This window comes from Pelophylax lessonae (genome assembly GCF_965119305.1).
Source record: "Pelophylax lessonae genome assembly, chromosome: 6".
In the NCBI taxonomy this organism is placed as follows: Eukaryota; Metazoa; Chordata; class Amphibia; order Anura; family Ranidae; genus Pelophylax; species Pelophylax lessonae.
In genome coordinates, this window is record NC_138773.1 from 43,953,475 (window position 1) to 44,241,832 (window position 288,358).

Below are 288,358 nucleotides of genomic sequence, written 5' to 3' on the forward strand. Positions count from 1 at the left end.
GCCATAGACATGAAACCACACCAGTGAATGCCCATGTCACTTATTATATAAGATTCTACTCCAAGCCATTGCTGGTCCCTAAAGAAACAAATATTTGGAATAATGCAGAAGGGGTTAATTAAACTTCCTCATTGACATGCATTCCCATTCTGTTGCTCAGCACTTTCCTCCAGCTTTTCCCAGCATCTAGTAAGTGGAAAATCAGTTCAATGATGGTGTGCTCAGCTCCCAGGCTGATGCAGACCAGCCACAGACATAGCAGCAGCTGAGCACAGCAGGGACCCCAAGCCTGCCAAGGGCTGAGGAATGTCTGTACTCTAGTGACCTCTGGTGGGCATTTTTAGGAACTTCAGATTTCCCTTTTCACCTTTACCTGTGAATGGGAGCCTCAGCTGTGTCAGGTAATAGCCCTCCAGATAAGTTCTCTTTAGCCCTGGCTCACATTGATGCTACTTTGAAAGCGAAGTAGCACGATTTCAAAGTAGCAGGTCAGCGCAATATCCGGTGTTACTTGAAAGACATCTGTGCGGCTTCATGCACAGATGTCTATTGAAGTCGCACCTGAAATCGACAAAAGTAGTGCAGGAACTACCTTTGCAAATCGGTGTGGCGCCGCAAAGTCAAATCACATGACAAATTGCTCCAATGTGAACGAGGGCTAAGGCAGGGTTCACACCTTTGTGGTGCATTAGCATATGCACGTTGATGTGCATTACCGTGTGGTGTTAGGGTAGCACATTCATTTGTAGTATAGGCTGCTTAATGTGCTAAAACACACCAAAAAAGGCCTATGTATATATTTTTTGTAATGCAGCGCACCACAATGCACATCGGTGAGTTACCATGTATTGTGGTGCACTGCAAAACACGTATGTTGGCAAAGTGCCTTGGGGCATTATTGAGAACGAATGGCATTGCAGCACCGCAACATTGTACCTCCAAACTTTTTGAGATGGCAACCGTGGCCGCCCGTCCATTAGGGGCTCAGGGGCACCGCCCCCCCCATCCATGCGTCCGGCCCCCTAATCTACATGCAGGGCGCTGGACGCATGGATTCCAATGGGGGTTTTTTGTTTTTAAAAGCATGCGATTAGAGCCAGAGGCTCTAATAGGCTTCAAAAAAGGGTGGGCTCGGGACACTGTGCCCTGAGCCCACCCAGTTGTGTGACAATAGCGAATGAATATTCGCTATTATCACACTGATTCTCCTCCCAGCCAATCAGGTAACGGGTCCTCAGACCTGTTTCCCCGATTGGCCGAAAGGAGAAGCCATGCTATTGGCCAAGGTGGAGGCGGAGGGAGGAGACGCAGGGGAAGCCGCCGCCGCTGCTGGGGGAAGCCGCTGCCTGCCCTCCATGTCAGTCCAGGGTGAGTGAGCCAGCGACGGGGGGGGGGGGGTGTATTGTTATGGTGTGCAGGCTGGAGCTGGTGTGGTTCGGGGGGGATATGGTGTGGTCCGTCTGCCTCCCGGGCCAATGGAGCTCCAGCCGCCACTGGACGGGAACAAAGGACACCTATTAGCAAATCTATGTAGGCATAGGACATACCCTCTGCCATGCCCCCTTAAAGGAGAATTATACAAAAAAAATGATTCGTTAAATCCACAAGTGCTTTTTTACCTTTTATGTTGGCTTTTGAAATTTACAAATGCAGATGTTTAGAAACTGGATAAAAGGTTTAGGACTGGGAAACACTTTTTGATAGACAAGTAGTGCATTTTATATACAACTATATAGATCAGAGCAAAATGAGGGACAAATGAAGAGGGAAGGGGGCCAGGGGGATTTTGTTCCAAATCAGGGACAGTCCCTCGAAATCAGGGACAGTGCTATGACAACATGCTTTTTTGTGTGCAAGAATATGAACCAAGCCTTAGGGCCAATTTACATTTTTACAGTGTGTTATCATGCATTAAAATGCGGTGCTTTAAGGCCGTCCATTGAAATGGATGGGCTGCCAATACAAATCCAGACAGGCACCACCTTTGAGATGTTTTGCAATGCACTATCATGCATTATGTTGTGCATTGGGGTGCCAATCAAAATGAATGGGTAAGAAATGGGCTCATTACTGAGATGCGGAAGTATAAATGGGCCCTAATGAAGTAAACCAATACAGTACTAGTATTAATAATATGCAGGCTGCCATTGCTGACCAAGTTTTGAAAATGTTACTTGCCTAGCTATGATGCTAATACAGGAAATTCGGTAGTTTTACCAGAGAAGCCAAACCTCCTGATCTGCATATTTGTTCTGGGCAGGGCCGATCCTGGGCGGGTGCAAAGGGTGCAATGCACCCAGGCGCCGCGAGCTGAGGAGGAGGAGGGGCGCCGAAGCTCCGGCAGTGGCAGAGTCCTCCCCTCCTCCAGCACTAGTAATCTAACTAATTACTGTTTCCCCCGTTGTTACTGACCATAAAATGCTGTTACTATTCTGGGTCAGGTACTCAGAAACCCTGGTAATAATGAGAGAAGGTTACAAGGTCCAATTATACCAGGAGGTACTGGATATCTTAAGGTCTGCAGAAGGCAGACAAAGTGATGGTGATGCTCTACATGACTAATGTGACGTTTCACAAATAAATGTGTGAGAATCTCATTGGAGTGCTTGTGACTTTCTTTCTTTCTTTCCGCATAACTGAGTTTGACACTTCAGACTTATATATCATGATAGCTGTTGTTACATAACTGAAAATTCTACCTTTTTCTCAGCTCAGCATACATGATGTGGGAGGTTGTGTTATTTTTACCAATGTTGTGCAAGGTTTTAATTTGCACCTATGGTAAGTGATTAGAGGAGTACTGGAGCATTTTCACTCCTGTTTCTTGCATGTTTGCGCTGTAATGACAGGCCCTCTCAGACTCCACCCTTGCCAGGTTGCTAGGAATATTTGCATCCCATTAGCCATGATCAAAACATAGAGTTGACAGTGGAATTCTCTTCGCTACTCGATTGATGCAACCAAAAACAAGTAAAATGCTAAATGATGACCTTGGCAGATCTTCAACATATACAGCATCTTCTAAGTCAGCTTTTCTCAACCCCATAGGAACCCTCAAAATAATTTTCTCACAGAACTCCTGCTAAATATAATTTATCAAGGGTCAGTAGGAAGAATATCCTTTACATTGATGGTCAGTGGGAATAATGTCCTTTACCTTTGTGGTCAGTGGGAATAACGTCCTTTACCTTGATGGTCAATGCGAAGAATGCTCCTTACATTGGCGGTCAGTGGGAAGAATGCTCCTTACATTGGTGGTCAGTGGGAAGAATGCTCCTTACATTGGTGATCAGTAGGAAGAACGCTCCTTACACTGGTGATCAGTGCGAAGAATGTTATTTACATTGGTGATCAGTGCGAAGAATGCTCCTTACATTGGTGATCAGTGGGAAGAATGCTCCTTACATTGGTGGTCATTAGGAAGAATGCTCCTTACATTGGTGGTCAGTGGGAAGAATGCTCCTTACATTGGTGGTCAGTAGGAAGAATGCTCCTTACATTGGTGGTCAGTAGGAAGAATGCTCCTTACACTGGTGATCAGTGGGAAGAACGCTCCTTACACTGGTGATCAGTGGGAAGAACGCTCCTTACACTGGTGATCAGTGCGAAGAATGCTCCTTACACACTGGTGATCAGTGGGAAGAACGCTCCTTACATTGGTGATCAGTGGGAAGAGGCTCCTTACATTGGTGATTAGTGGGAAGAATGCTCCTTACACTGGTGATCAGTGCGAAGAATGCTCCTTACCTTGATGGTTAGTGGGAAGAATGCTCCTTACATTGGTGGTCAGTGGAAAGAATGCTCCTTACCTTGATGGTTAGTGAGAAGAATGCTCCTTACATTGGTGGTCAGTGGAAAGAATGCTCCTTACCTTGATGGTTAGTGGGAAGAATGCTCCTTACATTGGTGGTCAGTGGAAAGAATGCTCCTTACATTGGTGGTCAGTGGGAAAAATGCTCCTTACATTGGTGGTTAGTGGAAAGATGCCCCTTACATTAATGGTCAGTGGGAAGAATACTTCTTAAATTGGTAAGCAGTGGGAAGAATTCCCCTTACATTGGTGGTCAGTGGAAACAATGTACTTTACAACACATTGGTGGTCAGAGGGAAGAATGCCCCTCATACATTATGGGAAAAATGCTACCCTCCCAAACAGCTATGAAAATCACTGGTGTCCTGCAGCTGGCTCTGCCAAGTGGCATTGGACCTGAAACATTGTAGGCAACCCTAAATCAGAGGACAGTCAGCTACAGCTCAAGGAACCCCTAGCATCCTCTTGAGGAACCCTAGGGTTCCATGAAACCCTGGTAAATCAGTAGTAAAGAATAAAAAAATTGGGCCCACCTGCAGGTTTAAGTCATAATGTACTAATATGCCTACTAGCACACTATGACAGACTTACCTGCACATGGAGCCCAGGACAGTGCTGTCACAGCTCCCTCGGGGCTTCCATCTTCACTTGGTCTTCCTTCCGAGTTCATGGGTTTCTTGAATGGCCGGGGCCACAAAGACGTCACTCCCACACTTGCACGCAGGAGCCCCAGCCACAGCACGGCACTCTGCATTCTACGGCATACTGCATGCCCTGAATGCAGAGCAACACTGCGCATGCACGTGTGACATCATTGGCTATTGCTGATGAGAATATGTCCTAAATGGTACACATTTCGATGGAATTAATTGTGCCTACAGGTAAGCCTGGATGTAAGCTTACCTGTAAGTACAACTTAAAAAATAGAGTTTACTACTGCTTTAAAGGGATGATATTTACAGTATTTACCCAAAATAGTGCCAACAATCAGGAGATTTCAGTGTATTGTTGCCATTTTGGCAAAATGTTTCGGCATCCATGGAGAAGGCAAAATTGAGGTGGTTTATGTATTTTTTTAATGAATGCAATGGACTTTAAATAGTGCCTGAGGGTTATTGAGGCTCCTTTCAAATGTCCTGGACCTATTCTTGTGCCAAAAAAAAAAAAATGTCTCTCACTAGCTTCATTATTTTATGTTTCAATCATTTTGAACAGCCCATTGAACACCTCTGGAATTAATATGAATGCAGATTGCACACCAGGTCTGAGCTCACAAATGCTCTTTTGGCCATGTTGGCAGAAATTCCCAGAGACACCGTCAAAAATCTTGAAGAAAGCCTTCTCAAAAGAATGGAGGCTGGCATAGCTACAAAGAAGGTGTATAAAGGTCAGGTGTGCCCAAATATTGACCTTATAGTACCACATATGCAAATCCTCAAAGAACATGTTCCAATCAAACCAGCCACTTCATTGGCAAATCCCAATATTCCTTTGCATTGACAGTGAAACTCTTCTCTAGATCAGGGGCCTCCAAACTTTCTAAACAAAGGGCCACTTTGCTGTCCTTCAAGCTTTAGGGGGCCAGATTGTGGCCAATGGGAGAAGAAAATGTACTGGCATCTGTGGGAGTAAACAAAGCCCAATATTTGGTATTAGTGAGAGGAAAAGTGCCCCCTCATTGGTTGCAGTGGGAGGGACAGTGCCCCATTGTTGGTGTCAGTGGGAGGAATAGTGCTCCATCATTGGTGTCAGTGACAGTGAGAGTAATAGAGCCCCATTGTTGGTGTCCGTGGGAGGAATAGTGCCCTATCATTGGTTGCAGTGGGAGGAACAAGTGCCCCATTGTTGGTTTCAGTGGGAGGAACAGTGCCTCATCATTGGTGTCAGTGAGTGTAATAATGCCCCATCGTTGGTGTCAGTGGGAGGAATAATGCCCTATCATTGATATCAATGGACGGAATAGTGCCCCATCATTGGTGTCTGTGGGTGTGGTAGTGCACCATCATTAGTGTCAATGGGATGAATAGTGCCCTATCATTGGTCTCACTGCGTGTAATAGTGCCCCAATGTTAGTGTCAGTGGGAGGAATAATGCCCCATCATTGGTGTCAGTGGGAGGAATAGTGCCCCATCATTGGTGTCAGTGAGTGTAATAATGCCCCATCGTTGGTGTCAGTGGGAGGAATAATGCCCTATTATTGATATCAATGGAAGGAATAGTGCCCCGTCACTGGTGTCTGTGGGCGTGGTAGTGCCCCATCATTAGTGTCAATGGGAGGAATAGTGCCCTATTGGTCTCAGTGCGTGTAATAGTGCCCCATTGTTAGTGTCAGTGGGAGGAATAATGCCCCATCATTGGTGTCAGTGGGAGGAACAGTGTCTCATCATTGGTGTCAGTGGGAGGAACAGTGTCTCATCGTTGGTGTCAGTGGGAGGAACAGTGTCTCATCGTTGGTGTCAGTGGGAGGAATGGTGTCTCATCATCAGTGGCCGTGGGAGGAACAGTGCCCCATTGTTGGTGTCAGTGGGAGAAATATTCCCCCATCATTGATATCAATGGGAGGAATAGTACCCCATCATTGGTGACAGTGGGTGTGGTAGAGCCCCATCATTACTATCAATGGGAGGAATAGTGTCCTATTATTGGTGTCAGTTGCTGACAATGGGTGGAATAATGCCCCAAAGGCCAAATAAAAGCAAGCAAAGGGCCATATCTGGCCCCTGGGCCACAGTTTGAAGACCAATGCTTTAGATAATATATAAAAATGGTTAATTACACTTTGCTGGAAAAATGCCTAAATTTCATTGACTGATCCTCTCATATATACCCACAATTCTGTTGTCCCCAGAGTTTGAAAGACTTTTTAAAAAATGACAGAAACAATACACTGAAGCAAAAACAACTGTTTTTTTTTTTTCTCTGGATGAAAACTTTAAAGAGTGATATATTTTATTATATTTAAAGCATGGTGAGAAAACAGCACAAAATTGTTCCAAAGACGGTGCTCTCCAGAAGTGGGAAGAGTTGAAAAAGAGACAAAAGGAAAGAAACATGCTAGGTAGAGATCATGGGACACGTACATAGAGATTCTTCATGTTACATGAGAGAGAAAGGGAGAGGAGAAGATCAATAGATTAAGAGACCCTCTGGAAGAGATGGACAGAAATAGGTGCATGAGAAGGGACAATGAAGGATGATCTGATTGTATCTTAAAGGCCATCACTCAAAACTGATTTCATAGTTTTGTGTAGGCATTGGTTCATTGTATTTGTCTATCCATGTCTTAGCTCTCTGGGAGACTCCAATAGCAAGGCCTCCCTCGCAGGTGTTTGCGTCTCAATGCCCTCCCGCAATAAAGGGGTGACTTTCTCACAGTTACGTTCACCAATTAGTGTTTTTCTTTATTACTGAGAATCTACAGAGGGCACGTGTCTATATTTGGCTTTGTAATGGTTGCTTTAGTTGGAAAAATATCTCAACATTGGAGTCCTTCAGAGATACAACAAACTTGCATGTGGTTCACCTTGCCAGCTACTACACAAAACTGACATATCAGATTTGGTTGGAAATGGCCTTTTACCCCTGAAGCATCCTTAAAACTATCACATTGTTGTGTGATATCTCACAGTTCCTGTAAAACTGGGACAAAGGCGTCAAAATCACAAACGCCGTAAAAAAAAGAAACAAACCACACTGCTCCTCCCTGGTAAGCTGAGGGCACAGGCCATGGATGGACGTAATGCAATTCAAATGTCCTCCATCTTCTGGTCGCAGTGAAGTGAGCGCAAGCAGTAATGTACAGGCACTAGGGCAAGCCGGGAAGATGTACAAGAGAGGAAGGATTCCTCTCTGTCGAAGCAAAGGTTTGTACAAGGCGGTTTCTTCCAGAAGATGTTCTGGTCAATGGTCCCACCATGTCTTTCAATCTACCCTACTCTTTGTTTCGAACTTGATGGCTTCATTTTTGCTCCATCTAACAAAGGATGACCACCCAAGGCAACTCAAGACTGACCAGTGTCATGGGTTGGTAATATATAGCCGAACGTGATGCAACAATGCATTTCTTCATCCTTCCTCATGTTGGCCAAAAAAAACCAGTGTTCTAAAGTTGCCTACCACCACCTTATAAACAGCATGACTGCACTCATGCCAAGAAAGCTATTGTGAGGTTTACGCCTATAGGAAAAATATAGAATTTCTGAGCTAGAAGAAGCAATGGTCAAATGCTGAAATGTCTACACCATAGGGAGAACAGGTCGACAAAGGTGTAAAACAGTCAAAACGGGACTGTGTTATAGGATGGGTTTCTATGAATCGACTTAATCCCTCCATCTTGATACAAGCCATAAGATAGCATTGAGACTTTTTCTACAGCCATGCAGAACCTTCTTCAAACTTCTCCTTTCTAAAAAACACACCATAGATGCCAGTGCCCCTCGAGAAGAATTCTTCATATACTTCCTTGTTCTTCTTTACATCTTGTCAGCTGTGATGGCTCCAAACTTAGGACATCAACAAAAACCAGAATCAATGAATGCTCTGGAACAGACTATCTAAGATAATAATCTTCTGAAGCATTAGGAACCAAAACATGAAGGACCACCACTGAACTCAAAGCAACATTCCACAATGTGCTGGACTCAACCTCACACCATAGAATCCTTGTAGAGTACGCTGATGGGGTTTTTCTTTATCAGATGGGAGCCGGCTCTACTTGTGAGTTTCATAACAGTCCACGACAGAGAAGACAAGAGATGAGGCGTGGGAAATATACAACCCTTTTTTTCTTCGGAACATGGAATGAGGTCTTCACAAACCGGAGTGTAAAGTATCTCCCAGGATCTTGCTCTTCTTACTTGTCAACAATTCGATGGTTCGGCTGTGTCAGCCCACCACCCCTACTGCCAAAGTCTCCGATCAGATGGTCAGTGCTGGGAATGGTTCGGAGGATACGGTTCTAAAGGTCAGCTCCTGCATCTTATTCGATCACAACACAGCGGGGCAGGTGCTGGGAGAAATACTTGAAGAGTTCAGGTGTGGCACCTGGGCAGTTGGTGAGTTCCAGTTCTTCCAGATCTTGTAGCTGAACAAGGCCCGAAAGGCCAGTGGTTGTCAACAATGGGCAACCTGAAACAAAAGCAGAATATTCTGTATGTTAGCATGGCTCCTAGAACTGTCCAAGTCTAGGCCTGTCTCTAAAATAAAGAAAGCCAAAGATGAATTGATTTTCTTGCCTTCCACCACGAGTGGAAGGGAAGAAAATTGCTAATTTCCCTGATCAACACAGTCAGTGTTGATGGGGGAATCGATTTTCTTGCCTTCCACCACGAGTGGAAGGGAAGAAAATTGCTAATTTCCCCGATCAACACAGTCAGTGTTGATGGGGGAATGCCTTCTGCAGGGCTATGGTTTTCTGCCAGTTGGGGGGGGGGAGCCTTCCTGGCCTGCAGGATACAATTATTACTCTTAGTGGCTATAGCCGCTGGCAGTAATTGCATGTAAGAAAATCAGACATCCTCCTTGTAGGTACAATCAGCCTGCCCACACATGGATCAAAATTTGGCCAGTCCCTGCTGGACCAGCCAAATTTCAATCCATGTATGGCCGACTCAAGTCAAAACCAAGCAAATCTCACCCAAAGAATAATAAGAGATGGGGGATTTGTCCATGGTTGATTGGAATTCAACTCTACAGGGACCCACCATTAGTGTTAGCCCCTATTTTTCTGATACTCAGATGCAGTGCATTCTTGGTGAAAGTAACGTTCCCTGATCCATGAGGAAAGGGAACAATTGCTAAACAATCACAAGATTTTTATTAGAACCAATTCCAAAATTTTTATTGCTGTTTTTATCCTTGCTGGGGAGATTTTCCCTCCCTATTTCAGCAGAACAGGAAGTGAAGGAATCTTCCAATGAGGACACTTATTCCGGCAACAAACATTAAAAAGGATAGATTTCCTCTTACTTCCGTTGCATCTTGAGCCAAGAACTGAAGGAAAACCTTCTCAATATTACAGATAGCAAAAAAGGTTCTAACACTTCCCTACTCTATCCAAAACTAAAATAACAAATACAGTGCCTTGCAAACGTATTCGGCCCCCTTGAACTTTTCGACCTTTTGCCACATTTCAGGCTTCAAACATAAAGATATTTTGTATCTTTTTTGTAATTTTGTAATTTTTTGTGAAGAATCAACAACAAGTGGGACACAATCATGAAGTGGAACGAAATTTATTGGATATTTCAAACTTTTTTAACAAATAAAAAACTTTAAAATTGGGCGTGCAAAATTATTCAGCCCCCTTAAGTTAATACTTTGTAGCGCCACCTTTTACTGCGATTACAGCTGTAAGTCGCTTGGGGTATGTCTCTATCAGTTTTGCACATCGAGAGACTGAAATTTTTGCCCATTCCTCCTTGCAAAACAGCTCGAGCTCAGTGAGGTTGGATGGAGAGCGTTTGTGAACAGCAGTTTTCAGTTCTTTCCACAGATTCTCGATTGGATTCAGGTCTGGACTTTGACTTGGCCATTCTAACAGCTGGATATGTTTATTTGTGAACCATTCCATTGTAGATTTTGCTTTATGTTTTGGATCATTGTCTTGTTGGAAGACAAATCTCCGTCCCAGTCTCAGGCCTTTTGCAGACTCCATCAGGTTTTCTTCCAGAATGGTCCTGTATTTGCCTCTATCCATCTTCCCATCAATTTTAACCATCTTCCCTGTCCCTGCTGAAGAAAAGCAGGCCCAAACCATGATGCTGCCACCACCATGTTTGACAGTGGGGATGGTGTGTTCAGGGTGATGAGCTGTGTTGCTTTTACGTCAAACATAACGTTTTGCATTGTTGCCAAAAAGTTTGATTTTGGTTTCATCTGACCAGAGCACCTTCTTCCACATGTTTGGTGTGTCTCCCAGGTGGCTTGTGGCAAACTTTAAACGACCCTTTTTATGGATATCTTTTAGAAATGGCTTTCTTCTTGCCACTCTTCCATAAAGGCCAGATTTGTGCAGTATACGACTGATTGTTGTCCTATGGACAGAGTCTCCCACCTTAGCTGTAGATCTCTGCAGTTCATCCAGAGTGATCATAGGCCTCTTGGCTGCATCTCTGATCAGTCTTCTCCTTGTATGAGCTGAAAGTTTAGAGGGACGGCCAGGTCTTCGTAGATTTGCAGTGGTCTGATTCTCCTTCCATTTCAATATTATCGCTTGCACAGTGCTCCTTGGGATGTTTAAAGTTTGGGAAATCTTTTTGTATCCAAATCCGGCTTTAAACTTCTCCACAACAGTATCTCGGACCTGCCTGGTGTGTTCCTTGTTCTTCATGATGCTCTCTGCGCTTTAAACGGACCTCTGAGACTATCACAGTGCAGGTGTATTTATACGGAGACTTGATTACACACAGGTGGATTCTATTTATCATCATCAGTCATTTAGGTCAACATTGGATCATTCAGAGATCCTCACTGAACTTCTGGAGAGAGTTTGCTGCACTGAAAGTAAAGCGGCTGAATAATTTTGCACGCCCAATTTTTCAGTTTTTTTATTTGTTAACAAAGTTTGAAATATCCAATAAACTTCGTTCCACTTCATGATTGTGTCCCACTTGTTGATTCTTCACAAAAAAATACAGTTTTATATCTTTATGTTTGAAGCCTGAAATGTGGCAAAAGGTCGCAAAGTTCAAGGGGGCCGAATACTTTCGCAATGCACTGTACATGCTCTAATACAGACCTACAGATACACAGAGGGAGCCTACATGGACAGTACTGTGGAAAAAAAAATATTTTTATTAATTGACAAAATGCAAAGTGAGCAAACAGAAAAAAAATGTAAATCAAATCAATATTTGGTTTGACTACCCTTTGGCTTCAGACCAGCATCAATTCTTACACTTGCACAAAATCAGGGATTTTGTAGGATTAGATTCAGGTGTGTGATAAACCAATTATACCAAGCAGGTGCTAATGATCATCAATGTTATATGTAGGTTGAAACAGTCATTAACAGAAACAGCTGTATAGGAGACTTAAAACTGGGTGAGGAACAGCCAAACTCTGCTACTAAGGTGAGGTTGTGAAAGACCGTTTTCTGTCACAGGTCATACACCATGGCAAGACTGAGCACATCAACAAGACGCAAGGTAGTTATACTGCATCAGCAAGGTCTGATGCAGTATAACTAGGAAAGCTGCGAAATATTTTGTTTGTTTGTGATGTGCCTTGCCCTTCCATGTGCACCTTGCTTTAAAAAAAAAGCCAGTTATAGGTTTGGGTGGTTGCTACTTTTTTATACAGTTGGATGAATTGGGTGCGGGGACACACTGGATGCCTTTGTAACCATTGTTCTCTTGCTGGACTTCATGTGCATCCCTGTGCCTTTAAGGGAGGGTGGGCTCCCTCCAGGCATACCTTACATTAATCTATCTGTAGCACACTCTAGTGTAGGATAGGTTCTGTAGTGTAGGAAATTTTAGTTTAGCTCAGGGCTAAGACTGAGCTGTGAATCTTGGTCAGGGTTCAGTGAGTCAAGGCTGGATGACTCATCCTGAAAGCTCCTCTAGTGCCTTCTCCTGGTCTAGAAACTTCTAGAGCTAGTGGGTGGAGGTTAGGAGGAGCTCCCTGGAATATTTATGAGGGCCTATATATATATATATATAGTGCTGTGGAGACTGTCAGTGGGCCTCTGGGGTACCCCCTAGTCTGAGAGGGGGGGGGATGACCTTGAGTCGGGGCTCGGGTGCTGGAAGAATCCTTCCATAACACATGGAGGAAGCCCCTCCTGGAGGCATAGGAGCAAGTGAAAGAACAGTATAAGTAGAGCAGCCCATCTTGGGACTTTCAAGGGGGGAGATTGCCACATGTAGCCAGTTCTCCCTGAAGACCACGGTGTGCCAAGTCTTCATCCCTTCCTTGGGAGATCTCCTGCAGAGTTAGCCGGGTGGTCTGGTTTGAGCCAGTCTGGAGGACTGTGGAGGAAAGTTAGCCTGGAGGGCTAGTGAAAGGGGCAGCTGCAGCCAGGTGGTTGGCAGTGCCTGAAGAGGTAGTGCTGGGACCAATAGCCACAGAAGGAATAAAGTAAAAGCTGATCACTGTGTTCTGCTACACAACAAGGTGCTTTCCTGCCTGCAAAGGGCCATTGCTAAATCTGATTGTAACCTGTCAGATCCCTTAGCGGTGATCTAACTGGAGACTGTTAAGTGAAGTGCAGGAGTAGTATCAAGGAGACAGTATATACACTGCATATAGGATGCCTCCCATCCCCATCCAAGTATTAACCATCAATAAACCACAAAATAATAAAACAAAAGTCACAGAATGTTCTCTGTCTCTGGAGGACCTGTGTGCCTGGCTGTGCAGGGTGGGGGATCCCAATTCATAGGCGGCCCCTAAGGGGGTGCACTACATATCCATTATTTTACTGTGGGGAAAATAATGATTTGATCTCTTGCAGATTTTTTTAGGTTTGCCCACTTACAAAGAAATGTTATTATTTTCCTCATATACTATATTGTCAAAAGTATTGGGACGCCTGCCTTTACACACACATGAAATTTAATGGCATCCCAGTCTTAATCCGCAGGGATCAATATTGAGTTGGCCCACCTTTTGCAGCTATAACAGCTTCAACTCTTCTGGGAAGGCTGTCCACAAGGTTTAGGAGTGTGTCTATGGGAATGTTTGACCATTCTTCCAGAAGCGCATTTGTGAGGTAAGGCACTGATGGGGACAAGAAGGCCTGGCTCGCAGTCTATGCTCTAATTCATCCCAAAGCTGTTCTATCGGTTGAGGTCAGGATTCTGTGCAGGCCAGTCAAGTTCCTCCACCCCAAACTCAGTCATCCATGTCTTTATGGACCTTGATTTTTGTGCACTGGTCCAAATCAATTGGTGGAGGGGGATTATGATGTGGGGTTGTTTTTCAGGGGTTGGGCTTGGCCCATTAGTTCCAGTGAAGGAAACTCTTAAGGCTTTAGCATACCAAGACATTTTGGACAATTTCTTGCTCTCAACTTTGTGGGAATAGTTTGGAGATGGCCCCTTCCTGTTCCAACACGACTGTGCACCAGTGGACAAAGCAAGGCACCTAAATACAAGAATGGGTGAGTGTGGGGTGGAGGAACTTGACTGGCCTGACCTCAACCTGATAGAACACCTTTGGGATGAATTGGAGGGGAGATTGTGACCTAGGCTTTCTCATCCAATATCAGTGCCTGACCTCACAAATGTGCTTCTAGAAGAATGGTCAAACATTCCCATAGACCCACTCCTAAACCTTGTGGACAGCCTTCCCAGAAGAGTTGAAGCTGTTATAGCTGCAAAAGGGTGGGCCAACTCAATATTGAACCCTACGGACTAAGACTGGGATGCCATTAAAGTTCATGTCTGTGTAAAGGCAGGTGTCCCAATACTTTTGACAATATAGTGTAGGTGTATTTTAAATGTTAGAGACAGAATATCAACCGAAAATCCAGAAAAATAAGTATTTGATCTCCAAGCAAAACATGACTTAGAAACCCTTGTTGGGAAGCTCAGAGATAGGAAGTTTCCTGTATTTGGTGACCAGGTTTGCACACATCTGAGGAGGGATTTTGGTCCACTCTTCTTTACAGATCTTCTCTAAATCCTTAAGGTTTCTTGGCTGTCACTTGGCAATTTGAAGTTTCAGCTCCCTTCATAAATTTTCTATAGGATTAAAGTCTGGAGAGTAGCGAGGCCACTCCATGACCTTAATGTGCTTCTTCTTGAGCCACTCCTTTTTTTGCCTTGATGGAATGTTTTGGGTCATAGCTATGCTGGAAGACCCATCTGCAACCCATCTTTAGTGTTCTGGCTGAGGGAAGAAAGTTCTCTGTCCATTGGCCCCTCAATGCAGCAAAGTCGGCCCGTACCTTTAGCAGAGAAACAGACCCAAAGCATAATGTTTCCACCTCCATTCTTGACTGTAGGGATGGTGTTCTTAGGGTCATAGCCAGCATTTTTATTCCTCCAAACACAGAGAGTCGAGTTAATGCCATAGAGCTCAATTTTGGTCTAATCTGACCACAGCACTTTTTCCCAAAACTTCTCTGAATCATTTAGATGTTCATTCGCAAACTTCAGACGGGCCTGTACATGTGCCTTCTTGAGGAGGGGGACCTTGCGGGTGCTGCAGGATTGCAATCCATGGCTGCGTATTGTGTTACCAATAGTTTGTTTGGTGATTGTTGTCCCAACTGCCTTGAGATTATTCACAAGCTCCTCCCCTGTTGTTCTGGGCTGATCCCTCGTTTTTCTCATGATCATTCTTACCGCATGAGGCGAAATCTTGCATGGAGCTCCAGACCGAGGGCTATTGATGGTTTTTTGTATTTCTTCCATTTGCGAATAATCATTTCATTAGTTGTCTCCTTTTCAACAAGCTTCTTGTTGATGGTCTCATAGCCCATTCCAGCCTTGTGCAGGTCTACAATCTTGTCCCTGATGTCCTTTGACAGCTCTTTGGTCTTGCCCATGATGGTGAGGTTTGAATGGAAGAAAGATTCCGTGGACAGGTGTCTTGTATACACATAATGAGTTGTTGTTAGGAGTGCCTTCCTAAATTGACAGAACTAATCTGTGTACCACACGAGCACATACTGTAGCCATTATTGTTGGTTGGGAGGGGATCAAATACTTATTTTACTCACTGAACTGCAACTCAATTTATCACATTTGTATCATGTTTTTTTTCTGGATTTTTGGTTGATATTCTGTCTTTATTATTTAAAATACACCTATGATAACAATTATAGATTATAGACCCTTTATTTCTTTGTAAGTGGGCAAACATACAAAATATGCAGGGGATCAAATAAATACACGATTTTTAATTCATACTTACCTGTAAAATCCATTTCTTGAAGTACATCACGGGACACAAAGCTATAAATCATAACATACGGGTTATATAGCCACCTATAGGTGAAAGACACTGGCAACCAATCAGAATTGATGACCCCCTATATAACACCTCCCACACAGGAATTATCTCAGTTTTGTAGCAAGCAATAAAAGACCCCTTAGAAGAAGAAGAAGGGAGGGACCTCTGATGTACTTCAAGAAATGGATTTTACAGGTAAGTATGAATTAACCGCTTGCCGACCGCCGCACGACTATTTACGGCGGCGGTCAGCCCCTCACAGGCAAAGCGACGTAGGGCTACGTCGCTGGCCTGTGAGGCTCTAGGAAGGCTCTAGGGAGCGAGCGCGTGCTGCCGGAGGCGCGCTCCCACGCGGTCACGGTCTCTCCCGCGCGTGTGTCACTCACGATCATCTGTTACACTGGGAGAAAGGCAGGCGGCTAATGTAAACAAAGCCGCCTGTCATTCTTCCCTGTGTAAGAATAGTGATCATAAGGTTCCACTATGTTCTTACACATCAAGCCACAGCCAATCATAGTTAGAAACACGCCCCCTAGGGACACACTTAACCCCTCCCTCTCAAAAAAAGTTAACTCCTTCACTGCCAGTGTCTTTTCTACAGTAACAGTGCATATGTATAGCACTGATTACTGTAGTAATGTCACTGGTAATCCCAAAAGTGTCAAAAATGGCAGTCAAGGGTCCGATCTGTCCGCCTCAATGTCGCAGTCCCGCAAAAAAATCGCAGATCGCCGCCATTACGTGTTAAAAAAAAAAAAAAATCTTTCCCTTTGTTAGTAAACGCAATAACTTTTGCGCAAACCAATCAAAATACGCTTTTTACGATTTTTTTTTACCAAACATATGGTAAAAAAAAAAATTGGCCTAAAATGTTAAAAAAATTTTGATTTTTACATTTTTTTTGGGGAATTTCATATAAAAAAATTTGAAAAATATTGTTATTTTTGCAAAATTGACGCTCTTTTTTTGTTTATAGCGCATGATCAAAAAATCGCATAGGTGATCAAATACCACCAAAAGAAAGCTCTGTTTATGGGAAAAAAAGGACGTCAAATTAGTTTAGGTACAGCATCGCACGACCGCGCAATTGTCCGTTAAAGTCGCGCAGTGCTGAATCGCAAAATAGGCCCTGGTCAGGAAGGGGGTAAAATCTTCCGGGGCTTAAGTGGTTAAACATCCATTTTTTTTCATACATCATGGGACACAGAGCCATAAATCATAACATATGGGACGTCCCAAAGCAATGCATCTGACGGGAGGTGGACACCAAAAAATACTACCATCAGACCCTAACAGAAGGATTTTACCACTGCCTGCAGCACACTGCGGCCAAAAGCAGACTCCTCCTAGGTCCTAACATCCACTCTATAGAAACGAGAGAACGCATGCACCGACGACCAGGTCGCGGTCTTGTAAATCTGAGCCATAGAGGCTTGATGGCGATGTGTCCAAGAGGCACCTACTCCTCTGGTAGAATGTACCTTTACAGGAAAGGGTGGAACCTTTCCTACTAAACCATACGCCTGGGTAATAACCTGGCAAATCCAACAAGAAGTTGTATATTTAGATGCTGCCAATTCCTTTCTGGTGCCTTCTGGCAGTACAAACAAGCTCTCGGTCTTACAAATCTGAGCTGTTTCCTGTAAATAGATCTTAAGTGCACCCATTACATCAAAAGAATGCAATAACTTTTCCTCCTCTGAGTGAGGATCTGTAAAAAAAGAAGGTAGTATAATGTCCTGATTCAAATGAAAGGCGGACACTACCTTGGGCAAGAAATCTGGGTGAGGACGTAAAATCACCCTATCCTGATAAAATATCAAGAATGGCTCTTTACAAGAAAGAGATGCTAGTTCCGATACCCTTCTAGCCGAAGTCATCGCAATCAAAAAGACCAGTTTTCTGGTCAAAAGAATCAGGGGAACCTGCCCCAGAGGTTCAAAAGGCTGTTTTTGCTAAACTGCCAACACCAAATTTAGGTCCCAAGGACACAACGGTGGCTTCACTGGTGGAAGCAAATTCAATATTCCCCAGATGAAGGTTTGAACCAATGAATGGGAAGCGATCGGTTCCTGGAAAAAAAACGATAGAACTGAAATCTGCCCTTTAATCGTGCTCATATCTACCCCTGCTTGCAGGAAGGATAGAATTCTCCCGATAATATATGTGTGGGGATGCCATTTCCTGGCTTCACACCAGGCAATGTAGGACTTCCGGACTCTGTAATAAATATTTCTAGAGACTGGCTTTCTGACGTTTATCAGTGTATGAACTGTGGGGCCAGATGCACCTTGCTCTTCCAAGATTAAGGCTTCAATAGCCAAGCCGTCAAATTTAGAGACTGTACAGCAGGGTGGAATATCAGACCTCGAGAGAGAGCAAGTCCAGACGCAGTGGAAGAACCTAAGGCCTCGTCACTGCCAACCTCTGGATTTGTGCATACCAAATCCTCCGTGGCCAAGCCGGAGCTACCAGAATTACTGGTTTCCCTTCTAGCTGGATCCTGTGCAAGAAACGCGTTATCAGCTGTAGGAAAGGCATAGATCAGGGAATACTCCTCCCAAGGCAGTGCCATCTTAAGAGCATTAAAGGGCCCTGGGCAATGCAGTGCACTGGGGCCCTGCCTACACAATTGCCCACGAGAATAAAAATGCAAATTATCGATAAGGCTTTGTTTATTGGTACAGCAGTGCAAGGCTAATGACAACTTCCAAGTTCAGCTACTGAGTCTGGTTAACACACACACGGATGGGATTCAGACTCGACTGTCCTGTGTGTGCCTGTTCCCGTGGCGGACAGGCATTCCTGCAGTTGTAGGCTCCCCCTCCATAGCCGGACAGCAGCACAGGGCCTGCTAAGTTCAGTGGCGGGATGCACACAGGAATCGGGACTAATGCTTGGCTGAGGCTGGGTCGCTACTGCCCAGCATGCCCATTCAGTAAGATGGCCCTGTCCCAAGGAGTCACCAAAGCATCCACTCAGACTGCGAGTGGATCCCTGGTCCTGGACCCAAATCTCTCCAACTTGTTGTTGAACCTGGATGCCAACAGATCTACGTCTGGGACCCCAGATCAACTGAAAAATCTCGGGATGTAAAGACCATTCCCCCGGAAACATCTGTTGACAGCTCAAAAAATCTGCCTGCCAGTTTTCTATTCCTGGAATGAATACTGCTGTCAGGCATGGCAAAAACTTCTCTGCCCAGGACAGGATAATATCCACCTCTTTCTGGGCTGATCGACTTCTTGTACCTCCTTGATGGTTGACATAAGCCACGGCCGTGGCATTGTCAGATTGCACCTTGACAGGGTGATCCCAAAGTCGGGGCGTCCAGAATTTCAGAGACCGACTGACTGCATGAATTTCCAAAATGTTGATGGGGAGACGATTCTCTACCCAAGACCATTTCCCCTGGACAGTGGCTTCCACCAGAACCGCTCCCCAGCCAGAGGGACTGGCATGTGTAGTCACTACCTTCCAGGTCACTGGAATAAAGGATTTCCCTTTCTCTAGATTTCAGGTCACCAACCACCAATTCAGACTATGTCGTACCCTTGTTAGCAGAGATATGGATTAGTCCAAGGACTGAACTTTTATGTTCCACGCAGACAGAATGTTGTTCTGCAAGGGTCTGGCATCTAATTGAGCATAGGGAATTGCCTTGAATGTGGACACCATCTTCCCCAGTAACATCATGCAAAGATGTATAGATGGATATCTCAGTCTTACTATGGACCGAACCTGACCCTTCAGGTCTGAGACCTTTCTTGGTGGCAAGAATATCTTTGCCTGCACCATGTCGACAAAAAGCCCCAGGTATTCCAAGCGCTGGACTGGATGTAATGCTGACTTTGCTAAGTTCAGTATCCAACCCAGACGTTCCAAAAAATGTACTGTCTGAACGATATTTCAGCTTAGAGCCGACACCGATTGATCTATTAGTAATAGAACGTCCAGATATCCTATTACAGATATCCCTCAGGACCTCAGAACAGTCATTACTGGAGCTAGGATCTTTGTGAACACTCTTGGAGCTGTGGCCAACCCGAAGGGCATGGCCACAAACTGGAAATGATGGTTTTCAATCGCAAAACGAAGGAACCTTTGTTGAGTCTGAAATATAGGCACATGAAGATATGCATCCTTTATGTCTATGGATGCTAGAAATTCCTCTCCCTGCAGGGAGGCTATGACTGAACAAATTGATTCCATGCGGAAAGAACGAACGTTCAGAAACTGATTCAGCGCCTTGATATACACAATAGGTCACACATCCCGTTTGGTTTGGGGATTATAAATAGGTTTGAGTAAAGACCCTTGAACCTTTCGTTTTCTGGAACCACGGTTATCACCCCCTGAGCTCATAGCTGGTCCAATGCCTGAAAGAGAGATCTTCCTTTAGGGGATCTGTTGGTATACTTGACCTCACATACTGACTTACCGAGGATGCGGGAACACCCTAAATTCCAGCTTGTATCCCTGTGAAATGATGGAGACAACCCAGTTGTCTTGAATTAACTCCACCCATGCCTCTGAGAACTGCAGGAGCCTTCCCCCCACCCAGGCGAGTGGGGGCGCCCCTTCACTGAGAGGGCTTAGAGGAAGACTTGGCTAATCTCTGGGCCCAGGGCTTTTTTTGACCTTGCTCCGAAGGCTTGGGTCCGGATGCAGATGGTTGAGGCCGTCGCCACTGCCTGGGATGGAAGCACTGGTATTATGTGTGCTGGGGATCTTAAAGGAAGGACGCCTGCTCTTCCTCTTTACAGGTAGCAATGTACTCCCCTGAGATCTTTTGGATATATTTATCCAGATCATCACCAAAAAGGCGTTTTCCCTGAAAGGGGAGGCAAGCCAGTCATTTTTTACATGGTAATTCCGCAGACCAGCTCTTTAACCAAAGGATACTGCGCATATGCTCTGTCATCAGAGCAAACCGTGACATTTGCCTTATGGAGTCTGTAAGAGCATCCACTGTGAAACACAAAGTGTGAGGTAGATCTGACAGATCTTCCACAGACTCTCCTTGAGAAGGAACTGTCTTGCCAACTCGCTTAATGTGGTCTTTCAAAGACTGACACACTCCACTGGCTGCTACTGCTGGTTGTACTGCAGAACCTGCAATGGCAAAGGAGGCTTTCAATAAAGATTCCAACTTTTTATCCGCTGGAGATTTAAAAACCTGGGCATTATCAACAGGACAGGTTAAACTCTTGTTAACCGAAGAAATGGCTGCATCCACAGTGGGGATTTTCCATCTCTTAGAAAACGTATCCTCCCCTAGGATGCAACAATGAAAACCTTTTAGGAGGAACAAACATCCTATCTGGATGATCCCAGTCAATTATACACTTCTTGCTCCAAGAGTGAATACATGGGAAATGACCGAGTACTCTGAGGGGGGCGCAATGAGCCTAGGGAGGAAAAAGAGGTTTCAGTTGTCTCTAAGGGCGGAAGTTTAAACTCAGCCCGGACCATCTCACCAAGAGACTGGATAAACAATCTTTGGGATTGAGAGGCTGATAGAGATTCCTCTGACTCTGACTCCCCGAAAGTGGAAATTTCAGCTTGACCTTCTATAGGGTCACCCACAGCTATATCTTCCACATCATCGGCCCAATCCTGAACTGATACACGAGATGTGGCTCTAACCCGCTTCTTTCCTCCATGTGGTGTTGCAATCATGTCAGCAAACCTGCCCTCTAGGCTGGCTAATGCCGATGCCAAATCGTCCTTGGTAACATAGGCTGTGGAAGAAGTACACAGAGTAGCTACTATGCCTGACAACTGTAATGGCTCAGATTGGCCAATTGCCTCTGGCTTATCAGAAGGAGTAGACACAGTGGAAGCACGACTAAGACCCTCAGGGCCTGACGGTGGCATCATAGTGCCCTTTCCAACTGTGCTCCCTCCAGCACTCTTTTGGGCAGACATTGCTTTATAGCAAGACAAACTTGAGGTACTACCTTTAAAGTGTACTCAAGGGTTGTGCCAAGCTTATACAGGCTTATGCACACAACACTGATTACCTTAGATACAGGACCTACTAGTGCCAGTAACAAACACCCACAGTGACTCACACAACCCAGCTTCTCTGTTTGTTCTTTCAGCCTGTGACAGAGGCTAGTGTGTTGGAAATAGTTCCTTGCAAAATGTTTCAGAATGCGCCCTTTTATGTGATGTGCAGCATGGTGCGTGGTGTCCACGTGCACGCCAAATCACGTTAGAACACGCCCACCACGCGGCGTACGTCTGTACTGAAATACGAAGATTGCCGCTCGTGCGCGCGAATAGGCGTACGCCATAGACACACGATCCAGCAGAGACGAAAATGTGGACGCTTAAGCGCCAGGGCGTACACAACAAACAAATAGGGGAGAGAGCAGTTTAGGATGAATCTTGTTTGTCACAGCTGAAACCTGGTGATCAGCTCAGGGTAAGAAACAGTGTAAAAATATGCTTTAAAACATACTTTAAACATACTTTGTATAAACCTGCTACAATGTAATTACAAGCAGAAATACACTTAGCACAAGTCTCTGTAATCTTATTAAAGGGAATAGTGCATAAAATAATTACAATTTTGCAATTTTTAAACTTTAAAGTTTTTGTTTGCTGTGTAAATATTTTAAATGGACTAACCAGTCCTGCCGCAGAAAACTGCTATAAGCAAGAATCCAATTTTCCCCCTTCACGGTGAGCATTGTCTTAGAGACCTTCAAGGACTGGGTCCCCTATATAACAGGGGCCACGTCCTTGGACCTTTAGAGCACCCTACATGGAGCGCCTTTGGGATTTGGTATTCCAAGGGTCCGGATCCCAGGGTCCAGTGCCTAAAGAGGACAGCGTTACAGACAAAACCTCGTATCTGCTTTCCCGAGGCTCGGGTACCATCTTTTTAGTCCATTGACTGGTTTAGATGGATCCGATAGCTAACCCCTTAGATCCAGTAATCTTTGTTTGGGGTATGATAGCATAATCTTCTTTCTTCTTCTTTGAAACATAACAAACATGTGGAGCACTTCTCCACAGCAACCTTCACCATTTAGAGACTGGCCAAAAAACGGAGGTACTTCCTGTGTGGGAGGGGTTATATAGGGGGTCATCAGTTCTGATTGGTTGCCAGTGTCGTTCACCTATAAGTGGCTATATAACCTATATGTTATGATTTATGGCTCTATGTCCCGTGATGTACGAAAAGAAAATTATTTTTGCCACTATATGTGCTCCTACTATGGAGGCTCTGGAAATTTAGAGTTAGGACCGCAGGATACAATGGGGGAAAATTATATTTGATCCTGTGCAGATTTTGTAAGTTTGCCCTTTTATAAAGAAATGACAAGTCTGTAATTACTATTATAGGTGTATTTTTAATAATAGAGACAAAATATCAACCAAAAATCCAGAAAAAACACATAAAACAAATTATATAAATTAGGTTGTAGTTCAGTGAGTAAAATAAGTATTTGATCCCAAAGCAAAACATGACTTGAGACTTGGTGGAGGTAAACCCTTGCTGGCAAGCCCAGAGGTAAAATGTTTCTTGTAGTTGGTGACCAGGTTTGCACATATCTCAGGAGGAATTTTGGTCCACTCTTCTTTACAGATCTTATCTAAATCCTTAAGGTTTTTTGGCTGTCTCTTAGCAACTCGAAGTTTCAGGTCCCTCCATAAATTTTCTATAGGATTAAAGTCTGGAGAATGGCTAGGCCACTCCATGACTTTAATGTGCTCCCTCTTGAGCCACTCCTTTGTTGCCTTGGTGGTATGTTTTGGGTCATTGTCATGCTGGAAGACCCATCTTCAGTGTTTTGGCTGAGGGAAGAAGGTTCTCATCCAAAATTTTACAATACATGGCCCCATCCATTGGCTCCTCAATCCAGCAAAGTTGGCCTGTACCTTTAGCAGAGAAACAGCCCCAAAGCATCATATTTCCACCTCGGCGCTTGACTGTAGGGATGGTGTTCTTAGGGTCATAGTCAGCATTTTTCTTCCTCCAAACAAGGCGAGTCGAAATTAATGCCAAAGAACTCAATTTTGGTTTCATCTGACCACAGCACCTTCTCCCAATCCTTGTCTGAATCATTTATATGTTCATTGGCATAACTGTACATGTGTCTTCTTGAGAAGGGGGAACTCGCCATGTTTGGAGGAGGAAAAATGCTGACTATGATCCTAAGAACACCATCCCTACAGTCAAGCAGAGGTGGAAACAACATGCTTTGGGGCTGTTTCTCTGCTAAAGGTACAGACCGACTCTGCTGCCGCATTAACCACTTTACCACCGGAGGATTTTGCTGTCTTACGTCTGGGCCACTTTTTGCGATTCGGCACTGTGCGAATTTAACTGACAATTGCGCGGTCATGCAACGCCGTACCCAAACGAAATTTACGTCCTTTTTTTCCCACAAACAGAGCTTTCTTTTGGTGGTATTTGATCACCTGTGCGATTTTTAAACAAAAAAAGAGCGACAATTTTGAAAAAATAACAATATTTTTCACATTTTTTTATATGAAATTCCCCCCCAAAAATTTTTTTTTATAATTTTAGGCCAATTTGTTTTCTGCTACATATTTTTGGTAAAAAAAAATCGCAATAAGCGTATTTTGATTGGTTTGCACAAAAGTTAAGGGAAAGATTTCTGTCGTTTTTGGTGTTTTTCTTTTTAACGAGTAATGGCGGCGATCTGCGATTTTTTTTTGTGGGACTGCGACATTGCTGCGGACAGATCGGACCCTTGACTGACATTTTTGACACGTTTGGGGGTACCAGTGACATTACTACAGTAATCAGTGCTATAAATATGCACTGTTACTGTAAAAATGAAACTGGCAGGGAAGGGGTTAATTTTTATTGGTGATCAAGGGGTTAATGTATGCCTGGTGCTTACTAACGTGTGTGGGGGGAGGTGACTGAGTGACACAGGGACAGATGGCAGGTTCAGCTATGCTGAACCCTGCAATCTGACCCTGCCTGTCACTTAGGAGATCCGCCCGCTTTGTTTACACAAGCGGGCGGATCTCCACACTCGATTCCCCGACGATCGGGGAAGAACGGCAGTGATCACCGCCGCTCCTCCCCTGGCCCGACTCCCGCTGTGACTGAATACAGTAGGAGTACAGTGGTCTACGTCGCCAGACGTTATCGAGCCACTTTGCCGCAGTAGAGGCACAGTGAGCAGCGGTAAAGTGGTTAAGGGTCCAATGGATGGGGTCATGTATTGCAAAATCTTGGATGAGAACCAACTTCCCTCAGCCAGAACACTGAAGATGGGTTATGGATGGGTCTTTCAGCATGTTTATGACCCAAAACACACCGCCAATAGGGTGACCACGTGTCCCGGATCGCCCAGGACAGTCCAGTTTTTGGGGAGTCTGTCCCGGGTCCCGGTCACCCTCATTACGGGACAATGCAGTGTCCCGGAATGTCCGCCGACCGTGAGTCTCAGTCTGGACTGTCTGTCTGTATCATGTCCGACACAGACAGTCCGCCGCGGCTGGATGAGGGAGGATGACTCATGCATGCTGGGCAGGGCTGTGTGTACCATGTTGGGCGAATGGGCGGGCTGCAATTCGAGCCAACCAATAGGAGAGCAGTGAGCAGAGGTGGATGGTGACGTCAGCCGGAGCCGGCCCGGGATCATCTACTGTGCGGCGCCGCCTCAGCTCAACTCAGCCTGCTCCTGTAACTCCAACGGCCGGCCGCCGCCGGGTTATCAGAGGATGACAAAAAAATGTAAGTTAAAATTTTTAATGGATGTCTGCAGTTGCTGCCAGTGCCACACACTGACCAGACCCAATTCTCAATAAAACTCTGACAGACTGACACCAGTCCTGGGCGAGATTGCTAGAAATCGTTGCCATCACAGCAACATTGCAGTGCAGATCAATGCTACCACATTTTTGAAAGCACAGAAAAAGTATATGTGAAAGAAATGAATAAAACGATTTGCCTAGCAGAAGCCAATATTAATAAAATTTTTACTTCAATGGCCTGAGATTTGTTTATGGCTGGGCAGGCAGATACTGTGGTACTGGCAGGTCTGTGTCCCTTACATTATTTACCTTGCTGCAAGTCCTCTTCATGTGGGGAACATTAGATGGGGGGCTCCTGAGGTTATGATGTAGTGAGGAGGTCAGGTGGTAAAAGCCCCCCATGATGTTTAGGGTTTGCACCCCGGAAAGTACGGCAATGTACAAATCCAATGGAAAATCCTCATGCTAAGCACACAGCGTGCGCTCAGCGCTGTGCTTCAGCCATTCTATTTTTTCTGATTGGGCTGTGTAATGTGACATTTGGCACCCCCCCCCCCCCCCACACACACACACTGCTGAAAAATTGGCAAATGAAGGTATCAAAAAACATCATTTTTTGGGGGGGGGGTCCCGGAATGGCAGTTTGGAGATGTGGTCACCCTAACCGCCAAGGCAACAAAGGAGTGGCTCAAGAAGAAATACATTAAGGTCATGAAGTAGCCTAGCCAGTCTCCAGACCTTATCCCTATAGAAACTTTATAAAGGGAGCTTAAACTTCGAGTTGCCAAGTGACAGCCAAGAATCCTGTGCTTCCCAACAAGGGTTTCTCCACCAAGTACTAAGTCATGTTTTGCTTGGGGATCAGCTGCTTATTTTACTCACTGAACTGCAGCTCAATTTATAACAGCAGATTTGCTGTTCAAACTCTTTTCAAGCACATCAACGGCAATGTTGAGGACTGTAGACACAGTGGTCAGCCAAGGAAACTTAATGCAGCAGATGAAAGACACATCAGAAAGACACTTATTTCCCTTTGTCATCAGAAGATGTCCACCAGTGCCATCAGCACAGAACTGGCAAAAACCAGTGGAACCCAGGTACACCCATCTTCTGGCCAGAAGTGGTCTTCATGGAAGAATTTATTCCAAAAAGCCACCATACCTCTGACATGGAAACAAGGCTAAGCAACTCAACTATGCAGGAAAACAGAGAAACTGGGGTGCAGAAAAATGGCAGCAGTTGCTCTGGACTGATGAGTAAAAATGTGAAATATTTGGCTGTAGCAGGAGGCAGTTTGTTGGTGAAGGACAGAAAGCTGTACAATAATGAGTGTCTGCAGGCAACTGTGAAGCATGGTGGAGGTTCCTGGCAAGTTTGGAGCTCCATTTCTGCAAATGAAGTTGGCAATTTAGTCAGGATCAGTGGTGTCCCCAAAGGCTGAGAAGTACAGGCAGATATTTATCCATCATGCCATACGATCTGGGAGGCATGTTTTTGGCCCCAAATGTATTCTGCAGCAGCACCACCCTAAACACACAGCCAATGTCATTAAAGCGGAGTTCCGGGCACAAAAACAAGATTTTTTTTTTGTGTCCCTCCGCTAGGTATGCCTCACCTGAAAAGGAATTGGGTAGTTATTTTTTTTTTTTTTTTGTTTACTTACCTTGTAATTGAAGATCGAAGATACTCACCTCAGAGTACTTCCTCCCTCGGAGCCGCGGCTCACCCCGTCACTTCCTGCCTCGCTGTGATTCCTGGGAGCTGAACGTCATCGCTCCCAGGAATCAATGCGACGGCACCGGCCCCGCTCGTCATTTCCGGGCTACGCCGCATTCCCCTGCTAAACAGTTTCTAGGCATGCCCAGAAGCTGTGGAGGAATGCGGCGCCGCACCGGAAGTGACGAGAGGGGCCGGTGCGGCGCATTCTGGGACAAGAAGACGCGGAAGAAGACGCAGAAGAGGACCGCGCCGGCTTCAGCTGCCCACAACAGAGATGGAAACGCTGTGGAAGAAATTTTATAAGTAAGTATTTCTTCTAAAAGGTAAGTGCGAACCGGGACAGATCAGAGGCTAGCCATTGTGGAATGTACTAGCACTGACTGTCCCGGGGGTATGTTTATTAAAAAATGACATCTGTGCCCGGAACTCCGCTTTAAGAACTATTGTCAGTGTAAAGAAGAACAAGGGGTCCTGGAAGTGATGGTTTGGCCTCCACAGAGCCCTGATCCCAATATCATGGGGTCTGTCTAGGATTACTGTACATGAAGAGACAGAAAGATGTGAGGAAGACGACATCCACAGAAAATCTGGGGTTGGTTCTCCAAGATGTTTGGAACATTGGAACAACCTACCTGCAGAGTTCCTAAAAGAAGTGATGCTGTTTGAAGCCAAAGGGTGGTCAAACCAAATATTGATTTGATTTGGACTTCTCTTCTGCTATATTACTTTCCATTTTTTTAATTGATAAAAAAAAAAAAAAAAAAACTATTAACACAATTTCTGAAAGCATTCTTTATTTACAGCATTTTTTCACTCCTGCCAAGAACTTATTCACTGTAGTTTACTTTACATGACCTAATACAGACCAACAGATATGGGCGAGGGGAGTTGGCATGTACCGATACCTAAAGATTTGCTTTAAACACAACATTGGATTCTACTCACCAGCCAAAGATAAGAGTCGTAAACTTTTCATACACAGTAAATGCTTCAAACCAAAATCCTGCACCTGAGGATAAAGCAAAACATGGGCTCATTTACCGTATGTACTTTCATTTGCTTTTTACGAATGTCCAAATCTATCCATCCCTCCCTCTGTCTATCCATCCATCCCTCCCTCTGTCTATCCATCCATCCCTCCCTCTGTCTATCCATCCATCCCTCCCTCTGTCTATCCATCCATCCATCTATCCAGTCTCTCTCACCCTCCCTCCATCCAGCCTCTCTCTCCAATTGGCCCATTCATCCAATCTTTCCCTCCCTCGCTGCTTTTCTCCATCCATCCAATCTCCATTTTTCCAATCTCTCCCTCCCTCCACCCATTCATCAATCCATGCATCCATCAATCCAATCTCTGTCTTCTTCCACCACCCCCTCTTTCAATCCATCCATCCAAACTCTCCCCCTTTTCCATTCATCCACTCTCTCCTTCCTTCCATCCATCCATGCATCCAATCTCTCTCTCTCCATCCAATCTCTCCCTCCCTCGCTGCTTTCCTTCATCCATTCATTTTCTCCCTCTCTCTATTCATTCATCCATCCATTACATCTCTTTCTCCTTTCCTCACCCCCTCTTTCCATCCATTAACCCTCTTTCTCCCTTGCTGCTTTCCTCCATCCATCCATCCATCCATCCATCCATCCAATCTCTCCCTCTCTCCACCCACCCATCCATCTGTCCAATCTCTCCCTCTCTCCTCAATCCAATCTCTCCATTCCTCTATCCATCCAATCTCTCCATCCATCCAATCTCTCCATCTCTCTCTCTCCATCCATTCATCCATTTATTCTTTTTCTCCCTCCATCCAATCTCTCCACTCATCCATCCATGCACCCATCCAATCTATCTCTCCCCCCCTCCACCCATCCAATTAATCCCTCCCTCTATCCACCCCCACTTTTTTTCATTTATCCATTGATCCAATCTCTCTAACTATCCATGCATTTAATCCCCACCTTTATCCATCCAATATCCCCCCTTTCCATTTACCCATCCTCTCCCTCCCTCCCTCCTTACATCCATAAATGTACTCTCTCCATTCATTCATCTGATCTCTCCCTCACTCCATCCATCAATGTAATCCCTCCCTCTATCCAACCAATCCCCCCCTTCCATCCATCCATCTATCCATCCAATCTCTCCCTCCTCCCATCCATCCATATAATCCCTCCCTCTATCCATCCAATCCCCTCTTTCCATCTATTCATCCATCCATCCATCCATCCATCCATCCAATCTCTCCCTCTTTCCATCTATCAATGTAATCCATCCCTCTATCCACCCAATCCCCCCACCTTTCTATCCATCCATCCATCCAGCCAATCTCTCCCTCCCTCTATCCAATCTCTCCATCCCTCCCATCTCTCTCTCTACACCCATTTGATCTCTCCATCCATCCATCCATCCATCCATCCATCCATCCATCCATCCATCCATCCATCTATCCATCCATCCAATCTCTCCATCCCTCCATCCATCTCTCATACATACAGCAGCCTTCCTGCATAGGGTGGTGGAAGTGCTGTCCTTTTGTGGCCATCTCCTCACCTGGCAGCACCAGCGGAGGTACAGGCTGCGGAGTGATGTCATGGTAGACAGGTAGCTCAGTCCTGTATCTGTAATCCGGACACACCTGCGGAGAGGGAAACACAGAAGAGTAATTGTCTTGGACATGCCATGTGTTCCAATGCTGGAAATGACTTTCCTGCCAAAGCAATTGCTGGTGATACTTTGTGAGTCTCAAAGATAAAGGTAAGTAGTTGTGGGTTCTCTCTGATTTCCATCATCTGCCACCGTGTTCCAGTTCAGTGGTGCAGAACTGTATGAAACCAGACGGAGTCAGGCAACTAGCATTTTCAGAAAAAGGCTGGCAAGAGCAGTCCCTGTGTTTTTCTCCCAACACCTGCACTTTACAAGAGTTATGGATGTTGCTTCCACTGTTGACCAAACTTGCTGAAAATGCTAGCGGCCTGACCGCTATGTTCATCCGCTTGGTCCAGTATGCTCAGAGTGGCTGGCAGGGGACACGTACGTAGATCAGGAGGTTTGCGCTCACTCGGGTTTTCTAATCGGTATTGTTCTGGGTTACTGACTCACAGAATAGTGAGGCTAGAGAGAGTCAGATAGTTGGCATTTTCAGAAAGAAGGTCAGCAATGTTAATCTAAGCCTCTGTTTACATTGAAGTGATCTGTCATGCAATTTGACAGGTCAAATCGCATGACAAGTTGCATCCTGTTGCCGGCAATGGCAGTCTTCAAATTGATGCGATGCTGACTTTGCAGTGCCACATTATTTTGAAACAGTAGTACATGCACTACTTTTGGTGATTTCGGGTGCGACTTCAATAGACAGCTGTGCATAAAACTGCACAGATGTCTTCAAACTCGCACTAAGATGCGGCTTTGAAATTGTGCAATTTAAAAGCCGCACTCAATGTAAATGGGAGCTAAGTATTTCTTTCATTATAGGCTTTCTTTAACTTTCTTAACATTTTCCTTCCCAGGTCTGTACACCATAGTACATGGGTCACCCTCTTCCTATTGGACTTTAAGGGTTCATACATACCAGGATGGTAAAGGGATAGCATATGCCCAGCATACCCATTATATGCCTAGCATGACTGGGGAGCCACACATGCCATGTACCGCCTGCCACACATGCCATGTACAGCCTGCCACATATGCCATGTACAGCCTGCCACACATGCCATGTACAGCCTGCCACACATGCCATGTACCGCCTGCCACACATGCCATGTACCGCCTGCCACACATGCCATGTACAGCCTGCCACACATGCCATGTACAGCCTGCCACACATGCCATGTACCGCCTGCCACACATGCCATGTACAGCCTGCCACACATGCCATGTACAGCCTGCCACACATGCCATGTACAGCCTGCCACACAGGTGAATGGCTGTACATGGCCACGCTCTTGTAAACACCAATGCTTTTGTGAATCAGCATTTAGGGCCATGTCCCACTAGTGCGATGCCAGACATTGCATGTGATTTGCACAGCATCTGGGCGATGCAAATTCAGCTATACAAACTCTATGGCTGAATTTGCACCACATTCGGACCAAACTTGTGCAGGACTCTTTTTTTTTTTTTTTTTTTTGTCCTCACCGGTATCGCAACCATGCGATCCGATTTTATCCAAAATCACAGTTTGCAAACTGCGATTCGATCTGGGGGTGTCATTAACTTTGTATTTACACCCGCAGAGAACATTGTGAACTGCCAGCGATTCAGGCGCGATGCGGGAACTGGATTCCCAGGGTTTCCCGCGTCACACCAGTGTGAACTGAGCCTTAGAGGCCGGAAAAAAAAACGCACCCCCAGCTCGGTCAGGAGAGGAGCGTTTGAGCAGAAAATAAATACTGATGCGCCTAAATGCGTCTAACAGCTTAACCACCTGCTGAACGCCCTACATATATATACTGCAGGGCGGCATCTCTCCTGCACAAAATCACGTACAGGTAAGTGATTTTGCTACTACAGGTCTGATTGGACACAGCAGGAGCCAATCAGTGGGTCTGGTGAACCTGATATCTGCAAGGATCTGCCAATTGTTCCCGAGAGAGGCAGACCGGCAGTAATCAAGGCAGATCCCCTTTCTGTGACAAGGGAAGACAGAGATCCTAAGCAGGAACACTCTGTCTTCTCACAGTACAACCACTTCCCACACAGTTAGTAAGCACTCCCTAGGACACACAAACCCTTTGATCGTCCCTGATGTAAACCCCTTCCTTGCCAGTGTCATTAATACAGTGATAGTGCATATTTTTAGCACTGAACACTGTATTATTGTCACTGATCCCCAAAAAGTGTCACTTAGCATCAGATTTTTCTGCCGCAATGTCGCAGTCCCGCTAAAAATCGCTGATCACTGTCATTACTAGTAAAAAAATTTAAAAAATTCCATAAATATATCCCATAGTTTGTAGAAACTATAACTTTTTCACAAGCCAATCAATATACGCTCATTGGGATTTTTTTTTTACCAAAAATATGAAGCAGAATACATATTGGCCTAAATTGATGAAGAAATTAGATTTTTTACATTTTTTTATTGGATATTTTTTATAGCAGAAAGTCAAAAATATTGTTTTTTTTACACACTTGTCGGTCTTCTTTTGTTTATAGAGCAAATACCACCAAAAAAAGCTCTATTCATGGGAAAAAAAGGACATCGATTTTATTTGGGTACAGCGTCGCACGACCGCGCAATTGTCAGTTTAAGTAAGACAGCGCCGAATCGCAAAAAATGTCCTGGTCATGAAGGGGGGTAAACCTTCCGGGGCTGAAGTGGTTATATGTGCCTAGGTGTGTTTTGCACTTGAACGTTCATTTATTCCAATGGTCAGAATAAATGAATGTCCTGGCCAGTGGAATAAGGCCAGCCATAAACGGATCAAATCGGCTGAGATTCTAATCATGTATGAGCAGGCTAAATATACCTAAGTTGATCGATCAATCAACTTGGGTGCAACCAGCCTGTCCGATTTTACACGCGAATATTACTAGCTATTATATGCACTAGCAATATTCATGGTCTGCTCCCGGCGGGGGCGACTTCAGAGTCATCCTCTGTGCCAATGGTGATCAATCAGAGTAATTTTGATCCATCCCAGGAGTGCTTCAGAGAGAAGAGCAGAGATTTGAAATACCCGGACTGCTACACCGGCTGTGTGTCTGGACACTGACCGCTCATCACCCACGAGGTAAGTACAGTGGGGACCAGGGGGGGGTGGGGTGTACGGTGTTAGTTCACCTTTTCTGAAAAGGTGAGCTTACACTTTAACCACTTAAGCCCCGGAAGATTTTACCCCCATTCCGACCAGGGTTTTTTTTGCAATTCGGCACTGCGTGACTTTAACGGACAATTGCGCGGTCGTGCGATGCTGTACCTAAACTAATTTGACGTCCTTTTTTTCCCACAAACAGAGCTTTCTTTTGGTGGTATTTGATCACCTGTGCGATTTTTTGATCATGCGCTATAAACAAAAAAAGAGCGTAAATTTTGCAAAAATAACAATATTTTTCACATTTTTTTATATGAAATTCAATCCCAAAAAATGTAAAAATCAACATTTTTCAACATTTTCGGCCAATTTGTTTTATGCTACATATGTTTGGTAAAAAAAAAATTGCAAAAAGCGTATTTTGATTGGTTTGCGCAAAAGTTATCGCGTTTACTAACTACGGGAAAGATTTTTGTCATTTTTGTTGTTTTTTTTTTTAACGCGTAATGGCGGCGATCTGCAATTTTTTTTGCGGTACTGCGACATTGCGGTGGACAGATCGGACCCTTGACTGACATTTTTGGGGTTACCAGTGACATTACTACAGTAATCAGTGCTATACATATGCACTGTTACTGTAAAATTACACTGGCAGTGAAGGGGTTAACTTTTTTTGAGAGGGAGGGGTTATGTGTGTCCCTAGGGGCGTGATTCTAACTGTGATTGGCTGTGGCTTGAGGTGTAGGAACAGTGATCAACGGTCCTACATAGCAGAACCGTATGATCACTATTTCTACACAGGGGAGAATGACAGGCGGCTTGTTTACATCAGCCGCCTGCCTTTCTCCCTCTGCACCGACGATCGCCGAGTGACCGGAGGACATCGGGTCCGCCAGTCACACGCGCGGGGGGATCAGTGACCGCGCGGGAGCGCGCGCTTGCTCCCTAGACCCTTACAGGCTAGCGACGTAGTACTACGTCGCTCTCTCTGTGAGGGGCTGACCGCCGCAGTAAATAGTCGTGCGGCGGTCGGCAAGCGGTTAAAGTGACTTATTTGCTAGATTTGCTTATTTGGGCTTACATCTACATTAAGGTACAAAGAATGGAGCTCAGTTCTGCCTTCCATCAGATTTAGAATATCGTTGTGATAAGTGACTTTCATGGCCACCCTGTGACCTTCCCCACCTACCTGTCGAGGACCAGTTCCTCCAGTTTGTGCAGGTCGCAGGCGATGTACTCCAGTGCCGTGTCCGTCAGCCTGGGGCACCACGACAGGTCCAGTCCTCGGAGCCTTCTCAGGTTCTCAGCCACCAGCTCCACCCCATCGTCGGTCACTTTGGAGCAGCCGGAGAGGCTGAGGACGGTGAGGTTGGGCAGGCTGTGGACCACGTTGACCACGCCGTGGTTGGTGATCTCCCAGCAGGAGTGAAGGCGCAGCGTGTGCGTGGCTCGGCCCTGTTTGGCAGTAAAGTAAGCCAAGGCGGTGTCCGTTACGTGGTAAGCCTGGAGGTTGAGCTCGCCCAGATTGGGGAGGAGCTGAGAGATGGCCGCCACCGCATCGTCCGCCACGTTGATGCAGTCACTAACACTCAGGGAGGTGATGCGTCCGTGTAGGCTGGACCACAAGCCAGCTTCCGTGAAATCGTTACATCCCGAAAGCTCTAATCTTACGACGCCCTGCATCTGCTCCAGCATCACCTGGTGAGAAACAAAGACAGTTCAGAGTTAAAGACTTGCTGGGCTTTCAGTTTAATTCGTTTATATCCATTCTATATTCTTCAAACCAAAAGGTATGCAAAGTTTTACAGTTTGTTTTCTTTAGAAAGCAACCACAGCCTGAGTATAAAAGCCTGTCCCCTGCTACTGTGAAGCTTGAGGAGGAGCTCAATGTCTTATATTTGGTTCTCTTTAGAAAACAGCCACAGCCTGAGTAGAAAAGCTGGTCCACTGCCAACGCAAAGCTTGAGGAGGTGTGTCAAGTATTATAATTGGTTTTCTTTAGAAAACAGCCATAGTCGGAGTAGAAAGCTGGTCCACTGCCAACGCAAAGCTTGAGGAGGTGTTTAAAGTATTATAATTGGTTTTCTTCAGAAAACAGCCATAGTCGGAGTAGAAAAGCTTGTCCCCTGCCAGCATTAAGCTTGAGAAGGTGTTCAAAGTCCTACTACTGGCTTTCTTTAGAAAGCAGACACAGCCTGAGCAGAAAAGTCCCCTGCCAGCATTATGTAGAGAAGGATCACCTGAATACAGCACATGAACACTGTGGTAGCCAGGAAAAAACGGTCAACGCGTTTCATCATAAGTGCTGAGATAATGCAAAATGTGTTGACCCTTTTTCCTGGCTCCCACAGTGTCTATGTGCTGTATCCAGGTGATTCTATTATTTAATACAGTTGAATGTCTTATTAGAGCAGCTGTCTGGATTTTTGTAGAGAAGCTATGTGAGCTGAGCTGGCACCCAAATGTGTTAGAGGTTAGTTGAAGCAAATTGATGGCGGACTCCCCTTGATCAGCAGCTTATTGTTCAATACTGTGATTTGGCCATCCTGAGTTGTGCTCATGAGAACTGTGTTAATAACAGGTCCACTCTAAGGCCCCTTTCACACTTGTGCGACTTCAAAGTCACGCGATTTCGACGCAACTTTTTGCAGCGATTTTTATGCGAGTTTGACTGGGCTTATAATGTCTTTTACTCAAAACGCATCAAAATCATGCCAAAAGTAGTGCAGGGACTACTTTGAAGTCGGTGCGGCTTCAATTCGCACAGATATGAATGGGGCTCATTGGAAATGACGGAGAACGACTTGTCATGCGATTTTACAGTCCCAGATCGCATGACAAGTCGCACAAGTGTGAAAGGGACCTTAAGAGGATCACTAGCTACAACTTCTATTTCACTATGATAAAAGAGGTAGAGGGTGCCTGGACATAAAATGCAGCCTAAGTAATTACCCCTCAGTGGTGGTGATGGGCCATTTCACTAACTTCTGTGAACTATGAGCTCAAGAGTTGGTTGGTTTCCAAGAAGCTTGATGCTGGAAGAAAATTCCCTTCCTCCCTACAAAACATCTCAGGTTCTTGGGCAAACCCAGCAATACATTTCAATGCAATCTTCTAACCAACGATATAATAATTCTAAGTTGGGTGGGTCCCAGGTCAACCAATCAAATCACATAGAGGAGCCATTAAGAGGAAACGGTCATGAGAAATTATTGTCTGCACAGCCCTAATGGTGGCCATGCACATGGTCATTTGAAGGGAATTTAACCACTTAAGCCCCTTCCTGACCAGGAGGTATTTTGCGATTCGGCACTGCGTGACTTTAATGGACAATTGCGCGGTCGTGCGACGCTGTACCTAAACAAATTTGACGTCCTTTTTTTCCCACAAACAGAGCTTTCTTTTGGTGGTATTTGATCACCTGTGCAATTTTTTGATCATGCGCTATAAACAAAAAAATAGCGTTAATTTTGCAAAAATAACAATATTTTTCACATTTTTTTATATGAAATTCCCCCCAAAAAAATGTAAAAATCTAAATTTTTTAACATTTTCGGCCAATTTGTTTTATGCTACATATGTTTGGTAAAAAAAATCGCAAAAAGCGTACTTTGATTGGTTTGCGCAAAAGTTATCGCGTTTACTAACAAAGGGAAAGATTTTTGTCATTTTTGTTGTTTTTTTTTAAACGCGTGATGGCGGCGATCTGCGATTTTTTTGGCGGTACTGCGAAATTGCGGTGGACAAATCGGACCCTTGACTGACATTTTTGACACTTTTGGGGTTACCAGTGACATTTCTACAGTAATCAGTGCTATACATATGCACTGTTACTGTAAAATTACACTGGCAGTGAAGGGGTTAACTTTTTTGAGAGGGAGGGGCTGTGTGTGTCCCTAGGGGCGTGATTCTAACTGTGATTGGCAGTGGCTTGAGCTGTAGGAACAGTGATCAACGGTCCTACATAGTAGAACCGTATGATCATTGTTTCTACACAGGGGAGAATGACAGGCGGCTTTGTTTACACAAGCCGCCTGCCTTTCTCCCTCTGCACCGACGATCGCCGAGTGACCGGCGGACATCGGGTCCGCCGGTCACACGCACGGGGGGGGGGGGGGTCCGTGAGAACGCGGGAGCGCGCCTCCGGGGGCGCGCACTCGCTCCCTAGACCCTCACAGGCTAGCGAAGTAGATCTACGTCACTTTGCCTGTGAGGGGCTGACTGCCGACATAAATAGTCATGCAGCAGTGGTTAATGGTTAATCAACTTTTATCCAGTAGGGATGAGTAAAATTTAAAGTTTTTGCTTTGGTGAAATTCTCAATAAAATTCAGTGTTTCCCATTGGTTGAAGAGCATTGAAAACAATGGAGGATAAGTCAAAATAAAGGGGTTTCAAATGCTCCTGGGAGTTAAGGAAGCTCATTTCAATTATCTTGAGCCTGTTTTTGTTTCAATATAAATTTCCATGTTAACTGGGAGCATGGTGTTAGATATTGACTGATAAAGAAAGTCTAAAGCTGGCCATAAACTGGTAGAATTTCAAACAAACCTTTGTACAAACCTGCAATGAAAATTCATATGAAAATTTGATGAAATTTGATGGACCAAAGTAATTTGAAATTTCGTTTGCTTTTAACATTTGATTTCGGAACGAATGGACTTTCCCAGACAAAACCACATACACTGTTAAAAATGAATTTATTCAAAAAAAATTTAAATTCTGCTCCTTCAAATTTTCTCATCACTGCAGTCGAAAATAAACTGCCATTTGACCCCATTTGAACAAAGGTTCTTAAGATGTAAAATTTGTAACAAAATTCTACTAGTGTATGGCAAGCTTAACTCTAATGGTAATCCTAAAGATAACCCTAAGAGCCCATTCAGACTAGCGCGACACGACTTTGGGGGGCGACCTGTGAAGTCGCGTGCACCGCGACTTCGGCGCGACTTGCATAGACTTCACATAATGGAAGTCTAAGCAAGTCGCTCCGAGGTCACCCCAAAGTAGTACAGGACCCTTTTTCTAAGTCGGAGCGACTTGTGTCACTCCTATTAGAACGGGTCCTGTGCTAATCAATGGACCGTGACATACCGTGACTTGTCAGGCTGATAAGTCGCCTGACAAGTCGCGCTAATGTGAATGGACTCTAATAATAACCTAATTTTTAACAAAAAACAAAGCCATTAGATCGCCCCTTCAGCCAACCCTAACCCTAAAAGGTTCTGGCCAGAATCTTAAGATCAGCTCACCTAAACTCTACGATAAAAATCTTTACTATTAATTCTTTCTTACGTTTCGTTCTTTTTTGTTCTATTTATTACATTAATGGTATACTAAAAACCTTAAAGGTTTATCGAAGGCCAAAAACTTTAGTTGGTTTTGGAAAGTGGTTAGAAGAACCTCTGTTGGGTTTTGATGGCTGTCTGTGTCCCCGTTGGGTACATTTGCCAACTTTGCTTGTCTGGTGATCATTGTCACTGGAACAAAAGATGGGGTGAAATCCAAAATGTTGGAGATGTCACCAGAAAAGAAACAGAGGAGAAATCCTGAATAGGTGGACACCTGCTCTGGTAACAATGGTCTAAGAGGAGACTTCTCTCACTTTGGGGATATTTCTTCCAACTGCTTGGGCTTCATAATTAGACCTCGACAGCTTATTAAAAAGCTGGGGCACCCAACCAAAACATGGCAATGACCTCCACTGGACTGCACAACATTTTACAAGGAAATGACTATGATTTATGCCCATTATGGGACAGAGGTGTCCTACAGAAAGTTGTGTCACTGCTCATTCAAGCTCTGATGAAGGGGGATATTTTGGCCCCTGAAACCTGTAGGCTACCTTTTATGTCCCCAAGGTTATCAGCAATAAATAAATATGGACTCTTGAAATGACCCTTGATGCTGTTTTATGTCAAGTTCACTAAAAAAGCCCAAGGAAACCTCAATGGTACGCAGACAGTAATAAAAGGGTTGACAAATGGCGCTTTTCCACTGCATGGAACCGAACGGTTCGGCTCGCTTTTGTGCTTTTCCACTGCTGGTACCGCATGGTATGGTGTAGGAACGGTTCGGTACGGTACAGCAGCGCTTTTCCACTGCATGGAACCGATTGGTACGGCTCTCAAAAACAGTACCACCTCCATTGTGGTTCCAAGAGGTACCATACCCGGTACCATATCCCACAATCCTTTGCATGCAGTCACTACTAGCCACTGATTGGTCAGAGAATCCCACCCACCCCGTTGTTATCCCACCCACTTAACTTTAGTACTACTTTAGTGGAAAAGCAAACCATACCGTACCGTACCGAACCTTTCCAACACCGTACCATGCGGTACCAGCAGTGGAAAAGCAAACCGGGCCAAGCAGGGCCGAGTAGAGCCGAGCCAGTACTTGCAGTGGAAAAGCGCCAAATGGTTTTATTCCTTCCCTACTTTATCGAAAAGTTTTTAGAAATAATTTAAAGTGGAGCTTTGCCCAAAAGAGGAAGTTCTGCTTTAAGGCCTTCTCCCCCGCTCCGGTTTACCAAATGGAACTTTTGGGGGAGGGAGCGGGTATATGATTTATATACATACCAGCTCCCACGTCCGCTCTGACCACCTAGGCGATCAGAGAGGAAGTTATCCTCCCCTCCTCACAATTTTGAGGGACACATCACAAGTCCTAGGAGACCGCTGGACCATTCACAATGCGCAGTGGGCACCCGGCTGTGAAGCCGCAAGCTGTCACAGCCATGTGCCCACGGTTTAGGTGCCGGGGACAGAAGACAGGAGGTGGAAAACGGCTGGGGTAAGCACAGCGCTGGACTGTGGGACAGGCGAGTAGCTGTTCATAAACATTTTTACACAGAAGACTTAAGCTCCTCTGTAATCCAGCTTTTCTTAACCTTTTTCACCCCAGATGAACCCCTAAAATAACTTTTAGGTCTTCAGGAATCCTTACTAAACTCAATTCAATGGGGGATAATGGTAAAAATGACTCTTACATTGGTGGTCATTAGGAAGAATGCAACCCTTACAGTGATGGTTGTAATGCCACCATTATATACCAGCTGTTTGTAATGGTTACATTCTGATCATCACTGTAAGGGTTGTAGTCTTCCTATTAGTTGATTTTCCTCTTATTTGGTATATCCATAGTTCCTGGGCTGACATCACTTGGCAAAGCCAGCAGCATGACACTGAGCTAAAAGATCATTGGTGTCATGCTGCTGGCTTTGTCAAGTGGTGTTGACCCAGGAACTACGGAGACCTCATCAAATGGGAGGACAATCAACCACAGGTCAAGGAACCCTTAGCAACCTCTTGTACGATCCTTGGTATATTCAGTGCCTTTCTGCCTCTTTACTTCCGGGTTGCGTTCCACCACTCAGGTAGGTGGAACGCATATGGGTGTGGTAATGGTTCACAGCGCTGACGTCATCATCAGGCGCCGCATAGGGCGCCTATTTCAACTGACGGTCTGCACTCACACATTGTTCGTGCAACCGCTCCTGATAGATGCCTAACCTGACGCTGCCGAATCTTCCAGTGACACACCCCATTTCTGGATTGACCGGAGCCTCGCTACCTCGCTCTACACTTATTTGCTTCCTGGCTATTGATAAGTACCCCACAGGGGACCCCTCCTTATCAACAATGCTTGCTACCTATTACTTGCATTATTGAACTGATTGCTAGCTCTTATACATCTTGCTCTTATCATCTACTACCTGCATTGCTGAATTAGATTGCTAGCTCTCATACATCTTGCTTGCTAATACCTAAACCTGCATTACTGAACTAGCTTACCAACTCTTGTACATCTTGCCTACTACTATTTACCACCTGTTGAATGTACTAGATTGCTAGCTCTTGAGATTACTATTCATCACCACTTGCTACCATTCCTCAGAACCTATACTTTCAGTGTATTATTTCACTGCTACTTGCATTTAGTACCTATCACTCTCATAACATCATTTACTGAGTGTTTGTACATGTGCATACTGAACCAGGCTGAACCACTATGATGAGTCAAGAGAGTTGGATCAGGTGATTTAACATTTCTCTACAAGACTACTGAGTGGAATTCTGCAGCTGTAGATCCAGTCCATTGACCTAATTAGTCAGAGCGTTACACCTCTGAAGGAACCTTAAGGTTTCATGGAACCCTGGTTGATAATGGTTGTTTAATCTGTCCAGTTTAGGTGCCCTGCTTTACAAGGGAGTTAATGAAAACCATTCCGTGTCTTTTTCTTCAACCATTGCATCACATGACTTAACAGCCAACTTAAAGCTAAAGACCAATTAGTACGCAACAAATGCCCACCAATGCTCTGCTGACCAAAGGAAGTAACCATACATGGGAGACTCCTTCAGATTTTTGCTTATGTCCTTAAATTTTTGATCCTCATGGAATAAACATCCCCATATTATGGGTTCCTTACCTCCAAGCCAGCGTCGGTGATCGTTGACCTCTTCAGACTTATAGACTTGACCCCTTTCTTAGACAGGGGATAGTTGTCAATGAACTCACAGATGTCCAGGTCTGAAACCCCAACCAAACAAAATGAGTCAAACCCACGAACCGCAAACCCCTGCAGACTGACAAACTCCTTCTCCCCCGAGGGCAGCATGTTGTAAAGTTCCTTGGCGTGCAGAACGGGGGTCATTCCAACCCAGAACTTCGGCTGGTACAGGACCCGCCTCCATGTCTTGCTGACCTGCGCAAGAATGCATTTCTCGCAGGCTGAGAAGTAACAGAAGAGCCGGTTGAGGATCTTTTCGTCGAAGGCCAGGTGACAGTCCATGCCCTGGCTCTGAACACTCTCCATGGAGAGGCCACAAGGAATGGGGGGGTTTTCTTCTCCAGGACTGAGACCCAGTGGGATATTGTGGGTCGGAGGTGGTGGCAAAATGGGTAACACTGAAGGATTGACATGCTCTGTGTGCTTGGGGAAGGCCTGACTTAAAATGGATGGCACTGAGGCGGGCTGGCAAATTCGGTTCTTGACAGCTGGTGTTCCTTTGGTGATGCTGGCAGAGCCCAGGCCATTGGTGGGGCCGGGGATCTTCACCAGCCCATTACGAGGCAAGCACTGGGCCTTGGTGTCTCCGTTATTTGAGTTAGACATGTTGACAGCTATGGAGAAGCAACAAAAATACATACATATTAGTGTTTAATATTCCGTATATCGAAAACCTAATCACTAAAAATTCATATACTGTACTTTTTTAAATGTTAACATACATTCAAATGTAATTTTTTTTTATATTTTTAAAGGTACAGCTTGAAATAAATTATGACTTGGTGATCTTGCTATGCGGTGCTTTGTTAAGGCCATTCCTGTTATAGGGCGACAAAACTCTGTCCATGTCTCCCACTTGTCCTTCTGTATTGTCATGTAAAAATCTAATTGTTAGTGGCTAGCTTTAACTGGTTGCCGACCGCCGCAAGTACATATACTGCGGCGGTCAGCCCCGGCCAGGCAAAGTGACGTATCGGTACGTCACTAGCCTGGGAGCCAATAGCGGGCGGGCGCGTGCCGCCAGAGGCGCGCTCCCGCCTCGGCTTGTTCACGGACACCTCCGAGCGTGTGACCGGCGGACCCGATGTCCGCTGGTCACTCGCGATCGTCCGCTGTGAAGGGAGAAAGGCAGGCGGCTAATGTAAACAAAGCCGCCTGTCATTCTTCCCTGTGTAAAAGCACTGATCTAACGGTCCTGCTATGTAGGACCGTTGATCTGTGCTGTTACACACATAGCCACATCCCTGCACAGTTAGAAGCACGCCCCTAGGGACACACATAGTCACTGTATCTCTAATAAAGTTAGCCCCTTCCCTGCCAGTGTCATTTTTACAGTAACAGTGCATATTTATAGCACTGATTACTGTAGTAATGTCACTGGTACCCCCAAAAGTGTCAAAAATGTCAGTCAAGGGTCCGATCTGTCCGCCGCAATGTCGCAGTCCTGCAAAAACAAAAAACAACCAAAAATGACAAAAATCTTTCCCGTAGTTAGTAAACGCAATAACTTTTGTGCAAACCAACCAAAATACGCTTATTGTGATTTTTTTTACCAAACATAGGTAAAAGAAAACAAATTGGCCAAAAATTTAAAAAAATTTTGATTTTTACATTTGGGGGGGGGGGGGGGGGGGGAATTTCATATAAAAAAATGTGAAAAATATTGTTATTTTTGCAAAATTGTTGCTCTTTTTTTGTTTACAGCGCATGATCAAAAAATCGCACAGGTGATCAAATACCACCAAAAGAAAGCTCTGTTTGTGGGAAAAAAAGGACGTCAAATTAGTTTAGGTACAGCGTCACACAACGGCGCAATTGTCCGTTAAAGTCACGCAGTGCCGAATTGCAAAATACCCCTTGGTCAGAAAGGGGGTAAAATCCTCCGGGGCTTAAGTGGTTAATATTTGGCCAGCTTCACTGAAACAAAATTCCAAGCAAAAATAGTAAAAAATAAAAATAAAAAAATAGGCCATTATGGGCCAGTTCACTGTGGAATGCACAGGTTTGAAAGCGCATGTTTCTATGCGTTCCTGTGCAGTCTGGTTTTGCAGCCTATTCATTTGAATGGGCTGCAAAATGCACTGGAATGCAGAAAAAGTAGTGCAGGCATTACGCTTGCATCAAACTGCATGGTTTTGCAGTACCATGAAATATAGCGCCCACAAATGTGCTTCCTTTGCGAGATGTGCTTGGGGTGCTATTGACAAATCACTCCAATGAAGAGTATCCAAAAGGCACTAAGACTTTGATATAAGTTTAAACAAAGTAGTGAACGGGGAAAAAACATTTGAAGAGCCCACTGGCTCAGGTTAGGCTGCTCACAACAGGCAAGGTTACCCTATTGTGGGTACTCCAGCAGGTTACCAGGAAAAGACGTGCATATATGGAAGGAGCAGCAGCAGGTGAGGACTGGGCCAGGGGGCAGGGGGGCAACTGCCCCCCTGGCCACTCTGATGCCCTGTAAAAAGGCTGCACCGCTTCTGCCACAGACACGCCTAAAGGATTCCTGGTGAAAAGTACTAAAAAGTCCCCAATGCTGACCTACTGAGTGTGGGATGAAGACAAGGACAGAGGGCAGGCCTTTCCCCCAGCATGGATGGTGTAAACTGTGTCTGAGCAGAGGCCAGCTCCATGCCCCACCGGAGACTCTCCTCCCCCAGGCAGCTCCCCTCCAACTGCTTTCCGCTGGCCAGGTTGGGAACCCAGATTCGGCCAGTAAGTAGAGTGTACCTGGAGCGGAGCTTCAGCCTGGAATGGGGGTCAGGAGGAGACGAGGAAGAGAGAGAGTGGGAGGGGGGCCAAGTTGCTGCACCATGGGCCTCTGGTTTGTACTGGGCCGAAAGCTGCCAGTCAGCCCCTGGTTATAAAACCAGGTGGGCATGGATGGTTAGCTGATTCAGTGGTTCAATGGGCCACTTGACTGGACTTACCCCCCAGGTTCAAGGCTACCAGCCCTCCCCTGAGCAGCAGACCAAAGGATACGATTCCAAATTAATTCATTAATGATGAGTTAAAAGACAGCCAACACATTTCAGGGGTCAAAGAAACTCCTCCTTCATCGGGGCTACAATAAAACATAATATAATGTAAAAATATCTGTGACTGATAAAATCATGATCCTAACAAAAAACATACATATACATGTGGGTACACATACGTGCATTCAAAATATACTTCCATACTCACAAACATGAAAACATGCAATGAAAGGAGGATGAAGACATCAGGGAATATAGGATAAGTGATAAGGTGAAATCGGTTCATTTTCAAAATTATTTAAAGCGGTTGTAAACCCTATAAAAAAAAAAATAAAATAAAAAACCTGCAAGACAAAGGCATAATGAGCTAGTATGCATCGCATACTAGCCCATTATGTGTAACTTACCTTAGAACGAAGCCCCGACACGGACCTCCGGACATCGCTGCGGGCGCTGCCATGATCCCTCGTCGTCTCTTCCGGGTTCGGCGGCTCCGGCGCGCTGAATGGCCGGAAGAGACGGCTCCGGCGCGATGATTGGCCGGAGCCGCGATGACGTCACTCCCGCGCATGCGCGCGGGAGTGATTTTTCCGGCAAGCTCCCGGCAACTTAATTGAAGGTCCCCCCGGACCTTCAGAGCGCATGCGCCGCTCGCGCGAGCGGCTGCATGCACTGTAAATATCAGGTGACAAGGGAGCTAGAGAGCAGGAGGTGTTGGGAGGAATGAAGAGAACGATTAGGTTGGTATTTTTAGACCAGGTTAGTGATGTAGCTGGGGGCAGAGTTGTAGATGGCTTTGTAAGTTGTTGTTAGTATCTTGAATTGAATTTGTTGGGTGAGTGGCAGCCAGTGGAGGGATTTGCAGAGAGGGGTAGCAGACACTGAAAAGTTGGTAAGGTGGATGAGTCTGGCAGCAGAGTTCATAATGGACTGAAGGGGGGATAGCCTATGTAAGGGTAAGCCAATGAGGACAAAGATGAAGTAGTCGGGAGATGACCAGGGAGTGGATTAGGAGCTTTGTGGTGTCATTGGTTAGGAAGGGGCATATCTTGGAGATGTTGCGGAGGTTGAGGTGGTAAACTTTGGACAGTGATTGGATGTGGGGCCAAAAGGATAGTTCAGAGTCCAGGATTACACCTAGGACCTTGCGGGGAGGAATTGACAGTTGAGCTGTTGATTTCATTTGGGTAGAGGCAAGTATGAGGAAATATTATGAGCTTGGTTTTGGATAGATTGAGTTTGAAGACGTGGTGTGACATCCAGGCTGATAGTAAATTAGTGATGCGTGGGGAGACTGATAGAGTGATCTGAGGGGTGGAGAGATAGATTTGGGTGTCTTTGGTATTGAAAGCCATGGGAGGCAAACAACTGACCCAGGGAGCATACACTGTAGTTAATAACTGTATAATCCAGAGGGGATAACAGTAAAGTCAAAATGTGACTTCACAAACACTTAAAAAAAAAACAAAAAAACAGCTTTTGCTGCACTATTCACCTTCAATAAGGAGATTTTCCCCACAGTACTTTTTTTTGCCACTAGATGTCCTCAGTCTGATGGCCAAAAACATAATCTAAGCCAGGAAATCACAACCAGGGTTCCTCCTGAGGTTGCTAGAGGTTCCTTGAGCAATTTCTGCCTCTCAGATAAGTTCCCAATGGCACCATTGTTCCTTTTAGCTATCTAATTCTTCTCAATGATGACCAGCGTAAGGAACATTCTTCCCACTGACTGTCACACTAATGTATCATGAGTTGTAGAATTTTTAATTTTTAGCAGGGGTTCCCCGAGACCAGAAATTTATTTCAAGGGTTCCTCAGTGTTGAAATGGTTGAGAAAGGCTGGTCTAAGCCCAGGCCATCCCAAACCCACCCTAGCCTGTGATTGGTCAGTGAAATGAGAAGAAGCACAGTGATGAGCTCATCTCTCTGTCACTCTGCTCTCTCCTCCTATCAGCATGCCCCATGCCAGGACATGAACTTATTGTCTTCTTGTGCTGTTTCTTCTTCTCACACTCCAGCCCTGCTGTATGAGGACTGCAAGAGCTGTTACCAGGTCGCATTTAGAAGCTTGTAATTAAAAATGCCTGTAATGGTATACTAATGATTACATTAACCACTTGCCGACTGCCGCAAGTAGATATACTGCGGCGGTCAGCCCCGGCCAGGCAAAGTGACGTACCGGTACGTCACTAGCCTGTCACCGGCTTGTAAACCAATAGCGGACGAGCGCGCGCCCGCTGAGGTGCGCGCCCGCCCCGGCTCATTCCCTAACAGGTCAGTGCGCGTGACCGGCGGACCCGATGTCTGCCAGTCACTCAGCGATCGTCGGTGGAAAGGGAGAAAGGCAGGCGGCTGATGTAAACAAGCCGCCTGTCATTCTCCCCTGTGTAAAAATGGAGATCAGACGGTTCTACTATGTAGGACCGTTGATCTCTGTTTTTACACCAGTAGCCATGTCCAATCACAGTTAGAAACACACCCCTAGGACACACTTAACCCCTCCCTCTCCAATACAGTTAACCCCTTCCCTGCCAGTGTCATTTTTACAGTAACAGTGCATATGTATAGCACTGATTACTGCAGTAATGTCAATGATGACCCCAAAAGTGTCAAAAATGTCAGTCAAGGGTCCGATCTGTTCGCCACAATGTCGCAGTACTGCAAAAAAAAATCGCAGATCGCCGCCATTACTCGTTAAAAAAAAAAAAAACACCAAAAATGACAAAAATCTTTCCCTTGGTTAGTAAACGCGATAACTTTTGCGCAAACCAAACAAAATACGCTTTTTGCGATTTTTTTTTACCAAACATAGGTAGCAGAAAACAAATTGGCCGAAAATGTAAAAAAATTTAGATTTTTACATTTATTTTTTTGGGAATTTTATATAAAAAAATGTGAAAAATATTGTTATTTTTGCAAAAGTGACGCTGTTTTTTTGTTTATAGCGCAAAAAGTAAAAATTGCACAGGTGATCAAATACCACCAAAAGAAAGCTCTGTTTGTGGGAAAAAAAAGGATGTCAAATTTTTTTTAGGTACAGCGTCGCACGACCGCGCAATTGTCCGTTAAAGTCACGCAGTGCCGAATCGCAAAATAGGCCCTGGTCAGGAAGGGGGTAAAATCTTTCGGGGGTTAAGTGGTTAATTATTTGCAATAATTTGTCCTTAATATCTCCATGGAGTTCAGCTTTACATAATAAATTTAAAGGGCCGGTGTACTGTGAAGAATGCCATTACTGACTCTTCCTGAATATGCTGGATAACTGAGCTCTGTCCATTCATAGTTCTGAAGCTGCTGTCCAAGGTGCTGAAACTCAATTTCCCATTATCAGTGCTGAGTCTGTAAGGAAAGGTTTGCTTGGAAACATATTTACAGCCCGTTCACACCATAAAACAGTGCGGGAAAGGTGACCGTGCTGCCCTTGCAAGGGGCACGGAAATGCCAGTGAATTGTTAATTGCACCCCAAATGCAGTACGAAGCGTTTTGGTGCAGCGCATTCTGAAAAAGTAGCGCTTGCACTACTAATTTCCGCGTTCCAACGCATTTTGCAGTCCATTTAAGAGAACGGGCTATCAAAATCTCACCGCTAGGGAATGCATTGCAACGCATGGGAAGGCGCGTTTTCCAGTGTGAGTTATAACTGGATTAATTGGTGTTAATTATCAGCTTTAACCACTTCAGCTCCGGAAGGATTTGCCCCCTTAATGACCAGGCCATTTTTTGCGATTCGGCACTTCGTTACTTTAACAATTGCCCGGTCATGCGACGCTGTACCCAAATATAATTGATGTCCTTTTTTCCCCACAAACAGAGCTTTCTTTTGGTGTTTTTTTTTTAAACTGTGCAGTTTTTAGATTTTGCGATATAAACAAAAAAAGAGCGACAATTAAAAAAAAAAAAAAAAAAAACAATATTTTTTACTTTCAGCAATAAAACATTCCCAATAAAAAAATTAAAAAAAATCACATTTTTTTATCAGTTTAGGCCAATTTGTATTCTGCTACATATTTTTGGTAAAAAAAAAAAAATCCCAAAAGGCGTATTTTAATTGGTTTGCGCAAAAGTTATAGCGTTTACAAACTACGGATAGATTTTTGGACTTTTTATTTATTTATTTATTTTATTAGTAATGGTGTCGATATGCGATTTTTAGTGGGACTGCAACATTGCGGCGGACAGATCGGACCCCTAACTGACATTTGTGACACTTTTTGGGGACCAGTGACATTACTACAGTAATCAGTGCTAAAAATATGCATTGTTACTGTAATAATGACACGGGCAGAGAAGGGGTTAATACTGGGTGTGATAAAGGGGTTAAATGTGAGCCTACTTGTGCTTGCTAACTGTGGGGGGGGGGGGGGAGTGATCAGTGCTAAAAATATACGCTGTCATAGTACTAATGACATTGGCTAAGGGGTTAAACATCAGGGGCGATCAAAGGGTTAACTGTGTGCCTAGCCAGTGTTTATATGTGGGAGGGGCTTTTACTAAGGGAAGTGATGGATTTTACTCCCTGCTTTGCAGGAACACGAAACATCACTTCCCCGCTGTCAGGACGGAGCTCTGCCTTGTTTACATATGCAGAGCTCCGTCCAGCCTCTTTTCCCGATGATCGGCAGGTGCCGGTGAACATCCAGTGGCCGGCACTCGCCGATCGGCTTCTGCTGTGACAAATCAGACGGATGCAGATGCAGCGTGCGTGCCCCCTACCCAGAAGTGCGGAATCATGTATATACTCTATATTGCCAAAAGTATTGGGACGCCTGCCTTTACACACACGTGAACTTTAATGGCATCCCAGTCTTAGTCCGTAGGGTTCAATATTGAGTTGGCCCACCCTTTGCAGCTATAACAGCTTCAACTCTTCTGGGAAGGATGTCCACAAGGTTTAGGAGTGTGTCTATGGGAATGTTTGACCATTCTTCCAGAAGCACATTTGTGAGGTCAGGCACTGATGTTGGACGAGAAGGCCTGGCTGTCAGTCTCCACTCTAATTCATCCCAAAGGTGTTCTATCAGATTGAGGTCAGGACTCTGTGCAGGCCAGTCAAGTTCCTCCACTCCAAACTCGCTCATCCATGTCTTTATGGACCTTGCTTTGTGCACTGGTGGGCAGTCATGTTGGAACAGGAAGGGGCCATCACCAAACTCCTCCCACAAAGTTAGGAGCCTGTAATTGTCTAAAATGTCTTGGTATGCTGACGCCTTAAGAGTTCCCTTCACTGGAACTAAGGGGGCCAAACCCAACCCCTGAAAAACAACCCCACACCATAATCCCCCCTCCACCAAATGATTTGGACCAGTGCACAAAGCAAGGACCATAAAGACATGAATGAGCGAGTTTGAGGTGGAGGAACTTGACTGGCCTGCACAGAGTCCTGACCTCAACCCGATAGAACACCTTTGGGATGAATTAGAGCAGAGACTGCAAGCCAGGCCTTCTCATCCAACATCAGTGCCTGACCTCGCAAATTCGCTTCTGGAAGAATGGTCAAACATTCCCATAGACACACTCCTAAACCTTGTGGACAGCCTTCCCAGAAGAGTTGAAGCTGTTATAGCTGCAAAGGGTGGGCCAACTCAATATTGAACCCTAAGGACTAAGGCTGGGATACCATTAAAGTTCATGTGTGTGTAAAGACAGGTGTCCCAATACTTTTGGCAATATAGTATTAGCGTGATTCTGTACAGAATGGCCGCTCTGTAGCAGTAAATATGGTGGTGGCAAAATGGTGGGCTTTAATGCCCACAGGCCTTACATAGACATCACTGGGATGCCGACGTTCACTGCACCGAGCTGTCAAGGACAGCTCCCAGCCCCCACTAGTGATCAGTAGCAGGACTGCCAGTCATGTGATCACTTTGACAGCCAATCCCAGTGGTCACATGATCCTCCCCGGGCATTCCGAACCTTTTAAAGGGATGCCAGGGTGGGCAGAAAGAGGTTAAAGGACATCAGTACAGTAGGTAGGCTGTTATGGCTGACCTCCACCTGAAACTGTCTTTGGATTCAGAAAACATAGAGAAGATTAAGGTGGAACTCCTTTAGCAGATGCACGGTAATGCCATTAATTGTTGAAGGTGTCCCCACCAAAGTGCGCACCAAAACGCATGGTGTCACAGCACCTTGCCATTGGGTGCAGTGCGTTTTTAGTAGAGGGCCAGGGACTTCTATTGCGCATTTCTCGTATTTAGGCTCCGTTCACATTATAGCGTATGGATCACGGGCAGAACCGCCGCGGTTCCGCCCACGATCGGGAGATTATTGCAAATCGCGGGACGCCTGTGCGTTGCCCGTTGATTTGCAATAGACCCCCAAACGCTGAGCGATGTTGCCGCGATTTCCGCCTGCCGAATCGCGGTAACATCGCGCAAAAAAAAACGCGAGACACAATGCGCTCCAAAGAAGCTCTTGTACTTTTTTGGTCGTATTGCGTCCCGCGATTTTTTTTTGCGCGATGTTACCGCGATTCGGCAGGCGGAAATCGCGGCAACATCGCTCAGCGTTTGGGGGTCTATTGCAAATCAACGGGCAACGCACAGGCGTCCCGCGATTTGCAATAATCTCCCGATTGCGGGAGGAACCGCGGCGGTTCTGCCCGTGATTCATACGCTATAATGTGAACGGAGCCTTAGGGTGGCCCACTGAGCATTTCTGCAGTGCTTTTTGCTGTGCTTTTTTTTTTTACCACGTTTTTGCTGCGATATGCATTTTTTTCTGCCCAACAACAAAAAAGCACAAAGAATGCAAATCATGGCAAAAACGCTGCAAAATCGCAGTAAAATCACAGTAAAAAAAAACATGCATAAAGCACTGTAAAAACGCTGAAAAGCAAACTGCATGGGGGTGAATGGAGCCTAAATTTGGAAGTCCTTCTCTGTGTTTCAGGACAATAACTTAGCAAGCTAGTCTTAACCTGCGATTCACACTTATGCATGTTGCTTTTGAGCGTTTCTGTAGTGCTTTTTGCTGTGCTTTCCACATTTTTTTAACCGTGATTTTGCTGCGATTTGCGGTTTTTGGTTTCTTTTTTGAAAATTTGTTGTTGGGCAGATTCAAAACCGCAAAACCCAAATTGCGGCAAAAACACAATACTTGCATTTTGGATGCGGGTCCATTGAAGTCTATTACATGCAAAACGCTGCATTTTGCAGGAAAAAAGTCCCTGACCCTTTCCAAAAAACGCAGAGGCACAAAAATGCATTGATGTGAACGTGTTCCATAGGAACCCATGTTAAAAAAATGAAATGCGTTGCTGAAAAAAGCATGAGAAAACACATTCGTGTGAATGAAGTCTAAAGCTTCGTACACACGCAACGAATTTCCGCCGACCGGTCGTCCATCTTTTGTCCAGAGCGGTGTCTGTTGGTTGGAATGTGCTCTAGACTGCACACAAATTTTCCCGTATGACAGAATTCTACTTCAGAAGTGATGTCATGTGTTGGATTGCTTTCTTTGTGTTCTTTCATCTCTGAGCATGCCCAGTCTTGCTCATAAGATTTTTCCCTGTCGAAATCTGTATTAACCACTTAAGCCCCAGCCCTATTTCGGACACTTTTTGTTTACAAGTTTAAATCAGTATTTTTTCCTAGAAAACTACTTAGAACCCCCAAACATTATATATATTTTTTTAGCAAAGACTCTGGAGAATAAAATGTCGGTCATTGTAATATTTTTTATCACGCGGTATTTGCGCAGCGGTCTTTAAAGCGCCATTTTTTGGAAAATTTTTGAAAAATCACATTTCACTAATTTTAAAAAATACTAAACAGTAAAGTTAGCCCATTTTTTTTTGTATATTGTGAAAGAACATGTCACGCCGAGTAAATAGATACCCAACATGTTACGGTTTAAAATTGCGCCCCCCCCCCCGTGGGATCGCGACAAACTACGGTCAATAGAGATCTCAATCTGCGAAGCTTTAAATTTATTTAACGGTTACCAGTTTTGAGTTAGAGTGTAGCTCTTTTTTTTTAATTATTGCTCACGCTCTGGCGATACCTCACATGTGTGGTTTGAACAGCGATTTCATTTGCGGCTCGACTTCCGTATACGTTTTTTTTGTGCGCGAGCTAACGGTGACGGGGGCGGCTAAATTTTTTTTTTTTTTTTCCCATTTATTTTATTTATTTTTTTAACTTTATTAAAGTTTTAAAAAAAAATAAAAATCTGATCACTTTTATTGCTGTCACAAGCAATGTAAACATCCCTTGTGACACCAATATGTAGTGACAGGTACACTTTATGGAGGGATCGAGGGTCTAAAAGACCCTAGACCCCTCCACTACACTTCCCTGTATGCAAAACGCCGAAAACGGCATTTTTGCATACAGCCGTTTTTCAAATTTGCCGCCTTTTGCAGCACAGTAACCCGGAAGTGACGTCATGGACGCCGCCTCCGGGTTACGTCATCGGAGACCCGATCGATGCCGTTTCCGGCATTCATCGGGACTCCATCCAGCCGGCGGACGTGCCGGCTGGGTGCTCGGGGCTCCCGGTGGAACGGGAGCCCCGGGCAAAGCCACGGAAGGCGGCGGGAGGGGGGGGGACGTCCCCTCCCGCCCCCCCGGGTACCGATCGAGCGGCTCCCGAGCCGCATCGGTTGGTACCGACGGAAAGCCAACCGTCGGCTCTAAACCACAGTACCGGGATGGTGCCTCTAGCTAGAGGCATCATCCCGGTACACTACCGCAAAGTTTACCAACGTAGACCTACGTTAGTATGCGGTAAGTGGTTAATGAGACGAAAATCAGACGTGTTTTGACGGAGGACAAAAATTTTATAGTCTGCACATCAGGATTTTTTCAGCCGAAAAGTCGGAGTCGGTTGTCGGAAGCAGGGCCAGATTAACGTAGGGGCTATTTGAGCTGCAGCTCCAGGCCCCTACCTTTATATAGGCCCCGGGTTGGCCATATTCACTGTTACCGCTCTTCTGTCACTTGTAAACACAGAAGTCTGGCTTCTATGCTCGCTTCCCCAGGCAGCACCCTCAGAACCTCCCCACACAGCACGAAGGCCGGACAAGGAGGGACAGTTGCCGATGCATGGATGTGTTTATAGGCTTCAGAGACAGCATCTCATGTGGAATTAGGCATGCATGGCTGCACCCTTCCTCCTCAAGGCACGGCCCGTAAGGCCCTTCAAAATCCTCAGCACCAAGCCCATGATGCTCTTAATCCGGCCCTGGTCGGAAGCACCATACTAACAAGCCGAAAATCGGCAGATTGGTCGTCGGATGAAATTTCCCGGCCGAATTTCTACTCCTGTGTACGGGGCTTAAGGCTCTGTTCACACCTGAGCGATCCAAATGGGGGGGGGGGGGGGGGCGGAATCGCCGCGATTCCAAATCATGGCAAATCGCAGGACGATTGTGCGATGCTATTACCTCTTAATGGCACCCCAATTGCACAGCGATTGTCGTGCAGTAAATCGCGCTAAATTGCAACACACAACACTGTCGGTCAAAAGAAACTGCGTTGAGATTTGCCGCGATTGCAGAATGACTTATCGCGTGACAATCGCTGCGCGATTGGGATTCCATTAAGACGTAATGTCATCGCACAAGCGTCCTGTGGTTTGCCGCGATTTGGAATCAAGAACAGAATTGCGCCGATTTGGATCGCTTAAGTGTGAACAGAGCTTTAGACCTAAACGAACATTCAGTTCAGCCCCACTGCAAGGGAGGATTTTTGCTATCTCGGATACTCAACCAATCACATTCATCCATAAGGTTTTAACCACTTCTGGACCGGGCCTTTTCTGACACTTGTTGTTTACAAGTTAAAATCATTTTTTTTTTGGCTAAAAAATTACTTAGAACCCCCAAACATTATATATAAAAATATTTTTTTAGCAGAGACCCTAGAGAATAAAATGGAGATCGTTGCAATATTTTTTATCACACAGTATTTGCGCAGCGGTCTTACAAACACATTTTTTTGGAAAAAATTCCCTTTTTTAAATTAAAAAATAGGAAAACAGTAAAGTTAGCCCAATTTTTTTCTATAATGTGAAAGATAATGTTACGCAGAGTAAATAGTCATGCTTCAAAATTGCGCACTCTCGTGGAATGGCGACAAACATTGGTACTAAAAAATCCTCATAGGCGACATTTTAAAAATTTCTACAGGTTACCAGTTTAGAGTTAAGCCCCGTACACACGTACCGATCGTCGGCCGAACGATCGGACGTCTTTTGTCCGAGGGCTGTCGTGTCTGTTGAAAACTGCAAAAGACTGCACATGAATTTTGTCGGCCAACAACAGCCGACTGCAGAAGTGATGTCATGTAATGGTTAACTTTCCCTGTGTTTTTTCTTCTCTGAGCATGCCCAGTCTTGCAAATCTGCTGTCTGTCGGCCGAATTCTGTTCTGACTGGCGAACAATCGGCCGTTCTGGTGTCGGCATACAAAAATTTTAATGCTTGCACGACAGATTCTTTTCGGCCGAAAGTGCGCTGTCGGCTGTCGGAAGCATCATACTAACAAGCCAAAAATCGGCCGATCGTTCGGCGGCCGAACATTTTCGGCCGACAATCTGCACGTGTGTACGGGCCTTTACAGAGGAGGTCTAGGGCTCAAATTATTCCTTTCACTCTATTAATCATGGTGATCCCTCACATGTGTGGTTTAAACACCATTTACATATGTGGGCGGACCTTGCGTATGTGTTCGCTTCTCCTCGCGAGCTAACGGGAAGGGGCGCTTTAATTTTTTTTTGCCTATTTATTTTATCTTTTACTTTTTATTTAAAAAAATAATTATTTTTGATCACTTTTATTCCTATTACAAGGAAGGTAATGATCCCTTGTAATAGAAATAGGGCATGACAGGACCTCTTCAAAGCGGAGTTCCAACCAAAAGTGGAACTTAAGCTCTTTTGTTCCCCCCCCCCCCTCCGGTGCCACATTTGGCACCTTTCAGGGGGGAGGGGGAATGGGTACCTGTTTTTGACAGGTACCGATTCCCCACTTGTGGGATACAGCGCCTCGGAAATTCAGCCCCCTCCTCCTGCCTTCACCGCCGAGCCTATAGGAATGCGCAGCACGCTTCGCGCATGCGCAGAATGTACCCACCCGTAAAGACGCAAGTCTTCACTGCCGGGTTCCCTCACTGGCAATGGCGGCGGCAGCACCCGATGGAAACATCGGCTGCGGTGCCGACATCGCTGGACTCCAGGACAGGTAAGTGTCCTAATATTAAAAGTCAGCAGCTACAGTATGTGTACAGTATGTGTAGCTGCTGACTTTTCATTTTTAGAGGGGGGAGGGTGGAACTCCGCTTTAATGTGAGATCTGGGGTCAAAAAGACCTCACATCTACACTAAAAAAGAAAAGAAAAAAAAAAAAGTATTTTTTTTCATGATGATAAAAAAAATGGGCTCTTTAAATCCGTTGCTAGGAAGCTACTATGACGTCACTCCGGTCCTTCAAGGCCATAGAGTGGAGTGGGGGCCATCTTGCCCTCACTCGACTTCCTTCCTAAGAGTAGAGCGCACTGGATCGTTTTCCCCGCTACCGACGGGTCCGGTGAGCGGGGAAAATGACCTGGAAGCGGCGGGAGGGAGGGGGGGGGGGCACCTCTCTCGCTGCCCATAATGGTGATCCTGCGGCAAATCCACCACTGGGACCACCCTTATGTTAAAGCGGACCATCCACCGTTTAACCACTTGCCGACCGCCGCACGACTATCTACGTCAGCGGTCAGCCCCTCACAGGCAAACTAGACCGCGCAATTGTCCGTTAAAGTCACTCAGTGCCAAAACGCAAAATACCCCCTGGTCGGAATGGGGGTAAAATCTTCCGGGGCTTAAGTGGTTAATAAAATACCTGGGTTATGGCAGCTATCTGCTATCTGCTGTCATAACCCCAGTATGTAACGTCAAAATACTGACATAAATACACGGTGGGCGGTCCGTAAGTGGTTAATAAGTCCGCAGCCCCCCTTTATACAAGCTGGAGCGTTTCTTCAGGGTCAGCGAGGCGAAGCTGTGCATAGAATGACATCACGGAGTGTTTAGCATCGAACGATTCCCAGGTAATCCACAGCCTGCGAATCCCTGCTGAACAATTATTCACTGTGGCGTGACTGGCTGCTTCACGAACGATAATGCGTGGGGTGGGGGGGGGGAGGGGGGACATCCCTTGGAAAGAAGATGGTGGACTGTCAGTGGAGAGGAAGAGGTGGGAGGAGAGCAGGGAAGAGATGAATGCAGCACTGAAAATAGACAGCGTGGGAGGCAGAGAAGGAGAATGGATTGGAACAAAATCGAAACAAGCTGGATTATTCTACAACACAGCGCAAAGAGCGACGCCGGGGTACCGGATCCTCTGTCCACCAATCAAATATCAACCAATCGCCTTTCCACCCGCTGTACTTAGCATTATGTTCACTGCATTGCTGACCAGAGCAGCTGATAGGGGGGAACCACCAGTCCTCTTGTAGGGCGCCCGGGCACACAGGGGGGCCAGAACAGCAGAGGGAATCAGCGCAGTCAGACGGGCAATTACAGGATGCCCTGTGCGGCTCTGCAGCAGCTGAAAGCTGATTTCTCTCCCTCCCGCCAGCTTTCAGCTGCTGCAAGAAGAGACACAGCCCCCCCCCCCCCCTCATTCCATCCCGTCCCATAAAAAAATTAATTGTAAAAAAAAAAATAATAATAAAAAAAAATGTAAAATAAAATAATTGTAAAACTTTTTTTTTAAATTATGAAATGTTTTTTCAAAAATATAAAAAAAACATAAAAAAGGGTAAATTCACACAGCTTCTTTGTGTCCTCTAAGAACGATTTTAGTGAATTTTTTATGAAAATGTTTTTTTTATATATTTGAAGGGGGCCCTGCTAGGTAGGCTGTTTGGGGCCCCGTGATTTCTATCAGTCAGTCCTGATGCTGACTATTAAAGATAAGCCCGAAGCAAAAAAAAAAAAATAGGCATAGGGCTTGCATGACTAGGTGGCAGGGCAAGAGAGGGTTAAAATGACATAGACACAGAGGGTTAAAACCAGTTTTGTTTTGGATTAGATATCAGGAGGGGTGGGTGGTGCAGATTAGGAGGGGTTTTTTGTTTAACCACTTCTGGACCGGAGGGATCTACCCCCTAACGACCAGGGCATTTTGTGCGATTCGGCACTGCGTTACTTTAACGGACAATTGCGCGGTTGTGCGATGCTGTACCTAAATAAAATGATGTCCTTTTTTTCCCCACAAATAGAGCTTTCTTTTGGTAGAAAAAGTGTGAGCATAGCCACCTTAGAATGGGAAATTCGTCTTTTACCAGGTAAAAATAAAGGAAAAAAGCAGCAAAGTAGCCCTGTTGCCATTAGGGTCACTGACCCATCCCCTTGTTGGGTGCTCTGGTGAAGACCAAGGTGTCATAGGTGACAATCATTGCTCCCTCCATAGATACAGTGAAAGGAGTGAGCATAGCCACCTTAGAACGGGAAGTCTGTTAAAGTCTGTTATTCGTCCTTTACCAGGTAAGAATAAAAGAAAAAAGCAGCAAAGTAGCCATATTGCCATTAGGGTCACTGATCCATCCCCTTGTTGGGTGCTCTGGTGAAGACCAAGGTGCCACAGATCATCATCAGAGTACCTGCTGCATTGTGGTAGGGACAAGAGAGAGTCCCATTGCTCTTGTTTTAAGTATTCCATTTTAAAGTGGTGGGCAACAGTGGGTCTTCTTTTGTATGTCTTCTGGTAAACAGCAGACTACCTCCGCCTTCTGTTATGAAGATGAAGGGGAGATTTTCTGTAGTCTTTCAGAGGAGAACACAAGCAGGGCTGGCAACACTGCTTGGTATTTCAGTGCAGCAGAGACAGCGTTGTCAGCTCAAACAGGAAGTAAACCTGGCCATAGATGTATTGAATCTCAGCCGGCTCAGCATATATACGTACTGTATATCAAATTATATTTTTATATATATATATATATATATATATATATATATATACAAACACACTATATTACCAAAAGTATTGGGACGCCTGCCTTTACACGCACATGAACTTTAATGGCATCCCAGTCTTAGTCCGTAGGGTTCAATATTGAGTTGTTTAAATTTGAGAAAGAAAGGGTGCGCTGATCTGTGAATAGCTGCAACTGGAAAGTTTTATTAAATGGTATAAAGTAAAAAGTGCGCTTATTCTGTGTAATTGAAAATCCCATAAAGGTGATGTGTGTTTTGGGAATCAATGTGATTAAAGCGGAGTTCCACCCAAAAGTGGAACTTCCGCTTTAGGTGGTCCTAACCCCCTGACATGCCACATTTGGCATGTCATTTTTTGGGGGGGGAGCAGGTACCTAGTTTTGACAGGTACCCGCTCCCACTTCCGCTCGGAGCGCCGCGGCGCCCTGAGCGGAAGTTCTCCTCTCCCCCTCCCTCCCTGCAATCTTCTGGGACATGTCAGTGGTCCCAGAAGATTGCCGGCCAATCACGGCGCGCAGCGCGACTCGCGCATGCGCAGTGGGTACCCGGCTGTGAAGCCGCAAACTGTCACAGCCGGGTGCCCACAGCAGTGATGCCGGCGCCGAGGGAGAGGATCGAGGCTTCGGGCGGCCGCATCGCTGGACCGTTGGACAGGTGAGTGAAATGGCTGGAACTCTGCTTTAAGACCACATGCAGATTATTTTGGATGTGTAACTCAACAGAGCAAAACAAAGTGGCTAGTGGTACAAAATATAACTGTACATAAATCGGTGAACTTAATTAAAACATATAACAGTTCATAGTGAAGGAAAAATCCTCTTGCTGAAGGTGTAGGTGAAGAAATCAACCAAAACCCGTGATGTGGAAAAATCCAAAAATATGCAAGAAAAATAGGGTGAAGATAATTAGGTGTCCCTCCATCAGGTGAAATTCCTCCTTACCCGGCGGAAGAAGGTAAGTGCTATAAAGATGATCCAACTTTTCACAACGTATAATCCTAACTTAGGTCACTTTCAAACGTGAGCAAGCCTCCAGTGCAACACAGGCAAACCTGGCCTCTTACCAAAAATCAACAGCAAACAGGCTCAGCAGTCACTGCAATACAGCTGTAAGCGATGTTCCTTCCTCCCTCAAGACAAGTAAGTTTCCACAGTTTGGCTCCAATATGCATGAAAGATATTAAGGAGACTGATAATGTATTACCCTTGGCAAATTTTATTAAAATATGCAGGTTGCACTTACATAATTAGGTGTAAACGAGCGGTAAGATGGTATAGCGGAGAAATCTCGTGTAGAGCTTGCGTCCGGCTGCAGCACGGACCGCGAGTGACGTAATGACGGCACGCCTCCCCTGCTGACGCGTTTCCTCCAATAGGACTTCAACTGAGAATGGGGATCCATGTCTTTATGGGTCTTGCTTTTGTGCACTGGTGCGCAGTCATGTTGGAACAGGAAGGAGCCATCCCCAAACTGTTCCCACAAAGATAGGAGCATGAAATTGTCCAAAACGACATTCCCATAGACACACTCCTAAACCTTGTGGACAGCCTTCCCAGAAGAGTTGAAGCTGTTATAGCTGCAAAGGGTGGGCCAACTCAATATTGAACCCTACGGACTAAGATTGGGATGCCATTAAAGTTCATGTGTGTGTAAAGGCAGGCGTCCCAATACTTTTGGTAATATAGTGCATATATATATATGTAATTTGATTAGAAGTGTCCCTTTTAGAATCTACTTATTATTCAGCGTCAAAAATGTAGTATACCTTTGTTCACCTTCCCTGTGTTCTCACACGGCGTTACGCTGCCAACAAGAAGCGAAATCACGCTTTTTCACTTGTGGCCGTTCACTGTGATCACGGCAAGCTAAGGCTGCAAAGTTTTTTTGTCAGCTTTTCTCACAGATTATTAAAAATGCCCCACACCGCCTTATGTAACACACTGTGCTCATTTCCATAGCACGGTCACACTTCACATACAGTGTTACATGTGCAGCGAAATGCGTTACCCAATCACCCTTTTTTTTAGTTTTCAGAAAAGTTCTGGAGTGAGGATTGCAACAACTACCTTGGATCTGAAATGTGGTAAAGTGTAACTTTTAAGTAGAACTATACTCATGTTTTATCTTTAGGCCTTGCTAAAAGGAACTTTACAAAGGGGTAACTTTTGCTTTTTACCCTATCTTACCCTTTTCACTTGCCTATACTCAAATAACATACACACATGCCCAGGGAATCCCAGGGTTGTCCATCTGTGATCTGTGGCCACAAACCAGGTCCTATGCCACCATATGAAATGCCGCCAGTTCAACCCACCTCCAGCCACAGGCCGGCTTTCCTCCAGCTAAAGGTCTGCTGTTCTCCAGCAACTAGGCCATCCTCCTCCAACCACAGTCCCGCTTTCCTCCAGCTAAAGGTCTGCTGTTCTCCAGCAACTAGGCCATCCTCCTCCAGCCACAGTCCCACTTTCCTCCAGCTAAAGGTCTGCTGTTCTTCAGAAACAAGGCCATCATCCTCCTGCCACAGGTCACCCTCCTCCAGCCACAATTCCACCTCCCTTCAGCAACAAGAAACTCTCTTCCAGCCGCAGGCCTGCCTTCCTCCAGTCACAGGTCACCCTCCTCCTGCTACAGGCTAGACCTCCCTTCATCCACAGGTCACCCTCCTCCAGCTGCAGACCTGCCTTCCTCCAGTCAAGGGTCACCCTTCTCCTGCTACAGGCCTGACCTCCTCCAGCCACAGGTCACCCTCCTCCTCCAGCCACAATTCCACCTCCCTTCAGCGACAAGTAACTCTCCTCCAGTCACAGGTCACCCTCCTCCTGCTACAGGCTAGACCTCCCTTCATCCACAGGTCACCCTCCTCCTGCTAAAGGCTAGACCTCCCTTCATCCACAGGTCACCCTCCTCCAGCCGCAGACCCGCCTTCCTCCAGTCACGGGTCACCCTTCTCCTGCTACAGGCCTGACCTTCTCCTGCCAGAGGTCCCCCTCCTCCAGCTGCAGACCCGCCTTCCTCCAGTCACGGGTCACCCTTCTCCTGCTACAGGCCTGACCTTCTCCTGCCAGAGGTCACCCTCCTCCAGCTGCAGACCCGCCTTCCTCCAGTCACGGGTCACCCTTCTCCTGCTACATGCCTGACGTCCTCCTGCCACAGGTCACCCTCCTCCAACTACAGGCCCGCCTTCCTCCAGTCACAGGTCATCCTTCTCCTTAAATGCATGTATAGTGGTGACAAAAATCCCAATGGGTTTAGGCTACAAATAAGTAGAACATTATTGCTGCTTTCTAGAGATGCCCTTTAGGACTACAGTATGTCCATGGGCGTCATCTTTAGTATGTAGTATGTTCAATAATGGATACTTTTGTTTTGCATTTCAGCTTCTTTTTCTTGCTTTTGAGCTGTCTCTGAGTTGTGTTTGCATCTATTACTTGGAAAAAAAACAGTTCAAATACAAACAAATGCCCATGTATACAAGCACAGGTGTAGTATGTTACAAACACAATCTCCTGCGCTCAAAAGTGATGTGACGGGGGTGGATAATGTCTGCGATCTCTATGGCTCCAGGTGAACGCACAGGCCTTGCTGCCGTCCGGGGGTCAGAGAAAACCCAATAGAAACACTGTAGGGAAAAAATGATAAGAGGGCGCACCAACATTGCGCACTACCCAACAAGGTTTATTGGTATAAAAATAAAGGAAATATACTCACAAACGAGTCAATCATAAAAGTATTTCAAAGTCCACAATGGACGCAAAGTGACCAGGTCACCAGGACCATGTCCAGCACGCCAGAGGACCTTCCAGATGGATGACGCATTTCGAGGGGAGGTCCCCTCTTCCTCAGAGCTGAGTTTGAAATGCTTTTATGATTGCCTCCTTTGTGAGTATATTTCCTTTCTTTTTATACCAATAAATATTACTTGGGTAATGCGCTAGGTTGGTGCGCCCTCTTTTCCTTTTTTCCTACAGGTGTAGTGTGTACAGTGCACATGGGCCCCAAAGGAAAAGGGGCCCACATTAGGGAATCCATATCTGGAAGTGCTCCAACGCTAAGTGATTTTGTTTGAAGTGACTGAGGCCGCCATATTTGTTTTGGGGAAAGTTTTTGTCCTCCAGCTGTGGTGCTCTGAAGGCCATCAGATTGACCTAGCCCCTGTGAAGCACCTTTCCTAGCTAGAGGTCTAAACAAGGGCCTGCAGTGCTATTGGCTGGGCTCGTGTCCCAAGATTTGTGAGGAATGTTCATCAGGATGCGCTTATGTGCCCCTTGAAATTTAAACAGTTCCGTCCTGTGCTTGCGGCGGTGGAGAAGGCAGCTCCAGGGTAGCAAGTTCTTTAAGGGCTCATTTACACCTCTCTTAAAAGTGATCAGCAGTTTTTCAGAGGGCACCTGGGTGGTGATATGTTGTCTACCGGATGCCTGTTTTAACCCTTTAAAGCTTGCAGCACCACAACCGCATTACCCGTTGTTGCACTCTAGTTGCAGCATGCCTTCTAATATTTGAATGGGTCTGTAAAACACAACATGGGGCATCATTTTTGCTGCCAAGCAAAGTATCAAGGCGGCATGTGTACTACCCACTCCAGCAGCCATGTAAGCTTAAAGTGGATGGTCGGGGGGGCAGTAAAACCATAGCTTAGCTTTCTATTTGTTGGGCCCCCTCCCCTGCTGCAGGCCTAACAGTGAATTGATGCTGAGGTATACATTACACAGGGTATGAAACACAATGCTGAGTTCCAGCTGTGTCCCACTACCACAATATGCTATGACAGGTCCTCATCGGTAGGCTCATGCTACTGCCACTATCCTGTATGGAACCTGCTGTAAGCATCCATTGTGTATGTGCCCATAGCAAAGGGGCTTACCTAAAGAGTCTTGAAGGGAGTCCAACTTATCATCTTACACACTGGTGGCTCCCTGCATTCCCAAAATGCCCATGTAAACAAGACCTATAGAACCATAGGTATCAATTATATTCCAAATTTCAGGGCTAATTTGATTCTGAAAGGTGGCTTTAATCACATTTCTTCTTATCTATTTAAATTATATAAAAAAATAATACAAATATGTAAAATAAAGCTGAATTCCAGGATTTCAGGCACTTTGTAAAAAGTGAAGGCACACTATGAGTCAGGTCCAAGAAGGTGCATTACATATCCTGAACTTATCTCTATTATTTTCATCTGACAGGTTTATAAAGGCTGTGCCTGAACATACACTGGGGCTGTGAGAGAGGAGAGAGAGGCGCACAAAGCAGCTATGCTCACCCTTCTGCCCATTCAGAGAAGCCTTTGTATTTTGTGAACACCTTTACTAAATACAAAGGCTTCTGTGATTGGGCAAGAGGAGGAGAGGCATAGCAGCTGCACCAACTCTAATGTTGCGTAAGATTCCATAGACCTGAAGCATCAGCGTAAGGCTCCAGAAAATACAGCGATACCCATCTTCTGGAAGTGCAATAAAACTGTCGGATGTAAAAAATAGTGATAAGTCCAGGAGATGTCATGCACTTCCTTGGACTTAACTCATATTGTGCCTTCAATTTTTAAAAAAGAGCTGAATTTCTTGAATTTAGCTTTAGGGTAGTATATTGAGAGAAAATCCTTTACCTTTGCTAAATCCTTTACCTATGCCAAAATAAGAAGACTGCCAACCATCACTTTTTAGTCTTCTTTAGCCTATGATGGCCGCTAACGTAGCATAATATATTACATTATGCCACTGCTCACTAGAGCTCTACTGCGGCAAAGTGGTTCGTTATCATCTACATCGCCAGACACTCCCCTTTCGCGCGCGCCACCGGAGGCTTGCTCCCGCTGTATTCAGTCACAGCGGGAGTCGGGCCAGGGGAGGAGCGGCGGTGATCGCCGCTGCTCTTCCCCGATCGTCGGGGAATCGAGTCTGGAGATCCGCCCGCTTGTGTAAACAGAGCGAGCGGATCTCCTAAGTGACAGGCAGGGTCAGATTGCAGGGTTCAGCATAGCTGAACCTGCGATCTGCCCTTGTGTCACTCAGTCACCTCCCCCCATACATGTCAGTAAGCACCAGGCATACATTAACCCCTCCCTCTCCAATAAAATGAACCCCTTCCCTGCCAGTGTCATTTTTACAGTAACAGTGCATATTTATAGCATTGATTACTGTAGTAATGTCACTGGTACCCCCAAAAGTGTCAAAAATGTCAGTCAAGGGTCCGATCTGTCCGCCGCAATATCGCAGTCCCGCAAAAAAATCGCAGATCGCCGCCATTACTCGTTAAAAAAAAAACACCAAAAATGACAAAAATCTTTCCCTTAGTTAGTAAACGCAATAACTTTTGCGCAAACCAATCAAAATACGCTTATTGTGATTTTTTTTACCAAACATAGGTAGCAGAAAACAAATTGGCCAAAAATTTAAAAAAATTTTGATTTTTACATTTTTTTGGGGGGGAATTTCATATAACAAAATGTGAAAAATATTGTTATTTTTTCAAAATTTACGCTCTTTTTTTGTTTATAGCGCAAAAAGTAAAAATCGCACAGGTGATCAAATACCACCAAAAGAAAGCTCTGTTTGTGGGAAAAAAGGACGTAAATTTTGTGTGGGTACGGCGTTGCATGACCGCGCAATTGTCAGTTAAAGTCGCACAGTGCCGAATCGCAAAAAGTGGCCCAGACGTAAGACAGCAAAATCCTCCGGTGGTAAAGTGGTTATATAGCTTTTCTGTGAGCCTTAAGGCCCCTTTCACACATAGGAGTCAGTCGGCGGACTCTGTTTATCTCAGCGGGGGATTGATTCGCCGATCCCCCACTGAGCAGGCGGATGGCAGCTCTGTCCCCACTGTTCTCTATGGGGGAATCGGATGGGAACGGACCGTCTGTCTGTTCTCATCCGATCCCACCCAATCCGCTGGACGGATGGAAAATAGGGTTTCCATCCGTCCAGATTTGACGGATCGGATGTCAACGGACATGTCTCTGCTGACATCCGATGCCCCATAGAGATGCATGGGGTGTCCGTTCAGATCCGCCAAAAAAACGGACAGGCGGATGTGTGAAAGGGACCTAATATCTCTGTTCTTTAAAGGGTAACTCCACTTTCATGGGGAAAAAAATATAGCAAATAAAGAAAACCCAATATAGTGTATACAGTTGTGACACAAATCATATTGTAATTGAATGTTATTAAAAATTACCTTTCCTTTTTAATCTGCAGCTGTGATTTTCTGAAAATGCAATATGGCCACCTGGAGGCGTTCTGTACACAGAATGTACACTGACCACCCCCCAGAAATATCATTTCCTGCTTGTGTGATTGGCTCACCAATTTTCCCAGAAGTCTGCCTAAGACACAAGTCAGATTTCTGGCATCCCCTGCAACAAAAATGTCATTTTTGGTGAGATACTCCCAATAGGAACACATCTAAAGTGATGCAGGTCCAGCAGATTTCCTCATTAGAGCCCTGCAGCTGTTACAACTGATAGATAATTATAAAACCACTCCCATTAGACCCACTCAGCACAGAGGAACAAACAATGATTTCTTCAGAATAACAAAAGGTAGAAATCTGCAACAAAATTTGTTAAAATCCTCGTAATGTACAGAGATCCCCCAGAGGGGAATGTTTTTTTTTCTGAACAAAAGTGGAATTACGCTTTAAATTGATTCTTATACTGGACATAATACTGCACACAAATGTACACGTTCGATCCATATTATTCGACGCTGAAGTTACCTCGCCAAACCGCTGTTCAATTTTCCATTTTTAAAGCCTCTTAGTGTCAGTACCTTTTTAGCGGTGGGAAGGGTAAAGGTTACCGTTTCATTGTTGCTATTCACCCGCCCCCGATAGCTGTTAGGCTCTCTCGAAATAAATTTTTAATGAAGCATCGAACTGTTTTTTCCATAACGCGGAACTATTTTAACTTGCAGGAGACAAAAGTCAGAATTAGCCGCACGCTACGGTGAAAATAAACGACCTCTTTAATGAATAAAATAAATATACAACTATAGACTGGAGTCTGCAAGGCTTTTTTTTCCCACCTGAGCTAAGTAAAGAGCCAGAGAGTGGTAATAAAAATGGAAAGGAGTTACGGATGCAGACAGTTCAATGGACAAGGAACTTTACTGAGAAAGCAATAAAAGAACCCTTTGGGTCGATGCTTGGTAACTGCTGTAGCTGTGATTGGCTGGAGAAGTTTATGACAGTCCTGTTTTTATTAGTAGGTGTTCTGGGCGCAGACAAGGACAACTGGGAACTTTGAAATGTTCTGTCTGCTCAAGAGTTGGGATCTACCAGTACCAGCGTGTATGCAAGAGTTATAGGTATTGTAGCTTTTCTCATGATAGACCAATCAGTATCTGGGGCGTGACTACAGGGGTTGCAGGGGATGCAATTGCAACCGGGCCCCATGCCCCAGGAGGCCTGTGCGGCTCCCCTGTTCACCTGGATAGGAGTGGCGGGGGCAGCATGTAGAGAAATCACTGTCCTCCTTTTTCCTTCTGTAGCTGCAGGAGGAAAATGGAGAAGATTGGTTCCTCTGTATGCTGCCCCCGCCACCCCTCCTATCCAGTTCACTTGTGTTCTGCTGTCTCTGGGCCCCTGTGTGCTCCCCTGGTCCCCCCCCCCACTGTGCTGCCCCCCCCCCCCGTGCTTCCTCCCCTCTCCTGCCAGCTGCTGCAGGGGATGTGTCACAATAGAGAACCAGGAAGGGGGTCAGAAAATATGTAGTTTACCAGCTCCTTCCTTTTCTGAATGGACAGAGTCATAGTCAGTGACACAGTAAAAAAAAAAAAAAATTATAAAAAATAATTAAAATACCAAAAAATATAAACTACTGACACCAGTGAGTGAACTTCCAGGATGACAAAGGTCACACTTGCAACCTGGCCCTGGCATTCCACCACCGTGGGGGGGCCCAAGATGGCAGGAAGGGGGCGCACTGCAGAACTTGTGAAAGGGTACAGCTGCGGGACCGTAATAAAAGGCCTCGCAATGAGAGTAAAGGGCCCTGGGATCAGTGGGAAGAGCCCCAGGCATGAAGGGAAGGGCCCCGGCTAGGGGTCCAGGGGGCCCTGATGGTTTCTTGCAACGGGGCCCTGAAGGTTCTAGTTACACCTCTGATTAGTATGTTGGGTTAAACATAGACGCACAAATGGATGTTGCAGAGGACAAAACCACCCTCCTTTTAGGTGGTGCTAGTGTGAAAGTGCAGAACTAGTGTTGGGCTTTCTTATTAGACAGCCAAGTATACATTGGTACTGTGAACACTAAAACATTCTGTAGAAGCACTTTGAAGATGTTTTTGCAGTCTTGTTCTTGTCTGTGGCTGTTCTGGCTCCAGACAAGGACAACTGAGAACTTTAAAATGTCCAGACTGCTTAAGAGTTGAGACCTGCTAGTAGCCCCAATGTATCTGATAGTGGCCACAGATAGCTTTCCTCTGATTTATAGGTTGCCTGTGTCATCACAGACCCATCATCAGGATTTCAGGTTAAACACATTCACACAACTGGATGATACAGAAAAACAAACCATCCTCCTTTAAAGGTGGTCCCAGCGTGCCAGTACAGAGCTAGTGCTGGGCTTTCTTATTAGACAACCACTGGTCCTGAACACAGTGAAACATAGAAGCACCTTGACGTTAATGGCAGCATCTTGTCTGTGGTTGTTCTGGCTGCAGACATATAAAACCGAGAACTTTGGAATGTTCTACCTACTCAACAGTTAAGACCTACTTGTAGTTCCGTTGTATCTGATAGCGGCCACAGGTGGCTTTCCTTTGGTTTATAGGTTGCTTATGTCATCATAGACCCATTTTCAATATCTCAGATTAAACACTTGCTGACCGCTCACTCGAGCTCTACTGCGGCAAAGTGGTTCGTTATCGTCCAGCGACGTAGACCTACGTCGCTGGACTCCTCCCCTTGTGGGCGGCGCCCACGCGCCGCCGGAGGCTCGCTCCCGCTGTATTCATTCACAGCGGGAGTCGGGCCAGGGGAGGAGCGGCGGTGATCACCGCCGCTCTTCCCCAATCGTCGGGGAATCGAGTGTGGAGATCCGCCCGCTTGTGTAAACAAAGCGGGCGGATCTCCTAAGTGACAGACAGGGTCAGATTGCAGGGTTCAGCATAGCTGAACATGCAATCTGTCCCTGTGTCACTCAGTCACCTCCCCCCACACACGTTAGTAAGCACCAGGCATACATTAACCCCTCCCTCTCCAATAAAGTTCACCCCTTCCCTGCCAGTGTCATTTTTACAGTAACAGTGCATATGTATAGCACTGATTACTGTAGAAATGTCACTGGTACCCCCAAAAGTGTCAAAAATGTCAGTCAAGGGTCCGATCTGTCCACTGCAATGTCGCAGTCCCGCAAAAAAAATCGCAGATCGCCAACATTACTCGTTAAAAAAAAAAACACCAAAAATCTTTCCCTTAGTTAGTAAACGCAATAACTTTTGCGCAAACCAATCAAAATACGCTTATTGTGATTTTTTTTACCAAACATAGGTAGCAGAAAACAAATTGGCCAAAAATGTAAAAAAAATTTGATTTTTAAATTTTTTTGGGGGGAATTTCATATAAAAAAATGTGAAAAACATTGTTATTTTTTTCAAAATTTACGCACTTTTTTTGTTTATAGCGCAAAAAGTAAAAATTGCACAGGTGATCAAATACCACCAAAAGAAAGCTCTGTTTGTGGGAGAAAAAGGACGTCAATTTCGTTTGGGTATGGCGTCGCACAACCACGCAATTTTCAGTTAAAGTCGCACAGTGCCGAATCGTAAAAAGTGGCCTGGACGTAAGACAGCAAAATCCTCCGGTGGTAAAGTGGTTAAACATGCACACACAACCAGATGATGCAGAGGAGCAAACCATCCACCGTTAAAGGCGGTGTTAGAGTTTAAGTACAGGGCTAGTGCTGGGCTTTCTTATCAGACAGCCTAAGATACTGTACATTGGATCTGGACAGAGGAAGCATAGAAGCACCTTGATATTCATGGCAGTCTTATTATTGTCTTTGGTTGTTCTGGCTCCAGACAAGAAAATCAGAGAACCTTGATTTTCTCTGACTGCTCAGGAGTTGAGACCTACTAGTAGTTCCAGTCTCTGCTAGGGCCACAAGGAGCTTTCTTTGGGTTGCTGGTTTGCAAAGGCATGACAGACTCATTATAAGTACAGTAAAACCTTGGATTGCGAGCATAATTAGTTCCGGAAGCATGCTTGTAATCCAAAGCACTCTTATATCAAAGCGAATTTCCCCATAAGAAATAATGGAAACTCAGATGATTCGTTCCACAACCATTTATTCATAAATCCTTCAGTTTATAGTCGATATAAAAAGATTATAGCATTGCGATAGGTTATATAACCATAAAATGTCCATCCACAAATAGCCGCTTCCATAAGGGGATTAGAAGCAAAATCCAGCAGGAGCTACAGAGTATCACAGAGAAGAGAGGCGCCTCTAAGTGTAGCAATATGGTTCCATTTAATGAAGGTACAACATTTAGCAACTCACATGGTTGATGAATAAAACAGGCACATCTAAGTATGCAGGCATCCGGGGTAAAGCTGTCCACATAGACCATCTTCTGCACCGCCGGCTGCCAGTCTGTAATGCTGACCGGGAAGACCACCCTGCAGTAAAGCGATCTGAAAGCGAGGGGCAGCATGGAAGGGATGACGTAGATGGCAGTGAGGAGGATGGTCTATGTGGACAGCTTTAGCCTGGATGCCTGCATACTTAGATGTGCCTGTTCCAATCATCAACCATGTGAGTTGCTAAATGTTGTACCTTCATTAAATGTAACCATATTGCTACACTTAGAGGCGGCTCTCTTCTCTTTTATACTCAGCTGTGACTTGAGGCTACTTGTATATCAAGACATCGCTTGTATATCAAGTCAAAATTTATTTGAAAATTTTGCTTGTCTTGCAAAGCGCTCTTAAACCAAGTTACTCTCAAACCAAGGTTTTACTGTATCTCAAATAAACCCCACACACACAGCAGGATGATGAGAAGAAGGAAACCACCCTCCTTCAAAGGTATTGATAGTGTGCAATGCCAAGCTAACATGCTTGTCTGGATGACCCAGAGAAGAGACACCCCCCTCCTCCTCTCCTGTAAGGGCAAAAACGATATAATCTAATGGAATCTTGTACAATTGTATATTATCATACAAATACTGTTCATACACAGAGATAGATAGATAGATAGATAGATAGATAGATAGATAGATAGATAGATAGATAGATAGATAGATAGATAGATAGATAGATAGATAGACTATATATACACTATATATATATATATTTTTTTTTTTTTTTTTTTTCTTTTTCTTCTCCTTTATTTTTTACCTCTGCCTGCAACATTAGCAGTTAAGGCCTGACAGCGAGCTGGGCCTATAATTTTGGAAGCTTATGTGATGCTCGTTGCCCGGCAACAGCTGTTACAGCCCCCATAAGGCCTGAGCTGCCATAAATCCCATTCTGTTGACAAAACCACTTACATCGATACACCGGCCCTTCCTGCTTATCGGTTATTCACAAAATATTTATTTGGATGTAATTACGTCTTCCTTCCACCTTCCCAGAAAAGGGACAAATGGGCCTTTACGTGTCCCCTATTAAAATGTTCCATGTGAGAGCAACACACAACAACCCTCCCCTATACAGCCACATCATGTATATAACAGCGCCCTGCTGCGATTTTACTGACGCTGAGGACATCACCATATTAATATATTTTTTTTATTTATTCATTTTTTTTTTTTTTTAAAGAAAAAACTACTCCAATCTACATCAAAACATTTCTATATCTTCTAATGGTGGAGCTGTTCAGTTTTCTGAATATAACCTCTTAACAGTTCTTTATCCATTTCTGGACCTAGAAAGACTGCTAATAAGAAACTCGACTCATTTTCTAAACTGCGCCCGCCCCCATCCTGCTCCCATCGGCCATTTTAAACTTTTGCCAGATAAAAGGGTTCACCAGAAAGCAGAAGCCACCAGAAGCCTGCTACTGACCAGAAAAGTCTGTTCCGTGCCCTCCTCTGATACTGGTTTCACTATCTTTATATGAAATAACCGACTAGCAGGATGTCAGGTTATACACACAGCTGGATGACTCAGAGGATGAACACCCCAACCTCCTCCTCATGTGTAGAGACAGTGCCGGTCTGCACAGCAGAGCTAGTGCTGGGCTTTCCTATTACACCACCAAGCATGTACTTCAAAGCCTGCCCCCTCTTCTGGGAATAAAATAACATAAAGTGCTGTGCAAACTGTTGTTGCTTTATAAATCCTGTATAATAATAATAATCTTCAAGAATTTTTTAAGTTGTATTAATAATAACGATGGCAAGCAGTCCCATTTTTTACCAGTTAGGCCAGTAAATATCAGACAGGTTGTGTAACACTGACCTTTCCTGGGATGCAGCATGGGGGTCTCCTTTCCAGTACATGGCTGCTTGCACTTTCAGGTTTCGCCCAGTGTGCTGGTGCCAATGCCAATCAGGAAACAGCTCTCCTGATTGGCACCGGCTTTAAATGGGGAAGCAATGCATGGCTCACCATCCAAGTGTATCCCTATGTCTCCAAGTGTGCCTCTGTGTCTCCAAATCTGTCCTGTGCACCCCTGTGTCTCTACGTGCACCCCTGGGTAGCCCTGTGCCTTCAAATGTGCCACCATGTCTCAAGTGTGCCCCTGTATCTCTAGGTTCACCCTGTACATCCCCTGCGCCTTCAAGTTCACCTCTTTGTGACCCTGTGCCTCCAAACGCACCCCCATGTCTCCAGTGTGTCCCCCCTATGTCTATCTTAAAGTGTGCCCTGTGCTACCCTGTGCCTCCAAGTGCAATTCACATGTTTCCAGTGTGCCCCCTGTGTCTCCAAATGTGCCCCCCTGTCTCCAGTATGCCCCTGTGCACCCCTGTATCTTTAAGTGCAGCCTGTGCATCCCCCCCACTCACCTTTAAGTGCAAGCCTTTGTAAAAAGTGTGTCTCCAAATGTGCCCCCCTGTCTCCAGTATGCCCCTGTGCATCCCTGTATCTTTAAGTGCACCCTGTGCATCCCCCCCCCCACTCACCTTTAAGTGCAACCCTTTGTGACTTGTGCCTCCAAATGCACCCCCATGTCTCCAGTGTGTTCCTCTGCACCCCCGTGTTTCAAAGTTCACCCCTGAGCAACAGTGTGCCTCCAAGTGTGCACCCATATCTCCAATACACCATGTGCTGTGGACCGCTCCGAGAGTGCCTCCAAAAGCACCCCTGTGTGACACTGTGCAGCAAAATGCACCCTTATGTCTCAAGTAAGCCCCCCTGTCTCCTGTTTACCCCTATGTCTCCCTCCAAGTGTGCCTTGTACTACCCTATGTCTCTAAGTGCTATTTGCCTGTCTCCAGTGTGTCCCGATGTCTCCAAATGTGCCCTGTGCACCCCCGTGTCTCCAAATGCACCCCTGGGTAACCCTGTACCTTAAAGTGTGCCCCCATGTCTCTAGTGTGCCCCTGTGCACCCTTGGATCTCCAAATGCGTCCTGTGCCCTGCAGCGCCTTCAAGTGCACCCCTTTGCAAACCCTGTATCTTCAAGTGCACCCCCAATGTCTCCGGTGTGTTGCTGTGCACCCACACTGGGCCTTCAAGTGTGCCCTCAAATCTCCAAAGTGCCTCTGTGCATCCCTGTGTTTCCAAAATGCACCTGTGGGATCCTGTGCCTCCAAATGCTTTCCTGTGCACCCTGTGTCTCCAAATGCACCCCTGGGTAACCCTGTACCTCAAAGTGTGCCCACATGTCTCTAGTGTTTCCTTGTGCACCCTTTTATCTCCAAGAGCGCCCTATCTCCCCCAATGCCTTCAAGTGCACCCCTTTGCAAACCCTGAATTTTCAAGTGCGACCCCATGTCTCCAGTGTGTTCCTGTGCGCCCACACTGTGCCTCCAAGTGTGCCCTCATATCTCCAATGCGCTTCTGTGCATCCTTATGTCTCCAAAATACATCCCTGTGTGATCCTGTGCCTCCAAATGCTAGTGTGCCCCTGTGAACCCTTGTATCTCCAATCTCCAAGTGTGCCCCTGTACACTTCTGTGACTCCAAATGCCCACGTGCACCCCAGAGTCTCTGAATGTGCCCCAGTTTGCCCATGTGTCTCCAGCACTCCCCTGTGCATCTCCATGACACAGAGGCATAACTAGAACCTTCAGGGCCCCGGTGCAAGAAACCATTAAGGGCCCCACCGGACCCCTGGCCGGGGCCCTTCCCTTCAAGCCTGGGGCTCTTCCCACTGATCCGGGGGCCCTTTAGTCTCATTGCTGGACCCTTCATTACGGTCCTGCAGCGGGCCCTTTCACAAGTTCTGCAGTGGGCCCCCTTCCTGCCATCTTGGGGCCTCCCCACGGTGGTGGAATGCCAGGGCCCGGTCGCAAGTGTGACCTTTGCAATCCTGGAAGTTCACCCACTGGTGTCAGTAGTTTTTATTTTTTGGTACTTTATTTGTATTACTTTTTATCATTTTATTTTATTCTCTTACAATGTCACTGACTATGACTCTGTCCATTCAGAAAAGGAAGGAGCTGGTAAATTACATATGTACCGACCCCTTCCTGGTTCTCTATTGTGACACATCCCCTGCAGCAGCCGGCAGGAGAGGAAAGGGGGGGGCAGCACAGTGGGGGGGGGGGACCAGGGGAGCACACAGGGGCCCAGAGACAGCAGAACACAAGTAAAGTGGATAGGAGGAGTGGCGGGGGCAGCATACAGAGGAACCAATCTCCTCCATTTTCCTTCCACAGCTACAGGAGGAAAAAGGAGGACAGTGATTTCTCTACATGCTGCCCCCACTGTCTCTCCTATCCAGGTGTACAGAGGTGCCGCACAGGCCCCCTGGAGCATGGGGCCCGGTTGCAATTGCAACCCCTGCAACCCCTGTAGTTACGCCTCTGCCATGACACCTGTGCCCCAAGGCAGCCAGTGGAACGTTCCTGCAATCACTTGTACTGTCCATCTTTCAGTAGATATGGACCCCAGTAAATGACAGTTGAAATTGCTAATCACTAGAGGCTCAACCTCCCTGACCTCAGGGCTACGATCGACCCCTTATGTCTAATCCCAGTCCACTTCAGCGGACTCAGTAATTTTGCTGCAAAATCAATTTAGCTGAGATCATTTCGCTCATCGCTACGTTCTCTGTGACTTTCACTTGGGCCTCCACCCCCTAGATAGATACGAAACGACGTCAGAAGGAAAACAATAAAAAGCAATAGCTGAAAATAAATTCATGGAGATATGGAGACGATGTAAGGAGCCGAGGGGATGGATGGGGAAGAGTCTCCATCCAGAGAGGCTTCGTCTAGTGATGGTTTACTATCCATCCTGCCTTTCCCCGGGAGGGCAGATTGAGTGATCCTGCCTTATAATTAGTCATTTTAAATGAGGAGGACCTGACAGAGCCGTGTTTTATGGTAATGCCACACTTCCTGCGCTGAGATGAATGGAGTGACGGCAGTGAGCGGAGAGGGGAGGTGAGGTCATAGTACAGCTCCATCATTCCTAATCCCTCAACAGGGCCACGCCATTCTCATACACTACGGCGCCCCGCTGCCTCCATGCCGGAGTATTGTCCAGGGACTAAAGGGGAGGAAATAGAAATGGGCCATCTAATTACATTGCTGGGGAACTTACAGCTCATCGCTGGGGGAATGACTAAATACACATTAAAAATGCTTATCGGAAGTGTTTGAGCTGCCAAAAGATTTGTAATTCTGCTCAGCTAGTCTTGCGATCCAGACAAGTCTGCCAAACAGCATTTCCAGATCCCTGTTCTCCAGTGGAGTTAAACGTTTGCAGACCGCCTCAATTAGAAGTACGGAGGCAAAGCAGCTCTCCTGCATTGGATCACACACTAGACACATGATCCAACACTTCCGGGTAGGGCTGTGCTGTGATTAGTCAAAGCACAAGCAGATCAGTGGGTGCCAGCCAATGGATGACACCCACTGATTTGTGAGGAGACACACTGGACAGAGGTCTGCATATGTAAACAATACAGAGCTCTGTCCTGTCAGTGGGGATGTGTTGGATTTTGTTTCCCTGCAAAGCAGGTAATAAAATCCAGAAGATCCCTTAGTAAAAGCAGCACACCTAGTACACAAAGACACTGGCTAGGCACACGTTTAACCCTTTGATTGCCCCTTCCAAATGGATGACTGCCGGCACCGGCTGATCAGTAATGAGATACACAGGATGAAGCTCTGCATATGTAAACAATGCAGAGCTCCGTTCTGTCAGCAGGGATGTGCTGGATTTGTTTCCCTGCAAAGCAGGGAATAGAAATCCAGCACTTCTTTTAGTGAAAGAAGCATACACAGTACACACAAAAACACTAGCTAGGGCAATTTAACCCTTTAACCCTTTGATTGCCCCTAATGTTTAACCCCTTCCAAATGGATGACTTCCGGCACCCGCTGATCAGTGAGGAGACACACAGGATGAAGCTCTGCATATGTAAACAATGCAGAGCTCCGTTTTGTCAGTGGGGATGTGCTGGGTTTTGTTTCCCTGCGAAGCAGGGAATAAAATCAAACACTTCCCTTAGTGAAAGAAGCACACACAAAAACACTGGCTAGGCACACATTTGACCCATTAATTGACCCTAATGTTTAACCCCTTCCCAATGGATGACCGACGGCACCTGCTCACCGACGAGGAGACACACTGGACAGAGCTGTGCATATGTAAACAACACAGAGCCCTGTCCTGTCAGCGGGGATGTGCAGGATTTTGTTTCCCTGCAAAGCAGGTAATAAAATCCAGCCGATCACTTAGTAAAAGCAGCACACCTAGTACACAAAGACACTGGCTAGGCACACGTTTAACCTTTTGATTGCCCCTAATGTTTAACCCCTTCCAAATGGATGACCACCGGCACCCGCTGATTAGCGAGAACACGTATGTAAGCAATGCAGAGCTCCATTCTGTCAGTGGGGATGGGCTGGGTTTTGTTTCCCTGCATAGCAGGGAATAAAATCAAACACTTCCCTTAGTGAAAGAAGCACAAACAAAAACACTGGCTAGGCACACATTCGACCCATAAATTGACCCTAATGTTTAACCCCTTCCCAATGGATGGCTGACGGCACCCGCTGATCGACGAGGAGACACACTGGACAGAGCTCTGCATATGTAAACAATACAGAGCCCTGTCCTGTCAGCAGGGATGTGCTAGATTTTGTTTCCCTGCAAAGCAGGGGAAAATATCCAGCACTTCCCTTAGTGAAAGAAGCACACACAGTACAGACAAAAACAATGGCTAGGCACACATTTAACACTTTGATTGCCTTAGAGTGCCCCAGCCAGTGTCAGTAGTACAATGACAGTACATATTTTTAGCAATGATCACTGTATTAGTGTCACTGGTTCCCACAAAGTGTCAGTTACCATGTCAGATTGTCCGCCACTGTATCGCAGTCCTGCTATAAGTCGCTGATCGCCGCCATTACTTGCAAAAAAATAAATAAATTGGTATAAACTACGGTATACAGTATATACTGGAATTTATGCATCTATAGCACTACACTGGTAATGGCGGTGATTAGCAACTTATAGTGTGACTGTGATAGTGCGGCGGACAATCTGGCGCTAACAAACACTGACTGGGAGGTACACTGACTGACTGACATCAATAGTGATGCTAATACATTGATCAGTGCTAGTACACTGTACTAATGACACTGGCTGGGAAGGGGTTAACATCTAGGGGCAATCAAAGGGTTAACTGTGTGCCTAACAATGTGTAATATGTGCTGCTTTTACTTTACTATCTCACTGTTTTTATAAATCGCTGATCCCTGTACCCAGAGTTCTGTGTTTTTATGTGAGACTAGCCACACAATCGCGGCCGCCAGCCCCATGAGTCAGCTTTTCCAGTGGCTAATGGGGGCGCATGCACGCCCCTAGGATCGCTCCTGTGGATCGCCGTACAGGTACGGCGATTCGTGCAGCCAAGCCAGACTGCCGCAGTATATCTGCAGGGGGCAGTCGGCAAGTGGTTAAAATTACCTTTCCCTTTCAAACTGCTGCTTTGTAATTTTCTGTTAAATGCAATGCAATATGGCCGCCTGGAGGCGTTCTGTACACGGATGCAATGCAATACGGCTACCAGCAGTTTGGTGCCAGAGACCACATCATACCTTCAGAGGTCTAGTGGAGTCCATGCCTCAACGGATCAAGAACTTTTTGGCAGCGAAAGGGGGGGGGGGGGGGGCTGTGTTTTCCCAGCCCTACTGTGTAAAACAAAGCAAGTACTGGATGCCACTTTGACAGCCAGTAATTGCTGGTAGTGTGAGCAGTGGTGTATTTAGGTTTTGTGCTGCCCTAGGCCTAACTAAACATGTGCACCCCCTAATTTAAATATGACCTACCTCTTCCTGTAAAGGCCACACCCCTTCCTGTTTATGACCCACCCTGTCATCTGTAACCCAAAGACCACAATCGCAGTCTATCATTGCCCATCAGTGTAGCCTCATCAGTGCAGCCTCATTACTGCCCATTAGTGCAGCCTCATTACTGCCCATCAGTGCAGCCTCGTCAGTGGCCATCAGTACAGCCCGATCAGTGGCCACCAGTGCAGCCTATCAGTGCATCATATTAGTGCCCATCAGTGCAACTTATCAGTGCCCATCAGGGCAGCATATCAGTGCTGCCCCATTAGTGAAGCTTATCAGTACCACCTTATGCCCATCAGTGCAGCCTATCAGTACCCACCATTGCCACCTCATTAGTGGCCACCAGAGCAGCCTATTAGTGCCCATCAGTGCAGCATATCAGTGCTGCCTCTTCAGTGCATCCCCATTAGTGTAGCTTTTCAGTGCCACTTCATCGGTTCCCATTAGTACAGCCTTTTGTCACTGGATTAGTAAGATTACTCCATTCTTTTAATGTATTTGGACTTGTGTTTGCTGCCACTGATTGTAATCATAGGATTATTTCACTAATTTGTATAATGACTAGGAAGTCCTTAGTCATTACACAAATAATCAGTGGCAGCACACACAAGTCCAAATATCTTAGAGGTTGGAGTAATCTTACTAATCCAGTGACATATTGCGATAGCACATATGAGGTGAGCAGGTCCAAAATGATTGCCATCATATACAATTAAAAGTGTTAATTATATATGATGCAATTCAATATGCTCATTCAAGGACAAGGATGTTTAAAGAAATGAAATTATATTATTGACATGATGCATGCTATACCTGGGGGCGGAGGAGGGTAGGCGCAGCATTAGGCTGCAGTGCCACACTTTTTGGCATTGGCGGACATCGGGCTAGTTCTATTAACCGGTTGTCGACTGCGCACAGTATATTTACTGTGGCAGTCAGCCCCGGCCAGGCAGAGTGACGTAGATTTACGTCGCTCGCCTGTCACTGGGATTGGAGCCAATAGCGGGCGAGCGCGCGCCCGCCTCGGCTCGTTCAGGGAGGAGTGCGGGCGTCGGGTCCGCTGGTCACTTGCCGATCGTCGGTACAGCGGGAGAAAGGCAGAGTGGCTTATGTAAACAAGCCGCCTGTCATTCTCCCCTGTGTAAAAATGGAGATCAGACGGTTCTACTATGTAGAACCGTTGATCTTTGTTTTTACACCAATAGCCATGTCCAATCACAGTTAGAAACACGCCCCTAGGACACACTTAACCCCTCCCTGTCCAATACAGTTAACCCCTTCCCTGCCAGTGTCATTTTTGCAGTAACAGTGCATATATATAGCACTGATTACTGCAGTAATGTCACTGGTACCCCCAAAAGTCTCAAAAATGTCAGTCAAGGGTCCGATCTGTCCGCCGCAATGTCGCAGTACCGCAAAAAAAATCGCAGATCGCCGCCATTACTCGTTAAAAAAAAAAACACCAAAAATGACAAAAATCTTTCCCTTTGTTAGTAAACGCGATAACTTTTGCGCAAACCAATCAAAATACGCTTTTTGCGATTTTTTTTTACCAAACATATGTAGCAGAAAACAATTTGGCTGAAAATGTTAAAAAAAATTTGATTTTTACATTTTTTTGGGGGGGGAATTTCATATAAAAAAAAGTGAAAAATATTGTTATTTTTGCAAAAATTACGCTCTTTTTTTGTTTATAGCGCATGATCAAAAAATCGCACAGGTGATCAAATACCACCAAAAGAAAGCTCTGTTTGTGGGAAAAAAAAGGATGTGAAGATCGTTTAGGTAAAGCGTCGCACGACCGCTTAATTGTCCGTTAAAGTCACGCAGTAAAAAATCGCAAAAAAAAACCCTGGTCAGGGAGGGGGTAAAATCTTCCGGGGCTTAAGTGGTTAAGTGTGGTCGGCTTCCTGCGGTCTGTCCAAATGTCCTCACCGGCCGGTATTATCATACAGGCAGGTAGCAGTGTGACTGCTTTACGGGGGTGCCAGACTGATTTTCCTCCTGGACCCTGCCCTCCAGCCCAATTCGACTGGCCCTATACTAAAAGTGTAGCGCAAGCCGGTGTTCTAAAATTTCGTCGGACCCATGAAAATTCCGGACCCGCGTCACTTCTGGTGAGGCTACGTCATAACCCAGCTGATGCGAGCCCCGATGCTCATGCGCACAAGGCATTTTCAAGGTCCGATGAAATTCTAAGACTTACGAACAGCTGACTGAGAGGAGGAGGGGCTGAAGTGGGACGCACAGACCGCTGCGAGATAATGTTACAACAACGCCGCGTCATCGAGCAAGTAACATGTTGCAGAGCTGACTTAGAGGAGGCGGGAAGGAAGTGAATACTCATACTAAATAGTAATGATAAAAAAAAAAAATAAGAAATACTAAACATTTTTTATCATTACTATTTAGTATGAGTATTCACTTCCTTCCCGCCTCCTCTAAGTCAGTTCTGCAACAAGTTACTTGCTCGATGACGCGGCGGTGTTGTAACATTATCTCGCAGCGGTCTGTGCGTCCCACTTCAGCCCCTCCTCCTCTCAGTCAGCTGTTCGTAAGTCTTAGAATTTAATCGGACCTTGAAAATGCCTTGTGGGCATGCGCACCGGGGCTCGCAGCAGCTGGTGGTGACGGAGCGTCCCCGGAAGTGACGAGGGTCCGGAATTTTCACAGGTACGACTAAATTTTAGAACACCGGCAGGGATCCTTTTCATGTGGGAGCCAGGAGAAGGCTGTTTTTTTTTCCGTTTGGGGTGCAGCTTTTTTGCCACCCCCCCCCCCCTACAAAGTGCTGCCCTAGGCCTGGGCCTTGTTGACCTAGGCCAAGATACAGCACTGAGTGTGAGCAGGAGAAGTGGAGGCAGAGAAAGAGGAGCTGGACTTTTAAGATACGTCCTAAGTTTTTTAAGATGCAGCTCCTATGTTCAAAATTCTCAAGTTGTTAAAAAAAAAATGTAATCGGTTTTTGCATGTAGTTAGTGTAAGTAACTAAACCTGCCTGGATCTCCGCTTTCTGTAACATTCTTCACAGAAGCGGTGAGACTGGAGAGGAAGGGACAGCACTCCTCAGACAATCAGAGGAGAGGACAGCACTCCCCAGCCAACCAGAGGAAGAAACAGCACTCCCCCAGCCAATCAGAGGACGGGAAAGCACTCCCCAGCCAATCAAAAGAAGGGACAGCATTCCCCAGCCAATCAAAAGAAGGGACAGCACTCCCCAGACAATCAAAAGAAGGGACAGCACTCCCCAGCCAATTTGAGGAATTGACAGCATTCCCCAGACAATCCAAAAGAAGGGACAGCACTCCCCCAGACAATCCGAGGAAGGGACAGCACTCTACAACCAATCAGAAGAAGGGACAGCACTCCCCAGCCAATCAGAGGAAGGGACAGCATTCGCCAGACAATCCGAGGAAGGGACAGCACTCCACAGCCAATCAGAGGAAGGGACAGCACTCCTTTTTCAGCAGTGCAATGCAATGCGGGTGCATTGAGAAGGTGCGATGGGGTTTCCGTTCAAAATGAAAGGCAGTACATTACATTAATGCGTGATATCATGATTTTCAGTAACGTGCATTACTGTAGCACAGTAGTATGAACAGCCCATTAGGGAGTCATTCAGACAGGCTGCTGCGTTCAGATTCACAATGAGGTTTCTATGCTTCCATTTTTGAATGCACAGGGAAACATTCTGTTTAGAACCCTAATATTTCACCAAGGCCCCCCAACAAGGCTGTTAAAAATAATTGTAAAAACAATGAAAAAAAATGAATTTGTAAAAAATAATAGAAATAAAAAACTGCTGACAACGTTCGCTGCCCTGCTGACACCTATCATCCTTTGCCCTACTGACACCATCCACTACCCTACTGACACCATCCACTACTCTACTGACACCATCCACTGCCCTACTGACACCATCCACTACCCTACTGACACCATCCACTGCCCTACTGACATTGTCCACTGCTCTACTGACTTACATCATCCACTGCCCTACTGACATCATTCACTGCCCTACTAACATAAAACTCTGCCCTACTGACACATTCACTGCCCTACTAACATAAAACTCTGCCCTACTGACACATTCACTGCCCTTCTGACATTGTCCACTGCTCTACTGACTTACATCATCCACTGCCCTACTGACACATCCACTGTCCTACTAACATAAAACTCTGCTCTACTGACACATTCACTGCCCTACTGACATTGTCCACTGCTCTACTGACTTACATCATCCACTGCCCTACTGACACCAACCTCTGCCCTACTGACACATCCACTGTCCCACTGACACCATAAACTGTCCTACTGACATAAAACTCTGCTATACTGACACATCCACTGTCCTACTGACGCGATAAACTGTCCTACTGACATAAAACTCTGCCTCTACTGACACATCCACTGCCCTACTGACACCACCCACTGCTATACTGACACCGTCCACTGCTATACTGACACCGTCCACTGCTATACTGACACCACCCACTGCCCTACTAACATAAAACTCTGCCTTACCGACACCATCCACAGTCCTACTGACACAACTGCTCTATTGACACCGTCCACTGTCCTGCTGACACTGTCCACACCCTGTCCTCTGCCCTACTGACACCATCCACTGTGCTACTGACACCATCCACTGCTCTACTGACACTGTCCACTGCCCTACTGACACCAATCTCTGCTTTTCTGACACCATCCACTGTCCTACTGACACCATCCACTGTGCTACTGACACCATCCTCTGCACCACTGACACCGTCCACTGTCCTACTGACACCATCCACTGTGCTACTGACACTGTCCACTGTCCTACTGACACCATCCACTGTCCTATTGACACCATCCACTGCTCTACTGACACTGTCCACTGCCACCATCTACTGCCCTACTGACACCGTCCACTGCCCTACTGACACCATCCTGTGCCCCACTGACACCATCCACTGCCCTACTGACACTGTCCACAGCTCTACTGACTGACACTGTCCACTTTTAGGGTAGGCAAAGTTTATATTTTTACATTGAGGAGGAGATTCTGTCGGGAGGATGATTGGAGGCTGTTTAGTCTTCCTGTCTAAGTGGCAGGGATCCTATGGACTGGATCATGTCTGATGGATAGTAAAAAAAAAAGTCAAAGGCGGGAAGAGCAGCCAGTTTGGGAAAGGAGCTGGTGATGGAGGCTCTGCCATGGGGGTGAAATAGTAGCTGTATGGTCCAACCTTCTAAGTGGCAGGTACCCTGTGTTAGGGCCTGCTGCATAACAGAATCTCCCTATAAACTGGGCCTGGACCACAGGTGTGCGAGGCCTGGCGAAGTTTACAGCAGCTTCCCTCTATGCCTTCGAACTGAAGCAAGTAATGTGTAACATGTTTAAAGAACTGTTGGAGGAAAATCCATGTTCAATGCTATTTCCCTCAAAATGACTCAGCGCTGGGTCATTGGCAAGTGAAAAGATGTTATCCTAGTAGCGTGCGGCTCGGTGCAGTCATTTGGGCTCCAGCCACGAGGGGCACTAACTCACACATCAAAGCATTACCACCATGCTAACCATGCCACCTTAAAGAAGTAACCATGCCAACCATGTAACTTACATATACGGTGGCAAGATGGCTCTCCTGTGTAGGATCACGTACCTAGTACATGATCCTGTACTTCTGGGCCTAGGGCGCGTATGTGCACCACCAGGGACCTGCTCCTGTTGTGTTTATACACAGCGGGAACTGATCAGCGGGTACCATGGACTCCATGTCCGTCAGCACCCACCGATCATTAGGCAGAGAGCCAAAACAGCAGTCTGCCTATCTAAGCAAGGTGGATCGCGGTTCTGTCAGTAGGGGAGGCATTGATCCTGTGTTTCTGCAAAGCAGGAACATGGATCAATGCCTTCCCCTAGTAAAAGCACCTCCCCCACAGTACACAAACACAGGCTAGGCACACAGGTAACCCTTTGATCTCCCCTGATGGTAACACCTTCCCAGCCATTGTCATTAGTTTAGTGACAGTGCATATGTTTAGCACTGATCACTGTATTAGTGTCACTGGTCCCCAAATAGTATCAAAAGTGTCAGTTATTGTCCAATTTGTCTGCCGAAATATCGCAGTCCCTCTACAAGTCGCTGATCTCTGCCATTACTAGCAAATAAAATTACATAAATAATGCATATCCCGTAGTTTTGTCGCCCCTATAACTTTTGTGCAAACCAATCAATATATGCCTATTGAGATTTTTCTTTACCAAAAACATGTAGCAGAATGCATATTGGCCTAAATAATGAAGAAATTAATTTTTTACATTTTTTTATTGGATATGTTTTATAGCAGTAATTACATTTTTTTTTTTTTTTCAAAAGTGTCGGCCTTTTTTTTGTTTATAGCGCAAAAATAAAAACTGCAGAAAGCTCAATTTGTGGGGAAAAAAAGGCTAAAAATTGTATTTGGGTACAGCCTCGCACAACTGCACAGTTGTCAGTTAACCACTTTAATACAGGGCACTTCCCTCCCTTCCTGCCCAGGCCAATTTTCCCCTTTTAGCGCTGTTGCATTTTGAATGACAATTGCGCGGTCATGCAACACTGTACCTACACCAAATTTATGTAAATTTATAAATTTATGTAATTTATGTAATTTTCCCCCCACAAATAGAGCTTTCTTTTGGTGGTATTTGATCACCTGTGCGATTTTTACTTTTTGCTAAACAAATAAAAAAAGACCGAAAAGTTTTTTTGTTTATGTTATACAATTTTGTAAATAAATGGGGTGGCACTGATGGGCGGCACTGATAGGCGGCACTGATAGGCACTGATATGTGGCACTGTTAGGTAGCACAGATATACAGCATTGGTGGGCACTGATAGGCGGCACTGCTGGGCACTGATAGGCGGCATTGATGGACACTGATAGGTGGCACTGACGGGCACTGATAGGTGGCAGTGACAGGCACTGATAGGTGGCACTGACGGGCACTAATGGGCACTGATAGGCAGCACTGGTGGGCACTGATGGGCACTGATCGGCACTGACGGGCGGCACTGATGGGCACTAATGGGCACTGATAGGCGGCACTGGTGGGCAATAATGGGCACTGGTGGGCGACACTAAAGGATGGCAATGATGGGCACTTGTGCGCAGCACTGATAGGGAGGACACTGGTGGGCATCACTGATGGGGAGGGCAATGGGGGGCTCCCTGAGCCCTGATTGCCATCCCTGGTGGCCATAGTGGGCATCCCTGGGGTCATAGTGGGCATCCCTGGGGTCATAGTGGGCATCCCTGGTGGATCTAGTGGCATCCCCGGGGGGCGCCCAGAGCTGTGTTATCCTGCCGCCGTCATATGACGTCCGGTCAGGATAACACAACCACATTCCCGCCGTCATTCTGTTATAGGGCGGGCGGGAAGTGGTTAAAGTAACGCAGTGCCATATCGCAAAAAATTACCTGGTCATTAAGGGGTACATCACCCAGGGGTCAAATGGTAAACTGACAGAATGCAGTTCCCCTGTACTGCCAGCAAGCAGCTGCAGCCTCTGATCTGTGTATTCTGACAGCACCAGGTCCTGCTGTCAGAATACATTGTCCAGGCAAGGGGGGATTCCTCCATCCATACAAGCGAGGTGGATGGAGGATCCCCCCCTCCTTCTTTTGGGAACCCACTGGCTAAATGAGAAGTAGTGTTGTTACCTTAGGACAGGACTACAGAACACTTCCCCCAGGTGGTTGAAATCTCAAGAGAGAACTGAGAACAATGCAACTGATAAAAGTCAGGACAGGCAGACAGCACAAGTATTCAATAGTTTTTTTTTTTTCTTCTTTTGTACTTTTAGAGCAGATAAAACTAAATTCTTTCAATGGTGTGACCATAAAGGAGCAAATAGGAGAGGATCATTATTTGGATTTGCATTTTACGTGTCCTCCTCTTTCTCCTCCTGACATCTATGAGAAAATAGGGCACTTGTGGAACACGTCGGACAGGTGAGAAAACCACATTCTGATATTCTTCAGGGGATTTTTGTGCTTTAAATTATTCAAAGAATGCCTGACGTACATAACCTCCTATACAATATGTATGGTGTAACATAAATAGTCTGCGGTGGAAAGGTCGGAGGGAACAGGTTCTGCTCCTGTCCAAAAGTGCCATCAGCAGGGATGTAAAGAGAACCTGTCACGACTGCAGTATGGGCATTGCCTCAATTCCTTCTGGCTTCACACCAATAAGCTGGCTTTCCGGCACCTGCCTGGTATTGAGTACCCGCGGTGGGGAGAAGATGTGAACATGAACAGTGCAGTTCGGCCCCATTGTAAGAAGCTCTTCATTTAACGCTTGGATAGAAACAGAGGATCTCCCTAACTGAATGCATTTTTGTTGGCGTGGCGCATAGTGGCGTTATCTTTAGTACTACCCTTTTGCTTCTTCTCCTTCCCAACTGAGCTCCTCTAGTCCTCCATCCCCTTCTACTATACCAGGGGTCTCCAAACTATGGCCCTCCAGTTGTTCAGGAACTACAATTCCCATCATGCCTAGTCATGTCTGTGAATGTTAGAGTTTTACAATGCCTCATGGGAGGTGTAGTTCCGCAACAGCTGGAGGGCCGTAGTTTGAGGATCCTTGTACTATACCTTACTTACCTAGTTCTTGCCATAACAGATTGCCACATTGTTCACATCCTGCTACCGGGCCATTTTGTGCTAAAGCCAAAGTAGGTGCTGAAGAATCCCACAGTTTTTATTGGGGCTGTCTTTAAAGCCATCTCTCAGCCCTCTTGCAGTCTACAAGGTTCTACTGTGCATACAAAGGCTTTGAATCTATGGAGTTCTACTATGCATGGGTGGACTTTTAGCCTATGGGGTTCTGATGCACATGTAGGGACTTTGAGCCTCTGGGGTTCTACTACACATGTAGGGATTTTAGGATCTATGGGAGTCTACTACACATGTAGGGACTTTGAGTCTCTGGGGTTCTACTACACATGTAGGGTCTTTGAGCCTCTGGGGTTCTACTACCCATGTAGGGTCTTTGAGCCTCTGGGGTTCTACTACCCATGTAGGGACTTTGGGTCTATGGGAGTCTACTACACATGTAGGGTCTTTGAGCCTCTTGGGTTCTACTACCCATGTAGGGACTTAAGGATCTATGGGAGTCTATTACACATGTAGGGACTTTGAGTCTCTGAGGGTTCTACTAGACATGTAGGGTATTTGAGCCTCATGGGTTCTACTACCCATGTAGGGACTTTAGGATCTATGGGAGTCTATTACACATGTAGGGTCTTTGAGCCTCTTGGGTTCTACTACCCATGTAGGGACTTTAGGATCTATGGGACTCTATTACACATGTAGGGACTTTGAGTCTCTGGGGTTCTACTACACATGTAGGGTCTTTGAGCCTCTGGGGTTCTACTACCCATGTAGGGACTTTGGGTCTATGGGAGTCTACTACACATGTAGGGGCTTTGAGTCTCTTGGGTTCTACTATCCCATGTAGGGACTTTAGGATCTATGGGACTCTATTACACATGTAGGGACTTTGAGTCTCTGGGGTTCTACTACACATGTAGGGTCTTTGAGCCTCATGGGTTCTACTACCCATGTAGGGACTTTAGGATCTATGGGAGTCTATTACACATGTAGGGTCTTTGAGCCTCTTGGGTTCTACTACCCATGTAGGGACTTTAGGATCTATGGGACTCTATTACACATGTAGGGACTTTGAGTCTCTGGGGTTCTACTACACATGTAGGGTCTTTGAGCCTCTGGGGTTCTACTACCCATGTAGGGACTTTGGGTCTATGGGAGTCTACTACACATGTAGGGGCTTTGAGTCTCTTGGGTTCTACTATCCCATGTAGGGACTTTAGGATCTATGGGAGTCTCATACACATGTAGGGACTTTGAATCTCTGGGGTTCTACTACACATGTAGGGCCTTTGGGCTTATGGGGTTATACTATTCCTGAAAAGACTTTGAGTCTATGGGGTGCCATTACACACATAGAAGTCTACTATGCATGTTTTGACTATGCATGTATGGACTTTCAGTCTATGGGACTGTGGGTCTATAGGGTTCAACTAAACATGTAAGGACTTTGAGTCCATGGGGTTCCACTACGCCTGTAGGAACTTTAGATCTATGGGGACCAACTACACATGTAAGGACTTTGGGTCTATGGGATTCTAATACATATTTTGGCACTTTAAGTCCTTAAGGGACCTACTGTACAAAAGTTACTGGATGTCCCCAAAAAAGTAATAGAATGGGCATTTTTCAATGGAGACACTAGTTCTGGTAACCTGAGGGTCCCCAAAAAATTCCCTTAATTACTTGACCCTTTATGACCAGGCCTGTGTTCGAAAATCGACACTGCGCTATTTTACCTGGCAATTGCGCGGTCATGCAACGTTGTGCCCAAACAAAATGTATATCATTTTTTTTCCCCACAAACAGAGCTTTGCCTTGGTGGTATTTGATCACCACTGGGATTTTTACTTTTTATTATGAAAATGAAAAAATACAGAAAATTTCCCAGCGCAATATGTTCCAATTGGGGGGCGTTGGGGTGACTGAGGATACCCTCACCAATGACCTATCTAAGCTCACACGCCTCTCTACTTTGACATTTTAATTCATATGGACCAAAATATTATACTTGTTTTCTCCTCTCTTCTTGTTTTATCTGTGGTATAGGACTGTTATGTTCTGATCTGTTATGATATGTTTTACTGTGTTGCATAGGTGTGCGCAGCCTATTGCATTAGGGTGTGCACCTCAAAGTTTAAATACACATGCATGTGTTTGCCTACATGTATATGGCCCCGGTATATTACTCTCCGTGATGGCAAAGTGAAATAGAAGTGTGTGGCACTTCTCTTATGGCAGAGCAGGTCCGAGGGAGATCTTTCCCGTCTCCTCACTGGCAAACAGAGCGATAATGCTAATGTGCCCTAGGTGATTAGGGTGTGCCCAGGCACACCCGGCACACCCTGTGCGCACGCCTATGCTGTGTTGTGTTACTACACTGTTTTCTTCTCATACATGCACCGGTTATACCCCTTAACCCATGTCCTTCTTGTTTTGTATTATGGTGCTCAACTTGTATGATTTCCTTTATATTCAATAAAGAATATTATTAGAAAAAAAAAATAAAAATACCGAAAATTTTGGAAAAAAAAAAACAATATTTTTTAGTTTCTGCTATAAAACATATCCAAAAAAAAAATCAAATTTCTACATAAATTTAGGCCAAAATGTATTCTGCTACATGTCGTTGGTAAAGAAAGAACCCCAATAAGCATATATTGATTGGTTTGTCGGATTGGGTTGTGCTGTAACAAATGACAGCACAGCCAGGGTGGTGGGTCTGCATGCGTGCCCCCTACCTGGAAGTGCTGGATTACATACATGTACGTGATCCAGTGTAGCAGCGCCGCTCTGCCACAGTAAATCTGCGGTAGGCAATCTGCATGCGGTTAATTTGCAGGGATTTCCTCTCACTTCCTGTTTGGCTATAGGACAGGAAGTATAGAGAAATCTCCACCCCCACTCTATCCAAAATTTAACAAGCGGTTCAGATAAGCTACAAAACGTCTTCAACATTACAACACGAGTCCAGACGAATGTGACAAACAACCATTAGATATTCCATGACCAGGATAAATAAGAACCTTCACAGTTATACTGCACGAGACCTTTCATCCAACCACTAAATTCTAGCATTCGTTATTTTGAAGAGCCAATATGAAGAAAAAGTATTAGTGAAGAAAAGAGCTTGTGGGTTTAAAGTGGAGTTCCGGCCTATTTTGCAACTTTAGTGATTCCTGGAGTGCTCGCTATGCTGATCATCAATTGAGCATTCTCAATTTTTTTCGGGGGTCCCTTAACTTATTTTCAGGGCATTTTTGATTGTACTAATTCCTTATCCCCCCTCTGTGGCCACGGCCACCGACATCACTTCCGCCTTTGCATTGCATCCTGGGAGCTGTTTGTCATCACTCCCAGGAGGCTGGAATCAGGAAGAACTCCCAGAACACTCCCTGGAATCAGGAAGAAGGACACAGCAGATTACACTGCGGCTTCAGATGCCCACGTCTAAGATGGCCGCACCCAGACAGCATTTTTAAAAGTAAGATTTAGTTAAAAAAGGTATTTGAGGCCGAAACTCCGCTTTAAGCAATCATTTTGTCGGGACATGAGTTTAAACCTGGGTCCTCTTCTGTGTCTGGAATTAATTCTTCTCACTGAGCTATCTGGGATGCTGGACAGCTCCCTGCCTGATCTATTGGACAATCCTGCCTGATCTATTGGACAACCCTGCTTTGTGTCTTGATTGCTATTGAACCTTGAACTCCTTGCTCCTCCCATGAACTTCCTATATAAGCCTTGCCTTAGCACTTCCTGTCGCCAAATTACTGTGGTCTGATCCTGCACACTACTTGAGCTACTTCTTTTGCTGTTTGGAAAACGACTTTGGCTTGTGACCCCCAACTACAAAACTCTTCCCCTGCATCCACCTTGGCTTGTGACCCAACTATGAAACTCTCCTCCTGCATCGACCTTGGCTTGTTACCCCCGACTACAAAACTCTCTACACGGATTATTGGTCTAGTAATTCAGACTTCCTTATCAATTGCAGGCCTGAGAACTGAGCTTGCCTGACGTTGTTGGCCATTGCAGACATCCCAACCTGCAAAAACTAATTTCAGGGAGGTAGCAAAGTCATTTCAGGGAGGTGCCCCCCCCCACGCACGCCGCCGCGCCCCCCACGCACGCCGCCGCACCCCCCCCCCCTTTCCAATTTAACACAACCAGAAAATAATGAAATGAAATGTAATCAGTATACCTAGTCACTGGTACTGGTCACTGGTGCTGGCCTGGTCACTGGTGCTGGTACTGTACTGGCCTGGTCACTGGTGCTACCCTGGTAACTGGTGCTGGTACTGGCCTGGTCACTGGTGCTGGTACTGTACTGGCCTGGTCACTGGTGCTACCCTGGTAACTGGCCTGGTCACTGGTGCTGGTACTGTACTGGCCTGGTCACTGGTGCTGCCCTGGTAACTGGTGCTGGTACTGGCCTGGTCACTGGTGCTTCTCTCTTGTCTGTGCTGGCCTCTGGGTTTAGGCTAGGTCAGAGTTGGTCAGTGTTGTGGCCGATGATCCAGCGCGCGCCAAAATGCCTCTGGAGTGGAAAATGCGGCTGAAGTAGAGAGCAAAACCGCTGCTTCCTCTGCCGCTCCTCCCACAGGCGGAGTGCATGTGATCATATCACTCCGCCTGTGAGCCGGATCTACAGTGGCTCCGTCGGGCTTTCTTACTCTCACTGCACAGGCGCTGACACTCTGCATCGACATCTCCTGACTGTGACCGGGATATTGCCCTGAGCTTGCGGGTGTCCGTGAGCTCAGGGCAGAAAGCGGGAGTCTCCCGCGACTTGCGGGAGACTTGAGATGTCTGCCATTGGTCTACACTCATTACAGGTATTCTCCTAACACATTTATTGAGGAGAAGTTCTTTATAACTCTCAGGAAGGAAGTACCAGCAGTCAGGATGGCTCTTCTGGACAGCATCCTGTGCATAGACGCAGGCTAATTCATGGTCCTTTACATACACTTAAGAAAGGTGCACTCACATGCATGTGCGCACGCACGTGCATCTGTTGTACGCATTGGGGCGAAGTGGGTTATTTAAACTGAGCCTGTGCTATGCTTCAGTGTTGTCTTGTCGACAGCTTTACTGTGCATACCTGCAACCTGTTACTATGCATCTGAATACTGTTACTGACCCAGCTCCTCTTGACCACTCCTGAACTCCACCTGCACTGACCCTGGGCTGCTTCTAACCATGCTTCTGCCTGTGCCTCTTGCTGCTGTTCCACTGATCTGTTACCGACTCGGCCTGTATCCTGACTTCCCTCTTGCCTATGTTTCTGCACCTTTTCTGTCTGCCTGTGTGTGACCCAGCTCCCCTGACTCAGCCCTTGTTCCATTAACTGCTGGACTGCCTGCTGCCAAGTGCCTACAATCCACTGGTGCTTGGTTGCCACCTATGTGCTACCAGCCCATGCCTGTCTCCAGTCACCAGTACCAGCCTGCTTCTGCTTCCTGCTCACTGGTGTCCATCTGGCACTCCTGCTCTGCTGTGAGCCACTGATGGTCTTCCTCTGCTTCATCCAGATATCATGTCCAGCCCTGCTGCTAGCAGGACCAACAGGCACTCATACCACTCTGTACTCCTGCGCCACCTGTCAACTCTATCAGGGGCCCCGAGCCAGAGGTGAAAGAGAGGCCTTCCTCATCGTGTCAGGCTCTTCTACCAAGTACGTGACAATGGTCCATGGCAATGTAACTGGAGGAACGGCCAGGTGTGTCCTTTACCTACATACTTTGACTAAAAGGTGTTGCTCTTTCTCATCTCAGAAACTTGGGAGGCATAGTATAAGATGAAGCTGTCTGTCTACTTGCTTAAGCACCAGCATCCAGTCCCGGACTGGCCATAGGGCACACCAGGCGTTTAGGCCAGTGCCGCAGGGCCGAATATCCATGTGGGGCCCAAAGCAGCTGCAGTAGCTGGGCTGCTCTTTGTGCTTGTGGCGCTTACTTGGCCTCTCCGCGGTCGGCCGGTTATTCAGTTTAGTAGTTGCGGCCTTGGGGCGGAAACTACCCAGCTACCCCATGACTGTAAAGGGTAAGGAGCTGCAATAGTGCTAGTGGAGTCCCAGTGGTCTGCAGCCCCTCCCAGTGCTCTCCAGCTACCTCCCAGTGCTCTCTGCCCCCTATGCTCCCTGCCCCCCAGTGTGCTCTCTAGCCCCCCATGCTCTCCAGCCCCCCTCAGTGCTCTCCAGTTTACCCCCCTTATTGTTCTCTAGCTCCCCTGGTGCTTTCCAGCTCCCCCCCCCCCTCGCCGGTGCTCTCTGGCTCCCCCCATGCTCTCCGGCTCTCCCCTGTGCTCCCTGCCCCCCCCAGTGATCTCCGCCCCCCCCCCCGTGATCTCTGCCCTTGTGCTCTTGACCCCCCCCCCCCTGTACTCTCTGGCTCCCCCTGCTTTTTGCCCCTCTAGTGCTATCCAGCCCTCCCCCAAACCCCCCTCCAGTGCTCTCCGCTCAACTTCCATGCACTCTGCCACCACTGTACTCTTTTCCAGCATCCCCTCACTCCCCGCAGCACTGCTTGGTTCTCACCTCCTTTCTCTTGCCAGCTGCTGCGGGGGATCTGTCAGAGCAGGGAAGGGACTGGTATCCTGGGCTGCTCAGTCTAAAATGCTCAGGCCTCATTTTTGTTCCAGTCTGGGCCTGCCCGCATTATTGTGTATATTTAACTTTGTATGTACTGCACCTAATACCTCTACATTTACCAGTTGGGGAGATTTCACCTAATTTTCCATCTAGACAGAAAATGATTTAAAATCTCCTTAACAGAGACACAATCAAAAGAAAGTTTGGTACAGTGGGGAAGGAGTTAGAACGTTTTTATTGCAGGCTGGGGCTTCTTGCTTTCCCTATTCCTTGAATTGGTGTCACAGGGACAGAAAGTGAGGGATGAAACTCCCAACGTGGCCAGAGAAAAAACGTGGCCAGAGAAAAAAAACCCAAAAGAAATATTAACCACTTAAGCCCCAGAAGATTTTACCCCCTTCCTAACCAGGGCCTATTTTGCGATTCCGCACTGCATGATTTTAACAGACAATTGCGCAGTCGTGCGACACTGTACCTAAACGAATTTAAAGTCCTTTTTTCCCCACAAACAGAGCTTTCTTTTGGTGGTATTTGATCACCTGTGCGATTTTTTGATCATGCGCTATAAACAAAAAAAGAGCATAAATTTTGCAAAATAACAATATTTTTCAAATTTTTTTATATCAAATTCCCAAAAAAAAAAATGTAAAAATCAAAATTTTTTAACATTTTAGGCCAATTTGTTTTCTGCTACATATTTTTGGTAAAAAAAAAAAAATCACAAAAAGCGTATTTTGATTGGTTTGCGCAAAAGTTATTGCGTTTACTAACTAAGGGAAAGATTTTTGTAATTTTTGTTGTTTTTTTTTTTAACGCCTAATGGCGGCGATCTGCGATTTTTTTTTTGCGGTACTGCGACATTGCGGCGGATAGATCGTACCCTTGACTGACATTTTTTACACTTTTGGGGTTACCAGTGACATTTCTACAGTAATCAGTGCTATACATATGCACTGTTACTGTAAAATGACACTGGTAGTGAAGGGGTTACCTTTTTTTGAGAGGGAGGGGCTATGTGTGTCCCTAGGGGCGTGCTTCTAACTGTGATTGGCTGTGGCTTGAGCTGTAAGAACAGAGATCAACGGTCCTACATAGTAGAACCGTATGATCACTATTCCTACACAGGGGAGAATGACAGGCGGCTTGTTTACATCAGCCGCCTGTCTTTCTCCCGATGTCACGGACGATCGCGAGTGCCTGGCGGACATCGGATCCACTGGGCACACGTGCGGGGGGGTCCGTGACCGAGCGCTCACTCCCCAGAGCCTCACAGGCTAGCGACGTAGATCTACGTCGCTCTGCCTGTGAGGGGCTGACTGCCGCAGTAAATATACTGTGAGCAGTCGGCAAGTGGTTAAGTCGTCCCCACACTATTTAAAAACCAGCAGCTGGTGGGGATGATATATAGTACAGGTCTCCTGTAAGTGAATCGCTGTATTTTTTTAAACTACTGTAGATTTGAATATGATCAAATTCAAGGACAAGTGAACTTTAAAACAAGGTCCATTGATTTGTTTTTCTCCCTTCCCCTGACCTAACTTAACCCCCCACACTTACCTCCATCTGACAGCTGCGATTCCACTCTTTGTTTACATCCAGCGTTGCAAGTCTTCGCTGTCCTGGCCACACCTGTGTACTGAGGCAAAGAGAGTCCCATAGAAATCTATAGGATTGTGTCCGTAGGCTGGAGAAAATCAAAGACGATCCCCTAAAAGTCAAAAGAATTGTATCCCAAGGCTGGAGATGATCAAAGAGGATTATAAGAAAGTCCACAGGAGTGTGTCCCATGGCAGGAGATGATCCTATAGAAGTCTATAAGACTATGTCCCAAGGCTGGAGATAATCAAAGACAGGCCCATACAAGTCTTCAGTACTATGATTAGGAACAATACCATAGAACAGGGGTCTTCAAACTATGGCACTCCAGTTGTTCAGGAACTACAATTCCCATCATGCCTAGTCATGTCTGTAAATGTGAGAGTTTTACAATGCCTCATGGGATGTGTAGTTCCGCAACAGCTGGAGGGCCGAAATTTGAGGATCCCTGCCATAGAAGTTTATAGGTCAGTGTTCCATGGCCAGGGATGGTCCCATAGAAGTCTATAGGATTGTTTCCCAATGCCAGAGACAATCAAACACGATCCCATAGAAGTCTATAGTACTGTGACCCAAGGCCAGAAATTATCTGAAACAATTCTTTTGAAGTTTATAGGTTTGTGTCCCAAGTTCAAAGATGATCCCATAGAAGTCTACAGGACTGTGTCCCAAGGCAGGAGACAATCCTATAGAGGTCTATAAGACTGTGTTCCAAGGTTGGAGCTGATCAAAGACAATCCCATACAAGTATTCAGTACTATGTCGTAAGGTCAGAGATGATCAGAATCAATCCTTAGAAGTCTACATGACTGTGTCTGAAGGCGGGAAACAATCCTCTAGAAGTCTATAGTACTGTGTCCCAAGGCCAGAGATGATTGGAAGCATTCCCATAGAAGTTTAAAGGGCTGTGTCCCAAGGCCAGAGACTATCCCATAGAAGTCTATAGGATTGTGTCCAAAGGCTGGAGACAAATGTTGGAGATGATCAAAGATGATCCCATAAAAACCTATAGGACTGTGACCCAAGGCCTGAGATGATCCTATAGAAGTCTATAATACTGTGTCCCCAAGGCCAAAGGTGGTTAGAGACCATCCACAGAAGTCTACCGGACTGTGTCCAAGGCCAGAGACAATCGAAAACGATAGACAAAGCCTTTAGTACTGTGTCCTAAGGCAGATAATCTCACGGAAGTCCTAAGAGCGGAGGTGATTGGAGACAATCCCACAGAAGTCTACAGGACTGTGTCCCTAGGTCAGAGATAGTCCTATAGAAGACTACAGGATTGTGTCCCTAGGTCAGAGATAGTCCTATAGAAGACTATAAGACTGTGTCCCTAGGTCAGAGATAGTCCTTTAGAAGACTACAGGACTGTGTCCCTAGGTCAGAGATAGTCCTATAGAAGACTACAGGACTGTGTCCCTAGGTCAGAGATAGTCCTATAGAAGACTACAGGACTGTGTCCCTAGGTCAGAGATAGTCCTATAGAAGACTATAGAACTGTGTCCCTAGGTCAGAGATAGTCCTATAGAAGACTATAGAACTGTGTCCCTAGGTCAGAGATAGTCCTATAGAAGACTGTAGGACTGTGTCCCTAGGTCAGAGATAGTCCTATAGAAGACTGTAGGACTGTGTCCCTAGGTCAGAGATAGTCCTATAGAAGACTATAGGACTGTGTCCCTAGGTCAGAGATAGTCCTATAGAAGACTATAGGACTGTGTCCCTAGGTCACAGATAGTCCTATAGAAGACTATAGGACTGTGTCCCTAGGTCAGAGATAGTCCTATAGAAGACTACAGGATTGTGTCCCTAGGTCAGAGATAGTCCTATAGAAGACTATAAGACTGTGTCCCTAGGTCAGAGATAGTCCTTTAGAAGACTACAGGACTGTGTCCCTAGGTCAGAGATAGTCCTATAGAAGACTACAGGACTGTGTCCCTAGGTCAGAGATAGTCCTATAGAAGACTACAGGACTGTGTCCCTAGGTCAGAGATAGTCCTATAGAAGACTATAGAACTGTGTCCCTAGGTCAGAGATAGTCCTATAGAAGACTATAGAACTGTGTCCCTAGGTCAGAGATAGTCCTATAGAAGACTGTAGGACTGTGTCCCTAGGTCAGAGATAGTCCTATAGAAGACTGTAGGACTGTATCCCTAGGTCAGAGATAGTCCTATAGAAGACTATAGGACTGTGTCCCTAGGTCAGAGATAGTCCTATAGAAGACTATAGGACTGTGTCCCTAGGTCACAGATAGTCCTATAGAAGACTATAGGACTGTGTCCCTAGGTCAGAGATAGTCCTATAGAAGACTACAGGACTGTGTCCCTAGGTCAGAGATAGTCCTATAGAAGACTATAGGACTGTGTCCCTAGGTCAGAGATAGTCCTATAGAAGACTATAGGACTGCGTCCCTAGGTCAGAGATAGTCCTATAGAAGACTATAGGACTGTGTCCCTAGGTCAGAGATAGTCCTATAGAAGACTACAGGACTGTGTCCCTAGGTCAGAGATAGTCCTATAGAAGACTACAGGACTGTGTCCCTAGGTCAGAGATAGTCCTATAGAAGACTACAGGACTGTGTCCCTAGGTCAGAGATAGTCCTATAGAAGACTACAGGACTGTGTCCCAAGTCTGCTCATTCTGATGAAAGCATCTGGCTCCTCATGCACTTTATCCTGTAATCTCAGCAGGTGCCCTGCCAGAGTGATCAGTGCCCTGCAAGAGTGATCAGTGACCTGCAAGAGTGATCAGTGACCTGCAAGGAGGAACCTGCAAATCTACAGAGCACAGGACATGATTAACCATCCCATAGCAAATACATGGAGTGCCACACTGGAAGGTAAAGCCCCGTACACACGTACCGATGGTCGGCTTACAAATGTTCCTCTTTTCTCCCCGGGATGTCGGTGTCTGCTGAAAAGTGCAAAGACAGCACAAGGACAGCACAAGAATTTTGTCCGCCGACTGCAGAAGTGATGTCATGTAATGGTTAACTTTCCCTGTGTTTTCTATTTTCTGAGCATGCCCAGTCTTGCAAATCTGCGGTCTGTCGGCCGAATTCTGTACTGACAGGCGAACAATCGTCCGTTCTGGTGTCGGCATACAAATATTTTCATGTTTGCAAGAAAGACTTTTGTCCGCGGATTGTGCGCAGACATCTGTCGGAGGCACCATACTAACACGCGTACAATCGGCAGATCCTTCGTCCACCGATGTTTGTATGCCGACGATCGGTACGTGTGTACGGGCCTTTAGACTCAAATCCTGCTAGTGTGGATGAATGGTAAGGGGGCAGAGGTGCATTAGGGAGAAGGAGAGGTCTGTGTCCTGATACCTGTGTATTAGGAGGAGGAGAGAGGTCTGTGTCCTGATACCTGTGTATTAGGAGGAAGGAGAGGTCTGTGTCCTGATACCTGTGTATTAGGAGGAGGAGAGGTCTGTGTCCTGATACCTGTGTATTAGGAGGAGGGGAGAGGTCTGTGTCCTGATACCTGTGTATTAGGAGGAGGGGAGAGGTCTGCATCCTGATACCTGTGTATTAGGAGGAGGGGAGAGGTCTGTGTTCTGATACCTGTGTATTAGGAGGAGGGGAGAGGTCTGTGTCCTGATACCTGTGTATTAGGAGGAGGAGAGGTCTGTGTCCTGATACCTGTGTATTAGGAGGAGGGGAGAGGTCTGTGTTCGGATACCTGTGTATTAGGAGGAGGGGAGAGGTCTGTGTTCTGATACCTGTGTATTAGGAGGAGGAGAGGTCTGTGTCCTGATACCTGTGTATTAGGAGGAGGGGAGAGGTCTGTGTCCTGATACCTGTGTATTAGGAGGAGGGGAGAGGTCTGTGTCCTGATACCTGTGTATTAGGAGGAGGGCAGAGGTCTGTGTCCTGATACCTGTGTATTAGGAGGAAGGAGAGGTCTGTGTCCTGATACCTGTGTATTAGGAGGAGGGGAGAGGTCTGTGTTCGGATACCTGTGTATTAGGAGGAGGGGAGAGGTCTGTGTCCTGATACCTGTGTATTAGGAGGAGGGGAGAGGTCTGTGTCCTGATACCTGTGTATTAGGAGGAGGGGAGAGGTCTGTGTCCTGATACCTGTGTATTAGGAGGAGAGGAGAGGTCTGTGTTCGGATACCTGTGTATTAGGAGGAGGGGAGAGGTCTGTGTTCTGATACCTGTGTATTAGGAGGAGGGGGGAGGTCTGTGTCCTGATACCTGTGTATTAGGAGGAGGGCAGAGGTCTGTGTTCGGATACCTGTGTATTAGGAGGAGGGGAGAGGTCTGTGTCCTGATACCTGTGTATTAGGAGGAGGGGAGAGGTCTGTGTCCTGATACCTGTGTATTAGGAGGAGGGGAGAGGTCTGTGTCCTGATACCTGTGTATTAGGAGGAGGGGAGAGGTCTGTGTCCTGATACCTGTGTATTAGGAGGAGGGGAGAGGTCTGTGTTCGGATACCTGTGTATTAGGAGGAGGGGAGAGGTCTGCATCCTGATACCTGTGTATTAGGAGGAGGGGAGAGGTCTGTGTCCTGATACCTGTGTATTAGGAGGAGGGGAGAGGTCTGTGTCCTGATACCTGTGTATTAGGAGGAGGGGAGAGGTCTGTGTCCTGATACCTGTGTATTAGGAGGAAGGAGAGGTCTGTGTCCTGATACCTGTGTATTAGGAGGAGGGGAGAGGTCTGTGTCCTGATACCTGTGTATTAGAAGGAGGGGGAGGTCTGTGTCCTGATACCTGTGTATTAGGAGGAGGGGAGAGGTCTGTGTTCTGATACCTGTGTATTAGGAGGAGGGGAGAGGTCTGTGTCCTGATACCTGTGTATTAGGAGGAGGGGAGAGGTCTGTGTTCTGATACCTGTGTATTAGGAGGAGGGGAGAGGTCTGTGTTCGGATACCTGTGTATTAGGAGGAGGGCAGAGGTCTGTGTTCTGATACCTGTGTATTAGGAGGAAGGAGAGGTCTGTGTCCTGATACCTGTGTATTAGGAGGAGGGGAGAGGTCTGTGTCCTGATACCTGTGTATTAGTAGGAGGGGAGAGGTCTGTGTTCTGATACCTGTGTATTAGGAGGAGGGGGGAGGTCTGTGTCCTGATACCTGTGTATTAGGAGGAGGGGAGAGGTCTGTGTTCGGATACCTGTGTATTAGGAGGAGGGGAGAGGTCTGTGTCCTGATACCTGTGTATTAGGAGGAGGGGAGAGGTCTGTGTTCGGATACCTGTGTATTAGGAGGAGGGGAGAGGTCTGTGTTCGGATACCTGTGTATTAGGAGGAAGGAGAGGTCTGTGTCCGGATACCTGTGTATTAGGAGGAGGGCAGAGGTCTGTGTCCTGATACCTGTGTATTAGGAGGAGGGGAGAGGTCTGTGTCCGGATACCTGTGTATTAGGAGGAGGGGAGAGGTCTGTGTTCGGATACCTGTGTATTAGGAGGAGGGGAGAGGTCTGTGTCCTGATACCTGTGTATTAGGAGGAGGGGAGAGGTCTGTGTCCTGATACCTGTGTATTAGGAGGAAGGAGAGGTCTGTGTTCTGATACCTGTGTATTAGGAGGAGGGGAGAGGTCTGTGTCCTGATACCTGTGTATTAGGAGGAGGGGAGAGGTCTGTGTCCTGATACCTGTGTATTAGGAGGAGGGGAGAGGTCTGTGTTCGGATACCTGTGTATTAGGAGGAGGGCAGAGGTCTGTGTCCTGATACCTGTGTATTAGGAGGAGGGGAGAGGTCTGTGTCCTGATACCTGTGTATTAGGAGGAGGGGAGAGGTCTGTGTTCTGATACCTGTGTATTAGGAGGGCAGAGGTCTGTGTTCTGATACCTGTGTATTAGGAGGAGGGGAGAGGTCTGTGTCCTGATACCTGTGTATTAGGAGGAGGAGAGGTCTGTGTCCTGATACCTGTGTATTAGGAGGAAGGAGAGGTCTGTGTTCTGATACCTGTGTATTAGGAGGAGGGGAGAGGTCTGTGTCCTGATACCTGTGTATTAGGAGGAGGGGAGAGGTCTGTGTCCTGATACCTGTGTATTAGGAGGGCAGAGGTCTGTGTTCTGATACCTGTGTATTAGGAGGAGGGGAGAGGTCTGTGTCCTGATACCTGTGTATTAGGAGGAGGGGAGAGGTTTGTGTCCTGATACCTGTGTATTAGGAGGAGGGGAGAGGTCTGTGTCCTGATACCTGTGTATTAGGAGGAGGGGAGAGGTCTGTGTCCTGATACCTGTGTATTAGGAGGAGGGCAGAGGTCTGTGTTCTGATACCTGTGTATTAGGAGGAGGGGGGAGGTCTGTGTCCTGAAACCTGTGTATTAGGAGGAGGAGAGGTCTGTGTTCGGATACCTGTGTATTAGGAGGAAGGAGAGGTCTGTGTCCGGATACCTGTGTATTAGGAGGAGGGGAGAGGTCTGTGTCCTGATACCTGTGTATTAGGAGGAGGGGAGAGGTCTGTGTCCTGATACCTGTGTATTAGGAGGAAGGAGAGGTCTGTGTCCGGATACCTGTGTATTAGGAGGAGGGGAGAGGTCTGTGTCCTGATACCTGTGTATTAGGAGGAGGGGAGAGGTCTGTTTTCTGATACCCGTGTATTAGAAGGAGGGCAGAGGTCTGTGTCCTGATACCTGTGTATTAGGAGGAGGGGAGAGGTCTGTGTTCTGATACCTGTGTATTAGGAGGGCAGAGGTCTGTGTTCTGATACCTGTGTATTAGGAGGAGGGGAGAGGTCTGTGTCCTGATACCTGTGTATTAGGAGGAGGGGAGAGGTCTGTGTTCTGATACCTGTGTATTAGGAGGAGGAGAGGTCTGTGTCCTGATACCTGTGTATTAGGAGGAGGGTAGAGGTCTGTGTTCTGATACCTGTGTATTAGGAGGAGGGCAGAGGTCTGTGTTCTGATACCTGTGTATTAGGAGGAGGAGAGAGGTCTGTGTCCTGATACCTGTGTATTAGGAGGAGGGGAGAGGTCTGTGTCCTGATACCTGTGTATTAGGAGGAGGGGAGAGGTCTGTGTTCGGATACCTGTGTATTAGGAGGAGGGGAGAGGTCTGTGTCCTGATACCTGTGTATTAGGAGGAGGGGAGAGGTCTGTGTTCTGATACCTGTGTATTAGGAGGAGGGCAGAGGTCTGTGTCCTGATACCTGTGTATTAGGAGGAGGGGAGAGGTCTGTGTCCTGATACCTGTGTATTAGGAGGAGGGGAGAGGTCTGTGTCCTGATACCTGTGTATTAGGAGGAGGGGAGAGGTCTGTGTTCTGATACCTGTGTATTAGGAGGAGGGCAGAGGTCTGTGTCCTGATACCTGTGTATTAGGAGGAGGGGAGAGGTCTGTGTCCTGATACCTGTGTATTAGGAGGAGAGCAGAAGTCTGTGTTCAGATACCTGTGTATTAGGAGGAAGGAGAGGTCTGTGTCTTGATAGCTGATTCTGTATAGTAGGGATAAGTCTACCCGTAGGTGACTCTGTATATTAGGGATAGTCTAAAGGTAAGTGACTCTAGGGATAGGTCCAGCGGTTGGTGACTCTGCGGTTTACCCCTAAGCTGCGTAGGGGGTTTTTCACTGTCAGGGTGGTAAGAATGTGGAACTCTCTTCCACAACTGGTGGTATCAGCAGGAAGTATCAATACTTTGGACGTGCATCTCAAAGAACATAAAATTCAGGGATATAGGAAATGAATATGTCACTGACATGGACTGTTGTCTTTATTCAACCTCAACTACTATGTCATTTTGTAACTCTGTATATTATGGATAGGGCTGTAGGTAGGTGACTATTTACAGTATATTAGGGATAGGGCTGTAGGTAGGTGACTATGTACAGTATTTTAGGGATAGGTCTAGAAGTAGCTGACTCTGTATATTAGGAATAGGCCTAGCGGTAGGTTGCTCTGTATATAGGGGATAGTGTGTAGGTAGGTGACTCTGTAGATTAGGGATAGGTGTGTAGGTAGGTTGCTCTATAGATTGGGGATAGGTCTAGCAGTAGGTTGCTCTGTAAATAGGGGCTAGTGTGTAGGTAGGTGGCTCTGTATATTAGGAATAGCTTTAGTGGTCTGCGACTCTGTATATTAGGGATATATACGTGTGTAGGTAGGTTGCTTTGTATATTTGGGATAGGTCTAGTGGTAGGTTGCTCTGTATATAGGGGATAGTCTGTAGGTAGGTGGCTCTGTATATAGGAGATAGTCTGTAGGTAGGTGGCTCTGTATATAGGTGATAGTCTGTAGGTAGGTGGCTCTGTATATTGCATTTATAGGGAGGTGTATGGCCTGTATATAGGGGATAGGTGTTTAGGTAGGTGGCTCTGTATATGACATTTATAGGGAGGTTTATGGCCTGTATATAGGGGATAGGTGTGTAGGTAGATGACTCTGTATATGACATTTATATGGAGGTGTATGGCCTGTATATAGGGGATAGGTTTATGGCCTGTATATAGGGGATAGGTAGGTGGCTCTGTATATGACATTTATAGGGAGGTTTATGGCCTGTATATAGGGGGTAGGTAGGTGGCTCTGTATATGACATTTATAGGGAGGTGTATGGCCTGTATATAGGGGATAGGTGTGTAGGTAGATGACTCTGTATATGACATTTGTAGGGAGGAATATGACCTGTATATAGGGGATAGGTGTGTAGGTAGGTGGCTCTGTATACAGGGGATAGGTAGATGTCTCTCTGTATATTACATTTGTAGGGAGGTGTATGGCCTGTATATAGGGGGTAGGTAGGTGGCTATGTATATTACATGTATAGGGAGGCTTATGGCCTGTACATAGGGGATATGTAGGTGGCTCTGTATATAGGGGATAGGTGTGTAGGTAGGTGGCTCTGTATATAGGGGATAGGTAGGTGTCTCTGAGGTATATGGCCTGTATATAGGGGATAGGTAGGTGGCTCTGTATATAGGGGATATGTGTGTAGGTAGGTGTCTCTGTATATAGGGATAGGTATGTGTCTCTGAGGTATATGGCCTGTATATAGGGGATAGGTAGGTGTCTCTGTATATAGGGTATAGGTACGTGTCTCTGAGGTATATGGCCTGTATATAGGGGATAGGTAGGTGTCTCTGTATATGACATATAGGGAGGTGTATGGCCTGTATATAGGGGTAGGTAGTTGTCTCTGTATATGACATATAGGGAGGTGTATGGCCTGTATATAGGTGTGTAGGTAGATGTCTCTGAGGTGTATGGCCTGTATATAGGGGGTAGGTAGGTGTCTCTGTATATAGGGGATAGGTAGGCGTCTCTGAGGTATATGACCTGTATATAGGTGTGTAGTTAGGTGTCTCTGAGGTGTATGGCCTGTATGTAGGGGATAGGTAGGTGTCTCTGTATATGACATATAGGGAGGTGTATGGCCTGTGTATAGGGGGTAGGTAGGTGTCTCTGAGGTATATGGCCTGTATATAGGGGGTAGGTAGGTGTCTCTGTATATGACATATAGGGAGGTGTATGGCCTGTATATAGGGGATAGGTAGGTGTCTCTGAGGTGTATGGCCTATATATAGGGGGTAGGTGTCTCTGTATATGACATATAGGGAGGTGTATGGCCTGTATATAGGGGATAGGTAGGTGTCTCTGTAGATAGGGGATAGGTAGGTGTCTGTGAGGTATATGGCTCTGTATATAGGGGGTATGTAGGTGTCTCTGTATATGACATATAGGGAGGTGTATGGCCTGTATATAGGGGATATGTAGGTTTCTCTGTATATACAGGATAGGTAGGTGTCTCTGTATATAGGGGATAGGTAGGTGTCTGTGAGGTGTATGGCCTGTATATAAGGGATAGGTAGGTGTCTCTGTATATAGGGGATAGGTAGGTGTCTCTGTATATAGGGGGTAGGTAGGTGGCTCTGTATATAAGGGATAGGTAGGTGTCTCTGTATATAGGGGATATGTAGGTGTCTCTGTATATAGGGGATATGTAGGTGTCTCTGTATATAAGGGGTAGGTAGGTGGCTCTGTATATGACATATAGGGAGGTATATGGCCTGTATATAAGGGATAGGTAGGTGTCTCTGAGGTGTATGGCCTGTATAATAGGGATAGGTAGGTGTCTCTGTATATAGGGGATAGGTAGGTGTCTCTGTATATATGGGATAGGTAGGTGTCTCTGTATATAAGGGATAGGTAGGTGTCTCTGTATATAGGGGATAGGTAGGTATCTTTGTATATACGGGATAGTTAGGTGTCTCTGTATATAAGGGATAGGTAGGTGTCTCTGTATATAAGGGATAGATAGGTGTCTCTGTATATAAGGGATATGTAGGTGTCTCTGTATATAGGGGATAGGTAGGTGGCTCTGTATATAAGGGATAGGTAAGTGTCTCTGTATATAGGGGGTAGGTAGGTGTCTCTGTATATAGGGGATAGGTAGGTGTCTCTGTATAAACGGGATAGGTAGGTGTCTCTGTATATAGGGGATAGGTAGGTGTCTCTGTATATAAGGGATAGGTAGGTGTCTCTGTATATAAGGGATAGGTAGGTGTCTCTGTATATGACACATAGGGAGGTATATGGCCTGTATATAGGGGATAGGTAGGTGTCTCTGTATATAAGGGATAGGTAGGTGTCTCTGTATATACGGGATAGGTAGGTGTCTCTGTATATAAGGGATAGGTAGGTGTCTCTGTATATAGGGGATAGGTAGGTGTCTCTGTATATAAGGGATAGGTAGGTGTCTCTGTATATAAGGGATAGGTAGGTGTCTCTGTATATAGGGGGTAGGTAGGTGTCTCTGTATATAAGGGATAGGTAGGTGTCTCTGTAAATAGGGGGTAGGTAGGTGTCTCTGTATATGACATATAGGTAGGAGTCTCTGTATATAGGGGGTAGGTAGGTGTCTCTGTATATAAGGGATAGGTAGGTGTCTCTGTATATAGGGGGTAGGTAGGTGTCTCTGTATATAAGGGATAGGTAGGTGTCTCTGTATATAGGGGGTAGGTAGGTGTCTCTGTATATAGGGGATAGGTAGGTATCTCTGTATATAGGGGGTAGGTAGGTGTCTCTGTATATAGGGGATAGGTAGGTGTCTCTGTATATAGGGGATAGGTAGGTGTCTCTGTATATAGGGGGTAGGTAGGTGTCTCTGTATATAAGGGATAGGTAGGTGTCTCTGTATATAAGGGATAGGTAGGTGTCTCTGTATATAGGGGATAGGTAGGTGTCTCTGTATATAGGGGGTAGGTAGGTGTCTCTGTATATAAGGGATAGGTAGGTGTCTCTGTATATAAGGGATAGGTAGGTGTCTCTGTATATAGGGGATAGGTAGGTGTCTCTGTATATGACACATAGGGAGGTGTATGGCCTGTATATAGGGGATAGGTAGGTGTCTCTGTATATAGGGGGTAGGTAGGAGTCTCTGTATATAGGGGGTAGGTAGGTGTCTCTGTATATAAGGGATAGGTAGGTGTCTCTGTATATAAGGGATAGGTAGGTGTCTCTGTATATAGGGGATAGGTAGGTGTCTCTGTATATAGGGGGTAGGTAGGTGTCTCTGTATATAAGGGGTATGTAGGTGTCTCTGTATATGACACATAAGGAGGTGTATGGCCTGTATATAGGGGATAGGTAGGTGTCTCTGTATATAGGGGGTAGGTAGGAGTCTCTGTATATAGGGGGTAGGTAGGTGTCTCTGTATATAAGGGATAGGTAGGTGTCTCTGTATATAGTGGGTAGGTAGGTGTCTCTGTATATAGTGGATAGGTAGGTGTCTCTGTATATAGGGGATAGGTAGGTGTCTCTGTATATAGTGGGTAGGTAGGTGTCTCTGTATATAGTGGATAGGTAGGTGTCTCTGTATATAGGGGATAGGTAGGTGTCTCTGTATATAGTGGGTTGGTAGGTGTCTCTGTATATAGTGGATAGGTAGGAGTCTCTGTATAAAGGGGATAGGTAGGTGTCTCTGTATATAGGGGATAGGTAGGTGTCTCTGTATATAGGGGATAGGTAGGTGTCTCTGTATATAGTGGATAGGTAGGAGTCTCTGTATAAAGGGGATAGGTAGGTGTCTCTGTATATAGGGGATAGGTAGGTGTCTCTGTATATAGGGGATAGGTAGGTGTCTCTGTATATAGGGGATAGGTAGGTGTCTCTGTATATAGGGGGTAGGTAGGTGTCTCTGTATATAGGGGGTAGGTAGGTGGCTCTGTATATAAGGGATAGGTAAGTGTCTCTGTATATAGGGGGTAGGTAGGTGTCTCTGTATATAGGGGGTAGGTAGGTGTCTCTGTATATAAGGGATAGGTAGGTGTCTCTGTATATAGGGGGTAGGTAGGTGTCTCTGTATATAGGGGATAGGTAGGTGTCTCTGTATATAGGGGGTAGGTAGGTGTCTCTGTATATAGGGGGTAGGTAGGTGTCTCTGTATATGACACATAGGGAGGTGTATGGCCTGTATATAGGGGGTAGGTAGGTGTCTCTGTATATAGGGGGTAGGTAGGTGTCTCTGTATATAAGGGATAGGTAGGTGTCTCTGTATATAAGGGATAGGTAGGTGTCTCTGTATATAGGGGATAGGTAGGTGTCTCTGTATATAGGGGGTAGGTAGGTGTCTCTGTATATAAGGGATAGGTAGGTGTCTCTGTATATAAGGGATAGGTAGGTGTCTCTGTATATAGGGGATAGGTAGGTGTCTCTGTATATGACACATAGGGAGGTGTATGGCCTGTATATAGGGGATAGGTAGGTGTCTCTGTATATAGGGGGTAGGTAGGAGTCTCTGTATATAGGGGGTAGGTAGGTGTCTCTGTATATAAGGGATAGGTAGGTGTCTCTGTATATAAGGGATAGGTAGGTGTCTCTGTATATAGGGGATAGGTAGGTGTCTCTGTATATAGGGGGTAGGTAGGTGTCTCTGTATATAAGGGGTATGTAGGTGTCTCTGTATATGACACATAAGGAGGTGTATGGCCTGTATATAGGGGATAGGTAGGTGTCTCTGTATATAGGGGGTAGGTAGGAGTCTCTGTATATAGGGGGTAGGTAGGTGTCTCTGTATATAAGGGATAGGTAGGTGTCTCTGTATATAGTGGGTAGGTAGGTGTCTCTGTATATAGTGGATAGGTAGGTGTCTCTGTATATAGGGGATAGGTAGGTGTCTCTGTATATAGTGGGTAGGTAGGTGTCTCTGTATATAGTGGATAGGTAGGTGTCTCTGTATATAGGGGATAGGTAGGTGTCTCTGTATATAGTGGGTTGGTAGGTGTCTCTGTATATAGTGGATAGGTAGGAGTCTCTGTATAAAGGGGATAGGTAGGTGTCTCTGTATATAGGGGATAGGTAGGTGTCTCTGTATATAGGGGATAGGTAGGTGTCTCTGTATATAGTGGATAGGTAGGAGTCTCTGTATAAAGGGGATAGGTAGGTGTCTCTGTATATAGGGGATAGGTAGGTGTCTCTGTATATAGGGGATAGGTAGGTGTCTCTGTATATAGGGGATAGGTAGGTGTCTCTGTATATAGGGGGTAGGTGGCTCTGTATATAAGGGATAGGTAAGTGTCTCTGTATATAGGGGGTAGGTAGGTGTCTCTGTATATAGGGAGTAGGTAGGTGTCTCTGTATATAAGGGATAGGTAGGTGTCTCTGTATATAGGGGGTAGGTAGGTGTCTCTGTATATAGGGGATAGGTAGGTGTCTCTGTATATAGGGGGTAGGTAGGTGTCTCTGTATATAGGGGGTAGGTAGGTGTCTCTGTATATGACACATAGGGAGGTGTATGGCCTGTATATAGGGGGTAGGTAGGTGTCTCTGTATATAGGGGGTAGGTAGGTGTCTCTGTATATAAGGGATAGGTAGGTGTCTCTGTATATGACACATAAGGAGGTGTATGGCCTGTATATAGGGGATAGGTAGGTGTCTCTGTATATAGGGGGTAGGTAGGAGTCTCTGTATATAGGGGGTAGGTAGGTGTCTCTGTATATAAGGGATAGGTAGGTGTCTCTGTATATAGTGGGTAGGTAGGTGTCTCTGTATATAGTGGATAGGTAGGTGTCTCTGTATATAGGGGATAGGTAGGTGTCTCTGTATATAGTGGGTAGGTAGGTGTCTCTGTATATAGTGGATAGGTAGGTGTCTCTGTATATAGGGGATAGGTAGGTGTCTCTGTATATAGTGGGTTGGTAGGTGTCTCTGTATATAGTGGATAGGTAGGAGTCTCTGTATAAAGGGGATAGGTAGGTGTCTCTGTATATAGGGGATAGGTAGGTGTCTCTGTATATAGGGGATAGGTAGGTGTCTCTGTATATAGTGGATAGGTAGGAGTCTCTGTATAAAGGGGATAGGTAGGTGTCTCTGTATATAGGGGATAGGTAGGTGTCTCTGTATATAGGGGATAGGTAGGTGTCTCTGTATATAGGGGATAGGTAGGTGTCTCTGTATATAGGGGGTAGGTGGCTCTGTATATAAGGGATAGGTAAGTGTCTCTGTATATAGGGGGTAGGTAGGTGTCTCTGTATATAGGGGGTAGGTAGGTGTCTCTGTATATAAGGGATAGGTAGGTGTCTCTGTATATAGGGGGTAGGTAGGTGTCTCTGTATATAGGGGATAGGTAGGTGTCTCTGTATATAGGGGGTAGGTAGGTGTCTCTGTATATAGGGGGTAGGTAGGTGTCTCTGTATATGACACATAGGGAGGTGTATGGCCTGTATATAGGGGGTAGGTAGGTGTCTCTGTATATAGGGGGTAGGTAGGTGTCTCTGTATATAAGGGATAGGTAGGTGTCTCTGTATATGACACATAAGGAGGTGTATGGCCTGTATATAGGGGATAGGTAGGTGTCTCTGTATATAGGGGGTAGGTAGGAGTCTCTGTATATAGGGGGTAGGTAGGTGTCTCTGTATATAAGGGATAGGTAGGTGTCTCTGTATATAGTGGGTAGGTAGGTGTCTCTGTATATAGTGGATAGGTAGGTGTCTCTGTATATAGGGGATAGGTAGGTGTCTCTGTATATAGTGGGTAGGTAGGTGTCTCTGTATATAGTGGATAGGTAGGTGTCTCTGTATATAGGGGATAGGTAGGTGTCTCTGTATATAGTGGGTTGGTAGGTGTCTCTGTATATAGGGGGTAGGTAGGTGTCTCTGTATATAGGGGATAGGTAGGTGTCTCTGTATATAGGGGGTAGGTAGGTGTCTCTGTATATGACACATAGGGAGGTGTATGGCCTGTATATAGGGGGTAGGTAGGTGTCTCTGTATATAGGGGATAGGTAGGTGTCTCTGTATATAGGGGGTAGGTAGGTGTCTCTGTATATGACACATAGGGAGGTGTATGGCCTGTATATAGGGGGTAGGTAGGTGTCTCTGTATATAAGGGATAGGTAGGTGTCTCTGTATATAGGGGGTAGGTAGGTGTCTCTGTATATGACACATAGGGAGGTGTATGGCCTGTATATAGGGGGTAGGTAGGTGTCTCTGTATATAGGGGATAGGTAGGTGTCTCTGTATATAGGGGGTAGGTAGGTGTCTCTGTATATGACACATAGGGAGGTGTATGGCCTGTATATAGGGGGTAGGTAGGTGTCTCTGTATATAAGGGATAGGTAGGTGTCTCTGTATATAGGGGGTAGGTAGGTGTCTCTGTATATGACACATAGGGAGGTGTATGGCCTGTATATAGGGGGTAGGTAGGTGTCTCTGTATATAGGGGGTAGGTAGGTGTCTCTGTATATAGGGGGTAGGTAGGTGTCTCTGTATATGACACATAGGGAGGTGTATGGCCTGTATATAAGGCAGATGAGTGAAGACATCAGACAATATGGATGTTTCATACAATCACCAAATCTTACCGTCAACAGCGCCGGCTCAGCTCACGGCATCATTCGTGTGCGGACTCCGGGGGGGTCTCCAGGTAGTGATGGGGGGCCTCACACACCCCCCCGGGCCTTGTAGGAAGAGGGGGGGTCCCTGGCCTTAGAAGAAGAAGACGATGATTCCCCCGATCTCCACACTAGACCCTCAGCCTCCGATATAGGTCACGCCAACATCCCAAATCCCAGAACGCCTTGCAGCCGGTGGAGATGACAGCCCGAGACGCTGGAAATCCACAGGGATCCCGGCTCAGCCGGGGGGTCCCATTCACCCCAACCCAGGAGGAGGAGGAGGAGGGGGGGGGGGGACAGCTGGAGACACTCGCAGGTGCAAAGACACAAGATGGAGCCAATCCAAGGAAGAGGAGGATAAAAAAACACAATCCTTGAAATAATGGCTTGGAGGGGAAGCGAATCTCCGCACTCAGCAGGCAGCGGCGGCGTCACGGACAGCGATGGGTAAAAGCGGAGGACTCCCCACCCTCTGTACACACATATACACACACACACAGGGTGTCAACACAGCGCTCCGGTTAAAGAGACATCACCATCATTATCAATAATACATGACTCTAGGCTGGCCTCCTCCCTTTCTGTCGCTCCCCTCCTCCCCCTCCTCTCCTGTGTCACTGTCCCTCCTCCTCCTCCTTCTTCTTAGCAATACAGAAATGGGAAAGTAAGGTGCCTATTACATGCCTATCTCTGCCCCCCCCCCCCCCCCCCAGAGAGGCAGACGGAGAGCGGATCGCTCCTTAGAAATAAAACAAATCAGAGGCTTATTTAATAAGGCAACCACAGGCAGCTCCTATTCTGAGCCCAATATTTGCACAGGATGGGACCCGGGCACTGCGACTCAGAGAGAGAGAATGAATGAATGAATGAATGAGGCTTTGCGTTCAGATGCGGAAATTTTTGCATGGTGGCGGAGAATTCTCTGCAACTGGTGGATGAAAAAAAGATCAAATAAAAACAGCTGACAAATTGTTACATTTGGTTGCATCTTTGGTTTTTAGACAGAGAAAAAAAAAAAGATACACCACACAAAGTGCTACATTGTACAGATTGATACATCATAAAACTGATAAATTATACAAATGTATGCATCGTACAAATCGATACATGATAGCGATCAATACATCAGACATACTGATACATTGTACAAAATGATGCATCGTAAAGGTGATACATTGTGCATATGAATACATTGTACTAAGTGATAGTTTGTACAGACTGATACATCATACAAAAATGGATACATTGTGCATATGAATACATCATACAAAGTGATAGTTTGCACAAACTGATGCATCATACAAAGATTGATACATCGGACAAAACTGATGCATCATACAAAATGATATACCATCAAATCATTACAACTTACAAATCAATAAATCGCACAAAATGATACATTGTACAGATTGATACATCATAAACAAAATGATACATCATAAAATTCGAGACATTATATAAGTTTTTATTTATTCATATTAACCGATACATCGTAGAAATCAATGCATTGTACAAACTGATCCATCATAGAAATCCATACATCACACAAGCCAATATATCATAGGAATCAATGCATTATATCATAGAAATCAATATATTGTATCATAGAAATCAATACATCGCACAAACCGATATATCATAGAAATCAATACATTGTATCATAGAAATCAATACATTGCACAAACCAATAGATCATAGAAATCAATACATCGCACAAACCAATAGATCATAGAAATCAATACATTGCACAAACCAATAGATCATAGAAATCAATACATCGCACAAACCGATATACCATAGAAATCAATACCTCGCACAAACGGATATATCATAGAAATCAATACATTGTATCATAGAAATCAATACATTGCACAAACCAATAGATCATAGAAATCAATACATCGCACAAACCGATATATCATAGAAATCAATACATCGCACAAACCGATATATCATAGAAATCAATGCATCATACGAACCAATATATCGTAGAAATCAATACCTCGCACAAACGGATATATCATAGAAATCAATACATTGCACAAACCGATAGATCATAGAAATCAATACATTGCACAAACCGATATATCATAGAAATCAATGCATCATACAAACCGATTTATCGTAGAAATCAATACCTCGCACAAACGGATATATCATAGAAATCAATACATTGTATCATAGAAATCAATACATTGCACAAGCCAATAGATCATAGAAATCAATACATTGTATCATATAAATCAATACATTTTATCATAGAGATCAATACATTGCACAAACCAATAGATCATAGAAATCAATACATCACACAAACGGATATATCATAGAAATCAATGTATCATACAAACCGATACATCATAGAAATCAATACCTAGCACAAACCGATACATCATATAAATCAATACATTTTATCATAGAAATCAATACATTGCACAAACCGATAGACCATAGAAATCAATACATCGCACAAACCGATAGACCATAGAAATTAATACAACGTACAAACCAATACATCATAGCAATCAATTCATTGAACAAACCGATACATCATAGAAATCAATACATCGCATGAACCAATATATCGTAGGAATCAATACAGCATACAAACCGATACATCATAGGAATCAATACATAAGACAAACTGATTAATCCTTAAAAAAATTGATACATTGCACAAACCAATACATCAAACAAAATTATACACCGTACAAATGACTACATTGAACAAACTGATACATTGTAGAAATCAATACATTATACCGAATAATATATACATATATATTTGCATATTTGGCTTCTGGTTGGTGAATAAAAAGATATCACACAAACTGATACCTTGTACAGATTAATACATTGAAGAAAATTGATACATTGTACAAACCAATACATTGTAGAAATCAATACATTATACAAACTGATACATTGTACAAATACAGCATGCATCATATAAATGAATATGTTGTATAGACACATTGTACAACTAATTTCATCATACACCTTGATACATTGTACACACATATACATCATACATCCTGATACATTGTATACACATATACATCATAAATCCTGATACATTGTACACACATATACATCATACATCCTGATACATTGTACACACATATACATCATACATCCTGATACATTGTACACACCTATACATCATACATCCTGATACATTGTACACACATATACATCATACATCCTGATACATTGTATACACCTATACATCATACATCCTGATACATTGTACACACCTATACATCATACATCCTGATACATTGTACACACGTATACATCATACATCCTGATATATTGTACACACGTATACATCATACATACTGATACATTGTACACACGTATACATCATACATCCTGATACATTGTACACACGTATACATCATACATCCTGATACATTGTACACACGTATACATCATACATCCTGATATATTGTATACACGTATACATCATACATCCTGATACATTGTACACAGGTATACATCATACATCCTGATACATTGTACACACGTATACATCATACATACTGATACATTGTACACACGTATACATCATACATCCTGATACATTGTACACACGTATACATCATACATCCTGATACATTGTACACACGTATACATCATACATCCTGATATATTGTATACACGTATACATCATACATCCTGATACATTGTACACAGGTATACTTAATACATCCTGATAGCTGTGTGTGATCCCAGTAGATCAGAAGTTTTTGAAATACTCAGACCAGCCGCCTGGGACCAACAACCATTCCACATCCAAAGTCACTTGAATCCCCTTTCTTCCCCATTCTGACGCTCGGTTTGAACTTCAGCATGTCGTCTTCACCATGTCTAGATGCCAAAATGCATTGAGTTGCTGCCATGTGATTGGCTGATTCCCAATTCGTGTTACCAAGCAGTTGAACAGGTGTACCTAATAAAGTGGGCGGTGAGTGTACTGTATATTATGCCATTATACATAAAGGTGGATGTGCCAATTTTATCACCATCTAACATAAAGAATAATAAATAATTTCCATTCATTTCAATGAATAATTCAATGAATAAAAAAATCCCAAAGTGAATCCAAGTAAAACGGGGATAATTCAGCACCAAAGTGAGGGATTGTGCTTCCTTCCCAGCAGCATGCTGCACTCAGCTCACCCCCCTATTACAGGGAGTCAGGGACAGAATTCGGGGATATCTAGTTGGTGAATGGGGTTCACAACTCTTCTTCTGTCCACTCTCATCCAGCCAAGGACTTGAATGTTTAGGAGGGTATCCAGAACCAGAGCAGCGATCATCCAGCACAGAGGCAGAATGGAGCTCTGTCAGTAGGGAAGGCATGGATCCTGTGTTCTGCAAAGTACGGACACAGATCTACAGTGCCTGGAAAAAGTATTCATACCCCTTGACATTTTCCACATTTTGTCATCTTACAACCAAAAACGTAAATGTATTTTATTAGGATTTTTAGACCGACACAAAGTGGCACACAATTGTGAAGTGGAAAGAAAATGATAAATGGTTTTCAATTTTTTTTTACAAATATGTGAAAAGTGTGGGGTACATTTGTATTCAATACTTTGTAGAACCCCTTTTCCCTGAAATTACAGCTGCAAGTCTTTTTGGGGATGTCTCTAGCACCTTTGCACATCTAGAGAGGAACATTTTTGCCCATTCTTCTTTGCAAAATATCTCAAGCTCTGTCAGATTGGATGGAGAGCATCTGTGAACAGCAATTTTCAAGTCTTGCCACAGATTCTCAATTGGATTTAGGTCTGGACTTTGACTGGGCCATTCTAACACATGAATATGCTTTGATGTAAACCAGGCGTCTCCAAACTATGGCCCTCCAACTTTTCAGGAACTACAATTCCCATCACGCCTTGTCATGTCTGTCAATGTTAGTTTTACAATGCCTCATGGGCCGTGTAGTTCCACAACAGCTGGAGGGCCGTAGTTTAGAGATCCCTGATCTAAACCATTCCATTGTAGCTCTGGCTGTATGTTTAGGGTCCTTGTCCTGCTGGAAGGTGAACCTCTGCCCCAGTCTCAAGTCTTTTTGCAGGCTCTTTCTTCTTAGCTTGCACTGTATTTGGTTCCCATCAACTTTGACCACCTTCCCTGTCCCTGCTGAAAAGCATCCCCACATCATGATACTGCCACCACCATGTTTCACAGTAGGGATGGTGTGTTCAGGGTGATGTGCAGTGTTAGTTTTCCACCACACACAGCATTTTACTTTTAGGCCAAAAAGTTCAATTTTGGTCACAACTGACCAGAGGACCTTCTTCCACATGTTTGCTGCCCCCCCCAATGGCTTCTCACAAACTGCAAACGGGACTTCTTATGGCTTTCTTTCACCAATGGCTTTCTTCTTTCCACTCTTCCATAAAGATCAGATTTGTGGAGCACACGACTAATAGTTGTCCTGTGTACAGATTCTCCCACCTGAGCTGTGGATCTCTGCAGCTCCTCCAGAGTTACCATGGATCTCTGGGCTGCTTCTCTGATGAATGCTCTCCTTGCCGGGCCGGTCAGTTTAGGTGGACGGCATGTCTTGGTAGGTTTGCGGTTGTGCCATACTCTTTCCATTTTCCCATGATGGATTGAACAATGCTCTGTGAGATGATCAAAGCTTGGGATATTTTTTCATAACCTAACCCTGCTTTTTCGCAAACCAATCAATATACGCTTATTTGTTTTTCATTTTTTTTTTTTTTTTTTTTTCCAAAAACCATGTAGCAGAATACATATTGGCCTAAATTCATGCAAAATTTAGATTTTTTTTTTTTTACATTTTTTTATTGGATATGTTTTATAGTAGATAGTAAAAAAATATTATTTTTTTTTAAATCTGCCAGTCTCTTTTTGTTTATTATGCAAAAAATAACAACGACAGTGCTGATTAACCACTTAAGCCCCGGAAGATTTTACCCCCTTCCTGACCAGGGGGTATTTTGCGATTCGGCACTGCGTGAATTTAACGGACAATTGCGCGGTCGTGCGACGCTGTACCTAAACAAATTTGGCGTCCTTTTTTTCCCACAAACAGAGCTTTCTTTTGGTGGCATTTGATCACCTGTGCGATTTTTTTGATCACGCGCTATAAACAAAAAAAGAGCGTCAATTTTGCAAAAATAGCAATATTTTTCACATTTTTTTATATGAAATTTCCCCCAAAAAAATGTAAAAATCAAAATTTTTTAACATTTTCGGCCAATTTGTTTTATGCTACCTATGTTTGGTAAAAAAATCGCAAAAAGCGTATTTTGATTGGTTTGCGCAAAAGTTATCGCGTTTACTAACAAAGGGAAAGATTTTTGTCATTTTTGTTGTTTTTTTTTTAACGCGTAATGGCGGCGATCTGCGATTTTTTATGCGGTACTGCGACATTGCGGCGGACAGATCGGACCCTTGACTGACATTTGTGACACTTTTGGGGTTACCAGTGACATTTCTACAGTAATCAGTGCTATATATATGCACTGTTACTGTAAAAATACACTGGTAGTGAAGGGGTTAACTTTATTTGGGAGGGAGGGGCTGTGTGTGTCCCTAGGGGCGTGCTTTCTACTGTGATTGGCTGTGGCTTGAGCTGTAAGGACACTGATCAACGGATCTACATACTAGATCCGTTTGATCAGTGTCTTTACAGCGAGGAGAATAACAGGTGGCTTGTTTACACAAGCTGCCTGACATTCTCCCTCTCCCCCGCCGATCGCCGAGTGACCGGCGGACATCGGGTCCGCTGGTCACACGCGCGGGGGGGTCCGTGACCACGCGGGAGCGGGAGCGCGCCTCCGGGGGCGCGCGCTCGCTCCCTAGACCCTCACAAGCTAGTGACGTAGCCCTACGTCACTTTGCCTGTGAGGGGCTGACTGCCGACGTAGATCGGCGTTGGGCAGTCGGCAAGTGGTTAAATAATTAAACATTTTGATTTTTTTAATTTTTTTTATTGGGAATGTTATATAGCAGAATGTGAAAAATATTGTTTTTCTTTCAGAATTGTCGCTCTTTTTCTGTATGTAGCACAAAAAATAAAAATCGCAGAGGTGATCAAATACCACCGAAAGAAAGCTCTGTTTGTGGGGAAAATGGACATAAATTTTATTTGGGTGCAGCGTCGCAAGGCAGCCACTCATAACCCCCGGGAGTAATAGACTCAAGTGTTTATATAAAAAAAATATACATTCATTTAAACATCATTAAAAGATTATATAAAATAAATACAAAAACAGATGCAATATCTCCTCATAATATAACATACAGCGGGCTCTCTCCTACAACACAAGGGATAGGCCTATGAGAATAGCCGTAGTATATATAAATATCATGTGATAAGAAATTCATTTCTTTCAGAATTGTCGCTCTTTTTCTGTATGTAGCACAAAAAATAAAAAACCACAGAGGTGATCAAATATCACCAAAAGAAAGCTTTATTTGTGGGGAAAAATGGACATAAATTTTATTTTAGTGCAGCTTTGCACGACCGCGCAATTGTCAGTTAAAATAACGCAGTGCGGTATCGCAAAAATGGCCTGGTCAGGAAGGGGGGTAAATCTTCCGGACATCCCATCATGGGGCTGGAGGTCCTGACATTTATCACTACTTTCTTTTACAGGTTGACATTACTGATCCACTGCCTCCCAGTGCCGGTTCACACATATGCGATGTCAGACATTGCATGTGATTCGGAGCACACTGCTCTGCAAATCACATGCGATGTCTGTGCATTCCAAATTCAGCCATACAGATTGTGTGGCTGAATTCGCATCGCATTCGGACCAAAGTGGCACAGGACACTATTTTTTTGGTCCGCACCAGAATCGGATCGCATGGGTGTTCACATCTATGCAATCCGATTCCTGTCCGAAGTGACAGTTTGTACTGCGATATGCGCATTGATCTAGGGGTGTCGTTAACTTTTTATTGACACCCAAGCGATTCGCAGTTGACAATGTGAACTGCCTGCGAGTTGAGTGCGATGCGGGATCCCGCAGTGGATTCGCAGGGTTCCCACATCGCATATATGTGACCTGGCACTCAATCAGCAGAGTTGTCAGCCTGCTGTCCACATTCTTTCTGTTAGACATTGGTCTGCAGGAGGCTAATCAAACCTTGCATGTGCTTTCTAGCCACCCTCCTAAGCAATGCCGGCTGGTCATACGGGGCGCTGCCCCCCCATCTATGCGTCCATGCGTCCGGCCCGCTAATCAACATGCGGGTCGCTGAACGCATGGAGTTCAATGGGGCGTTTTTTTTTTTTTTTTTTTTTTTTTAGACATGTGATTAGAGCCAGAGGCTCTCACAGGCTAGAAAAAATGGGTGGGCTCGGGGCGCACCCAGTTGTGTGACAATAGCGAATGAAATCAGGAAGCGGGTTTTGAGACCCGTTTCCCGATTGGCCGAAAGGAGAAGCCATGGCCGGCCCATGGAGCACCAGCCGCCACTGCGCCTATGATAGCAGTAAGATCATCTGCTTATTAGCAGCGCTGGCAAAATCCCAGTGTGTGTGTGTGAGAGTGTGTGAGTGTGTGTGTGTGTGTGTAAGTGTATGTGTGTGTGTGTGTGTGAGAGAGAGAGTGTGTGTGTAAGTGTGTGAGTGTGTGTGTGTATATGTGTGTATGCGTGTGTGTGAGAGAGAGTGTGTGTATGTGTGTGATGGCGAGTGTGTGTGTGAGAGAGAGAGAGAGAGAGTGTGTGAGAGAGGGAGTGTGTGTGTGTGAGAGTGTGAGTGTGTGTGTGTGAGTGTGTGTGTAAGTGTGTGTGTGTGTGTGAGAGAGAGTGTGTATGTGTGTGTGTGTGTATGTGAGTGTGGGTGTGGGTGTGTGTGTGTGTGTGTGAGTGTGTGTGTATATGTGTGTGTACTGATCAATCGCTATCCTTATTGATCAATCACTAACAAAATGGCTAAACTCCGAGATAAGTAAATATGGTCTAAATCCATTCATCATGTGTATTCCTCCTTGTGCCCTGGTTCACAATGAATGCGGCGTGTGACTTCCCTTGAAATCACACCATTTCAAAGCCGCAGGTCAGTGTGACTTCAGGTGCGACTTGGCTGACATTTGTGTGACTTCATACACAGATGTAAGTAGAATGAAGAACAGAAGAAATTGGGACTTTAAAGGTAGCCACTCATAACCCCGGGAGAAATAGACTCAAGTGTTTATATAAAAAATATACAGTAAAACCTTGGTTTGAGAGTAACTTGGTTTAAGAGCGCTTTGCAAGACAAGCAAAATTTTCAAATAAATTTTGACTTGGTTTACAAGCGATGTCTTGATATACAAGTAGCTTCAAGTCACAGCTGAGTATAAAAGAGAAGAGAGGCGCCTCTAAGTGTAGCAATATGGTTACATTTAATGAAGGTACAACATTTAGCAACTCACATGGTTGATGATTGGAACAGGCACATGCAGGCATCCAGGCTAAAGCTGTCCACATAGACCATCCTCTGCACCACCATCTACGTCATCCCTTCCATGCTGCCCCTCGCTTTTAGATCGCTTTACTGCAGTGGTCTTCCCGGTCAGGATTACAGACTGGCAGCCGGCGGTGCAGAAGATAGTCCATGTGGACAGCTTTACCCCGGATGCCTGCATACTTAGATGTGCCTGTTTTATTCATCAACCATGTGAGTTGCTAAATGTTGTACCTTCATTAAATGGAACCATATTGCTACACTTAGAGGCGCCTCTCTTCTCTTTGATACTCTGTAGCTCCTACTGGATTTTGCTTCTTATCCCCTTGTGGAAGCAGCTATTTATGGATGGACATTTTATGGTTATATAACCTATCGCAATGCTATAATCTTTTTATATGGACTATAAACTGAAGGATTTATGAATAAATGGTTGTGGAACGAATCATCTGAGTTTCCATTATTTCTTATGGGGAAATTTGCTTTGATATAAGAGTGCTTTGGATTACAAGCATGCTTCCGGAACGAATTATGCTCGCAATCCAAGGTTTTACTGTACATTCATTTAAACATCATTAAAAGATTATATAAAATCAATACAAAAACAAATATCTCCTCATAATATAACATACAGCGGGCTCTCTCCTAAAACACAAGGGATAGGCCTATGAGAATAGCCGTAGTATATATAAATATCATGTGATACGAAATGAAGTTCTCTTGGTTCCACGGGTATCTCCAAAAATTGCAGGATCGCTTGTAGCTTCTTTAGGGGATCCTGGTCAGTACTGCCCAACTTCCACAAGGAAGGGAGTAGAAATGGAGCATCTGGAGCCGTAGGAGAGAATAAATATGAGTGGGGGGACTTGGATAAAGGTCAGATGCCGAGGGGATCTCGGAAGGAAAGAGAGGGGTAACACACCAGGGACCAGCTTTTTTCAAGAGCAGGAGTCAATCGGACGCGCCGTCCCCTATATATAGGAGAATTAGGTTCGCGAGTTCTCACGTGACATTCTTTATTCACAAGTGTTATTGGCTCCCAACTGACACCCCTGAACTTGGAATTCCAGAGTGAGATCCGTGGTGTGTGGGCTCTTGGACCTCCCCTGTGCTGGGGCAGGGTTATCCAGGTCCCCCCACTCATATTTATTCCCTCCTACGGCTCCAGATGCTCCATTTCTACTCCCTTCCTTGTGGAAGTTGGGCAGTATTGACCAGGAGCCCCTGAAGAAGCTACAAGCGAAACGTGTAGCGATCCTGCAATTTTTGGAGATACTCTTGGAACCGAAAATGTGCACTTCAATGAGTGTCCCTGTGCAGTGTAAGAAAATGCGCACTTCTATGAGTGTTACCTTGCAGTGTAAGAAAATGCGCACTTTTATGAGGGTTAACGTGTGGTGTAAGAAAATGCACACTTCTATGAGCATTCCTGTGCGGTGAAAGAAAATGCGCACTTCTACAATTATTCCTGTGCAGTGTAAGAAAACACGCACTTCTATGAGAGTTAACGTGCGGTGTACGAAAATGCACACTTCTATGAGCGTTCCTGTGCGGGGTAAAAAAATGGGCACTTCTATGAGCGTTCCTGTGCGATGAAAGAGAATGCGCACTTCCACAAGCGCTCCCGTGCGGTGTAAGAAAACGCACACTTCTATGAGCGTTCCCATGCGGTGTAAGAAACCGCGTACTTCTATGAGAGCTCCCATTCGGTGAAAGAAAATGCGCACTTCTATGAGCGTTCCCGTGCGTTGTAAGAAAACGCGCACTTCTATGAGCGTTCCCGTGCGGTGAAAGAAAATGCGCACTTCTATGAGCGTTCCCGTGCGGTGTAAGAAAACGCGCACTTCTATGAGCGTTCCCGTGCGGTGTAAGAAAACGCGCACTTCTATGAGCGTTCCCATGCGGTGAAAGAAAATGCGCACTTCTATGAGCGTTCCCGTGCGGTGTAAGAAAACGCGCACTTCTATGAGCGTTCCCGTACGGTGTAAGAAAACGCGCACTTCTATGAGCGTTCCCGTGCGGTGTAAGAAAACGCGCACTTCTATGAGCGTTCCCATGCGGTGAAAGAAAATGCGCACTTCTATGAGCGTTCCCGTGCGGTGTAAGAAAACGCGCACTTCTATGAGCGTTCCCGTGCGGTGTAAGAAAACGCGCACTTCTATGAGCGTTCCCATGCGGTGAAAGAAAATGCAAACTTCTATGAGCGTTCCCGTGCGGTGTAAGAAAACGCGCACTTCTATGAGCGTTCCCGTGCATTGTAAGAAAACGCGCACTTCTATGAGCGTTCCCATGCGGTGAAAGAAAATGCGAACTTCTATGAGCGTTCCCGTGCGGTGTAAGAAAACGCGCACTTGTACGAGCGTTCACATGCGGTGAGAGAAAATGCGCACTTCTATGAGCGTTCCCGTGCGGTGTAAGTAAACGCGCACTTCTACGAGTATTCCCGTGCGGTGTAAGTAAACGCACACTTCTGTGAGCGTTCCCGTGTGGTGTAAGAAAACGCGCACTTCTATTAACGTTCCTTTGCGGTGTAAGAAAACACGCTTCTATGAGCGTTCCCGTGTGGTGTAAGAAAATGCGCACTTCTATGAGCGTTCCCGTGCGGTGAAAAAAAATACACACTTCTATGAGCGCTCCCGTGCGGTGTAAGAAAACGCGCACTTCTATGAGCGTTCCCATTCGGTGAAAGAAAATGCGCACTTCTATGAGCGTTCCCGTGCGTTGTAAGAAAACGCGCACTTCTATGAGCGTTCCCATTCGGTGAAAGAAAATGCGCACTTCTATGAGCTTTCCCATGCGGTGTAAGAAAACGCGCACTTATATGAGCGTTCCCATTCAGTGAAAGAAAATGCGCACTTCTATGAGCGTTCCCGTGCGTTGTAAGAAAATGCGCACTTCTATGAGCGTTCCCATGCGGTGAAAGAAAATGCGCACTTTTATGAGCGTTCCCGTGCGGTGTAAGAAAACGCGCACTTCTATGAGCGTTCCCGTGCGGTGTAAGTAAACACGCACTTCTACGAGTATTCCCGTGCGGTGTAAGTAAACGCACACTTCTGTGAGCGTTCCCGTGTGGTGTAAGAAAACACGCACTTCTATTAACGTTCCTTTGCGGTGTAAGAAAACACGCTTCTATGAGCGTTCCTGTGTGGTGTAAGAAAATGCGCACTTCTATGAGTGTTCCCATGCGGTGTAAGTAAATGCGCACTTCTATGAGCGTTCCCGTGCGGTGTAAGAAAACGCGCACTTCTATGAGCGTTCCCATTCGGTGAAAGAAAATGTGCACTTCTATGAGCGTTCCAGTGCGTTGTAAGAAAACGCGCACTTCTATGAGCGTTCCCATTCGGTGAAAGAAAATGCGCACTTCTATGAGCTATCCCATGCGGTGTAAGAAAACGCGCACTTATATGAGCGTTCCCATTCAGTGAAAGAAAATGCGCACTTCTATGAGCGTTCCCGTGCGGTGTAAGAAAACGCGCACTTCTATGAGCGTTCCTGTGCGGTGTAAGAAAACGCGCACTTCTATGAGCGTTCCCGTGCGGTGTAAGAAAACACGCACTTCTATGAGCGTTCCCGTGCGGTGTAAGAAAACGCGCACTTCTATGAGCGTTCCTGTACGGTGTAAGAAAACGCGCACTTCTATGAGCGTTCCCATTCGGTGAAAGAAAATGCGCACTTCTATGAGCGTTCCCATGCGTTGTAAGAAAACGCGCACTTCTATGAGTGTTCCCATGTACCGGCCCTCATACGGTCGGCTACCAGCGAGAATCTATGGACGCCACATGAACAGAACGCAAGGTAACAGCTGCGGCCAGCACTGTACTCCCTTTACCAATCAATGACCGCTCCCACCTTTCGCTTGTAACTTCTCGCTGGATTGGGGCCTCTGACTGGCCTTGACTTGTTGCGTCTCTAGCTGCGGCTGTTTATCCCGTGTGCATGCGGGCTGCGGCCATAGCGCACAGTGCTGTTGCGTCCAGATCTGAACGCGGCAATCTACTCGCCCATCTAAATGGACTCTTGAGGCTGAAATGCACTTTAATTATCAATATGGAATCAGACAGACAGAGGTAAAGCAATGAGCCCCTTTAATTTAAAGGGTTCCATGGCTGGCGGGGGTTGGGCTTTGCTTTGGCGTAAAATGAGCAAACGTGATTGGACTTGTTTTATAGAGAACGTTTCCCTTTTCTTCTCTCGCTATCGTAGAGAAGTCATAATTAACCTCCACACTCATTTATATTTTAACTCAGCAGCCCCCCCTCCTCCCGGTGACTACACCTCTATTAAAATTTAATGATATTGAAAAATATCACGCGGGCGGCTTAAAAATAAAAACACTGCATAATTAACGTACGCACCGCAGGGGGGACGCCGCTTCTGGAAAGACGCCTATTAAAGTGGACTTGTCAATGAAATTCCAATAGCGTGTCAGCATTAGGCTACATTTACATCAGCGATTTAGGCGAATCAGAGATTCCTGCTGCTGCTCTGAGTGGCTAGGTGCGACCACCAGCCCTGTGCGCTATAATGAGGGGTCGCCTGCGGCCGCAGCTGTTCTCTGTGGTGCGCACAGCCTGCAGTGATTGGTGCTGGATGCACAGAAAGTGAGAGTGCACAGAAAGTGCATCCAGCAGCAATCACTGCAGGAAATCGCTGGCTGTGCAGAGAACCATGATTAGCTACAGCAGGCAGCGTTCTGTCATTATAGTGAACGGGGCTGGCGGTCGCACCTAACCGCTTAGAGCAACGGCAGGAATCTCTGATACAATTCGCAACGGCCAATTCACACTCAGTCAAATCGCAGAGCAGCTGGTGCAATTCAGCGCTCCGCCTGCTCTGCCGTCTGGCTAGGGGGCAGTGTGGCGCAGGATTCAGCAAACACCGCACCGTCCCTTTTTTTTTTTGTGCAAGCTTTATTTGAAGTGTACACATTTTTGGAAATATCGGTCGCTGTGCTGTGCTGCCTGACGCTGCAGTGCGATTCGGGCCGTGAAATGAGATAAAATGCAGCTAGGCTGCGTAACCGTGTGCATGGGACACATAGGAAACAATTGTATCCCGGTTATCAGGGCTGCGCATAAAACTGACGGTATATGACGTACAGCCTACCTGACAGGGCCCCCCTCCTCCAAAAATATCAAATGATATTTTTCCTAAAATGCAACGCCCGTGATGCTATGCTTTGCAGCCATGGCAGAAATTATACCCCCTTCGAACAATATCCATTCAAGTAAATAGTGGCATGGAGGCAATATCTGCACCTCCACAGTGGGCGATCAGTACTGATCGCTCACTGTGTTGATTCAGGGTGATGTGTAATTCAGGATAGTGAGACCCCCCCCACTCACCATCCTGAAATAACCCGCCTGTCCTCCCTCAGCATCTGCAAGCAGGAGAGGAGAGAAAACGGCAGCATTGCAGGGGGAAACGGCACACAGTGGTCCCAGACTGCAGAAGGAATGGGGCGCAGATATTCGAACTAGGGATAGACTGATATGGTTTTTTCAGGGCCGATACATAGAAACATAGAAACATAGAAAAATAGAATGTGTCGGCAGATAAGAACCATTTGGCCCATCTAGTCTGCCCAATATATCTGAATCCTATGAATAGTCCCTGGCCCTATCTTATATGAAGGATAGCCTTATGCCTATCCCATGCATGCTTAAACTCCTTCACTGTATTTGCAGCTACCACTTCTGCAGGAAGGTTATTCCATGCATCCACTACTCTCTCAGTAAAGTAATACTTCCTCATATTACTTTTAAACCTTTGCCCCTGTAATTTAAAACGGTGTCCTCTTGTGGTAGTTTTTATTCTTTTAAATATGCTCTCCTCCTTTACCGAGTTGATTCCCTTTATGTATTTAAAAGTTTCTATCATATCCCCTCTGTCTCTTCTTTCTTCCAAGCTATACATGTTAAGGTCCTTTAACCTTTCCTGGTAAGTTTTTTCCTGCAATCCATGTACTAGTTTAGTAGCTCTTCTCTGAACTCTCTCTAGAGTATCTATATCCTTCTGGAGATATGGCCTCCAGTACTGCGCACAATACTCCAAGTGAGGTCTCACCAGTGTTCTGTACAGCGGCATAAGCACTTCTCTCTTTCTACTGCTTATACCTCTCCCTATACATCCAAGCATTCTGCTGGCATTTCGTGCTGCTCTATTACATTGTCTTCCCACCTTTAAGTCTTCTGAAATAATTACTCCTAAATCCCTTTTCTCAGATACTGAGGTCAGGACTGTGTCAAATATTCTATATTCTGCCCTTGGGTTTTTACGCCCCAGGTGCATTATCTTGCACTTATCCACATTAAATTTCAGTTGCCAGAGTTCTGACCATTCTTCTAGTTTTCCTAAATCGTTTTCCATTTGGCGTTTCCCTCCAGGAACATCAACCCTGTTACATATCTTTGTGTCATCAGCAAAAAGACAAACCTTACCATCGAGGCCTTTTGCAATATCACTTATGAAGATATTAAACAAAATTGGTCCCAGTACAGATCCCTGAGGTACCCCACTGGTAACATGACCTTGTTCTGAATGTTCTCCATTGACTACAACCCTCTGTTGTCTGTCACTCAGCCACTGCCTAATCCACTCAACAATATGGGAGTCCATGCTCAATGACTGCAGTTTATTGATAAGTCTTCTATGTGGGACAGTGTCAAAAGCCTTACTAAAATCTAGATATGCAATGTCTACTGCACCTCCACCGTCTATTATTTTAGTCACCCAGTCAAAAAAATCTATAAGATTTGTTTGACATGATCTCCCTGAAGTAAACCCATGTTGTTTTTCATCTTGCAATCCATGGGATTTAAGATGTTCCACAATTCTATCCTTTAATAGGGTTTCCATTAATTTGCCTACTATTGATGTCAGACTCACTGGTCTATAGTTGCTCGATTCCTCCCTACTACCTTTCTTGTGAATGGGCACGACATTTGCCAATTTCCAATCTTCCGGGACGACTCCTGTTACTAATGATTGGTTAAATAAATCTGTTAATGGTTTTGCCAGCTCACCACTAAGCTCTTTTAATCATTTTGGGTGTATCTCATCAGGACCCTGTGACTTATTTGTCTTCACTTTAGACAGCAATCTTAGAACGATATCTTGGTCACAATGATGGCACCCTTGTTCTGCCATGAACCCTTAAACCACTTGGTCCCCACTGACAAATCTGGTAGAGATCGAGAACCGATCACACCTGTGTGACTTTAGTGTATGTATATTACCACACCATATCGGTATTCAGGAAATAATCCACAGACTGCTGAGTGTTAGATATAGTAAGTACGTTTTAAAAAGTCAAGTCAAACACAAGGCATAAACCAGCAAGCAGGCAACTGAACACGTTTAAAGATGCTGAACATTGGCCTACATTATGGCAATTACCTATATTGCAGCAATGCTAAACCAAACTTAAACCAATGCAAACAGGGTTAAAAGTATCAGCATTCGCTAATCGCAAAAAATGTCCTCGAGTGCATTCTGGGCATACAGTACTTTTATTGGGTGGGTTTAAGCTTTCCTGAAAAAGGGGTACCCCTGGAGGTGACTATAAGTAACTGCTGCCTAATTGTCAGTACTAGCTGGCTATCAATGGGGCCCTTCTGTACGGTGGTGCACATGAAGCTGTTACTTTAAGGCCATTGGATAATGTTTTTGTAATGACAGGCCCTCAAACCCATGGATACACACCTACTGCTTCTTCCACTGCCTCAACCAGTGCATAATACCCAAATACCGGGGAGCATGAGATTTCCTGTCATGTGAAAGTGCTTAGGCCTAGTTATTGGCCGATAGGGGGTTGACATCACCACTTCCAATAGCATTAGCCTACACTAAGGATTTAGGTACAGATTGTAATAGAGAACAGACCATAATAAAAGCACTGTCAAGGAGAGTATTATTGGGTAGGGGGCCCCTTTACAGAGATGCCGTCAATTTTTCTTGTCTCCTTAAACAAAGTTTGCAGAGTGCCCCTCATCAGAAGAGACGTTGGTCATTGTGGTTATCTTCAGTTCTGAAGATTTCTTGGCTCTTGGATTGGCCCTGGCCATCCATTTGGCTGTTGGATCAACTCCGCCCATCCATTTGGCTGTTGGATCAACTCCGCCCATCCATTTGACTGTTGGATCACCCCCGGCCAACCATTTGAATTTTGGATCACCTCCGGCCAACCATTTGGCTGTTGGATTGCCCCCGCCCATCCATTTGGCTATTGGATTGCCCCCGCCTATCCATTTGGCTGTTGGATTGTCTCCAGCTCATCAATTTGGCTGATGGATTGCCCCCAGCCATCTATTTGGCTGTTGAATCGCACCTGGCTATCCATTTGGCTGTTAGAACGCCCCCGCCATCTATTTGGCTGTTGGATCGCCCTTGCCCATCCATTTGACTGTTGGATCGTCCCCCCTCCCCTCCCCCATTCATTTGGCTATTGGATTATCCTCGCCCATTCAGCCGCCATCTTGTTATTCCTATAACTAATTTTCCTAAATGCTTTCTTTTGCTCCGCTGACTGGCTCTCTTTAGCAGAACACATATTAATGTTCCACGCACGGTTTACACTTCCTAGAATGGCAGCGTGCTGCTCCCCCTCTCGCTGTGCTGGTATTATTCCTTGCCTTGGCTCCTGAAATACATTTTTTTCAATTCCCCGTCTCCCCAAAATCCCATCTGGGACCACTGGGAGGTCATAATGACCCCAGCAGCATCTGGTCTCGTGCTGCACAGACACCTTTTAAAAGCCTTTGCTTTGTAGCTGTCTGTCTCCCGATCTTCCCTGCTCGATTATTTAAGAGTCTGGTCAGGTTTCTCTGGTGTAAGGTGATGGGAGGGGGGAAATGAGCACGCATCCCAAAATAGCAACAAACTCACACGGCACGCTTTCCCGCTCTGCCTGCCTCTGCCCTCCCTCTCGTATTGTTATTGCCAGCCGCGTTCACAGAGAACCAAACAGGAGCAAAGGACTCTGGGAAGATGGCGACTCCATCATCGTACAGGACTGGCCGGGCAGGGATCAGATTGATGTTGGTGTTTCCGCCCACGATAGGCCTCATTTACACATGGGGTGGTAAAAACAGATGGCTGATCCACATTTCTAATCCCCCAATCAGCTACCTACCCAAGACATGGTGAGCGCTCGCATTTATACACATTCCTGCAGTGCCAAGGGCGTCCATTGAAGTCCATGGGTCTGCACAAGGACCACGTGGCTTACATTTGCTACATGGCTTTTTAATGTAAAATCCCCTTTGGCCCCTTGGAATCAGAAAAACAGAAGCATTCAGAAGGTGGCAGTATCACGTCCTGAAGGCTTATAAACAGGCTCAAAGCCACCGCTAAAGGGTGATCCATTGCTGAACACTTTTCAGAGGTGGCTAGAACAACTGTGTGAATGAAGCCTTAGACGTAAAACTTTTGGATATAGTGGGAAAGTGTCTGCCAGATTTTTATTGCTTGGTCTTTAATGCTAAATATGACTTCTGCCAGGTAATTGGACTCCAAATTCGGGGTTTAGTGGTGGTGGTATGTTGAGACCACATGTTGGTCCTCGGCTGCTTATCACCTGTAGGTACCAATCAGAATGTTTTGTTTTCAATGCCTCTTTAGCCACTTGCCGACCAGTCACATTGACTGTACTGCGGCAAAGTGGCTCGTTATTGTCTAGCGACGTAGACCTACGTCACCAGACATTCCCCTCTCTCGGCGCCGCGCGCGCGCCGCTGGAGGCTCGCTCCTGCTGTATTCAGTCACAGCGGGAGTCGGGCCAGGGGAGGAGCGGCGGTGATCACTGCTGCTCTTCCCTGATCGTCGGGGATCTAGTGTGGAAATCCGCCCGCTTGTGTAAACAAAGCGGGCGGATCTCCTAAGTGACAGGCAGGGACAGATCGCAGGTTCAGCTAATGTCACTGGTACCCCCAAAAGTGTCAAAAATGTCAGTCAAGGGTCCGATCTGTCCGCCGCAATGTCGCAGTCCCGCAAAAAAAAAATCGCAGATCGCCGCCATTTCTCGTTAAAAAAAAAACACCAAAAATGACAGAAATCTTTCCCTTAGTTAGTAAACGCAATAACTTTTGCGCAAACCAATCAAAATACGCTTATTGCGATTTTTTTTTACCAAAAATAGGTAGCAGAAAACAAATTGGCCTAAAATGATAAAAAAATTTGATTTTTACATTTTTTGGGGGGGAATTTCATATAAAAAAATGTGAAAAATATAGTTGTTTTTTCAAAATTGTCGCTCTTTTTTTGTTTATAGCGCAAAAAGTAAAAATCGCACAGGTGATCAAATACCGCCAAAAGAAAGCTCTGTTTGTGGGGAAAAAAAGGACATGAATTTAATTTGGATACAGCATTGCACGACCGCACAATTGTCCGTTAAAGTAACACAGTGCCGAATCGCAAAATATGGCCTGGTCAGGAATGGGGTAAAACCTTCCGGTCATAAAGCGGTTAAAAATACGCTCATTGAGATTTTTTTTGTCAAAGACATGTAGCTAAATACATTTTGGCCTAAATATATGACAAAAATTGAATAGATTGGATATTTTTTAACTGTCAAAGTAGAAAAATATTGTTATTTTTTCAAAATTGTCGCTTTTTTTTATTAATATCGCAAAAAATGAAAATCGCACAGGTAATCAAATACCACCAAAAGAAAGCTCTGTTTGTGGAAAAAAAAAGGACGTAAATTTTGTTTGGGTACGGTGTTGCATGACCGCGCAATTGTGAGTTAAAATCACACAGTGCCGAATCGCAAAAAGTGGCCTGAACGTAAGACAGCAAAATCCTCCGGTGGTAAAGTGGTTAGGCATTGACATACCTCCTTAGACTCAGTCTGACTTAGACTTAGACTCAGTCTGACAAGGTCACCTATTGACCTGGCACTATCCACAGGCAGTTTAACTCCTCAATAAGACAAAGAAGTCAAATCCAGTGCAATATTACTTCAGATGACTGCAGTACAGTTTTTCAAGCCTTTTGAAGTGTAAGAAGACAATGATGTTCCCAAGCCCCGTAACACTGACTGAGGAAACAGGGAAGAAACAGGGAGGGTCTAGCTAGAACTGAACTAACTAGCACTAAAGAGAAGGGAAGGACAGAGGGAGAAACCTAAATCACACAGTAAACAAGTTGTAGTGGCCCAAGACCTCCACTAGATGTAAGCATACTACAGAACAATAATAACCTGATGCAGTTCAATACAAAACATAAAAAAATACATGAAAGTGGAGCAGAACTAGAGTATTGATTTGTGTAATAGTATAAAAGAGGAGCAACTGGCTCTTTGGTAGGCGATTTGGTAGGTATGTGTCCTAGTATTTGGTTGAGGGTTTAGTTGGTTGTAAGATTGTTTTGGTGCCTCAAACCAAAGAGAAGTTGGGACTTTATGGGCAAGTAAGGATTTATACAATTATATAAATAAAAGTTTGTTTATTAAGATAAAATTAAAGAATTGTACATTGCTTGGTGTTGGGTTATAGACCCAAAGGTGAAGATGTGAAGAAAGGTATTGAAGATTTGTGACAAAAGGTGGTATGGTGACTTTTTAAGAACGTATTTCTCTGTTGTTCCATGCTTGTGGAGGCATGGAATTCAGGCAGAGAAAAACATCCGAAAAGCATCCAACGCGTTTCGGCTTAATTTCTCTGCCAGGGAGAGGTGAACACAGAGGAAGCGCTGCCCATTGACCAACCAGAAGGCTGCCTCTAATGACTACAAATCTATTTGGGGTAATCACCAGCCTATGAACACCTGGGAAGAAAAAGCCCCCCTTTTTTTGGAGTTACCCAGCACAGCTGCAAATCTCTGCAATTTAGTCTGAGCAGCACCTCCACAGGTTCCTGATGCAATTCAGGGACCAGAGGGAAACAGTCTTATATGGAACAGGCAATCAAATACCTTATATGGTGACAAAATCCTTGATAAAGACTAAAATTGAAATTAAGCCGAAACGCGTTAACTGCTTTTCGGATGTTTTCTCTGCCTGAATTCCAAGCCTCCACAAGCATGGAACAACAGAGAAATACATTCTAAAAAAGTCCCCATACCACCTTATGCCACAAATCTTCAATACCTTTCTTCACATCTTCACCTTTGGGTCTATAACCCAACACCAACCAATGTAGAATTCTTTAATTTTATCTTAATAAACCAACTTTTATTTATATACTTGTATAAATCCTTACTTGCCCATGAAGTCCCAACTTCTCTTTGGTTTGAGGCACCAAAACAATCTTACAATTTACATATAAGGGACGGAGGCACACACGTAATTCTTTGGCTACTTAGAGATTTGCAAACCTTTCCAAAGAGGGTTTAGTTGGTAGCCCCCAATTCTTACAGGAGTTCTTGTAGAAATATTCGGAGATAAAAAATGACAGAAGCACCAACCCACTAGAAAATGTCCAGAATGGCCTTTATCAGACATAGCAGTCACCAAAGGAAAGCCAATGAATTATGCCCATAGAGAATCTGATAGCAAGCGACAATGACCGCACGGATCCCTGTTTATGGACAACAATATACACTGCTCAAAAAAAGGAACACTTTTTAATCAGAGTATAGCATCAAGTCAATTAAACTCCTGGGATATTGATCTGGTCAGTTAAGTAGCAGAGGGGGTTGTTAAAGAGGAAGTAAAGCTTCCTCTGTAACTTGTACCTATAGGCTATGATAAGGCTTTTCTATAGGGGCTGAAAATATCTCCTAAACTTGCACAAGTTTAGGAGTTTAGGAGAGATTTACTTTGCATGCAGCCAGTGACATCACTGGCTCATGCGCTCTGAAGAAACGGCTGCCCTGAGCAATTCCTTTAGAGCCCTGTGCCGTAAACGGTGGCTCCGGCGGGCATGGGCTCTGGCTAATCAGATGGCCAGAGGACGCAAACCCGGAAGGAAGACCGGGTATGGATGGACGACGTGTCAGCGGTCAAGCGGCGCTGCAGGGGCTTTGTTCTAAGGTAAATATGTCATAATGAGCTAGTATGCAATGCATGCTAGCTCATTATGCCTTTGTCTTTCAGGTTTTTTTTTTCTTTAATCAGTTTCAGCTGCTTTGGTGTTAATGAAATTAACAACAGGTGCACTAGATTGGCAACAATGAGATGACCGCCAAAACAGGAATGTTTTTTTAGGTGGAGGCCACAGACATTTTTTTCCCTACTCATCTTTTCTGACTGTTTTTCACTTGCATTTGGCTAGGGTCAGTGTCACTACTGTTAGCGTGGGGCGACACTAGGGTTGTCACCTCATCTCTTTAAACCAGGACACATATTATTACACAGGTTCTCAGGCTAATATAATGCAGATAAGGCACCAAGTGAGTTTAATTACCACCTTAACCAGCCACAGACCTTGTGTAATTAATGTGTGTCCTGGTTTAAAGGGATGAAGTGGCAACCCTAGGGGATACCTGGATCCTATAGAGGTTGCACGGGGAGTCCAACTCCTCCAGGATGGCACATCAATACGTGCCATTGCCAGAAGGTTTGCTGTGTCTCCCAGCACAGTCCCAGGAGCATGGAGGAGATTCCAGGAGACAGGCAGTTACTCTAGGAGAGTTGGACAGGGTCGTAGAAGGTCCTTACCTATCTGCTCCTTTGTGCAAGGAGGAACAGGATTATCACTGCCAGAGCCCTACAAGATGACCTTCAGTAGGTCATTGGTGTGAATGTCTCCAACCAAACAATCAGAAACAGACTTTATGAGGCTCACTGCCCAACACCATAAAGCTCAAATGGCATTTGCCATTGAACACCAAAATTGGCAGGTTTGCCACTGGCGCCTGGTGCTTTTCATAGATGAGAGAAGGTTCACCCTGAGCACATGTGGCAGACATGAAAGGGTCTGTAAAAGCCGTGGAGAACATTATGCTGCCTGTAACATCATTCAGCGTGACCAGTTTGGTGGTGGGTCAGTGATGGTCTGGGGAGGCATATCCATGGAGGAATGCACAGACCTCTACAGGCTACACAATGGCACCCTGACTGCCATTAAGTATCGGGATAAAATCTTTGGACCCATTGTCAGAGCCTACACTGGTGCACTGGGTCTGGGGCTCTTCCTGGTGCACGACAATGCCCGACCTTATGTGGCGAGAGTATGCAGCCAGTTCCTGGAGGATGAAGGAATTGATACCATAGAATGGCCCCCACGCTTGCCTGACCTAAATCCAATAGAACACCTTTGGGACAATATGGTTTGGTCCATCCAACCCGCCATGTTGCACCTCTGTTCAGGAGCTAAGTAATGCCCTGGTCCAGATCTGGTGTGAAAATACCCCAGGACACCACCTGTTGTCTCATTAGGAGCATTCCCCGACATCGTCAGGCATACATACAAGGATGTGGGGGCCATACAAACTACTCAGTACCATTTTGAGTTGCTGCAATGACATTTCAGCAAAATAGACTAGCTTGCTGCATCATTTTTATATTTTGAGTTTCGGGATGTCTTTGAATTCAGCCCTCTGTAGGTTGATAATTTTAGTTTCCATCAAAGATACCTTTGTTTGGGGCACCAGACAAAGGTATCTAGAGTCCGAATTGGTATTTTACTAACTCCACAAATGACAAAAGGAAAAGCCAGATAGCCATCTCATTTTGGGAGGTTCAGCAATCCAACTTCAGCCAAGCTTCAAATTAAATTAAATATCAGCTGGACCCAAAGCAAAGCAGCTGGAAAAATCCAATTCATACCAGGATGATAGACCTTTAAAAGGGGCCTGGTATAGATATCAAAGCAGCATACCCTCTGTGTCAGAGACCTCCCTCTATTCCCTTTACCTTTTCTGCCTACCTCACGTTATTACAAACCCACCCTCATCCCCTACAAAGGGCTGCAAACCAACAGGTTTTGGGAGCTACAAGTCCCCTTCATCAGGGCTCTGTTCCTCATATAAGCCAGCAATTATGGAATAGAACCTTGATGAAGGGGACTTGTAGCTCCCAAAACATGCTGGTTTTCCTTTGTTGACTACTGCATATAACAAAGACCATTCTGGACATTTAGAAGTGCCAACTCACTAATAAGTATCCAGAATGATTTTTGTGAGATGTAACAGTCAACAAAGGGAAACCCAAAATGTTTTGTGGGCTACAAAGGTTCATTAGTGTTCTGGAGGTATAAGGTGAAGAGCCGGCAACTCATCCTTCCGAAAAAGGCACTTTATTACATCGAGTGGAGTTTACAAAGTACAATGGCTTGCACGTTTTGGCAGGAAGCCTTATTCATAGCCAATTAGGGTTCTGGTTCTGAAACAAAATCTTGATGAAAGAGGACTTGTAGCCACCGAAATGCTGAAATGTGCTCGTTTTCCTTTGTTGACAGTTACATCTAATAAAGACTGTTCTAGACATTTATTAGTGGGGTGGTCCTACCAAACATCCAGAATAGTCTTTATTAAATGCAGCCCTTGAAAATAGTGCTTGGCGAGGATGTATCCTTGTATTTATGGGTTTAGTTGGCAGCCCCCTACATCCATACACCCCAACATCCATACAGGTGGTCCTTCAAAGATAAGAAATGATGGACGCAACGCATCAACACATTATTGAATGTCCAGAGTGCTCTTTATAAGTCAAAGTAGTCAACAAAGCAAATCCAACACGTTTCAGGGGCTACTTCATGAGGGGTGTATTCTGTGTATAAGCCAGCAGTTTGGGAATAGAACCTTGATGAAGGGGATTTGCAATTGGGTTTTCCTTTGTTGACTGTTACATCTGATAAGGACCATTCTGAACATCTACCATTGGGTTAGCGCTTACATCATTTCTTATCTTTGAGAAGAGTACTGGTTTGTCAGACTTGTGGCATCGGTGTGTGTAGGGTAAGGACATACCTCCCAACTTCCTGAGATGAAAAAGAGGGATACCTTTTTAGAGCAAAGTTTGTTGGACAAAGGACACATCCCTGCCGTGCCACAAGGTAGGAGGACCATTAAAAAGTGATGTGCAAATAATTGGTAGGTAGGGTTTAGAGGTAGGGTTCTATTCTTCAATATAAGCCAGCAGTTTGTCAAGAGAATCTTGATGAAGGGGACTTGTATCCCCAAAACATGTTGGTTTGCCTTTGTTGACCATCTTGAGGGACCATCTTGAACATTTATTAGTGGGTTAGCGCTTCCATCATTTTTTACTGGTACTTTTACGAGTACTGGTTTGTCAGACTTATGACATCTGTGTGTGTAGGGTGAGAACATACCTCACAACTCCCTTAAAAGAAAAAGAGGGACACTTTTTCAAAGTATGTGGGCAAAAGTCACACCTCCTGCCATGCCACCAGCTACAAGCATAAATAAAAATTAATGTGCAAAAAAATTTTTGGTTAAACCCAAGAGCTTTTTTTTAATCACTATTTTTCCTTTATAGTCACTCCCCCAAAGCCACCCTCCTTTCGAGTACTTTTTTAAAACCCTGTAACTACAGTATCTCACAAAAATGAGTACACCCCTCACATTTTAGTAAATCTTTTATTATATCAACATTTCAACACTGAAGAAATGACTCTTTGCTTCAATGTAAAGTAGTGAGTGTACAACTTGTATAACAGTGTGAATTTGCTGTCCCCTCAAAGTAACTCAACACACAGCCATTAGTGTCTAAACCGCTGGCAACAAAAGTGAGTACACCCCTAAGTGAAAAAGTCCAAATTGGGCCCAATTAGCTGTTTTCCTTCCCCGATGTCATGTGAATCGTTAGTGTTACAAGGTCTCAAGTGTGAATGGGGAGCAGGTGTGTTAAATTTGGTGTTATCACTCTCTCATACTGGTCACTGGAAGTTCCACAATGCACCTCATGGCAAATAACTCTCTGAGGACCTGAAAAAAAGAATTGCTGCTCTACATAAAGATGGCCTAGGCTATAAGAAGATTGCCAAGACCCTGAAACTGAGCTGCAGCACGGTGGTCAAGACCATACAGCGGTTTAACAGGACAGGTTCCACTCAGAACAGGCCTCGCCATGGTCGACCAAAGAATTTGAGTGCACATGCTCAGTGTCCTATCCAGAGGTTGTCTTTGGGAAATAGACATATGAGTGCTGCCAGCATTGCTGCAGAGATTGAAGGGGTGGGGCTTCAGACTGTCAGTGCTCAGACCACACGCCCCACACTGCATCAAATTGGTCTGCATGGCTGTTGTCCCAGAAGCAAGCCTCTTCTAAAGATGATGCAAGCCCGCAAACAGCTTGCTGAAGGCAAGCAGACGAAGGACATGGATTACTGGAACCATGTCCTGTGGTCTGATGAGACCAAGATAAACTTATTTGGTTCAGATGGTGTCAAGTGTGTGTGATGGCAACCAAGTGAGGAGTACAAAGACAAGTGTGTCTTGCCTACAGTCAAGTGGGAGGTGGTGGTGGGAGTGTCATAGTCTGGGGCTGCATGAGTGCTGCCGGCACCAGGGAGCTACAGTTCATTGAGGGAACCATGAATACCAACATGTACTGTGACATACTGAAGCAGAGCATGACCCCCTCCCTTTGGAGACTGGGCCGCAGGGCAGTATTTCAACATGATAACAACCCCAAACACACCTCCAAGACGACCACTGCCTTGCTAAAGAAGCTGAGGGTAAAGGTGATGGACTGGCCATTCATGTCTCCAGACCTAAACCCTACTGAGCATCTGTGGGGCATTCTCAAACGGAAGGTTGAGGAGCGCAAGGTCTCTAACATCCACCAGCTCTGTGATGTCATCATGGAGGAGAGGAAGAGGACTCCAGTGGCAACATGTAAAGCTCTGGTGAACTCCCAGTCCAAGTGGGTTAAGGCATTGCTGGAAAATAATGGTGGCCACACAAAATATTGCCACTTTGGACATTTCCACTTAGGGGTGTACTCACTTTTGTTGCCAGCGGTTTAGACATTAATGGCTGTGTGTTGAGTTATTTTGAGGGGACAGCAAATGTACACAGTGTTACAAGCTGTACACTCACTACTTTACATTGTAGCAAAGTGTCATTTCTTCAGTGTTGTCACATGAAAAGATATAATAAAATATTTACAAAAGTGTGAGGGGTGTACTCACTTTTGTGAGATACTATACCTATTTTTCTTGAAGTCATCTAGTTAGTCCAGTGATATCACGATAGCTTCCTCTTCTTCCTACAGTCATGAGGAGTGGACAGCCTTCCAGAACTAAACAGTGCCCACATAATGACCAGCCTGGGTGATGATGGGCCCCTAAATCCCGGGCCTATGGGAAATGGACAGCATATGATTGCCGTTCTTCTCGGATACGGTTGCCAGTGCTGGATAGAGCAAGCCAGGGATAGTGTTCAAGCGTGGATAGGGTAAAAGTAGTACTTTGATTTTTTTTTTTTTTTGGGGGGGGAGGACTACAAATTAAACTGGGGTTCCACTTTAACTAGTGTTTTATTCATAGAGGACTATAATTTGATCTTTAAATAGGGACCACTGAGAAAGAACAAGAGAAAGAGGGATTTGGTTCTAAAAGAAGGACAGTGGTTCCAACTTAGGCACAGTTGGGAACCAAGTGTGAGGAGCACCTTGTATAAAGATTCCTGTAACTCTGTAGTTTAGTTCACAACTTCATTCATATTCACAGAATTCTATTTTATAACGAATTTTTAAGAATTTGCAGCTTTTTATTGTTTTATTTGACCCCCCCTGGTGAGATTCACCCTATTTCCATTGTCCCTGGGGCAGAGGTTGAAAACCCCAGATTTTACATGTACAGAAGGGAGATCATCCAATGGATACACCTGTTTTGATAGCAATTATAGGGAGAGATTTTTTCCCCCCTTTTCTTGTGTTTCAAAAACAGGAAGTGAGGGACAAATCTCTCCAATGTGAATAAGAAAGTTTTGCCTTCAGGAAAGATAACGCACCGTAGTCACAGATTCCAGGAGATCCTTGCCCGATGATCCTGCCAGCTGACCTTTGCAACCACACCTTCCAGTTTCTAGCTGACCACACTAGACATGGAATTAGATCTGTCCTTGCCCAGTCAGTTTGTGTTCTTCCTTTCTACTGGGGCTACAGAGCGCCATGCCAGTCCTCTGTGTTCATGTAGTCCTGGAGTCAGATTACTTCTGCCATGCCCCCCAGCCAAGCTGCCATAGGCAGGAAGTGCCAGACTTATACATAGGCCTGAGGACACTACACGGGTCTCCATGGAGCAATGGAACCTCTGAGACCTGGGACATCTGTTCTTCTGAAGCTATTGACCCGGGACAAGAGTACAGATAATACAAATTGGAGAAAAGTCAAAAGGCCAGGCATTGACTCAACATGTACTGAGGCCAAAGCATCGCTATAAAACTAATATCACTAATAATCTATGTATCAATCCATCTCATAGTTATCCATGTATCTTTATCTATCTATCTATCTATCTATCTATCTATCTATCTATCTATCTATCTATCTATCTATCTATCTATCTATCTATCTATAGTGTGTCCATGTCTTTATCTATCTATCAAATGATCTATCCAGTATATGTGTGTTTATTTATCTATCTATAGTATAGGCCTATCAAACTGTCTGTTTATGGAACTATTTATTCTTATATACTGCATGCCCATTATCTATCTAATCTAATCTATCTATCTATCTATCTATCTATCTATCTATCTATCTATCTATCTATCTATCTATCTATCTATCTATCTATCTATCATTGATCAATTGATCTATCTATCTATCTATCTATCTATCTATCTATCTATCTATCTATCTATCTATCTATCTATCTATCTATCTATCTATCTATCTATCTATCTATCTATCTATCTATCTATCTATCTATCTATCTATCTATCTATCTATCTATCTATCTATCTATTATTGATCTATCTATCTATCTATCTATCTATCTATCTATCTATCTATCTATCTATCTAATCTCTATCTAATATATATGCATCTATATCATAACAGTATATATATATATATATATCTGATCCCTGTGCCTCCTACTGGTATGAGGGGAGATGTACATCCAGGGAAGAATCCATCTCTGTATACTATATACATATATATATATATCTGATATACATCCAGGGAAGAATCTATCCCTGTATACTGTGTGTGTGTATATATATATATATAATGTACATCCAGGGAAGAATCTATCCCTGTATACTGTATATGTATATTTATATATATATATCTGATGTACATCCAAGGAAGAATCTATCCCTGTATACTGTATATATATATATATATATATATATATATATCTGGTGTACATCCAGGGAAGAATCTATCCTTGTATACTGTATAGATATACAGTATGTATATATATATATATATATATATATATCTGCTGTACATCCAGGGAAGATGGAGTCGTTATCTGGGGACAGCCTCCTCATTGGATGTACACAACGCTCCGTCCAACTGCAGTGCGGATGATTCAGACCCCTACCGTCACCCAGGCAACCACTGTCGCCTAGCGATGGCTGTCTCCCCCAGTAACACCGGTCTCCTGGCAACGGGATATTTCCTTGGCTCCCGGGATGGAGAAGGAGAGCGGGAGAGAGGGAGGGAGGGAGGGGGAGGGGAGCGGAGTCTGTGTCTATTTTTAGCTGTTCTCTCAGGGATAAATAAAATGGGTGTCTATATAAAATATACAGGTCACCAGCAGGAACAATTTGCCGTATTTAACCCTCCGTGTGCCCGGGGACGGCGGCAGCACTGCGGCTCACAGGTTTCCCCTGTAATGATGCTAATTATGTTTCTATTTTCATACCCGGCTCCTCGGCGTGCCATTAAATAAACATAAAATCGGATCCCCCTTTGTACGTGTTGGATGCGGCCCATGTGATTTCCTTCCGAGCGGCGAGCTCGGCGCACGACGTGACGTGAATGAGATGGGTGAAATATATAAAATGAATCCACAGGAGGAGATGGGGAATTATGGGATTATAAAAAGGGGCTCATTCTGCGAGGCAGAGCCAGGAGCCATGGCGGTGACAGATAGGTGAAATGATGAATTCTGATTGGCTGTCTGGGATTATGGCCAATGGTGCTTTGACTTGTTGCATAAATCATGTTTTTTGACCACCATGATGATGTCACAGCGGCGCCTTGTGATTGAACAAGGAGCTGGTGGATGAAAAATACAATCCAATACAATCCCTTTAGTAGGCCAATCCCGAATCCCCTCCACTGGGATCAATGTAGACGATCGGCTCTCGCATATATAGCGCTAGTCATACTCAGCTGTGTAAGAATGACATTAGAGATGAGGCGCGTTTGGCCTCGTGCCTCTGTGTTTTTCCATCTTCCCTTCAACTTTTGTTTTCTTAAAGTAACAAAGCCTTGCATGCAAGATCTATTTATGGAAAGATCAATCCAGCACCATGTTAAAGTGGACCTGTTATTAATAGCGACGCCGCCTATGGATAAAAAGGGGCGTGGTCAGTGCTGCCAAATGACATGCTTATTTTGAGTAATGGAAAAAAAGAAAACACAATTTTTTGGCCAAAAAAACCCAAAAAAAAAACAAAATGCTCCTCCTGTTCTCTCTCATCATGAAATTTGAGGCATAGGAAGCATTGTGGGCAAATAACAACATTAGAGACTGCATGCTCGGTTTGATAAATGTGCGGGCTGATCACTTTCATCAATATATATATATCTAAAAAAAATGTTTTTTACAAAGTTAACGTTCCACCTGAAGTGGATGGTGGCAAGCTGATTGACACGCAAAGCAAAGGGAACATTTGCAAAGCGCCCTCCCCCAATGCAATGTGCGGACACCTGGCGGTTTCAGAGACCCCCTGCATGGTGTGTTAGGGTCCCAGACCCGGAACATTCTTAACCCAGCCCACAGGTTACATTTCGTCTGCCCACTATCCAGGTGGGCGTGCCAAAATCATGCCAACTCAATAGGTCACCAATAGGTCACCCCAAACCCCCCCCCCCCCGGCTCCCCTCTCAATTTGCAGGGACCACCAACCATGCTCACTTTATGAGTTGGTCCTGCCCAGATCCTACCCCTAAATATAAAGGGTTAGCCTATCCCACTCACTTTACATGTTGGTCCTTGCCAGACCCACCTGTAAATATGCAGGGACCACCCATAGCACCTAATTTATGGGTTGGTACCACCCAGACCCTACCTTTAAATATGTGGGGATCGTCCATCACACCTACTTTACACTTCGGTCCCTCCCAGATGAACCTCTAAATATGTGGGGACCGCCCATCAAACCTACTTTACACTTTGGTCTCTCCCAGATCAACTTCTAAATATGTGGGGACCGCCCTTCACACCCACTTTACATGTTGGTCCTTCTCAAACCCACCTGTAAATATGCAGGGGCCACCCATCGCACTTAATTTATGGGTTGGTCCCACCCAGATCAACCTCTAAATATGTGGGGACCACCCTTCACACCCACTTTACATGTTGGTCCTTCCCAGACCCACCTGTAAATATGCAGGGGCCACCCATCACACTTAATTTATGGGTTGGTCCCACCCAGACCCTACCTCTAAATATGTGGGGACCGCCCATCACACCTACTTTACACTTTGGTCCCACCCAGATCAACCTCTAAATATGTGGGGACCGCCCATCAAACCTACTTTACACTTCGGTCCCACCCAGATCAACCTCTAAATATGTGGGGACCGCCCTTCAAACCCACTTTACATGCTGTTCCTTCCCAGACTCACCTGTAAATATGCAGGGGCCACCCATCAAACTTACTTTATGGGTTGGTCCCACCCAGACCCTACCTTTAAATATGTGGGGACCGTCCATCACACCTACTTTACACTTTGGTCCCACCCAGATCGACCGCTAAATATGTGGGGAAGGCCCTTCACACCTACTTTACAAGTTGGTTCCACACAGACCCACTCTATAAATATGTAGGGTACACCCATCACACCCACTTTATAGGTCTCACCCAGACCCACCGGTAAATATGCAGGGGCCACCCATCAAACTTACTTTATGGGTTGGTCCCACCCAGACCCTACCTCTAAATATGCAGGGACCGCCCACCACACCTACTTTACACGTTGGTCCCACCCAGATTCACGTCTAAATATGTGGGAACCGCCCTTCATACACAATTTACAGGTTGGTCCCACACAGACCCCGCCTCTAAATATTCAGGGACTGCCCATCAAACTTACTTTACAGGTTGGTCCCACACAGATCCACCCTCTAAATATGTAGGGTACCACCCATCACACCCACTTTAAAGGTTGGTCTCACCAAGACCCTGCCTTAAAATATGTGGGGAACACCCATCCTTCCCAATTTACAGGTTGGTTTTACCCAAAATTACACTTTTAAATATGCAGGGGCCATCCATCACACACCTTTTGTGGGTTGGTCTCACCCAAACTCTGCCTCTTAATATGTAGGGACAGTGCTGGGACAAGGTCATCCAGCGCCCAGGGCAAGGATGACAAACTGCGCCCCTCCATTCCTTAGGATCAAGGTGCTCCCCCATCCCTGCAATAAACCATTGCTCCCAGGGCAACCGTCTCTCCTGCCCACCCCTTGTCCCGACTCTGTGTAGGGACCACTTTTAACACCAACTTTAAGGGCTGGTCCCACCTCTAAATATGCAGGGACCACCCATCATATCCACTCATCAAGACCAATCCTCTATATATGCAGGAAACAACCACACCACACCCCGCTGTTCATTACTTATCAATGACTGCGCAACAAAGAAAAATCTATTTCTACATTGTTTCAGTCTGCTCAGCCACGCTGTGATTTGGCTTTATAGGAGACAGATTTGCTGTAACTTACATTGACAAGTTGTACCAACAATCACATACTGTACACCTTTGTGTCACTAGAGTCTGGTCTCATTAAAGGGACTGTATAGTCTAGTCAAGGTAAACATGTAATCCAATGAAATGTATACCAATGTAATGTAGTGCAATCCAATGTAATGGAATGTATTCCAATGTAATGTAGTGCAACTCAAGGTCATGACATGTATTCCAATGTAATGGAGTGTAATCCAATGTGATGGAGTATAGTGCAATCCAATGTAACTGCATGTATTCCAATACAATGTAGCACAATTCAATGTAACAATGCTTTCCAATGTAAGGTAATGCAATCCAATGTAATGTATTGTAATCCAATGTAATGTATTGTAATCCAATGTAATTTGATGTATTCCAATGTAATGTAGTGCAATTCAGTGTAATGTATATAGTCCAATGTAATGTATTCCTCCAATCCAATGTAATTTGATGTATTCCAATGTAATGTAGTGCAATTCAATGTAATATAATGCATTCCAATGTAACGTCGTGCAACTCAATGTCATGCCATGTATTCCAAAGTAATGGAGTTTAATCCAATGTAATGGAGCATAGTGCAATTCAATATAATGTCATGTATTCCAATGTAATGTAGCACAATTAAATGTAACAATTCTTTCCAATGTAAGGTAATGCAATCCAATGTAAGGTAATGTGTTTCAATGTAGTGTACTGCAATCCAATGTAATGCCATGAATTCCAATGAAATATATAGCAATCCAATGTAATGTAATCCAATGTAATGCAGTAATGTGATAAATATCAACACAGGTTGAAACCTCAGGTGAGAGGCCAATTGTTTATATGGTAGTGGTGGTGGAAACACACAGATTTATGCGTGAGCACCGGTTGAAGTATCGTCTTCAAGCTTTTTTGCACAAGTTTTTGCACAAGATCCCTGGACTGTTTATTTATTCTTATGTATTCATGATTTAAACGTATTTATTATATCATTATGATTAATATTTATCACATTACTAGCACTTTATTGGCACTGTAGCACTTTAATATTGCACAGATGTATGTATGATTTTTTGTTTATATATAATCACTGAGTGCACTTTGGTTCATGTAGCGCTGTACCGTTATTATTTGGATATTTGATATTGCTTTGTAGTGGTAAAATAAGTTGGTATCGCAGCTTTATTTTGCACCTTATTGGATCCTTATAGTTAATTGTTTGCGCCGATATACTCACTTTTGCACCTTATTAGAGCCTCTGGCTCTAATCACGTGCTTCAAAAAAAAAAAAAAAAACCCCATTGGAATCCATGCGTCCAGCGCCCTGCATGTAGATTAGGGGGCCGGACACATGGATAGGGGGGAGACGCCCCTGCACCCCCAATGCACCAGCCGCCACTGGCCGGCACTATAGAGCAGGGGTGTCAAACTGAATTGCATCAGCATGACAGTTGCCCTCAAAGGGCCGGTTGTATCTGTAAAACTGGATGTCCAGAGCACCCCAGCCCCTCGTACATCAGATGTTAAGAGCTCCTCCATCATCATTCCCCACCCTTCCCTACACCACAGTGCACCCCTTTAACTTGTGCTGCTGCCAGGAAGAAACTGGAGGCAAAGCTGGAAAGCAGAAAGTGCAGGGGCTGGAGGTGTACCAAAGTAGGGCTGGACTTAGTTGCCAGAGTCTGCTGAATTCAGAGACCAGGGGAGGAAGAGACAAGGGGGGTGCTGTGGCTGCACAGAGAGGCGCAGGATCTGGTGGAGGAGTTCAATCCTCCTCTCTGCTGTCGACTGCTTAGACAAGGCAGGGGTAGAGATGAAGGGGGGTGTCACAGCTGGAGGAGAGGTGCAAGGGCCACATGAAATGGCCTGGCGGGCCGCGTGTTTGACACATGTGCTTTAGAGGAAGCATTAGACACGTGCGGTTCGTTTCGTTCTGAAAAAATATTAAAGCGGAGTTCCACCCTGGATTTTTTTTTTTTTTTTTTTAATACCCCCGGGACAGTCAGGGCTAGTACATTCCACAATGGCTAGCCTCTGATCTGTCCCGGGTTGCACTTACCTGTTAGGACAAATACTTACCTTGCAAACGTCTTGTCCAGCGCTGCCATCTCAGATGTGGGCAGCTTGAAGCCAGCGCGTCCTCTTCGGCGTCTTCTTCCGCCTTCTTTGGTCCCACGATGCTCTGCGCCGGCCCCGACGTCACTTCCGGGTCGCGCGCGTCATCCCTCCACAGCTTCTGGGCATGCCCAGAAGCTGTTTAGAAGGGGATGACGCGCGCGACCCGGAACTGACGTCGGGGCCGGTGCAGGCGCAATGATTCCTGGGAGCTATGACGTCCAGCTCCCAGGAATCATTGCAGAGCCAGGAAGTGACGACGGGCCGCGGCCGAGGAAGGAGGAAGAAGGAAGTAAGGTAAGTATATTTTCTTCGCTACGAGGTAAGTAAAAAAAAAAAAATATGCGATTATCCATTTCTTTTTCAGGTGACCCGGAGCGAGAAGATGGAGGTAAGTATAAAAATAGGGTGGAACTCCACTTTAAGTCAAATTTTTCGTTACTCGGAGATTTGGAAATATCCGAATACCTGAATTACAGTAAAGACTAATGCGCCCCGTACACACTTACCGATTGTCGGCCGTAAATATTCGGCCGACGACCGATCGGCCGATTGTAGGCTTGTTAGTATGATGCTTCCGACAGCCGACAGCGCACTTTCGGCCGAATAGAATCTGATGTGCATGCTTTCAAATTTTTGTTGGCCAACACCAGAACGGCCGATTGTTTGCCAGTCAGTACAGAATTCGGCCGACAGACAGCAGATTTGCAAGACTGGGCATGCTCAGAAAAGAAAAAAAAACATGGAAAGTTAACCATCACATGACATCACTTCTGCTGTCGGCTGTTGATGGCCGACAAAATTCGTGTGCAGTCTTTTGCAGTTTTCAACAGACACGACAGCCCTGGACAAAAGACGGCCGATCGTTCGGCCGACGATCGGTACATGTGTACGGGCTTTAGTTTACCGAATGCTCCCAACAACAAAACGAAATTCGTCCAAATTTTGGAAATTCAAATTGAAATTTTAATCAAATTTTACATTGAATTCCTATTGAATTTGAACTGTAAACATATGTATGAAATCAAAGACTGTCTGTGTTATTAGAGTTCCATTTTGAAATAATGCTGTCTTTGTTAAGCCGAAGATGATTTAAAGAGTCATTGTAATCATTTGATGAAGATTTTTCTTTTGTTTGTTCACTTTGCCACATTCGAATTGAAAAAGAAAAAAAAAATCTAAAGTTATTGATTCGAACATTTTGAATGAAAAAAAAAAAAAATCACAAATTACAAGAAAATTAGAAAAAGACATGAGAGGGGACATGATAGCAATTTATAAATATCTCAATGGTGATCTCAGCATAGAAAAAAAGCTATTCAGTCGTAGAGAGTGCATGAGGACTCAAGGGCAAACAATGCGATTAGAGGTGAAGCGTTTTAACCTCAGACAACGTGGGGGGTTCTTTACTGTTAGGGCTACAAGATTGTGGAACTCTCTACCACAAGAGGTGGTTTCTGCGGGAAGTATGGTGGCTTTCAAAAGACTCTTAAGCCCCGTACACACGTACCGATGGTCGGCTTACAAATGTTCCTCTTTTCTCCCCGGGATGTCGGTGTCTGCTGAAAAGTGCAAAGACAGCACAAGGACAGCACAAGAATTTTGTCCGCCGACTGCAGAAGTGATGTCATGTAATGGTTAACTTTCCCTGTGTTTTCTATTTTCTGAGCATGCCCAGTCTTGCAAATCTGCGGTCTGTCGGCCGAATTGTGTACTGACAGGCGAACAATCGTCCGTTCTGGTGTTGGCATACAAAAATTTTCATGTTTGCAAGAAAGACTTTTGTCCGCGGATTGTGCGCAGACATCTGTCGGAGGCACCATACTAACACGCGTACAATCGGCAGATCCTTCGTCCACCGACGTTTGTATGCCGACGATCGGTACGTGTGTACGGGCCTTTAGACTTACATCTCAAGGATCAGAACATTCAGGGGGATGAGAGATGATTATGGCCACACACACCTACACAGGTTGAACTGGATGGACTATTGTCTTTATTCAACCTCACCTACTATGTAACTATATAACATAAAATGAATTCCGAATACGAATCCAAATTGAACTAATGAATCGAATTTAAAGCAGAGTTCCACCCAAAAGTGGAGCTTCCGCTCTTTTGTTTCCTCCACATTTGGCACCTTTCAGGGGGGAGGGAGGAACGGGTACCTGTTTTTGACAGGTACCCTTCCCCACTTCCGGGATACGGCGCCGCGGCACCGTCCCTTGGAAGTTCGGCCCCCTCCTCCCTCCTCCGCCCCTAAGCCAATAGGAATGTGCAGCTTGCTTCGCGCATGCGCAGTAGGGACCCGCTCGTGAAGTCGCAAGGTTTCACTGCCGGGTTCCATTACCAGCAATGAGGGCGGCAGCACCCGACAGCTGATGGAAACATTGGCTGTGGTGCTGACATCGCTGGTCTCTAGGACAGGTAAGTGTCCTAATATTAAAAGTCAGCAGCTACAGTATGTGTACAGTATGTGTAGCTGCTGACTTTTAATTTTTGGAGGGGGGGAGTTGGCGGAACTCCGCTTTAACTAACCTAAATAACTAATTTAATGAATTTAAACAAAACTCATTTTTTTGTCATGCACATGTCTAGGAAGCATCAGCTAGGCTACGTGTCTGGAAATAGTTCCTGTGCTTTGCCCTGCACCGTGATCCATGCTCTGTGACAGCAGGTCGGCAAACCCACCTTTCACCTGGCCCCAATCAACTGGTAGATCGCAGTCCACAGGATCCTGACTCGGGGGGCTAGACGATGCTGGACATCCTCCAGCCAGGAAATGACTTACTGCAGCTTCTAATGCACACTGTAAGAAGATCACAGCGTGCAGTGAAATCAGAGTAAGCCATTTCAGGCAAGGAGAGGAGCCGCTACAACTGTGCAAGACTGAAAGGAACATCAAAGTTCAGCTTTAAAGCGGACCTTGTATCAGATATATATTTTCACATTTATTGAACGCCCAGTAATGTGTCAGTGGAACACTTCCAGATATTTATTACCTCTAACGGTGACCACAGGACTCCCCCTGACAATACCTTCATCTACGTGTCCCTCCAAAAGGACGGCACCATCTTTGTTCAGGCATCATCCAGGGTCGCCATCTACTTTCAGGACTGAGAATCCGGATCAGAGATGACCCCGTTATGTTGATCCGGGTGCCCAGAAAAAAACAAAAAAAAACCCGGAGGAAATGTAAAAATTGCTCTGGTCCATAAGGAGTGTAGAGATAGGAGAGAAAAAAGGCTGTTGACGGGAAGGTAAAATCCTGTTTATTTAACTGACGGCAGACAGGTGGATGTTTTCATAGGCAGAGAAGTGACTGGAGCGCCGGAGATGCCAAAACAGGTGTCTGTGTGACATGTTTACCAACAGAGATGGGACCGGCGCCATACAGCTGTCCAACTAGCGGCCCCTGTGGTCCCTGACATCCATTACATCTATTCCACACCATCACAGGGTCCTCTTCCTGGCTGTACACAGTCTCCACCAATGATACATGACACAGGGTGACAACGCAGGAGCACAACTGGAAGACATTTGTCATCCCATAACAGGAACCTCGGTGGCAGGATCACCAGGGAAAGGTGCAAAGTTCAAGTGATGCTAAAACGATATCTTGATTCTTCAAAAATAATCCATATACATCCACTAATTAATGAGCCTGTAATAGGGGTTTCATGAAATGGTTTCCTATTGTGTCTTTCTCTTCATTCTCCCTCCTACTGTGTCTTTCTCTTCCTTCTCCCTTCTTCTGTGAGCTCCCGAACTGCTCCTTTTCCTCCTCACTTCCAATTCAAATGAGCAGTGCCCATTAGTTGTGAATATGAGCACTGCTCTATGCACACTACAAATCCCATAGTTCATAGTCCATCTCTGAAATAAGCAAGAGAGGGTGGCTATGATCCTACATACAGAGGGACTAAGGCAGGGTGGCTAATCTCCTACAAACAGTGGGACTAAGCTGGGTGGCTACATCCCTACATACAGTGGGACAAAGGCAGGGTGGCTACGCTCCTACATACAGTGGGACTAAGGCAGGATGGCTACGCTCCTACATACAGTGGGACTAAGGCAGGGTGGCTACACTCCTACATACAGTGGGACTAAGGCAGGAGGGCTATGTTGCTACATACAGTGGGACTAAGGCAGGGTAGCTATGCTCCTACATACAGTGGGACTAAGGCAGGAGGGCTATGTTCCTACATACAGTGGGACTAAGGCAGGGTGGATAAGTTCCTACATACAGTGGGAATAAGGCAGGGTGGCTAAGTTCCTACATTCAGTGGGACTAAGGCAGGGTGGCTACGCTCCTACATACAGTGGGACTAAGGCAGGGTGGCTATGCTCCTACATACAGTGGGACTAAGGCAGGAGGGCTATGTTCCTACATACAGTGGGATTAAGGCAGGGTGGCTAAGTTCCTGCACACAGTGGGACTAAGGCAGGGTGGCTAAGTTCCTACATTCAGTGGGACTAAGGCAGGGTGGCTACGCTCCTACATACAGTGGGACTAAGGCAGGAGGGCTATGTTGCTACATACAGTGGGACTAAGGCAGGGTAGCTATGCTCCTACATACAGTGGGACTAAGGCAGGAGGGCTATGTTCCTACATACAGTGGGACTAAGGCAGGGTGGATAAGTTCCTACATACAGTGGGAATAAGGCAGGGTGGCTAAGTTCCTACATTCAGTGGGACTAAGGCAGGGTGGCTACGCTCCTACATACAGTGGGACTAAGGCAGGGTGGCTATGCTCCTACATACAGTGGGACTAAGGCAGGAGGGCTATGTTCCTACATACAGTGGGACTAAGGCAGGGTGGCTAAGTTCCTGCACACAGTGGGACTAAGGCAGGGTGGCTAAGTTCCTACATTCAGTGGGACTAAGGCAGGGTGGCTACGCTCCTACATACAGTGGGACTAAGGCAGGAGGGCTATGTTGCTACATACAGTGGGACTAAGGCAGGGTAGCTATGCTCCTACATACAGTGGGACTAAGGCAGGAGGGCTATGTTCCTACATACAGTGGGACTAAGGCAGGGTGGATAAGTTCCTACATACAGTGGGAATAAGGCAGGGTGGCTAAGTTCCTACATTCAGTGGGACTAAGGCAGGGTGGCTACGCTCCTACATACAGTGGGACTAAGGCAGGGTGGCTACGCTCCTACATACAGTGGGACTAAGGCAGGGTTGCTACGCTCCTTCATACAGTGGGACTAAGGCAGGATGGCTACGTTCCTACATACAGTGGGACTAAGGCAGGGTGGCTACACTCCTACATACAGTGGGACTAAGGCAGGAGGGCTATGTTGCTACATACAGTGGGACTAAGGCAGGGTAGCTATGCTCCTACATACAGTGGGACTAAGGCAGGAGGGCTATGTTCCTACATACAGTGGGACTAAGGCAGGGTGGATAAGTTCCTACATACAGTGGGAATAAGGCAGGGTGGCTAAGTTCCTACATTCAGTGGGACTAAGGCAGGGTGGCTACGCTCCTACATACAGTGGGACTAAGGCAGGGTGGCTATGCTCCTACATACAGTGGGACTAAGGCAGGAGGGCTATGTTCCTACATACAGTGGGATTAAGGCAGGGTGGCTAAGTTCCTGCACACAGTGGGACTAAGGCAGGGTGGCTAAGTTCCTACATTCAGTGGGACTAAGGCAGGGTGGCTACGCTCCTACATACAGTGGGACTAAGGCAGGAGGGCTATGTTGCTACTTAAAGTGGGACTAAGGCAGGGTGGCTATGCTCCTACATACAGTGGGACTAAGGCAGGAGGGCTATGTTCCTACATACAGTGGGACTAAGGCAGGGTGGCTAAGTTCCTACACACAGTGGGACTAAGGCAGGATGGCTAAGTTCCTACATTCAGTGGGACTAAGGCAGGGTGGCTACGCTCCTACATACAGTGGGACTAAGGCAGGGTGGCTACGCTCCTACATACAGTGAGACTAAGGCAGGATGGCTATGTTCCGACATACAGTGGGACTAAGGCAGGGTGGCTACGCTCCTACATACAGTGGGACTAAGGCAGGGGGGCTACGCTCCTACATACAGTGGGACTAAGGCAGGGTGGCTAAGTTCCTACATACAGTAGGACTAAGGCAGGGTGGCTATGCTCCTACATACAGTGGGACTAAGGCAGGGTGGCTATGTTCCTACATACAGTAGGACTAAGGCAGGGTGGCTACACTACTACATACAGTAAGACTAAGGCAGGGTGGCTATGCTCCTACATACAGTGGGACTAAGGCAGGGTGGCTAAGTTCCTACATACAGTAGGACTAAGGCAGGGTGGCTACACTACTACATACAGTAAGACTAAGGCAGGGTGGCTACGCTTCTACATACAGTGGGACTAAGGCAGGATGTCAATGTTCCTACATACAGTGGGACTAAGACAGGGTGGCTACGTTCCTACATACAGTGGGACTAAGGCAGGGTGGCTATGTTCCTACATACAGTGGGACCAAGGCAGGGTGGCTACGTTTCTAAATACAGTGGGACTAAAGCAGGGTGGCTATTCACCTACATACAGTGGGACTAAGGCAGAGTGGCTACGTTCCTACATGCAGTGGGACTAAGGCAGGGTGGCTATGTTCCTACATGCAGTGGGACTAAGGCAGGGTGGCTACGTTTCTACATACAGTGGGACTAGGGCAGGGTGGCTACATCCCTACATACGGTGGGACTAAGGCAGGGTGACTACATTCCTACATACAGTGGGAATCAGGCAGGATGGCTACATTCCTGCATACAGTGGGACTAAAGCAGGGTGGCTATTTTCCTACATACAGTAGGACTAAGGCAGGGTGGCTACACTACTACATACAGTAAGACTAAGGCAGGGTGGCTACGCTTCTACATACAGTGGGACTAAGGCAGGATGTCAATGTTCCTACATACAGTGGGACTAAGACAGGGTGGCTACGTTCCTACATACAGTGGGACTAAGGCAGGGTGGCTATGTTCCTACATACAGTGGGACCAAGGCAGGGTGGCTACGTTTCTAAATACAGTGGGACTAAAGCAGGGTGGCTATTCACCTACATACAGTGGGACTAAGGCAGAGTGGCTACGTTCCTACATGCAGTGGGACTAAGGCAGGGTGGCTATGTTCCTACATGCAGTGGGACTAAGGCAGGGTGGCTACGTTTCTACATACAGTGGGACTAGGGCAGGGTGGCTACATCCCTACATACGGTGGGACTAAGGCAGGGTGACTACATTCCTACATACAGTGGGAATCAGGCAGGATGGCTACATTCCTGCATACAGTGGGACTAAAGCAGGGTGGCTATTTTCCTAAATACAGTGGGATTAAGGCAGTGTTGCTACATTCCTACATACAGTGGGACTAAGGCAGGTTGGCTACACTACTACATACAGTGAGACTAAGGCAGCGTGGCTACGCTCCTACATACAGTGGGACTAAGGCAGGATGGCTATGTTCCTACATACAGGGGGACTAAGGCAGGGTGGCTAAGTTCCTACATGCAGTGGGACTAAGGCAGGGTGGCTACGCTCCTACATACAGTGGGACTAAGGCAGGGTGGCTACTCTCCTACAAACAGTGGGACTAAGGCAGGGTGGCTACTCTCCTACATAAAGTGGGACTAAGACAGGTGGCTACTCTCCTACATACAGTGGGACTAAGCTGGGTGGCTACATCCCTACATACAGTGGGACTAAGGCAGGGTGGCTATGCTCCTACATACATCGGACTAAGGCAGGGTGGCTAAGTTCCTACATACAGTGGGACTAAGGTATGGTGGCTATGCTCCTACATACAGTGGGTCTAAGGCAGGGTGGCTACGCTCCTACATACAGTGGGACTAAGGCAGGGTGGCTATGTTCCTACATACAGTGGGACTAAGGCAGGGTGGCTATGCTCCTACATCCAGTGGGACTAAGGCAGGGTGGCTATGTTCCTACATACAGTGGGACTGCGGCAGGGTGGCTAAGTTCCTCCAAACAGTGGGACTGCGGCAGGGTGTCTACGCTCCTACATACAGTGGGACTGCGGCAGGGTGTCTACGCTCCTACATACAGTGGGACTAAGGCAGGGTGGCTACACTACTACATACAGTGAGACAAAGGCAGGGTGGCTACTCTCCTACACACAGTGGGACCAAGGCAGGATGGTTATGTTCCTACATACAGTGGCACTAAGGCAGGGTGGCTAAGTTCCTACATACAGTGGGACTAAGGCAGGGTGGCTAAGTTCCTACATTCAGTGGGACTAAGGCAGGGTGGCTATGCTCCTACATACAGTGGGACTAAGGCAGGGTGGCTACGTTCCTACATACAGTGGGACTAAGGCAGGGCGGCTACGCTCCTACATACAGTGGGACTAAGGCAGGGTGGTTATGTTCCTACATACAGTGAGACTAAGGCAGGGTGGCTACGTTTCCAAATACAGTGGGACTAAAGCAGGGTGGCTATTCACCTACATACAGTGGGACTAAGGCAGGGTGGCTACGTTCCTACATACAGTGGGGCTAAGGCAGGGTGGCTATATTCCTACATGCAGTGGGACTAAGGCAGGGTGGCTACGTTCCTACATACAGTGGGACTAGGGCAGGGTGGCTACATCCCTACATACAGTGGGACTAAGGCAGGGTGACTTCATTCCTACATACAGCAGGACTCAGGCAGGTTGGCTACATTCCTGCATCCAATGGGACTAAGGCATGGTGGCTATGTTCCAACATACAGTGGGACTAAGGCAAGATGGCTAAGTTTCTACATACAGTGGGACTAAAGCAGGGTGGCTATTTTCCTAAATACAGTGGGACTAAGGCAGGGTGGCTATGCTCCTACATACAGTGGGACTTAGGCAGGGTGGCTAAGTTCCTACATACAGTGGGACTAGGGCAGGGTGGCTACATCCCTACATACAGTGGGACTAAGGAAGGGTGGCTATGCTCCTACATGTAGTGGGAATAAGGCAGGGTGACTATGCTCTTACATACAGTGGGACTAAGGCAGGGTGGCTACGCTCCTGCATACAGTGGGACTAAGGGAAGGTGGCTAAGTTCCTACATGCAGTGGGACTAAGGCAGGGTAGCTAAGTTCCTACATACAGTGGGACTAGGGCAGGGTGGCTACGTTCCTACATACAGTGGGACTAAGGCAGGGTGGCTACGTTCCTACATACAGTGGGACTAGGGCAGGGTGACTACATCCCTACATACAGTGGGACTAAGGCAGGGTGACTACATTTCTACATACAGTGGGATTGGGGCAGGGTGGCTACATTTCTAGATACAATGGGACTAAGGCATGGTGGCTATTTTCCTACATACAGTGGGACTAAAGCAGAGTGGCTATTTTCCTAAATACAGTGGGATAAAGGCAGGGTGGCTACGCTCCTGCATACAGTGGGACTAAGGCAGGGTGGCTAAGTTCCTACATACAGTGGGACTAAGGCAGGATGGCTGCGCTCCTACATACAGTGAGACTAGGACAGGGTGGCTAAGTTCCTAAATACAGTGGGGCTAAGGCAGGGTGGCTAAGTTCCTACATACAGTGGGACTAAGGCAGGGTGGCTATACTCCTACATACAGTAGGACTAAGGCAGGGTGGCTAAGTTCCTACATACAGTGGGACTAAGGCAGGGTGGCTAAGTTCCTACATACAGTGGGGCTAAGGCAGGGTGGCTAAGTTCCTACATACAGTGGGACTAAGGCAGGGTGGCTACGCTCCTACATACAGTGGGACTAAGGCAAAGTGGCTACGTTCTTACATACAGTGGGACTAAGGCAGGGTGGCTAAGTTCCTACATGCAGTGGGACTAAGGCAGGGTGGCTACGTTCCTACATACAGTGGGTCCATGAAGAACGAACGTAGCCAACCTCTAACAGGAAGAAAAGAAGGAGGCTGAAGGGGCTTTTTTTGAGTTAAGAATACATACTTGAACAGAATTTCCTCCTTCCCGCCCAGCCTATTGTAAAATGACCACCGGGCGGGAGCACTTTTGTTCTGGAAGGATGCCATATGACGTTCTCCCAGAATTGGGCCATGCTCTGGCACAATCTGTCACCCACTGCGTCCACCGGACACAGCTGATGACAAATCACTATACCGGCCACTGTGGCCAACCACAGCAGATCACATGAGACTGAGAGCTGTATACCATGAAAGGCTTTGTTACATCCCTTTCATTGTCATGAGCTCTGTGATTGGTCACAGTCATCACATGGTACAGACGGGGCCAATCACAGCCCATCTGTACCATGTGATTTGCTGTGGCCAATCACAGCTCTTCACAATAGTAAACACTGACTGAATAGTTTTTATTTTGAAAAAATGGTTGCTTATAACTGTAAAATGCACAGTTATAAGCAACCAGTGTGTAAAAAAAAAAAAAATCCTGAACACCTCCCCAGAGTATTGCTCTGGTCACTGTATGTAAAAAGTTATAATAAAAAAATATTCAAAACAATTTTTTTTTTACTTTTTTTACATACTGTCACAGTCACAGGTGTCCCTGATCACTGCCACACCAGTCGTTTGATGACGCTGCACTGGTGACACCATGTAAAAAAATTTTGAAAAAACCCACATTTTTTTAATTTCTTAATTTTACAAAGAATTGTGACAAAAAATTACAACTCACCATGCCTCTTACTAAATACCTTGGGCTTGTACTGTCCTGACATTTTAGGTGCTCATGAATTGAGATAGGGTGTCAATTGATCAGGACTGGATTGATTTTCAGATACAGTACATAAAATAGTTTGTGGATAACTTTCCTAGAGACTAAATAATATACACTGATTTGGGTATTTTCACCAAAGAAATGTAGCAGAACACATTTTGGCCTAAATGTTTGAAGAAAGGTTATTTGCAATTTTTTTTAACAGAAACAAAGCAAATGCAAAAAAACAGCGGCGATTAAAGCGGAGTTTCACCCTAAAAATTAACTTTACAGCATCAGTTACAGTAAAAAAAACCTGAAAAAGAATTGGATAATTAATATTTTTTTTTTGTTTCACTTACCTTGTTTTTAATGAAAATTAACTTACCTTCCTTCCTCTTCCTCCTTATGCGGCGGCGGCCCCCGACGTCACTTCCTCCTTTGCATTGCGTCCTGGGAGGAGAGCGCCATCAATCCCAGGATGCAATGGGAATGGCCGGCCGCTACTCTGATTGCCGATCGCAATCTACAGTGCATGCGTGAGATTGCGATCGGCATTCTGGGTAGCCAGGAACCAGGAAGAGGGACACAGCGGGGGACGCAGCGGCTTCAGACGCCCACACCGGAGATGGCCGCGCTCTGCAATAAATAATAAAGGTAAGAATTTATCTTTATTCAATTACTGTACTGTAGTGTAAAGTGAGGTTACTGTTAGTGTAATTGGCGATAGCTTAAGATTAGGGGGGTATTTTTATCTAAAAAATGTTTTTGTGGCCGGAACGGCGCTTTAAATACCACTGAATGAGGCTCTATTTGTGTGAAAAAAATTATAAAAATTGTATATGAGTACAGTGTTGCATGACCGTGCAATTTTCCTTCAAAGTGTGACAGCGCTGAAAGGTGAAAATTGGCCTGGGCCTACGACTCTAGTGGTTACTTAAGATATTACACTGCCTACTCTCAGGGTGCCAGGAAACCAGACCACATGGGGATGCAGGTAAAATAAAGCATTTTATTGGAGCAAACAACAATAAATGCACAGCAAGAGTGAGGAAGTGAGAGCAGGAACAAGCCGGGGTCAAGTTCAGAAGCGGGTAGTCATCCAAGCCGGGGTCGAGTCCAGTAACGGGTAGTCATCCAAGCCGGGGTCGAGTCCAGAAGCGGGTAGTCATCCAAGCCGGGGTCGAGTCCAGAAGCGGGTAGTCATCCAAGCCGGGGTCGAGTCCAGTAACGGGTAGTCATCCAAGCCGGGGTCCAATCCAGAAGCGGGTACTCATCCAAGCTGGGGTCGAGTCCAAATACGGGTAGTCATCTAAGCCGGGGTTGAGTCCAGTAACGGGTAGTCATCCAAGCCGCGGTCGAGTCCAGAAGCGGGTAGTCATCCAAGCTGGAGTCGAGTCCAGAAACGGGTAGTCATCCAAGCCGGGGTCGAGTCCAGAAGTGGGTAGTCTACCAATGCTGCGTCGTCTGCCAATGCGGGTTCTACTGCCGATGTGAGGTCGAGAGCCAGGAGAGTCGTCAGCCAAGCCAGGTCATACACGGAGGAACATGGAGAACAGAAGACTGCAAACCTTGGAGCACAAACGCAAGGACTGCAACCTATCAGGTGATAAATATAGTCAGGTGTGCAGCATCATCACTGTGCGACACCCAGGCAGCAGGCAAGTGATGATACAATCAGAGTTTATAAGAGGCAGCAGTCTGCACATGTCCAAGATGGCTGCCAACAGGAGGGCAAGGTAAGACCATGACACCTGCTCACTACTAGACATTCCTGAGCCTATTTTCATGTCTAACTAGGGTGACATCTCGTGGCCACACTGGGGAACTACACTGGGCACTCCTGTTCCCCTACCCTACAATACTACAGTCACACAGCCTACGTCCTTCATGTAGTTTGGTTCTCCAGACACTGACCATGACCACCCTGGGTGGACTCCTGCCAGGCAATTTATACAGAGCATTATTCCCATGATGCCACACACTGGAATGGGCAGGGCTGTCTACGGTCACACCCCACTACTACTCGTGTGGTCCCTAGTGGCTACATAGAATACTACACCACCTACTCACTTCAAGGGTTCCCTTAGCCTACTTCCATGGCTAACTAGGGTGACACCTCATGCCTACACTGGGGAACTTTACCAGGCATTCCTTTGCCCCTTCCCTATAATACTAGACAACATTTTCATTATACTCCTCATCTGCTGGGGAGGTGCAATTTCATTTTTTAGGATCAGCCCAGGGCTGGGCTTCAAAGCGTTGGATCCAATGGATTTTACAGCATAAGGACTCACACTTAGTATGCTACACCGTCCACTCACTATAAAGGATCCCTGATCCTACTCTCATGGTTAACTAAGGCAACACCTTGTGGTCACACTAGGAAACTACACTGGCACTCCTGTGCCCTTACCCTGCAATACCAGAGCTGCACAGCCTACATCCAGGATGTAGCTTGGTCCTCCAGACACTTCCCAGGACTGCCCGCCACACTATTTATACAGAGCCCTACTTCCCAAGATGCCCCACACTGGTATGGGCAGGACTGACTATGGTCACACCCCACTACTACTCTGGTGGTCCTTAGTGGCTACTTAGAATACAACACCACCTACTCACTTAGTAGAGGGATCCCTTAGCCTACTTCCATAGCTAACTAGGGGGACAGCTCATGGCTACACTGGGGAACTTTTCCAGGCATTCCTTTGCCCCTTCCCTATAATACTAGACAGTACAGTAAAACCTTGGTTTGAGAGTAACTTGGTTTGAGAGCGCTTTGCAAGACAAGCACATTTTTAAAATATATTTTGACTTGATATATGAGCGATGTCTTGATATACAAGTAGCGTCATGTCACAACTGGGTATAAAAGAGAAGAGAGGCCCCTCTAAGTGTAGCAATACAATACTAAGTATGCAGGCATCCGGGGTAAAGCTGTCCACATAGACCATTCTCCGCACTGCCATCTTCATCACACCCTTCCACGCTGCGCTCCACAAGCGATTCAAAGCCTCGCTTTCAGATCACTCTACTGCAGGGTAATCTTCCCAGTCACGATTGCAGACTGACATCGGTGAGAGCCAATGGTTCAGAAGATGGTCTATGTGGACAGCTTTACTCCGGAAGCCTGCATGCATAGATGTGCCTCTTTAATCATCAACCATGTGAGTTGCTAAATGTTGAACCTTCATTAAATGTCCCCATACTGCTACACTTAGAGGCGCCTCTCTTCTCTTTTATACTCTGTAGCTCCTGCTGGATTTTGCTTCTAATCCCCTTGTGGAGGCGCCATTTGTGGATAGACATTTTATGATTACACAACCTATCACATTGGTATAATCTTTGTATGTAGACTATAAACTGAAAGACTTATGAATAATGGTTGTGGAACGAATCATCTGAGTTTCCATTATTTCTTATGGGAAAATTTGCCTTGATATAAGAGTGCTTTGAATTACAAGCATGTTTCCGGAACGAATTATGCTCGCAATCCAAGGTTTTACTGTATTTTCATTATACTCTTCATCTGCTGGGGAGGTGCAATTTATTTTTTTAGGATCAGCCCAGGGCTAGGCTTCAAAGTATTGGATCCCATCCCATGGATTTTACAGCACTTTAAGGACTTACACTTAGTATGCTACACCATCCACTCACTATAAAGGATCCCTGATCCTACTAGTCTCATGGCTAACTAAGGCAACACCTTGTGGCCACACTAGGGAACTACACTGGCACTCCTGTGCCCTTACCCTGCAATACCAGAGCTGCACAGCCTACATCCTGGATGTAGCTTGGTCCTCCAGACACTTCCCATGACTGCCCGCCACATTATTTATACAGAGCCCACAGAGCCCTACTTCCCAAGATGCCCCACACTGGTATGGGCAGGACTGACACCCCACTACTACTCTTGGGGTCCCTAATGGCTACTTAGGATACTACACTTCAGACTCACTACAAGGAATCTCTGAGCCTAATCTCATGGCTACTTAGGACAATACCTTGTGACCACACTGGGGATTACAATGGGCACTCCTATGCCCCTATCCTACAATACTAGAGCCTCACAGCCTGCATATTTGATGTAGCTTAGTCCTCCAGACACTTCCCATGACCTTCCTTGGCAGATTGCTGCCAGACAAATCATACAGAACCCTATTGCCATGATGCCCTACACTGGCATGGGCAGCACTATCTATGACCACACCCAACTGCAACTCTGTTGACCCCTAGTGGCTACTTATTATACCAGAGTGCCAACTCACTAGAAGGAATCCCTGAGCCTACTCTCATGGATAACTAGGGGGACACCTCATGGCCACACTAGGGAACTACACCAGGCACTCCTATGCCCCTATAATGGTAGAAATAATCAGGGCAACCACCAACTTAACCTTACTACTGAAGTGTTAAAATAAATGTGCCTTATAACCCAGGCATATATTGCTGCTAGCACTTCTTAAGAGTGTTTACTAAAACCACCACATAAGTCTACTAAGAAATATATTTTAAAAAATGGCCAGCGCAAAGGATATGTGACTATAAATGAATGCACAAAAAAAAATATATATATATATATTATTAATTAGTGCTACAATTAATTATACCACATTTTCACATGCATGTGAAGACCACTCGTTAATCAAATAATGGTCCACTGGACTCAGAAACGCCATAAATTAGTGTTTTTAATCCTTATTGGTTTATAATAAAAGTGTGAAAATAGAGAGCACTATGGTTTTTCCGCTTTGTATTATGGTATATTATGCTTAGGAATGAGGAGGGAAATTCAGTGGGTATACCCCTGGACAGGAAGAAAATGAGGCCTTACTGCACCCCCTATAGGAGGAATCGGTCTAAGGCATATTTGACTCTGTAGTGGGGTCAGATATTTGAGGTGAGGAGGCATTGCACCTGAAGGTGGTGGGTCATTGGAAGCACTGAGAAGATATATAAACTGTCACTATATTACACAGTGGATTTTACTATTCATATGGGACCAGGGCCTGCTGAAAAGGTAGTACAGCCAGCCCTCCTCTACTGGGCCCAGACCCCATCAGTTCAAAAGGGGAGCCCAGGCACCTGCTGAGCAGGAGCGACTGCTGTACTGCCTCATTGGTAAATTTTGTGGCTCCCCCTGCAGCCCTGCCAGCTTCTCCTTCCTTTTTTTCCTTCCGTGCAGGGGGATTGGTATCTGCATCCCCACCCCCCACTGCTGTCCGGGCCCCCTCTTGTATGGCCCCCTCCCTTGCAGCATTGCCAACTTCTTTCCACTCCTCTGCCTATCTCAGGATAGAGAGGGGGTGTGCGCAATAAATATGTTCTATTTACCAGCCTCTTTCTTTCCTGAATTGACACAGTGAGCGATCGGTAACAATCACTCATTGTGTCCAATCATCACTGAAGCATATTAAACTGTGTACACATAAGTGGAGGCTGGTGCTCAACATTTTTTTTTTTTGGGGGGGGGGGGGGCGCAAATAGAAAAATGTAATAGGCATTGCTTTGCGGCAAAAAATTGCATGACTTTGAGGTCACAAAAGTGTGAAAGGGGCCTTCAGTAATCAAGGTATAGTGTGCCCCCTTTCAATGCAGAGTGACCACAGCATGCCCCCTTTCAATGCAGAGTGAACACAGCGTGCCCCCTTTCAATGCAGAGTGACCACAGCATGCCCCCTTTCAATGCAGAGTGAACACAGCGTGCCCCCTTTCAATGCAGAGTGACCACAGCGTGCCCCCTTTTAATGCAGAGTGACCACAGCGTGCCCCCTTTCAATGCAGAGTGACCACAGCTTGCCCCCTTTCAATGCAGAGTGACCACAGCGTGCCCCCTTTCAATGCAGAGTAACCACAGCGTGCCCCCTTTCAATGCAGACTGACCACAGCGTGCCCCCTTTCAATGCAGACTGACCACAGCGTGCCCCCTTTCAATGCAGACTGACCACAGCGTGCCCCTTTTCAATGCAGAGTGACCACAGCGTGCCCCCTTTCAATGCAGACTGACCACAGCGTGCCCCCTTTCAATGCAGACTGACCACAGCGTGCCCCCTTTCAATGCAGACTGACCACTGCGTGCCCCCTTTCAATGCAGAGTGACCAGCGTGCAGAGAGACCAGTGAACTTACCTGAGGTCTCGGACCAGCTTCCTGATTGGCTAGGAGGAGGATCGGTGTGACAATAGCGAATATTCATTCGCTATTGTTACACAAATGGGTGGGCTCAGGGCGCACTGCTCTGCGCCCCGGGTCCACCCTTTACTGAAGCCTATTAGAGCCTCTGGCTCTAATCACGTGCTTCAGAAAAAAAAAAAAAAACATTGAACTCCATGCGTCCGGCGCCCCGCATGTAGATTAGGGGGCCGGACGCATGGATAGGGGGGGAGGCGCCACTGCGCCCCCAACACACCAGCCGCCACTGGTACACACTACATATGTAAAAAAAAAAAAAAAAAGAAGGAGGGGGGTGGACCCTGTCAGGTAGACTGTATAGGGGCCCAGGGATTTCTAACAGCAGCCCTGAATGGGACTTTTTAGATGTTTGTTGAATTTTGTTCACAGTGATATTTGTTGTTTCTGAGTCCAGTGGATCGTTAATAGATCAACGAGTAGTCTTCTTCACATGCATATAAAAAATGTGGTATACTTAATTGTAGCATCGTTTATTAGTATTTTATTTTTTGTGCATTTATTTATATTCGCATACCTGTTGCGCTGCACTCATTTTTTTATACTCCTATGCCCCATCCTACAATACTAGACAAAATTTGCTTTATATTTTTCATCTGCTGGGGAGGTGCAATTTAATTTTTTAGGATCAGCCCAGGCCCCAGGGCTAGGCTTTCCATTTTTGAATCCCATGGATTTTACAGCATAAGGACTCTGAAAATGACAGTCAATTAAAATAGTTACACCCATATCTTCACTTTTCAGTGTTATTTGGACTTCCCGATAAGCCCTATCAGATGCTTCAGTTGGGTTTACAGCACCCAATCTGATCTTCTCTCCTTTTTAGGATCTCCCCACACCTGTCTGCTCGTCTATGGCCGCCCCGAGCGCACAATACCCAGCTACACATAAGTGGCTTAATGAAAACCTGTCACTGCCACCGGGACATCAATAAATAGCCAACAGCAGGGGGGTCACCAGCAACCCAGGTGATGCCAGCCGGCCTGAATAAAAGCGTTTGTTGGCAATTTTTCATGATTTAATTATTCATAGCGTTAATCCGGGCGTTTCCATGGCGTGCCTCAGTGGGAAGCCTTTGTTCCGATGTGTCTGTATCCACTGACCCCCTCAACCTCCCTGCTGGGTCTCCTCAAAACATCCATTCTATTGGAGTTTAATAGAGATAAGAGTGTCACATGCAAGTTGTCACAATGTTCCTAAGCTGTAATATTATCTAAGCCTGGGGAATGGCGGTCACCGCGTACACCGCCATCCCGGGATAGGCGCAATTGTTTTCAGCCGGGGATTACAGCCTGCTCTCTCTGCATGGAGTCGCTTGTGGCGCATCCAAGACCAGAGGCGGCTTTTACAGGCGCGGTAAAACTTGATGCTGCCAAGCGTCGCCCATGGCGGGGACTGCGACCGGCACAATAGCAAGCTGAAAGGCGCTGACAAGTGTAAGCTCTTGGGCTCACGTCCATCCGCAGTCAGCTGTGAGCATGAATAATTCAGCGCCTGGCTTTGTCTGGGAAGCCACAGTTTCAGCGCGGGCTTTATGAGGGCTAATCCGTTTAACCCCTTAGTGGCCAAAAGCATGGAGCGCCTTGGCGAATGGGGTCATTTCAGAAGCGCGAGTTACAGATTTTAGGTTGTGTGCTCTGTGATAATGTTTAAGGTTCATTCACCGCATTTTAAATAGAACGGGCAACACACCACCACACGCAAAAGAGTGCACTTGCGTATTTTGTTTTTAAATACACTTCAATAACGCACATTTTTGCATTGTGTATGCGTGTTGCATTAACTAGTTCACTTGGGCTTCCTGCCACGAATTGAGGGAATGAATTGGAATGTCCTTCGGCTTAGTGCGCACATTTAGGCTGGTGGATAAGGGAACGGCCAATTTTCAAGGTACAGATGGCCAGCCGATTGCCCGCTTAGGCCCGGTTCACACTTCTGCGCTTGAATTTTTAGGTTTTCATGCGTTTTTATGCGGTTTTCACGCACTCCTATTGAAGTCTATAGTGCAAAAAATGCACCAAAGCGCTGCAGGCCATTGTGATGCATTTCAGTGCGTTAGAATGTACAAATGCCACGTCCTAATTTTTTTTCCCAGGTTGCACAGAAACGCATTGCCTAGGTGTGAACAGCCTCCACAGACAATAAATGGGACTCCTCTTGCCGTGCAATAATGAGAAAAGCGCGACAAATAGCACAGCTGTAAATGGGAGACTGACAATTGCAGTAGCCATAAGCCCCGTTCACACCAGTGCACGTTACTTTAACACACGCATGTTTCAACACATGTTGAATAGGCTGTAGAGCACCAAAGACGCTGAAGACTAGAGCTGATGCATAATCGTGCATTTTTCAATGTGTTTTTGTAGCATGTTTTTATGTGCAATCACTTTTTTATTTGTTTTTTTCCCACACTTTATTCATTTTTGTAGAAGGAAAAAGGAACACTAAAAAAAATAAAAAAGCACCAAAACGCATGTATGTGCATTTTTCAGGAGCTCCTTTTTTAGTCTTTATGGCTCAAAGCGCACCAAAAGAAGCACCTGCGCCTTTTCAAAAATCACACTGCAGCATATTGCATTGATATGAACAGGTACCATAGAGAATAATGGGATTTCCACTGTTGTGCGATGCAGTGTGACAGCAGATGCACGACAAATCCATACCTGCCAACTCTCCCGTTTTTCCCGGGACAATCCCGGCAAATAGGAGCCTGTCCTGGGTAATTTACATTGTCCCTGTTAATCAGGGACAATGTAAATCATTAAAAAAAAAATTTTGTTTCACACAAGCTAGGTGTTGTAGTTCTGGCAGCAGGTTGTCTCTCTCTGGGTGCCCGCTCACTCTTCCCGCCTGTCGCAAATTTAACGTGTCACCGGAGGCAGGGTGTCAGCATGGTGCACTTTCCGAAATTCGCCAGCAGGGGGAGGCAGAGCACCTTCTGACAAGCTGACACTTTAGAATTGCAGGGAATTGTGATGAGAATTTTAAACTTTAGGTAGAAGTAGTGCATCTGAATGGGAGAATTATTCCAACTCTGCTACTTTGGCCTCAAGTTTTCAATTCCCTTTTCAAATTCCTGTAATTCTCTCTTTATGAAGTAGACCCTATAATCTGATAAGCAGGCGGATATTAATTATGCAGAATGGGCGGAGCTTCAGAGAAGTGGGTGTGGTAAGTAATTGATAGCTGTGCTGCAAAGTGTCCCTTTTTTCAAATGTTGGCAACTATGCAAATCACGTTAGTGTGAACCGGGGGGGGTTAATGTGACGCACAAATTGTTCACATATTTGCGCTTTTGTGTGTTGCAATGCATGTGCGCTTTCTTAGTGCACCAGGGTGCTATTCTAAATGAGCGGCAATGCAACAGGCTGCGCTACAAACATTGCTGCGTGTTCCAATCAACACTAAAACTGGCGTTTCAGTGCAGGTTCACACATATGTGATGTCAGACATCGCATGTGATTCGGAGCTCACTGCTCTGAAAATCACATGCGATGTCTGTGCATTGCAAATTCAGCCATACAGATTGTATGGCTGAATTCGCATCGCATTCAGACCAAACTCCCACAGGACCCTTTTATTGGTCCACCCCAGTATCGGATTCAATGGGTGTTCACAACTATGGTATCCGATTCAAGTGCGAACTGACAGTTTGCACTGCGATATGCGAACTGATCTGGGGGTGTCATTAACTTTGTATTGACACCCCCAGTGATTTGCATATGGCAGTGTGAAATGCCTGCGAGTTGAGTGTGATGCGGGAACCTGCAGTGGATTCGCAGGGTTCCAGCATGGCATATGTGTGAACGGGGACTTACAGGGCATTAACAACGCACAGGTATGAGACCTTTTACCAGCTTTACAAGTATGCATGAAGTCATTTTGGTCACTATATACAGCAACTATTATCTTTATTAAAAAAAAAGCTCCACCTTTAAAGCTAGGTTCATATTAAATCGTATTAAATCAATTTAAATAAAATTGATTCGTATCATAACGCCCTCACCGAGATTCCATGTAGAAGTGGAGAAGACCGGTGCCCAGGCTGATCGCGTCGGCTGTAACACTCGACCTACAACTTGCAGAATGGAATACAGACGACACCTCAGTCTCATCGGATTGCGATAATATATATTAGCTTGAAGGTGAGTGTAGCAGCCACACACTTACGCGTTTTGGCCAAAACATGTAAGCGTATTGATACTGTACTCACCTTCAAGCTAATATATATTACCTCAATCCGATGAGACTGAGGTGCCGTCTGTATTCTGTAGGTTCATAATTGTGCGTTGTGGGAACGTGAGCAAAATTGCTCTCTTTCTCGCGGAAACGTTCCGCTCTTTTGCAGATGTGTGGCAGTGCCATTTATTCTTAGTTCTTAAGGCTCCATTCCAACTTGTATGACTTGTCATGTGACTTTGGACACATGAAAGTGAAGAAATGTCACTAATACAACAAGGACTCCTCAAAATGGGTGCAAAGCTTTATTTTTGTGGTCGCATGATAAATAAAGGCAACGTTTTGGGGCCAGGGAGGACCCCTTCATCGGGCAAGTGGCAAATGCAGAAGTCTGTGGAGGGAGGGAGGGGATGGGATCCTGTTTAATAATGGGGGTGGTATGAAGGAGGCAGAGGGGGGTCTTGTGCAAAGATGGGGTAGTATGGGGGAGGCGATACTGTGTAATGATGGGGGTAGTACTGTATGGGGGAGGGGATCCTGTGTAATGATGGGGGTAGTACTGTATGGGGGAGGGGATCCTGTTTAATGATAGGGGTGGTATGAAGGAGGGGGGTCTTGTGCAACGATGGGGTAGTATGGATGAGGAGATTCTTTGTAATGATGGGGGTAGTACTGTATGGGGGAGGGGATCCTGTTTAATGATGGGGATGGTATGAAGGAGGGGGATCTTGTGCAATGATGGGGTCGTATGGGGGAGGTGATCCTGTGTAATGATGGGGGTAGTACTGTATAGGGGAGGGGATCCTGTGTAATGATGGGGGTAGTACAGTGGGGGAAAAAATTATTTGATCCCCTGCAGATGTTGTAAGTTGAATCTTGGGTAATGATAGGGATAGTATGGAGAAGGGAATCCTGTGTAATGAGGGGGGGGGGGGCAGTATGTGGGAGGGGGTTCTGTGTAATAATGAGTGTAGTACGGGGGAGAAGGTTCCTATGTAATAATTGGGTTAGTATGGGGGAGGGGGGTCTTGTGTAATGATGGGGTAGTATGGGGGGGGGGGATTCTGTGTAATGATATGGGCAGTATTGGGGAGGGGATCCTGTGTAATGATGGGGGTAGTATGGGGGAGGGGGTTCTGTGTAATGATGAGGGTAGTATGGGGGGGGGGGGGGGATTCTGTGTAATGATATGGGCAGTATTGGGGAGGGGATCCTGTGTAATGATGGGGGTAGTATGGGGGAGGGGGTTCTGTGTAATGATGAGGGTAGTATGGGTGGGGGGGATTCTGTGTAATGATATGGGCTGTATTGGGGAGGGGATCCTGTGTAATGATGGGGGTAGTATGGGTAATGGGGGTTATGTGTAATGATGAGGGTAGTATGGGGGAGGTGGTTCCTATGTAATGATTGGGTTAGTATGGGGGGAGTGGGGTCTTGTGTAATGATGGGGGTAGTATGGGGGGGGATTCTGTGTAATGATGGGGGCAGTATGGGGGAGGGGATCCTGTGTAATGCTGAGGGTAGTATGGGGGAGGGGGTTCTATGTAATGATGGGGGTAGTATGGGGGAGGGGGTTCTATGTAATGATGGGGGTAGTGTGGGGGAGGGGGTCCTGGGCAATAATGAGGGTAGAATGTGGTATGATGGTCCTGTGTAATGATAGGGGAGTAGTATGGGGGTGGGGTGTCCTGTGTAATAATGGGGGTACTATGGGAGAGGGGAGCCTGTGTAATGTAAGAGGGAAATTGCAAGGGTGGTGGAAGCGGCCCAAGAAAAGGTTTGCCCGGGGACCAATCAATATTAAAGATGGCCCTGGGAACAAACAAATTTCGAACAGCGTATGTGGAAAATCCTCTAATCCAAAAAGTAAAGGAATTACATTTCTCTCTCTATTGGCATGGAATGTACTGATGAGATGTTTCATGCGAACATTCGTACGACGATCTACCTGTACAGTATATGGCCAGCTTTGCAGTAATGCTCAGAGTACCGTCACTTTAAATATCTTCTCTGTGAATGTAAAATCTTTCCATAGTCAGCCAATCACATTGCTGCTCTCCTATATAAACCCCATTATAATATACATTTATCGGCTCTCTAATAACCCAAGCCGACCCGATCATGCTGAGTGTTGCTGTTCATCCTCACCCTTAAAGGCACGGGTCGTCTGGTCAGGCAATTAGGAGATTAAAAATAGGAGTCTGCCGTTCACCTCCCTCTATAGAGCCAGCAGCTCGGTGACCCCTCTATGAATAGCCATTGACAGGCGGACGTCACAGTGATGCACTGACCAGAATAATAAGACCCCGGGCTCTGCCTGACGTCACTGGCTCCCAGCCAATCACAGACCTCCACAAAAAAAAAAAAAAATCACATAGTTATATCTGCTGGAGGACTCTGCAGGCACTGGAAAGCTGGAATAGTCGGCTGATCGAACTTCCAGGGACCGGCTCACCCCCAGATAAGGGTCTGGATTTCGACACCAATTGGCTTAATTGTCATCGTCCCATTAAATTATTATTTCTTCCTATAAGGAGAAAAAAAGGGGGAGATTGGGACTTTAAATGAGGTGCGTGAGGACAACTGGTACATAGTAAAGCGTAAAAAATGGTCTAATAGATTTGCAGCATGGTACAGTATAAAAAATAATTACAGTGTGTTAAAAGTGGATTTTATTAAAAGGTTCATAAACAAATAACAAGGGATACATGATTGCAATGATGCATACAGGTGATGAAAAGAGTTCATCGATGGTACAGTTGGATCACACCACATATTGTAGTAATGAAATATGAGAGCTGACATGTTAGAACAATACATTCTTATTTAACAACTAGCAAAGATTTCATTATAAAAAAATCAGATGATTGTCGTGGAGAAAATGCATCCTAAAAGCCCGACGCGTTTCATGGAATATGTTCCACTTCCTCAGGATCAGATGCATTATGTATAAAACTCAGCTCTAAGTACAACACATGATGTTATGGACAGCAGACCCCTGGGGAATGCCTAAGCCGGGAACTGTGGGAGTATAGTCCTTGACCACCAGGGCACAATAGAGGACCTCATGAAAAATGCATTTCTCCATTGTAGTGGCATAAATAGCAATCTCAAGAGAGTTCCCTAGCTCGGCCACAGATAGCTCCCAGCATCACGCCAGCGTTCGCAGGGAGGGGAGGCGTCACAGTCCATGACCACTGCCGCCCAGACTGTGACGACTCCCCTCCCTGCCAACACTGGCGTGACACTGGGAGCTATCATCTAGCTCTTTCCTCCCTCACTGGCTCACCCCTTTCATTCATTGAATTTTAGGTCTTTCTATCATGGAGGCTCAGCATCAGCTTTAAGATGCATGATTATGTGTGCTGATTAGCCGCTGGATTGCTTTTATGTCCCCTACCCCCTCCCTCTGCCTTTGTGGGCTCTCCCATGTGATGAGAGAGCCTAGGATCTAATCTGGCAGTGGGTTACCATAGAGCTGGCCATGGACCGGATGGTCCCTGGCCATCTTTATGATCCTGGGAGGCTGAACATGAAACCATGACATCACTTCTGGCTCTGGCAGGTGCCTTTTTTTTCCCCCCTGGAAAGCAGAGATCGAGGTTTTTATTTTTGATCTCATGCTTTTCAGGGTAGAGGAGATATCTGGGGCCTTGTAGACCCCAGATGTCTCCATAAAGAGGAGCTGTCATGCCTTATTCTTTTTGATCTCATGCTTTTCAGGGTAGAGGCGATATCTGGGGTCTTATAGACCCCAGATGTCTCCATAAAGAGGACCTGTCATGCCTTATTTCACACGTTTACTTCCCTTGTGATAGTAATAAAAGTGGTCCAAAAAATAAAGGGACAGTGTCATGCCTTATTCTTTTTGATCTCATGCTTTTCAGGGTAAAGGCGATATCTGGGGTCTTGTAGACCCCAGATGTCTCCATAAAGAGGAGCTGTCATGCCTTATTCTTTTTGATCTCATGCTTTTCAGGGTAGAGGCGATATCTGGGGTCTTATAGACCCCAGATGTCTCCATAAAGAGGACCTGTCATGCCTTATTTCACAAGTTTACTTCCCTTGTGATAGTAATAAAAGTGGTCCAAAAAATAAAGGGACAGTGTCATGCCTTATTCTTTTTGATCTCATGCTTTTCAGGGTAAAGGCGATATCTGGGGTCTTGTAGACCCCAGATGTCTCCATAAAGAGGAGCTGTCATGCCTTATTCTTTTTGATCTCATGCTTTTCAGGGTAAAGGCGATATCTGGGGTCTTGTAGACCCCAGATGTCTCCATAAAGAGGACCTGTCATGCCTTATTCTTTTTAATCTCATGCTTTTAGGGTAGAGGCGATTGACCCCAGATGTCTAAAGAGGACCTGTCATGCCTTATTCTTTTTGATCTCATGCTTTTCAGGGTAAAGACGATATCTGGGGTCTCCATAAAGAGGAGCTGTCATGCCTTATTTCACACGTTTACTTCCCTTGTGATAGTAATAAAAGTGGTCCAAAAAATAAAGGGACAGTGTAAAAATACAAATAAATGACATAATAAATACATTTTAAAGCGCTTCTGCCCCCCCGTGCTCGCGCAGTGGTGAATGCATACGTAGGTCGCGCTCGCATATGTAAAATATGTTCGCACATTCATGTCAGGTATCCCCACTAACGTTATAGAGAGAGGAATAATTCTAGTGCTAGACCTTCTCTGCAACTCTAAACTGCTAACCGGTAAAAAAAAAAATGGTAAAGCGTCGCCTATGGAGATTTTTAAGTGCCGTAGTTTTGCACCATTGAGCGTGTGCAATTTTTGACATGTTAGCCATCTATTTATTCGGGGCAATATCATCTATTTATATTTTACCAAAAAATGTTGTTATATATTGTGTTTTTTCCATTAAAATTAATTTATTCATTCACTCAAGTATATTTTTCCCCAAAAAATTGTGTTTGAAATATCGCTGCGCAAATACCATGTGACATAAAAAATCGTAACGACCGCCATTTTATTCTCTAGATATAATGTTTGTGGGTTCTTAGTTTTTAAGCAAAAAAATACAGATTTTTCGTGTAGGAGAGAAATGTCAGAATTGGCCTGGGTGGGAACAGGTTAATAAAAGGTGCAGAAAGAACTTCTGATGTGACTTTGGTGACAGGATGATGACACTCCATTCCTCTGCTGCCTCGGAGGGATTCTCCAGTGTGAAACAATCCCATCTGCTCCCCACATAGGTGACAGACGTCTGGGGGACACGTAGAGAAAGTGACAGCCTTTCCACCCCCCCACCTGACGTCCCCTCCACCGGCGTCCCCCCCTCACCTTGCCGTGACTGCGAGCCGTGCGTCACGACAGGAGTGACTCACCGCCAGCGGAACCTGACAATGTCTCCATGAAGCGTGACTAACGATACGGCATATCAGCGGCAAAGAATACAGAGATTTTCTCTTCTCAAAACTTCCTGCCAATTATTTATCTTCTGGAATATTAATATAAATCATCAATCTCGTGTCTGGCATGAAGCCAGATCTGCTGGTATAGGCATGAGATGGACATGCGTAAGAGTAGCCAAAGGTCAGCACACACACACATTTGATATTTTAGTGTGTGGTGGAGGCTGTTCCCAGGTCTGTACACCTGCTGTGCCCATTATGAGGGGTTCCTAGGTCTGTACACCTGCTGTGCCCATTATGAGGGGTTCCTAGGTCTGTACACCTGCTGTGCCCATTATGAGGGGTTCTCACCATCCCTGTTCTGAGTTCCCGGGTCAGAACACCTGCTGTGCCCATTATAAGGGGTGCCCATCATCCCTGTGCTGAGTTCCTAGGTCTGTACACCTGCTGTGCCCATTATGAGGGGTTCCTAGGTCTGTACACCTGCTGTGCCCATTATGAGGGGTTCACACCATCCCTGTTCTGAGTTCCCAGGTCAGAACACCTGCTGTGCCCGTTATAAGGGGTGCCCATCATCCCTGTGCTGAGTTCCTAGGTCTGTACACCTGCTATGCCCATTATGAGGGGTGCCCACCATCCCTGTGCTGAGTTTCAAGGTCAGAACACCTGCTGTGCCCACTTTGAGAGGTTCCCACCATCCCTGTGTCAATTTGCTGGGTCTCTACACCTGCTGTGCCCATTATGAGGAGTTCCCACCATCCCTGTGCTGAGTTACAGGGTCTGTACACCTGTTGTGCCCACTATGAAGGTTTCCCACCATTTCTGTGCTGAGTTACTGGGTCTGTACACCTACTGTGCCCATTATGTGGGGTTCCCACCATCCCTGTGCTGAGTTCCCAGGTCTGTACACCTGTTGTGCCCACTATGAGGGTTTCCCACCATTCCTGTGCTGAGTTACTAGGTCAGTACACCTGCTGTGCCCATTATGAGAAGTTTCCACCATCCCTATGCTGAGTTCCTGGGTCTGTTCACCCTCTGTGCCCATTGTAAGGGGTTTCCATAATCCCTGTGCAAAGTTCCCGGGTCTTAACACTTGCTGTGTCCATTATAAGGTGTTGCCACCATCCCTGTGCCGACTTCCCCGGTCTGTACACCTGCTGTGCCCATTATGAGGGGTTCCCACCATCCCTGTGCTGAGTTCCCGGGTTTGTCTGTCTGTCTTTCTATCTATCCATTGATCAGTTAGTCTGTCTAGCTATTTATCATTCTCTATCTATCTCTGTCAATTTATCTCTCTCTCTATCACTTATATCTTACGTACAGTTGATATCACTAAAATATTTTCTTACTGCTTTTACTAAGAAATGTACCTGCAACCCTTCTCTGCAATAAATGTCCATATTCTGCACATCAGATGAAATTTCACATCAAGCTGTAAGCGTCAATTCCTGTGCCAAAGAGAAGAGAGTGTGGATGAATGAAACTAACGAAATCATTCAGTCTATTTTTCATTTCATGATAAGAATCCTGTCGCAAGAGAATTCCATAAGCCTCCACTGCAAGCCTCTTGTTTGGAAAATGTAGCTTGCCATGCTGGCATGTATATTCTCTGTCTTCAGTATGATATTGACCCTTAGGTACTCAGACATCCCAACCTGCAAAAACTCATTTCCAGACTTGTATAAAGTACTCGAAATTTCTACTTGAGTAAAAGTACAAGTGCTCGATCAAAAAATTACTTGAGTAGAAGTGGAAGTGCTCGCAGAAAAAGTTACTTAAGTAGAAGTACTAAAGTATTCAACATTTTTTTTACTTAAGTATTGCAAGTAGTTTTTTCAAAAAATTTGCTACTTAAGTACTAAAAGTAAAAAGTACCAGTAGTTTTGAAAAAAAATTTCTACTCAAGTACTGAAAGTAGAAGTACAAGTACTGTGTTATGTAGTTATTAAAGAAAGAAGTCAAAAGTATGAACATCATATTGTTTTTTATTATTTCAAATGATTTATTCAAATGATTAACCTGTGTTTGTTAGTAGTTTCTTGATGCACTTTAAGCGCTGTAGCACCATTTATTTGTTTGTTTCATATTTTCTTTTTATCGGAAAGATTTGGTATAGCAGCTTTTATTATACACAGCCTTTATTTTCGTATGCGCTGATTTACAAATGACATTATACACATTATTTTGAGCTTTATGCAACCTGCCATCTACTGTTCTGGCAGTGGTAATTTTTTTAAAAGTAACGAGTAACTATGCAGCACAAAAAAAAAATACTTGAGTAGAAGTATCGAAATCATCGAAAAAATGTAGTGAAGTAAAAGTAGAAGTAGGAGAAAAAAATTCTACTCTAGGAAAGTACAGATACCGCATTTCGGTACTTAAGTACAGTACTTAAGTAGTTCTACTTCGTTACTATACATCTCTGCTCATTTCAGGGAGGTGGCACTCCACGCCGCTGAATCCCTCCGCGCGTGCCGCCGCACTCTTCCCGCGCTGCCGTGCCCCCCCCCCCCCCCGCACTAATTTAGCACAACTAAAGGATGATCAAATGAAATGGAATTAGTATACAGAAGAGGTTTACCAAAAAAAAAAAAAACGTTTTGAATTTAACTATGTACTTTACAGTGCATCTCTAGGTAATGGGTAATTCCCCTCCCTTCAGGAAAAGCACAGTGACTTCCTGTTGGCTTTCTGGTAGTGGAATAATGGGTACATTTCCCCAGAGGCACATAGACCACAAAAAATGACTATGGCAGAAGTTTTATTCCTTCATCAAAATGTAAAAGAAGAATGTCTACAGGTACACTTTACCATAGGTCTACATGTTCCAGAAGCTCCATGTGCTCTCAGTACACATCAGTGAAGGGGTTGCTATGGACAACTGCTGTAGTGCTGAATATTTTTATCTCCTGTTATTTTGAAGTACATGGCTCACTGTCAGGAGTAGAGAGAAAGCTGCTGCTTCCTCTGCATCCCTCCTCCTCTCACAGGCAGAAGTAGTGGCTCTGTCTCACTGCACGGAGCTGCTCAGGATGACTCACAGAGTGAGTCACACTGACAGCTCAGCTGCTTCCACTCGGCTTCACAGCTTGCCTGGATATCGCCCTGAGCTTGCGGGTGTCCGTGAGCTCAGGGCAGAAAACGGGAGTCTCCCGCGATTTGCGGGAGACTTGAGATGTCTGGGTACTCTTTCACACGGGCGGTCCGATCAGATCCGCCTGTCAGTTTTTTAGGCGGATCTGATCGGATGCCCCATTCAGCCCTATGGAGCAGCGGATGTCAGCGGTGACATGTCCGCTGACACCCGCTGCCATCCGCATCCGATCCTGTCCGTATAATACGGACGGATGGAAACCCTATTTTCCATCCGTCCTGGGGATCAGATCGGATGGGATCGGATGAGAGCGGAGAGGCGGTCCGCTCTCATCCGATTCCCCATAGAGAGCAGCGGGGGCTGTGACACCTCCCTCTCCGCACTGCAAGCGGAGACGGAGCTGTCATCCGCCGGCTCAGCGGGGACCGTGTGAAAGAGCCCTTATTTACACACCCCCCGTCGATGACGTCACATGGGGGCGGTGCCACAAGGTGGCTCTGTCCCTTACCTATTTAAACGGCATCTGACCTTTTTTGTCAGATGGCCGAGCATGCAGATGGTGGTAGTCTTCATCGAGGGTGGAGCTTTTTTTTTTTTTTTTTTTTTTGGGTCCATTTGGTGGGCATTGTGATTGACAATGGATCTACATCTGAGAATATTGTTTTTTTTTTTGTTTTTTTTTTTTAATAAAAGAATTGTCAAGAACTGTGTGTGTGTGTTTTTTTTCTTGTTGACACTTTTTTTTGGTGACTGAGTAGTAGGGGTACCCCATACTTATTCACATGGGGGGGGGGGCAGGATCTGGATTCCAATAACCCCTCTGACTGCAGACCCCCACAACCACCATCCAGGGTTTTAGGGAAGAGGTCCTTGTCCTCATCAACTTGGGGACAAGGTGCTTTGGAGCCCCCCCTCTCCAAAGCAACCCCCTATGTTGAGGGCATGTGGCCTGGTATAGTTCAGGAGGGGGCGCTTGCCACCCCCCTTTCCTGGCCTGCCAGGCTGCATTCTTGGATAAGGGTCTGGTATAGATTTGGGGGGGGGGGCTTTTTTTTTTTTTTTAGATTGGCGTGGGGATTCTCCTCAAAATCCATACCAGACCAAAAAGACACAGCAACCAAAAAAAATGTATAATAATAAATGTAATGCTATTAAACACTGCACTACACTATACTTACACTACACTGACACGCTACACTCAGTTACAATAACACTAACTAGCTATCAGCTATCTTTCTCCAGCAACACACTGTAAAAGGTTGCGATGGGAAGGAACCTTTTATAGTGTGGGGTGGGACTATGAGCACTGAGCCATGATCATCATGACTTTGTCCAATCAGGGCCCTGACAGTGTTCTGTGCCCTGATTGGGCAAAGCCTTCGTCAGGTGCATTGTCTCAGCCAATCATTGCCCTAGAATGCACTGTGCAACATCCCGCCGAGCTCCCCACAAATTCGGGTGTTCGCTGAATGGGGGAACAAGCGATATTCGGGCCGAACTTATGCTCGGTCCAAACTGCTCGCCCAACACTAACAAAGAGCCACCATGGATGAGTATTTAGTTGATTGACCCAATGAGGGAGCAATGCCACTGGAGAAGGTAAGGGGTCCCCTGTAACATCTCCCATTTGAATAAGCTAGCAACGCACTGAAACTTAATGAGCGACTTGTTAGTTTGGAATGAAGGGGTGAGAAACAGCAGAAAGACAGACAGCAAAACACGAGAGCGCAGACAGAAGCTGTTTTTGATACACGGATCAATTTCAAGACCACATAAGGCTTGAATTATACTAAAGTCAGAGAAACGCGTAGGATGCTGTGCTTTTCCTTGATGCTTCCCTCCAGTCTGTTTTATGCCAGTACCGCATGTACCACAAATCTGTCTACACACAGATAACAACTGTCGTCTCTTCATCCTTCTCTCCTTCCATCTGTCTCTCATATTCCAGACCAGAGAGACAGGACATCACAGGACACAGAGGAGTTCATACTTATGACCACTTGGGTTATGCTGGCACCTTCAGGGGAATGGATGCTGGTCAGAAAAATGCATGAATTCCCACCCAGGCATGGCTCTTCCCAGCTCAGCTAAGCTTAAGTTTTATAGTAAGCAATGAGGAACATACAGAGGGGAGTGTAGCGCTACCCCCATAGGAGCGGGTGGATAGGATAGGTCCTCCTCCTTTTCCAGAACCACAGCCCCTTTGGCACACCAGGTTGGGGGTACAAACATACAATATCACAGGAAATCACTGAAAGTAATACTTAGTACCCAATAGTAGTGTTATATCAAAGAAAACAGGCACCAAATCAGGTAGTAAAGACAAACTTAATATATTGTCACCCAGTATGGTTGCTAACTAGGCAAGCAAAAATGAATTAACAATGGTAATAACACAATTTAGCATACAAAGTGATTAACAGTAGGGACAAGGCATACGATGACATTTGGCATCCTAATCAGCATAAACAGTAGCAAGGCCGCCTCAAGTACAGCAGTGAAGTTGAATCTACTGATTTCTAGAACTATACTGTCAGAGAAAATTTATGGCGGTCACCCTAGTCCTAGACCGACTGGGTATGTCCAAAAGAAAAGGAGGATGGTAGTGGTGGGGCAGTCCTTTGAAATGTTCTTCTGCCGGCTATGGTTGGGGCCCTTTAGGAACGTTGCACTTAACAACAGTCCCACTTAACTTGCATGCAGTATAGGTACAATATAGTCTTGGCATATGTGCAAGGTATATGTGGTTTATATGAGGTAAAGGTTTGGTATAATGCAATATAGGTGAATTCTAGGTTTGGAAGTGCAGTATGGGTGTGGTATGGATTGGGTACACTTGGTGTTCTGCTTTCTCAGTGGTTCAGTCCTTGTTAGCAGTATCAGCAATAGGCAAAAAGCCCGCTTATCAGTCCCCAGGATGCTGAGGTGACCTCTTACTGTAGAACTGGTGCCCCCTTGGTCTCCAGCGATCCGCGGTGGGTGAATGGATGCTCCGGTCTCCCTACTGCAGCTGTGCAGTTGCTGCAATGTGGGCCATGCTGTGCTACCCCTGGGTGTCCATACTTCCAGTCTCAGGCTTGCATCTCTGCAGGGATGGTTTGCAGCTTGCAGGCGAATATCCAGACAGAGGTACTCTCCCTGTAACTTCCTCAATGCGAAGAGGAAGAACTTTCCCTGGCAGTTTCATAAAAAATCATATCTCCACTTCTCCTACTGCACAGTGCATATTGGGATCTGTAGTTTAACCATTTCAGTATAACCATTATATGGCTGTCATCTTAAACTACAAATCCCAGGATTCTCAGAGCTCTGCCTAGAAGTCCAAGAGCTTGTTTTGCATTAGCTCTCCCCTTACTGGTCGGAGGAGAATAGTGCAGCATAACATCAGTATCTCAGTAGACGGGGAGAAGAATAAATGTCAATATTTCCTTCTTAATATTGCTGTAGCCCAGCACTTGGCTACAGGAGGAATCCCTATGTTCTGTAATATTCTTCAAACCAAACATCTTAATTTCTTAATTGTACATCACAGGACAGAGGTTCAGCACCCAATGGAACCTCTCTAAGACTTTTCCTGTCTGTTGGACATTTGATTCCATTTTCTGAACCAACTGCTCCCTGAGCAGCAGCTTATCCAGGTATCCCATAATGAGGATACTCCAAGTCCTCGAAAACCCCAGAAATGAAGCTAACGACTTGGTAAACAATCTCTGGGTCGTGGAAAGGCTGAACGAATCGCAGAAACTCTTGATGAGGCCAGAAAATGAGGACGTTAAGGTAGGCATCTTTGACATCCACCAATACCTAGAAGTCCCCCTGATGGAACTAAGTAATCACAGACCAAGGACTCCATCCTGCAACTCTGTACTTTTAGGAACTTGTTGAGACCCTTGAAGTCCAGAATAGGCTGAATGTCTTTGTTGGGCTTGGGAACTGTGAGTAGGTTGGAATAAAAGCTATGAGACCTCTGCATTGCCGGCGCAGGAGTGATATCCTCTTAGGACAACAGTCCTTCCAGGGCTCCAAATAAAACTGTTCCTTTGTGGATCTGAAGATACCCTTTACCGCATAAGGTGTGGAGGGGGAAGACAGCAAAACCTCAGCTTGTAGCTTGTGACTTCCAGAATCCAAGAGGCCGCAAGGGCCTGTAAGCATTCCACCACCCATGAGAACGGGACCACTGTTTTACTGTGAGAAGCATTTGCCTCCAGAGCTACAGGACTTGGGAATCTAGGTATTCTTACTGAACTGGGAGGTAGACTTTCACTTAGAGCCTGAGGCTGGTTGCTTAAGAATAGGGACTCTTCATGGATTCTGAAGGCATCACTGGTTTCTGACCGTTTCACCTTCTTAAGTTACGAGTGTGCGCTTCCCCACAGTAACTTTCTGTATGAAGGTATCCATATGGTGCTTTTCCACTGCATGGAACCGAACGGTACGGCTCTCAAAAACAGTACCTACTCGATTGTGGTTCCAAGAGATACCATACCTGGTACCATATCCCACAATCCTTTGCATGCAGTCACTACTAGCCACTGATTGGTCAGAGAATCCCACCCACCCCGTTGTTATCCCAACCACTTAACTTTAGTGGAAAAGCAAACCATACCGTACTGTACCGTACCGTACCGAACCGTTCCAACACCGTACCATGCGGTACCAGCAGTGGAAAAGCAAACCGGGCCAAGCAGGGCCGAGTAGAGCCGAGCCGGTAATTGCAGTGGAAAAGTGCCAAAAGATAGCCCAAACAAGCATTCGCCCCAAAAAGGCAGCTTTTTCTCCTGGTAGAAAAGTTCTGCCAACCAATACTTGAACCATATGATCCTTCTTATGTAGACAGACATAATGCCCATTTTAGAAGGCAGCCATATAGAATCTTCCAGGGCATCAAATGAGAAACTTGAGGCTTTCGTATAGTCTTCTAGGAGATGCTAAGGGGCAGGATCTTCCGGGTCAGATTGTCTGCAATGCAGCGCAGGCTTCGCCTAGACCTTAAGGCAGGGTTTCTCAACCAGGGTCCCATGGAACCCTAGGGTTCCACCAGAGGTTGCTAGGGTTTCCTTGAGCAATGATCAATGTCTGCCTCTCAGGTAAGTTCCCATTAAACTTTTTAGCGATCTGGAATTCTTCCCAATGACCATTACAATAACGTATCATGAGTTGTAGATATAGTATATTTTAGCAGGCGTTTCCTGAGACCGGAAAGTTATTTCAAGGGTTCCCCTGTGCTGAAGAGATTGAGAAAAAGCTGCCTTAAAGAGATTGTAAACTCGTTTAACTTTTTTTTTTTTTTTTTACAACCTGAAAGAGAAACACATAATGAGCTAGTATGCATCGCATACTAGCTCATTATGAAATACTTACCTTAGAACGAGCCCCCGCCGTGCCGTCCGCTTACTTGTATGACGGGCGACATGTCCTGTCACCCGTCTTCCGGGATCGCGGCATCCGGCCATCTGATTGGCCGGAGCCGCGGTGACGTCACTCCCACGCACGCGCGCGGGAGCCGACGGTCACGGCACGGGGCTCTGAAGGAACGGCACCAGCGGCCGTTCCTTCAGAGCGCATGCGCCAGTGACGTCACTGGCTGCATGTAAGGTAAATATCTCCTAAACGGTGCATGTTTAGGAGATATTTAAAGTACCTATAGGTAAGCCTTATCATAGGTTTACCTATAGGTACAACTTGCAGAGGAGGGTTTACTTCCTCTTTAAGTACTTGGCTAAGTCCTACCACAGCTACAGTATTGCTGGCTGTAGAGTTGCTCCTACCTGAAAGAAGGAAATCCTAAAGAGGGCCTTTAACCTGTGGCGTCCTTAACTCTTTCGCTGCCAGGTTCATATGTCGTACAGACCTTACAATGGGGAGGGGGGGGGGGGGTTACAAACATTCCTGGTGGCTACGGCCACCAAGATTGTGGGTAAGTCTGATAAGTAGACTCCTGCCTGTCAGGTGGAAGTATTCGGGGGACTGCGCTGATCCCGATTGTTTCCATACACCCCCCCAATGGCTCTCCCCCCCTGCCCCACCCTGCCATGTATCCCAGGCTCCACTTGCCCATCGGGTGCCACAGAGAAGAGGGGAGGGAGAAGACAGGACACACATCTGCTCTCCTCCCCACCTTGTTGCTGACCCAGAAAGGGACATGTTTGACGTCACTTCTGGGTCTGCCTCTCAGTGTCCCCGGCCAGCATGGGAAAGAATGTACTGCAATGCAATTTCTATTGTAGTACATTCAGTAGAGCACAGAGGAGACATGCAGGGTCTTTTAGACCCTAGATGTCTCATTAAAGAGAACCTCTCACCAAAAAATCATCACATAGAGGACTTTTTGTCCCCTATGTGATGTAAAAAAAAACATTTTTTTAATAGTTAAAAATTTAAGTCACACCCAAGCACAAAATCCCCCCCCCCCCTCAAAATTTTTTTTGAGGCCTCCCCACATATACGCACGTAAAAGCATGTGTCAGGACACCAAAACATATAAACATTGATTGCGATACACAGGTTACATATCGCCGTGCATGCTGGAGTGAGAGCAATGTTTCTAGCACCAGACCTCCTCCATAATACTAAAACAGATGACCTATAGGGGGCTTTTAATGTGTTGCCTATGAAAAATATAGGGTACTGCCATTTGTCGCCATTTCATGGGGGCACGCAAATTTAAGGTTTGACATGTTGGGTATCTATTTACTTGGTGCAACCTTGTCTTTTATATTTTACCCAAAAAAATGGGTAATTTATGTAATTTAATGTTTTTTATTTAATATTTGTGTGCCCTAAAATTAATTTACACCTTTGTTATAATATTGTATGACATAAAAAATTGGAACTACCACTATTTTATTCTCTAGGGTGTCTGCTTTCAGAAAATATATAATCTTTTGGGGGTTTTTGTAATCTTCAGGCCTAAAATTATTATCTAAGCATGTGTGCAAAAACTGCAAAACAGTTCTGCCAGAGAAAAGGTTAAAGACCGAGACCTCATCCACTGGGATCAGTAGGGCCCTATTTAAGTATCAAATAGCTGGGTCAACCTCCTGAAAGCCCTATTTCTTGTGGGGTGCTATGGTGGTGAAAACACCTTCTCCAGGTAAGCCCGATCGGCATACATCACTTCTTGTAAGTGAGGGTGCACTGAAATGTTTGGTGGCTGCCAGGACCCAAACCTAGTGATGTTAGGGTAAGAGGGTTCTGGCAGCAGTAACTTTAGGTTAGAGCGTACCACATACAGGAGCAAAGCCCACCAACGTCTTTTGTGTCTGAGATAGCAGCCCTGGACCCCCTGAAGCATTTGTGAGGATTTTTGATCCTTGACAGCTTCCATTTCCTCCTCCTGCTCATCCTGAGAGATTTCCTCCAATGCCTCATCCTTTTGCAAGAGAGGAGAAGGGGAAGGGGAGCACCCATGCTTGTGCCCCATACATTCCAAACCATTAACAACTCCTTAGATCTGAATATGCAACCCACTCATGGCTACAAACGATTCCTCCCATGACACAAGGTAAGTGGAGGATTGTGCCCCTGAGACCTGATGAAGGCAGGGATTCAGAATAAATCTGATCTTTTGGGGAGCCATTGCAGGGTGGACTTTGCAGGGGGTCCTCTCTACCTTATCCACTTCAGCTGGATTTTGAGTGGTCATACCAGGGTGATGCCTGCAGGCGGTATTGATTTTTAGAGCTAACGGTCAGCTTTCTTGTAAAAGCAATCTTAGCCGCTAATTAGCCACTGGATTGCTTTTACAAGCAGCGGGAAGGGATGTCTCGGGCTCTCCTGTCCCACTGGCTGACCATAGAGGTAATCAGGGACTGGAACGGCTCTGATCATCTCTATGGTATAGGAAACCAGTGATGGTCAAGTGGTTAAAGAGGGATTTGGCAGCCAACCCTATCATCCCCCCATCTACCTCTCTGATGGCATGATGTCTTGTTGAGGGTTAAAAATCACCTGCATACCCAGAGGAAAGCAACAACCCACCTGAGAGCAGTGTCGGCCTAGGCCAGAACACCTAAGTGACAGCCACCCCCAGTATGTCCCAATGCTTGCTATGGCCGGAGTAGAGGAGTGCAGAGACGCTCCTGTGGTAACTGCAGTGCAGAGCTGGAGACAGAGCAGCTGCGTTCAGAATGGTGCTATGGTGTCCCATCTGTGTTGGCTCAGAAGCTGTAATGCTCGCATATTGGCTAAAAATGGCGCTCGTGATGGGCAGACGTCATTGTGTGCCGAATGACCCCTGTTACACTTTACCACTGTTGTGGAAATGTTATTAATATTTGTGGACATTTCTTTAGGATGTGTTTTTAGTTAAATTGCCATAATGTCTCCCAGTGTCAGTTTACTGGCAATCGCTATGCACAGCGAATATTGCTTTAACTGGCCTTGAGGAAACCTTCCATTAAATGGAGACTGCACGCTACTTGTAGCCTGATCATCCCTATCAGCGGTGCCGGTCTGGATCTGGAGAATGTATATCAGCCAGCCGGGGCCCCGGTATTCACTGACGGAGATATGGAGCCCCGGTATTCACTGACGGAGATACGGGGCACCGGTATTCACTGACGGAGATACTGGGCCCCGGTATTCACTAACGGAGATATGGGACCCTGGTATTCACTGACACACCCCAGCCCCTGTACACACTGTCCATGTATAACACACACCAGCCCCTGTACACACTGTCCATGTATGACACACCCCAGCCCCTGTACACACTGTCCATGTATGACACACCCCAGCCCCTGTACACACTGTCCATGTATAACACACACCAGCTCCTGTACACACTGTCCATGTATGACACACCCCAACCACTGTAAACACTGTCCATGTATGACACACACCAGCCCCTGTACACACTGTCCATGTATGACACACACCAGCCCCTGTACACACTGTCCATGTATGACACACCCCAGCCCCTCCTGTACACACAGCTGACATCCTGCATCCAGTTGCTATGGAGTGACTCATGCAGTGGAGGTCATGTGACGGGCGGAACTCCGCTGCACCGGAACTTTTGTGCGCGGTGGGTCGCAGCGGGCGGAGGACTATAGAGTGACGGAACACATGGAAGAGGCGCTGTTTCCGGTGAAGAGGGAGAGCCGGTGAGTTGCACGGGTTGGCGGGGTGACGGTGAGGAGACTGGAGAACGTTAGTGGGGTGATGGGAGGGTGTGCAGGGTGCTGTTCCTTCCCCTCCTGTGCGGTGTATGGGGAGTTCTGGTTGTAGTTGGTCAGTCTGGGGTATTGCATGCAGGGACTGATGAGGGGGGTCCCTGGGTCAGGTCCTCAGAGTCCTTTTTCCAGAACAGGGGGTTCCCCTGAGCCCTCACTTCCATGTGAAGTGATGTGGATGATGTCACAGGGTGGGCATGGGGGGGAGTTTATGTGAGCGCACACCGATGGCCTGATCTCTCTGGTCACAGCTGGCCAATGTGACATTCTCTGTGACAGAAGTGCGGCCAATGTTTTGGTCAAACTTTTTAAATGTTGAAAACAAAATTCTGCCTTCGGTGACATTTTTCCGGAGACCGCACTACAGCTGACTGACGGCTGCAGCGTGGATTTCCAGCTCTGGGAGGGCTTTTATTGAAGTCCTCCCAGAACCGTGCCCGCTGTGGTGCGCTTTGGCTCTTTACCCTGATTTGTAATCAGTGGTGTCCAATCACAGTGGCTCTTTACCACATGATCAGCTGTGTCCAATCACAGCTGGTCACGATGTAAACACACTTCCCAGTTATCAGCATTCCTTACCCCACTCTGTCACAGCATGAGGAGAGGAGAGGAGAGCGGGGTAACCAGCCAATGTGTAAGGAGACGTCTACACTGATCATCTGGGCACTGCTCATCAGTGCAGCCCCACCATGGCGGCCTGTCAGTGCCCATCAGAGCCACATATCGGTACCACCTATCAGTGCCCTTCAGTGCTGCATGTCAGTGCCTATCAATGCAGCTTCATCAGAGCCCACCAGTGCCACCCCATCCTCTGCCCCATTGAGCATATGTGGCACTTCGACAAATCATGCCTCAGGGTTTGATGAGGGAGCCTCAGCTGTTCACTGTGAATGGCTGACGCCTCATCAGACCCTGAGACAAGAGGGGTATACCGGGGATGGGGGGAGGGACAAGAGTGATATACCGTGGATGGGGGGAGACAAGAGTGATATACCGTGGATGGGGGGAGACAAGAGTGATATACTGTGGATGGGGGGGAGACACAAGAGTGGTATACTGTGGATGGGGGGGGGGAGACAAGAGTGATATACTGTGGATTGGGGGGGGAGACACAAGAGTGGTATACCGTGATGGGGGGGGGAGACAAGAGTGGTATACTGTGATGGGGGGGGAGACAAGAGTGGTATACTGTGGATGGGGGGGAGACAAGAGTGGAATACCGTGGATGGGGGGGGGAGACAGTGGTATACTGTGGATGGGGGGGGAGACAAGAGTGATATACCGTGGATGGGGAGACACAAGAGTGGTATACCGTGGATGGGGGGGGGGAGACAAGAGTGATATACCGTGGATGGGGAGACACAAGAGTGGTATACCGTGGATGGGGGGGGAGACAATAGTGGTATACCGTGGATGGGGGGGGGGACAAGAGTGGTATACGGCTGATGGGGGGGGGGGACAAGAGTGGTATACCGCTGATGGGGGGGGGGGGGGAAGCGAGTGGTATACCGTGGATGGGGGGGGGGGGAAGACAAGAGTGGTATACCGTGGATGGGGGGGGGGGGGAGACAAGTGGTATACCGTGGATGGGGGGGAAGGGACAAGAGTGGTATACCGCGGATGGGGGGGGGGGGGGGAATGGCCAATTTTATTCTTGTCTAAGCTAGGGCAGCACAAAACCAAAATACACCACTGCCCACAGTTAAAGAGGAAGTAAACCCTCCCCCAAAGAAATGGCGCATGTGCGCGGGGGCCGCCGTTCACGGCACTGGGCTCTAAAGGAACGGCACGGGTGGCCATGCCTTCAGAGCTCATGCGCTGATGATGTCATCGGCTGCATTAAAAGTAAATATCTCCTAAACGGTGCAAGTTTAGAAGATATTTACAGTACCTATAGGTAGGTCTTGTTAAAGGCTTACCTATAGGTACAAGTTCCAAGAGAAGGTTTACAACCTCTTTAAGATTCATTAGGCTTCCTGCACACAGTGGAGTTTTTTTTCCTTTGGACGCCTTTTTCTCCTGGCAGGAAAAAGCTGCTTGAAGTGATTGTAACGTCTTGTGTTTTCATTTTCAATAACAAAGATGTTATACTTACCTTTTTTTTCAGAGAGCAGCCCAGATCCTCCTCTTCTCGGGCTCCTCTTCACTGCTCCTGGCCCCTCCCTGCTTTTGAGTGCCCCCCACAGCAAGCAGCTTGTTATGGGGACTCCTGAGCTGAGCCACAGCTCTGTGTGTCCATTCAGACACGAAGATGCCATTTAGCCCTGCCCCCTCTCTCTTCTTATTGGCTAATTGACTTTGACAGCAACGGGAGCCAATGGCACCACTGCTGTGTCTCAGCCAATCAGGAGAGAGAGTCCCGGACAGCCGAGGGACTCGTGAATATCACTGGATAGAGATGGGGCTCAGGTATGTATTGTGGGGGGGGGGGGATGCTACACGCAGAAGGCTTTTTATTATAATGCAAAGAATGTATTAAGATAAAAAACCTTCTGACTTTACAACTACTCAAAATGCGCCCAAAGCCGCATGTTGCTCACACATTTAGGTGTGTCAAGCGTTTGCTCACTGGTGGATTTTGTTGGCCAGATACCGAAGCGGTTTTAAACCCAAAAGCAAACCTGTATTATATTGCAGCTTACCAATTCCTATATGTGATGGCTGCATTTGTTTTTGCTTTTTTTTAGGCTTTTTTATGTCTGATTTCATCTGGTGATCCAAGCAGTAAATCTTACATGCTGAGATCTGACGGCTTACACAGCGGGTCTAACAAGCCCAACCGGATCCTAGCAGCTGCTGCCTGGGGTAGGAGGAGGAGGGCTGAACTTCTGCGGCGAGATCACCCATAAGTGGGAGCGGGTACCTGTCCCAACCAGCTACCCCCCCCCGAAAGGTGCCAAATGTCGCACCCCTGAGTGGGGGAGGAGGCAGATAAGCAGAGCTTCCTCTTTTGGGTGGAGCTCTGCTTTAACCACTTGCCGCCAGCCCACCGCCAAATGACGGCAGAGCTGTGCGGCTATTGTTCTGAGACACCGTCATATGACATCGCACCGGAACAGCCTCTCTCGCACGCCCGCAGTGCGGGGATTGTGGCCGCGCCATGTTACTCGGACACAGCGCGACCCCGATCTTGGTAAAGAGCCAATGAAATTGCTCTTTACCCATGTGATCAGCTGTGTCCAATCACAGCCGGTCACATGTAAATGAGGAAGTGCCATTTATCAGCTCTCCTCGCCTCACACTGTCAGAGTGAGGCGAGGAGAGACGATCAGCGGCTCCTCCTCACAGGGGAGACCAGGACAGGTGATCAGCGCACTGATCATCAGTGCCCTGATTACAAAAAAGTGAAAAAGTGTCCATAGTGCTGCCAGTCAGTGCCCATCAGTGCCTGCTCATCTAGGCAGGTTTGTGGGCACTGATGGTGCTGCCCATCAGTGCCGCCTGTCAATGCCCATCAGTGCCACTTATCAGTGCGGCATAGTAGTACCCCCTTATCAGTGCCTGCTCGTCTAGGCAGGTTTGTGGGCACTGATGGTGCTGCCCATCAGTGCCACCTATCAGTGCGGCATAGTAGTACCCCCTCATCAGTTTCACGGAACACCGGTACGGAGGCCACATACTGTATTATGCGTACTGGTGGTGGGAAGAAGATAAAATAGAACTAAAGGCAAAAGTTTTTTTTTTTTTTCATTTTGGATCATGTAAGGGAGGGTTAATATAACCCATCAGATTATTTTTTTTCCTTCGGTTTCCCATTGAGATTTCCCTTCATTTCCTGCAACATAACCAAAACAGGAGGTGAGAGGAAATCCCTCCAAAGTGACGGTTCTTGTGTCCCTGTTGAAAGAGATTTTACCTCTCTTCTTGTTGTCTTGACAACCCAAAATTTGGGTTTTTCCTTTGCTCATAGGCAGGCCACACATGGTGCAAATTTCTTTCCTGCAACCACGGGTTGCAGGAAAGAAATCTACACGATTCGCCCATCAACGCAGTCAGTGTTGAGAGGGGAATCCCTCCTGCCGTGCAATTGTATTCTCCCGGTGTGGGCAGGCGGGGAAGCCGTCCCCGATGAGAGAAGACAGTGATTATCATTAGTGAATCCTGCTGGTTGGTTGTACCCAAGCTGCTCAATCGGTCAACTTGGTACATTCAGCCTGCCCATTATTAGCTTGAATCACGGCCGGTTCAGCAATATTTGAACCATCTGTTGCCAGCCTTGATATCGATAAACAAAGACACATAAGGGTTGATTTACTAAAACTGGAGAGTGCAAAATCTGGTGCAGATGTGCATGGAAACCGATCAGCTTCCGGGTTTTATTGTCAAAGCTTAAATGAACAAGCTGAAGTTAGAAGCTGATTGGCTACAATGCACAGCCGCACTAGAATTTGCACTCTACAGTTTTGGTAAATCAACCCCATAGGGTGGATCTTCCTAACTGTGGCACAGACAGCAATAAAAACCTGACAGGTGCTCTGATCACTCTCTACTCTACCCCCCCCCCCCCCAAAAAAGTTTGCCTTTAGTTATAGTTTCAAAAAAATATATCTGATGAAAGAATTTACAGAATTTGCAAGCCCACAGTGTGGACTTCATTATGCATGTGTGTGCAAAACAGAATATTTGTCGCCATAGCAGTAAAGTTAAATTACTTCTCTAATTCTTATCTTTGTGTCTCCTAGGCTTGACGTGGTGTGAAATCGCAAGGGAGGTCCTGGATAACTGAATTGGTCCATTGATGAAGTGTTTCATGCGTCAAGACCTTTAGGACCTGGCACCCGTCCCCCCGCTCTTAGCTATGTGAATCCTCACACCCTTTTCTTTCCCCCTGCATCGTCCAATACAACCGCTCTTGTGGAGACCCTTACCGGAGTCTGGAAGGGGGCCAGCGGCCGGGTGCCCGCCATGGAGAAAATGGCGCGAGTCACCACGGCCCTGGGCGGTAACACCCTGACAGGCCGCACCATGTTCTGCCACCTCGACGCCCCGGCAAACGCCATAAGCGTCTGCCGGGACGCTGCACAAGTGGTGGTGGCCGGCCGCAACATCTTCAAGATCTACTCCATGGAAGAGGACCACTTTGCGGAGAAGTTGAACCTGCGGGTTGGCCGGAAGCCTTCTCTGAATTTTAGCTGTGCAGATGTGGTGTGGCACCAGATGGACGAGAACCTTTTGGCCACGGCGGCCACCAATGGTGTGGTGGTAACGTGGAACCTGGGAAAGCCCTCCAGGAACAAGCAGGACCAACTGTTTACAGAACATAAAAGGACGGTGAATAAAGTCTGCTTCCACCCAACGGAGGTCTACATGCTGCTCAGTGGATCCCAAGATGGCTACATGAAATGCTTCGACCTCCGTAAAAAGGACTCTGTCAGCACCTTCTCCGGTATGGCTCTGTTATATCTTAGGCTATAAAGAGTACGATCTAGGAACTTCCCATCCCAAAGTCATCCCCTTACCTTGGCTGAATCTGTGGTTTTTCTTTTATTTATTATATATATATATATATATATATATATATATATATATATATATCACCTAACTACCAATAAATAGCCCTGATAGTGCAGTCAAGTTGAGCTCGATCTTGTAGTTGTCAAGACTGGTAGCTGCCATGCTCTCTTCCAATTGGCTGTGCAAATTCCTCTCTCTATAGTTCTTTCAATGGCCGGCAATGGGTGGATATGTTCTGTGTTCACCCCTGGTCTTGAAGTAATTGTAAGGCTTCAAATAAAAAAACAAACGAACATGTTTATACTTGCCTGCTCTATGCAGCTGTATTGCACAGAGCAGCCCTGAACCTCCTTTTCTCTGGTCCCCCGCCAGTGCTCTTCGTTCCTGCTTTTCTCTGTTGGCCCTGCCCCCCCATTCTCTGGCTCCTTCTGCTGTCAATCAAATTCTGTGAGCAATGACTGATGCTGCTGCTCCTGTGAGCGGAGAGAGGAGAGAGCCTCTCAGATGAGCACAGCACTGGATCGAGATTGGGGTTAGGTAAGTATGCAGGGGGGGGGGTCAGGGGGCAATACAAATAGGACATTTCTTTTACCTTAAAGTCATTTTAAAGGTAACATTTAAAAAAAAAAGCAAACATGTTCTATATTTACTCTATACTTACCCTATCCTCCTCTTTCGTGTGCCCTGCCAGAACGCCTGGCTCTTCCTTTCCGACCAGTGCTCCCATAGGTAGCCGCTTCCTATGGGAGCATTTGTGCAGGCTCGCTTCCAAGCTCCGCTGTCTGCGCCCATAGACACAGACAGAGGGACTCAGCTCTGCCCCTTACTCCCTCGTCATAGGATATGATTGACAGCAGCAGGAGCCAATGGCTTTCACTGCTTTCATCCTGCCCTGTGGGGAGGGAGAAAGAGGAAATAGCTGCTGCTCTCTTGCATAACGTTGGATCGAGCTCAGGTAAGTATAAGGGGGGCTTTAAGGGGAGCTGGATACAGAAGTTTTTTTTTTTTTTTTTTTTACACCTTCATGCATTCTATGCATGAATGTAAGAAAAAAAGTCAGCTTTTAAACCACTTTAATGGAAGAAATGCATTAAGATAAAAAAATATCCAGCCTTTACAACCACTTACCGCAAAGTGACGTAGGGGTACGTCAGCAGACTTTGCGGTGTTATACCGGGGTGATGCCTCTAGCTAGAGGCATCACCCCGGTACCATTGTTTAGAGCCGGCGGTCGGCTTTCCGGCGGTAATGACCGATGCGGCTCAGGAGCCGCTCGGTGGTTACCCCAGCGAGCGGGAAGGGATTCCCCCCTCCCGCTGCCTTCCGCGGCTTTGCCCGGGTCTCCCGTCCCACCGGGAGACCCGAGCACCCAGCCGGCACGTCCGCCGGCTGGATGGAGTCCCGATCAAAGCCGGAAGCGGCTTCGATTGGGTCTCCAATAACCTAACCCGGAGGCGGCGTCCATGACGTCACGTCCGGGTTACTCTGCTGCTAAAGGCGGCAAATTCAAAAAACGGCTGTATGCAAAAATGCCGTTTGCGGCGTTTTGAATACATGGAAGTGGAGGGGTTTGGGGTCTTTTAGACTCTCAATCCCTCCATAAAGAGTACCTGTCACTGCATATTGGTGTCACAAGGGATGTTTACATTGCTTGTGACAGCAATTAAAGTGATCAGATTTTATTTTTTTTTAAAAACCTGTGATAAAGTTAAAAAAAATAAATAGGAAAAAAAAAATTTTAGCTCACGAACGAAAGAAAACGCATATGGAAGTCGAGCTGCGAATTAAATCGCTGTTCAAACCACACATGTGAGGTATCGCCGCGATCGCCAGAGCGTGGGCAATAATTAAAAAAAAAAAAAAAAAGCTACACTCTAACCCTAAACTGGTAACCGTTAAAAACGTTTAATGCGTCACCTATTGAGATCTCTATTGACCGTAGTTTGTCGCCAACCCACGGGTGTGCGCAATTTTAAACCGTAACATGTTGGGTATCTATTTACTCGGCGTGACATCATCTTCCACAATATACAAAAAAAATGGACTAACTTTACTGTTTAGTTTTTTTTAAATGGCGTTTTAAAGACCGCTTCGCAAATACCGCGTGACAAAAAATATTGCAATGACCGACATGTTATTCTCCAGAGTCTTTGCTAAAAAAAATATATATATATATATATATAAATAATGTTTGGGGGTTCTAAGTAGTTTTCTAGGAAAAAATACTGATTTTAACTTGTAAACAAAAAGTGTCAGAAATAGGCCTGGGGCTTAAGTGGTTAAAGTGGAATTCCTGGATAATCCTAACTACTCCTAAAATTGTCCCCTCCTTCCTCCTAACACCTGTGCTTACTATCCTGTGTAAGAGAGATCCAAATACATACCTATTTTAAGGCTGCTCTGGTCCACTCACATGATTCTGCTTCCCTTTATCAGCCAGCGCCCTGCAGGGGAGAGGAGGGAGCACCGACAACAGATGGTTCATTGAAGCCTATGGGTGATGTCACCACTACAGTTGTTGTTGGCATGCTCTGTCCTCTCCAGTGACACTGACAATGGTTAACATGGGAGTTCAGGTGACTGGATCGGAGCGGCCTGAAAATAGGTAAGTATACAGATCTTTCTTACACAGGGTATTATTAGGTATAGGTGTTAGGGGAGTGAGGGGGAGTGGAGGGGAAACTTGTAATAGTAGTTATCCCAGAATTCCACTATAAAGTCTTAACTCCATGTTTAAAGTGATACTAAAGCCTTTTGCTTTTTTTACCTAAAATGTAAAAAAGGTTTATACTTACCTGTTCTGTGCATGATTGTGCACACAGTGGTCCTTTATCTCCTCTTCTGGGCCCCCGCCAGAAATTTCTGCTTCTCCTTTCCAGAATGTGCCCCCAAAGCAAGTTGTGTGCTATGGGGACACTCATACCTGCGCGCTCCTGAGCCGGGCTGATTCAGATTGCCTCACTGGATTTGATTGACAGCAGCAGGAGCCAGTGGCTGCCATTGCTATCAGTCTATTCTCTGAGAGGAAGGAGAAAGGCCTGCGCTGGCACACATGGGCACAACCCTGGATTGAGAAGTAAGTATTTATGGAGAAGGGGGTGGGTGTGTGGAAACAGCAAGGTGAAGTATGTTTATCCTAATGCAGGTAATGCAGGTAATGCATTAAAGTGGTTCTAAAGGTTGAAGGTTTTTTACTATCATCTGTGCCCCCCCCGGCCCCCACAATCCTTACCGGAGCCACCTCCAATCCAACGATGTTCATGATAGCTCATTGGCTCCGACTGCTGTCAATCACAGCCAGTGAGCCAATGAGTAGAGAAGGGGGAGGGGGCGAGGCCTAACCACAGCTGTGTCTTATGGATGCATAGAGAAGCAGCTTGGGGGTGAACATGCAGCGGTTTTCTCTGGGGGCACTGCTCGAGGGGGAAGAGCTAGGCTCCGCGATTTATATTTTCATAGACCCGCCGCCGCTTTTATATTTTGGAGCCGAGATCAGGGAAGTCAGAGGGGTTGGAGCGGAGATGATTTAATGTACCCGCGGCAACAGCTGATGCAGTGTAACGTTAAAAAAACACTACCCAGTGAAAATTCCTTACCCTCCGGAGCTATGAGCATTCGCAGTGGTAAGCTGCTCAGCTGTTCCATGACGTATGTGCACAGGAAGTGACGAGGGTAGGGAATTTTCACGGAACACTGGATCAAAATAGTCGGGCTGAGCTGTGTTTAGCCATTCACAGGAAACTTTGTATTCTATGAATGGATACAAAGCTTCCTCCGATTGGCTGAGGCAAGTGGATGATGCCCCGATCTCTGCCTCAGCTAATTAGAGGTAGCTTTGTATTTATTCATAGAATACAAAGCTTCCTGTGAATGCCTGACTAACGTCAGCCCAACTCTGTTTTGTTCCAGGAGTGGAACCAGAGGTTCTTGTCCCACTGCCGGAACCCAGCGCTGTATACTGTATCTAGCTGAGAATACATGTAGTTATTACAGCGCATGCAGCAAGGGCACATGTTAGAGCAGTAAGTAGTTTGTTTGGATCAGCATTAACCACTTTCAGACCAGAGGATTTGGCTGCTCAATGACCAGGCCCTATTTGGCGATTCTGCACTGCGTGACTGTAACGGAGAATTGCGCAGTCGTGCGAAGCTGTACCCAAACAAAATTGACGTCCTTTTTTTCCCACAAATAGAGCTTTCTTTTGGTGGTATTTGATCACCTGTGCTATTTTTTTTTTATTTTTTGCTCTATAAACAAAAAAAGAATGACAATTTTGAAAAAATAACAATATTTTTCACATTCTTTTATATGAAATTCTCAAAAAAAAAAATGTAAAAATCAAAATTTTTTAACATTTTAGGCCAATTTGTTTTCTGCTACATATGTTTGGTAAAAAAATCACAATAAGCGTATTTTGATTGGTTTGCGCAAAAGTTATTGCGTTTACTAACTAAGGGAAAGATTTGTCATTATTTTTTTTTTTTTTACTAGTAATGGCGGCCATCTGCGATTTATTTTGCGGGACTGCGACATTGCGGCGGACAGATCGGACCCCTAACTGACATTTTTACACTTTTGGGGGTACCAGTGACATTACTACAGTAATCAGTGCTAAAAATATGCATTGTTACTGTAATAATGACACTGGCAAGGAAGGGGTTAACAGTACTGGTGATCAGGAGGTTAAATGTGTCCCTAGCGGCGTGATTCTAACTGTCAGGGGGCGTGGCTTGTGAAGTAATCACAGAGACATACGATCCTATATAGCAGTATCACATAGCCTCTGTGATCACTTCAGGGAGAATGACGCACGGCTGTGCTTACATCAGCAGTCTGTCCTTCTCTCTCAGCTGCGGGAGATCGCGAGTGGCCGGCGGCCATCAAAGCCGCCGGTCACACGCACTGACTCCCCAGCCGACGAGTCAATTTATTACTTTCCTCAAAATTCTATAAACAATACAATGACAACGTGAAAGAAGTTTGTTTGAAATCTTGCAAATTTATTAACAATAAAAAATCCCATGTACATAAGTATTCACAGCCTTTACTCAATACTTTGTTGAAGCACCAATTACAGCCTCAAGTCTTTTTGAGTATGATGCTACAAGCTTGGCACACCTATTTTTGGGGCAGTTTCTCCACTTCTTCTTTGCAGGACCTCTCAAGCCCCATCAGGTTGGATGGGCAGTATCGGTGCACAGCCATTTTCAGATCTCTCCAGAGATTTTCACTCGGGTTCAAGTCTGGGCCACTCAAGGACATTCACAGAGTTGTCCCATAGCCACTCCTTTGTTATCTTGGCTGTGTGCTTAGTGTCGTGGTCCTGTTGGAAGAGGAACCTTTGCCCCAGTCTGAGGTCCAGAGCTCTCTGGAGAAGGTTTGCATCAAGGATGTCTCTGTACATTGCTGCATTCATCTTTCCCTCGATCCTGACCAGTCTCCCAGGTTTTGCCGCTGAAAAACATCCCCACAGCATGATGCTGCCACCACCATGCTTCAGGGATGGTATTGGCCAGGTGATGGGCGGTGCCTGATTTCCTTCAGACATGACACTTGCCCTTCAAGCCAAAGAGTTCAATCTTTGTTTCATCAGACAATTTTGTTTCTCATGGTCTGAGAGTCCTTCAGTGCCGGTTCACACATATGCAATGTCGACATTGCATGTGATTTGCACCGTACTGCTGTGCAAATCCCATGTGATATCTGTGCGATGCGAATTTAGCCATGCAGTTCGCATGGCTAAATTTGCATCACATTTGGACCAAAGTCGTAAGGGACCCTTTTTTTTTGTCTGCACTAGAATCGGATCGCATGGATGTTCACACCTATGCGATCCGATTCCTGTCCGAACTGACAGTTTGCACTGCGATATGTGACCTAATCTGGGGGGTATCGTTAACTTTGTATTGACACTCCCAGCAGTTTGCATATGGCAGTGTGAACTGCCTGTGAGTCGGGTGCGATGCGGGAACCCACAGTGGATTTGCATGGCTCCCACATCCCACCAATGTGAACCGACAATCGGGTGCCTTTTGGCAAACTCTGAACAGGCTGTCATGTGCCTTTTACTGAGGAGTGGCTTCCGTCTGGCCACTCCACCATACAGACCTGATTGGTGGAGTGCTGCAGAGATGGTTGTTCTGGAAGGTTCTCCTCTCTCCACACAGAAATGCTGGAGCTCTGTCAGAGTGAGGATCAGGTTCTTGGTCACCTCCCTGACCGTCCTTCCCCCGATCGCTCAGTTTGGCCAGGCAGCCGGCTCTATGAAGAGTCCTGGTGGTTCCAAACTTCTCCCATTTACAGATGATGGAGGCCACTGTACTTATCTGTGCCTCCATACAATCCTGTCTCAGAGGTCTACAGACAATTCCTGATACAGGGATGGAGACGCTGGGCATTACCTGCTGGTGTCTCACCTAAAGTCCCACATAGCCTATATTGTTAACTGTGGGATCTTATAGACAGGTGTGTGCCTTTCCAAATCATGTCCAATCAACTGAATTTACCACAGGTGGACTCCAATCAAGTTGTAGAAACACCTCAAGGATGATCAGTGGAAGCAGGATGCACCTGAGCTCAATTTTGAGTGTCATGGCAAAGGCTGTGAATACTTATGTACATGAAATTTTTATTTATTTATTTAATCAATTTGCAAAGATTTTAACCGCTTTGCGACCACCCGCCGCAGTTAAACTGCGGCAGACAGACGCTCCTGGGCAAAGCGACGTAGCTATACATCGGTCGCGAGCAGGAGGCTAGGGGGCGAGCGCGCTCCCCGTCAGCGGGGAAGCCGATGCAGCGGGCAGGCGGCACCGATTGCCGCCTGACACCCCCGCGATCGCTCCCTGAGAGGGAAGAACGGTCAGCTGTTGTAAACACAGATGACCGTTCTTCTCCCTGGAATGATCACAGAGCCCATGTGATCCTTCTATATAGGATCACATGTCTCTATGGTCATTTCAGAAGCCACACCCCCCCCACAGTTAAAATCACTCCCCTAGGCTTACATTTAACCCCTTCCCTGCCAATGTCATTATTACAATAACAGTGCATATTTTTAGCAATGATTACTGTAGTAATGTCACTGGTCCCCCCAAAAGTGTCAAACATGTCAGTTAGGGGGTCCAAACTGTCTGCCGCAATGTCGCAGTCCCGCTAAAAATCGCAGATCACTGTCATTACTAGTAAAAAAAAAAAAACAATAAAAATGACCTAAATCTTTTAATCTTTCCCTTAGTTAGTAAACGCAATAACTTTTGCGCAAACCAATCAAAATACGCTTATTGTGATTTTTTTTTTTTTTTTATTACCAAAAATATGTAGCAGAAAATAAATCGGCCTAAAATGTTAAATTTAGATTTTTACATTTTTTTGGGAATGTTGTATAGCAGAAAGTGAAAAATATTGTTTTTTATTTTTTTTCAATATTGTCACTCTTCTTCTTCTTTCTTTTTTTTTTTTTTTTTTTTCTTTTTTTTTATAGCGCAAACAAATAAAATTCGCAGAGGTGATCAAATACCACCAAAAGAAAGCTCTGTTTGTGGGGAAAAAAGGACGTCAATTTTATTTGGGTACAGCGTCGCACGACCGCCTAATTGTCCGTTAAAGTAACGCAGTGCCGAATCGCAAAATATGGCCTGGTCATTAAGGTGGAAAATCCTGGTCTTAAAGTGGTTAAACAAACTTTTTTCATGTTGTCATTATGAGGGAATGTTTGTAGAATTTTGAGGAAAATAATGAATTTCATCAATTTTGGAATAAGGCTGTAACATAATAAAATGTGGAAAAAGTGAAGCGCTGTGAATACTTTCCGGTCGCACTGTGCAGTCTGGGTTTATGGAAGCTCTTAAATAGCATGGATCTGTACTACAGTACACCTACAATTATGTAACAGATCCAGTATATTTATATTAATCCGATCACATTCACATTGATAAAGATGTAACAGAACACGGTAAAACATATCTAAACCCCAAATCAATGCAGTAATCTGTTGCAGCTTACCGATCCATAGATGTGATGGCTGCATTCCTTTTCTGTTTTCAGGCTTCTTTCCCTTACTTTACCTGGTAATCCTGCCAGTTCCACACTTCCTGTACTAGGGGAACGTCGTTCATTGGACTGTAACTGTGGAAGAACAGCTTTGTCGCCATTGATTGCTCTCCTGTTTTGGACTACAAACACCTCCCCCTCATTTCATCAACTTAATATAAGATGGAGGTTTTCTGTTGTTCACAGAATATAGTTTCGGAAGCTGATATTGTTTTATAATTTCAGTTCACTGCATAGGAAGTTATAAGGATGCTGAATTTCTGGCAAGATAAACAGATACTTTCTCAGTACTTAGTCTAAAAAAAAAGAAAAAAAAGGAAACTATTGCAGCCACCACAGCGAAAGACTGCTGAGTTGCAGAAAATTTATATTTTAGTTCTTGGCTTTAGATATACTTTAGGTTCCCTTTTAAAGGCAGTAGAGTACTGACTGGCTGACCATATAATCTTGTTGCAGGTCAGTCTGAGAGTGTGAGAGACGTACAGTTCAGCATCCGGGATTATTTCACTTTTGCGGCCACCTTTGAAAACGGAAACGTTCAGCTGTGGGACATCCGCAGGCCCGACCGCTTCGAGCGAATGTTCACTGCTCATAACGGACCTGTCTTCTGCTGTGACTGGCATCCGGAGGACAGGCAAGTACCCTGATGGAAGGTCACTCTACTGTTTAGGTAAAGTGTGTCGATGCAGAGGGGGGGCGGGTGAAGAGGTACCTGAGGACTCTCTGGGGGAGATTTACTAAAACTGGTGCACAAAATCTGATGCAGCATTTGCATAGTAACTAATCCGCTTCTAGGATTTATTGTCAGAGCTTAACTGAACAAGCTGAGGCTAGAAGCAGTTTGGTTGCTATGCACATCTGTACCAGATTCTGTGTGCAACAATTTTTAGTAAATCTCCCCCTGTGGTTGAGTGTGGGGGTTAGTATGTGTGGTGCCAAGTGAAAGGTATGAATACTGAATTACTTTTAAATTTACTACAGGTATGCAGTCTTGGGGGCATGGTGCGTTGGCTGTCAGTGGAGTTTGGCATGGGTGCGTTGGCTGTCAGTGGAGTTTGGCATGGGTGCGTTGGCTGTCAGTGGAGTTTGGCATGGGTGCGTTGGCTGTCAGTGGAGTTTGGCATGGGTGCGTTGGCTGTCAGTGGAGTTTGGCATGGGTGCGTTGGCTGTCAGTGGAGTTTGGCATGGGTGCGTTGGCTGTCAGTGGAGTTGGGCATGGGTGCGTTGGCTGTCAGTGGAGTTGGGCATGGGTGCGTTGGCTGTCAGTGGAGTTGGGCATGGGTGCGGTTGCTGTCAGTGGAGTTGGGCATGGGTGCGGTTGCTGTCAGTGGAGTTGGGCATGGGTTCGGTTGCTGTCAGTGGAGTTGGGCATGGGTGCGGTGGCTGTCAGTGGAGTTGGGCATGGGTGCGGTGGCTGTCAGTGGAGTTGGGCATGGGTGCGGTGGCTGTTAGTGGAGTTGGGCATTAGCGTGGTCAGTTGATTAGTGCTTGGGTGTAGTGGCGGTCAGTGGAGTAGGGCATATGGGCGTCGGTGGTCAGTAGATATGGGCATGGGTGCAGCAGCGGTCAGTGGAGTAAGCATGGGCGTGTTGGCGGTTAGTGAAGTCAGGCATGGGTGTGGTCAGTGGATTAATGCTTAGGTGCAGTGGCAGTCAGTGGAGTAGTGCATGGGCGTGCTGGCAGTCAGTGGAGTTGAGTATGGGTGTGGTCAGTGGATTAGTGATTAGGTGCAGTGGCGGTCAGTGGAGAAGTGCATGGGCGTGTTGGTGGTCAGTGGAGTCAGGTATTGGTGTGGTCAGTGGATTAGTGCTTAGGTGCAGTGGCAGTCAGTGGAGTAGTGCATGGGCGTGATGGCAGTCAATGGAGTGAGGTATGTGTGTGATCAGTGGATTAGTGATTAGGTCCAGTGGCGGTCGATGGAGTAGTGTATGGGTGCAGTGGTGGTCAGTGGAGTAGTGCATGGGCGTGTTGGTGGTCAGTGGAGTCAGGCATTGGTGTGGTCAGTGGATTAGTGCTTAGGTGCAGTGGCAGTCAGTGGAGTAGTGCATGGGCGTGATGGCAGTCAATGGAGTGAGGTATGTGTGTGATCAGTGGATTAGTGATTAGGTGCAGTGGCGGTCGATGGAGTAGTGTATGGGTGCAGTGGTGGTCAGTGGAGTAGTGCATGGGCGTGTTGGTGGTCAGTGGAGTCAGGCATTGGTGTGGTCAGTGGATTAGTGCTTGGGTGCAGTGGCAGTCAGTGGAGTAGTGCATGGGCGTGCTGGCAGTCAGTGGAGTCGAGTATGGGTGTGGTCAGTGGATTAGTGATTAGGTGCAGTGGCGGTCAGTGGAGTAGTGCATGGGCGTGTTGGTGGTCAGTGGAGTCAGGTATTGGTGTGGTCAGTGGATTAGTGCTTAGGTGCAGTGGCAGTCAGTGGAGTAGTGCATGGGCGTGATGGCAGTCAATGGAGTGAGGTATGTGTGTGATCAGTGGATTAGTGATTAGGTGCAGTGGCGGTCAATGGAGTAGTGTATGGGTGCAGTGGCGGTCAGTGGAGTAGTGCATGGGCGTGTTGGTGGTCAGTGGAGTCGGGCATTGGTGTGGTCAGTGGAGTAGTGTATGGGTGCAGTGGCGGTCAGTGGAGTAGTGTATGGGTGCAGTGGCGGTCAGTGGAGTAGTGGATGGGTGCGGTGGCAGTCAGTGGAGTAGTGGATGGGTGCAGTGGCGGTCAGTGGAGTAGTGGATGGGTGCGGTGGCGGTCAGTGGAGTAGTGGATGGGTGCGGTGGCGGTCAGTGGAGTAGTGGATGGGTGCGGGGGAGGTTAGTTGAGATGTGTGTGGGTGTGCTGTATGCAGGGGGTACAGTGGTGGACTTTGAGGTTTATGTCCATGCAGTGGTGTTGTCCATGTTCATGGGAAACTCATTTCTTTTATATGATACATCAGTATTTAAAACAGAAATGGTAACCTAGTTACTTTGATTTCCTTGCAGAGGTTGGCTGGCAACTGGTGGACGTGACAAAATGGTAAAAGTGTGGGACATGAACACTAACCGAGCCAAAGAGATCTACTGCGTTCAAACCATTGCTTCCGTGGCGCGAGTAAAGTGGCGGCCGGAGAGGAAGTACCACATAGGGACATGCTCCATGATGGTGGACCATAACATATATGTGTGGGACGTTAGGCGACCCTTCATCCCATTTGCCACCTTTGAGGAGCACAAAGATGTGACGACGGGAATTGTTTGGAGACACTGCCACGACCCTTACTTCCTGCTCTCGGGCTCTAAGGACAGCACGTTGTACCAACACATCTTCAGAGACGCCAAGAGGCCCATAGACCGGGCTAACCCTGAAGGCCTCTGCTATGGCCTATTTGGAGACCTGGCCTTTGCGGCCAAGGAGAGCCTCATATCTTCGTCTTCATCAGCCAATGACTCTAATAGGAAGCCGTACGACCGACGCCACCCCATCTTCTTCCTGAGGAAGCCAGACCCCATGGAGCAGTTTGAGAACATATCCAGTGGGTTAAGTGTTTTCGAGGCGGGCGGAGAAGACATGGGCTGGTTTGTAGCCACAGCTGAGCGTTACGCTTTGGCTGGGCGGCCGCTATCTGAACTGTGCGATCACAACGCCAAGGTGGCCAGAGAACTCAACAGGTGGCAGGTGAGCTTTAGGGGCACTAAATACATCACCAGCGCCTAAAATGAAGGCCTGGAGGAGCTGATCAAAGTTGATTCTTTATCAGATGAATGCAGTTTTACTTCTTTTTGAGATTGGATCTTTAGAAAGGGGATTAGGATGATGGGAAAAGGAGATGTGTCCAGTTTTGGGTGAAAGGTCCACTTCAAAGCTCCAGTCAATTTTTTTTTTTCTTACATTCTTATTTTTATCTGTGACCCCCCCCCCCCCCCTGCCCCCCATTGAGGAGTTATCTTTTTCCTCAAGAAATAGGAGTAGCAGTTGTTCCTGGGACAGGAAGGCATAGACGGCTACATAAAAAAGATTGAACCTTCCTCATTGTTTAGAAAGTGTTTGTCTGTGTTCCCCTGGCAGAGATTTCTCACCACTTTTTCTTCACACAGGAAATTGGGGGTAGGGTTCAATATTGAGTTGGCCCACCCTTTGCAGCTATAACAGCTTCAACTCTTCTGGGAAGGCTGTACACAAGGTTTAGGAGTGTGTCTATGGGAATGTTTGACCATTATTCTAGAAGCGCATTTGTGAGGTCAGACACTGATGTTGGATGAGAAGGCCTGGCTCATAGTCTCCTCTCTAGTTCATCCCAAATGTGTTCTATCAGATTGAGGTCAGGACTCTGTGCAGGCCAGTCAAGTTCCTCCACCCAAACTCGCTCATCCACGTCTTTATGGACCTTGCTTTGTGCACTGGTCCACATCATTTGGTGGAGGGGGGATTATTGAACTCTGCTTTAACTAGAGTTTATTTTGGGGATTACAGAGATGCTGACAGGGAGGGGGGGGGGGGGGGGGAGAAGACAGGCGACAAAAAGACATCCCCCTGAAAGTAAGCCCCAATGCATTTTTTGTAGCCAAAATAACTATAAGATCTGGTCCTATGTTGGGGGGGGGGGGGACTTTGTAGTTACATAGTTATATACTTATTCGGATTGAAAAAAGACACAAGTACATCTAGCTCAACCAATAAAAAAAAAAAAGAAAAACACCATTCAATCCCTTATACACAATCCTATATCCTAAGGCACCTTTCACACTTGGAGTCTGTCGGCGGACTCCGTTTTTCTCAGCGGGGGATACATCCGCCGATCCCCCGCTGAGTAGGCGGATGGCATCTTTCTCTGCGCTGTGTGCGGAGACAGAGCTGTCAGGTCCCCATTCTTCTCTATGGGGGAAATCGGATGAGAATGGACCGTCTGTCCGTTCTCATCCGATCCCATCTGCTGGACGGATGGAAAATAGGGTTTCCATCCGTCCAGATGTCTCCGCTGACATCTGATGCCCCATAGAGATACATGGGGGCATCCATTCAGATCCGCCCAAAAAAATGGACAGGCTAATCTGAACGGTCTGCCTATGTGAAAGGGGCCTATCTGTTCCTCAGCCACATGCATATGTTGCAGTGCACAAGTGTGACAACTGAAGAGTGCTGTAACTGGCCACAGTTAATGCTTAATTTTTCTAAGAGGTACTGCAGCAGCTGCTGTGATAGTCAAAGTCTAGGTATATAAACTGCTAATGTGTGTTTTGTGCAAATACACATATATAAATTAATTTATAAACGTCACTTCCGGGTTCCTACGCGTCACGATACCACGTGACTTCCTCAGGGATTGATCCCTGAGGAAGTCACGTGGTATTGTGACGTGACGCGTAGGAACCCGGAAGTGACGTTATGGAACGGGACGGAGGTCCCCAGCACAATTTATTTATTTATTTGGTTATTGCGATTAAGACACCAGCACATTATTTAATTTTATTAATGTGATTATTTAATGAAGTAATATTTGCACGAGTGAATTGCACATCTATGAAACACAGAGAAGCACCTTATATACTTGAATTAATTTATATATGTGTATTTGCAGAAAACGCACATTAGCACTTTATATACCTGAATTAATTTATATCTGTGGATAGTAAGAAGTTCAGTTTAAATACCCAGACAGCGCAGTACAACCCCATACTCTTGTGGATAAATATCACTGTCCCATTTGAAGTAATCCAAACCATATTCTCAGTGTCCATTAAGTAGCTGTCCATCATTTTCTCAGTCACCCTGTGCCCCTAAAAGAGACAGGGGGACTTCCACATAAGAGGAACATGGGGAGCCAAGAGAGGGGTTTCGCAACCTCTCTAAGCTTTGTTCCACGGGCCCCCCAACCAAAGTGACTCCTGACACAGGAGGGCCTTCGGCATCCTCGCTTACAAGGCTGATCTCCCTGCATTGTACATGATGATGCGGCACAGCTGCCACCAACGGCTTGAGTGCCAAAGAGAAGGGTGGGAGTCTTCAACAGCTCTCATGGGTGGGAGGGTATGGGAAGTACATTTTTTTTTTTTTTATTACTGTTACTCCTGTAGTGTAGTGCAGTGCAATGGTAAGTTTTTACTTTCCTGCAGAGTGCAGCGTTAAAAAGGCCTTGCTTTGTTTTTTACTGAAGGCCGAGAAATTGACATGGATGTCATTTTTAACCACTTCAGCTCCGGAAGGTTTACCCCCCCCCCCCCCCCCCCTCTTCATGACCAGGCCATTTCTTGTGATATGACACTGCTTTACTTTAACTGACAATTGCACGGTCATGCAATGCTGTACCAAAAAATCCCCCCCCCCCCCCCCACAGAATAGAGCTTTCTTTTGGTGGTATTTGATCACCTCTGCATTTATTTTTTGCTCTATAAACAAAGACCAACAACTTAAAGAAAAAAAAAGCTACATTTTTTACTTTCTGCTAGAAAACATATGCAGTAAAAAATCTAATTTGTTCATCAATTTAGACCAATATGTATTCTGCTACAAATTTTTGGTAAAAAAAAAAACCCAATAAGTGTATATTGGTTGGTTTGCACAAAAGTTATAGCAGCTACAAACTATGGGATATATAGATATTGGTCTAAATTTATGAACAAATTTGATTTTTTTACTGCATATGTTTTGTAAAGGCAGGCGTCCCAATACTTTTGGTAATATAGTGTATAAACCGGTGCATCTCATAAAATTAGAATAATGTGTGTATATATAAATCTATCATCAAAAAGTTTTTTTTTTTTCAGTAATTCAATTCAAAAAGTCACACCTGAGACCTTGTAACACTAACGAGTCACATGACACCGGGGAGGGAAAATGGCTAATTGGGCCCAATTTGGACATTTTCACTTAGGGGTGTACTCACTTTTGTTTCCAGCGGTTTAGACATTAATGGCTGTGTGTTGAGTTATTTTGAGGGGACAGCAAATTTACACTGTTATACAAGCTGTACACTGACTACTTTACATTGTACCAAAGTGTAATTTCTTCAGTGTTGTCACATGAAAAGATAGAATAAAATATTTACAAAAATGTGAGGGGTGTACTCACTTTTGTGAGTTGGCGCCCATTCAGACTGGCGCGACACAACTTTGTGGGGCGACCTGTGAAGTCGCGGTGCACACGGTGCGACTTGCACGGACTTCATATAATTGAAGTCAATGCAAGTCACCTCCAGGTCGCCCCGAAGTAGTACAGGACCCTTTTTCTAAGTCGGAGCGACTTGTGTCGCTCCTATTAGAACGGGTCCTGTACTATTCAATGGCGAGCGACCGACCGCGACTTGTCAGGCGACCAAGTCGCCTGACAAGTCGCGCTAGTGTGAATGGACCCTTACTGTGTGTGTAGATAGATAGATAGAGATATATATAATATAGATCAATGGATATAGAGACACACACACACCCTACCTGGCTGATGCCCCTGGAAGCTGGAAATCAATGAAGTAGACACTCTGATTGGATGAGGTGAAGAGTGTACATCACGCCCTGTGCGCACCCCTATACTGGGAAGATCGTTCACATGTGGGCTGCGATTTTAAAAAAAAGTGCAAGGACTTCTTTACTGGGTGTCGCGGAGCATGGGAGCTCATTCAAATCAATGGGCTTCTTGTAGCCACACAGGTGTGAACCAGGCCTAATTGTAATGGATAAAATAAGGTCTTGGGTCTGGACTACAAGGCTGACTAAAACAATCCTTTGGTAGGTAAAACATTTCTCATGTAGCTGTTCAGCTTTAAATTTTATGTAAAAAATGACATCAAGATAAATGTATAAACATACAGAATGTTCTCCCTAAAATACACAGTGACTTCCCTTATTCTGTTTTCCTTTATGATTTCTGGGTTGGACTGTCTGGCTTTTGAGGTCCATACAAATGTATTTGGCAATTAGATATCTCATTGTATATGGGACTGTCGTCACCATTTCTCTTATCTGTACTTCTAGGTTGCTCAGACTTGGACAATGCTCAGAATCATCTACTGCAGCCAGGGCACTGTGCCACCCACCAATCTGAACCACAGCTTAAGCAAAAGTGGAAACACCTTGCCACTACTCAACAGGTGAGTTTGCAGGATTAACCAGTTGTGGACATTGGCTGTGCTACACACACCCAACACATCTTGAATGAAGTACACAGGGCATGCATAGTACATCCCGCCCTTATGCTCCACTCCTTACTCCTCACACTTGCTGGCAGTTCCTGTATGTCAAACTGACAGCCTGGAGTTGCTGTGTAAATGGAGGCACTGTAGAAGCTTCTGCTGTCAAACTGTCTTACAGTGTTTGTAAACACTGTTCAGACAGGAGATCGAGAGATATAAAGTAACATTGTTAGGCTACATTTGCACATGCGTTTAGCCTTGTTGTGAATCCCAGCGGCAAGAATCTGATTCCTGCAGCTGGGATTGATAGCTGTGTGTGGATATTTTTGTGTGTGTGAATCCTCAGTCACTGTGGGTTTGGCGGCCGCAGAGATCCAAATGAGTGCAGAGTAAACCCCTGTTCTTAAACGCATATTGTGAGATGAGTCCATTTGGTTGGTCGCAGGCCGGTTGGTTTTGTATGACATACATCGTCCTTCCAGTGCTCCTTGCTGCAAAGACCAGTTATAGGTGGGGGGGGGCGCAGTGGCCACTTGTTTGTGTTTTGAATATATTGGTCAGGCAGCCCACTGACACCTATGCTGCTATAGTGCAGGAGTTCAATGCGCCCCTGTACCTTTAAGGAGGGGGTGGGCTCCTTCCAGGCTCACCTGTCCTCTGCCTATCCATTAAAATGCATGTGCTTCCATTGTGGAGACTCTCAGAAGTTAGTTAACACTACAGAAAATGGGGTGCAGGGCCTGAAGTTTACGCATGTATTTGCAAATGTGTGCAGACTAAACCCGTTCTTAGTGCATACTGTTAGACAGGTCAATTTGGTTGGTTGCTGGATGGTAAGTTTAAGCTTGGCATTCTCTTTCATACGTCACCCTTACAGCGCCCCTTGCTGCACAGACCAGTTATAGGTGGGGGCAGTGGCCACTTGTTTGTATCCACACACTGCTGTCAATCCCAGCGGCAAGGATTAGCAGTGTGGCTAAACACCCATGTGAATGTAAACCTACTTTTGTATCTACTATTTCCATTCATCTGCAGATCAAATGGATGAACTTCAATCTGCATCTGTTAAAACAACCTGGCAACGTTTTTTGCTTTTTTATTTATTTTTTTTTATAAAATCAATTGCTATTTAACCCATTAGTTTACCTTTTTAAAGCACTAATTTAAATAAAAATAGAAAAGAATAGTTTTATATGGTTTTTTTTTTCTCTCTATTTAAACTTTTTTATTTTTTTATTCATTTTGTTACAACTTTTTTAAGTGCTGCTTTAAAAAAAAGTTGAAAAGCCCTTTATTTCATTAAAAGAAAAAAAAAAAACCTTTGCAATGCTTTGTACCATAATTATAATTAGTGGGACCCATTATAGAATAAAAGGTATACTTTATTATCAACAGTTACAGTATTTCTTTATTAAATTGCCATTAATCAAAGTAGAAAATGTCTTTAGTTCTTTTATGTTTCTTCTCCTTGAATTGCATAAAAGTAAGGTCATTTTTGCAAGATAAAAAAAGCCTTTTCTGAAAAAAAAAAATGCATATTCTTTTGTTCTCTTTTTAAGTAATGATAAAATTATTGACAAATAGGCTCTTAGAAATGTAAAACTTGCTCCTGGTCCAAAAAGGGTTTTACAGTTGTGAGAGCTGGATTGGCTAAGGCCCCGTTCACATAGGGGCGATCCGACTTCGGGTGGCGACCTCCGAGGTCGCGGTGCAAGCAGCGCGCCGCGACCTCGGAGAGGCCGCCACGGACTTCATAACATTGAAGTCTATGGCGGTCGCCTTCGGGTCGCCCCAAAGAAGCTCCGGACCCTTTTTCTAAGTCGGAGCGACTTGTGTCGCTCCTATTAGAAAGGGTCCACAGCTTCCCTATGGAAGGCGACCTACGGCGACCTGTGAGGCGACCAGGTCGCCTTAGTGTGAACGGGGGCTAAACCATACCCAAATCACATTTAGTTTGTAAAAGCTCTCACAGGTGGTTGAATGTTGTCACCCCCTAACAGGTTTGCATAGGGCCCTTTGTAGCCATTAATTTAAAAAATAGCTGCAATTCGAAAAAAAAAAAAAAAAGTTGAAGTGATTCTTTGAAAGACATTATCATAGTAAAGCCTATATGAGAGATTGGGTTTATGTGCGCTTTGTGTGACTTTTTCTTTTTCTTGGCTTCCCCTCTAACTGGCACCCTCTTCCCTCAGCTTCAGCATAAAGGAGATGCCCTCTGGGATGGGCAGTGAAGCCAGGCTGGAGCACAGCAAGGGAGACAGCCGAGCTGACAGCGTTCTGATGGACTCGGCAGCCATTAATAATGACGGTAAGGAGAAACTTTTCATTGAATTTCCTTTAGAGATCGTGTTCATATGGAAATATCCCACCTTGCTACTGTAGTTTGCTGGAATGAATACTTGACTTTTTCTCAGGTTATGGCTAACCCCTATAATGGTGCAGCAATCAAATGTTAGAGGCTCTGTCCCCATACTATTAATAGCAGCAATAATCTTGCACAATCTTTCCATAATAACCTTGTTTCATAATACAAACTTGTTGCACTTTCGCTGTTGTTTATTATTATTTTTTATTTTTTTGCTTAATATTCAATAAGCCTTATTGCAAGTAGTGCGAACTTGCAAAGTCAGACATGGCACATCACTCACCGCCAGTCCCTCTCCTGCTCTTCCTATGCGTTTTCCCCAAATAGGGGGCTTAGTCATGAAACAGTTACATCTTTATGTATTTTTATTTATTTTCTTTTATTCGTGCATTTCATCTCCCCAGAGTTATTGATATTCTGTTACTGAACAGGCCTATGCCTTCCTTTGGGTACCACCATCTTGTATGGGACATTAGTAGTCCCAGGCAAACTCTGAACTGTCACAGAAATGATGCTCTGTAGTATTGCCCTACTATCATTTGATTATATTTGAAGTGTAATGAACATCCTGCCATTTACCGGAGCAGAGAACTAAATAAAGCCAGCAGTGACCCCTCCACTCTGCACATAATAAAATCAGCCCCTGCTTGCTTTCTTTACAGTTTTTGAGCACTAATGACTCAGCAATGGGTGCACAGACTAAAAAAATCACTGATCTTTTCTGGAATCCTTTTTATTTTCTAACAGGTAGCTGTGTGGACTCCTGTTTTCTACTTACATAGCAGCTGGGAAGGGGTTGGGAGCCTGCAGATCTAGGAATTGAGTTTTGCAGCTAAAAAAATGTTAATTTACTATTTTTACTTTTTTTTTTTTTGTAGGAGTCTGGAAAGCATTGCACCCGCAATCAGCAGATCACGGGTGCAAAGCAGGACTCTTGCAGAATATGTGTAAAGGCTCGTACACACTATAAGATAATCGGGCGAACATTTTCGTCTAAAGAATTTTAGTACGATTTTCTTGTAGCGTGTACAGAACTTTCTACAGACAAATCTGAAATTTTGTAAAAAAATTCACGAAGGAACAAACTCCAAAATTTTTCTCGTATGGAAAAAAACGATTTTTGTTTAATGTGTACCGTTCTGGTACAAGAAAAATCGGTAATGAAAGACTGCGCATGATCAGAAACAAATAGCCTTTGTCGTACGAGAATTTTCGTTCATCGGTTCCGATTTGCTGTGAAACGACGAGGAAAATCAAACAACCGTTGGCCCGATTTTTCTTTTAGTGTGTACCCCACTTCAGCTGTCCGCTTGTACCTCGTACGGACAGGCAGTTACCCACTGCCAGGGAGACTTGATGAGCTACCTAGAGTGCTTAACAGCACCGTAGCAGTTCATTGAGAATTACAAGCCTACAGACGTAAAGGCTGTCAGTACCTGTAGTTCTCCCATTCACAGAACTCTGTGAATGAATGACATAACTGCAAGTTCAAGGAGAAGATCCCCGGCTCGTTGTCACTAGAGGCGCTGGGTCGGGGAGAGGCTGCAGCAGCGGGAACATTTTACACGTGCCACCCTAAAAACCGATGGAACATGTGACATGTTCCTAAAGGTGAACTTATGCTTTAAGGCTAACTTAAATTGATATAAATGGTTATTTTATACACTGTTTAAGTTTTATTTTCCTTCTGTGTAAGTCTAATTTTTAACTCTTTCCTGGCAGAGAATGAAGAGACAGAGGGCAGCGATGTTCCTGCCGACTATCTGCTCGGAGATGTGGAGGGAGACGAGGACGAGCTCTATATGGTTGACCATGAGCATCCCCACCGTAAGTCTCATTTGCAACTTTACCTGTTTGTGAACAGAACAATGGAAGTGGGAGAGTCACCCTTTGTATTTGTTCTGGTGACCATTGTGACTGAAAGTGAGGGGGAAATCCAACATTTGAGTTCTCCCCAGAACAGGAATTGAGTCAAAAATCCTCCAGTGGGGAACCGGTTCCGGGGATAACTTTCCAAGACTGGATTTCCCTCACTTTGGAGAGATTTCTGTTTTTTGTTCCTGTTCTGTAGATTATCAACTGAAGGGAATTATCAATGATAGAAAATGTAGTTCCTTACTTTATCAAAGATTAAATAAGGAAGAAAATATTTTTGGCTTTCAAAAAAAGGTTAATTAAAACAGTTAACATTAAAGGCTTCTAACACTTAACATAATCTTGACAGATTGTGTGTATGCCAGAGATTCGGCTGTGGCCAATCACAGCACAGAGTTCTGTGTTGACAAACACACAGAATTTTGTACATAGACAGCGATCTGTCTATTTCTTCTCCCTGAAAAAGCAGGCAGATCTGTTAATAAAAGTGGCACGCATTACATTTGTTAGGCACACAGTTAACCCATTCATTGTCCCTTGATGTTATCCCCTTCCCAGCCAGTGTCATTAATACAGTATTTTCACTGATCACTGTATTAGTGTCACTAGCGATTGTTATGGCGCTTTTCCACTGCATAGAACCAAACGGTTTGGCTCGCTTTTGTGCTTTTCCACTGCTGGTACCACATGGTATGGTGTAGGAACGGTTCGGTACGGTACGGTGCGGCGGTGCTTTTCCACTGCATGGAACCGAACGGTACGGCTCTCAAAAACAGTACCACCTCGATTGTGGTTCCAAGAGGTACCATAACCGGTACCATATCCCACAATCCTTTGCATGCAGTCACTACTAGCCACTGATTGGTCAGAGAATCCCACCACCCCGTTGTTATCCCACCCACTTAACTTTAGTACTACTTTAGTGGAAAAGCAAACTGTACCGTACCGAACCGTTCCAACACCGTACCATGCGGTACCAGCAGTGGAAAAGCAAGCCGGGCCAAGCAGGGCTGAGTAGAGCCGAGCCGGTACTTGCAGTGGAAAACTGCCATTAGTGTCCCTCCAAGCCAGTGTTTGTTAGCGCCAGATTGCCCACCACACTATTACAGTTCCACTCTAAGTCGCTAATCACCACCATTACAAGTATAATGTCTGTACAAATCCCTATCTTGATCACAATCGGAACTATACTAGTGTCCCTGATAGTATAGAAAAGTAGCAGAATACATTTTGGTCTGAAATTTGTGAAGAAATTAGATTTTATTGGATCTGTTTTATAATGGAAAGTAGGAAATGATGTGTTTTTTATTCAAAGCTTTCAGGTTTTTTTTTTTTTTTCATATAATAAATAAAAAACCCAGAGGTTATCAAATACCACCAAAAGAAAGCTATATTTGTGTAAAAAAAAAAAGTATATACATTTAATTTGGGGACAATGTTGCATGACCGTGCAATTACCAGTTAAATTAGCACAGTGCTGAATAGAAAAAAAATGCCCTGGTCATTAAAGTGGAGTTCCACCCATTTTTAATAAATTGGATTACATAGATGTATGTAATCCCCTTTAAAACAACTTTTACCAATGGAAAGTTTTTTTTTTTTTTTAGTAAATACCTTATTTTCTGCTTTATTTATCCTCTTCTCACTTCCGGGTCCGGTCAGCGATTCGCAGTGTGTGCTGGGATGTATTTCAGGGCATGAAATCTCACATCATTACACAGGAGATGAGCTGTACTGCGTGCTCTGCCCCGCCTCCTCTCAGTGAGCTCTAAGTATGTATTGTATTGAGGCCGTGCTCCGCCCCCGCCTCCTCTCGGTGAGCTCAGTGAGGATATAATGCTTTGTCCTCGCTCACTGAGAGGAGGCGGGGCGGAGCACGGCCTCAATACAATACATACATACAGCTCACTGAGAGGAGGCGGGGCAGAGCACGCAGTACAGCTCATCTCCTGTGTAATAATGCGAGATTTCATGGCCTGATATACATCCCAGCACACACTGCGAATCGCCGAATGACGTAATCGCCGACCGGACCCGGAAGTGAGAAGAGGATAAATAAAGCAGAAAATTGGTAAAAGTCGTTTTAAAGGGGATTACATAGATCTAAAGTCACTAAAATGGGTGGAACTCCACTTTAAGGGGGTAAAACGTTCCGGAGGTCAAGTAAGTATTCTAACCTGTAATCTCCTTTTGTGTCACGTACAGCGGAGGAGCAGGAGTACGTTCTTCCCCAGGAGGCCTTCCCGCTTCGTCATGAGATCACAGACAACCCCTCGGCTTTGGACCACTTACAGGACAAAGCCGACTCTCCCCATGTAAGCGGAAACGAAGCGGAGACTGTGTCCCTCACTCCGGTGGAGTCCTTCTCCCTCATTTCTATCTCTCACGCTCTTTATGAAAACCGTCTCCCCATCGACTTCTTCAACCCCACCGTCCGTGACATGTTGTGCTTCTACGCCCAGCAGGGTGACGTGCAGATGGCGGCCTCTGTGCTCATTGTGCTGGGGGACCGGATCCGCAAGGAGATAGATGAACAGACGCAGGTGATCAAGCAATGCAGCCATTGTTATATGGTTTTTAATCATTTATAACAGCAGTAAATCCTATATTGTGGAAAAGTTTATATCTGAAAATTTGCATAAAAAAGTTGACCATTTGATGAATTCTAAGACTATTATGTAATATGTAGACCCATGATGTGCTGGCAACCATATAATTTCTTCTGTGTTCTGGTTGTGAATGTGTTGATTTAGTGTATGTTTGTTGCTTACATATATGACCATGTGTCTCTACCCCTATAGGAACACTGGTTCACCTCCTACATTGACCTATTGCAGCGATTCAAACTGTGGAACGTGTCTAATCAGGTGATCAAGCTGAGTACTTGCAGCGCCATCAACTGCCTGAACCAAGCCTCAACTACCCTCCACATCAACTGCAGCAACTGCAAGAGGCCCATGAGTAACAAAGGCTGGATCTGTGACCGGTGAGGAACAACATGATTAGCAGGATATCGCACCATGTACAAACAAAGCATGTAATTCTGAATGTGCAGTCAGGCACCTAGCATCTAATTAAAGCGAAGTTCCACCCAAAAGTGGAACTTCCGCTTTAAATAGTCCTAACCCCCTGACATGCCACATTTGGCATGTCATTTTTGGGGGGGGGGGGGGAGCGGGTACCTAGTTTTGACATGTACCCGCTCCCACTTCCACTCGGAGCGCCGCGGCGCCCTGAGCGGAAGTTCTCCTCTCTCCCTCCCTCCCTGCAATCTTCTGGGACATGTCAGAGGTCCCAGAAGATTGCCGGCCAATCACGACGCATAGCGCAACTCGCGCATGCGCAGTGCGTACCCGGCTGTGAAGCCGCAAACTGTCACAGCCGGGTGCCCACATCAGTGATGCCGGCGCCGCGCAGAGAGGGAGAAGACGGCGCATCGCTGGAGCGTGGGACAGGTGAGTGTGCGGTTAGGCTGGAACTCCGCTTTAAGGATTTAGCAATGGCTTCTCCCTTCTATTAGTAGAAGTCTTCTTTTTAGTGCTCATTCAGATGAGCACAGAGACCCATCCTCTGCGCTCAGCTGCTTTTTGCTGCATGTGCATCGATCTTGGAGCTGCATGCAGACAGCCCATGAAAGTGAACGCAGATACAGCGGTTGCACAGATAGTCGCATGTGAAAATCTGACATACTAGCAGAAGCTGTGCATGGATCTGAACACCGACACTTTGCTTTCAGATCTGTTCACCCGCTCCTGCTTGCATGTGAAATTTTGATATGCGGTTGTGTCCATGCAGCTGCTGCATCTGCATCCACTTCTATGAGCTGACTGCGTGCACCTCTGAGGTGGATGCACACACAGCAAAAAGCAGCTCTGCATGGAAGACAGGCGGAGGACATCCGTCTGAATGAGCCTTAACTGTGTGTTTTCCTAAAGCTATTCTGCTAAATTATTAAAGGGTAGGTAGGGCCAAAGCTCTTTCTTTCTTGTTCTTCACTCATCTGACCCATTTTTTTAGCCCACAGCAGGATAAAGTCCGCTGTCAGCTGACGTCTCAGAGCTGTTCCAGGCTCTGGAGAGATCCCCGATTTAATGTCGGGATCCACCCATGTGCCTGAACCGACAGCTGTCTCAGCCTCTCAGCGAGTCACTTAGAGCCTGAGCCAGCCTTCACAACCTAGTGCTCCAGTGAGCACTAGAGGGGCAGAGCAGAGAGCTGGTGACTGTCAGTCATTCGCTTTCTGCTCACTGAAGACAAAGAACTGAGTAATCAGTGGTCCTTTTATCACTCAGTTCTCACTCTTAGAAGCAGCAGGGGACCGGACCGATGCAGCATCTGACTGATGCTGACTGATGTTGTATCTTGTTTTTTTCTTTTTTTGATTCCCGAACATCTTTTAATGGCTTCTCTGTCTCCCCACCAGGTGTCGCCAGTGTGCCAGCATGTGCGCAGTATGTCACCACGTAGTGAAAGGCTTGTTTGTCTGGTGCCAAGGCTGCGGACATGGCGGACATCTCCAGCACATCATGAACTGGATGCAGACGAACTCCCACTGCCCCGCCGGGTGCGGGCACCCCTGTGAATACAGCTGAACGTTGTATATATGAGTGCATACAGATGAAAAACAGTGTCAGCTGGTGTTTGAGTACACTATGAATTATTTCCACTGTCCCCTTGTGAGGAAAGGTGCCACATGCAACACTTTTTTTTTTTTTTCTTTTTTTTTTTTTCCTACTTAAAGTGAACCTGTCCTTGCCAGAAAGTGCCTAAAGTAACAACAGTGGTGAAGTTCTTGATGCTGCTTGTGGTACTGTATTAGTTTTAATGATGGCTTGTCCTGCTGGATTCCTTAGGATCAAAAGCCCAGGCTGTACAAAGGGTCTTGATGTCCCTACTGGTTTAGGACTCCTAACACCTGTGCAAAGGACTGCTTTTGCCTGCCTAGAATGCAGTGGTGTTCTGTGAATCCACATGCAGCCAGTCCCATTTATTGCAATTGGGACTCAGCGGCTGCATGGACACAGCTGCTGGTCCCAATTTGACAGCCATGTGGGTGTATGTCCCCAAAATTGTGAGCAGCAGCTGTGTGCTTATAACTGCTGCATTCCATTAGCAATGAACAGGACAGCCTGCATGCGGATGCACAGGACACCTGTGCAGGAAAAAACAGCCGTTTGCATGAGTGCACGCTTTAGGTACGCCCATGTTAGTGAGCCTTTATAATAAGCCTTGCCTGTGCTAAGCCCCACCCAATGTAACTCAACTTACAAATACCAGAGTGCTCCTGGATATTAAAGACTTAGACTTTGGAAGTTGAATGGGCGTGGTTAAGTGTCAGTAGGGGCAGGGTTTAAAGCCAAACTCCCAAGGACAAAACATTATTTTCAAATATACTCCTCAAGAGCCAGGAAAAAGAATATACATCCATTTTGTATTAGTTACCTTTTACAAAACCCCGTTATTACCTTGTATAATAGTAGTGGTGACGTCATCGCTTTGCTGCGCAGAGCTGTAGGAGGGACCCAGCAGGCTCCACCTACTACAGGCTACCTGCTGAAAACTACAGGAAGGGGCGGAGACAAGACCAGTCATCCTGCACAAGGAGAGAGAGCAGCAGTGAGTTGTCTTTATTACGGGAATTCTCACACTGAAATACTGCACAGTTCTAGAAGAAATACACAAAGCACACCAAGATTCAAGGAAGAATACACATAATGAATGTATGTAGAGAATATTTGTTTAGTCTAGACTTAGCTTTAATAACTTGAAGGGAACTTTTGACCCTCTGTACAGCCTGGGCCATGGATCCGAAGGGCTGGCTACTTCCAGACACAATTAAACGACTGTACTTTAGCACTGTTACCCTTTTGGGACCGGTCAGGCTCCCTTTAAATAACAATGTTACTGTGGTCTGAAGACTTGTCTTCCGCCATGCACAGATAGAAGTGTCTAAAGGAAGAGATCCTTTTGTAGCCCATAAAATCCAGATACCTTTTTTCTGTCTTTTTACCGCACTGACAAAGAATGTTGTGTTGTATTTTTTTTTTTATTTGGATGCAGATTATGACCTTTTTTTTACTTTATGGGTTACTTAAAGCAGAACTTAACTCTTGGAAACTTCCCCCTCATATAAAAGTTCAGCATACATGCATTATAACCATAGTGGTGAAGTCCTCCATAGATTCGATTTTGCTGGATTACCTCTTATTTAAAGCCAAAGTTTAGTCAAAACCTAAAAAGAAAATCAGCACAAGGGACTATATACACACCAACCAATGTGCAGTGCCCTTGTGCTGCTGTCCTTTTGTTTTCCCCAACCAAACAAGTCATAATTGTCCAGTGTGGCAGAGGTTAATACTGAGGAACCTTCCATATGTACTTGTCAGGAGTTCCGGCTATGCCTTTTCCTCTGTTCAAAGAAGCTGTACTGTAGCTTCCGTCAATAAAAATAAAATAAAAATAAATAATAAAAAAAAAAAAAAAAAAAAGCACCGGAAGACAGGCGGGTGAATGAAAAGCCTCCTTCATTCTTTGAATTTTGGGAAATGATATGATTTTAGTGAATATAGGAGGCGTAAAGGGCGGCATAATTGGCACTCTTGACCAGTGTGTATGACATGTCTTTCGGCTTTTATTAAACTGAAAGGGAAGCCTCTTCCTAGACATCTCTTCCCCCCCCCCTCTCCTTCTGCCTATCCTGTATAAAAAAAATGAAATGTGCACTTATTTTAAATCCACTCAGGTCCTTTCATGTGATCTTGCAGCTCTGGCTCCCTGTTTTATTTAGCGGCTGCTGCAGGAGAGAGGAGGGAGTGCTGACAACAGCTGGGTATTGGGAGCATATGGGTGACGTCACGGCCTCCAGAATTCCCAGCTGTTGTGGAACGCTTGCTGAGCTGGTGCTGCAGGATGAAGTGACTGGACTTATTGGAGTGTAAGAAAAGCCAACTATTCTTAGAAATATTCACTCCCCCTCCTACCTATCCTGCTTGACCTGTATTAAAAAAAAAAAAAGAAGTGTGTACTTGCTTTACTTTTAATCCACTCCAGTCCTTTCATGTGATCCCGCAGCTCTGGCTCCCTGCGTCATTAAGCGGCTGCTGCAGGGGAGAGGAGGGAGCGCTGACAACGGCTGGGCTATGGGAGCATATGGGTGACGTCACTGCTCTTGGAATTTCCAGCCATTGTGGAGCGCTGAGCCGGATCTGCAGGATCACAGGACTGGACTGGAGCAGATTAGAAATAGGTAAGTGCACATATTTTTTTTAGTATACACGATAGACAGGAAACATTTTTAAGACTAGCTAAAGTGTAGCTCCAGTAAAATTCTAACTAAAGCCTCGTACACACGCACCGATTGTTGGCCGACCGATCGGTTGTCTTTTGTCCAGTGTTGTTGTGTTGGTTGAAATGTGCTCTAGACTGCACACACATTTTTTCGGCCAACAACAACCAACTTCAGAAGTGATGTCATGTGATGGTTTACTTTCCGTGTGTTTTTTCTTCTCTGAGCATGCCCAGTCTTGCTCATCTGATTTTTGTCTGCCGAAATCTGTACTGACTGACGAACAATCGGCCATTCTGTTGACTGCCAACAAAAATTTTATAGCATGCACACCAGATTTTGTTCGGCCGAAAAGTCGCAGTCGGTTGTCGGAATCATCATACTAACAAGCCGACAATTGGCCGATCGGACGTTGGCCGAAAAATTTACGGCCAACAATCGGTGCGTGTGTACGAGGCTTAAGGCTCAACCTATACCCACCCCTATTTGAGGACTATTCCATCTACCCTGTAAAAGGAAAGTTACCTATACTTACCTATTCTGAAGGGGCTCCGGTCTGGTCACATGATCAGGTCCCAGCACTGGCTTCAGTGTAGAGGAGAGGCAATAACAATGGCTGCAGAGCCTGTATGATGGCATCACCTATAGGCTTACTATGGGGCATCCATTGTTAGCAGTGCCTCCTCTACGGACCGGAGCACCCTCAGAATAGGCAAGTATAATCCGCTTTCTTTTCACAGGGTAGATAGAATAGCCTTAGAATAAGGGTGGGAGCGGGTTTAGACTTACAGATGGTCCCCGAGTTACAAACATCCGACTTACAAACGACTTCTACTTACAAATGGAGGGAGACAACAGGAAGTGAGAGGAAATCTCCCCCTAGGAAGGGAAATTCATTCCTGTAAAGCTGGATACACACTATCCAACTTTTGTGGTTAGATTTCCTTCAGATTTACCTTTTCTATGCAGTGCAAGGGCCTGCCAGATTGCATGCAAATTGAAAGTGTTTAGGTTTGACCTCATATTATATGGTTTTGGTAAATCTAAAGGAAAAAGTCTTCAGAAAATCTTATAGTGTGTATGGCCCTAAAGAGTTGTCATAGGAAAAAGGTGTCTCCACTGAAGCTTTATCATCAATCCTTGATTCCACAATGACCCAAAATTCTCAAAACTCAATTGTCATCGGGATAGAAAGTGAGGAGAAATCTTCCAAACAGAGGCACAGACAGGAAAACAAATGTTACAGGGGTGTTAAACCTTTCCTATGCTATCAAAAAAATGTGACCGTTATTTTTTCTGGCTGGAGCTACACTTAAAAAAAATGTACCTGTTCCGACTTACAAACAAATTCAACCTAAGAACAAATCTACAGACACCATCTTTTTTGTAACCCGGGGACCGCCTGTAGTCAGAATTTGACTGGAATTACACTTTAAGCTTTTGTTTCACTTTAACCCTTGTGGCACTGGAAGATTACAGCTGCGGGGTGTGGTGGTAAGACAGAGGATTTCAACTAAAACCACAGTCAGCAGCACAAAAAGGGCCCTTCACATTGATTGGAAGTACAGTCCCTCTTGCTGATTTATTTATCTAATTTTCTTTTTGACCAAACTTTACCTATAAGGCCCCGTTCACACTGGGGCGATCCGACTTCCCGGGGCGACCTCACAGGTCGCGGCGCGCTGCACGCACCGCGACCTCGGAGCGGCCAGCACGGACTTCATAACATTGAAGTCAATGCAGGTCGCTCCGGGTCGCCCCAAAGAAGCTCCGGACCCTTTTTCTAAGTCGGAGCGACTTATGTCGCTCCTATTAGAACGGGTCCACAGCTTCTCTATGGAAGGCGACCTGTCAGGCGACCAGGTCGCCTGACAGGTCGCCCCAGTGTGAACGGGGTCTAAGCCAGTGATAAATACCTATGCATGCTCAGTGTGTCCTTCCTCGCCAGGCTGAGATCTTCATGGCACATTACTAAGATGGGTGTAAAATGTGAACTTAAAACCCGCGCTAAAATTATATTGTATAGAAAAGTGCTACCTGAAGCTGCTGCCCACTTAGGTAAAAAAAACAAGATGAAATGAAAATAATATATGACAGCGCTAACAGGAAAGTAATAAATAATTCAAAGTGATCCTCAAATAGTGATCAATATAAAGTGCACTTAATAATAAATATGACAATAAAAAATAATATATATCACAATGTAAAGTGAAAAATGCTTTGTGCTAAAATATGACCATAAAATTAATATATATCACAATATAAAGTGCAATAAACAAGATAATAAGTGTTAAAGTGATTCAGTGCAAAGTAAAGTGCAGTCCAAAATTATAAGTCCATTAGTGCATTCAAATGCGGTGCTGGACAAAAGGTGCTTAAGGTGCTCCACACTGTGGTGAAAAGTGCTCCAAACGGCCCCTTTTGGGGATCCACTCACCAGATGTTATAGGTAATCAAGCCTTAACATCCATGGACTCTCCAACACAGCCCGATGGATGGATGGATCTGTATGTCACCAAACGAGCCTCCAACCTTTACTAATGGTCCCCCTCGATAGTATTTTCAAAAGGAAGGGAAGGAGCCAAACATAGTGAAGCCCGTAGCAACTTTTATTAAATGTAATAAGTAAAAAAAAAAAAAAAAAAACTACTCACAACATTTGAGGATCACTTTGAATTATTTATTACTTTCCTGTTAGCGCTGTCATATATTATTTACATTACTAAGATGATGTCACCCTCCAACTCCGGTATTGGCCCTTAAGCCCCGTACACACGTACCGAATGTTGGCCGAACGATCAGCCGTCTTTTGTCCGGTGCTGTCCTTTCGGTTGAAAAGTACTAAAGACTGCACACGAATTTTGTCGGCCAACAACAGCCGACTGCAGAAGTGATGTCATGTAATGGTTAACTTTCCGTGTGTTTTTTCTTTTCTGAGCATGCCCAGTCTTGCTCATCTGCTGTTTGTCGGCCGAATTCTGTACTGACTGAGGAACAATCGGCCGTTCTGGTGTTGGCCAACAAAAATTTTAAAGCCTGCACACCAGATTCTGTTCGGCCAAAAAGTCGCAGTCGGTTGTCAGAAGCATCATACTAACAAGCCGACAATCGGCCGATCGGTCGGTGGGCGAATATTTACGGCCGACAATCGCTACGTGTGTACGGGCCTTAACTCTTGGAGTAAACTGGCCCTTTCAGCAACTCCATGGGGTTGGTTTATTAAAACTGGAGCACTCAGAATCTGGTGCGGCTGTGCATGGTTAGTCAATTGGCTTCTAACTTCAGCTTTTATTAATTAAATATTGACAAAAAAAAAAAACTTGGAAGCTGATTGGTATTTATATAGAGCTGCACCAGATTTTGGATTCTCCAGTTTTAGTAAATCACATATGACTACTGACTGCCCGGGGATGGGATTTTTGCTGATGTTCATTGTCGGTACAGAAGGGGATGCAGGGAATAGGTGCTGGCTTCAGTAAGAGCAAGGACAGCACAGACTTTATTACTATACACAGTACGTATGCTAATACTGGTTCACTGACCTCATACCAGGTAATTGGAGAACTCCTTCCGCTTTAAGTTGCCCCTAATCTTTTGAAATACCTTTCTATAAAAAGTTGGCTTGTAGCGGAAAGGAGGGAGGTTAGCAAAAAGGTCAGGGTCAGACTGAACAAAGGTAAGTAGGAGAACTGTCCTGTGGTGGACACTATTGACTCTCAGCCAACTTTTTCTTTTGGATAATGTAACTGCAAAAAAAAAAGTAAACTAAAAAAAAATTAAATACCTAACGACACTATTTTGGCAAATCAAACATTATACAGCTTGCATCAGTTGAACACTAAGGGGCTGATTTACTAAAACCAGAGGGTGCAAAATCTAGTGTAGCTCTGCATAGAAACCAATCCGCTTCCAGGTTTTTTTTTTTTTGTGCCAAAGCTTAAAGTGATTGTAAAGCCTTGTTTGTTTTTTTAATAACAAACATGTTATACTTACCTGCCCTGTGAAGTGGTTTTGCACAGAGCTCCTCTTCTCGGGCCCCTCTTCGCTGCTCCTAGCCCCTCCCTCCTGTCCAGTGCCCCCACAGGAATCGGCTTGCTATAGGGGCACCCAAACCGAGCTGCAGCTCCGTGTGTCCATTCAGACATGGAGCTGCCGGTCGGCCCTCTCCTGATTGGCTTACTGACTTTGACAGCTGTAGGAGCCAATGGCGCTGCTGCTGTGTCTTTGCCAATCAGCAGGGAGAGTCCCGGATGGCCGAGGGGACTCATGGACATCACTGGACAGAGATGGGCTCAGGTAAGCATTGGGGGGTGCTGGGGGGGATGCTACACACAGAAGGCTTTTTATCTTAATGCAAAGAATGCATTAAGATAAAAAACCTTCTGACTTTACAACTCATTTAATTGAATAAGCTGAGGGTAGAAGCTGATTGGTTACCATGCAGAACTGCACCAAATTCTTTTGCACTCTCCAGTTCTAGTTAATCCACCCCTATCTCTCTAATCTCAGCAGTTGTCTTTCATTTCTGTTTTGGTTTAATAGGATGGGAGTTATGGGCAAAGCCAGAAATGACATCTGTGATGCCGGCTGTCACTGAACACAGCAGCTTTTCTTTTTCTGAGTCCTCCCTGTAGCAGACTTTTATTACTTGTAGATCCTGTCGAGACCAGTTATTTTTCTGCTTCCTGTAAAAGGATGACAACGCTGTTCATTCTGTAGTAGAATTGCACAGCAGCGTTGTCAGCCTGTGGACAGTCAGATGGTTGTGTAGTTTTTAAATTGTCTTTAAAGGCTAGCGCCATGTTTTAGAACATGTTTTACCTGTATTTAGAGCGTACCATAAAGCATAGCTGCATACAGTGACCCCCCCCCCCCCTCCCTACCTGTATCGCAGGATGCTCCTTGCTGTAGTTTGCTATTTCATAAATTGGTGTGGATGTGTGCGGCTCTGACTGCACCGCTGAGTAATCCACTCACTGGGATAGCTCAGTAGAAAGTCCCATCTACCACCACTGTACAGAGCCACGTCACTCCCTCACCCCTTTTGTAGTACAGTTGCACCTCCTCCTAGCTCAGCCCTATACCTCTGTACAAACCTGAGGCTGAAGGTAACATCAGTAGAGCCTGTGCATTGCATCTGTGATACAACCAGAAATTCCCTCACGTTGGAGGGATTTCCTCTCACTTCCTGTTTTGGCTATGGGGCAGGAAGTGAATGGAAATCTCCCCCATGGAACACAGCTGGTAAAAAAAAAATAACTGACCGGGTTATATAACCCTCCCTTACTCTATCCCAGGGGGTCTCCAAACTATGGCCCTCCAGTTGTTCAGGAACTAGAATTCAGATCATGTCTGTGAATGTCAGAGTTTTACAATGCCTCACGGGACGTGTAGTTCCACAACAGCTGGAGGGCCGTAGTTTGAGGATCCCTGCTCTATCCAAACAGATAAAAAAAGATTAAAAAAATGCTCTGCAGACTTCAATGCAAAAAAGTAGTAAATGCAGATTGTTTGTCTCTTAAAGGAACTAAAAGCAAAACTTTGTTTTCTCTATGGATATTGTAGCAGAGGGTTAGAACCCCTATCAGGTTTTTTCTTTGCCAGTTGTGTCCCATTGAGGATATTTCCCTTCACTTGCTGCCCCATTGCCAAAATGGGGAAGTGAGAGGAAATCCCTCCAAAGTGAGGAAATCCCTGGTTTTCACCAGAACTAGTGTCCCAATTGGAAGATTTTCCGACTATTCCTGTTTTGGTGACAACCCAATTATCAAAGCAGGACAATAGGGTGTATCTCCCTGAAGGGGCCACAGACAGAATCTCAGCCAAAACAAAAAAAAAAAGTTATACTTTAAGGCCTAACACCAGCTAACCTTTTTTAAGCTGTTAAAGTAGAATTCCAACCCAGCAGTAACAATGTTTAAAATGTTATCCCCCCCCCCGCCTAAGTTGTGTTTTAAAAAGCCTAAGTTGTGTTAAAAAAAAAAAACCTCATATACTTACCTATTTTTAGTCCGGTGCGATCATGTGATCCCGTGTGCCAAATGAGCAGCTATTCCATTGGAGCCTATGGGTGACGTCACCTCTCCCAAAATTCCCAGCCGTTGTCGGCGCTCCCTCCTCTCCCCTGCAGCCACCGCTCACTGACACGGGATCACATGACCAGACCGGGAGGATAAAAAAAGTAGATGTGTTTTTTTTTTTGCACAGGTTAGGCAGGATCTGTAGTGTGGGGGGGGGGGGGTTATAAGGATATTTAGTGTTAGGTTGGAATTCTACGTTAATGCCAGTGACTGGCTGCACCACATATGTTGTTTTTGAACAATTCCTATCTCCAACTTTCTTGTTTTATAATCCAGCCGGACCCCCAGGATCTGGGTTTGTACATTTTACTACCAATACCTCCCACTAGCCCGGCTCTTGTGGTTTTAGACTGGACAATTAAGGCATTCTGGTCAGTGGGATAGCAGTGTTTTTATACTTTGTATTTATTATGGGCTGCCAAACGGCCTTTCTGTAACAAACTCCTCCAACCTGAGTGTTCCCATGTATGTACAGCGCCTGTATATAGTTTTACACAATAAACTTGGAAACTACTCTGCCGCTGTGTTGTATTATTACTATTATGTTGGCTGGGAGAAACTTATGAGACTGAGCTGGGGTTAGGTTGGAATAAATGTCTATTAACCCCTTTTACTGCCCTTTTAATACGGAAAGGTTTCTTCACAGTAAGAGCTGTGAAAATGTGGAATAGACTCCCTCCAGAGGTGGTTCTGGCTAGCTCACTAGATTGCTTTAAAAAAAAGGCCTGGATTCTTTCCTGGGTGTACATATTATAACTGGGTACTAATATTTTTAGTTAAAGTTGATCCAGGGAATATCAGATTGCCTCTCGGGGGATCAGGAAGGATTTTTTTCCCTGTTGTAGCAAATTGGATCACGCTTTGCTGGGGTTTTTTGCCTTCTTCTGGATCAACTGTGGGTATAGGATTGTGTGGTTGGGTTTTCATTACTTTTTTTTTTTTTTTTTTATTGGTTGAGCCAGATGGATTGGTGTCTTTTTTTTTCATCCTGACTAACTATGTACAGTAATCCCCCGCTACATCGCGGTTCAGTTTTTGCGGTCCCGGTAATTCGCGGTTTTTTTTGTAATGTTATTTTACTATAAAAATCATTAAAAATGAAAGATTTTTGTGTTTTTCATAGCTCTTGCTCTGTCTCTAAGTATCTTTTATGTGTTTAAATCAGTTTCTATTGTTTTAAAAGTGTGTTTAAAGACCTTAAAATGCTTTTACACGTACAGTGACAGTAAAATAAACATGCCTACAATGCATTTTAATAGGGTTTTTCTATTTCGCGGAATTTCACTTTTCGCGGCTGGGTCCAGAACGTAACCCCCGCAATGGAGGGGGGTTTACTGTAACTTTGTACTGCCACAACCGGTTTTGCTTTTTTCTGCACACATGCTTAAAAAAAATAAAAATAATAATTTTAGAGTCTGCAGTACTAGAGACCTCAGAGGGCAAAATACCAGTCAACAGTATTGCCTGTGCTCTTCCTGCAGCTGACCTTTCCCCCCCAATTACTGATGTACTATGGCAGCGGCCATCTTGGTAGTGGCAGGACTTTGCTTCCCCAGGTAAAAACTGTAAACTGTAGCACAGATATTGTGTATAACATGAGAAAAATCGCAACTACCACCATGTTTTTTAATTCAGGGTCTCTGCTGTGGGTTAATAGCTACTAATTTAGGGGTTTTAGTGCACTTTTCTATATTCATTTTAGCACGGATGCTCCAAAATGAGTGTAGCACTGTCCCCGTACGGCTTGCTGTGTGATGACCTCTTGGGCCTCCTCTGATTACCTGCAGACAGTCACTCAGGGACAGTTCCCTCATCTATCCTTATGCCGAATGGCTCATTACTCAATAAACTGTCCAGGGTATTTGGTTTTATATTTATTGTGGAACTTGGATGGGAGAAGGGAATGGTGGGATACTCCAACTTGAACTATTTACAGTTGATGAGGACAACTCTCACTTGTCCTCACCAGGTTACTTGTGGAAGCAGTCTGACTGCTGTAACCATACTGCCACTTGTATGGAAGAATTAAGTCCCCTTGCTCTCTCCAGCAGCAGGCTTGATGCAACAACATTACCTGCACGACACTCTCTAACATCCTCTTGGCTGACACCCGTCCACTGACTCTGCTAGCTTAAGGGATGGCCCTCTCAGGACAGGCCCCATGACACAGATCTGTTCTCACTGTATGCAGACTCGGATCCTTTCTAGTGTTTCCCATCCAGTCAGCTCTGCAGGACCTCCGGGTTCAGTTCCTCTCTAACAATCAGGCCCTTAGGTCAACCACCTGAGGCCGCATGGCAACTTCTACAGGGGAGGGGCAGCCACCCCCTCCCTCTGGGACCCTGCTCTCCAGCTGAAAGACCAAGAGCAGATATGCCCTTGGCATTTATACAGTATCCCAGCGTGCACCGAGGCACTTTCGTCTGCCAATCACCAGGGCTGTACTAATGCCTGTGCACTCATTTGTCAAGTTATCTCCCACTGTCCAATATGCCTCCCTATTGGACCAATGTGAAACACTTCAGACAAACTGAGCTGCACCTGAGCACCATGAGCAGACCTCACTAGCAGATCCTGATCTCTGGTAGGCTGAGAACAATATACGATAGATTTACCTGGCCCTCTTTCTGGTAATCAGAAAAGATCCAAAACTTAAATCTTTATCTCTCTAGCACCTACCTTGGAAGGTGCTATATGAGCAAAAAGGCTCCAGCAGTAAAAGGGTTAAACCCAGCTGGAATTCAAGCTGCTTCCGCATTCATGGCCAGAATTTACTATTGTTGGGAAATGTATTGTGGTAAATCATGCTAGCAGCCTTCTGCTGCCATCTAATGGTGAGTTACCAGGATGACTTACAGAAGTCCATAGTAAACTTTGTGGTTTTACAATGTGTCTGTACCGTTTATATGTCCTACTCTAAATTGAATGTATACCTTACACCACTGCTTCTGATTATATTAACCACTAGCTGCCTGGGGCAAGTTTCAAATTTTCCACAGACGTGGTAAAATCAGCTTTTTTTTTTTTTTTTTTTTGCTAGAAAATTGCTTAGATCCCCAAGCATGAGATATTTTTTGAAAGCAGAGGCACTGGAGAATAAAATGTTGGCTGTTGCAGTTTGTCACACACTATTTGTGCAGCTGTTTATCAAATGCAAATTTTCAGGGGAAAAAAAAATACATTTAAATTAATTTTAGTGCACACAAACACAATATAAGACCCAATTTTTTGGTAGAATATGAAAGATGGGGTTGTTTTGAGTAAATAGATACCAAATATGTTCTGGGCTTACAAGAGTTCATAAATCACACCCTTCCTTATGATCGAGCGTTCCACAGTTATTAAGCCAGCAGTGCTCCAGAATGATAAATGTATATATTGGAGCATCGGGGAAAAGGGTGGAAGATTGCAGTCCAATAAAATGGACAAATGTACATAATTGTCAACATAAATTAAACTTCACTTCCACATACTTGTGCTAAATTATATATATATATTAGGGATAGAATGATATGTTTTTTTCAGGACCAATACCGATATCTTGGTCACAACGTATCGGTATTGGCCGATATTTTGTACATTAAAGTTATGAAAAATAAAGACCATTTTTTACACAAATCTGGTAATAAACATTATTTCTGTTTAATGCTTAATGGCTGACTGTCTGGAATCCTGTGGTGGGTGGCTGGCACAGGGGTTGTGGGTGGCTGGCTGGTACAGGGCCTGTAGGCGGCTGGCTGGGATAGTGCCTGTGGCTGGCTGGGATAGTGCCTGTGGCTGGCTGGTACAGGGCCTGTGGCTGTTTGTCTGGCACCCTGTCTGTGGGTGGCTGTCTGTCTGGCACCCTGTGGTGGGTGGCTGGCTGGCACCCTGTGGTGGGTGGCTGGCTGGCACAGGGACTGTAGGTGGCTGGCTGGTACAGGGCCTGTGGGTGGCTGGCTGGTACAGTGCCTGTGACTGGCAGGTACAGGGCCTGTGGGTGGCCGGCTGGTACAGGGCCTGTGGGTGGCTGGCTGGTACAGTGCCTGTGACTGGCAGGTACAGGGCCTGTGGGTGGCTGGCCGGCTGGTACAGGGCCTGTGGGTGGCTGGCTGGCTTGCTGGTACAGTGCCTGTGGCTGGCTGACTGGTACAGGGCCTGTGGATGTGGGTAGCTGGCTGGCACCGGGCTGCTGTGGGTGGGTGTATGGCTGTGATACACTCCCGCGAGACTAGTCCCGAATCCAAACGAGGCTGTCCAAGGCGAGGGAGGCGGCCTAAGAAGGCAGAATGACGTCACAAAAATATCGGCCAGTTCCGGGACCAATACCGATATATTGGGGAAAGTGCATATGAGCCGCGCCGATAATCAGTCTATCCCTAATAAATAAATAAATAAGTAAATATATATATATATATATATATATATATATATATATATATATATATATATACACACACACATATATAAAGTGCCAGTGCACTCAATAAATACATAAATAGTCCAACACAGCAAACAAATAATAATAGATGAAACCCATCCATTTATGGTAATATAGCGAGTAATTTGTTTGTTTAGATGTAATCTAATTTTTAGGGGAAACAGGGAGATTTACATGCAGAGAACTCTGGGATGATGCAAATAATAATAATAAAGATGCCATAGTGGTCATATTGCAGTGTAAGAATGTATAAGTACTAGTAGAAATTTTATTATTGAGAAGGGTGGAGTAAAATGGAGGATAGAATACTGTAAAGCCATGTTCCAAGTAGAAAGGGTCTACCAATATAGCGGCCGCGCTACATCGGGCCGGACATACGATGTGACCCAACAGAGAAGAGTGGGAGGATTTGGGTGCAGTAGCACCTGTTAATTTTATTAACACCAAAGCAGCTGAAACTGATTAATAACCCCCTCTGCTACTTAACAAAATATGTGAACAAAATATTGCATTTTTTCATGTCTGGATAATAATTGTGTACATTTGAAATTGTGAGTGTACCTGCACTATGGCTGTGTGTTACATGTACTAACTGTACGTATTAGTACATTACCCGTATAATTGATGAAATCAAGTAATAAAGTAATACAAAACAAAAAATAAATAAATTAAACTGGGGCTGCTGCTATAGTGAAAGTTCAACTGACCTCATAAACTGTCAACAAAAATTAAACTTAGCCCTGCTTCCACATACAAACTCCTGCCCACTATAGCAGCTGGGAGTTTGTTTACATTATTGCCGCCGGCTATGTAGTAGATGTGATTTGGGCAGCTGTAAAGCCGCATGATCACTTTAACATGCTTTCTTCCCCAGCTCAACTTTGCCCGGGGTGAAAGAATGTCTAACTTCACCACTGCATGTTACACCCTAAATATGGATGCAATATGTAACATATTACTAAACGTGAACTTATCCTTTAACCACATGAAGGGTGTGAATAATTATTTTATGAAATATGAAGCTAAGAATAAGAGCACAGGGCCATGGCCTCAAATTAGTAGAAGGGAAATTCAAAACCAATTGAAGAAAGCATTATTTTACTTAGAGTAGTGGATTCTAGGAATAGCCTTTAGAAGGAGTAGTGAGTCAGTCAACAGTGAGTAAATGTAAGTCTATACTCTGACAAAGAGGGTTACAAAACCTTTCCCCTCCCAAATAAGGGCCTATCGTGAGTAATGCTGCTTGGGGATCTCTACCTCTGACTAAGTAGGGGGCATGTTGGATTTCTGCAGAGAGACCTCTGCCCCCACACAGAGCGCAAAGGTCCTGATGCGGCTGTTCCTGTGTTAAAAAAGGAAAACTCATGTTTATCACGTTTCCTATTATCTTTTAAAGCGGAGTTACGGCCACTTCTACTTCCCGTAGGGCTACGTCACTAGCTTGTGAGGGTCTAGGGAGCGAGCGCGCGCCCCCGGAGGCGCGCTCCCGCGTGGTCACGGACCCCCCCGCGCGTGTGACCAGCGGACCCGATGTCCGCCGGTCACTCGGCGATCGGCGGGGGAGAGGGAGAATGTCAGGCAGCTTGTGTAAACAAGCTGCCTGTCATTCTCCTCGCTGTAAAGACACTGATCAAACGGATCTAGTATGTAGATCCGTTGATCAGTGTCCTTACAGCTCAAGCCACAGCCAATCACAGTAGAAAGCACGCCCCTAGGGATACACACAGCCCCTCCCTTCCAAATAAAGTTAACCCCTTCACAACCAGTGTATTTTTACAGTAACAGTGCATATGTATAGCACTGATTACTGTAGAAATGTCACTGGTAACCCCAAAAGTGTCACAAATGTCAGTCAAGGGTCCGATCTGTCCGCCCCAATGTCGCAGTACCGCAAAAAAAATCGCAGATCGCCGCCATTACGCGTTAAAAAAAAAACAACAAAAATGACAAAAATCTTTCCCTTTGTTAGTAAACGCGATAACTTTTGCGCAAACCAATCAAAATACGCTTTTTGCGATTTTTTTTTTACCAAACATATGTAGCATAAAACAAATTGGCCGAAAATTTTAAAAAATTTTGATTTTTACTTTTTTTTTTTTGGGGAATTTCATATAAAAAATGTGAAAAATATTGTTATTTTTGCAAAATTGTTGCTCTTTTTTTGTTTATAGCGCGTGATCAAAAAATCGCACAGGTGATCAAATACCACCAAAAGAAAGCTCTGTTTGTGGGAAAAAAAGGACGTCAAATTCGTTTAGGTACAGCGTCGCACGACCGCGCAATTGTCCGTTAAAATCACGCAGTGCCGAATCGCAAAATACCCCCTGGTCAGGAAGGGGGTAAAATCTTCCGGGGCTTAAGTGGTTAAGGAAATGTCTACATTTTTGTACTTTTTTTTTTCTTTGTTTATTATTAGCAGGAGTTAGCATTTTGTTTTCTTTTTAGGCAGTTTCATTTGAAATACATTTTAATTGTAGGCAATCTTATATCCAGCCAGCAGGTGAAGATCTAGTTTTCTTTTTAGATTATTAACATTACTTTTCAGTGGTGACAAAAGTCCATTGTTATCTCCAATTGGTGATCAAAACAGTGATTTCTCTTTTATCAGACAGCTGGGTCCAAGATTTAGACAAACAGAATTGTGAGGTGTGAAGGTGTGGGAATTGGGGCTTACCTGAGGTGTAAAGGTGCAGGAATTTGGGCTGATCTGAGGTGTGAAGGTGCAGGAATTGGGGTGATCTGAGGTGTGAAGGTGCAGGAATTGGGGTGATCTGAGGTTTGAAGGTGCAGAAATTGGGGTGATCTGAGGTGTGATAGTGCAGGAATTGGGGCTGATCTGAGGTGTGAAGGTGCAGGAGTTGGGGGCTGATCTGAGGTGTGAAGGTGCAGAAATTGGGTTGACCTGAGGTGTGAGGATGCAGGAATTGGGCTGATCTGAGGTGTGAAGGTGCAGGAATTGGGGGCTGATCTGAGGTGTGAAGGTGCAGAAATTGGGTTGATCTGAGGTGTGAGGATGCAGGAATTGGGCTGATCTGAGGTGTGAAGGTGCAGGAATTGGGGGCTGATCTGAGGTGTGAAGGTGCAGAAATTGGGTTGATCTGAGGTGTGAAGGTGCAGGAATTAGGGTGATCTGAGGTTTGAAGAGGCTGAAATTGGGGTGATCTGAGGTGTGAAGATGCAGGAATTGGGGTGATCTGAGGTATGAAGAGGCTGAAATTGGGGTGATCTGAGGTGTGAAGATGCAGGAATTGGGGTGATCTGAGGTATGAAGGTACAAGAATTGTGACTGATCTGAAGTGTAAAGATGCAGGAATAGGGGTGTTCTGAGGTCTGTTGCGCAGGATTTGGACTGATTTGAGGAGTAAAGGTGCAGAAGTTAGAGCTGATCTGAGGTCTGATAGTAAAGAGATTTGGATTGATCTAAGGTGGGAAGGTGCAGGATTTGTGATGATCTGAGATGGGAAGATGCAGGATTTGGGGTGATGTGTACAAGGCCCAGGGGACTTCCACTCGGTGTTTCACTTCTCCTGCCACCATCTTCCTGCACCTCCTGGGGGACACACCATCCCCCAGGGCTGCCAATGTAGGTAGCTACTATGTGCACTACTCTCCATAAAATAAATTTAAATACATTTTTGTACACTGGTATTAATTTAATTACATCAGTATTTTCTTAATATACAATACATGTGCTTAGGTAAAGGGTTTAATAAGGGGTTCTAGTGGAAAAGACTGAGGTACTACTAAAATTCCACGGGTTAGGGGGCGCAGATTACTTCCCTTGCCCCGGGCGCTGACAACCCATGCTACTCCACTGGTTGGACCCTTAATAGTAAATGTTGCGTGTGGATGGAGAAAATGGCGGCCCAGGGCACGTGGATTGGTGTGTCGGGAGCCATGTGTGTGCTATAGCTATGCAGGAAAATGTTGACCGTGCATCCAATGACAGCGGGACATTCTTCCAATAGAGTGGCAAAGTGGATGCTGTAAAGAAAACTGTTGACCATGCATTCAATGTCAGTGGGACATTTTTCGAGTCTTGCTTGTACAAGTGCTATGAAGAGAAATGTTGGCCGTGCATATGACTACTAAATAGCAAAGAGGGTCAGCTGGCTCAGAGTGATGGAAGCGCAGTTGGAGCCCTGGTACAAGCAAGGATGGCAGATGCATGCAAGCTGAGAGGCACGGTCCGCTTTACAGTAACTTCCAGGCAGGCTGAGCTGAGATGAAGCCGCATCGGAAGGGTTACTGTACCGCGCGGGAAATCGCGTGCTGGAAGGTTCTGCCTAGCAGGAGGACCCACCGCCAATCTGGAGTTGTGGGCGGAGACGTTGCTCATGCACAGCCAGTCTGGAGAAGGAAGGCAAGTCTATAAATTACTTCTGCTTCCGGGTGGGGCTGAGAGGGAGACACGTGTGTGGAGGAGCAAGATGCGAGTACCGGAGTGAGCCGGAGCGCAGAGGCTATCCCAAGTGTTGGTGGAGAACCTGCGGAGCAGCCCAGAGAGCCGAAGACATCCACCCTGTGGGATACAGGGGTGCGGATGGTGCCCGATGGGAGACTGGCATTGTGCACCGGAGGAGGCTTGGAGCATTTGGACTTGGTTTGTCCTCAGAGTCTGAATGTGACCATGCATATGCAGGTGTGGGACCAGTGCAGGCATTGCGGCAATCTACTGCTGAGGGCGGAAGAAAGTGGAGGTCCGCCCAGAAAGTTGAATGTGTCTTGGGAGACTGGGGTCACTCACGCCCTATTTGCCCTATTGGCTGCGGTATCGGGGGCCTTTCACAGGCCGTGGAAGAGGAGTGCTGTGGTTCCTAATGCAGCTGGAGTCCATGCAACCTGTCAGTGGTTCAGGGTGCAAATGGAGAGAGGCCCGAATGTCCGAACTGGGGTGCATGCAGGTAGTGCGGGCCGGGGAGTGGCCACCTGGTGCATCAAAAGCTGCTCCCACACAGGCAGAGGGTAGAAGATGGCCAGCGGTGACCATGGCTTCTAGTATGAGTGTGAGCAGTGAGGAAGAGGCCGGAGTCATTGATGTCTCCCAGCTTCCAGAATCGGTTCAGGTCCTTGGAAGAAGGATTGGATGTTTGGAAGTCAGAGGAAGAGACTGAATGGGACTGGGAGTCCGAGGATCGGAGCAGTCCAGCCAGTCTTGGCCCACCTGAACCTGATGAGGAGGTTAGGGATTGCGTGGTGGGAGGACAGTGCGCCAGGAATCTGGGGTTCTGCGAGGCCTATGCTAATCGGGTCCCAGACCTATCCCCACCTAGTAACTATGCCCGGGCTCGTGATCAAAATGAGGCCTACGCCTCCCTCTTCAAAAGAGAGGAGACCCAATATCCCCCAGCTGGGAGAGGTCCCTCCCCAGATGTTCTAGGATGCAGAGGTGGATAGAGAGAAAGGTGGCCTTAGAGTAGGGGTATGACTATACCTATGCTCCATGTGAGGTCATGCTGGAGATAGAGGCCAAAAGATAGTCCTGGTGTGATGAAGCTATATGGGACTTCCTCTTTGTCCCCAAGCCATATCGTAACCAGTCCAGGATGGACTTGTGGAAGACCTTTCTATCAGTAAAAGCACAGTGGAACCATGGGCGGGCTATCTAATTGGACCGGGTAGAGGTCCGCCGCCCAGATGGATCTGGCCAGGCCTGGTCGATCCAAATCCAGGAAAAGGAGGGGAAGATTGTCTGGATCCCCCATCCTTATTTCTATTGCTAAGGAGAGCATACACTGTTTAATTGAGAATTGAGGCTGGCTAGCCTATGTCTGCTGACTGAAAAAAAAAAAAAAAAACAGACTCACAGTGGATGAAAATTCAAGTCCAGTTGTTGTTGGGGCTTATGCCCTCTTTCCATTACCCCCTCCCCTTTTTTCCTTGCAGAAGGGGTTAAGGAAATCACCAGATGCCACTGGCTAGTGGACTTATACCAGAGGGCCGACCCTCTCAGGAGAAATTAAGGACTGTTATCTGCTATTCTGGAGATCCTTTGGGCCATCAGGCTGGGATCGTGGATTACAACTTGTTCAGAGTTCCAAGGGAACTATCTTTGGGCCAACGGGCCAACAGAGGAACTTTGCGGGTGACCGCCTGAAAGAAGTGGGTGGCACCCTGGGAGTTTTTTGGTGGGGGGGTTCCCTAGTGCAAGGGGCCCCTGAAAAAGTTACTGCAAGCCCCTACAGGACTGGTGGTTGTCCAGGCTCCAGCAACAGGTCTTTGTAGGAGAGAAAATTGGGTGCCGAATACTGTGATGGAGAGGACATTACAGACACCCTTTTTTCTGGATTAATAACTAGATAGTCAGTGACGGTTTAGGATTGCCTTTGAGGAGCGGTATTGAGCGACGTGACAAGACTGACAAGCCAATGCCTGATAGGCAGTTCAGTGAGGGATGCTGGATGAGAAGGCCGCCCTCACAGGGAGTGTCTTCTTACCAGAGAAATTAGCTAGACTTGTATTGTTTGAATGTGTATATGCAGAAGTGCCTAACCTTTTCTCTTTTTCCCTTTTCAGGATGTCTAAATGACTGTAGATAGTTATTTAGGATGCTGTGGTTAACCACCAGAGCAAAGTTTGCTTGGTGGGGGTGCATTGTTCAAAATGCACCCCAAAATTGTATCATATTTGTATAAAAACAAAATGCCTATATTTTTCTACATAATTTATTCTGTGCGTTCATTTTCCCTTTTCCACTTTTCCATTTGTTTTTTTTAGTTATGGGATACTCCTTGAAAATTTTGTAGAGTTTTTGTAGGGGGCGGCTGCCCCAGAGCCAATGGGGACATGGCTCGTTTTGGTGGGGGGTGGATGTAGCACCCTCCTAGACAGGTGCTAGTTAGAGTGGATAGATAGATTGCTCTGCCTGCTTACCAGGGGAGTAGCAGGTAAACTGTAATCTGCTCCATCTGCTTATCAGGGGAGTCTGATCAGTAGTTAGGCCTGTTACATGTGTGATTCACTTGGTCTGAGGGAGTGTCTTCGCTGTATCCAATAGGGGAGCCTGTTGGACAGTGGAGGAAACCCAGCCAGTGACACACAGGCTTTTGAAACTATCCCAATGGGTTTGCACAGACAGTGGTGCATCATGGGATATGTTATAAAAGCCGGGATCACATGTGACAGGGTGTCTTTGGGCTGGAAGCTAGGTCCCAGGAGGAGGGTGACGCCTGTCTCTCCTGTCTGTATGGAAGGTGGTCACAGGCGGTCGGTCTAGTGGACCAGAAGTGTGGTGCTGAGCCAGGAGGTCCTCTGGATGCTGACAAGCAGAGTTGGAGGCAGAGCAACCTTGGGAAAAACAGTGTCCGTGAGTACTGGGAAGCTTGCCAGGGGTCTGCCCAGGAAGGGACCACTCCAGGGTGAGTAAGTGCACAGGAGCTAGCATGCACAGCAAGTGAGAAAGGGGATACCAAGCTTGGACCCTGAAGACTAACCTAAACAAGAGTTCATATTCTTTATCTTCACTTCAGTGGCAAGGTGAAGCAGCGGCCTTGCCATATACTACAGATAGTTGTCCTCAAGTTGTGCATAGTTCATAGAAGGAGTATCCCACTCATCTCTTCTCCTATACCAGTTCTCAATAAAATAAAAAAACCAACATCCCCTGGACTGTTCATTGTCTGAGCCACGGATTTAAAGTGATAAGTTCCATAGACTGTTGCTACGGGTAACCCAGGGGAATCCAGAAAGTGAAATTCTCAGCAGCTCTCTAGGGGGCAGTGCTACATAAAGTTGAAGCAGCTGAACTATTTATATTAGATAAATCCTCCACAAGTCCAACAACAAAATAAGTAAAAGAAAAAAAATCAATCAGTGCTCACAAAGATGCATAAAGGTCACCAACCATCCCAACAAACAAAAACATGATAAATAAATCCACTTGATGGTCCATTTCTCGATCAAGTAGTTTCCAGTTTTGCAGCTATGTAGACAGTGGTACTAGTAATCTTCTTATCACAGCCAAGGGGAATTCATTAAAGTTGTTGCAGGGTAGAAATTCCTGGGAGATTTCTAAAATAAAGTTGACCCAAAACTAATAATGTTTCCTGCAGATAGGACTTCCTATCCTTAGTGAAATTGTCTATTACATTCTGCTATACTTGTATGGTTGACTTGCAATTTTCCAAAATTTTATTTCAGTGAAAAATATGTTGTGCTCTATTAACCACTTCTGGACCGGAAATTTTTACCTCCCTAATAACCAGGCCATTTTTTGCGATACGTCACTGCGTTACTTTAACTGACAATTGCGTGGTTGTGCGACGCTTTACCCAAAAAAATTTATGTATTTTTTCCCACAAATAAAGCTTTCTTTTGGTGGTGTTTGATCACCTCTGCGGTTTTTATTTTTTGCAAGAGCGACAATTTTGAAAAAAAAAAAAAAAAAACAAATATATGTTTCTTTCTGCTATAAAACATAACAAAACATTTAAAAAAAAATATTTTCATCAATTTAGGCCAATATGTATTCTGCTACATATTTTTGGTTAAAAAAAAAGTCCCAATAAGTGTTTATTGATTGGTTTGTGCAAAAGTTATAGCGCCTACAAACAATAGGATATACAGTTGTATTCATCATAATTTACACCCCCCCCCCCCCCCCAATGCTGTAAAGGGAATTTAGTGTACATTTGTAATTGTATTCAGAATGAAATCCTACAAGGACTTCTTAAAGAACCATATGCAACTAAGATGACATCAATTGGTTTTGTAATACAGTAGAAGAAACAAACAAAGATAAAATTCCCAGTTCAATTTGCCAACCAGTCTGCTTACCAACCAAATTAACCTGTCTAACAGTTTGCGTCAATACAGGGATTTAGTTAGCACACATTTGCAATCGCATGCGTAAGCTGCAGGGCCACTTCACGGCTCCCTGTTACCTGTAGTCCTAGCTCTAATGAATTTATAAGAGTCTTCACAGTGGAAGCACATGCAAGCTAATGGATAGATAGGGGGCAGGTGAGCCTGGAGGTGGCCCATCCCTCCTGAAAGGTAATTGGGGGCATAATGGAAGCCCAGCTGATAGCATTACAGCAAAGGCATCCAGTATGTCCACTCACCAGTACACATTAACAACAAAGAAAATGGCCTCTGCCCCCACCTATAACTGGCCTTCATAGCAAAGAACACATGGAAGGGCAACGCACATGAAACAAACAAAGATAAAATTCCCAGTCCAATTTGCCAACCAGTCTGCTTACCAACCAAATTAACCTGTCTAACAGTTGTAATACAGTAGTAAATGTTTCTTTTGTGAATTCTTCATTGACACAATTATTCAACCCCTTAAAGACTACCACTCTGAAGAACGTTCATTGAAGTGTTTTCAATCAGGTATTGAAAACACCTGTGGATGTCAGGGAGCAGCAATAAAGCCTAATAAGCACCAATTAGGCAGCTTTAAAATGACTGTGATACTCAGCTCCTTCTAGACATTTACTGGTGTGGTTACAAACATGGTGAAGTCAAGAGAATGGTCCAGGAAGACAAGAGGAGAGGTGATTACTCTTCACAGGAAGGGCAATGGCTATAAGAAGATTGCAAAGATGTTAAACATACCAAGAGACACCATAGGAAGCATCATTCGCAAATTCAAGGCAAAGGGCACTGTTGAAACGCTACCTGGTCGTGGCAGAAAAAAGATGCTGACTTCGACTGCTGTGCGCTACCTGAAGCGTCGAGTGGAGAAAAGTCCCCGTGTGACTGCTGAGGAACCGAGAAAAGATTTGTCAGATGTGGGTACTGAAGTTTCTGCTCAGACAATACGGCGCACACTGCGTAATGAAGGCCTCCATGCCAGAACTCCCAGGCGCACCCCTTGCTGTCTCCAAAGAATAAGAAGAGTCGACTGCAGTATGCCAAAAGTCATGTGGACAAACCACAGAAGTTTTGGGATAGTGTTCTGTGGACTGATGAAACAAAATTAGAACTGTTTGGGCCCATGGATCAATGCTATGTTTGGAGGAGGAAGAACAAGGCCTATGAAGAAAAGAACACCTTGCCTACTGTGAAGCATGGCGGGGGTCAATCATGCTTTGGGGCTGTTTTGCTTCTGCAGGTACAGGGAAGCTTTAGCGTGTGCAAGGTACCATGAATTCTCTTCAGTACCAGGAGATATTGGATGACAATGTGATGCAGTCCGTCACAAACCTGAGGCTTGGGAGACGTTGGACCTTTCAACAGGACAATGATCCCAAGCATACCTCCAAGTCCACTAGAGCATGATTGCAGATTAAAGGCTGGAACATTTTGGAATGGCCATCACAGTCACCAGACTTAAATCCGATTGAGAACCTCTGGTGGGGCTTAAAGAAAGCAGTTGCAGTGCACAAGCCTAAGAATGTGACTGAACCGGAGGCTTTTGCCCATGACGAATGGGCGAAGATACCCGTAGATCGCTGCAAGACACTTGTGTCAAGCTATGCTTCACGTTTAAAAGCTGTTATAACTGTAAAAGGATGTTGTACTAAGTACTAAGATTGAATGTCACTTGGGGGGGGTGAATAAAACTGATAATGATGTGAGCACAGAAAAGACATTTGTGGTTATTTCATTATAAATGTTATGTTATATTTGTCTGACCTACACGTGCCTCTTTGATTTAATTGTAAGCAGGATGACTGAATGATCAAAATCAATGTCAAACTGGCCAAAACAATCAATTTCAGTGGGGGTTGAATAATTTTGAATAGAACTGTATTTATTTATTTTACTAGTAATGGCAGCAATTAGCGATTTTTAGCGGGACTGCAACATTGCAGTGGACACATTGAACATCTACAGTAACTTGTATTATTGACACTTTTTGGGAACCAGTGACACTAATACAGTGATCAGTGCTAGAAAATATAAACTGTTACTGTACTAATGATGCTGAGAGGGAAGGGGTTACATCAGGGGAGATCAAAGGATTAAATATGTCCCTAGGGGGTGCTTACTAACTGTGGGGGGGGGGGGTTGCACTGATTGGGGGAAGACAGAAATCCTCATTCCTGCTTAGCAGGAACACAAGATCTCCATCTTGTCCCTTTGCAGAATGGCGATTCTGCCTGGTTTACATAGGCCGACCGCTGTTCTGCCTCTCCCGGGGATGATCGTGGGTGGCTGGCGAACATCGGGTCAGCCAGACCTGTTGATTGACATCCCCGCTAGCCAATCACGGCGCAATGGCGCCATCTAGAGTCTATTGAACAGAACAGCATACGGGCTGCAAGTGGTTAATAAAGGGTAAAAGATCTATTGTTATAATACCTTAGATTGTAAGCTCCTTGAGGGTAGGGACTGATGTGAATGTGCAATGCATATGTAAAGCGCTGCGTAAATTGACAGCGCTATATAAGAACCTGAAATAAATAAAAATAAATAAATAAATAATACTAATAATTATTTATTTTTCTTTATTTATTTTTTTTTGCAGTTTTTGAATTTTTATTAAGAGTTCATTTGCTCTTCACTTCACCAATCTCATCAGGGCCCTTTTCACTTCTTTATTACGTATGGTGTAAATCAGAGGGTTTAACATGGGAGTCACTGATGTGTATAGCACGGTGCAGATTTGCTCCAAAAGCTCAGCGTACTGAAATTTTGGAACCAGTACCACAGAAGCTCCGTTTACATAGAAGAGGATGATTACAATGAGGTGGGATGAGCAGGTGGAGAAGACTTTCCTCCTTCCATCTATTGAATTCATGTTTAGGATGATGCCAATTATTTTTACATAAGACATCAGATTAAACAAAAATGGAAAAAAGACAAACAGCAAAAACTCAAAGCTCACCAACATGAAGAACATCTCAGTCCCGGCACATGAAATGTTGATCAGAGCTTTGACATCACAGAAAAGTTGATGAATGACTTTTGAATGGCAAAATGACATAGATGACGCTGTCATTGTCATCAATAAAGAATTTGCACAAGCGGAGATCCAGGTGCCTGCAATGAACATCAAACAATTTTTTCTCCCCAAGATTTGGTGATAGTGTAAAGGCTTACAGATAGCGACATATCGGTCATATGCCATAATTAATAAAATAATATCTTCACTGGTACCAAATAATGCGTAAAAGCAGAACTGAGTAAAGCATTGAGTGAATGATATTGTATTATTGTTAGGGGTAAGTAACATGTGTAGCAGTTGGGGAACAATGACTGTTGTAAAACAAATATCTACAATGGATAAGTTACAAAGAAACAGATACATGGGGGTGTGTAAATGGTCATCAATATTTATCACTGTGATGATAATTATATTTATTAACAGGCATATGAAATATATTGTAAGTAAAATACCAAAAACGTACAGTTTGTCTTCTGCTTTAAAGAAAAATGGCAAAATCTGAAACATGTTAGTTGCTGTATAATTTTCCATCAAAACTGCTCTTCTTTTGTGAGAAAAAAATAAAATAAAATATGATCATCTACAATGCCAGAACTTATCTGGTAGAAGACTGCAGGTTCAGATGATTCGGTGTTCTCTTTTCATGCTGACTTGTTGTGGTACATTTTATTTATATGTACTTAAAAATTAAATACAATTAAAAATGATTATGACAAAGTTTATCATTTTGGCTTTTTAAATAAACACCCTACTGGTAACAAATAGCTGAAGATATATTATTATGGTAAAATCTGAAACTCTTTACATGCTGTATAATTCTTTATCAAAACTGTTCCTCCTTTGTAAGAAGCAATGAAATATGATTATGATCAACACTGATATCATTTTTTTCAGCAAAACACTGCAGATTCAAATTAATAAATATTCAGTTAATCGGTTTTTATACTGACATGTAGAAAATTTTATTTATATACACATATAAAAATGTTTACTGTTTTGGCACCTTAAAAATAAACACCTTCTGATTAACATACTGCCATTAGTCAGTATTAGAGTTGAGCGGACACCTGGATGTCCGTGTTCGGCGGGTTCGGCCTAACTTGAAAAAAAAGTCCGTGTCCCGGACTTTTGCCGAACTTTTCCCGGACACCGAACCCCATTGAAGTCAATGGGGACCCGAACTTTCAGGCACTAAAATGGCCCTAAAACACCAATGGAAAGGGCTAGAGTGCTGCAAATGGCAGCAAAACATAGTTAAGAGCATGGCAAGTGCTCTGCAAACAAATGTGGATAGGGAAATAACTTAAAACAACAACAAAAAAAACAGAAAAATAAAACAATGTTCTTCATCTCTGAAGGACGAGGTCCATATGGAGTAGGAGGGAGGTTGAGGTGGTGGTGGATGTGGCGGTGTCATAGGCGTGCGCACAGGGTGTGTATCGGGTGTACCTGGGCACACCCTAATCACCTAGTGCACATTAGCATTATCGCTCTGTTTGCCAGTGAGGAGATGGGAAAGATCTCCCTCGGACCTACTCTGCTCTATTTCACTTTGCCAGCAGGGAGAGTAATGTATCGGGGCCATGTACATGTAGGCAAACACATGCATGTGTATTTAAACTTTGGGGTGCACACCCTAATGCAATAGGCTGCGCACACCTATGGGCGGTGTAAGTGGAAGCGCCCCTTTTATCAAAAAAAAGGTGTATGTATCTCACACGTACAGAACCAGACTAGGCCCCAATTACTATTTTTTGTACCCCCAAAGGCAGGATGAGTAGTAGGAGCAGTTCGGAACAGGCAGCACCCTCAAATCCTCGGAAGTATGAGATGTACCCCAAAAATTGGAAAGGTGTATCTCACACACGTACCGACACAAACTATCCCGCAATTTAATGGTTTATACCCAAAGGTTTTTATTGAATAGCGGAATAGAAAATATTATCAAAAAAAAGTGTATGTATCTCACACGTACAGAACCAGACTAGGCCCCAATTACTATTTTTTGTACCCCCAAAGGCAGGATGAGGAGTAGGAGCAGTTCGGAACAGGCAGCACCCTCAAATCCTCGGAAGTATGAGATGCACCCCAAAAATTGGAAAGGTGTATCTCACACGTACCAACACAGACTATCCCGCAATTTAATTGTTTATACCCAAAGGTTTTGATTGAATAGCGGAATAGAAAATATTATCAAAAAAAGTGTATGTATCTCACACGTACAGAACCAGACTAGGCCCCAATGACTATTTTTTGTACCCACAAAGGCAGGATGAGGAGTAGGAGGAGTTCGGAACAGGCAGCACCCTCAAATCCTCGAAAGTATGAGATGCACCCCAAAAATTGGAAAGGTGTATCTCACACGTACCAACACAGACTATCCCGCAATTTAATTGTTTATACCCAAAGGTTTTGATTGAATAGCGGAATAGAAAATATTATCAAAAAAAGTGTATGTATCTCACACGTACAGAACCAGACTAGGCCCCAATGACTATTTTTTGTACCCACAAAGGCAGGATGAGGAGTAGGAGGAGTTCGGAACAGGCAGCACCCTCAAATCCTCGAAAGTATGAGATGCACCCCAAAAATTGGAAAGGTGTATCTCACACGTACCAACACAGACTATCCCGCAATTTAATTGTTTATACCCAACCCAAAGGTTTTTATTGAATAGCGGAATAGAAAATATTATCAAAAAAAGTGTATGTATCTCACACGTTCAGAACCAGACTAGGCCCCAATGACTATTTTTTGTACCCCCAAAGGCAGGATGAGGAGTAGGAGGAGTACGGAACAGGCAGCACCCTCAAATCTTCGGAAGTATGAGATGAACCCCAAAAATTGGAAAGGTGTATCTCACAGGTACCAACACAGACTATCCCGCAATTGAATTGTTTATACCCAAAGGTTTTGATTGAATAGCGGAATAGAAAATATTATCAAAAAAGTGTATGTATCTCACACGTACAGAACCAGACTAGGCCCCAATGACTATTTTTTGTACCCCCAAAGGCAGGATGAGGAGTAGGAGGAGTTCGGAACAGGCAGCACACTCAAATCTTCAGAAGTATGAGATGCACCCCAAAAATTGGAAAGGTGTATCTCACACGTACCAACACAGACTATCCCGCAATTTAATTGTTTATACCCAAAGGTTTTTATTGAATAGCGGAATAGAAAATTTTATCAAAAAAAGTGTATGTATCTCACACGTACAGAACCAGACTAGGCCCCAATTACTATTTTTTGTACCCCCAAAGGCAGGATGAGGAGTAGAAGGAGTACGGAACAGGCAGCACCCTCAAATCTTCGGAAGTATGAGATGAACCCCAAAAATTGGAAAGGTGTATCTCACAGGTACCAACACAGACTATCCCGCAATTTAATTGTTTATACCCAAAGGTTTTGATTAAATAGCGGAATAGAAAATATTATCAAAAAAGTGTATGTATCTCACACGTACAGAACCAGACTAGGCCCCAATGACTATTTTTTGTACCCCCAAAGGCAGGATGAGGAGTAGGAGGAGTTCGGAACAGGCAGCACACTCAAATCTTCAGAAGTATGAGATGCACCCCAAAAATTGGAAAGGTGTATCTCACACGTACCAACACAGACTATCCCGCAATTTAATTGTTTATACCCAAAGGTTTTTATTGAATAGCGGAATAGAAAATTTTATCAAAAAAAGTGTATGTATCTCACACGTACAGAACCAGACTAGGCCCCAATTACTATTTTTTGTACCCCCAAAGGCAGGATGAGGAGTAGAAGGAGTACGGAACAGGCAGCACCCTCAAATCTTCGGAAGTATGAGATGAACCCCAAAAATTGGAAAGGTGTATCTCACAGGTACCAACACAGACTATCCCGCAATTTAATTGTTTATACCCAAAGGTTTTGATTAAATAGCGGAATAGAAAATATTATCAAAAAAAGTGTATGTATCTCACACGTACAGAACCAGACTAGGCCCCAATGACTATTTTTTGTACCCCCAAAGGCAGGATGAGGAGTAGGAGGAGTTCGGAACAGGCAGCACCCTCAAATCCTTGGAAGTATGAGATGCACCCCAAAAATTAGAAAGGTGTATCTCACACGTACCAACACAGACTATCCCGCAATTTAATTGTTTATACTCAAAGGTTTTTATTGAATAGCGGAATAGAAAATATTATCAAAAAAAGTGTATGTATCTCACACGTACAGAACCAGACTAGGCCCCAATGACTATTTTTTGCACCCCCAAAGGCAGGATGAGGAGTAGGAGTAGGGAACAGGCAGCACCCTCAAATCTTCAGAAGTGTGAGATGAACCCCAAAAATTGGAAAGGTGTATCTCACAGGTACCAACGCAGACTATCCCGCAATTTAATTGTTTATACCCAAAGGTTTTGATTGAATAGCGGAATAGAAAATATTATCAAAAAAAGTGTATGTATCTCACACGTACAGAACCAGACTAGGCCCCAATTACTATTTTTTGTACCCCCAAAGGCAGGATGAGGAGTAGGAGGAGTACGGAACAGGCAGCACCCTCAAATCTTCAGGAGTATGAGATGAACCCCAAAAATTGGAAAGGTGTATCTCACAGGTACCAACACAGACTATCCCGCGATTTAATTGTTTATACCCAAAGGTTTTGATTGAATAGCGGAATAGAAAATATTATCAAAAAAAGTGTATGTATCTCACACGTACAGAACCAGACTAGGCCCCAATGACTATTTTTTGTAAACCCAACGGCAGGATGAGGAGTAGGAGTTCGGAACAGGCAGCACCCTCAAATCCTCAGAAGTATGAGATGCACCCCAAAAATTGGAAAGGTGTATCTCACACGTACCAACACAGACTATCCCGCAATTTAATTGTTTATACCCAAAGGTTTTGATTGAATAGCGGAATAGAAAATATTATCAAAAAAAGTGTATGTATCTCACATGTACAGAACCAGACTAGGCCCCAATTACTATTTTTTGTACCCCCAAAGGCAGGATGAGGAGTAGGAGGAGTACGGAACAGGCAGCACCCTCAAATCTTCAGAACTATAAGATGAACCCCAAAAATTGGAAAGGTGTATCTCACAGGTACCAACAAAGACTATCCTGCAATTGAATTGTTTATACCCAAAGGTTTTGATTGAATAGCGGAATAGAAAATATTATCAAAAAAGTGTATGTATCTCACACGTACAGAACCAGACTAGGCCCCAATGACTATTTTTTGTACCCCCAAAGGCAGGATGAGGAGTAGGAGGTGTACGGAACAGGCAGCACCCTCAAATCTTCGGAAGTATGAGATGCACCCCAAAAATTGGAAAGATGTATCTCACAGGTACCAAAACAGACTATCCCGCAATTTAATTGTTTATACCCAATGGTTTTGATTGAATAGCGGAATAGAAAATATTATCAAAAAAAGTGTATGTATCTCACACGTACAGAACCAGACTAGGCCCCAATGACTATTTTTTGTACCCCCAAAGGCAGGATGAGGAGTAGGAGGAGTTCGGAACAGGCAGCACCCTCAAATCTTCAGAAGTATGAGATGCACCCCAAAAATTGGAAAGGTGTATCTCACACGTACCAACACAGACTATCCCGCAATTTAATTGTTTATACCCAAAGGTTTTTATTGAATAGCGGAATAGAAAATTTTATCAAAAAAAGTGTATGTATCTCACACGTACAGAACCAGACTAGGCCCCAATTACTATTTTTTGTACCCCCAAAGGCAGGATGAGGAGTAGAAGGAGTACGGAACAGGCAGCACCCTCAAATCTTCGGAAGTATGAGATGAACCCCAAAAATTGGAAAGGTGTATCTCACAGGTACCAACACAGACTATCCCGCAATTTAATTGTTTATACCCAAAGGTTTTGATTGAATAGCGGAATAGAAAATATTATCAAAAAAAGTGTATGTATCTCACACGTACAGAACCAGACTAGGCCCCAATGACTATTTTTTGTACCCCCAAAGGCAGGATGAGGAGTAGGAGGAGTTCGGAACAGGCAGCACCCTCAAATCCTTGGAAGTATGAGATGCACCCCAAAAATTAGAAAGGTGTATCTCACACGTACCAACACAGACTATCCCGCAATTTAATTGTTTATACTCAAAGGTTTTTATTGAATAGCGGAATAGAAAATATTATCAAAAAAAGTGTATGTATCTCACACGTACAGAACCAGACTAGGCCCCAATGACTATTTTTTGCACCCCCAAAGGCAGGATGAGGAGTAGGAGGAGTAGGGAACAGGCAGCACCCTCAAATCTTCAGAAGTGTGAGATGAACCCCAAAAATTGGAAAGGTGTATCTCACAGGTACCAACGCAGACTATCCCGCAATTTAATTGTTTATACCCAAAGGTTTTGATTGAATAGCGGAATAGAAAATATTATCAAAAAAAGTGTATGTATCTCACACGTACAGAACCAGACTGGGCCCCAATTACTATTTTTTGTACCCCCAAAGGCAGGATGAGGAGTAGGAGGAGTACGGAACAGGCAGCACCCTCAAATCTTCAGGAGTATGAGATGAACCCCAAAAATTGGAAAGGTGTATCTCACAGGTACCAACACAGACTATCCCGCAATTTAATTGTTTATACCCAAAGGTTTTGATTGAATAGCGGAATAGAAAATATTATCAAAAAAAGTGTATGTATCTCACACGTACAGAACCAGACTAGGCCCCAATTACTATTTTTTGTACCCCCAAAGGCAGGATGAGGAGTAGGAGGAGTACGGAACAGGCAGCACCCTCAAATCTTCAGGAGTATGAGATGAACCCCAAAAATTGGAAAGGTGTATCTCACAGGTACCAACACAGACTATCCCGCGATTTAATTGTTTATACCCAAAGGTTTTGATTGAATAGCGGAATAGAAAATATTATCAAAAAAAGTGTATGTATCTCACACGTACAGAACCAGACTAGGCCCCAATGACTATTTTTTGTAAACCCAACGGCAGGATGAGGAGTAGGAGTTCGGAACAGGCAGCACCCTCAAATCCTCAGAAGTATGAGATGCACCCCAAAAATTGGAAAGGTGTATCTCACACGTACCAACACAGACTATCCCGCAATTTAATTGTTTATACCCAAAGGTTTTGATTGAATAGCGGAATAGAAAATATTATCAAAAAAAGTGTATGTATCTCACACGTACAGAACCAGACTAGGCCCCAATTACTATTTTTTGTACCCCCAAAGGCAGGATGAGGAGTAGGAGGAGTACGGAACAGGCAGCACCCTCAAATCTTCAGAACTATAAGATGAACCCCAAAAATTGGAAAGGTGTATCTCACAGGTACCAACACAGACTATCCCGCAATTGAATTGTTTATACCCAAAGGTTTTGATTGAATAGCGGAATAGAAAATATTATCAAAAAAGTGTATGTATCTCACACGTACAGAACCAGACTAGGCCCCAATGACTATTTTTTGTACCCCCAAAGGCAGGATGAGGAGTAGGAGGTGTACGGAACAGGCAGCACCCTCAAATCTTCGGAAGTATGAGATGCACCCCAAAAATTGGAAAGGTGTATCTCACAGGTACCAAAACAGACTATCCCGCAATTTAATTGTTTATACCCAAAGGTTTTGATTGAATAGCGGAATAGAAAATATTATCAAAAAAAGTGTATGTATCTCACACGTACAGAACCAGACTAGGCCCCAATGACTATTTTTTGTACCCCCAAAGGCAGGATGAGGAGTAGGAGGAGTTCGGAACAGGCAGCACCCTCAAATCTTCAGAAGTATGAGATGCACCCCAAAAATTGGAAAGGTGTATCTCACACGTACCAACACAGACTATCCCGCAATTTAATTGTTTATACCCAAAGGTTTTCATTGAATAGCGGAATAGAAAATTTTATCAAAAAAAGTGTATGTATCTCACACGTACAGAACCAGACTAGGCCCCAATTACTATTTTTTGTACCCCCAAAGGCAGGATGAGGAGTAGAAGGAGTACGGAACAGGCAGCACCCTCAAATCTTCGGAAGTATGAGATGAACCCCAAAAATTGGAAAGGTGTATCTCACAGGTACCAACACAGACTATCCCGCAATTTAATTGTTTATACCCAAAGGTTTTGATTGAATAGCGGAATAGAAAATATTATCAAAAAAAGTGTATGTATCTCACACGTACAGAACCAGACTAGGCCCCAATGACTATTTTTTGTACCCCCAAAGGCAGGATGAGGAGTAGAAGGAGTACGGAACAGGCAGCACCCTCAAATCTTCGGAAGTATGAGATGAACCCCAAAAATTGGAAAGGTGTATCTCACAGGTACCAACACAGACTATCCCGCAATTTAATTGTTTATACCCAAAGGTTTTGATTGAATAGCGGAATAGAAAATATTATCAAAAAAAGTGTATGTATCTCACACGTACAGAACCAGACTAGGCCCCAATGACTATTTTTTGTACCCCCAAAGGCAGGATGAGGAGTAGGAGGAGTTCGGAACAGGCAGCACCCTAAAATCCTTGGAAGTATGAGATGCACCCCAAAAATTAGAAAGGTGTATCTCACACGTACCAACACAGACTATCCCGCAATTTAATTGTTTATACTCAAAGGTTTTTATTGAATAGCGGAATAGAAAATATTATCAAAAAAAGTGTATGTATCTCACACGTACAGAACCAGACTAGGCCCCAATGACTATTTTTTGCACCCCCAAAGGCAGGATGAGGAGTAGGAGGAGTAGGGAACAGGCAGCACCCTCAAATCTTCAGAAGTGTGAGATGAACCCCAAAAATTGGAAAGGTGTATCTCACAGGTACCAACGCAGACTATCCCGCAATTTAATTGTTTATACCCAAAGGTTTTGATTGAATAGCGGAATAGAAAATATTATCAAAAAAAGTGTATGTATCTCACACGTACAGAACCAGACTGGGCCCCAATTACTATTTTTTGTACCCCCAAAGGCAGGATGAGGAGTAGGAGGAGTACGGAACAGGCAGCACCCTCAAATCTTTAGGAGTATGAGATGAACCCCAAAAATTGGAAAGGTGTATCTCACAGGTACCAACACAGACTATCCCGCAATTTAATTGTTTATACCCAAAGGTTTTGATTGAATAGCGGAATAGAAAATATTATCAAAAAAAGTGTATGTATCTCACACGTACAGAACCAGACTAGGCCCCAATTACTATTTTTTGTACCCCCAAAGGCAGGATGAGGAGTAGGAGGAGTACGAACAGGCAGCACCCTCAAATCTTCAGAAGTATAAGATGAACCCCAAAAATTGGAAAGGTGTATCTCACAGGTACCAACACAGACTATCCCGCAATTGAATTGTTTATACCCAAAGGTTTTGATTGAATAGCGGAATAGAAAATATTATCAAAAAAGTGTATGTATCTCACACGTACAGAACCAGACTAGGCCCCAATGACTATTTTTTGTACCCCCAAAGGCAGGATGAGGAGTAGGAGGTGTACGGAACAGGCAGCACCCTCAAATCTTCGGAAGTATGAGATGCACCCCAAAAATTGGAAAGGTGTATCTCACAGGTACCAAAACAGACTATCCCGCAATTTAATTGTTTATACCCAATGGTTTTGATTGAATAGCGGAATAGAAAATATTATCAAAAAAAGTGTATGTATCTCACACGTACAGAACCAGACTAGGCCCCAATGACTATTTTTTGTACCCCCAAAGGCAGGATGAGGAGTAGGAGGAGTTCGGAACAGGCAGCACCCTCAAATCCTCAGAAGTATGAGATGCACCCCAAAAATTGGAAAGGTGTATCTCACACGTACCAACACAGACTATCCCGCAATTTAATTGTTTATACCCAAAGGTTTTTATTGAATAGCGGAATAGAAAATATGATATCAAAAGGTGTATGTATCTCACACGTACCAACACAGACTATCCCACAATTTAATTGTTTTTACCCAAAGGTGTAGATTAAATAGCGGAATAGAAAATATTATCAAAAAAAAGGTGTATGTATCTCACACGTACAGAACCAGACTAGGCCCCAATTACTATTTTTTGTACCCCCAAAGGCAGGATGAGGAGTAGGAGGAGTACGGAACAGGCAGCACCCTCAAATCTTCGGAAGTATGAGATGAACCCCAAAAATTGGAAAGGTGTATCTCACACATACCGACACAGACTAACCCCCAATTTAATTGTTTTTACCCAAAGGTGTAGATTGAATAGCAGAATAGAAAATATGATATCAAAAGGTGTATGTATCTCACACGTACCGACACAGACTATCCCGCAATTTAATTGTTTATACCTAAAGGTTTTGATTGAATAGCGGAATAGAAAATATGATATCAAAAGGTGTATGTATCTCACACGTACCGACACAGACTATCCCGCAATTTAATTGTTTTTACCCAAAGGTGTAGATTAAATAGCGGAATAGAAAATATTATCAAAAAAAAGGTGTATGTATCTCACACGTACAGAACCAGACTAGGCCCCAATTACTATTTTTTGTACCCCCAAAGGCAGGATGAGGAGTAGGAGCAGTTCGGAACAGGCAGCACCCTCAAATCCTCGGAAGTATGAGATGCACCCCAAAAATTGGAAAGGTGTATCTCACACACGTACCGACACAGACTATCCCGCAATTTAATGGTTTATACCCAAAGGTTTTTATTGAATAGCGGAATAGAAAATATTATCAAAAAAAAGTGTATGTATCTCACACGTATAGAACCAGACTAGGCCCCAATTACTATTTTTTGTACCCCCAAAGGCAGGCTGAGGAGTAGGAGCAGTTTGGAACAGGCAGCACCCTCAAATCCTCGGAAGTATGAGATGCACCCCAAAAATTGGAAAGGTGTATCCCACCACACGTACCGACACAGACTATCCCGCAATTTAATTGTTTTTACCCAAAGGTGTAGATTGAATAGCGGAATAGAAAATATGATATCAAAAGGTGTATGTATCTCACACGTAGAGACCCAGACTAGGCCCAAATTACTATTTTTTGTACCCCCAAAGGCAGGATGAGGAGAAGGAGGAGTTCGGAACAGGAAGCACCCTCAAATCCTCGGAAGTATGAGATGCACCCCAAAAATTGGAAAGGTGTATCTCACACGTACCAACACAGACTATCCCGCAATTTAATTGTTTATACCCAAAGGTTTTGATTGAATAGCGGAATAGAAAATATTATCAAAAAAAGTGTATGTATCTCACACGTACAGAACCAGACTAGGCCCCAATTACTATTTTTTGTACCCCCAAAGGCAGGATGAGGAGTAGGAGGAGTACGGAACAGGCAGCACCCTCAAATCTTCGGAAGTATGAGATGAACCCCAAAAATTGGAAAGGTGTATCTCACACGTACCAACACAGACTATCCCGCAATTTAATTGTTTATACCCAAAGGTTTTGATTGAATAGAGGAATAGAAAATATTATCAAAAAAGTGTATGTATCTCACACGTACAGAACCAGACTAGGCCCCAATGACTATTTTTTGTACCCCCAAAGGCAGGATGAGGAGTAGGAGGAGTTCGGAAAAGGCAGCACCCTCAAATCCTCAGAAGTATGAGATGCACCCCAAAAATTGGAAAGGTGTATCTCACACGTACCAACACAGACTATCCCGCAATTTAATTGTTTATACCCAAAGGTTTTTATTGAATAGCGGAATAGAAAATATTATCAAAAAAAGTGTATGTATCTCACACGTACAGAACCAGACTAGGCCCCAATGACTATTTTTTGTACCCCCCAAAGGCAGGATGAGGAGTAGGAGGAGTACGGAACAGGCAGCACCCTAAAATCTTCAGAAGTATGAGATGAACCCCAAAAATTGGAAAGGTGTATCTCACAGGTACCAACACAGACTATCCCGCAATTTAATTGTTTATACCCAAAGGTTTTGATTGAATAGCGGAATAGAAAATATTATCAAAAAAAGTGTATGTATCTCACACGTACAGAACCAGACTAGGCCCCAATGACTATTTTTTGTACCCCCAAAGGCAGGATGAGGAGTAGGAGGAGTACGGAACAGGCAGCACCCTCAAATCTTCAGAAGTATGAGATGAACCCCAAAAATTGGAAAGGTGTATCTCACAGGTACCAACACAGACTATCCCGCAATTTAATTGTTAATACCCAAAGGTTTTGATTGAATAGCGGAATTGAAAATATTATCAAAAAAAGTGTATGTATCTCACACTTACAGAACCAGACTAGGCCCCCCCCAATTACTATTTTTTGTACCCCCAAAGGCAGGATGAGGAGTAGGAGGAGTTCGGAACAGGCAGCACCCTCAAATCTTCAGAAGTATGAGATGCACCCCAAAAATTGGAAAGGTGTATCTCACACGTACCAACACAGACTATCCCGCAATTTAATTGTTTATACCCAAAGGTTTTGATTGAACAGCGGAATAGAAAATATTATCAAAAAAAGTGTATGTATCTCACACGTACAGAACCAGACTAGGCCCCAATGACTATTTTTTGTACCCCCAAAGGCAGGATGAGGAGTAGGAGGAGTACGGAACAGGCAGCACCCTCAAATCTTCAGAAATATGAGATGAACCCCAAATATTGGAAAGGTGTATCTCACAGGTACCAACACAGACTATCCCGCAATTGAATTGTTTATACCCAAAGGTTTTGATTGAATAGCGGAATAGAAAATATTATCAAAAAAAGTGTATGTATCTCACACTTACAGAGCCAGACTAGGCCCCAATTACTATTTTTTGTACCCCCAAAGGCAGGATGAGGAGTAGGAGGAGTTCGGAACAGGCAGCACCCTCAAATCCTCAGAAGTATGAGATGCACCCCAAAAATTGGAAAGGTGTATCTCACACGTACCAACACAGACTCTCCCGCAATTTAATTGTTTATACCCAAAGGTTTTTATTGAATAACGGAATAGAAAATATGATATAAAATTGGTGTGATTTATCAATAGCACATTTGAACAGCAGTGTCTTATATCATTCAGCTCTGCTGCAGGCTATGGAGGGAAAAAAATAAAAATTCCCCTTTTAAGTGTAATTTTTAACTAGATTAGTACAGACTATGCCACAATTTAAATTTTTTTAACCCAAGGCTGTATATTGAATAGTGGAATAGAAAAAAGTGTATGATTTTTGAAACCACTCAATAATAGCACATGTGAACACACACAGCAGTGTATTATCACAGTCAGCACAGCAGCACTGAAGGAAAAACGCTGCACACAGTGACTGATAGAAAAAGACTTTTCTCCCTCCTCCTCAGTGGGCAAAAAATATTGTTTTCACTGCACCCCACACACAGCAAAATCGATGTGGACCAGCTCTGCTGCAGGCTATGGAGGGGAAAAAAAAATTCCCCTTTTTAAGTTTGAAATTTTTAACTAGATTAGTACAGACTATGCCACAATTTAATTTTTTTAACCCAAGGGTGTATATTGAATAGTGGAATAGAAAAAAGTGTATAATTTTTGAAATCTCTCAATAATAGCACATGTGAACACTGAACACAGCAGTGTATGATCACAGTCAGCACAGCACAGCACTGAAGGAAAAACGCTGCACACAGTGACTGATAGAAAAAGACTTTTCTTCCTCCTCCTCAGTGGGCAAAAAAGATTGTGTTTACTGCACCCCACACACAGCAAAATCGATGTGGACCACTGACACCTGCCTATCTCCAGCCTCTCCCTAAAAGGATTGATAAGATCGGTCACTGCAAACCCCCCCCACACAGCAATATCGATTGTAGAACACTGACCCTAAAAATCAGCAGCCTCGCCCTAAAATGCCCTACAACTCGCCCTGCCTAACACACTCCGACCTGTCCCTCAATTCTATCCGGACACAAATGATTTTTGCCTGTCTGTCCCTAATCAGCAGCCAGCACGTATGATGTGTGCTCTGTCCCTGAACTACACAGCAGAATGACGCAGCGGCGCTCGGTCTGGAACTTATAAAGACTTGGTCACATGCTTCAGATGGCCAATCACAGCTACTAATACATTAGTAGGCAGGCTGGGATGGCTTAAGGCACACCAGTTAAACGCTTGTTGATTGGCTGTTGAAAGCCCGCCATGAAAAGCGCGCCAATGCATACAAAACCCGGAAATAAAATGACCGAACACAGATTTTTACCCGAATATACAGTAAAGTTTTCGGGTCCGTGTTCGGGTAACAAAAATCCAATTATTCGGTACGAACACGAATAATACAGTCCGTGTTCGCTCAACCCTAGTCAGTATCCCTGATCACCACCACACCAGTCATATGATGACTCCGTACTTAATTGGTGACAGCTTGAAAAAAAAAAAAAAACATTGAATTCTTTTTTTTTTTTATTTCTTCATTTTCCCAAAAAATTTTACAAAAACTCGCTATACCTCTTGATAAATACCTTGGACTGTCCAAAAAGTGGTAATTTGGGGAATATTTATACTGTCCTGGCATTTTAGGGATCTAGGAGTGAGATGAGCCATCAGTACATCAGGATTGATCAATTTTCAAAAAACTGTATATATACCATAGTTTATAGACTCTATAATGTTCACATAGACTAAATAATACGCACTGATTTGGATTGTTTTTACCAAATAAATGTAGCAGAATACATTTTGGCCTAAATTTATGAAGAAAGATTATATGTTTGCAAAATGTTATAACAGAAACTAATGCTGGCCATCCAATATATGAAAAATCAGCCGCAATTGGGTCATTTGGACAGTTGGTTAATTTTTTCGGCCAGTTAATGGACACAAATCAGTGATCGGTTGTGACGTTGTTGAGCCCAAAAAATGAAGGACAAGTTCAGAAATTTTCTGCCGAAGGAATGATAAATTGAAAGGTTAATGTGTTTCTCGTCCAATCTGTTTGCACTCAGTGTATGTGAAAAAATAAGCAAAACAACTGATTCATTTATGTCCATTGAATGATTTATTGGTCATTACATGATGGTACTATTGTTTGCCGAGTTTTCGTTTTTGGAAAATCAGCTTGAACGATTTTACGTATAGTGTATGTCCAGCATAAGAAAAACATGTTTTTTATTTATTTATTTTCCCTCTTTTTTGTTAATATAATAAAAGATAAAAAAAAAACAGTGTTGATCAAATAACACCTAAAGAAAAATGCTTAATATAAATACCTGTCACAATAAAAGAAGGGAACTATAACATGTGTGGGTGATATAAATAGATAAAATAAATCCGTACTCAAATAAAAAATACCACAGTGCTAAAATATTGACACGGCACTCTAAAAATATATATAAATAAGAAAATAGAAAACCGCTTAAAGTGTTGGTAATGCTATAGTGACAAATAAAGTGCTCAGGTGCATATACATAGATATATTAGACAAAGTTAAAGTGTCCTCTGTGCTCCACAAAATTAACAGTATGAGTGAAATATAGTCCAAATGGTTAGGGTAAGTGTTCAGGTGGGGGGAAATTATCCACAGGTGCTGCTCCTTCACCTAACACCGTGCTTAGGGTAGTGGGGTGCTTCTCCTCAACCCCTCTAAGTGTTCTAGCAGCTCACCTTAAAGTCTAAGGGCAAAGGCCTTATAGTTAATCCAGGGGGCTCCTCTCCAATCCTATATCGTGCTCCACTGTGGCCAGATATCTGGGCTGCTGCGGGTGGGTTGGCTCCCTCTCCCTCTCCAGACTCCCAGCGGTCTCAGTGGATCTCAAAACAAAGGCTCAAAACAAAAGAATCATTACAAAAACGCACTTTAAAGAGGTCTACAAGAACAGTTACCTTCCCACGGATAGCTGCGACCATGCTAATTGGATCTGCAATATCCCGAAAGGCCAGCTACTTTGCTTGAAAAGAAATTGCACTAGGAATAACGACTACGAAGAACAAGCCAAATTGATTGGCAATAGATTCATCGAAAAAGGCTATGACCCTACATTTATTTCAGAAAAGATACAGGAAGTCGGGAATCTGGAAAGGAAAACATTATCAAAGACAAAGAGCAGCAAAAAAGCACTTTTAATAAGAAATTGCCCATTTTATTAGATTTTAATATGCAATATAAAAAAATAGAAAAAGTGATTAGAAAGCACTGGGAAATTTTAAAATTTGACAAACATCTAGGGGGCATTCTCCCAGAAAAACCAGTGTTCGTCTATAAGAAAGCGCCAATCATTAAGAACATGATTGTAAAAACAGTGGTAGACCCTCCAAAAAGAAATCTCACGTTCTTCTCAGGGAAAGGCTTCTATCCTTGTAAAAGATGCTACGCCTGCTTGAAAAGCAAATACCCAAAAGAAAAAATCTTCGAATTCAGATCCACGAAAAATGGCCTAACCCACAAAATTAAGGATTTTGTATGCTGCAATACCGAAGGAGCTGTATATGCCCTAGAATGTGACTGTGGCCATCAGTACATCGGAAGAACAAAGAGACTGTTAAGAATCAGAGTCAAAGAACACATCAAAAACATAGAGAAAGGATTCGAGAAGCACAGCGTATCCAGGCACTTTGTAAAATACCACAATAAAGATCCTTCAAAGCTAAGATTCTGGGCTATTGAACCATATAAGCGGCATTGGAGAGGGAGCCACAAAGTGGCTTTATTAACTTATATTAACTTTTATTATATATTAACTTTGTCTAATATATCTATGTATATGCACCTGAGCACTTTATTTGTCACTATAGCATTACCAACACTTTAAGCGGTTTTCTATTTTCTTATTTATATATATTTTTAGAGTGCCGTGTCAATATTTTAGCACTGTGGTATTTTTTATTTGAGTACGGATTTATTTTATCTATTTATATCACCCACACATGTTATAGTTCCCTTCTTTTATTGTGACAGGTATTTATATTAAGCACAGTTCATACACTATCAACCCAGAAGCGCAGTACCCCCCACTTGTTTAAGATTTTGTGACTGTATGGTTATCAGTTTTGGTACTAGCAGCATCTGGGACCTACAGCACCCCTTTAAATCGTTCTTCCCAGACAGCGCAGGACTCACCACACTACTCCCTTAACACCAAAAGAAAGCTCTATTTGTTTCAAAAAAATGATATAACATTAAATTGGGTACAGTGTTGCATGACCGGACGATTGCCAGTTAAAGTAGCACAGTGGCGAATACCAAAAAGTGCCCTGGTCATGAAGAGGGTAAATCCTTCTGGAGGTCAAGTGGTTAATAAGTGTCAGTTGGAGGTTGGGCTTTACATTATTAGTCAATCATATAAAGTCCATCTAAATCTAGCAGCCCATCTAACATCACCCTGTCCACTGATTGACAATGCTGCTGTCCAAGGGTGGCTCCATTGTTCCTCCATAGATACAGAGGAGGAGTGATTGTAGCCAACCTATGACAGGAGCTTTGTTACTGGACAATCACCAGATGAAAGTATAGAGGAATACAAGAGGTGTCACAGAACCTGCCGGATGTTTGTGTATTGCTTTACAAGTATCTATCTAGGCCATTTTAACAGCAAAATGACTTAAGCATGTTCTCTGTTTCTTCCATTACAGTCCTATCACCTATAAATGATATCCTGGCTGGCTGTGCATGTCACTTTTATTGCCAGAAAAAGAGAGTGTGTAATAAATGAGGTTCACCCGAATTTTACTGTTACTATTTAACCACTTGCCGACCGCCGCACGACTATTTACTGCGGCAGTCAGCCCCTCACAGGCAGAGTGACGTAGTACTACGTCACTAGCCTGTGAGGGTCTAGGGAGCGAGCGCGCGCCCCCAGAGGCGCGCTCCCGCTCCCGAGTGGTCACGGACCCCCCCCGAGCGTGTGACCGGCGGACCCGATCGTCCGCCGGTCACTCGCGATCGTCGGTGGAGAGGGAGAAAGGCAGGCGGCTAATGTAAACAAGCCGCCTGTCATTCTCCCCGGTGTATTAATGGTGATTATACGGTTCTACTATGTAGAACCGTTGATCACTGTTCATACATCTCAAGCCACAGCCAATCACAGTTAGAATCACGCCCCTAGGGACACACATAGCCCCTCCCTCTCAAAAAAACTTAACCCCTTCACTGCCAGTGTAATTTTACAGTAACAGTGCATATGTATAGCACTGATTACTGTAGAAATGTCACTGGTAACCCCAAAAGTGTCAAAAATGTCAGTCAAGGGTCCGATCTGTCCGCCGCAATGTCGCAGTACCGCAAAAAAAAAATCGCAGATCGCCGCCATTACGCGTTAAAAAAAACAACAAAAATGACAAAAATCTTTCCCTTTGTTAGTAAACGCGATAACTTTTGCGCAAACCAATCAAAATACGCTTTTTGCGATTTTTTTACCAAACATATGTAGCAGAAAACAAATTGGCCGAAAATGTTAAAAAATTTAGATTTTTACATTTTTTGGGGGGGAATTTCATATAAAAAAATGTGAAATATATTGTTATTTTTGCAAAATTGACGCCTTTTTTTGTTTATAGTGCATGATCAAAAAATCGCACAGGTGATCAAATACCACCAAAAGAAAGCTCTGTTTGTGGGAAAAAAAGGACGTCAAATTCGTTTAGGTACAGCGTCGCACGACCGCGCAATTGTCCGTTAAATTCACGCAGTGCCGAATCGCAAAATAGGCCCTGGTCAGGAAGGGGGTAAAATCTTCCGGGGCTTAAGTGGTTAATAACTCCAACTGGATGTGACAACATCTGGAGTGTTGGTTATTTTCAGAGCTGCTTTAATAACCACTTCAGCCCCAGAAGGTTTTAACCCCTTTATGATAGGGCACTGCCTTACTTTAACTGAAAATTGCGCGGTCATGCGACGCTGAACCCAAATAAAATTGATGTCCTTTTTTCCTTACTAATAGAGCTTTCTTTTGGTGGTATTTGATCACCTTTTTTATTTTTTGAGCTAAAAACTAAAAAGACCGACAATTTTGAAAAAAAAAATATATATTTACTTTCTGCTATAAAACATCCCCCCCCCCAAAAAAAATAAATAAATAAAATAAATAAATTAAAAAAATACAATTTCTTCATCAGTTTAGGCCAATATGTATTCTGCTACATGTTTTTTGGTAAATAAAAAAAAAAAAGAATCCCAATAAGGGTATATTGATTGGCTTGCACAAATGTTATAGCGTATACAAACTATGGGATAAGATTTATGGACTAGTTATTTAATACATTTTTTTTGTTTACTAGTAATGGCAGCAATCAGTGAATTTTAGCGGGATTGCGACGGATGAAACTGACACTAAATGACATTTTTTGGGGACCAATGACACCAATACAGTGGTCAGTGCTAAATAAAAATACCCTGTCACTGTACTAATGACACTGGCAGGGAAGGGGTTAACATCAGGGGCGATCAAAGGGTTAAATGTGTTCCTAAGGAGTGCTTTCTAACTGTGTGTGGGGGGGGGGCTTCAACTGTAGGAATACAGAGTTCCATGTTCCTGCTTAGCTGAAACACAAGGTCTTCATCTTCTCCTCTGACAGAACGGAGATCTGCTTTGTTTACATAGGCAGACCAGCGTTCTGCCTCTCTCGGAACGATCGCCGGGATCCCAGCAGACATCGGGTCTGCCAGACCCGCTTATTGGCTCCCGCTGTGTCCAATCACAGCAAGAGCTGGTTGCCGGTGGTGTGCATGCGTGCCCCAGACCCATTGCAGGAAATGACGTACCTGTATGTGATTTTGTGCAATAGAGCCGCCGCCCTGCAGTAAATGTACGTGGGGCGGTCAGCAAGTGGTTAAGTAGAGACAATTTGCTGAACATTATCTGAGAATACTTTCGAATTCCTGGAACCGGGGGGCAGGCTGAGCCTTTGATGGGAATAAGAAACATGTGGGTAGAAAAAAAAAAAAATAACCCAATCTCAGCACTGTGGAGGTGGGGCAGGATGGTGAGGGGGAGAGTGCAGAGGGAGGGTGAAGGTCCGCTTTAAGTCATTTATCCTGAGCAGATTAGCTCTCTAATACAATAATGTGCTTGTGTCATGTAAAGTCTTTTGTGGTTGCTGTGTCCTGGTGTAGGGAGCACATACACCTACCATAGGTGTGCATAGGGGGTACGCCAGTTGTGCCTGGGCACACCCTAATCACTGCATGCAGAGCCGATTCTCCCTATTGCCTGGGTTTCCCCCCCTTGTTGCACTTCCAGAATGGAGATTGGGGGAATGGGCTAGTAAATATGTCATTTACCAGCCCCTTCCTTTTCTAAATGAACACAGTGAACGCATGTGTTCACTGTGTTCATTCATAACTGAAGCATATTAAACTGTGTTTACATGAACAGGAAAGCGCTCAACGCAGAGCACTCCCCCGTTCATTCACTCTCCAGTGCAGCTGAGGCTGCAGAGAAAGACGTGTGTGTTTGAGCTTTGGGGCGCACACCCTAATACAATAGCTGTGCACACCTATGTCACCTACCTAAATCCAAAATAGCATTTTCAGCTACAGTCCAGCCAATTGTCTTTGCTTAAAAATGAAGCTATAAAAATAACCATTTAAAACCTAATAAAAAGTACCATTAATGTGGCTGGTGAAAAAAAAAGGTCCTTATTCAGGGTTTGTTCACACGTCTATCACCATTAGTGTACTGCAATAGTGACAGCATCTACCTAGATTTTCTATCCACATTTACTATCTTCAGCTGGAATAATTTAGGTGTGTATATGTACTGTATATCCATGCTGTCCCAAAGACTGATCACACCAGAAATGAACCAAAAGAATCAACCAATATTTTGCACATCTTTTTTTGCTTTTAGAACAATACAATTCTAAAATAAACCATCCAAAATAATGATTTGCAGATCAGGAAGGGTGCAGCCATGGGCACTTCTGCATGGGATGTTGTTAGCATTTTGTCCAGTATTTTACATAGCGAAGACACTTACAACAGGTAGGGCATCCCGTGTGATAGACAGAAAGACTTCTGATGTGTTATAATTATTAGAATATTTATAATGTGCTGATGCTGCTTATGAAATAAGCACACTACAAAAATCCTAAGGGACTGATTCCACACAGCTAATTCATCTTTCCCCGTGGGTCTGATTATAACATTAAATGTTTGCAATACCAAATTATTATTATTTTTTTAACCTTTATCTTTATTCCACCATTGAGTGCCACCATAATATCCTAACTATATAGGAAGCAGAAAGTATGAGGTCATGTGTCCCTTTTACACCTACTGACTGTACAGTATCTCACAAAAGTGAGTACACCCCTTACATTTTTTAAAATATTTTATTCTATCTTTTCATGTGACAACACTGAAGAAATGACACTTTGCTACAATGTAAAGCAGTGAGTGTACAGCTTGTATAACAGTGTATATTTGCTGACCCCTCAAGAATCGCTGATAGCATCAAGTCAATTAAACTCCTGGGATATTGATCAGGTCAGTTAAGTAGCAGAGGGGGTTGTTAATCAGTTTCAGCTGCTTTGGTGTTAATGAAATTAACAACAGGTACACTAGATGGGGAACAATGAGATGACCTTCAAAACAGAAATGGGTTTTTACGGTTTGAGGCCACTGACATTTTTTTCCCCTGCTCATCTTTTCTGACTGTTTTTCACTAGTTTTGCATTTGACTATGGTCAGTGTTACTATTGGTAGTATGAGGCGATACCTGGACCCTATAGAGGTTGCACAGGCAGTCCAACTCCTCCAGGATGGCACATCAATTGCCAGAAGGTTTGCTGTGTCTCCCAGTCTCAAGAGCATGGAGGAGATTCCAGGAGACAGGCAGTTACTCTAGGAGAGCTGGACAGGGTCGTAGAAGGTCCTTAACCCAACAGCAAGAACTGTATTTGCTCCTTTGTGCAAGGAGGAACAGGATGAGCACTGCCAGATCCCTACAAAATGACCTCCAGCAGACCACTGGTGTGAATGTCTCTGATCAAACAATCAGAAACAGACTTCATAAGGTTGGCCTGAGGGCCCAACATCCTCTAGTGGGCCCTGTACTCACCGTGGAGCATGGTTGGCATTTGCCATTAAACACCAGAATTGGCAGGTTTGCCACTGGCACCCTGTGCTTTTCACAGATGAGAGCAGGATCACCCTGAGCACATGTGACAAATGTGAAAGGGTGTGGAGAAGCCATGGAGAATTTTATGCTGCCTGTAACATCCTTCAGCATGACTGGTGGTGGGTCAGTAATCCTTGGAGGGACGCACAAACCTCTACAGGCACCCTGACTGCCATTAGATATCAGGATGAAATCCTTGGACCCATTGTCAGAACCTATACTGATACAGTGGGTCCTGGGTTCCTCCTGGTGCACTACAATGCCCGGCTTAATGTGGCTTATGCAGCCAGTTCCTGGAGGATGAAGGATTTGATACCCTTGAATGAACCCCATGCTCGCCTGACCTAAATCCAATAGAACATCTCTGGGACATTATGTTTCGGTCAATCCGACGCCACCAGGTTGTACCTCGGTCTTTTCAGGATCTCAGTGATGCCCTGGTCCAGATCTGGAAGAAACTACCCTCGGGCACCATCCGTCCTCTCATTAGGACCATACCCCAATGTCGTTAGCCATGCATACACATGGGGGCCATAAAAACTATTGAGGACCATTTTGAGTTGATGCAATTAAATTTCAACAAAATGGACTAGCCTGCTGCATCATTTTTCCACTTTGATTTTCGGGGTGTTTGAATTCAGCCTTCTGTAGCTTGATAATTTTTATTTCCATCAAACGATGTGGCATCCTTTCATTCCTAACACATTAACCAATCCATATCAGTATAGATATCCAGCATGATCTCCTTCCCCATTGATCTCTTTTCCAAGTGTTCCTTTAATTTTTTTGAACAGTGTACATATTTGTATGTATAAAACCACCATATGGCCCCTTTCACATGGGCCAGATCCAGTTTTGCTCAGCAGGAGATCAGTCTGCTGATCCCAAGCTGAGCGGAGCAGCTGGATGTATGACAGATCCGTGTCCACTCTGCCTATGCAGAGCAGACACAGCCTACTCTGCGGGCAGCCGGATGTAAAAGAACCACCTAACACAAGTCCGTTTACATCCGACTGAGCATATAGGAGAATGGAGGGTCTAATCGGGTCTGGCTAAAAAGCAGACAGCCGGACCCAATCTGACTTTCTGTGTGAAAGGGCCTACGTCTTTCCCTTTAACTGTTTAGCTGCTTCCATCTACTAACATCCATAACAACAGAACCAACATGTAAACAAACTCCTGCCCACTGTAGCAGCTGGGAGTTTGTCTACATTTTTGCCGCCGGCTATGTAGTAGATGTGATTTGGGCAGCTGTAAAGCCGCATGATCACTTTTACATGCTCAGGTTTGTGTCTCTTTTCCCCAGCCACCATGTTTCCTGGGCTGACCAATCCCTCCTTGGTGGGCCTTCAGGACCATCTGTTTTCTGATTCCTTCTTGGTAGTATGAACCCTGAAGCAATCATCTCTGAGCACTTCCTAATTCAGAGCTGCCAAAAACCCTCCTCTCTGGCTTTGGATAAAGATGATCAAGCACAGTTTATCTTTTATCATTTGCAACATAGTGACATTAGGGGGTCTAATGTGCGTGCCGATGAAAATGATGATTGCACCAAACACATTATATATTGCTGCGTGCTGGTGTGGGAGCCATAACATTGGTGTCCTCTTTCACTGCTAACTCTAAACCAGCCTTTCTCAAACTTTTCAACACAGAGGAACCCTTAAAGTAATTTTATGGTCTCAGGACCCCTGCTAAATCTCAGGATACATTAGTGTAATGTTCAGTGGGAAGAATACTCACTTGTGGTCATTGGGATAAGGTGACTAGATTTTTAAAATTAAATCCGGAGACATATTTTTTTTTTTACTAGTAATGGCAGCAATCAGCGACTTATAGCAGCACTGTGATATTGCAGCAGACAAATAGGACACATATGTGACACTTTGTGGGAACCAGTGACACTAATACAGTTATCAGTGCTAATAATATACACTGTCACTGTACTAATGACACTGTCTGGGAAGGAGTTAACATCTAGGGCAATCAAAGGGTTAAATGTGTGCCCAATAAGTGTTTTCTCACTGTGAGGGAGGTGCTTTTACTAAGGGAAGGCATAGATCCCTATCTCTGCTTTGCAGGAACACAGCATCAATGCCTTTCATACTGACAGAATGGCGATCTGCCTTGTTTACATAGACTGCCTTTCTGTCTGTGTACAGAACGATTGGCAGGTACCGGCAGACATCGAGTCCGCCAGACCCGCTGATCGGCTCCGATACCCAGAAATGCAGGATCACGGATATATAAATGATCCTGCACAGTGCGACTGCTCTGTAGCAGTAAATCTGCTGCGGGTCGGTCGGCAACTGTTTTGGATCATCAACATTATGATAATTCACAGGCAGGGGGCGCTCTATTATGGCTCTGGCTGGCTCTGTCACAGTGTGTCACATGACACGGCTGCTGGGTGCTGATTTTGTTAACGCTTGATCAATAAGTTAAAAAAATCAGCAGCCAGCACCCATATTATGTAAAACTGTGGCAGTGCACTGCCAGCCAGAGCCATAATAGAGCGCCCCCTGCCTGTGAGTTATGATATCACCATCCATGATGCCAGAGAGACAGACACAGTGCAATGTAGTCTATTCACAGACACCCCCTAAGCACACCTATATTGAAGCCTTAAAGGAATTGGCAGCCCCACGATGGGATCTGCTTCTCCCCTGTTCCTGCTGCTGGACACTGTCAGCTGAGCTCAGCTGCCTCTCTCCATCACCGCCGCCACCCCCGCCCGCCTCACTGCCTCTCATGTCTCACTCTCTGGGCCCCGACTACTACTGGGTGGCACAGTTAATGGAAAAAAAAATGTAAATTCTGCACTGACTGTCTTTGAAATTGCCCTGGCCCCTGTTCAAATCCAATCCAGGGACAAAACCGGGGACAGACTTGGTCCGGGGACAGTTTCCTCAGTCTGGGGACCGCCTCTAAAACCGGGGACATCTGGTCACCCTAGTCTACATGAGTTACAACGGCCTATGTGTTTATTAATATGTATTAGGCTTTTAATTACACTTACTTTTGTGACTTACTTATTGACTCTCTATTCCTGTTTTCCTTTTTACCATCTCTCTCATGGTTATGGCATTTTGTTCTTATATTTTTATTATTATTCATTGGCACAGATATATGATGTATTATCTATTTTGTAATGCCACAACTCCATTGTTATATACCATTGTGCATTGCTGTTCCCCGGGACACGAAGGCCCCTTTGCACAATTTGCAGTGCTTGGGGCCTTTTGACTGGGCTGCGTCCTGCAAATGGCCTGCCGGCTCCACTAAATGGCAACGGTCGGCGCATGCGCACGGTAATCCCCTTGTCACAAGGCTATGACGCAGCCACTCGTGTCGGCGGCCCTGTGGCATCTGACGCTGACGTGCAGCTCATGCATGGGTGCCATGGAGCAAGGGGATAGAGCTGGAAACTCATCCAGAGGCGGCTCTTTACCGGACGAAACGTCCTGGGGCCTTTATTGACTCCACCTGCCACCAGTCTATCTCCTCATTTCCCTAATGGTTCGTGGGAAGTGGCCTTCGACCACCCCCCCCCCCCAGATACACAAATATACTTTGTATATGGGGGCCATTCCCATATGACTCCAGACTGGCAAACATAGCTGTCCCAAGACTTACTTACCCATGAAGTGCATCAGTCACCCACAAATGTAAGATAATAGATTGAGGATGACTATTATGGACTTTCTCAGCAATTAGTATCTATTTTTCTTAATCCTCTATTGTGCAGTAGTTAGGCATTTAGTGCTACACTTTCCATCTTTATTGTATGGGGGTCTATGAATGGGCACATTTATACTTTATACTGTATATTATACCCCGCTACTTAGTATTATTTTTTCCACCAGGGCTGGTCTTTTTGCTGCAATGCGATCCTTGTGAGCTGCAGTGTGCACGGTTCGGGCATTGCTTGCCTGGCAGTGTCTCTACCCAATCCATCAGGGCATGGGGAAACATCCCCCCCCATTCCTGCCATTGACACTATCTGTGGTCATCAATGTGATAGGATACATACCTATGGGACAAATTACAATTCCTTATAACATTAACCATACACTGTGAGTATACATTGTTTGCCATGTAACCCTTGGTTTACCTGTAATGGTACTAAATGCTAATATATAATGTACTGATACTTATATATCTGTTATTGCACCCTCAGACAACTGTACTTTGCTCTCCTCTTTCCCTGATGAAGGAATTCTTTTTATATTCTGAAACATGTTGGGAGTCGTTGCGTGAACCCCAGTCATGGTCTGGTCCCTATCTACATGAGACCTAACTTGGGTTCCCTCATGAGCCTAGAGAACTGTACCTCGATCATTGTATGGTGATCTTTCATTGTTCTTAGTCAATTGTTGTAATCTGTGATATCCATCACTGTGTTAATATTTCTTTACTTACTGCCTGTAAAGTCCCAGTGGGGTTTGGTTTTTTGTATAGAGATGTGGCAGTTGGCTCTTTGACCTTTACGGCACTGAGCTATATTTCCTTTATCCTATGCATCATGAATGTCCTGCAGCCTTGTGAAATGCATATAGTTAGAGTGGAGTGGGTCAGTATTTTCAGGGTTAAGCCATGCAATGAGGAGGTGAAATATTACTCCCTCACTCCCTTTCAAACACCAGCAATGACAGCTGTGCACCTAAAGGAGCCCATAGAGCCCTTTCAGCCCCTCTTCCTCCCTCAGAACCCCCCTAGATCCCTTTAGTTTCATGCACCAACTCATTACCAACTGGGGAATGTGCTTCCTCTGTCCCTTTTCCTGTCTCAGAAGTGAGACTTCAGGGGTCTGTTTAGACGCCTGATATATCACCAAAGACCACCTAACAGTAATGAGAAAAAAAAATGAATAAGTTATTTTGAAAAATTACGTTTAAAAATTAAAACAGTTTTAAAAATCAGACTAAAATGTCTTATCAGACTAAAAAGCCACACCCAATATGAAGCACAATTTAGCCACACCCACTTTTTGTTGCAGGTCACCATCTACCTTTGCCCAGGGGCCCATGATTCTATTATGATGTCACTGACCTCTAAGCTCTACGCCTCTCACTACAGACCTCTGAACTTTGCACCACTTACTACTCACCATTGAACTCTGCATCACTTATTACTTAACCCCCGCACTCTGCTTCTATTTTAACCATGGGCAATATTCAGCACAAGAAAAACCACACCCAATTTTTACCACAGCGTGCTGCACATGCCGCAATTTCTTTTTTTTTTTTGCTTAGCAAGACCCAACTTATGATCCTGCACACAGGCCCCATTATGTTCTACGGCACTTTTACCGATCAACTCCCCCCCCCCTCCCCCCTCCCGGGTTGGTGGCATCTTCACCCTGGGCACTGAATGACCTTATCCTAGTACTGGGGGGGGGGGGGGGACAGAACTATGCATGGGGTGAAAGAAAGTCTAATGTCCCCACTGCATGTTACACCCTAAATATGGATGCAACATGTAACATATTACTAAAGGTGAACTTATCCTACATGAAGGGTGCGAAAAGGGTCAGGAGGACTTTATTGTCAATATGAAGCTAAGAATAAGAGCACAGGGCCATGGCCTCAAACTAGTAGAAGGGAAATTCAAAACCAATTGTGAAAAGCATTATTTTACCTAAAGAGTGGTGGATTCTTGGAATAGCCTTTAGAAGGAGTAGTGAGTCAGTCAACAGTGAGTAAATGTAAGTCTATACTCTGACAAAGAGGGTTACAAAACCTTTCCCCTCCCAAATAAGGGCCTATCGTGAGTAATGCTGCTTGGGGATCTCTACCTCTGACTTAGTAGGGGGCATGTTGGATTTCTGCAGAGAGACCTCTGCTCCCACATAGAGATCAAAGGTCCTGATGCGGCTGCTCCTGTGTTAAAAAAAAAAAAAAAAGCTCCTGTTTATCACGTTTTTATGTAGTCTATTTTTCTTTGTTTATTATTGGCAGGAGTTAGCATTTTTTTTTTTCTTTTTAGGCTGATACATTTGAAATACAATTTAATTGTAGGCAATCTTCTATCCAGCCAGCAGGTGGCGCTCTAGTTGTCTTTTTAGATCATTAACATAACTTTTCAGTGGTGGCAACAGCCCATTGCTATCTCCAATCGGTGATCAAAACAGTGATTTCTCTTTTCTCAGACAGCTGGGTCCAAGATTTAGACCAGGGGTCTTCAAACTATGGCCCTCCAGTTGTTCAGGAACTACAATTCCCATCATGCCTAGTCATGTCTGTGAATGTCAGAGTTTTACAATGCTTCATGGGATGTATAGTTCCGCAACAGCTGGAGGGCTGTAGTTTGAGAATCTCTGATTTAGTGCCAGTTCACATATATGTGATGCAGGAACCCTGCAAATCCACCATCATCGCATTCAAATCGCAGGCAGTTCACACTGCCATATGTGAATCACTGGGGGTGTCAATACAAAGTTAACGACACCCCCAGATCAGTTTGCATATTGCAGTGCGAACTGTCAGCTCAGACATGAATCGGATCGCATAGGTGTGAATCACCATGCGATCCGATTCTGCTGCGGACCCAAAAAAGGGTCCTGTGCGAGTTCTGTCCGAATCTGATGCAAATTCAGCCGTACAATCTGTATGGCTGAATTCGCATTGCACAAACATCGCATTTGATTTTCAGAGCAGTGCGCTCCGAATCACATGCGATGTCTGTCATCGCTTTAGTGTGAACCGGGAGTCAGACAAACAGAATTGTAAACCAATTGCACTGCTGTGTTGACTCTTGCATAACCCGTAGTGCTCTGGGAACCCTTTGTTACAGATTACATGTTTATTTATAAAACGCAAATCATAACATTAAATAAACAAAGATAAAATAAAGATAAAAATTGGGTGTATTTCTACAGCGCAAGAAAGAGGAAAAAAAAAACTTAGCAAAGTTGAAGCAGCTGAACTAAATTAAAGAAATCCTCCACAAGTCCAACAACAAAATAAGTAAAAGAAAAAAAATCAATCAGTGCTCACAAAGATGCATAAAGGTCATCAACCATCCCAAAAAACAAAAACATAATAAATCCACTTCTATTGTAATAATGTTGTATCAGTTACAAAAGTGTCTGGTAGTGCTGCACAGGAACAAGTTGATGGTCTATTTCCTGATCAAATAGTTTCCAGTTTTGCAGCTATGTAGACAGTGGTATCAACATTCATGCAGCCCCAGACCATGAGACTCTCACCACCATGCTTGACTGTAGGCAAGACACACTTATCTTTGTACTCCTCACCTGGTTGCCGCCACACACGCTTGACACCATCTGAACCAAATAAGTTTATCTTGGTCTCATCAGACCACAGGACATGGTTCCAGTAATCCATGTCCTTAGTCTGCTTGTCTTCAGCAAATTTTTTGTGGGCTTTCTTGTGCATCATCTTTAGAAGAGGCTTCCTTCTGGGATGACAGCCATGCAGTGGCGGCTGGTGCTCAAAATTTTTGGGGGGGGGCGCAAAAACAAAAATGTAATAGGTATTGCTTCGCGGCAAAAAACGCGGTAAAAAAATTGCATGACTTTGAGGTCATGGTACAGGCATGGCAAAGGTGATGGCATAGGCATGGCACATGTGATGGTATAGGCATGGCACAGATGGTACAGGCATGGCACAGGTGATGGAATAGGCATGGCACAGATGGTATAGGCATGGAACAGGTGATGGAATAGGCATGGCACAGGTGATGGTATAGGCATGGCACAGGTGATGGAATAGGCATTGCACAGGTGATGGTACAGGCATTGCACAGGTGATGGTACAGGCATGGCACAGGTGATGGAATAGGCATGGCACAGATGGTATAGGCATGGCACAGGTGATGGAATAGGCATGGCACAGGTGATGGTACAGGCATGGCACAGGTGATGGAATAGGCATTGCACAGGTGATGGAATAGGCATTGCACAGGTGATGGTACAGGCATTGCACAGGTGATGGTATAGGCATGGCACAGGTGATGGAATAGGCGTTGCACAGGTGATGGTACAGGCATTGCACAGGTGATGGTACAGGCATGGCACAGGTGATGGAATAGGCATGGCACAGATGGTATAGGCATGGCACAGGTGATGGAATAGGCATGGCACAGATGGTACAGGCATGGCACAGGTGATGGTACAGGCATGGCACAGGTGATGGAATAGGCATTCCATTGCACAGGTGATGGTACAGGCATTGCACAGGTGATGGTATAGGCATGGCACAGGTGATGGAATAGGCATTGCACAGGTGATGGTACAGGCATTGCACAGGTGATGGTACAGGCATGGCACAGGTGATGGAATAGGCATGGCACAGATGGTATAGGCATGGCACAGGTGATGGAATAGGCATGGCACAAATGGTACAGGCATGGCACAGGTGATGGTACAGGCATGGCACAGGTGATGGTATAGGCAGGGCACAGATGGTACAGGCATGGCACAGGTGATGGAATAGGCATGGCACAGATGGTATAGGCATGGCACAGGTGATGGAATAGGCATGGCACAGATTGTATAGGCATGGCACAGATGGTACAGGCATGGCACAGGTGATGGTAAGGTCATGGCACAGGTGATGGAATAGGCATGGCACAGATGGTATAGGCATGGCACAGGTGATGGAATAGGCATGGCACAGATGATGGTATAGGCATGGCACAGGTGGTGGAATAGGCATGGCACAGATGGTATAGGCATGGCACAGGTGGTGGAATAGGCATGGCACAGATGGTATAGGCATGGCACAGGTGATGGAATAGGCATGGCACAGATGGTACAGGCATGGCGCAGGTGATGGAATAGGCATGGCACAGATGGTACAGGCATGGCGCAGGTGATGGAATAGGCATGGCACAGGTGATGGTATAGGCATGGCACAGGTGATGGTATAGGCATGGCACAGGTGATGGTACAGGCATTTCACAGGTGATGGTACAGGCATGGCACAGGTGATGGAATAGGCATGGCACAGATGGTATAGGCATGGCACAGGTGATGGAATAGGCATGGCACAGATGGTACAGGCATGGCACAGGTGATGGTATAGGCAGGGCACAGATGGTACAGGCATGGCACAGGTGATGGAATAGGCATGGCACAGATGGTAGAGGCATGGCACAGGTGGTGGAATAGGCATGGCACAGATGGTATAGGCATGGCACAGGTGATGGAATAGGCATGGCACAGATGGTACAGGCATGGCGCAGGTGATGGAATAGGCATGGCACAGATGGTACAGGCATGGCGCAGGTGATGGAATAGGCATGGCACAGGTGATGGTATAGGCATGGCACAGGTGATGGTATAGGCATGGCACAGGTGATGGTACAGGCATTTCACAGGTGATGGTACAGGCATGGCACAGGTGATGGAATAGGCATGGCACAGATGGTATAGGCATGGCACAGGTGATGGAACAGGCATGGCACAGGTGGTGGAATAGGCATGGCACAGATGGTACAGGCATGGCGCAGGTGATGGAATAGGCATGGCACAGATGGTACAGGCATGGCACAGGTGATGGTATAGGCAGGGCACAGATGGTACAGGCATGGCACAGGTGATGGAATAGGCATGGCACAGATGGTAGAGGCATGGCACAGGTGATGGAATAGGCATGGCACAGATGGTACAGGCATGGCACAGGTGGTGGAATAGGCATGGCACAGATGGTACAGGCATGGCGCAGGTGATGGAATAGGCATGGCACAGATGGTACAGGCATGGCACAGGTGATGGAATAGGCATGGCACAGGTGATGGTAAGTTCATGGCACAGGTGGTGGAATAGGCATGGCACAGATGGTACAGGCATGGCGCAGATGATGGAATAGGCATGGCACAGATGGTACAGGCATGGCACAGGTGATGGAATAGGCATGACACAGGTGATGGTAAGGTCATGGCACAGGTGGTGGAATAGGCATGGCGCAGGTGGTGGAATAGGCATGGCACAGATGGTACAGGCATGGCACAGGTGATGAAATAAGCATGGCAAGGTGATGGAATAGGCATGGCACAGGTGGTGGAATAGGCATGGCACAGATGGTACAGGCATGGCGCAGGTGATGGAATAGGCATGGCACAGGTGATGGAATAGGCATGGCACAGGTGATGGTAAGGTCATGGCACAGGTGGTGGAATAGGCATGGCACAGGTGATGGAATAGGCATGGCGCAGGTGGTGGAATAGGCATGGCGCAGGTGGTGGAATAGGCATGGTACAGGCATGGCACAGGTGATGGAATAGGCATGGCACAGATGGTACAGGCATGGCGCAGGTGGTGGAATAGGCATGGCACAGGCATGGCGCAGGTGGTGAAATAGGCATGGCGCAGGTGGTGGAATAGGCATGGCGCAGATGGTACAGGCATGGCGCAGGTGGTGGAATAGGCATGGCACAGGCATGGCGCAGGTGGTGGAATAGGCATGGCACAGGCATGGCACAGGTGATGGAATAGGCATGGCACAGATGGTACAGGCATGGCGCAGGTGGTGGAATAGGCATGGCACAGGCATGGCGCAGGTGGTGGAATAGGCATGGCACAGGCATGGCGCAGGTGGTGGAATAGGCATGGCACAGGTGATGGAATAGGCATGGCACAGATGGTACAGGCATGGCGCAGGTGGTGGAATAGGCATGGCACAGGCATGGCGCAGGGGGTGGAATAGGCATGGCACAGGCATGGCGCAGGTGGTGGAATAGGCATGGCACAGGCATGGCGCAGGTGGTGGAATAGGCACTTACCTGGCGACGGCTCGGCTCCCGGCGGCGGCTTCTCCCCTCCTCGTGACTCCGACGTCCGTCCTCTTCTGCTCGGCTCCCGGCGGCGGCTTCTCCCCTCCTCGCGACTCCGACGTCCGTCCTCTTTTGCTCGGCTCCCGGCGGCGGCTTTTCCCCTCCTCGCGACTCCTCTTCTGCGGCGGGCTGCGGCGGGAAAGTGACCGGGCGGTGACGGTGAGTGACTGATGCACGCACCGGCACCGCCCCCAACGAGGTCACCATGGATGTCCTGAATCATGATTGGTCCAGGCTGGAGTCTGGACCAATCATGATCCAAGACATCACAAAAGGGGGTGGTGTAGCGCAGAGCTCTGCGCTACAGTTACGCCCCAGAAGGCCGTCTATCGGCGCCTCTGCGGGTGGAAAACCCCACCCCCATAGGCACCAATGAGACGGGCGCCCCTTGTGGGGCCATGCAGACCAATTTGATGCAGTGTGCGGCGTATGGTCTGAGCACTGACAGACTGACCCCCACCCTTCAACCTCTGCAGTAAGGATGAGCTTTGAGTTCGAGTTGAACGTAAGTTCGACTCGAACATCGGGCATTCGTGTGTTCGCCTAACACACTAACAAATGGAGCACTCAAGCGGGAAGTTCACCCGCCGATGAGCACCCCATAATGCACTGCGCTGGTGCAGTGAATAAATTACTGATTGTCTGATGATTGGCCAAAGCATGCACATGACCTGTATGCTTTGGCCAATCACAGCACAATGTCCGTGATTGGCAAAAGGCAGGGTGCCTTTAGCCAATCATGGTTCAGGGACTAAGTCCTCTCCCCACACTATATAAAGCTGCTGCTTATTCGGCAGCCGTGTATAGTATGTTAGGCGAGATAGGAGTGAGATTAGGTAGGTAGTTAGTGGATTGTGCATTGTATATATACAGTATATACATATATATATTTATCAGTTATTGCAGGATATATATCAAGCAGTGCAGTGTAGTGTAGGGCTGATTCTTATGACATTTAAACTTGTTCGCGGCTGCAATGTATTGTCGGCTCCCGATAAAAAACATGAAAAAAACGGCCACGCTAAAATTGAAAAAAAAAAGAAAACGGTGTGGGCCCCCCCCCCCAAAATCTATACCAGACCCTTATCTGAGTAAGCAGCCTGGCTGGACAGGATAAGGAGGGGGGACGAGCGAGTGCTCCCCCCCTCCTGAACCATACCAGGCCACTTGCCCTCAACATCAGGAGGGTGCTTTGGGGTGCCCCCTAAAGCACCTTGTCCCCATGTTAATGGGGACAAGGGCCTCTTCCTGGACAACCCTGGGCTGTGGTTGTCAGGGTCTACGGGTGGGGGGCTTATCGGAATCTGGAAGCCCCCTTTAACAAGGGGACCCCCAGATCCTGACCCCCCCTATGTGAATGGATATCGGGAACATGCATACCTACCTATTCACCAAAAAAGTGTACAAAAAAAAATAAAGACAAAAGCCAGTTTTTGACAAGTCCTTTATTAAAAAAATAAAAAAATAGTGTCCTCCGATGTCAATCCATCGCCAGTCACGTCGCCCGCCGCCACACCCGAAAAATAGTAAAAAAACCACTCCCGCCTCTGGCTGGCGTAATGAGCTGCTGGAGCTGTGACAGCTCTTTTATAGGAAAGGGGTGGGGACACCACCCGGTGGCACCGCCCTTTCTAAAGTGACATCAGTAATTTATTCTCTGCACCAGCACAGTGCATTATGGGGCGCTCGTGACGTCAGATTCCAAATAAAAGAGCTGTCACATCTCAAACAGCTCATTACCCAGGAGGTGTCTAAAGAGGCAAGAGGTTTTTTTTTTCTTTTCGATTTTTTGGGTGCGGCGGCGGGCGACATGATTGACGATGGATTTACATCGGACACAATTTTTTTTTTTTATATTTTTTAATAACGGACTTGTCAAAAACTGGCTTTTGTCTTTATTTTTTCTTTGGAAATTTTTTGGTGAATGGGTAGGGGTACGATGGGCCTGTTATGGACTGGGGGAGGACCCCACGCTGTTTTATTTTTTTTATCTGTATTGCCGGGAGCCGACAATACATTACAGCTGCGAGCAAGTTTAAATTGCATTTTTTCCTTTAGAAATGTCAGTGTTGCTGCAGCAGGCTCCATATATTGCACAAATGCACCACTTTACAGGCACATTAAGGGGACCCCCCCAGGCACGATATTTAAAGGAATTTTTAATTTTCATTGTTTCACATTAAGCATCATTAAAATCATTGCTCCTGTAAAAAAAAATAGTTTTTAAAAAATGTTTTGCATTGGTACATGTCCCCCAGGGCAGTACCTGGACCCCCATACACTTTTTTGGGGCAATAACTTGCATTTAAGCCTTTAAAATTAGGACTTTTGATTTTTCATATTCGAGTCCCATAGACTTCAATGGAGTTCACATGTTCTAACAAACTTTTCCCCTGTTCGCGGTGTTCTGGTCGGCTCATCACTACTCTGCAGCAATGCTGGCAGCACTCATATGTCAATTTCCCAAAGGCAACCTCTGGATATGACGCTGAGCACATGCACTCACCTTCTTTGGTCGACCATGGCGAGGCCTGTTCTGAGTGGAACCTGTCCTGTTAAAATGCTGTATGGTCTTGACCCCTGTGCTGCAGCTCAGTTTCAGGGTCTTGGAAATCTTCTTATAGCCTAGGCCATCTTTATGTAGAGTAACAATTCTTTTTTTCAGATCCTCAGAGAGTTCTTTGCCTTGAGGTGCCATATTGAACTTCCAGTGACCAGTATGAGAGAGTGAGAGCGATAACACCAAATTTAACACACCTGCTCCCCATTCACACCTGAGACCTTGTAACACTAACGAGTCACATGAAACCGGGGAGGGAAAATGGCTAATTGGCCAATTTGGACATTTTCACTCAGGGGGTGTACTCACTTTTGTTGCCAGCGATTTAAACATTATTGGCTATGTGTTGAGTTATTTTGAGGGGACAGCAAATTTACACTGTTATACAAGCTGTACACTCACTACTTTACATTGTAGCAAAGTGTCATAATAATAAAAAATAATAATAAAATCTTTACAAAAATTGGAGGGGTGTACTCACTTTTTTTGAGATACTGTATATTTTTTTACTTTCTGCTATAAAACACAGCCAATAAAAATTTTTTAAAAATTAATTTTTTTCATCAATTTAGGCCAATATGTATTCTGCTTCATATTTTTGGTAAAAAAAAATAAAATCACAATAAGTGTTTATTGATTGGTTTGCGCAAAAGTTATAGCGCCTACAAACAATAGGATATATTTATGGAAACAATTTTTCTATTTTTTTTTTACTAGTAATGCCGGTGATCGGCAGTTTTTAGCAGGACTGCGACATTGCAGCAGACAAATGGGACATCTAACTGACACTTTTTGGGGACCAGTGACACTAATACAGTGATCAGCGCTAAAAAATATGCACTTTTACTGTACTAATGACACTGGCAGGGAAGGGGTTACATCAGGGGCGATCAAAGGGTTAAATATGTCCCTAGGGGTGCTTACTAACTGTGGGGGGTTGCACTGATTGGGGGAAGACAGAGATTGTGGTTCCTGCTTAGCAGGAACACAAGATCTCCATCTTGTCCCTTTGCAGAATGGCAATCTTACTTGTTTATGTAGCACCCTCCTAGATAGGTGCTAGGCATTTGTTTACTCTTCTGCTTATCAGGGAGCAGGATTTCTAGTTTTGCCTTTTACATGTGTCCAGGTGTGATTCACTTGGTCTGAGGGAGTGTCCCCAGTGTATCCAATATGGGAGCCTGTTGGACAGTGGAGGAAACCCAGCCAGTGACACACAGGCTTATGTGTCCCACAACCGCAGTGAATCCTGGGATTGGTCATAAAAGCCAGGGGCACATGTGACAGGATGTCTTTGGGCAGGAAGTCAGGTCCCAGGAGGAGGGTGACGGTTGTCTCTCCTCCTGTCAGTGTGGAAAGTGGCCACAGGCAGTCGGCCTAGTGGACCAGAAGTGGGGTGCTGAGCCAGGAACCAGTGACCTGAGGAAAAACAGTGTCTGTGAGTACCAGGGAGCTTGCCAGGGGTCTGCCCAGGAAGGAGACCACTCCAGGGAGAGTCAGTGGACAGGAGTCAGCACACACACAGTGAGTAAGAAAGGGGGTGCCAAGTTAGACCCTGAAGAGAAACCTAAAGTAAAGTCCACCTTTAAATTTTCACATCAGTGGCAAAGTGAAGCAGCGGCCTTGCCGCACACACCGCAGCTAGACGTCCTCAAGTTTTGTGCATAGTTACTAAGTTGGAGTATCCCACTCATCCCTTCTCCCATCCCAGTTCCAAATAAAATATAAAAAAAACAACTGGACTGTTCATTGACTGAGCCAAGTGTTAAAGTACTAAGATTTGACAGACTGTTGTTATGGGTAACCCAGGGGAATCCATTCTCAGCAGCTCCCAAGGGGGCAGTGCTGCATTTACATAGGCAGACCGCCCTTCTGCCTCTCTGATGATCACAGGTGACTAGTAAACATCGGGTCTGCCAGACCTGTTGATTGACATCCCTGCTAGCCAATCACAGCGCAATGGCGCCATCTAGTGGCTATTGAACAAGGCAGCATATAGGTACGTCGTTTCACGCAATAGCACTTCTTTGCCGCAGAAAATACATGGCGGTGGTTCCAGTTTTTTAATTTTTATTAAGAGTTAATTTGCTCTTCACCAATCTCATCAGGGCCCTTTTCACTTCTTTATTACGTATGGTGTAAATCAGAGGGTTTAACATGGGAGTCACTGATGTGTATAGCACAGTGCAGATTTGCTCCAAAAGCTCAGAGTACTGAAATTTTGGAACCAGTATCACAGAAGTTCCGTTTACATAGAAGAGGATGGTTACAATGAGGTGGGATGAGCAGGTGGAGAAGACTTTCCTCCTTGCATCTATTGAATTCATGTTTAGGATGATGCCAATTATTTTTACATAAGACATCAGATTAAACAAAAATGGAAAAAAGCCAAGCAACAAAAGCTCAAAGCTCACCAACACGAAGAACATCTCAGTCCCGGCACATGAAATGTTGATCAGAGCTTTGACATCACAGAAAAGTTGATGAATGACTTTTGAATGGCAAAATGACATAGATGACGCTGTCATTGTCATCAATAAAGAATTTGCACAAGCGGAGATCCAGGTGCCTGCAATGAACATCAAACAATTTTTTCTCCCCAAGATTTGGTGATAGTGTAAAGGCTTACAGATAGCGACATATCGGTCATATGCCATAATGAATAAAATAATATCTTCACTGGTGCCAAATAAGAAGAAAAGGTAAAACTGAGTAAAGCATTGAGTGAATGATATTGTATTATTGTTAGTAAGTAACATGTGTAGCAGTTTGGGAACAATGACTGTTGTAAAACAAATATCTACAATGGATAAGTTACAGAGAAACAGATACATGGGGGTGTGTAAATGGTCATCAATATTTATCACTGTGATGATAATTATATTTATTAACAGGCATATGAAATATATTGTAAGTAAAATACCAAAAACGTACAGTTTATCTTCCGCTTTAAAGAAAAATGGCAAAATCTGAAACACGTTAGTTGTTGTATAATTTTTCATCAAAACTGCTCTTCTTTTGTGAGAAAAAAATAAAATATGATGATCATCTACAATGCCAGAACTTATCTGGTAGAAGACTGCAGGTTCAGATGATTCAGTGTTCTCTTTTCATGCTGACTTGTTGTGGCACATTTTATTTATATGTACTTAAAAATTATGTAAAAAAAATTGAAAATTATTATGACAAAGTTTATCATTTTTGCATTTTAAATAAACACCCTACTGGTAACAAATAGCTGAAGAATTATTATTATGGTAAAATCTGAAACTCTTTACATTCTGTATAATTATTTATCAAAACTGTTCCTCCTTTGTAAGAAGCAATGAAATATGATAATGATCAACACTGATATCATTTTTTTTAGCAAAACACTGCAGATTCAAATGGATAAATATTCAGTTATTCGGTTTTTATACTGACATGTTGTGTAAAACTTTATTAATTTACACATAGAAAAATGTTTACTGTTTTGGCACTGTCAATAAACACCTTATGATTAATATCGTTAAAGAATTATTATTATTTTATCATCAGATCAGTATCAGATTATGGATTTCTCCTTCTTTTCTTATAAGAAAATTGTAGCTATAGTAGAAAATAATTTTCGAAAGCCATGGTAAATTTATATATGTAAATGGTAAAGATCATTTATTTTTTTTTTGCTATCAAAGAATCATATACAGTACTTAGGCCACATCTGCAAAGAGTATAAAAAGTATTTGATCACTAATTGCTGTAAGTTGCATATATACACTATATTCTCACACCTGCCTTTACACACACATGAACTTTAATGGCATCCCAGTCTTAGTCCGTAGAGTTCAATATTGAGTTGACCCACCCTTTGTAGCTATAACAGCTTCAACTCTTCTTGGAAGGCCGTCCGCAAGGTTTAGGGATTTGTCTATGGAAATGTTTTTCCAGAAGTGAATTTGTGAGGTAAGGCACAGATGTTGGATGAGAAGGCCTGGCTCGCAGTCTCCATTCTTATTCATCCCAAAGGTGTTCTATTGAGTTGAGGTCAGGACTCAACTGCAGGCCAGTCAAGTTCTTCCGCCCTAAACTCGCTCATCCATGTCTTTATGGACCTTGCTTTTCTGCAATGGTGCGCAGTCATGTTGAAACAGGAAGGGGCCATCACCAAATTGTTCCCACAAAGTAATTTTCCAAAATGCCTTGGTATGCTGACAACTTAAAGTGGAGTTCCACCCACTTTTAATAAATTGGATTACATAGATGTATGTAATCCCCTTTAAAACGACTTTTACCAATGGAAAGTTTTTTTTTTTTTTGCTAGTAAATACCTTATTTTCTGCTTTATTTATCCTCTTCTCACTTCCGGGTCCGGTCGGCGATTATGTCATTCGGCGATTAGCAGTGTGTGCTGGGATATATTTCAGGGCATGAAATCTCGCATTATTACACAGGAGATGAGCTGTACTGCGTGCTCTGCCCTGCCTCCGCCCCGCCTCCTCTCAGTGAGTTGTATGTATGTAGTGTATTGAGGCCGTGCTCCGCCCCGCCTCCGCCCCGCCTCCTCTCAGTGAGCGAGGACTGAAAGCATTATATCCTCACTGAGCTCACTGAGAGGAGGCGGGGCGGAGCACGGCCTCAATACACTACATACATACAGCTCACTGAGAGGAGGCGGGGCGGAGCACGGCCTCAATACACTACATACATACAGCTCACTGAGAGGAGGCGGGGCGGAGCACGGCCTCAATACACTACATACATACAGCTCACTGAGAGGAGGCGGGGCAGAGCACGCAGTACAGCTAATCTCCTGTGTAATAATGCAAGATTTCATGCCCTGAAATACATCCCAGCATACACTGCCAATCGTGGAATGACGTAATCGCCGACTGGACCCGGAAGTGAGAAGAGGATAAATAAAGCAGAAAATAAGGTATTTGCTAGCAACAAAAAAAAAAAAAACTTTCCATTGGTAAAAGTCGTTTTAAAGGGGATTACATACATCTAAAGTGGCTAAAATGGGTGGAACTCCACTTTAAGTGTTCCCTTCACTGGAACTAAGAGGTCAAGCCCAACCCCTGAAAAACAACCCCACACCATAATCCCCCCTCCACCAAATGATTTGGACCAGTGCACAAAGCAAGGTCCATAAAGACATGGGTGAGCGAGTTTGGGGTGGAGGAACTGGACTGGCCTTCACAGAGTCCTGATCTCAACTCAAAAGAACACCTTTGGGATGAATAAGAATGGAGACTGCGAGCCAGGCCTTCTCATCCAACATCAGTGCCTGACCTCACAAATGCCCTTCTGGAAAAACATTTCAATAGACACATCCCTAAACCTGACCTCAACTCGATAGAACACCTTTGGGATGAATTAGCAAGTTAATGTGCATGTAAAGGCAGGTGTACCAATACTTTTGACAATAGAGTGTATATACAGTATATACATAAAAAAGTTGAACATACTCAATGAAGTTACCGTATAGTTTTATACTAATATGTTGAAGTGAACCTGTGCCCAGATCATGTACATCATGTTTTTCCCTCTGTTAATTTCTTGCATAGGTACTTCTTCCAGGTGCCCATGTCACTGACTGTGTGACATTGACGATTCCCATTGGACAGGCAGTGGAGGGATCAAGAGGAAAACTGATGTCAAATTAGAGGGAATGAAGAGAAACATCCATTGAAAATGATGGTGTGGCGCTGTGCTAGCAATCTCTGCAGGTTAACATGGAGTCAGTAAGTTACCTGAATGAGTTGACTCCGTGGAGTATAATGGACTTCCCCAGGTAAGTAAAATTTAATACCTGGAAGGATGGACTGGGGGTGGGCTAGATGGAATGAGATGGAGGGATAATACATTTACTGAGCATTAAAACAAGTCCTCAATCATCTCTGTATCTATGAGCTTTAGGGGAAATTGTAATTCAATTTTCAAAGTTCACAAGTTTCTCAATACAGATATTGAAATCCAAACTTTTTATATGGAGGACAGATCTTGACAGGCCTCTAATGTACAGCTGTTAGAAGCTAAATAAAACTCAAATTCATAGATGTGATGGCTGCATTCATTTCCTTTTTAGGCTCTCTTTCTTCTATTGTCATCTGGTGATCCTGCCTGCAAGTCTGTTGTTTTTCAAAAGAACCAGCAGAATGTATCAGTTTACATTGATGAGTCAAAACCACCTAAAGTGATATTAAAGTCTTGTTTTGTTTTTTGCTTAAAAATAACAAACATGTTATAGTTATCTGCTCTGTGCAGTTGGTTTTGCACAGAGCAGCTCGGATCCTAGTCTTCTTCATGGGTCCCTCGCCGGTGCTCCTTCCCCTTCCCTCCTGCTGAGTGCCCCCACAGCAAGCAGCTTGCTATGGAGGTACCGGAGCTGAGCTGCTGCTCTCTCTGTCCATTCAGACATGTAGCCGTGGCTCAGCCCCACCCCCTGTCTCTCCTCATTGGCTCACTGACTTTGATTGACAGCAGCGGGAGCCAATGGCCAAAAGGAGAACTCACTGTATGCTATCACAGATTGTAAAATATGAACTGAAGACTGGCTTCAATTTGTTAAGCCCTGTTCACACAGGCGGAATGCCGGCTGACATTCAAAGATGTTGGCTGACGTTCAAAAAAAAAAAAAAATGCCCGACATTTAGCATTTGTGTGTGGCACACTGTTTGGGCGGGATCTGTCGGATGAGCACACTGGAAAACCAGCAGCCAACCAGCTTCCGATCATCGCTCTCAGCCAATAGTGGAGACTCTCGAGAGCGCTGATCAGAGTCTTCCCTCAGGCGGGGCTGCCCCCTGTCAGAACACAACAGCTCAGCGGGGGAAATCGCTGCACCAACATCGCATAGTCAGTACAGTGGCTCCGACCGGAGTGGTCAGTTTTTTTTTTTTGTTTAACCTTCGTAGTTTGTACCAGGCCTTAGTGTATGTAAATCAGCAAATACATTTAACACCAACCCCCCAGATTGACAATGCTGCTTTCTGCTGTGCCTCCTGTGCTCATTCAACCAGCTTTGAGTCTCACTAATGCTGGAGGTGTCTTACTGGTCAGATCACCAGGTGAAATCAAAATGAAAAAAGCCAAAGAAAATAAATCTGATGCAGCCACCCCATCTAATGATTGGTAAACTGCAATATCCTGTATTACATTTTTGGATTTAGGTTTAATACTGCTGTAAGGTTCATTTACTAAAGGGGTAGAGGCTGTTCACTTTGTAAAGTGTATGTTTCTTCCTCTTATTATATGAGGTGAGTGAAGTGAGTATGTGTTCTATTTGAATACCCAACCATATGAATGGGAAATAAACTAAAAAAAAAAACAAAAAAACTTTGCACAAGATCACATGACGTGAACACCATTAAATGCCATTGACTGAACTAAGTCAACATTCACATTACAAAGTGAGAAAGATCTATTCCTTTAGCCAGTGCTTTTTTTTTCTGAGAATAGGTGCAGGAACCCCCCCGCCCTCCGAAATCACTTTGTGTCTCCGCCCCCTACCCAGCTCCCAGTATGGCGCCTTTTAGAGAATATAGGGCCAAGTATCATTTTGTAGTAATTTGTATTGAATTTGGTATTGATAACAAGAAAAGCAATAAAATAGATCCCCCTCCCCAGCAACAATAGACCCTCAGCAGCAACAACAGATCCCCCAGCAGCCAGCATCAATAGACTCTCCAGCAGCCAGCTATAGTAGACCTCTCCCTAAACAGTAGATCCCTCACAGCAACAATTGACCCCCCAGTAGCAAAAGACCCTCCACTAGCAAGAATAGTTCGCCATGCAAAAATAGATCACCTCCTGCAACAATAGATTCCCCAGCAGCCAGCATCAGTAGACCCTCCATCACACCCCTGCACTCCTTGGGTAGATAACAGGACACATGTCAGACTCAAACCCCTGACACTTTCCTAAATCCATCTCCATATCTTTCCTAATATGTCTGTCATTCTGAATGGCACCCCAACGCATGATGAATGATCATTGCAGCACAATGCACAGCAAAATGATAATGTGCAAGAAGTGGTATATGAACCATTTTTGGAGTGTTTTGTTTCATTGGTAGCCAATTCATTTACTGTAGCATAAGTCGTCTTAACTCAATTGCATCACAACAGTGTGAATGGCCCTCAGCATAGGCATGCGTAGGAGTATGTGAAAGAAAAAAGGAGGCGCAAACACCTAGTGCATTATCCGTGGTCACCATAAAGTGTTTTAATAAAATGCCAAAAACATACTCACAGACAAGAAGAGTAAAATCGCATTACAAGATTCCACCACACATGGAATGGAACAAGCTCAGCTCTGATGAAGGGAGCTTGACTGCCGAAACGCGTTAGCGGTCCTATCTACAGGGCAGGGACATGTTCCATTCCATCTGTGGTGGAGTCTTGCAATGCGATTTTACTCTTCTTGTCTGTGAGTATGTTTTGGCATTTTATTAAAACATTTTATGGTAACCACGGGTAATGCACTCGGTGTTTGCACCTTCTTTTTTTCTTTCATGTGCTTATGTTGGAGTTCCCTGCCTGAGGAGAGCGGCATGCCGGTCATCCCCTTTGGAGTGAGTGCTTGGCTGAATTGTTTGTTATGCATAGGGGTATGCCAGGTGTGCCTGGGCACACCGTAATCACTATGTGCATTGCCGATTCCCCCTACTCCCAGACTCCCTCCCTTTGTTGCCCCCCTGATAGTAAAACTATTGCTTATAACAGTAATCATCACTGTTATAAGCAATAACAATGTAAAAAAAAAAAAATCCCTGATCACTCCCTAGAGTAGAGCAGTGTCATTACAGTGACCCTGAACTATTCTGATGAGAATATTTAAAAAAAAAAAAGAAATCTTAAAAAAAGAAAACTTTCAAAAATCTGAATAAAAAATGATTACATTTTTTTTTTTTTTTTTATACATACTGTCATTAGTCAGTATCCCTGATCACCAACACACCAGTCACATGATGACTCTGTACTTCACTGGTGACAGCTTTAAAAAAAAAAAAAACATTGAATTTTTTTTTCTTTCATTTTCCAAAAAATAGTGACAAAGTCGCAATGCCTTCTAATAAATACCTTGGACTGTCCAAAAAGTGGTAATTTGGGGAATATTTATACTGTCCTGGCATTTTAGGGCTTTAAGAGTGAGATAGGCCATCAGTACATCAGGATTGATCAATTTTCAAAAAACGGTATATATACCATAGTTTATAGACTCTATAATGTTCACATAGACTAAATAATACACACTGATTTGGATTATTTTTACTAAAGAAATGTAGCATACTACATTTTGGCCTAAATTTATGAAGAAAGATTCTATGTTTGCAAAATGTTATAACAGAAACTAATGCTGGCCATACACTATACAAAAAAATCGGTCATTTGGACAGTTGGTTCATTTTTCGTCCAGTTAATGGGCACAAATCAGTAACCGGTTGTGACGAAGTTTAAAAATTTTCTGCCGAACGAATGATAAATTGAAAGGGTTCCCCGTCCAAACTGTTTGCACTCAGTGTATGTGAAAAAATAAATAAAAAACTGATTAATTTATGTCCATTGAACGATTTATTGGTCATTACATGATGGCACTATCGTTTGCTGAGTGTTCGTGTTTCGAATGTGAGTTTGAAGGATTTTTCGTATAGTGTATGGCCAGCATAAGAAAAAAATATTTATTATTTAATAATTTTCTGTTTTTTTCATTATTTTAATAAAAGATAAAAAAACCCAGTGTTGAGCAAATAACACCAAAAGAAAGCTCTATTTGTGTGAAAAAATGATATAACATTAATTTGGGTACAGTGTTGCATGACCGAACGATTGCCAGTTAAAGTAGTACAGTGCAGAATAACAAAAAATTCCCTGGTCATGAAGGGGGTAAAACCTTCGGGAGGTCCACTGGTTAATGTGTGTTAGTTGGAGGTTGGGCTTTACATTATTAGTCAATCATAATTAAAGTCCATCTAAATCTAGCAGCCCATCTAACATCACCCTGTCCACTGATTGACAATGCTGCTGTCCAAGCATGGCTCCATTGTTCCTCCATAGATACAGAGGAGGAGTGATTGTAGCCAACCTATGACAGGAGCTTTGTTACTGGACAATCACCAGATGAAAGTATAGAGGAATACAAGAGGTGTCACAGAACCTGCCGGATGTTTGTGTATTGTTTTACAAGTATCTATCTAGGCCATTTTAACAGCAAAATGACTTAAGCGTGTTCTCTGTTTCTTCCATTACAGTCCTATCACCTATAAATGATATCCTGGCTGGCTGTGCATGTCACTTTTATTGCAAGAAAAAGAGAGTGTGTAATAAATGAGGTTCACCCGAATTTTACTGTTACTATTTAACCACTTAAGCCCCGGAGGATTTGGCTGCTAAAAGACCAGGGGGTTTTTTGCGATTTTTTACTGCGTGAATTTAATGGACAATTGCACGGTTGTGCGACGCTGTACCTAAACGAATTTGACGTCCTTTTTTTCCCACAAACAGAGCTTTCTTTTGGTGGTATTTGATCACCTGTGCGATTTTTTGATCATGCGCTATAAACAAAAAAAGAGCGTCAATTTTGCAAAAATAACAATATTTTTCACATTTTTTATATGAAATTCCCCCCCAAAAAAATGTAAAAATCAACATTTTTTAACATTTTCAGGCAATTTGTTTTATGCTACATATGTTTGGTAAAAAAAATCGCAAAAATCGTATTTTGATTGGTTTGCGCAAAAGTTATCGCGTTTACTAACAAAGGGAAAGATTTTTGTCATTTTTGGTGTTTTTTTTTTAACGCGTAATGGCGGCGATCTGCGATTTTTTTTCGGTACTGCGACATTACGGTGGACAGATCGGACCCTTGACTGACATTTTTGACACTTTCGGGGTTACCAGTGACATTACTGCAGTAATCAGTGCTATACATATGCATTGTTACTGCAAAAATGACACTGGCAGGGAAGAGGTTAACTGTATTGGAGAGGGAGGGGTTAAGTGTGTCCTAGGGGCGTGATTCTAACTGTATAGGGACATGGCTATTGGTGTAAAAACAAAAATCAACGGTCCTACATAGTAGAACCGTCTGATCTTCATTTTTACACCAGGGAGAATGACGGGCGGCTTGTTTACATAAGCCGCTCCGCCTTTCTCCATTCACCGGAGCGATCGTAGTGTGACCGGCGGACATCGGGTCCGCCGGTCACACGCACTGACTTGTCAGTGAACAAGCCGCGGCGCGCGCGCGCCCGCCCGCCATTGGCTCTCAAGTCAGTGACAGGCGAGTGACGTACCCATACGTCACTCTGCCTGGCCCGGGGCTGACCGCCGCAGTATATAGTCATGCGGCGGTCGGCAACCGGTTAATAACTCCAACTGGATGTGACAACATCTGGAGTGTTGGTTATTTTCAGAGCTGCTTTATTAACCACTTCAGCCCCGGGAAGGTTTTACCCCCTTCATGACGAGGCCTTTTTTTTTGCGATAGGGCACTGCGTTACTTTAACTGACAATTGCGTAGTCATGCGACGCTGTACCCAAATAAAATGCATGTCCTTTTTCCCCACAAATAGAGCTTTCCTTTGGTGGTATTTGATCACCCTTTGTAGTTTTTAATTTTTGCGCTAAAAACGAAAAAGACCGACAATTAAAAAAAAAAAATATATATTTTTTTTACTTTCTGCTATAAAACATTCCCCCCCAAAAAACGGAAAAAAAATCTAATTTCTTCATCAGTTTTGACCAATATGTATTCTGCTACATATTTTTGGTTAAAAAAAAATCCCAATAAGCCTATATTGATTGGCTTGTGCAAAAGTTATAGCATATACAAACTATGGGATAGATTTATGGACTTTTTTTTTTTTTTATTTTTTTTTTTTTATAGTAATGGTGGGGATCAGCAATTTTTAGCGGGACTGCGACATTGCAGCGGATGAATCTGACACTAGTGACACTTTTTGGGGGACCAGTGACACCAATACAGTGGTCAGTGCTAAAAAAAAATTGTGACAGCATCTACCTAGATTTTCTATCCACATTTACTATCTTCAGTTGAAATAATTTAGGTGTGTATATGTACTGTATATCCATGCTGTCCCAAAGACTGACCAGAAATGCACCAAAAGAATGAACAAATATTTTGCAGATCATTTTTGGCTTTTAGAACAATACAATTCTAAAATAAACCATCCAAAATAATGATATGCAGATCAGGAAGGATGCAGCCATGGTCACTTCTGCATGGGATGTTGTTAGCATTGTGTCCAGTATTTTACATAGCGAAGACACTTACAACAGGTAGGGCATCCCGTGTGATACACAGAAAGACTTCTGATGTGTTATAATTATTAGAATATTTATAATGTGCTGATGCTGCTTATGAAATAAGCACACTACAAAAATCCTAAGGGACAGATTTACAGTTAAATCTACACAGCTAATTCATCTTTCCCTGTGGGTCTGATTACAACATTAAATGTTTGCAATACCAAATTATTATTTTTTTTAACCTTTATCTTTACTCCACCATTGAGGGCCACCATAATTTCCTAAATATATAGGAAGCAGAAAGTATGAGGTCATGTGTCCCTTTTACACCTGCTGACTGTACAATATAATACAAAGCCTAATAAAGTATTCACCCCTTTGCAAGTTTTCACATGGGATTGTACACCCCATTAACACCCATCATACCATTAAGAACATCCCTAAAAAATAAAATAAACACACAACAAGGATTGTGGAAAAGTTTAGGCCGCGTCCCCTTTATTGGGTTTAAAACAATTTTAATTGGAGCACATTTCCCAGCATAGGTGCTGGCTGGGGGTTCCCCTGGGCCACCGGGTGCAACAAAAGTCCCTTTGTGCATGTTTCTGTAAGTGTCAGCACTGAGACAATGACCAATCCAGTATCTTTGTTTTTTTTTTTAGGTTTATTGAGAACTTGGATAGGAGAAGGGAATGAGTTGGATACTCCTTTAACTCAACTATTCACAACTTGTGGGGAACAACTGGAAATGCTGATTGACGCTGGCTTGGCGCTGGCCAGATGCCGGTCAACGCTGATTAAACGCTGGTTAAAACTGGCTTGCTGCCTGTTAACTCTGTACTGACTTCTGGATTCCTTCCTGAATGGAGAAGACCTCTTTTAGCTCTCCTAGCACTCCTTCCTGAGCTTGCCACTTTTATACTCTGCTGCACTGCT

General features: G+C 45.0%; 3 protein-coding genes across 3 annotated transcripts; 1 reads left to right on the forward strand and 2 right to left on the reverse strand.

Moving 5' to 3' along the window:
• Nucleotides 1-6,735: 6,735 nt before the first annotated feature.
• FBXL16 (F-box and leucine rich repeat protein 16) lies at nt 6,736-110,436 on the reverse strand. Its single transcript, XM_082262307.1, has 6 exons — nt 110,361-110,436; nt 41,372-42,066; nt 34,128-34,636; nt 29,736-29,820; nt 28,133-28,196; nt 6,736-8,938 (listed from the first exon to the last, which is right to left on the reverse strand). Exons 2-6 carry the CDS (start codon nt 42,056-42,058, stop codon nt 8,790-8,792), a joined length of 1,494 nt encoding a protein of 497 aa, XP_082118433.1. The 5' UTR covers nt 42,059-42,066; nt 110,361-110,436; the 3' UTR covers nt 6,736-8,789.
• Nucleotides 110,437-184,257: 73,821 nt separating this feature from the next.
• On the forward strand, nt 184,258-214,873 carry WDR24 (WD repeat domain 24). The gene is made up of 10 exons (XM_082259947.1): nt 184,258-184,300; nt 189,052-189,755; nt 198,332-198,509; nt 200,847-201,519; nt 205,806-205,921; nt 208,156-208,271; nt 210,051-210,155; nt 212,409-212,746; nt 213,005-213,189; nt 214,627-214,873. Exons 2-10 carry the CDS (start codon nt 189,275-189,277, stop codon nt 214,793-214,795), a joined length of 2,361 nt encoding a protein of 786 aa, XP_082116073.1. The 5' UTR covers nt 184,258-184,300; nt 189,052-189,274; the 3' UTR covers nt 214,796-214,873.
• A 62,361-nt stretch (nt 214,874-277,234) lies between these two features.
• LOC309558560 (olfactory receptor 10A7-like) lies at nt 277,235-278,173 on the reverse strand (the record flags this gene model as incomplete). The annotated part of the gene is made up of 1 exon (XM_082261639.1): nt 277,235-278,173. One exon carries the CDS (start codon nt 278,171-278,173, stop codon nt 277,235-277,237), a length of 939 nt encoding a protein of 312 aa, XP_082117765.1.
• Between the last annotated feature and the right edge of the window lie 10,185 nt (nt 278,174-288,358).

Bases quoted from the DNA above. Each gene is read 5' to 3' on its own strand.
- FBXL16 (XM_082262307.1), bottom strand. From the start codon at position 42,058: ATGTCTAACTCAAATAACGGAGACACCAAGGCCCAGTGCTTGCCTCGT. The intron at 28,197-29,735 runs GTGAGGAGATGG...CTTTATCCTCAG, and splicing joins ACCTCCGCTGGTGCTGCCAG to GTGCAGGATTTTGGTTTGAA. The intron at 8,939-28,132 runs GTGAGTAGAATC...CTTTTGTTTCAG, and splicing joins ACGACTCTTATCTTTGGCTG to GTTGCCCATTGTTGACAACC.
- WDR24 (XM_082259947.1), top strand. From the start codon at position 189,275: ATGGAGAAAATGGCGCGAGTCACCACGGCCCTGGGCGGTAACACCCTG. The intron at 198,510-200,846 runs GCAAGTACCCTG...ATTTCCTTGCAG, and splicing joins GACTGGCATCCGGAGGACAG to AGGTTGGCTGGCAACTGGTG. The intron at 201,520-205,805 runs GTGAGCTTTAGG...CTGTACTTCTAG, and splicing joins GAGAACTCAACAGGTGGCAG to GTTGCTCAGACTTGGACAAT.